The following is a 233018-nucleotide window of genomic DNA, read 5'->3' as shown; positions in this document are numbered from 1 at the left end:
GATGGGGGAAAGTCTAAAATAACTATTGAGAGATAGTTCCTTTCAAAGTCTTTGGTCATATTATCCAAATCTCTTTCTGATTAATGCCTTATTTCTTCATCATGCCCGTGAGAACTGATTTGCCTTAGTAGCCAGTGATTGTCTTGCACACACTCCAGTCCTCATGTAGGTTATCAATGTTTAGCCAACATTTGCTGTTTGCATAGTCATCTCCTGTAACTTGAATAATAATAACATAATTATTAAAATAATATGCTTAAATTTAATAAAATAATATGCTTAATTATAATAATATGCTTAAAAAAAATTACTGTATTTTTAAGATGATGCCATCATTCTGAGACTGAATGTGTTGAGCTCTAATGAAGTAGACAATAGAAACTGTATAAAAAGATACATAAGTATTTAAAGTACACATGCAAAATCAGTTGGTTTGAACTGCAGCTCTGGCAAGGTCTAGAGTTCAATGATGCCACTGAATCCCCATGTTGCAGCATCCATGAAAAGTACTTTCTGTCATTTTTGCTGTTTTCTGGTGGGTGATGACCTGGCCTAATTTCATTCTGTATTTCATCAGCACTTAGATGGACACAGTAATGCCCTACAAAACTCAGAACGGCGTGGTGTCTCCTGTAGTTACACAGATTGCATCCCAAACGTACCTTTCACTTGCTTCCTACAGAACCACAAATTGGGTATGGGATCTCACATTATTTCCAAAGCAGTTCAGACCTGTAACTGTGCTGAAAGACTAAATTTCTAGTGGATTGGATAAAAGTGCCAGAGCTGAAGCAGGAAAAGATTTCAGTAATGAATAGCTGTTGGTAGGGAAGGGGGAGATAAATTTGGTAGATATAAATAAGAGAACTATGAGGCTGTGGACATGGCTGTTGTGTATAATTAATAGAGAAAGGGGAACCTCTGGAGAGAGCTAGAAGTAAACAAGAAAAGGAAGATTAAAGTCACTAAAAAAAAAACCCCACCCAAAACAAAACCCACAGAAGTGCTCATGAAACCTTGAATACGGTATAACTGAGGATAAGCACTAATCTGAATAGGAGTGTGGGTGAAACTGTTTCTGTGTGATAGCTGACATTTGTGCATGAGATATAGATAAAGGTAAATAAAAGGTTAGCTTGGCCCTACATTCCAAGTGGGGAGAAGATCTGAATGGATGGAAGGCAGTTTATCAAATTGCCTTTTCTATATTTTCTCTTCCAACATCCTACAGTTTTCTTGCATTAATAGCTGATAGATAGTTATGAGTCTACTTTTATCTCTTCTTCCACAAAGTAAGCCTGCTAATTAATTCAGAAAATAAATCCAGGCATAAACACATCAGGTATTATGATAACAACTTTAGCTCTGACATCATCTGATCTGTTTTGAAATATGACTCCTCAACATTTACTCTTACAGCTATGATACAGTATAGGGTATCAGTAACTTAAAGATATGGACAGAACCAAGCAGAGAAGGCAATTTTGTGTGTGTCATTTTTGGAATGGTTAGCCTAGCCTCCCCTCAGTTTGGCTGTGTAATGCCAGGCCTCCTCCTGTCCTTTCTTTCACACTGGCAGATAGCAAGGAGCATTTCACAAACCTCTCAGTTACAGTGAAAGTGATGGTTTATATATTGTGTGAACTTGCTGTGAGGTAGCTGCTCTCAAGGGAGAGAAGTTGTTGCCTGCATAGTTTGCGTGAGCCTTGAAGCAGCTTTGAGCAAAAGATAAGGGCTGCTCCGAAGGTGTTGCCTAGGCTGATCATACTTACAGAATCTATAAGACCATTAGTGGCGTGTAATGCTACAATGTGAAGGACATGCACCTTAGAGCCAAAAGCAAACTGCTACAGTAAGTATTCACAGATAAGAGTTGTGCTTTCTGGTAATAAATCTAATAATCTACCAGTCAGTTCTTCAGAATCTGGACCTAGGACACACTGTGAGTCATTCACTTTTCTAATGCTCAGCTACATAACACCTTGAACAGCCACTGGAGGAAGAGCTATGGGGTTTTGCCATTTGAGTTCAGTGACAGCAGGTTCTTGCCAGTCTACTGCATGCATTCCCTTCTCCCTTCTACCTGGCTGTCTCATGTTATGATTAATACTGTACTGTGGTCAGTGTTTCTTACATGAGTGGGTTGATTTCTCTTCATGGTCTTTTACATATCTGAATGATATGTATTTATAACTTTTATCTGATTATAGCCATCAGAATCCAGTTCAGGGGCCCAATTTTTTCCCCTGAGACATAAGTTCTTCCCATTGCATGGCTGCCACTTTAGCACCCCTGCAATGTTTCACCCACTTGGCTCAAGCAAATGAGCAGCTCTTTCATTCTTCTTGTCTTTGTCACTTTGTTTTGTTGGTAGTCACTTTCATTAAGTATATGCTCAGCTCAATTTATGAGGTCATTTTGGGTCAGGTGTGCTGAGTAGGACCAATATTAATACTTTACAGAAAGCAAAATTTAGCTAACTTGGTTTTATATATCTGCTGTTTCATGCCACAGCAGTTATTTAAGGACCCAGTAGAGGAAAGAAATTCCAGACAGCTAAGAAATGTACAAATATATGGGAAAGAGATTTCCTCTGCCACAGAACTTTCATCATCTAAATATATAATGGGAAACAGATTATGAAAGCACGAAGTGGCATGCTCATTGCTGTTTGAACTCACGCAGTGATTCATTTAAGTCTTCTGCTCAACTGCTAGTAGAGGTAAGTTCCAATTTCCTGAACTTGTTTCTGTTGCAAGTTTTAAGCCTTTACCATCATTTGTGATATTCTTAAAATTCCAGTCCTGGAATCTCTGGATATGTGGCTATTTTCTCACAGGTTTTGATGACAACTTAAAACTTACGTTTAGAAAACCCAGAAGTATCAATGTTCAAAAAGTAACTTTTAAATTTATACGATTCTTTTCGGCAAATACTGTGGATTTAGGGGACTCTATTTATGAGTTTGTAACGATGGGGGTTAACAACAGTGATTGGTGAACTAAGACAAATCACTACTGTAATGGATCAAGCTGTCTAAAAATACAAGATTGTAAAAGAATATTTGGAGGGCACTACAAAAAGTGAGTTGTCTTCATCAATTTGGTTTTGTAAAAGCTTGTGTTCTCAACCTTTGCTGCACAGCTGTGAGGGCTAGAAACTTCTAGGAAAGTATTCTGTACTTCAAGTTGTAACATCAGAAACAGTACATGTGCTATCTAAGATTGTCATAAGATGCAACAGTCTGGTGAAAAGCAAGAGAGTATGCCATAACAAGAAAAAGATCCCTGTGACAGAGCAGGGTTTTGGAAAAAGAGAGGGACCTCAGTCTGTTTGCTGCTCTGCACAAGAAAAGCAGTGAGTGATAGTAGTGGAGGAAGCAGGATGTTCTCCTTATCCTGGTTTCTTTCTCAGTTCCCCTCTTGATGTATTGATTGGAAGCTGAAGCCAGGTGATAACAGGACATATTCTTTCTCTACCCTGCGTAAGAGCACAGTGCAGGGACTTTTAAGCTATAAATATGCCAGCATCGAAGCCAGAACTGGTATGACCATGCAGTTCTGTTGCTGTTCCTGAGCATGTTATCTTGGATGCTGTCATGCTTACATGGCCTGCCTTGCTCTTAAGGCTAAGGATCCCCATATGGTGCTGTAACATATTAGGTACGTGTACTTGTACAGGCTCAGGGTCTCTGCACTGCTGAGACCTGATCTGAAAGTTCACGTGACTTTTCACACCTGAGGGTAGGGAAATGGAATTGCAAAGTCTTCAAATGTTGCTGTTTACCTAGACATCCAAATAAGAATATGCGACTCCTGTTTAAGCCCTTGGGTGTATTTACAACAGCTCTTCCCAGCTTTAAGCATTGTGCTGCCAAAACTGGCTGCACCCAAAGACACTCCCTTAGCGTAGTGAGAACGCAGTGCTGCTTGTATTCAGATCAACAGCAAACTCTTGTTGACCTACCTGGGTGTAGGGCTGGCGGCTGAGGGAGGATCCCTGCCTTCTCTGCAGACTTGGAAAGTGTTCTGACAATGTGCTCATGTGATTGCAAATAGGAAGCTGAGCAGCATCTGCAAAAATGTTTGAGAGTTTCTTGAAGAAGGATTTAGCTTTGCAAGCTATTGGTCTTCAAGAAGGTAAGGAGGGTGTCGTGGTGGCTTTATGAATGCTTCTGGGTAGATCCAGCTGACTCTGCTGGAGTTCTGACAGTGGTCTAGACAGGTTAGTATGATGTTCACGTGACAAAAATGCTATTCTTATTCTAAGGATACAGAAGAAAAGCCTAAAAAAGTTACGATTGAAAATACAAATGTTAGGATGAATCCGAAACACTGAGAATCTCATTTTCCATATGGTTCTTATCATTAGATAGATGGATATGCCACACTATCACTCTGGGTAAGTGTGTGCCTTACACACACTTGAACAATTCATGGGGCCCTGGAGCCCACTGTGTCTTGCTCCATCCCATGAGAATACTTGGAGGAGATGGTTGTGCCATTAGAAGAAACTCATCTGTCATTGGATGATACTACAGGACCTGCCTGACTAGAAAAGTTGGACACACTGGTGTAGTACTTGCTGTTCTCAAAACATTTGCGCCTGTTGACTTCAGTTGCACATGCAAGTGTTTTTAGTACTTCTGCAATCAGACTTGGTGTCCAAGTCCTAGAAAACTCTGAACACTCGCTACCTGTAAAAATTTTGGGTTAAGTGATGTGACTAGCATCACACAGGAACTCTGGCACAGAAGAGGAGACATTACAGCTCACTAGATTAAGGATATAATACTGTCTTTTCAAGCAGTTACCTGCTTGTTATAATCCTCCCGGCTTTTGTCAGGAAATTCATGGAGGACCTATGGAGAGCAGTCTCTTTAACATGCAGTTCTTTAGAGAGCAGCCCCATCCTAACAAGTCAGCTTGATACAGATGCTGTGGGGTTGGAAATTTCATACAGAGCAAAGAAATTTTCCTAAAGTTATGAACTGAAAATAATCTCCTCTTATTAAGAGGTTCTCGTCAATAGATTAACAGGTGAGTAATACAGTCAGCCCCATTCATAATATAAAGACAAACATGTGGTTAGAGCAAAAGTCTCAGAATCTGTCTTCTCTGTTGACTTCCGGTGTAACTTTCAGAGAAGAGAAACTGTACCATTTATGTTAAAGGCTGAAGAAAGAGTGGGAAGAGCTAACATAAAGGTAATAGAATCATCATAGAATCATAGACTAGTTAGGGTTGGAAAAAGACCTCAAGATCATCTAGTTCCAACCCCCCTGCCATGGACAGGGACACCTCACACTAAACCATGTCACCCAAGACTCCATCCAGTCTGGCCTTGAACACTGCCAGGGATGGAGCATTCACAACTTCCTTGGGCAACCCATTCCAGTGCCTCACCACCCTCACAGAAAAGAACTTCTTCCTTATATCTAACCTAAACTTCCTCTGTTTAAATTTGAACTCATTACCCCTTGTCCTATCACTACAGTCCCTAAAGAAGAGTCCCTCCCCAGCATCCTTGTAGGCCCCCTTCAGATACTGGAAGGCTGCTATGAGGTCTCCACGCAGCCTTCTCTTCTCCAGGCTGAAGAGCCCCAACTTCCTCAGCCTGTCTTCATACAGGAGGTGCTCCAGCCCCTTTATCATCCTTGTGGCCCTCCTCTGGACTTGCTCCAACAGCCCCATGTCCTTTTTATGTTGAGTACACCAGAACTGTACACAATATTCCAAGTGAGGTCAATAGCCGGTGACTAATTCTTGTTTAGTATTGCATGTAGCCCTTAAATTATTTTCCACTTTGCAAACAAACAAGGAGCATGTCAAGCGAACAAATTTCCACATCCTGGGTTTGCTGACTTGTATAGCAAAACACTTTTATTTTGGTCCTTCACTGACATACAGTAGTGGGATTTTTCTGGTTACATTAAACACCTGTGGTGTGACGCGTTAAAACTGAGTAACTACTACAAGTCAGTCTCCTGATGTGCCAATAGTTTCACTAAGCTGTGCCTTTTAGAAGTGTGGCTTTAAAACCTTGAAAGAGTCTTATATAAACTTGAAACTGGAAGAGAGCAGGCCAGATTTAATCCAAGTATGTATGACTCATTTTCCACTCTTTATCAATATTTTGTGTGACAAAGTCACATAAGCAGCATCTCCAGCTGAAAAATACTGACTCGCTGAAAAATACTGACTCTCTGAAAATGGAGTGAGTGATTCCCTCTCTAGCAGATGTTCTGCTTATGAACAGCACAAGTTGAAACAGAAATGCTAAGGAGGAAAACCTAAAAATGGGACTACTGAGCTATAAAACTCTTGATGCCTTTTATCACAATGACCTACATAAAAAGTCCACCCCCAATAACTTTCATCCAGTATGACCTGAAACTGTCAGGCACCGTTGCATCTCAGGCATTTATTAAGTCTTTGATGTTACTGAAATTGAAGAATTCTTCTCATCCTCACCCTTTTTTAGAAAAAAAAAAAAATTCTGAAGTCATTGATGGTCTTTCCCCCAATGTGAAGTGTATGCATGACTCCTTACTTGTCATAAAATACTGTAGAGTCATGAAATAATCAAGTAGCACTGCAAATGAGGATGCTGTCATCTCAAACTGCCAGGAGCTTCCTGGTTAGCTGAGAATTCCAGCAGTGTTTCTCAGACTGTGATTCATGTCTTTAACAGAACAGGTCAGAGATCTCGGTAGAGAAGCCTGATCACATGCAGCACATGCCCAAACCTGTTACAGTTCTTTACCAAGGGGCCAAGACCAACCACAAATGTTTCTGTTTTGTCACCTTACTCCTTAACAGAAAAAAAATGGCTATTGAGATTTATTATGTTTGTTATGAAGTTCTCTTAATAGCTATGCAAAGTACCTCTTTTCCATGCATGTATCAAAGCCATATCATAATGAAAAAAGTAATTCTAACTCCTTTTAACTCCTGCATGTGCTGCTGTGCCAAGACTGCTATAAGGGCCTGAGCTAGACACTTTTTAGAAAATATGCAGTCAACTGAGTACTTTGCTGAATTCTCACTGTCCATTTCTAGAAAGGAAAGCTCCCATTGATTTTGAGTTCTAAATCTTTTCCACTTCAGCTTGCATGGAAACACTTGAAAGGTGTATTAAAGAACAGGCACAACAGAAATAAAATCCGCGTGGTGCATACAGTAAAGTCACATCTCGTTAATGGAGACCTCCCAAAACTTAGTCTTGCCCTTAAATGTATAGAAGAAAGACATATTCTGTTTTTAACATCTAGCTTAAAAAAATGTTTGACAATTTGTACAATCTCCAAAATTCCCAGCTTTGGTAATATTCACATGTAGGATGTTTGTTAGGCAGGTACTTCTGAGCTGTGAACAGCAGCTCTGGAACCTCCGTTGTTGCTGAAATAGATCTAAAAAAACCTGGGCAGCATGTCAGACTTCCTACATCAATCTAAACTTGTTTAACAAAGACTGGAGAGAAAAAATACAGAGGAAATTCTGAGTAAATGGAGTTGCTATTTATCAGTGTCTGTCTTGGCTACACAGGAAAGGAGACAATCTTGACACAGAACAAACAAGAAAAAAGCCCCAGTGGATTTCCATCTAATCCACTGCATTAAACACAAGCCCACACAGATGACTGGGTACAGTGCTCTGCTTGCCACTGTGTGAAGGTTTTCCACAGCAGAACTAAATGTGAAAGAATTGTAGTACAAACACAAGGTCATAGAGCTAAGGAAATTACTCTTTAAAATAACAGCTTTCTAAACATTGAAGAGACTACCAGAGAGAAGAGGCAGTGTGCTTGGGGATATCAATAAAGGCAGATTGGCAGTCGAGTCGCCTGATGGAGATCTCATCACCTGACAGGAGGCTACTTCAGTCATATGACAGAGAGCCTGAAGAGCCCCTGTTTAGGGGTTTTTTTTTTCCTTAAGACCTGTAAATGCCCCCCTCCCCCAAGAAGAAGTGTGGTGTGATGAGAAATCTTTTGCAAAGCCTTCCTGTTTCCGAAGAACTCTGTGATTCTGTGTGAAAGAATGCATTTAAGCTCCTGAGGGATTTAGGGCTAGGCTATGTGGAGAGAATGCTAAATTGTGAGCCTGTCTCCTAGAAGAGATCATCTCTACCCTGTGAGTGGTTTGGGTTTTTTTTTTTTAGTCTGTGTCTCAACAGGATTCACCAGAAGTGAAGAACTGACAAGAAACACAGCAAGCTTGTGCCTGGGGAAAAGCCTCAGCCTAGAAAATGAGTAAAGCAATTGAACTAAGTGAGCCTTACAGGATATTTGGTGATAGCAGGAGCGATGTGATGCAGACTGATGTGATAATCTGCATGTCGGGGCAAACATAACTGACTTTGAGAATCTGGAAAAGACTACATTATGAGTTGTCTGTAGGGTGCAAAGGCAGGGGGTCTTGTTTCCAGCTATATGGACAGGCTTTTGAGAAATGCTAGAGAGGAACTGACTCTTGTGGTATAACGGGTAACAGTGACACAGGGAGGTTCTGCAGTCAGATTTAGGCTGTGATGTAAAAAACCAGAAAGCAGAACCTCCATACATCATTTTCTGGAATGTGCTTAATACTGCATGCAGTGCCAGTCAGATTTGCAGAGCTAGTTTCAATAGCCAGCTGAGAAAGTGACATCAGAAGGAAAGTTTGAAATTCATCAAGAAGTAGCCACGTAAAGTGAGAGGTTATAGCAAGTGTGTGCCATGCCATGCCTAAGGATCCTGGTCCTCCAATTGCTTCAGCTGAGGACCTGCACAAAGTCTTCCTTGGCACAGAAACCAATATGCGAGAAGCTAACAGATTTTGATCTTTCATTTTCTGCAGGGTCAGGACACTATAGGATGTGATCCACTAGCCACAAATTGGGCTGTAGCCAGAGTTGTACTATTGCATTTTTTTGTAACTTTATATAAGGAGACTCCTAAGCTCTTACTTCAAGAAGATGGAGGCCACAGAGTTGTTCCTATGATTCTATGATCCTTTGTAGCTCTTCCAAGTAAGTTGCCCTAGTTTCAGCTATATGATCTGAAATGGATTTTTGTTATCATTTGGTCAACAGTGACTTGGAGGGGGAGGGATAAAAGATGGTATTGTGTAGATACAGGTACTCAATGGTGTATTTGGATAAGGTACAGGCTTTAGTACATGAAATAAGGATATACAGCCTAACTGAGTGCTGATATTCTTGTGGCTGAGTCTCTGATACCGCATCCGTAATGATCTTCATATATTTACTGACGAAAATTGCACCTTAACTGTATTGAACTCATTAAGTGACTTAGAAACGATTACATTGAAGTTTAGTTTGGTCTTACTAGCTCCAACCCTGTGACAACCAGGCTAAACTTGGGCAATTCAACAGAGAAATCAACCCTCCTATTTCTTGTGTCTTCACTGGTATATACTCCCCAGATTTTACCACTAATCTGGGTTTCTCATTGTCTTCGCCCTGAATCACAATCCATAAAACTAAGTTTTGTGGGTTTAAGTGATTTTTTTAATGCCTATTTTATTTCTTGCCACTTGTCCAATGTTAAAAAAAAATAAATAAGCAAGCAAAAAACCCTGAAGTAGAATGATATACTTTTAAAGGAAAACTGTCCTGCTTTTAGACATCAAAATAAGCCTATGTAACTATTAAAAATCCAACCATAAATTATGTTCTGAAAAAACAGAACACATGTCCTTCTCCTCCCACCAACATGCCCTGAAGAGCCTTAACTCCACTCTCTTAGACCCAGAACCTCATTTAATTCCTGGGGAGGGGGAATTTTTGGAAATGAGAATATTTTGCATCTTAGAATTTTGACAGCCGGGGGGGAATACTTCTTTCTTCTCTTGATTCTGACTGTCCTCCCACCATCTATTTCACAAGAAAGGATTTTTTTCTTTTTTCTTTTTTCTTTTTTTTTTTTTTTTTTGAAAAAAACAGCTAAAAGTGTTTCCAAGAGGGAACCGGGAAAAAGAGGTACGTGTAGAGCTACTGCCACCTACAGTCTTGCTGAAAAAATGCCAGCTTCGGGGAAAAACACAAGCGTAGTAATAATTGGGTCTTAAATGTCCACCCAGAGAACATTTCAGTATAATGCAAATGACTTAAATTACATTTAGGATTCAACGTAAGGATCCTGAAATGCCTTTATGAAGATCTTAATCAGGTCCTATTTGCCTAGCCTTTATTATGGGATACATGATTTTTCCTGTAAATACTACTGATGCTCTACAAATACCTGAAAGGAGATGGAGCAAGGAGGTGGCTGATCTCTTCTCCCAAGTGACAAGTGATAGAACAAGAGGTAACGGCCTTAAGCTGCATCAGGGGAGGTTTATATTGGATATTAGGAAAAATTTCTTGACAGAGAAGGTGATCAGGTGTAGGAAGAGGTTGCCCAGGGAAGTGGTGGAATCACCATCCCTGGAAGTGTTCAAACACTGTGTAGACAAGGCCCTTAGTGACATGGTTTAGTGGTGGACTTAGCAGTCCTGGGGTAATGGTTGGACTTGATGATCTTAAAGGTCTTTTCCAACCTAGATGATTCTGTGATTCTGTAATTCTGTGATTGACGCCCTAAAAAAACTCACCTTTTTCCCCCCACGTTATGCAGTGAACCACTTTAATAGAAACCAGATGTAAAGAGGAATGAGTTCCTACTGACACCACAGTGATGAACGCTGTTGCTCCAGCTGAGCAGAGGTGAGGTGTGTTCCAAGAAGCAGGAGGGTTCCAAAATTCTTGCAAAGGGATCATGGTCAGATCTACAGTAGCTGTCTTTGGTCTTCCTGACACTGCAGAAACAAGAAGTTGAAGAAAGAGATGAACCAGTAGAGTCCTGATAGAACATGCAAATAAAAACCGCAAAGAGTGGGTATTTAAAGCTGTACTGTGTCAAGTGCCTTGTTGCTGCTAGTAGAAAGCAACAAGCTCCCTCTGCCCCATTCTTTTCCAGTGAATGTCAGACAGGTTTCAAAGGATTTAGTCCTCATTAACCAGCCAATGTGGTGAAGATGTGTTCAGTGGTGGTGTTTGTATCATTCTGTTCTGGAAGTAACACAGGTGTTTGCACCTACGTTTCACTGATAATCTGACAACAAACATAACTTTTTTCGAAGCCTATTAAACATGTGTTTAATAGCCTGGGTTTTTGGGGGTTTGTGTTTGTTTTTTTTTTTTCTTTGAGGTTTTAGGCTACACTGATAGTATGTTTAACTCCACTTGATGGCGATATATAGAAAGCATGGATTGGTTTTCTATTAGTTATAGGAGTTCTAGCTTTAGATGTTTTAAAAGTTTACTGTCAGCCTATAGTCTTCAGTGACTTAAAAATAGTGGTCAAATCCAACTCACATGGTCCTAATTAGTCATTTAGGCTTGTACTTCTCACTAGGTTTGCACAATGATGAGTTGTATACCTGTGTTCTTTGCAAAATGAAGGCAGCCTTACACATAATCAGAACATAGAAATTGGAAATCCAAAGTAATCCAACAGGACAATGTGTACACGCTCCTGGCAGCAGCTGCTGTTGCCATCATCTAGGAACACATGTTGCAGGTTTGTGACTGACTGTAGATGGAAGAAATTTAAGCCATGAGCAATTCTGGCGTTGGTAGGTGAGGCGTCTATGGCACTGAAGTGTCTTATGACTCTGGATTTGATAAGAAGTTATAATATTAACAAATGTACTGTTAGTTGGGAATTTGTGGGGGCTTCAGGAATGGATTCAACTCATGTCCTCTATCCTCTTTTCATGGCAATGAAATAGTTGTTGAGGTTATATATGCAAACACAAGGATGATTCTGTGTGGTTAATGTGCTCCAGAAGGATTTGGGTAGCATGGGTTCAGCTCCTGCCTTTGCAACAGTCTGAGTGACCTGAAGTATGCAGGCCAAGGCCAACCAAAAGGCTTAGACGTAGCTCCTGTTAAATGAGTATTAGACACTTGAATTTCATTGCAGATTTGTCCTTTAATTTGTTTCAGTCCAATTATTTAATCTGAGATATGGATGATATTCCTCTCTCATGCTATGGTCGTGCCTCCTTTATTTAAGTTCTTCATTGAGGACTGTTTTTCACCAGTATGTGGAAAGACCAGTAGAATCCTAGTCTCAATGGACAGTAAGATAATTCACAACAATCTGTAGGAGTAGTGATAATAACCACACCCAGCCACAGAAGAGAGTTAAGAGCTTTCTGTTCTGTGCTTGAAACGTATTTATTTTACTGACAAGGAGTGGAGGGGAAACTAGGCTGACGTGCTTTTCTCTGGAAGCAAGAGGTTCCAGTTACAAACCTGTAGTAGCTTTTGAAGGTCTCAAGTGTCTAAGTTCTCTCGTGTCTCTACCAAATGAGAAATTATTTGTGGCAGACAATGAAGCTGGGAGTGCTTTTTGAATTCTTATGACTTCAAATGAAAGGAAAATTATTTCAGGAGTTTGGATTTTAGTATTTCATGCTGTAAATAAGTCACTCAGTATGTTTTGCATCATTTCTAAAAAATCATGATGGGATGTCTTGCCCTTATTGTAAAATTTTTTTTGCTGAGTGAAAAGTTGAAGAGAATAGGTCCCACAGCTTAAGTCTCTGTTCAATATAATTTTGTTGGAAAATCATCCATTTGAATGCTACTTATTTTTAATGGTATCTTCAGTGATGGAAAGCTTCTGAGATGGATGGCAAGACAGTGTGACTTGTTCCTGTAGCAATCTCATAGGCACTGTATCAGAGACCTGTATCTGACAATGCCACATTGCTTACATTCCTCTTTATATTGTTAGGGTGTCCTTTGAGTGACAGTAGTTCCTGCCAAAATTCACAAATAAAATACAATTTAATGACCTCATATTTTAACATTCCAGAAGTCTAATAGTCAAACTTTTAATACCTCTGCATTGTATAGTTTTCATTAGCCATACACTGTAAATGGATGCAAACTACAAAATACCTCTGTTATACTGGTTGAGCTCTACTTTCATGAAAGATGTGTTTGTGAATTTAAGACGTTTGTATGATATCATAGAAAGATGCAATAAAGGGGGGGAAAAACCCTCAGCAATCAAATGTGGTATCCAGGAAGAAAAAAAAACAAAGCTAGAAAAAACATATCCAAGATGTTGGCAATTTTTTCAAATATAATATCTAATTAACTAGACAGTGAGTAATGACAAGTATATTACTTATATCCACTTTCTGAAACTTCTAAAATATTTAAGTAAGCATGTTCCTGAGGACTTCAGGAAATGCATGATTAATTTAATGTGAAAATCCTTACATCAACCATAGCGTTCTTCAACATTTAGTTTTGGTAATAGGGTAACGAAGCCACAGTTTGAGAATTAAAATTAAGTATGTTGTGGTGGTGGTGGTGGTTTTGTTGTGTTGGGGTTTTATGTGATTGGAGAAATTCTTTGCAAGAGGTACCTTCATCTGGCCTCTCATGTAATTGCTCTGTAGCAGTTGTTTCTTCATGAGGAGTTTTATTTTTAAAAACAAAGGTTTTGGAGACTCAGCTGGAAATGGAACCTTTGTTCAATGACCACCAATTAGCATGTGTGAGGCAGTAGCAGCCTACTGTACTCATGGGGGTTATTTTTCCTCAGATGTGTAAGAAAAAAGTGTGCTCTGAGCCTTCCAGTTTTGCAGTAATAACAGAAACCATTGAGTCATTCCGTTGTTTGGTCTACACAGATTACATAGTTTAAAGGGACAAACATCCTAGTATATACTGGTTATCTTAATGGCACTGTGATCTTAGCTGGTTTGTCCAAAGGCTATTGAAAGCAAATTAAGAAAATTAACTATTTCAGAACGTAGCCTTACCTGTGAATGAGAGCCGGTGCATGGTGAGCTTTGCTGAGCCAAGTTCTGAACCTGGCCTACTGGAGCTGTTCCTTGGGAATGAGGTGTGCTGTTCCTCCTTCGAATCCTTAGGATGGAAGGGATATGTTTTTCAGCTAGTACTATAAGGCACCTACCACAGCTTCCCTGTTACTGATGCAGCAAATATCTCATGCTCAGGTTCCATTGTGTCTAACCTGAATGTATTGTAATAGGTCACAGGCTAGTAACCTTTTACGCAACAAAACAGTATACATTAATCCTCTCCTCAAATCTACATCATGAAGAGGATTCAATTTTACTCCTTCAGCTCAAATGAACTACTTAGGGAAAAAAGTATGAGATGCTTCCCCTCTTTGGGTGTGCTTCAAAAACTGAATTTATTCTACAGCACTGTAACTTTGTATAGCTTCACCATGATTAGTCATACTGACTTAGACCAACTGTGTATTCTTTCTATGGCAAAGTTTGATACTGACAATTGAGCTAATGCATGATCCTTGATGAATAATTCATGCAAAAATGGCTAGAATACTTAAACCAGCGCAGGGCTGCAGGCTTACACTGAGGAGTTCCTGGTTTTTCTTAATGTTCAGTTTTCAGAGGTAAATAGCAGAATACAATTACTATATGTCTGATACACAGCTTTGTACTTTTTAAGAAACTCCAGAAATGTTGGATTGAATTTTACTGGATAGAGGGATCTTCCAGAAGGGACCTTGCTTTCATTTAGGAGACGCATGGTAGTCCACAGGCTTTTCTTTCTGAGGAAGTTTCTCGTATGGTTAGAAAATATGTGACAGATAAACTAAGTCTTTCCATCTGGGGAGGGTGATTTAAACAGACAAACAAAAGTCAAATATATGGTAAAAGTAGAAAATCACACCAGGACATCAGCTTATTTCATTTGTTTTATATCCTAGGTAGGGGTGAAGCCAAACACTTGAGGCATTCACTCACTGTCTGCAAGTTTTCACAGTGGTATGTGTTATCTGTAAACACTTCAGTAATATTACAATTCCATGCTGAATACTGGAAAATGAAGGAGTGGTACTGTGTTGTTGCTGGCATTATCTCATGGCAAAAGACTGTTAGCATAATGCTTAGGAACAGGGGTTCTCTCTGAATTTAAGTAATCTGAATAGATCTTAACTGAATGGCTGCAGGTGCTCGTATTTCTTAGGATTGTATCTCTGACATACAAAAAAGACATACGGTAAGAGCTCCTGTGGTGTTGTAGACTGATACAGGACTTGTTGGAAGTTAAAATTTGACACACGATAAACCAAAACTAGTGTTGATTTACTTCCATGGGCTGTCTCTAAACTGCAGTAAGTCGCTCACATTGCTACTTTATGAGCAGCTCAGCACTCTGCATAGGAGTAGGCTGTTTGGGGGCAAGATAAAGAGCTGGGGCAGGGTACTGCTGCAGTTATCTCATCATGCCTTCATATCAGTCAGAGCCCTCTGTGCCTGCTCACAATTGCTGCTGGTTCTTCTAAATACTGAGAAGACCGGAATCTGGAGTCTGTATGGAATGACTTAGGCAAGTATGTGCTAGTATTAGGGTTTGTCCCTGTGTGTTTGTCCCATTTTTATATTGCAAGTGCAGCTACCATCTATGACTCAAATGTGATTTTTGGGGTAGCAAGTGGCCTTGCTCTGTCCAGCTTCTAGTACAATGGGATCCTAGTCTGGGGGTTACATATTACTATTGGAGGACAGTCTGGTACAGCAATATTCTGAAATAAGACAAATCAATTCGCAAAGTAAAAAATAGAATATGTATCAGTAGTGATGTTGAAAACAGGGCATATTTAGGGGTGAAGTGACAAGCTGAACTGTTATGATGCAGGCACATGCTGGTCAGTGCTCACTGCCTTGATTATGTACTGTAAATTTAATATCACTACAGTGAGATTGTGACTTTACTCTTGCATTTCAAGCCTGGTGCAGCCAGACCTGTGCTGGACATACAACTATGGAAAAACACAATGTGTAAAGAGCAACAGAACTGTAAGAAACAAGAAACACTACCTTGATATCTTTAGCTAACCTCATTATTTTAGTAAACTACTTCCATGCTGACATGAAAGTTTGATAGGAAGTTGGTGTCGGGGAAATGCATGCTATTGTTTTAATGCAAATCTAACTATTCTGTGGGATCTCACATGCTTAGCAAGTCCTTGGCCAAGGATTGCCTCAGCTCTTTAGCAGCTCTAACTTCTGGGAGCAATGCAGAGAAACTGTTATTGCTGCTTGAGTTAAGTGGCTTCCTGATGTAAAACTACCCTGGTTTGAATGAAGAATTGATGACAAAAGTAATAAAACAGTAGGCCCCCACAGAGAGTGCAGAGGTGGCCAGAGTCTCTGGCAAGTATCGAAGTCAGAAGAGGTGCCAGCAGAGACCAGTTAGAAGAGGCAACAGGAACCACTTCTGTCTGCTTCTAGCTCTGCAGAAAATATTTTCTGAGTGTTATGCATGTCCAAATACTGTTTCACATGCTGCAAATTATTTGTGCCAATGTGCTATATAATTATTTGGCTACACACAGCACTGCAAGATGTGTATTAATAACTATATTGGTTATTGCATATGGAAAGCTGATTAGAAAGAGCAAGCACAGCTGGCAGTACTAAAATGCATGTGTTATGTTTGTACCATCCTCTGCAGTACCTTTTAGAATTACTTAATTTCTTATAGTTGGTAAAAGGAAAAAAAAAAAGTGATGTGTGCTGCTGTGAGATGTAGGAAGAAAAAGCACTTCAGGTCAGTCAAACAGTGGTAAAACAAAGATAAGCCAAGAGTTCTCTCAGCAGAAAGGGTAATTAAAGTATTCCCCATCTCTTAAGTATTGTCCTTCCAGAAACTATCTGGAAGTTACTTTCTCCTGAAGTTTGCCAAGATCCCCAACTCAGTAAAAGCACTTGAGGATATGCGAGGTGCCCTCAAGAACAAAGTTGACATAACGTAATGGTAAGCATGCTTTTGAGTGGTCTGTGTAACACCCAACACATCTGAGACCACATCACGTTATCAAAATTAAAACATAAATCTTGATCATTGTTTTCAAAAGATTAGATCTAATTTTAAGGATGATGAGCACTTTTGATACTGAATTTTCAGCATGACTTAGTTACTTGGATAATACTTTGTCTGCTATATCTATTCAAGAATCTCAAACAAATAAATTCTATAGTGCACTAATGACAGTCAAAGGCTGGTGAGTTTTGTTGTTGGGTTTTTCTCAGCAACGTGACTGAATTGAAGAACCAAAATACGTACCAAGATGGAGGATGTGTTCTGCAGATATCTCTGCTTAATTGCTTTCTAAATATAAAAAGCTTGACGTTTTAAAATTTGCTAACATGGAGACTGGCTTAGCTGAAGTGAAGACCTTCCATGCTTTTAGGTATAATAGTTCCTTGAAAACTCTCTTGTGAACAGAAACTGAGCTACTTCACTTACAGAAAGAAGAAGAAGAAATAGCCATGGTTGGTTAGATTCAATTATACTGTGCTTCCTAAGAAGCAGAAAGTAATACTGGCAGTATTAAAAAAATGTAGTAAATATAGGTTGTTTCTGGGAATTCTTGAAAGAATTCCAGAGGGGTGAAAAAGGTTTGATCGATAAGCGATAACAGAAATAGCATTGTTGATAGCAAAGGTATTTTCAAAGTATATTGCATAGACTTTGAATTTGCTCCTAATTCTGTTAACATCAATGAAACTTCAGGAATTGCTAAGTAGGAGTGTGCTTGTGCCTGTTAGTAAGATCAAAGCTCTTACAGTTTTCAGTGGTTCTCATAAAAATGAATGTTTTGTTATGCTGCAATGACAAGCACATCAAAATAATCTTATAAATCAACTGATTGCGTCTTTTTAATTACTTATGTTGTACATCAACTTATGATGTTATTTTAAAGGTAATGGAGGTAGTCACACAACTCGATGATCAACAGAGACCTTTTCTTGCCAAGAAGTCTGTCTCCAGCTATTTTTCTGACACCCTCCTTGGCAAACCATTAGTCTCACAAGCATGCATATATTAGTGGTACTCGTACGTTTCTGGGCATTTGGGAAGAAAAAGGGAATGAAGAGACACTGGTCATTCGAATTTATGTCTAGGTAAAAATAGTATGATATAGTAACACGAAGTCTTTCCCCACATTTTCTTGTCTCAGCCAATTGATTGGGTTGTGAGGTTCACTGTTCTTGATGGTTTTGTCCTAAAAACATTTTGAAAGTTTGTATGTCAATTGAGGAACTCTATATACTTACGGATTCTCAATATGAACTTCCCTATCTGATTACTATTTGACTGTATTTCCCACCTGGGAACATACAAAGGGCTAGTCTGTTTCCTCAAGAAAAGACTTTGCTGATTACTGTTCAAACTGTTAGAGAAGCCAGCTGTGTCTATCACAAGATACTGGGTAGCTTCGTCACTGCTTTTTTGTGTTTCTTTCCAAAACTAGATCAGGTTAGATGTGTCTGAAATGTGAAAAAGTGAAAGGGAGAGTATTTGTGGCAGCAGAACAAGAGATAAACAGGTCAAGACCTCTCTCTTCTGCTGCTTTCTGAGTTTAAGCACGTGCATCTCTTTCCTTCCATGGGGTAAAGGCAATATAAAAATGGAAAGTTGTCTGATCATCTATAGCAAGGCTAGAAGAAAATCAGAAATTAGGATCCAGTATTCTAAATCTAGGGAAGTGGCTTTAGCAGGATGATTTAAGGCTCAATCCTTGAACTCAGGGAGATAGGTAATGAAGAGAAGCCAGGTCTTTAAGCTGTCTGGTAATGGAGACTCTTGTAAGTAAAGCATTGAAATTGTTTGGAAAGCCTCTTGCCAGTAATTGCAGCTGTTCTGTTCACTGCACAAATGAACTGGTTCATTCTGTCTGTCCTGTTAAGTCTTTACTGGTATCAAGCAGTTGATCTGATAATTTTTATTGTTTAGTAGCCACTCTGTAGTTAAGGACACATTGTTTGCAATATCTGTATAGGGAAGGGGAGAAACAATGAAGTTTTATTGTGTTTGCAAACAAGTCCATTGTGACTCTGTGGTATAAAATCAGGAGCACAGCTTGACCCTTCAGTGTAAGGAGGGCAGTGCTGAGGTATTGTCCTGGGTTCAGCAGTAGCATTCATTTTTCTCCTTCTTAGTAGCTGGTGCAGTGCTGTGTTTTTTGACTTTCAGCCTGGGAACAACGCTGATAACACCGATGTTTTTAGTTGTTGCTAAGTAATGTTTACTCTGGCCAAGAACTTTCTCAGCCTCATGCTTTGCCAGGGAGGAGGGGAAGTCAGGAGGAAGCAGAGACAGGACACCTGACCCAAACTGGCCAAAGGGGTATTCCATACCATGGCATGTCATGCCCAGTATATAAACTGGGGGGAGTTGCCTGGAAGGCCCGGATCGCTGCTCGGGTTGGGCTGGGTATCGGTCGGCAGGTGGTGAGCAATTGTATCCTCTCCCCTTGTTATTTCCCTTATCATTATTGTTATTAGTGGTAGTAGCAGTGGTTTTGTATTATACCTTAGTTACTGGACTGCTCTTATCTCAACCCGTGGGAGTTACATTCTTCTGATTCTCCTCCCTGTCCCTCTGGGAGTGGGGGGAGGAGGAAGGGGAGGAGTGAGCGAGCGGCTGTGTGGTTCTGAGTTACTGGCTGGGCTTAAAAGCACGACAGGTATGAAGTGTATGGATTTTTCCTTCTTGATGTCAATGCAGAGAAGAAGAAAGATCTGAAACTAAACTTGCTCATTTGGTCCCTGCTACCCACTTTCCAATGTGTTTTGTAGTTAGTGATCTGCTTTGCCAGTAATATAACATACACTAGCTCCAGGAAACAGTACATTTCTGTATGTAACCTGTAAATCTAGCATTGTCGTCATCACTTACAAAAACACCTGAACACACCACCACCTCAGAAAGTTACTGCTGTGAAGCTGAACTTTCACCAAAGTTTAGTTTGAGTGACAGAAGGGCTAATGAGAGCATAAGTATGAACTGCTGAATTCTTACTAGCTAGCAATGCTGTATACCACAGTAGGTATCTCTACTTGGAAATCCAGAAGCAAAATGTCAGGTTCATTTACCTTAGCCTAGGAGGAATGCTTTCTAAACTTAGGCATCCATAAAATGTGTCTGAAAGTTATGTTTATGCAAGTTGTAAAATATCTCCCAATGATTGAGATGTAACTGCCTCACAGATGAGGCAGTCATGGCTTAGAGCCCCCATGCAGAAGTCCTGGCATACCCTTACTGGCTTCTGGAACTGGGAGTATAGCTTAAGGACACCTGAGAAGCTGTAGACTGAGTCAGCTTGGGTTGTCAGTTTAGTCTCAGTGCCCACAGTTGGTGCTGGAGGATTGAAACAGCAGCAGGAGAGAGGAGATGGCAATGGTGTGAAGTGGAAGACCTGTCTGGGGTGAAAGAGGAGTCAGAAAGGGAAAGGAGGTGGGCTGAAGAAAAAGGTGCTGGGGAACTGGACCAGAGGAAACCATGCTAAGGCACATGAAAAATAACCAGGTGATTGGTGACAGCCAGCATGGCTTCACTAAGGGCAAGTTGTGCTTGACAAATTCTATGATGGGGTTATGGTGTTGGTCTAAAGAGAAGAGTGACTGACATCATCCACCTGGACTTGTGCAGAGTGTTTGACACTGTCCCGCACGACATCTTTGTCTCTAAACTGGAGAGACATGGATTTGATGGATGGACCACCTGCTGCATAAAGAATTGGCTGGATGGCTGCACGCAGAAAGTTGTGGTAAACTGCTCACTGTTCACGTGGAGTCAGGTAACAAGTGGTGTCCCTCAGAGGTTGGTGTTGGGACCGATCCTGTTCAACATCTTTGTCGGTGACATGGACAGTGGGATTGAGTGCACCCTCAGCAAGTTTGCCGACGACACTTAGCCGTATGGTTTGGTTGATACACTGGAGGGAAGGGATGCCATCCAGAGGGACCTTGACATGCTTGAGAGGTGGGCCAATGCCAACCTCATGAAGTTCAACCAAGCCAAGTGTAAGGTCCTACACCTGGGTTGGGACAATCTACAGGTTGGGTGGAGAAGAGATTCAGAGCAGCCCTGCAGAGAAGGACTTAGGGGTGCTGGTCAGCGACAAACTGAACATAAGCCAGCAGTGTGTGCTCGCAGCCCAGCAAGCCAACTGTATACTGGGCTGCATCAAAAGGAGCATGACTAGCAGGTTGAGGGAGGTGGTTCTGCCCCTCTACGCTGTTCTCGTGAGACCTCACTTGGAGTACTGTGTGCAGTTCTGCTGTCCCCAACAGACGAAAGACATAGAGCTGTTGGAGCAAGTCCAGATGAGGCCATAATGATGATAAGGGGCTGGAGCACCTCCCGTATGAAGACAGGCTGAGAGAGATGGAGCTGTTCAGCCTGGAGAAGAGAAGGCTGTGTGGAGACCTTATAGCAGCCTTCCAGTATCTGAAGGGGACCTACTGGAGAGGGACTCTTCATCAGGGACTGTAGCAATAGGACAAGGAGTAATGGGTTCAAACTTAAACAGGGGAGATTTAAGTTAAATATAAGGAAGAAATTCTACTGTGAAGGTGGTGAGCCACTGGAACAGGTTGCGCAAAGAAGCTGTGGCTGCCTCATCCCATCAAGGCCAGGTTGGACGTGGCTCTGAGCAGCCTTGTTTAGTGGAAGGCATCCCTGCCCATGGGAGGGGAGGAGTGAAACTAGGTGATCTTAAGGTCCTTTCAAACCCAATCCATTCTATGATTCTATAAGCACAGCATGCTACCTAATTTCTCAAGTAGATCTTCACAACAAAACTGAAATGCCTGCTTTACGGTGTCAAAATAGTTTTCTTCTCCCTCAGAGTCGCTGTGTTTGTGCAGAGAAGGCTGCAACAGGGACAGCCAAGTTCTCAGTTGTCCAAACAAATCAAAAAGTTTCAAATTGTCCTTTAAACAGCATGTTTCTTATAAAACATCCAGCGCAGTCAGATTATATCACTAAAAACAAATATACAGTCTGGCATAAAGCCAGAGCATTAGCTACAGTTCTGGTTTATCAAGAACAATACTTGTATCAGAGCAGAGGGAACTGAAATAGTCTAGCACTTGGGTACATTGTAATTAATGGCTCCTTAATAACTACTTGGTGAAAGGCAGACATACTGGGTGTTCCCAGTAAGTGACTGAAAGCCACATTGTTGGTGTGGCAGAAACTCCAACTTGGGTTCATAGCTGAGTTCTTTCATTAGGTCCTTAGTTTCTTAGCAAATGTAGTTGCTTCTGAATCTACTTCCATGCTAGTACTCATGTGGAGAGGCCTTGGCTATCCTACCTGTCTCTCCCCAAGGGGTTTTAGAAGTACAGGGTTTCTCACTAACACACTGGTGTGAGTTGCTAGTTGTGCACTGTACATATGCTTTTAGAGTCTGGATTGAGATTAACTTTTTAAAATCAACCCTATAGACTGCACTAAAAATAAACCAATGTTCCACTCATATTTGGAGGCTTTCAGATCCTGGATTCCAACCTAACTTACAGTATGGTTACTCTCTAATTAAGAATAGCTTCCTGTGGATTAGAAACTGTGCCATGTCTAACCCCAATGTAAATGAGATATATTAGCTCTTTGCCCAGCAAGTGTTGAATAACTGGTTTAGTGTTTTAAAAGAAAAAAACCCACACCCCAAAAACCTAGCATTTGGTGTCTATACTGTGACTAGAACAGCTTTCCCAGGATGTAATTTATCTTTTCACTGTAATGACAGACTTTCTTCATTTACTTCTATAAGAAATTTTAAATTTTATGAATGAATAAATTTTATGACTTGATACATCAAGTATTATCTCCATTGGTAAAAAGCCTACATGATTGTTACAAGATGCGACTTCGCATAGCTAAGGACAAGTATCACAAATCCTACCAATCTGTCTATATTTACCAATTATTTTACAGTTCTTTCCCATATGCAGTTCTGTGGTTCTAGAGTAACTTAAAACTACCATATGGAGTCTCAGGTTATCTGAGTCAACAAGTGCCATGTTTATACTGTCCTAAACCTCATGTATTTTTTACATTTGTGCAAAGTGTGTGTACAATTTTGGAAGAAAGTTTCCATGTTGATCTGTATGACTTGGACAAAATCTTTCTGCTTTGAGGAATCTTAGAATTTTCAAGTAGCTGCATATAATCTAGAGTTGTTCTGAGCTAAGAAGTATGCAGTACTTTTCCTGACAGCAAGAAGCAAAACCCTGCCCAAACAGACAAAACTGCAACTTTTGAGGTAGGATGTCAGCATCATGATTTTTTAGAATGGATTTCTAAACAGATTCTTATGGAGAATCAATCTGTCTATGGTTTGGTAGGCTACATGTATAGGTCTCCTGATAACGTAATTCTTTGTTTAGTGTGAGGTAAATAAGCAGGAATACCATCAGTCCAGGGGAAGGTGATGTGCTAAAAATAGATAATATTGGCTGAGAAGACGTGAAGTAACTTCTTGGGGGTGCTTACATGTGGAATTATTAGTATTTAAACACAATAAATTGTAAGAAAGCTCAGTCTTGCAAGTTGATTGTCTTTAGTGTTGCTAGCAGCCTCAAGGGAGCCCTTCCTGTTGGTGTAGCACTAACGCTTAGTCTCACAGTTGTTAAACAATGGAATCAAAACAGCCCTTGAAATCCCAGAAGAAAGTGAAGTGCTGGTATCTGATGTTGGAGGATGGAGACGTTAGACTTCGTTTAGAGAAAGACTATAGGGTCTATTGCTTCGAGCCAGATCTGGAGCTGCAAATAATCCAGACAGCATGATTTAGGAGGCTCAAATAACTTAATGTGTCATGAGCTGGAAGATGATGAAGACTTAAGGGACATCTTCTAAGTTTTCTGGTAAATACTTGGCAATACTTAATTTCAAATTATTTTGTTGGTGGTGGTGGCGGTCTAGCTTCTGTAAAAGTGTCTGCAGCTGCTGCCAGCCAGCATAGTTTAGAGCAGCCTTTCGGTGTTCCAGGACAGAAGGGGTTTAACACCTTTGCATCCTCCAGATCCTTCCATGAGCTTGGCTTTCTGACTTGCAGCCAAGTCTTCATATCTCTGCAACTGTCTGCTTGTTGGGAATGCTGCCAGATGCCAGCACCTGTCAGAGCAGAACAAATGGCATGGGCACAACCCTTGCTGTTGATCAGCAGGGTGCTGGGATTCCATGGCAGGGGCAGGCCAAGAGGACAGCTGTGAATCTCCTCCTCCTGGCAGGAGCTGTGTCACGTATTCTCTGATACCATGGGTTTGCTGTAACAGGATTAAAAGGTAGTGCCCTAAAAGGCAAACAAGTGCTTTTATAGATTATATTTTATTTTATTATAGATTATATTTTATTTTATTATAGATTATTTTATTTTATTATAGATTAAGTACTAAATATTTTATTTTATTATAAATTAAAATAAAAATGCACTATAGTCATGAGCCATTACTGAATGAAATATGTTTAATTTTGTACAACTTGCTAGGAAGCAAGTGAGAACACAATTTAAGGTAACACCACATTAACTTTCTCAGGATTATTCCAGTTCCCTGCTCAGCAGCACCCTTGTGATCTGATCTTTTGTTGATGTACAGCCCCGACTTCCCTCTCTGTTTGCCTGTCTTCTAATAGCCATTTATCACTGCTCTGTTGTCCATTGCTTCTCTGCTGTCTCTGTGCATCTACTAGAAATGATAAAACTGACTTAGGCCTTACACTACAGCTCTGTGGCTTTATCTAAACAATTTTATTTCTCCTTACACATTTAAGAGGAGAGAGAGAAAGCCCCTTATCCTTGTCCAGTCCTTTCCCTATAAAATGCAAAATCCTGGCTCTTAAGAAGGTGCTTTTCATTGGTTTTAGTGAGGGAAAGGCTTAGTTTGTTCAGTTGTAAACAGAGTAGTAGTTAGTGATACTAAAATAATGTAAAATCTGAAGTTTCAATTAAAGAATGTGAAATGGCTTTAAAACCAGAACAATTGCTCATTTTTAAGAGCTGCGATGGATAAGTGTTCATGGTAGCTCTCTGATAGGAGTTTATTTTGAGTAAATCACTTGGAAGTGTTTCAGTTGTTTAGCACAATCTTTCTTGAGTGTTGACAGTTGTTTTCACATACTGGAATATGGGAATAACTTCACAGGTAATATTAAGTTATTTATTCCTTGAATCTTGTAGGAGGAGATGAAGATTTTCTCCTTCTTCAATTTAGCATTATGATCAACCCCGGTCTGCTTCCAGTTTTTGTATGAGGACCATATCCTTGCCAGATTTTGTGATCAAGGAGTCAAATCCTGTTGCTGCATTAAAAAGACCAAAAGGGAAGTTGTATATATTTACAACCTTTGCCTGGCAACTTAAAGTCACCATTACATGTAGTATTAGGGCAGGTGTTAGGCATTGTGTTTTTCCATCATGAGGCTAACACCTCTCTCCTGTATTTGTAATAGCCATCAAAATGTCTCAGAGAAGTCTAATCTTATTTTTAAAAATACAATGAAGTAACTTTAAATTATTGGTGCATTCACCAGAAAACTCCATAACAAAGTATGGAGAAGGAGCTGGAAACAAGTGACCCAGGAATAGCTGCCCTCAAATGGCCTCGGTAGTGTCCTGTCCTTTGGCTTTTGTCAAAGGGGGTGGCGTAAGGCACCAAGAACAACCTATTGCTCTAGCTGCATCTTCCTCCGCCCCTTGTACTCTCAGGACAACGAGGTTTTGTTCGCATTTCAAACACTCTCATATTTCTTACTACCAAGTCAAGTGAAGGACAGAGGGGAAAGGTTTGCTTTCTAAACAAAAGTCTGAGAAGATGGAAGTATTGAGATGCAAGTGTTTAAGTACATAGTCACAATATGTATTTGCTGACACTGGCAGAATCTCTTCTCTGTAGACAAAGGTATGTATACTTATCACTAAATTATCTAAATTGTATTTATGTTATTTTCAATCACCTAGATAGGTACAAGCAAATCCATTTTGAATTTTTGTATGTTTAATAAGTGCACAATAATTCAAGCATTATTTTTAGTCACAACAAAAACTTTAAACATCTCTTAGGGGAAAAAAATCCTAGGATGCTAAAATGCCAAGAAAATACTCTGGAAGAGTGAAGCATGTGTGATGTTGCATCACACATTTAATGATTTATGCCTTGGAAATTCCTAGAATTTCACAGAATTGGTAAATTTACAATGCAAAACTTGTGTGTGGTTTTGGGTCTTTAACGATGTAATGTGGGATACTTTAGCAATACTGTTCAAATTCTCTAAACATTTAAAACATAAAAGTGCTAGAAGATACACCAATACAAAGAAATTAATATGTTCTTAATAATGTTTTCTATACATGTGGGAAGAATAAGGAAGTACATGATGCTGAGCTTACTAGCCCTGAGCTGGTAATTGTAATGGGCACTGCAGGAATAAGTTGGCTGTTTCTGCTCTCTTAAACAGTTCTGTTTCTGACAGCTTCTGATGTTACCAGTCAGTTTGAGATTGCTTCAGATTTCTCAAACACTGTCTGAGTGGTTATTATGTTTAGTATGTTGCAAATGACAAAAGCATGAAAAAAATAAAATGCAGTACCACATTTGAGAACCATTACTTAATTCTGGATTCCTCTGGCAATGTAGTTACAGATTCAACACCTCGTTCCTGCCCCCCAAATAGTTATTTGATGCTTTCTAAATCCTTCCTTTCCTATTCCTTCTATGCTGTGAAATCCAAAGATCACGTTTTAATGCTCTGCTTCAGCTGGTCTTTGGCAGAAAATTCATGTGGCCTCTTGACATTTGCCACTTGACCTGATGACAAATATTTCAGTGACGTGGCAGCTTTGCCACACATGAAATCCTTTGCCTGTTGTTTATCTCAGAGGTGTTAGTGGTGAATGCTTTTCCTAAAAAAAGAGATTAGCTAAAAGTTTGGAACAGTTAGGGCAGGTCACCTCTTACCACAGGTAGGTTATGTGTTGCTAGAAATAGGAGATAATTCCATGCTTCTCCCATGTTATTGTGAACCAACTTTGCTTCCTTGCTTCCAAGCAACAAAATTACAGCATGTCTTTAAATTACACGGTTTTCTGTGTCTTAAGGTGATTTTTTTTTTTTTCCTTTTTTTTTAATAGAAGTCTTGGTAAAATGCTTTGCCTCTCAAATTTTGAGCTCACCCCTTCTGCTTCTCTTGTTTAGGAATTTAATCCTAAAGACAGCCTTGCCTTTGTTGAATAGTGTTTGTAGAAGACCTGTTCTATAGAGAAATAGGGGGTGGTGTGCAGTAGGAGTTAAAAAAAGTGGATTCCATGCACTTGTTAGCATTTAAATCATTGAACTGCACTATTTGTAAGTTTCCCAGTCCTTAAAAACTAATGTAGTATTTTCTTCACCCGCAGTTTTTAGGAAGATGAGCTTGTTAAACTCAATATTCTTGAAATTCTCAGATGAAGGTTATGCTTGTGGTCCCTATTGCTATTAAGCTATTGCTTTGGTTACTGTTCAGTGAGGACTCAAACTGTGTTTACTTATCAGGGTCAGTGTGCTGAATCTGTCTTTCCTAAAGAATTGTAATTAACCACAAGCAACTATGTTAGGAATCTCAACAACAATGTGGTGTCAATCAGACCGATAATTGCTTACTTATGAAGCTTTCTCACTGTTTATGCTGTGCTTTTGTATGATATGGTGGTTTCTACCCAACCCTAAAATGAACCATTTCTAGGGCAGTTACTTAAAGCCATTTAGGTTTTTTTGTATTTTAAATTGGTCCTCTTACAGTTATTAGCTCAGAAAGCACACAAATGTGGGAAAAACTGAAAAACTAAAAATAATGATTACTTTAGGATAATTTTATAATCTGTTCATGTTGGTATACTTTGACAGCTATACAAGTGGATATAGAGGGGCCATTTTTTCATCAATAGCAATTTATTATCTGCTTCTGCAGTCTAGAGCTTGGAAAATACTGTGTCCATAAGCTCACAAAACGGGAAAAAGCTGACTTGAATTCCCATGTTTCTTTTCTTTCTGCTGCGCTTCTTTGAAAGGACACCTTTGTAGGCCAAGCAAACAGACATCACAGGACTCTTAATTTTTTGACTTACAAATTGTGATTGTAATTCATCCTCTGTTCTGCTTTGCCAGAGAGATTCTACTCTGGTTTATACCAGAAGAGTGTCAATTAACTCAAAGGACTTACCATAATGTATTTAGTCTTCAAAGACCTTTAAAAGCGTTCAGTGGTTATAAATCTGCTACAGCATTTTAGGGTTAGGATGATAAAACAACGTGTGAATTGAGCTGTAAAATTGTTGGACACTTGTGCAGCCAGCTTCCTTAAAGTTAATGGTATTGAACTAGTTCTCTGTTTCTCTTGTGAATTTTTTCATGTGGTCTGCAGTTGCAAATCTGTAACTTGTTCAGGAAGCATTCTCTGCCAAATGTTTGTACTGTGTTATTCTTTAGCCATTTTAACACTTTCGATTCCACAACTGATGATAGTAAATACACTTTGGAAGGTTGTGGTGGTTTTTGTTTGTTTGGAGCTTTTTTTTTTTTTTTCCTTTCTTTATGGTTTGAGTCACTCATTTCCAACCTGTGGTAAACAAAGATGATGGTCCTGTGGAGGTTTTTCAGTATTCTGACCTGATCATAAGTTAGCATACAGCTTCCAAAATGTTGGGGTTTTTTAAAGTGATATATATATCTTATTTTTTTAAAGTCACAGAAACTTTCTGGTTCTGTAAACTCATGACTCCTTTAGAATCAATGCTCAGGTATATTCATGACTTCAGCCTTCCCGCTCTGCACACATTATGTATAAAGACTAGTCAGCAGAGCTGGAGGTACTCCTGCCTAAGTAAGCTAGCCTTAATGGTGTTAGGCCTAAATGAGAGTACAAGGTTTTGAAGCAAAAATAGTTGAACATGAAAAGAATCTGTTGTCACTTACAGATGGTTTTCCTCACACGCACACCTGTCCCCCCCCCCAAAAAAACCCCAACACCTGAACACACACACGCTGTAACGTTCAACTCCAGCACTAAAACTCTGAAGTGTGCCATGCTGAAGTTACAAATGACCTTAGAAATTCTTACATAAACAGTGATATGAAGTCTGAAAACCACCACCACTATCCAGATAAATATACATTAAATACTTGCTTGTCAGAAATAACCGTTGCATTAACATTCTGGCACTTTGAGTAGCAGCGAGAGAAGGTTCAAACTTACACTGCATACTGCCAAAGGCTGTTGCAAACAAGTTAGTCAAATAATACTGAAATGCCATTGTGCACATACACATCTTTTCTCTAGTGATAAGTGAGAATGCCAAGGGAATATATGAATTTTGTATGTCCTCTTGTACTTTGCTCAACAGAGTGATGTATCTTGGAAGACAGGGCTCTGCGGAAAGGGTGGATGCTGAAATATTCTGCTTGACTAGAAAATTTGTTGGGCAGAGAAAGGAGAAACCAGCAAATGAACACTGATGAGCAACTACTTGCTGCTGAAGTATTGTTTCCTCCTGCATGTGAGGAACCCTCACAGAGGAGCTTTCTCCCTCCTTCTCCCCCTAAATTCTAGTGAACTCTAGAATATGCTGTTACATAAGTTGGATTTATTTATCAATTTACACATGTAACTGAAACGTGTGATGAATTTGATGAAGGAAGACCTAGTGACATTGTTACCCTTCTGCAGGGTTTATTCCAGTCCACTGATTTTTAGCACACAAGTACCGGCTCAGTTAAATCCCCGAAGTCAGATGCATCCATGCCCTTTATGAAAATGTACAGAACATGGAAAACAGCAAGAGCTCTCTGTTTCACTGAATTGTGTATATTTTCCTTTAAGGGACAGGCATTCTAAAAATACTTGAAGTACATAAGTTACTAATAGCTTTCAGATTCCTAAGATTGCTTTTAAAAATTTGCAAATTCTATTTATGCTAACACGGAGTATAATTTTTTCTTCTTTCTTTACTAGATGCTTCACACATTAGGTTTCAAGTGCCATGTATAGCCTATGGGTGTATAGCCTCTGGCTGCATATTTAAAGATTTTCCTATAAATTATTTAGTGGTAGAATATTCTAAGCACCTCTCCTGTTTGTGTTTATGCGCAGTCATATTTTGTGAAATAAGCATGGGAATGGATTCCACTGTTGTGTGAACTAAGTCCATAATAACTCACACATGTAATGCTTCAGATTTGATTAACCTCAAGATGAAATAGGAACTGCTTTTGGTTGATCTTAGTGTGCTTCTGCTGTGTATGGTATTAGAAGCTTCAATGTGGCATGTATGAAATCCAGACTTGGTAAGGTTGTCTTACAGGCAACCTCATACCTAACCATTATACCTAAATGTAAGGGCTTGTATGCTTTTCTCTTACCTTTTATAATGTTCTGTCTGGTGCACTTGAATGTCTTGATTATCGATGTGAGTATTCAATCCTATTTAGTTCTTATATAGACTCAAAGGCATCTTGTGGCTGTATTCTACAGCATAATTATGGGTTGTCAGAGTTTTAGAAAATCTATTTTCTAATATCTGATACTGTCTGAAAGCCTACTGCATCCCAACTTAGGAAAGTGTTAGCTGCAACTGTGGTTTTCCTCTGAAGATGTCTTCTACCTTGTAGCACCTTTTCACCCCTCTCATTTAGTAGTTGTTGAAAAAATAAGCTGGGTTCAGTGCGTGTTTGCCAATCCCAGCAGCCTGTACAGCACCTATTTTAGAGACATGCTAAGGATACTGACGTGATTTGCAAACTCAGAGCTGAGTTTCCATGTTTTCAGAAAGAATTTGCTTATTCAAACATGTTTAGCAGCTGTATTTCCAAGAAACAAACAAAGGGAATGATGTATTGAAGGGCACTGATCTATAAAAGTGTCCAGAACAATTGTTTTCTTCCCAGGTCCTGTAATGGGAGCTTGTAAGGCTGTTTTGGTGCCTCCCCAGAAACTGTACTTTTTCACCTCACTGGATTATGAGAAAAAACCCTAAATGTCTCCTGCAGCTGGTGTGTCACAGGGTTCATCTTGATCCCTGCAGAATCCAGCCTATAAAATACACCAGCATGTTGTGTCTCAGACATCCTGCTGACACTACTCTGCTTATCTAATCTTACTAATATTGACATATGACTGCTTCTCCTTTATTCTGTGGTAACCCTTGTTCTTTAGATACATACAATTTGGTGCAGATATGTCAATACGATCTGAGCTTGTAGCTTTCAGACTCCCCTGGGTTCCTCCAGTGGATTTAAAGGTCATCATCAGGTAAGAGGTCACTATTAAGCACATTCCTACAAAACAAGAACTGTTCCTTCAATGATTTTGAGACTTAAAGGTTGGGTTTTAGAACAATAGAAAATTTGAATTTCAAAGTGTGTTTGCAAGACTTGAGGAGAATAGCTGAAATGTTTCACTTTGAATTTGTAAATGTAAAAATCCGTTTACAATGCTACAGTTCAAAACACGGCTACCTTCAACAATAACTCCAAACTGCTGAACTTCCCTCTCTTTACAAAATGAAGTTTAACTGATAAGAATATGTAGTGTCTTCAAACCCACACCCCCACCCCCAAAATTGCAAAAGACCTGTATTTTGGCTTACAAGAATGCTGGAGAGGGACTCTTCATCAGGGACTGTAGTGACAGGACAAGAAGTAATGGGTTTAAACTTAAACAGGGAAGTTCAGGCTGGATGTAAGGAAGAAGTTATTTGCTAGGAGAGCCGTGAGGCACTGGAACAGTTTGCCAGGAGAAGTGGTAAATGCTCCATCCCTGGCAGTGTTCAAGGCCAGGCTGGACAGAGCCTTGGGTGACACGGTCCAGGGTGAGGTGTTCCTGCCCAGGACAGGGGGTTGGAACTGGATGATGTTAAGGTGCTTTCCAGCCTTAACCATTCTATGATTTTTTTGCTTCCCCAGAAGATGACTCTGCTGTATTTGAGCAATGTGAAGATGAATACTGCTCTCTTTTAAGAGAGTTTATTACTTCCTATCTCTGCGCACCTATCTTGGGTACTTTGAGTCATGACCCACAGCTCTTGCAGGCTGGCCCAGCTCTCCAGGCACTCTCTCACTTCATACCATTCAAGGCCATAGCCCAACAGATACTAGATTTGTAAGTTAGAAGCCTGTTTACCAAAAGAAAATTACAGATGGCCCTAGGCCAAAACTTCAGATTCAAAACAACTTTAAGCTTTGACAGTAGAAACATGACCTCATAATCTTGATTCTATGCTAACAAAGTGTCAGTGGAATTTTATTAAGCTTATTTTTCTAATGAGCAGCTATGAACTGAAGGTAATTATTTCATCTGCTTATCTCTATTAAAGACAACTCCTGTTGTGGTTTAAGATCCTTAAATATCTCTATATATTAGTACTTGGACATGTAAGCAGTGAAGATTTTTGTCTGATTATTTTATTATAGAGATTTTATTTTAAAGATACTTGCTTAAGCAATATTTAGTCCTAAGGAGCAAATGGATCATATTTCTTCTCAGAAGCAGTGTATTTTAGAGTTTCACAGAGAGAGCTAATGAACTGGCTAGTGGAGGGTTGTAGAACAAGTAATACCTCTTGCTGGGTGAAATCAATTGCATAATGTTAACCTTTTGCAGGAGCCAAGCTTCTCAGGGTAGTAAACAATACACAAATGGTACCAATGGCGCAGACTCAGAAAAGAAGCAAGTTATGATTGATTTACCGTAGTAATGCCATTATACCTCTCATACTTTGAGGTCCATGCCCCTAGCTCACTATTAAACTATTAAAATTAGAGTCAAACTCTTTTGTAAAACTTGAGATCCCACTTTTTCATTTGAATGATCCCACTATATCAGTACAAGGCTCTTTGGCCAATATGCGTTAAAGGAAACGTTCCTTTTAATTCTGTAGTTTCAGAAACTCTTCTACTATGACATATATTGTAATATTTTTAGTGTCATTCTATGAACCCAAGCTTTCAAAAATAAGTCAACATCTGTGGATCAATGAGATTCAGGCTTTTTTTATCTTCAGATTTTTAAGCTAAACAGCATGTGTTTTATTTGGCTTCTGTGCTTTTGAGTCTTCACAGTACCCTTTGACAGTGTTCCTATAGCTCCAATCCCTGAATTCCCTTTCAGTATTTGTGAGAACACAGAATTGAGAAGTGCAACATTCCTGAGCTGGCAATATTTAAAACTGAGTATCTTACCATGCTATTAATCTGCTGTTTATTTGCATGTGAGGCTTTGGAAGTTAAAATACAGTGGCTGTGAGCATTTGAGACTGCGTAGCCAAGATAAAAATGACCCAAGAGAACTGCTGGGAATTCACTTACCATAATGAAGAGAATTACTTGGGGAAAATACATGAAAAAAGGTGTCAGTCCAATATTTTTAGATATTTACCTAGGTACTTGCCCTAGAAATATCCACTGCTATATGTCATTTCATTCAGGGGTGTTTAGTTACAGGATATCATTTTTTAATCCTATTTAAGTAGTTAATCCAGCTAGGAGTTGAGAGAAAAAGGGTGCAATACAAGAATACAAGGGAGGGGTGTGTCTATTTTGGAATGTACTGCCAAATGATAGAATTATAATATGATTGCTATTTTCAAGTAGATTTATTTCAATTGGCTTGAATGACAATAAGCAGAGAGGGTTCTTCTGACTTTGAGATAAGTAAATAACACATATGACTACAAATCCTGTTAGCTTTGATGTAATTAGCTACAGCTTCACTGAATTTCCAAAGAGAAACCCACTTCAGAGAGGATTTGGCCCTTTAGAAGATTGGAGGAGCTGATTGTGTATTGTCTTGCCTGCTGTCCGTCACCATCTGGTGCGCTGGCACCTTGTGCTAGTTGAAATGTGACTGTAACACCATACAGGTGTAAGAAAAGCAGGAAACAAAACAATAGTGAATCAGGACCGTGAAGTGCTGTTGGGACATACTTGGTTTACAGTGTACAAACAGATTGTTCTTTCAGTTTGAGAAGGAGAATTTGGCTCTGTTAGTATTTGGCTAAGTTTTATCAGACTTTACAGGAACAAAATCAGACTTCCTGATTGGGTCTGTACATCACAAGAATATACACGAAGTCTTCAAGTGCTATATACATGATTTGAAAGGTACACAACCTCTGGTCTAACTGTTAGTACACCTTTCTAGTTCTTGAGGTCTTTTTTCGGTAACAGTATAGAAACTTTTTCTTTTAAACTAGAGCAGTGTGAATGAGTCACTCCTTGAGGAAAAATTTTGGCTGTCTCTCGGAAATAGAGCAGGATTTTCATACTGCAGAGGATTGGCAACAGAGAATAATTCTTAATGGAATTGTACAGGAATTCCTTGAACTTTTTGGCACTATGCAAGTATAGGCCTAAGAACTAACGCAAATATGAGTTTGTTTAATTACACTTATTTAAATAATCATTTATTTCTGCTACTGATAAAAAGGAAGTCTTAAAATAATCAATTTTGAGATTAACACTTTGGCCTTGAACAACAGAGCACTGACAAATCTTTCTGATGCAACCAGCAACCTGTTTTGATTTACCTGTTTTAACCAATTTGCAGTTGTTTCTAATTTATCTACTGGTCATGAGGCACTTTTCAAATTTAGACATTAAAATTTGAGGATGCTTTCAATAATTGGCTGTTACTAGAGCTGTGTTTAGAAACAGACGCACTGAAGAAAAGGTGCAGGTTCTGCTACTGATACTGCTGCCTGGGAAACGCTGTGATTCCCTCAGCAGCAAAGGAAATCTGGTGTTGATTTCCCTGGAAGTGACCCAAAATGCACATGGAAAAGGAGAGGTGGGTAGGGTGGAGCAGCTTCTGCCCCAGGGTACCGTCATTTGGAATGTACTGCAGCTAAATTGTGCCAGGGCTCTTTAGCTGCCACCAACCAAGTATGAGGAAAGAGTGAAAGTATATTAGCTATTTGAGCTCTAATTCAGAAAGAGTAACAGGTTTTCCAGTATGACTGTAGCTCTCTAGATATTTAATTCCCCCCTTTTCACACCCATCCCTCTATTAGTGGGTTATGCTGCTGGCATTTTTTTTTTTCCTGCTAGATTCATTTTGCATCTTGGAATGGAAGTTGTTTATGAAGAATTTATCCAAACGAGTTTTGCTGCTTGTGAAGTATCTTTAACCATGGCTCCTTCTTTCCTGCTGTTACCCAGACTGCTTGGCACACACAGTAAAAAATTACAGTTTCAGAAAATTCGGAATTGGGGACAGTGTCTCAGCTCATGTAATTCAGCACAGTTCCACAGAGGTGTAAATTAGAATCTGTTAAAAAGCCATACCTCTAAAAATATGCTGTCTCTGCCCACTACAGGGATACATAAGAAATTTTGTAACAGGTGATTACAGAATAACTTGTTAGTAGTACAAATCTCTCCTGAGGTGGAGCTGCTAATACATGGCTGCTGTCCTGAAGCATGAGGATTTTTATCTAAACAACTTGAGTGATAGCCCCCAGGAATATAGTCCTGTGACCAGTCACAATTTTCTCTGTTAAAAAGCATCCATGAAACAACATGGGGTTTTTGGTGCTTTAAACCTTCCTAAAAAGGTAGGCGAGGCACAAATCCATGTCTCAACCAGCAGGAGCGAGGGGGGCCTTAGAGAAGCGAGTTGCCTAACTGCTGCCAACTGAATGGCTCATTCCAAGGTCCAGGTGCCTCGACTGTGGAGATACTGTTGACGAGGTGTGTACCTGCCTGTGGGCCTGGCCTGGGTCTGGACCTTGGCCTCGACTGTCCCATCTGGTGTTTGTGGGTCAGGGCATGTGGGCGCGGGGTCTCACCTGGCGGAGGGGGCTCGGCAGGTACCTCTGGAAGCAGCCCTTGGGGCGGCACGGGAAGGGCTGTGTGCCGCCGTGGATGTGTCCGGTGGTTGTGTGACCCTTGGCCTCGGCGGCAGGGCTGGCAGCAACCGGGAGTTTTGCAGCCTCCCCCTTTGCGCCATGTGCGTGGGGTCATCTCCGGACAGCCCCGTGCGCCCTTCTGCCCTGACGCAGGTCCCTGGGGACGGTGAGCAGCCGCGGCGGGGACCGAAAAGCGGGACGGGCCCTTGGGGACTCCCGCAGGGGCGGGGGGGGATCGCGGCGGCGCCCGGCGCCCGCCCTATCTCGTCTCCCCACTACGCCCCCCGGGGAGGGGCCGGGCCGGGCGGGCGCCGCTCCCGCCCCGCGGAGCCCTGGGCTGGTGGGCGGTGCGGAGGGCTGCGCCGTGCTGCGCTCCCAGCGACACTCGTCGTGTCCCGCGGGGCCGGAGATGCTCCCAACGGACGCCTTCGCCGACGATGTGCTGCGCGTCTTCGGGGCCAACCGCAGCCTGTCGGCCGCGCAGCTCTCCGCGCTGCTGCACCGGCTGGGCGCTGCGCCGGTCCTGGGCGCCGTGCTGCCGCTCACCCACCTGCACCACAACCAGGTACCGCGGGGGAGCCGGGCTTGTTCGGGTGCTGCTTCGGCTCCGCGGCCGCGGTGAGGGCTGGGCTGGAAACGGACGTCCAGGAACCAGGGCGCTCAGCCGGGAGGGCACCGCCGTAGGTTCTTGAAGCTGGTCGCCGTCGTGTTTCCTCGCGTTGAAGCGGGGAAGGAGGGAGGGAGCAGGTATCTCCCGGGGCGCTGGGCCCGGGTTTCGGGCAACGGCAGCGGTCCGCTGTGGGACCAGCGTGCGGCAGGGGAGAACTGCCCCATCCATCAGTGCGGTGCTGCCGTGCGGGGCTGCCTCTGGGATTAGCACTACCTCTTCACTGTTCAGCGCTTAAACTGGCAGTTTTCCTGTGTAAATAGCATCTGGAGAACAGCAAAAAAGTATATGAGAGTTGTAGAAGCAAATCTTCAGGACTTGTTAAAATACAGTTGTAATGTGATAGCACAAACTTGATTATAGGCAGGTCTGCTTGTGTGAAGAAACTTTCAGAAGTGTTCACATCTTTCAGCTGAGTGCAAAGTGTACACCCGTTAATTAATCTACTAAAAGCTGTTGAAAATTGTTTAATTTACTGACTAAATATCACTGGAATATTACTTTTCATAAAAATATTTTACTCTGTTTAGTGTCTCCATACAAAACTCAGACCTCACTGCTGCTTTTAAAGTCCGTGTAATTTCATATCATATTTCATTTCATCTTAGACTGTTTTCTTGAAGGAGATTCTTGAGGCTGGTGGAGATTTCCATATGCTCAGGGGACATGAAGTCAGTCACAAAAACGAAAGGAAAGCAAAAATGACTGTTTGCTCTGGTTTGGTTCCACTGCTTAAGAAGCAGCAGAGACATGATTCTAGGGACCATGACAAAATTGTTTTACATTTGGAGTAGTATCTCTTTTGCTTGTTCTGTAAGGGAGACAAACCTTGCATAGCTCCCTTCATTTAAGAAAGAGGGTAATTCTGATGTCTTCTGGTGTCTAAAACTTATGTGAGGTTTACTTGGGAGTTAATGCCACTGAAATCAATGTAGTATTCAGTATAAGCATGGCAATATTTGCCAGAGTCACTGCTTTCAAATCTCACAAATTGAACACTGTTCCAACGCAGCGTATTATAAACATAAACATTCCCCACCACACATGCTAAATACAAGTTTGCAGTGTTGAATATGGCTATGAAAAGGAGCTTTCTTTCAAAGGGCATAGAAATGGGTTGATTATTCAGTTCTTCAAGTTTTCTCTGTGTAAATGCACGTAGGCCTCGTACACAGGCTTTGGCACAGGTTACAGAGGAAAAAAAAACCTAATACTTTCTTATGACTGTAAATGTGTGTTCCTCATCAGTCATTTGAAGTTTAACTGAGACATTTTTTTACAGTCCTGTGCTAGTTGTGTCCATTTTGAACAGTATCTAGGGCACCATGCTGAAATGTGTATACTTTTTTCTGCTGAGTTACTTGTATTCTTTTTTAAAATTGGCCTTACAGCTGCTCTATCAGCCAGTACCATTTAAGCAAGTGCATTTTACCTCCTGGCTTTTGATGCCTCATAGATGCTAGGTGTATCAATGACTTGGGGCAAGTGGTGCATGCAAAAGAATACTCATACAAAGTAAATCATACATGATCATTTTCAAACTCTTAATGCTCACAAGTTGATAATTTAGAGTATCTGCTGGTTATGACAGAAGACACAAAGTGGCCTAATCTTTGTGTGTTGGAAGACAGCAGATGTCTAAGCTTTACCGATTCTCTGTGAGGGAAAGTAAATGCCTCTGGAGAGTGATTCAGGTCTTTCTCAGGCAGGCTGAATCCATTCAGGCTGCATAAATATCTGACTGTAGGAGGAAACAAGGTTTATCTTAGACTTTCAGTTCTTAACTTCAGTGTCCAGAGCTAGTGGGATGACTCCCAGGCCTTTCTTCCAATCAAGATAACACACCCCTGCTCTATCAGAGAGTCCCTTATCCAAGCCTGAAGTAATTTTTAGTGGAGAGCTGTCTGTAAGGGACAGGTGATACAGCACTTCAAAAACTTGTAGGAAGGAACAATCTGTGTACATTTCATCCCAGAATTAGTGTTTAGTTTTAATGTTTTGTTCATAACAATTCTGGTAAGCCTGTTAATCTCACAAGAGAAGATCCACCAGAAGCTGATCCATTTTCTTACAGATAGGAGTCTGGATGTGTAAGTCAGAAGAAGATGAATGCTTGATTTCTCTTTTCCTTTGATACCAGGTTGACTTGAAAAGATAAAGGAGAAGAAAAAATTATTTAATTTGTTGATGATGGTGTTTGAGCATGTGCTTGTGTAGGCATTTACGGTAATGTATGTCCTATGATGTCTACGAAGACGTTAATTTTTTTTCTGTAAAAGACAAAGAAAACGGGTGTTTTTTGAGCACTGTCTTGGAATGCTTGAACTGTCTTCAATTGCTTATGATTTTGGTCTCTTTTTTTTTTTTTTTCTTCATGCACTTCCATAATTCTGTTTAGATTTTCTTTGCTCTTCATTTCTTTCTGTTATCACCTTCTCTTAATCTATAAACTGACATCCTGTCCGAGAAATAAGTAGTAACTGACCAGACTCAAATACTGTTCACTGCTGTTTTTTCACATTTGACTGTGAGATTCCAACACATTTTAATCCTACTAATAGGGATAAATTAGCAATTTCAGTATAATAGATGATGGCATGTTTACTCACTCTTTATTTTACTTTATTAGGAAGATTTAAAAACGTGAAACTATATTTGATCTTCTATGATTGAGTTCATTGTAGTATGATAGCAATACACATGTGTACTGAAGGATTAAATTACATGCTTAAAAGCTTTGGTCAAAAAATACATGGAAGATAAATGGACATTGGAAAGAAAGCTTCTTAACATCACCTTTATTTTGTGCTTTGTCGTAATCAGTAAGCGCTAAAATCATGCTCCAATTTCCTTCTTTGAGTTTTCTAAATCTATGTTTATGCCAGTCTAGATGTTATGCCTGAATACTATGTCTTAATGTAATGCATTTTAATTATTAAACAAAATATTTGGACAAAATGAAGTTAAAATCTTTATTTATATTCATGAACAGATATAATTAATTTTTACCTCAAAAGGAGTCTGATGTTTCCTGGCCAGTGAGAAGATAAATAGGCTTAGTTGTTCTATCCTGTAAATGGCTTATTTCTACAATATCTTCAGCAAATTTCAGCATTCATGGGCAGTTTTCAGCTCCCAGCATGAACAGGTGCCTTGAATACATTGAGGTGTGTGTAAAATCCCTACAGCACAGAAATGCAAACCAACTTCATCTGGTTTGACTCTTTCTCATGGGGTGCTGCTGCTTGAAGGCATGATTGTCTCCTACCGTCCAGTTCTTACCTGTGCTGAGTGACAAAAAGGCCCTCACCACATCAGCATTAGATACTTTAATTTGTTACAAGTAAGTTGAGGAAGATATAGTCATATGTCTCTATTTTGCCTGATCCAGGGCTCAGGCTAAGTAAAAAAAAAAAAAAAAAAAAGAGTAAAAATGCTGGTCAGGTAGGTATTCACTGCATTCTTTGCTGTTGCTATTGTGTGACCCACTGCTCAGCTCTGGTGTGGGGTAGGCTAGTGTTTAATCTGGCAAGATCAAGAAACTGCAGTCCAGGTTGCTGTTGGGTATCTTGTATCTTTAGTACTTCACATGTGGAATGCTACAGATAAAACAAAGGTAGAACAAAGATAAGAAAATGACCGAAGATCAGAAAAGGGACTGAAGCATTTACAAGATGGCTGGTACTGTAGCATTTTTTGTTAATTTTCCAGATAGAGGTCCTCTCTGCATTACCTTTGTCACAGCATATGTCCCATTCTTTCCTTCAGAGGGTGTGGTGAGCTGGCATTTGCTTTATTTAACTATACAGGTGTAACGAGATTCTAGATAATTGGGTGTCACTTTATTTCATTTACCATGTTAAAAAACCCCAACTCATATTGGTCAATCATTTTTGGGAGAGCCTTGCCAGGAGAAAAGTGAACGTCTGTTTGAATAACCCAGTTGACAGCTTATTTTTTTAGCCTGAATAGTTTGTTTAAATTGTACTAATTTAAGTCCTCTCCAGTTTTGATGAAAGCATTTTTTAAATTATTTTTTTAACAGTTCAGGGACACGATCAGTTATGGCGTATCTTTTTTGCAATTGTTTATTAAACTCTGGGTGACAGTCACATTATGGCCAGTTCCCTTACCTAACAGGCCTACTGGATAGCAGGGGGCAAACATGATGGTAGTCGTGGTGAGCCAGGATGTCATTCTCAGTCCCCTGTTCCACGAGGCTAAATTTCCTTATGTTTTTACAGCAGTGTGGCTGTCTTAATGTATTTATCCTCCAAAGATAAATGCAGTTTTGCAGTGTGCAAACATGAGTTGCTCCAATCCAAAGCTTCCAATAGATTTAATCTTTTAATTAATCCTTTAATTGTGCCAGTGAACTCATGCAAACTTGCTTTTTAGCTCTTGGATGTATGTAGGAGTTTACTGTGAGGATGAGGTGACTTATAACAATGAATCATTTATAGGAATCATTATCCTATGGGTTTGTCCCTGGTCAAAATAATGACAGTAGTTAAATAAAATGCTGTTTCTCATCTTCATATAAAAGAGCTCTTGTCTGGTGGTATTTCTTACTCGTTTGTTTGTATCTAGCCAAAGTTACAAGTCTCAAGTTTACTAATTCATGCTGTGTCTGATTTATTTTCTCTCCATAATCTGTTTTTCTACCTACAACATGATTTGGATTTTTGTGAACTAATAGTAATGCTAATATATTAGTATTTTAAAATACTAGTAATCCATTCTGTATTTCTAGGACTGAGATAGTTAAAGGTGCTTTCTTTTAGAGACAGTTATGTTTCAAATTCTCAGCTCCTACAGGCTTCTTCTTTTAAGGGCTTTTCATTGTAGACTTCCAGAAATGGCTCTATGAGCCAGTAATACAAGAAGCACCATATAGGAACTATTCCTCTAAACCACGAATATCCTCTCTTTGTTTCATTGGACATATTAGCCATTTATTTTGCATTAATCCATAATGCAGAGTTAACAGTAAAATGATTAGGCACATAACCAGTTTAGAAAGCTCCACAGGTATTGGGCTGTTAAAGACTGTCTCTCGAGTGATGATTTCTCTGTGTACTACTTCCATTCAGATTAAATGGACCAATGTGTTTGAAAGCAAAAAACCCACCATTTTCTGTTATCAAGGTATATTTATTTTATATGCGATACTTTGACATTAGCATTGATATTGGAAAGAGAAAAGTATATGTACATTGCTTGTATATCTTTGAGTCTTCAAGGTCTCATGGTCTTAACAAAACTTAAGTTTAAGTTCAAGCATGTACTTGAGTGTTCTGCTAGACTGGGTTGTTAAAGAGGAAGCGCAGAAACATCCTGGATATCATTTACCTGGAGTCACTTGAATTGGCCTGCATGTTCTCTTCCTCCAAGCTGAATCAGAAATAGTCACATTCAAATGATGTGTGCATGCCTTCACCTTTTGGACAGTATTAGAAGAATATGCATTAATGGAAGTGGAAGCAGCTCTGTTGAAGTATATTACTTGCAGTTGCTTTGGTTTATCTCTAGAAGGAATTTGCTTTACGAATAATAATCTTGAGTTATTGGAGAAGTGTTGTGGAATCTGAAGGCTAGCAAAACTGAAAAGAGCAAAGAGTGACCATTTGTTTTTTTATTTTGATAAGACTTCCAATGCTTTACTTTTGCAACCACACTGAGATTTGCTACAGGGAGACTTATGCTCTATATTAGATATCCAGATAGAAGTGAAAAAGTTGACTTTTTTTTTTTTTTTTGTCTTGAGACTCAACCTCTGTATGTGTTTGTGGTACAGCAGAAAGCCAAATCACTTTTGTTTACACTCAAAAAAGAACATTTTTCTGTATCGATCATTGTAGAAAATAATGAATGCGAATAAATGGAAAGTGTGAGATGACAGACTTCAGCAGTAGAGAACATTTCATACTAAAAATACTATTTTTTTCTGTAAAGGTATATTTTAAGATACTTCATGGTTTGTCATTTATCTTTTTGATTGAAAGTAACAAATAGAGCAACTAGCCTTGCTCCTGGCCTGGTTTAATACTAAGTACATTTATCCTTGGCCCCTTAGATACTGAAGGCAAAGTGGAGATCTCGTTCGAGTATGGGACGGTTTTACAAAACAATGTTTGCTGTTAACAATTATTGCTATAAAATGAATGAAAAATTATAAATGCTACTAATGTTTAGACCATTTTTAAACGCTAATTTGGGGAGATAAGAAGTGTATTTTGTAAAGTAGATATGGACTCTTACATGAATAAGCAGTCACTGAATTACCAATCATTTTCTGACATAATTCTGTCACTGATACTTTAACTGTATCTAGTCTGCTCTTATATGTAATCATTTTGTTGTTACACAAGGTTCTAATTTCTTCGAGCTATTCCTCCAAATATATTGCAAGGTTTAACTGTCCTGGTTCATAGGGCATAAGATTTGCAAATGTCTATTTAAAACACGTTTTGTTGATTTGTGATTTATCTTAAAACACTTCAAATTGCTTCTGCTTCACATTAAGCAATCAGAGTGGTTTTATGCACAATGTACAAACAGTGTGTACGTTTCCTTGAAAATGTGTCACAGTAGTTTCATGTTGTAATTCTTGGGTTTTTCACTCAATGAATTATTTTTTGGTTTCACATTAATATATTAAGTTGGCAAAATCCTTCTTTTTGTTCCAGTGCTTGACTGGTGAGGAAATTTTTTCTTTGCATGGGATACCGAACAACAGTCTCATATCAAATTCAAGCTTCTCTACGATATGTCCTGCTGTTTTGCAACAGCTCATTTTTCACCCGTGTGATGATCAGGAAAACTTTGTGGATACATCTAAACCACATTCTTTACAAGGTTAGTTAATATTAATTGCATTTGTATTGCTACTGAGGTGGGGTTTTCTTAGGGGAATAGCAAGCATTTGTCTATATGTAATAGGAGTATCCTGTTTAGGAGGATATAGTTGTAAAGTGGGAACATGAAATACTGTTTCAGGTCAATAAATTATCTAAACAAATATCCTCTCTTGACAGTGACCTACTCAAAATGTTCTAGAGAAGGGTGAAAGAAACAAGTAGCTTGTTGTGGAATAACTTACCTCTTAAAGGAAGAGTCCTTGTAACTTGTTTTATTTGGGTAATGGTTTGTGCCGTGAAGCATGAGGACTCTCAGTAGTAGCTGGTTAAAAGGAGAGAAGATGGGAGTACAGAAGGGAAGTTTGTGCAGGTGATATGCAGTGGGAAATTGGACTTATTGGGATGTGTATGCATCAAAGCAACTCAAGGTAAAATATTTAGGGGACTGCTTTCAAGTGGAATAATTTGCAGGTGGGAGTCATGACATCAAGGGAGCCAGTGACTGTTTTACTGAGAAAAAATACTCATATCCTTTCCAAACTCTTGATTCCTGCTTTCATTTCATCTTCTGTGCTGCCCCTTGCGCGTGGAACATCATCACATGGCTGAGTAACCTTTTTTCTTTTTTTCTTACTATTATTTCAGTACTTGCTGTGCACAGAACTGTACAGTGCAGTAAAAAGTGTAGGACAGGGAAGATTCAGCTGATTAATGAAGTCACTTGTTGCACTGATAAGGATCAAATAGGTAATGGCCCGTTTTGACTATTTATTTGACTCAGTATTCCAAATAAATTTATTATTCCAAGGGAGTCAGCTGAAATAAAGTTAAAAGTTAGGATCTTGGATGAGCAGGTGCCTAATGTCAGTATTTATGAGAGGAGTTACAGCAGTATTTTTCATAAATTTTTGTAACTTTTGAAATATTAGTATTAATAACATTCTGATTAATCTAAGTGATGATATTTATTAAGAATCACAGATCATTACTAAAACTTAGCTGTGTCAGTGAATAATTAGAATTACATTTGATTAATCACTGAAACCATGGCATCAATTTACCATGGTGGTTCTAGGTGGCTTGTACCATATGAGGGCACATATTGTCAAGAAGTCCATAATATCTGCACTGGAGGGTAGGATCTGTCTTTCTCCGTTTTTTTGTTTTGGTCTGTTTTAAGTAGGTTGTACATGGAAAGCTTGACCTATAGTTAACCTTAGCTGTTTAGACCATCCCTCTTGTTTTCCTTTTATCCTACCAGTTCAGAAGCTATGTCCAGAAGGCAGATAAGCAAGGCAGTCTTATCCCTGCCCCTCCCTTGGCTGCAGTGTAAGAAATCTGCAAGGCCTATGGTTAGGGTATTTCAAAACCACAAGTGACACAATGACACAATAGTGGTACCTATTTGGAAGGGGGATGCACAGAAAGGCTCAGTGCCAAATGCAGGTATCGATTTACGCACCCCCCCACCCTATCACAAAATGAGTTTTATTGTGACAGCGTTGAGACGAGCTGATTTCAGTTGCTGTCCATGAAGCAAAATCCTCTATGCATGTTTCCAGCTGTGCTTATGTGAATTTTCTGCCCAGGGACTCCCACACACTTAATGGTGCTCTGTCTTCCAAAATACAAATGGACAAGACATACAGAAGAAATTAGCACAATAAGCTTTATCGGGCAGCTACATACAATAAAAGAATAGTGCTACTGAAGCAGAGTAGAAGTTGAAATGCAGCATCGAGCATGTCTTTTTCCTTGCGGTCTGTATAGCTCATGTCTAACCTAGCTGACCTTGGGGGCACACTCATGTCCTTCCACTTCTTGCTTCTCTGAAGGATAATGGGGGAGGAATATAGAGCTACACGAAATAGCTGGAAATGCACAGTAGTGTTCCATCTGTTGAAGTTCTGTGCTCTCTGCTTGGCTTCTTCAGAAAGTTATTCATACCCTTATTTCCTCTACTTCCCAGGAAAGGGCTAAGGAAGAGCCTGAGCCTGCCTCAAGAAGGCCCAGAGTAGAAATCTCACTTCTTATAAGGCACAGTGCTGAGCACTGGTGTTCTAAGGACGGTACCTTACTTTCACTCCTGCCATTTTGCTTTTTGGGTTTCTGGTGGCTTTGGGTATATTGGTTGTCTCTTTGTTGGGGCTACAGTTCTAGAGACAGAAAGAATAATGGGAGTTGGCTAAGGCTGATTCTGCCACCACTGTCTGGGGAAGAGAGTCTGCGTCCTAAGCAAAATGCTCTGCTCTGATACAAAAAGTCAGACTAACCAGCTTTGAGATGCGTGGCCTTAGCTTAGTGTGGATGGAGCCCCAATGAATAAAACCACTTTTAAGACAGTGGTGCCTACGTGATATTGTGAAATACAGTCCGTAATGCAGGAACTTTTGCAACATTAGTTGTCTTGGAATTTTATCAACCTCTCCACCCCCATTCCCTATTTGTGGTATTTTTCTTGAAGTACCAGTTCCTGTACTTGTGTAATTATGACGTAATACTGTCGGGTTTTTTTTTTCCTTTCCAATTACACTTCAAGTCTTTTTCAACTCAAAGAAAAGCTTGACGCAAAGCCCAGGAGCACCTTCCTGAAGAACATATAAGAAAGATCTTAGATTTATTTTATTCCTTTAAAAATTTCATTAGTTTAAATTAGTCCCCATATTGCTGAGGCTTATTGCAGTGAAATGCCTAGGATGGATAATACTTAATTTATTCTTTCATTAAGGTTATTTAATTGCTTATTTTAATTCCTCCTTAGTCTTCCACTTCGGGTGAGTAAATCAGCACCAGAACATCAATATGTAAAATCCTAAGTTCTTTGGGCTGTTCAGATCTAAGGGATACTATATCCCAGTGTATTAGAATATGTGCCTACTTGTGAGCATGGGTCCATTAATACGTTATGAGACATCTCCCATTGCATTAAGCATACAAAATGGTGACAGTTGTATCACTTATAACATGTGCTCCAAGTGTCCCAGTATGTTTTGCTATTCTGAACAATGAGTACCAGCATGAAAGTTAGACCATTTGTTAGTGAAACTATAATATTGTGAAAACTTGTCTCCCAATTTTGCAGTAACCTGGTTTTTTGTGCTTGGTTTTAAGCTCCATTCTTGTATCGTTTTTATCATCCACCAATCTACACACACCATTTGTAAATTTATCCTCTTTTGTTGTAAAAGGTAATTAGTACTGGGTCTTTTAATTATAATTTTTGAAACTTGTTCTAATTTCCTGTGTCTGATAAAGTAATTCAGGCAAGTGCACCATGCACTTCATAGCTGATAAATGAGGTTTTTATTTTCTAACTCAGTTTAAAATTGTGCTTCCATAGTAATCCCAGACTGTAAACAGTGGTTTGTGACTCATGATGGCATTGGAAGACTGTGTGTTTATTATAGATTTGACTTCAAAAAGATATTTACAAGCTTAATTAGCATTTATTTTAATGGAAATTAATCTCCTGTATAGCTTAGTGAATCTACCCATATCTAGTTGTGTGGTTTTCCCTCTCTCTGTCTCTCTCAACAACGGCAACTGAATGTTTGAACTGGCATAATTTACCTCTTGCAAATACTTTAAATGTTCCTGATGCTTTCTGTTCTTGACATAATATAAAATTCATTGCATATAAAGATTGTGACACTTTGCAAACAAAGCGGTCATCCCAGTTGCAGGTGAGGAATCTAGCTTAGCGTGTTTGCCAATTGTGTTGCAGGAAAGTTAAGCTGCAGATGGTAATCAGATTTGTTAGTTTCTGCTATGCAGAAAGGAATTTATGGTAACTTCTCCACATACGTATTGTAAAACAGTGTCACAACTTTCTGGATTATATCAACCTGTTCTCATATAACCTACATTGTGTTGACTTTGACTGTTATTTGTAGTTAATTTTTATGGATGAACCTATTGTCCTTGTGGTTAAGTTTGTGGTTCTGTGGCATCACTTAAGGCAGCATTGTAGACCTCTTCACTGCAACCTTTAAAGCTTTTTGCTGTACTCACAGAGGTCATAGAATGGTTTGGGTTGGAAGGCACTTTAAAGGGTGTTAGGAACAGAAAGTCGCCACCTCAGGATGATTTGAAGGAGTCATCCTTTATCAGGAAAGATGTTTTGGATCTAGTACAGCCAAGATGGCAGGCTTTGTATCTTGGAGTTCCTTAAATGGCAATTGGATCTAACCCTGGGACTAGTAAGAATTTTTGTCTTATGTCTATGCTATAGCCATCTGGACTATTGGCCTATTGATCTAAGCCTTAATTTTTACTTTTCTGACTGTAGAGAGACCTGATTTATACTAGCAGCAGATAGGCTGTTCCAGATCTTACACTAGCACAGTTTCCATTTTTAATATGGTAGTCCTGGACAATGTTTCCAGTTATTTCCTTTCTGCAGGTATGTATCTTAAGTATCTATGCATTTGTGAAGTATAATTTCAATAAGGGAACCACTCTCCTTCCTAATTCCATGTCAATTTAACTGTTAGAAAAATTGCAAACAGCCTGAAGTGGGTGTTATACTAAAATATATTATATTTCTCCTTGTTTGTCCACAGTTTGGGGATTTGGGTTCCTGGCTGTGACTATCATTAACTTGGCATCACTTCTAGGACTGATTTTAACTCCCCTATTAAAGAAGTCATATTTTCCCAAGGTTTTAACCTACTTTGTGGGATTGGCCATTGGTACTCTCTTTTCTAATGCAATTTTCCAGCTCATTCCAGAGGTAAGCAAGGGGAATCATTTAGTTTTCATACTAGTTTCTAAAGGTATTAATTTTAGAAGCGTGATGCAGTGGGGTTCTGTGTTGGGGTTACAGTCTCCAAGGAGTTGTTGGTGGGGTTTGGTACCATCTCTTTCTGGCTGCGTGAGCAAAGCCATGAAGATCTATGTCTAGTTGTACCATGGGAAAGACCAAGGGCTATTCTGCCTCTAGGCAGACAGAGAAATGCACTGGATAAAATTCTAGTGAATCTTAATGGGCTACAGGGTAGACCCTCCTTGTCTTGTATTTTACGACTACGTTCTGCATGTAAGGTTCTACTGAACTAAAACACTGTTAACATTTAATCCAAGTTAAAAAAAAAATCTAAAAAGATCAGGAGCTTTCATAATTTCAGCCCCATGGAAACTCATGGTCAGTAGAGAGACAGTCTGTATTTTAGCAGAGTATCTGTGTGTGTATGGCGTTTGTTTTTCTGTAAATGTACTAAGATTGCACACTAATTTGCATTGGTTTTTTCTTCACTGTTAGGCATTTGGATTTGACCCAAAAGTAGATAACTACATTGAGAAAGCAATTGCTGTGTTTGGTGGATTCTATATTCTCTTCTTTGTGGAAAGGATTCTTAAAGTCATATTGAAGATCTATAACCAGGTAATGAAGCGTATCACTAACTGAACAAGCCTTGCTTTAAGTACCTGTCATATTTTGAGATACTTGATAGTTTAATAAAATGTGGGGGTTTTTCCATTTTACCTGAGGAATTCAGCCTTACTGTGTATTCTGACATAACTGTTTAAAATCCATATGGATAGGGGAAGCAATCTCACTTTTTTGAGGGAGTTACAAGCAGAGCTGGGAATAGAATCCAGATGTGACTGTGGTCTGCTGCCACTGACATATGCTCCAGTTGCTCTCAACTGCCAAGTCATTGCTGTGCTAGCTAAACACATCAGAAAAAAGTGGAAATATGTAAGAGCTGGAGTGAATGGAGTCTGCCCCTGGAGCTCCCTTTTGGCAGGAGAAATCAATCCCTAATCCCTCCCAAACTTGCTGGTGTTGAAGATTCTGAAGATTAACTGTCCCTCATTTGTAATAACTGCACCCCAAAAAAAAAATAAAGAATTTGTTGCCCTTTATTTTTGGGAACAGTTGGCAAAGACTGAAAAGGTCTATTTGACAAGCGGCCATGAATAACTAGCAAATGTTTGTCACTTATGATCTCGTGTTGGGCTTGGGAGGTTCTGTATAAAGGTATAAAAGTAAAAAATCCCCATGTATATTCTGATGAGCTGAAAGTAAGAGATACATTAGGAACTTAGATACCTTTGGAGTTCATTTAAATATTTAAATGTTTACTGCTGCCCATTTAAACATTTGCTTGGTGTTGAAAGCAAACCATCATGAATATGATGCCCCCACTTTTTCTTTTTTTGGTCTCTATTTTCTTATGTTTGTTACTTTGCTTTTGTTTCAATTAGCTACCTACTTACTTATTTGTCACCTAGGCTGGCCATAATGACTCTGAAAACAGCGGACAGAATCGTTCTCAGGAGAAGACTAACCCACCCAAACCACTGTCATCCAGCAATGGGGGGACATGTTATGCAAATTCAGCCGTCATAGAGAGCAATGGAAATCTTGGTTTTGACAGCATCAGTGTGGTCTCGGCACAGGTGTGAAAATTGTATCTATGTATTTGTTTTATCCCTGCCAATTTTATAAGCACATCTGAGGGGATAGTTAATATAAATTTTTATTACTTTTGTCAAACTTTTGTACACTAATAGCTTATGCCTTGCTTTAGCCCTGTGAAAGAAAGTGTGGGGTTTTGGGCAAGCTTGCAAAAGCTGAATAATGCATTCAATTTGTAGCCAACAAAAAGAGCTAATTAGTATCAGTGTCAGGGTGGGTAGGACAGAGATATATTTAATCAGATAATTCAGTGAATTTTGATTTTTTTTGTTGTTGTTACTGTTTTACTTATAAGAGTGGTATTGTTTTGCTATATAAAAGTGATAGTGTGTTTCAGTGTTTCATGATCCATATTGTGTTCCTGACTATGTAAAACCATAAGTGTGAGAACATGATTCCTCTGAATCAATGATTAATAAGGAAAACCAATACCGTACGTAACTTCTATGCGGTATATTGTGAACACTGCTTGTGCTACTCCAGTATACTGTGGGAATTATGGAGTTAATATGCTGAGACAGAAGCCATTCCTCCTGGTTTAAGTTTCATTCTTTCAGATTTGTTCTTTTTATTTCTCTTTGTTTGTTTTCATACTACAAATATGAGTTCCTTCTCTCTGAGAAGAAAATGGAAGCAGGAAAGGAAAGTTGGTGTGCTGCTTTGCTCTTTTCCAGTACACGGAGGAGCAGCACCATCTCTTATTTAAAAAAAATAAAACTACATAGAAACAGTTTTCTGATGGTAAGGCAGATCTTTTCATAGTAGTGATTTCTGGTTTACCACCCATGTTCTTTAGCCAGCAAGTTGTTTGTGGGGAGCAGTGAGGAGCAGGAGAAGAAGCCAGAGGCAGGCCCGAACAGCCAGGAGAGAATCTGAGAGTTCTGCATTGACCCTGTAGGCTCCCAGGGCATTTGATGCACACAGTTTAAAGTAGCAAAACTGTACTTGTCCTTCCTGTAGAAATGTCATGAAACATGGTGGATACTGGGCATTTTAAAAACTGGGAGAAACATACTTAATAATTAAAATTTCATGGGCACCAAGAGGGAATTAGTATTATGAGTGTCCCTAAACTGTATGTTGTAGATTTATAAAACAACCCACTCTCTATGGTATGGGTGGTGTTTTTCCGCTCTGTTTACCAGAAGTTTTATCTGGATCTATTCCATTATTACATTTTGGTTAGCCATCTGCTTATGTGTAACGTATACATAACAAAATCATACCATATATTTTAATAATAAAATGTAACCATATAGCATTTATTTCTAGCAACTAGTTTAGTTGAAGTGCTCGTGAAATAAGGTATTGTAGGCGCCCCAAGATACTTTGTGGATCATACATCTCCTTTTACGTGCAGTCTTGACTTTTAAGAACTTAAAATTCCACAAAGGTTCTTCTTCTCTGCTTATTGTTCTTACCAAAAAAATTGTACTTCCCATTTTTTCTTTCTCTCTGTTTCTCCAAAGTCAAGGAGAGAATATGTTGTATTAAAACCTCCTGAAACTTACAGGGTGAAATTCACTCTGGAGCCAGGGCTGGCTGCAAGGAAAGCCCAATGGGCAGATAGCCCCCTGCTGATACTGGAGGTAGCAACAAAAAGCCATTATTACTTTTCCTTCTCCAGGCAGGTTCAGAGAGGCGAGGTGGGCTTCAAAGTCATTAGGAGGCAGGGGAGCGCCAATGTGGCTGAAGGGTTTTGGGGCAGGTAGCGTAGTGCCATGAGGGTAGGTACACATTCAAGTTTACAAGCATTTGGTATTTATGAAGGAACCATTTGGCATAAGTGAACACATACCTAATAGAATTTAATGTGTCCTTGTAATCTAAAGCTTATTAAAGAGGGCAAACACAACTGGAAATCATCATGTAGGCTTTAAGGAGGGAGTTTGAAGTCCAATTGTGCTGAAGTGTATTAATTGTCTTCAGCCGTGGGGATCTAGCCATATTCTCTCTTAATGCCAGAACAGACTGACCGCCAGAGTAAATCTAAATGCTTAATTAGTCACATACTTTCAGATTTCACTTGCAGTAGTAATTGCAACCTTGGAAACCTCTTTTGTGCTTACCCCAAATTTTTAACTACTATGCATTAAAATGATATGGCTTGGCAACAGAATCTTTGAAGAAATTTTTTTTCAGAGGCAGATTGCTGAAATGAATGTATCCTTGAGTGCACAGTGTTAGAGTTGTATAATAAAACTTTAGGGTGACCTTTATTTATGCCCTGGAGGCCAGTGTCAGGATTCCTTCTTGGTCTTGTGGGCACTGCCAGAGGACAGAGAAGGACATGTCTGGTTCGTGCCTGAGAGAGTCAGAAGTGCATTAGAAATAACAATAGTAATCTGATGAGATATCATAGGATAAAATAAGAGATTCTCTCTCTGATTTCTTAACTTTGGGAACAAAGGATAAGACATTACTTTTAAAGAAAAAAATGTGTTCAGAAGAGCAAAAGTACCAAGGATGTCTTTGGTTCACCGTAAACTGTGGAGATACAAATAATACAGAACCGCACTAATAATTAATAAAAGTCAGACCTGGTAGTCCAGTTGGGCGTTACAGAGCTCCTTGGCTGGCATCTTGTCTGTGATGAAACTACCAAACTACCATGACAAAGTGGGAACAGTTCAGCAGAGACAGACATTGTTTGTTTTTGCCTTGGAATCCTATGTATTTGTAGGGTCAGTTTGTCAGTATTCTGCCTTATTTTAAACATTAGTCATTCATCTACTTCTATTTGACACACAAGCTGTTAAAGTTCAGAATGTAAACCCAGACAAACAGTGTAATTGTACTTTATATAATTTATAGAAGTCAAGACATTATCTGAAATAGATTACAGGCAAGAATTATGGTACTTCAAAGCTACACAGTGAACAGCAGACAGCTGTATATATATAACAGCTCAGTAACTGATTCCCGGTTTTTAAACTCCAGTTGTTTCTGCATTTTGAAAGATTGGATCAACAAAGTGATTTTTAGAACTCAGTCAACACTGTTCTCCTAAATTAATTGCAAGTACTTAAAAAGGTACATAAATAAAACAACCCAAACCTCAGCACATTTCTAGAGTCGGTTCCATTCTTGATGAGTTCAAGTTAATTCTTAATAACATCTTCTTACTCAATGTTCATTTTCTTCATACATGTATAGAAAGTTCAACACATATATTTGTAAATTATTTAGTTCAAGAAAAACTCCTTTCTGATCAGATTTTCATGTTTGTCATTCATATGCAATGCTTTGGACTGTCACAGGAATTCAGCTGTGCAACTGGTACCAGAATGTGGCTCCTTTACTTGGTTCTATGGCTAAGCCAGTTATGCCCCTGCAGCACACAGAAAACTGTAGGCACACAACACACATGGTTTCCACAAAAAAAACCCAAATGTACTTTGATGGGAACAAACATAAACAAGTATGTACAAGTGACATTTTTGCACATTTCTATTATTTGCTCACTGTTTTAATTTTTTCGTGCTAATAAGCACTTCTCATAAACCCACTTATTTTAGGGAGATGCTTGGCATTTCATGTGGGAATTTTTTTGGTAATAGAGGGTTTTTATAGACCAAAACCCACTACCACCTCTCCTTCTCATGTATGATAGCAGTTACTAATATAACTTTTCAAAATGCAGTCTGGTGGATTGTCCTGGTTTCAGCTGTAACAGTTACTTTTTCTCCTTCCTAGTACCTGGTGCAGTGCTGTGTTTTGGCTTTAGTCTGAGGACAATGCTGATAACACCAATGTTTTAGTTGTTGCTAAGTAGTGCTTCCTTTACATCAAAAAAATTTCAGTCTCTCATGCTCTGCCAGTGAAGGGGGACACACGAATCCAGGAAGGAGCAGAGGCAGGACACCTGACTCAAACTAGCCAAAGGGGTATTCTGTAGCACAGCACGTCATACCCTGTATATGAACTGGGGGGAGTCACCCGGAAGGCCCAGATCACTGCTCGGGTTGGGCTGGGTATCGCTCGGCGGGTGGTGATCAATTGTATTGTGCATCACCTGTGCTTATTGTTTTTTTTTCCCTTTCCCCTTTTAGTTTTATATTCTTTCCCCTTGTCATTTCCCTTATTATGAGTAGTAGTAGCAGTAGTAGTAGTTTAATATTATACTTTAGTAATTGGACTGTTCTTATTTCAACCCATGGGGTTTACATTCTTTTGATTCTCCTCCCCATCCTGTCAGGAGCAGGAGGAGACTAAGGGGGAGTGGTGAGTAAATGGCTGCGTGGTACTGATTTACCAGCTGGGCTTAAACCACGACAGGGATCATCAGGAATTTTTAGGGGAGATTAGTTTGTGCTCCCTGCTAAAATGGCAGTTCCTTTTATCTGGGTCATGTTTTTTGTTATTTCATGGCACTGCATGTATAAATTTCGCTTTTTGGAGGAATTATTGAGATCCCTGGGTATGTATGTACATTGCAGTTTTATATTAACCTGTTGTTTTCATGCTCTGAGCCTTCAGCTTGCACAGTCAGAATTACTCACTGATGTTTTTGTTAAACATGCACTTTGTAGAAAGTAGTTTGAATAGCTGGACTTGACTATCATTGCCGCAGATTAGAAAGAAAGTTTATGGAGTATCTGGATGTGTGTCTATATTCACATGTACCTGGCTGTTACTGAGGCTGAGAGCATGTGTGTGTCTGAGAGCATGATGTACTGGCAGTATATAACTGGTCCAGGTAGGAAATGGGTTTTAGATAGGAAACACAGGTGCTGTCAGTCACTGTGATCAGATCCTTCTGACTGCACATGCTTAATAGAGGTGGCTTAGGAGGCTGTGAGGAGCTTGGCACTCTCTTAATCTGACAGAAACTCCAGAGAGACATTCAGACCACTGTAGTCTGAACTGTTTTCTGTCTCAGCTGAAGAGCATTTAGATAAAGCTTTGTAGTCAGAAGGGTGATTTGGCCCTGTGTGTTAAGTTGTTGAAACAGAAAATATTCGCTGCTGTTACCTGTGCCTTTTGATTCTTGGACCAAGCATTTTGGTCTCCATATGCAGTAGTGCTTTATTTTATACTTGGCATTCATTTAAAGACAGAAGAGTTGCCTTCTTTATTTAGTGTTTTATGTAATTGCTTTTTTGTGGTATTTTTTTTCCAGGAAGAAGCCACCCAAGCCAATTTATGCAAGTGCCTTAATGGACGTCCACTGTCAAAGATTGGTACCATTGCTTGGATGGTAACACTGAGTGATGCCGTACATAATTTCATAGATGGTTTGGCTATTGGTGCTTCTTTTACTTTGTCTCTGTTTCAAGGGCTTAGTACCTCCATAGCCATCTTGTGTGAAGAGTTTCCTCATGAACTGGGTAAGGAACTTAGAATCATAGAATCATAGAATCATAGAATCGTAAGGGTTGGAAAGGACCTTAAGATCATCTAGTTCCAACCCCCCTGCCATGGGCAGGGACACCTTGCCCTAAACCACGTGGCTCAAGGCTCTGTCCAACCTGGCCTTGAACACCGCCAGGGATGGAGCATCCACAACCTCCCTGGGCAACCCATTCCAGTGCTTCACCACCCTCACTGTAAAGAACTTCTTCCTTATATCTAATCTAAACTTCCCCTGTTTAAGTTTGAACCCATTACCCCTTGTCCTACCACTACAGTCCCTAAGGAAGAGTCCCTCCCCAGCATCCTTGTAGACCCCCTTCAGATACTGGAAGGCTGCTATGAGGTCTCCACGCAGCCTTCTCTTCTCCAGGCTGAACAGTCCCAACTCTCTCAGCCTGTCTTCATATGGGAGGTGCTCCAGCCCTCTTATCATCCTTGTGGCCCTCCTCTGGACTCGCTCCAACAGCTCCATGTCCTTTTTATGTTGAGGACACCAGAACTGTACGCAGTACTCCAAGTGAGGTCTCACAAGAGCAGAGTAGAGGGGCAGGATCACCTCCTTCGACCTGCTGGTCACGCTTCTTTTGATGCAGCCCAGGATGCGGTTGGCTTTCTGGGCTGCAAGCGCACACTGCTGGCTCATGTTAAGCTTCTCGTCAACCAACACCCCCAAGTCCTTTTCTGCAGGGCTGCTCTCAATCTCTTCTCTGCCCAACCTGTAGGAGTGCCTGGGATTGCCCCGACCCAGGTGTAGGACCTTGCACTTGGCTTGGTTAAACTTCATAAGGTTGGCATCGGCCCACCTTACAAGCGTGTCCAGGTCCCTCTGGATGGCATCCCTTCCCTCCAGCGTATCAACCGAACCACACAGCTTGGTGTCATCAGCAAACTTGCTGAGGGCGCACTCAATCCCACTGTCCATGTCGCCGACAAAGATGTTGAACAGGACCGGTCCCAACACCGATCCCTGAGGGACACCACTCGTTACAGGTTTCCAACTGGACATCGAGCCATTTACCACAACTCTTTGCGTGTGGCCATCGAGCCAGTTTTTTATCCACCGAGTGGTCCATCTATCAAATTGATGTCTCTCCAATTTAGAGACAAGGATGTCATGTGGGACAGTGTTGAATGCTTTGCACAAGTCCAGGTAGATGACATCAACTGCTCTGCCGCTGTCCATCAGTTCCGTGGCTCCATCATAGAAGGCCACCAAATTGGTCAGGCAGGATTTCCCCTTAGTGAAGCCATGTTGGCTGTCACCAACCACCTCGTTGTTTTTCATGTGCCTTAGCATGTTTTCCAGGAGAAACTGTTCTAAGATTTTGCCAGGCACAGAGGTGAGACTGACTGGTCTGTAGTTCCCCGGGTCTTCCACCTTCCCCTTCTTGAAAATGGGGGTTATATTACCCTTCTTCCAGTCATTGGGAACTTCACCTGACTGCCAGGATTTTTCGAATATGATGGACAGTGGCTTAGCAACTTCATTCGCCAGCTCCTTCAGGACCCGTGGATGGATTTCATCAGGTCCCATGGACTTGTGCACGTTCAGGTTCTTAAGATGGTCTCGAACCTGTTCCTCTCCTACAGTGGGCCTAAGGTCTTCATTCTCACAGTCCCTGCATTTGCTTTCCAAGACTTGGGTTGTGTGGTCAGAGCATTTGCTGGTGAAGACTGAGGCAAAGAAGTCATTAAGAACCTCAGCCTTCTCCAAATCCATGGTAGCCAGTTCTCCTGATAGCTTCTGGAGAGGGCCTACATTGTCCCTAGTCTGTCTTTTATTTGCTACGTATCTATAGAATCCTTTCCTGTTATCTTTTACATCCCTTGCCAAACTTAATTCTAGCTGGGCCTTAGCTTTCCTAACCTGGTCCCTAGCTTCTCGGGCAATGCTCCTGTATTCTTCCCAGGCCGCCTGTCCTTGCTTCCACCTTCTATAAGCTTCTTTTTTCCCTCTAAGTTTCCTCAGCAGCTCCTTGTCCATCCATGGAGGTCTCCTGGCCCTCCTGCTGCACTTTCTTCTAGTCGGGATGCAACACTCTTGAGCACGTAGCAGGTGATCCTTGAATACCGACCAGCAGTCTTGGGCCCCCCTGCCCTCTAGGACTGTATCCCATGAAACCTTACTAAGGAGGTTCCTGAAGAGGCCAAAGTCTGCTTTCTTGAAGTCCAGGGCAGTGAGCTTGCTGCATGCTCTTCTCACCGTCCTGAGGATCTCAAACTCAACCATCTCGTGATCACTAGAGCCAAGGCTGCCCTGGAGCGTTACATTTCCAACCAGTCCCTCCCTGTTGGTGAGCACAAGGTCCAGCATGGCACCTCTCCTCGTCGGCTCCTCTACTGCTTGAAAGAGGAAGTTGTCTTCCACACAATCGAGGAACCTCCTGGATTGCTTGTGCCGGGCCGTACCGTCCCTCTAACAGATGTCAGGATAGTTGAAGTCCCCCATGAGGACCAGGGCCTGCGAGCGTGAGGCTGCTCCTATCTGATGCAGAGCGCTTCATCCACAGAGTCCTCTTGATCAGGCGGCCTGTAACAGATCCCCACCGTAATGTCCCCTGTTGCTGTTTTCCCTTTGATCCTGACCCACAAACACTCTGTTACCTCATCACCCGTCCCCAGACAGAGTTCCATACTCTCCAGCCTATCACTGACATAGATAGCAACACCCCCTCCCCGTCTGCCTGGCCTGTCTTTTCTAAACAGCCTGTAACCTTCCATTCCGACATTCCAGTCATAGGAGCCATCCCACCATGTTTCTCTGATACCAATGACAACATATTCCCGTAGCTTTGCACACATCTCTAATTCCTCTTGTTTGTTCCCCATATTACGGGCGTTTGTATAGAGGCACCTTAGCCGAGCTCCAAATGAAGCCAACTCAATGGCTGGGGCAGCTGGAACATCTCTACATCGCTCCAAGCACTTATTACAGGTGCTGGCAACTGACCAGGAATGTTGGGATGGATCAATGCTCCCCTCCCCCAACACATCTAGTTTAAAGCTTTCCTGACCAGCCTGGCAAGCCTCCTACCAAAACAGCTCTTCCCCTTTGCCAGACCAGCTCCACCAGCCTCCAGTAGATCTGGCCTCCCAAATGGAGCCCCATGTTCTAAATAGCCAAACCCCTGACTATGGCACCAGCATTCTAACCATTTATTAACCTGCCAAACAAGCCTAGCTTTTTTAAGGTCCTCCCCTTTGCCCTGAAGAATCGATGAAAAAACTATCTGAGCTCCAGAGCCCCTAACCACCTCTCCCAGGGCTCTGTAGTCCTTCTTAATGTTCTCCAGGCTACTGCTATCTATATCTCTAGCATCCACATGGACCACTAGGAGGGGGTAATAGTCAGCAGGACTTACTAGAGCAGGCAGCCTCTCAGCAACATCCCTGATCCGAACCCCCGGCAGGCAACACACCTCCCTCGAGACTGGATCAGGCCGGCAGATGAGCGCCTCTGTGCCTTTCAAAGTAAGAGTCCCCTACTGCTATGACCCTCCTCTTTTTCCTGGAGGCACCAGTAGAGATCCTCTTTACTGGTGCATCAGCAGGGTGCTCATTAGGTGTGGTGGGTGCTTTCTCATTAGCCCCCTGCAGAACCATGAAGCGGTTCTGGGTGGGGACATCAGATTTAGGAGGAAGCCCCTTGTCGTTAATTGTCCTCTTCCTCCTTTTTTTGTTAGTTTTTCTCGTGACTAATTCCCAGCTTCCTGGGTTGCTGCCCTCCTTCTTTCCTATATGAGCAATGCTGGACGTTTGCAGCCCCTGTGCAGTTTGGGCCTGGAGCAAGCAGCCCAGCTTCCTCTCAGCTTCCCTGGCATCTTTTAGCTCTCCAACAGCCTCCCGCAGCTCAGCCACCTGCTGCAGGAGGACCTCCACCAGGGCGCACCGAGTGCAGCCCTGTCCATCGTGCACCCCCGCCTCACGAGACCAGTCGAGGCACTTGCTACACTCCGAGCTCTGCGCCGCAGCCTCCCCTCTCATCGGCTCTGTCTGGGTGCCTACGCTGGCCGCCGCCGGGGCAGAGCTCCCAGAGCGGGCCCTGCTCCTGAGGCGAGTGCTCACCATCCCGCTCGCTGCCCGCTCGCCCTGCCCGCGCAAACTGCCGCGCCACGCCCTGTTTGCCCGCCCTGGTCGCCGCGCTCCTGGTCGCTCGCGCTCCCTGGGGTGGGTTTTTCCCCACTGAGGGCTGGTGCCGTCACTCCTGGCGCCGCCCCCTGTGAGTCAGCTGCTCGCGCCAGCTGAGCTGCCGGCTCCTGGGCAAGTCCTGTCGAGGACTTGAGGCTCCCTCGGTCGCTCTTGCCGCTCCGAACTGAGGCTCCTGGACGCGGTGCTTCCCCCCGCTTCGGTGTTAAAGGCGTCCTCTCTGGAGATACTCACCTCGGCAATTCAACACTTGATTCAACACTTTGTTTACTGTGGAAATCACTATTATAGGAGGTTGTGCTGGCCAAAATTTGGCATTGATCAAAAGAAAATTTGCATAAATTATTGGAGAAAATATTCATCAGAAGCTTCCCAAGCATCAATATACACATCTAGCACAGGAAGGTCCCAGGTGCAGATGGGTGGAAACTGGTATATTAGAGAGGTATTGATTGGCCTGTTCATATATGCTACATAGACTGTTGTACACATTGTTTTTCTGAAATCGTTATAGGTAGTTCTGTGTTTCTATGCTCTTACCTCAATTTTACATCAGCTACTTGCTCTAGAATATTTCAGTTACCTTAGTTTTGAAGGAAAATCCTCATTATATACTTGAATGAAGAAAAACATCGGGGATCATAATTTGTATACAAATCATGTCTTCAGTCTTCCTTTGAAATGAGAAAATAATCACAGTATCATTTTCTGAAGATGTTTTTCTTTCTTTTAGGGGATTTTGTCATCTTGCTTAATGCAGGAATGAGTACTCGTCAGGCTCTGTTTTTCAACTTTCTGTCTGCATGTTCCTGTTACATTGGGATGGCTTTTGGTATATTAGTAGGCAACAACTTTGCTCCTAACATCATCTTTGCCGTAGCTGGTGGAATGTTCCTGTACATCTCTCTGGCAGATATGGTGAGATTCATTTTCATTTATTTATTTTTCTGTAAGAAAACAAAGACTCCAGTAGAATTTAGTAATTTGTCCCTCTCGTACTACTGTCATCTACTTATCATCATTAAATCATCAATTATATACTTAATGGAGGCACACAAATAGTTATGCTTATTCATGAAACATGAAAGCCTTTCACTTCACAAATAGGGCTGTTCAGATTATTGCTGAAACAAAATTTTAAAGAGAGACAAGCTTTTTATGAATTTAGGCTGTTTCATCAAAGAGTAAAAAGTGTAGAAATACTTTGTTTTGGCTTTTGAGGTGGCAAAGTATTTCACCTTATTATTTTTAAAAGGTTTGTTTGTCTATTTAAACCATATTTTGACAGAAAAGAAGAAAACAAGTTAAACCAAGTTAAACAATATGAAACTAAGTAATTAGTTTTGAGTTGAATGAAAGGTGTTGTGTAACCACAGTGAGAGCTTTGGGGTTCTTTAAGTGAAAAACCTGGCTTAAATTCTGTTCTGGTTTAGATTAAACAGTGCCAGCCCCAGTTTCTTGGTTCAGACTAAAAAATTGATAAACTTTATTCACAACAGTCTATCATTTATTTTTTAAAGTGTGCAAGAAGATATAAGACGAAGAAATTATACTAGGATTCAGATCAGATTTAGATGATTCATAGGCAGTCAGCAGCATTCCAAAACTTGCTCTTATGATGATGTATTATGTCAAAATGAGAGAGAGCTTTCATGAATTTTAGGTTTTATTATGCTTAATTCAGTGTCGTAAGATCTGATGTATCTGCAAAGGTGTTTACACCTGCCACAAGAGAATCCATTTGAGTATAGAACTGGAAGAGTGAGGCCTGAATTTGAAAAGGTTTGAGACCCCAGTTTGGTTCTATATATGTTTGGGAACTGACTATTTCCTTAAATACTATTATAATTTAGGTAATAACATAGAATTTAATAAGTAGTAATGTTAGAGTTAAATGAACAATTTAAATTTTGTTTTACAAATTGGCTGTACCTTAATTGCTAAAGTTTTCATTTAGTTTCATTCCTATACAATGAATAGTAGCGTACTCAACGTAAAACTCATGACATAAATTGAGAGTGGCTCAACTTAAGTTTGTTGTCAAATCCATCTAAGTAGTTAACATTCTTTTCTTTGTATCTGTTCTGTTCTCTGTTTCTTTCTGTCTCTTTCCCTCTGCCCCAGTCTCTCTCTCTTTTTATAGGTTTTTGGATTGTATCAGTTACCTATCTGAATCTTTCTTCCCTCTGAAAAGTCTGAAATAGGGTATTCAAGTGCTCTATACAGAGATCTGGCTTTACACTTTCTGTTACGATTTTCACATACTTCTGGTTTGCTTGTCCAGAAGCAGGTAGGATTAACTAGAATGTCATTCCTTTCTTCATTTCTTTCTGCTGATCTTTTTTTCCTCCAGTATTGGCATAGTCCACCTTCTGCCAATAACATCACTGTGTGGTGAGGCTGTGGCATGTGAGAATGTGTACACTGAGGTGTGTGCACAAATGAGCCTTGCTGCGTGGCATGAAGCTGATCTAGTTTGTTGCCTCTTGTGCAAGAGGATTATGGAGCTCTGGAATGATTTCTGGGAAGGTTTGGCCACTTCCCACTAACCTTAGTCTGTTCTTCAAGAATTGCGTTACCTTCAGTGGCTGCTTTTGCCTTGTGAGATCAAAGAAAGATACAGCTTCTGAGTCACCCAGCCTGGAGGTTTATAAACTAACACTGAAATATACAGTGTTCATTGCATTCTGGTTATATTACTCTCAGTACAACAGAAGAGTTCAAAGCTTATTTGAATACGTTTGTCAAAATCTACTGCAGTTGACTTTATCTGCAGCAAACACATAATTACCTCATACAGGGGATTTTTATCACCAATGCTAATCTGCCATCACCTCCATTTGCCCTCAGAGGAAGTATCTTTGTTTCTGCAGTTAACAACAGATCAGTCATCCTTTGCTATTATGTTGCCATTAAGATGCATGTTATGGAATGAGGAATTCCTTCATTGCACTGTAATGTAATATTGCATGTGTTATCACCAGTTTCACAACATTGCTCTTTCTTCCTTGCTTTACCACTACTTCTGCCTGCCAGACCTTCTATTTGTAACAGGTTTCTTACTTCTGAGAAGTTGTCTCTGTTTTCATCTTCACTTCATATGCTTCTAGATAAAGCAGAAGAATCGTAATCTTCCATTTCCCCAACAAGGATTTCTCCTTTTATGTTAGCGAAGGAAGAAACACAGCATTTAGCAATACAAGGGCAGCTGCTTCTAGCAACATATGGACCAACAATTGGACCCTAGGAGACTGCTAGAATTAAAAAGAGGAAATTTGCATGAGAGAAAACCAGGTGAAATCACAGCAGAGAGGAACAAAACCACCATTTCATTTCACCATCCTTGGTGAAGTGTTTTTTCAGGGTAATTAGGGTGACTTGGTCCTGTGACTGCTTGCATCCTCTGTTAGTTGTAATCTTCAGCCCTAAGTAACAATATGGTTCAGTTCTTAATGCCTTAAGTTATGCACGCTACCACGAGATGGCAATACTTACCTAAAAATATCCCTTTTTTCAGTTCCCAGAGATGAATGATATGCTGCGAGAGAAAGTGACAGGAAGAAAGATGGATCTGACATTCTTCCTTATTCAGAATGCTGGTTTACTAACAGGGTTTACTGCTATACTGATGATTACCTTGTATGCAGGAAATATTGAGCTGTGATAATGCAAGTGAAAATGGAATCAGTACTGAAGACATCAAGTAAATTACAAATGGAAGACACTTGAAATCCATAAAGGGATATTCTTTTAATCTACTTGGTTTTGAAATGGTGACAAGTCCCATCCTGTCCCCCTTGCTCCAAATACAGCAAATTCTTCTTTAGGACTTGCAGTCAATCCAAATAGTAGAAGCTGTCAGCTTCTGTACTATGCCAAAGAACCAATTCTAATGTTTTTATTTCTACTTAAGATTAACAGACATACATGAACTGTCATAGAGAAAGAATGTTACTTGGCCAGTAGAATTATGCAATACTTGCAATTCAAGACCAAATGAAAGCTGAGGTCTTTCAGGGAAGATGCTTATTTAAAAGAAAATAATGGAGTCTCATATCCTTTTTTAACTGTGATGAAGGCAAACAGTTTCAAACTAGTTAATTTTCATTACTTTTTTTTTTTTTTGGTAGGATTTGTCTGTGTAGCATCCCCTTTCCCCACCAAAAAAAGAAGTATAAAAAAATCAAACTTTTTCAGAGTAGTTACTAATGAAGCTAAGATTTTTAATTACTAATTAACACTGGAAGGAAAGATACCAGTTACTGCTTTTGATCTTTTCTCTTTATAAGTGCACTAGGGAATTGTTGATTTATTTTGAGAACCACTTTTCTGAATTAGAGGAAACCTGTGTTAAATTTATGACAATTTATCAACTCCGTAATATTTTAGAAATATTGATTATTTTAAAAGTGTTCAAGCATTTTGTATTTTATAAAAAATGTTTTATACTTAAGTTCCACAAATATCCCTTTTAAAAATGAATATTTTGGGTTAAAAATTTTAAAGATTAAGTGTTAGTTTTACGAAGTGAAATTTAGAAAAAAACCTCGCTGAAATCAACATTCCAGTAAGCTTTTTTGTAATTTGAATAATTTCCTTGTGTGCAGTTGGGTGAAAGTAAGTCATACTGAAATATACAAACTCATCACAATCTGTTGCATGTGAGCTTTCTAAAATCATACTTATATGTATGAGTTCTTCTGAAATAAATGATTTAGCTACTCTGGTGTTGTAAGATGTGTGCAAGGAAATTAATAAAAAAAATATTGCGTTTCAGTTACCACTAAGCTTTAAAGGAAGTGCTGTTATTCCCTAGTAAGTTACTTTTTTTCGTTGATTTTTAGGCAAGATTTACAGCTTCAGAGAAGATACTGTTTCTTGACGTATTTCCTGGCAGTAGGAAGGGATAAATCTTTTATTTCTATTTCAGTATTAAAGTATATTTTCTATCAGGTAAAAGACTTATTTTAATATTTTATTTGAATATTATCTGTAATTACATTAGAAAAAATAACTTCTCTACATGTCTGGTTTATGAAAGCTTAAAGTTAAACTGCACAGGAGTTGTAAATGATACTTATTTTAAAATACACTATAAATGTTAATTATAGTAGTCTCTGATATTTGCTGTATGGAAAAAGCATTTATTAGTCACTTTAAGTTTCAGTGAAGAAGAACCCACCCACTCCACATTCTTTCCTTTAATTCTTTCTTTCATTAGATTCCTTGGTTATAAGCTGTTTGTAAATGCTATTCTTGTAGATAACAAGAATGTAACTATGAATGTTTATTGACTTTTGAAAATCATTTGCTAATAATATGCCTGCATGATATTTTTTACCTTTAAATCCAAACATTTGCAAGGAATACTTGATTTTTGTTATCTCCCTAAGGAGGAGAAACTGAGATGCAACGAGTCATTGAAATAACCTACTTTTAGATCACAGAGAAGACTAGAGATGGAACAAAATATGATTTTTCGGGGTAGTGTGCTAGTCACAAATCAAATTGCCTTTTCTGCTAGTGGAATATTTAGTAGGTAAGAAAGCTTTTTGATTTCTCTCAAGCTGGTTTGTCTGTATAATCTTTGTTATTATGTTTGTCCAGTGCATATACAATAAATCTATTCCAATTCTAGGACTGTCAGTGATTTTCTAGATTTTGCTGATACATCCAAGGAGGAAGAAGCAAGGGCAAACACTCAAAATAATTGTTGGTTTGTGACAAATAAGACTGCAGTAAGTTACTCTGTAAAAGTTTGGAGATAGTTGAGAGAAAGATTTTCATATTCTTTTTCATGTTAGCATCATCTGTAACACTATTCATCTTACATTCTGCCATCTCTTCAGCCTTCTTTTCAACATCTGTGCAAATTCTGTGTATAATATAGTTTCAGAGGCCTCTTATATGCTTTTGTATGTTATGTCCTTAGAGCAAATTATCTGACATCTAATTTAGGCATTATCTAAGATACACTTGGGAAGATATTCTGTGTTAGCAATACTGTCATAGATAGAATACTGTTGTTAGTAGATCACTGTTGTAAAGTTTCCTTTTGTTTTCGTGATGTGTTTCATGACCCAAGACAGATTTCAGTAAATTTCACTTCAGGTGGGGGGAAAAAAACACCACCACAAGCCACCACACCTATAACAGACACTAAAGAAGGAAGAACAATTTATTTTGGAGACAAAAATATAAAGAGCAACAACATGGACAAAGGATAAACCCTAGAGTTCTTCTGGTCCCTTGAAGAAGGTCTATGAGAGAAACCTGTCAAAAATGTGAAAGATAATTACAGAAAAATGAGTTGAAAAATTAAATTGGTACTTAAAGTTTAGGGTTATTGCTTTTGACATTTCAATGAGTTCTTCACTGAATAAGAATTTAAAATATTAAACTAAAAATTTGGTTTCAACCATAACTAGCTAAATTTAAATATCAGCCCCATTCTAACAGTAGTCTGGAACTCATTGTGGTCTTCTGTATGTTCAAGTGTTGGCCCTGCTGCTCCATCGAGTTTTGCAGCCTGCCTGAAGCTTTGTGTTGCCTTTGTTATAAGAGCTACAGAACCTGATCTACATAGTTCAAGGATGCCTTGAATATGCATAAATTATATTCAGTTATGCTAACAATAGCAGTGGAAACATCTTTTATTTGATATGCATAGAGAATCAGTTTTGCGTGCTAATTTCTGTATTGCAATCTGTGATTTTTTTAAGAAACCACTGGTTTTACCTGTAATAGGTCTTAGATGACTTTTTCTACTCTATGCAATTCTAATGAAGCCATTTATGAAACTTAAAAAAGAAAAATAATCCCACAAATAAGTGAAGTGAAAAATGCTTAGATAGAAATCTGATTGTAAGAATAACAATATGTAACAGAAGACACAGAGTCTCACTGTTCTCTATACAGTTATGGGAGCTAGTCAGCTGTAGTTGATTCCTTGAGTATGTTGCAACACCTTCAAGTGTTTGAGCTTCCAGCCTATATGCAGGAAAGCACAGATGCTGTGAGGCCATTTCCAAAAGGAATCAAAATTGTTCAGGATTTGTCAATGAAAGTTTGTCTGAAGAAAAATAAGATAGAGAAAAAGCATCTCTATAAATGCATGCTTTATTTCAGAAATCAAAAATACATATGGGCACTAATTTGGATTATCCTTCTGCAGGTGGGTATAGATTGGTGAGTGCCAGCAAACCCTTTCATGTATGCCTGTGCACCAAGTGCACATTGTAGCTCTTGACTTTTATTTTAGTATAATATCTCAAAGTTTCCAGGAATGCTGTAGCTGCCGTATCTGCACTTAAAATACTTGATGTACAAGTTCTCTTTCTAAGATTTGAGAAGAAATTCCTCTCCCTGTCTTGCAGTTCAGTTCAAAAGGTACAGGTGTGACAAGCTGACAAAGGTTGCTAAAATGAAAACTAGACAGAAAGCCACAAGTCTGCTAGCAGTAGGTATAATGCACTTGTCAAAGATAAGGTTACAAGGTATTTTTAAGGCTTAATCCCTACTACATTTCTTTTGTACCTGATAAATTGTGGTTTGGGTTTTTTTTTTCTTTTTTACTTGGATTTTGAAGAAGAATGTATTTACATGTTTTGTAGTCCTTATTACAATCATAATGCTTTCTTCTAATCAAGAAAATCCTCCACAATTTCTATATCTTGTTCCTTTTTAAAGTTAAGTGCTACAGCATGAAAGGTTTGAGGTAAAAATTGGAGATACTGAATGGCATAGGAAGTGAACTGCAGGGGAGATGTAGTTTGAATTTATTGACAACATGTAAATTTAGGAGGTAATGTAATTCTCCATAATGTAGCTATTAACTGCTGCTCTGGGTGAAAGCATTATGAAAGATTCATAGGATCCATGTTTGACTTCCTCACTCTAAGGAGAAAAAACTTCAAGTAAAGATTGTTACATTCTTCAAGATAGAAGACAAAATGAAAAAAAGCAGTTATTGGCAACTACAGTATCCAGATAGGGACCTGGATGTCTGTACCACACTCAAAAAGACGTTCTGTCTTGTGACTGTGTCATTTTCAGTCTTTGTATGTGCCAAAAGACTTCGGGAGAATCGTTGCTGCAGGTGAGTAATAGTATCTGTGATAGTGACATGGCGGGATGCATAGTGCTCAATATTCCACCTGCTCTTTCCCTTTCCTCTAGAAATTAAGGAGAGTGGTGGGTTAGCATATTTTGGGAGGGGACTTCTTTTGGTATCTCTGTTTTGTGCAAGAAAATAAAGAGAATGTGCCTAAAACCACATTAAGAGCACTGCTGAGTGCTGTGCTGATGAACGTGCTCCAAGAAGTGGTTCTTTATACAGGCCATAAGCAAGAATATAAAGTAAAACTGATTCATCAGAAAAATGCTTGTTTTCTTATCAAAGCTGCTTAGTAAAACTCTTGGAGAACTGCTTCTTTAGACCAAACTCCAGATCAAAGAATTTGGAAAACATTTTCTCTGAACTTCTAATTCCTGTTTTGTTTCTCTGAACCACAAACAAGGCTTTTGTGTCTGAAAGTCTTACACAGATGAGCAGAGCCTTTCAATTGTTTCATCCTGTTTAATTCCAGTCCAATACTCTTTTTCCTTACGTTGACTACCTCCATGGATAGTTGTTAATTTCCTACTGATTACTAACTATCTTGCTCCATCTTTTAACTTGAAATCTCAACTTGTGTTAGTGGAAAAGGTCATTATTTTTACTTAATGTTGAAAAAACAACCCACCCTCACCGACGTACTGCCCTTGTTCCTGTGCTTATTTGGATTCTTCCATGAATTTTGAATGTAGAATATTACTATTGTGATTGTTTCTATGAAATCCAATGCATGTTAAGTTATTGCATTGACTTCAGGTTGAACTGCGTAGTTCTCATGTACTTATTTCAAATCTGAATCCGAAATTGTCCTGTAAAAGGGGGTCTGTGTGAATAGCATAGCTTTTACAGATAAGGAAAGTAAAAAACATATCCAGAAGGTGACAAGAAACAAGAGTTATGAGTAGAATGTGAGCCTTCCGTCTTTGTTTGTTAGCTACCCTTTAGACCACTTGAGAAGATTGATGACATCCCAGAAGATAGTATCATAAGGAACTCTCCTTGGTTCTTTATTGCCCTCTTCTAAAAAAATATTGGTTACAATCTATCTTTTTTGGTAGCTTTCGTATATGTACAGTTGTTGTTAATGACACTGCAAGCAACATGTGCATGAATGTGATTCAGTTTAATGGAGAAAAAGATACTTTTCTCTGGCGGTAAAATCCAGTCCGGGAATACGTGCCAAAATACAACATTTCTGAAAGGCTCTTGCCTGAGATCAAAACCATACTGCTTCTCCAAAATCTAGCCACCTGAATTCTGCTACCTCAGTTTTATCATAGCTTCGCTTCTTCATTCACAGCAAATACCTCCTGATGGCAGCTACATATATCCTATCCCAAATTACTGTTTTACAATCTTAGGAAGTGATGATGAGGAGGCCATCATGATTTTATTTGGTAAGAAAATACAGTTGGACCTACAAAGTTGCTGAAATTAGCCACATGGTGTTTTGTGTAATTGGTCTTGGCAATGCCCAATTTATTAAAAAGAAAACAATAATAACTATCCTGCTCAATAAAAGCATTTAATTATTATACCAGATATTTTATTATGTAGAATAGTTGTGGTAGGAATAATCAAAGATTAGAGGAAAATTTATTTATATCCAGTTAGCGTTAGTCAGTTGGAGAGGCAGCAGCATTCATCTCTGGTTAGGCTGGTTCTTGAGAAGAAAACATGCACAGTGGCATTCCCCTGTACTAAAGAGTGAGAAAACCAATCTAATCAGAAGAAACATGAAACGAGATCAAGTGAGTTGAGCATATTTATTTAGTTAGAGAATACCAAATGGCTTTGATGTGATTGGCCTAAAGGATACAGAAAAGCACTAAGATCCACTTTTCCAATTACCATAGAATCATAGAACAGTTAGGGTTGGAAAGGACCTTAAGATCATCTAGCTCCAACCCCCCTGTCATGGGCAGGGGCACCTTGCACTAAACCATGTCACCCAAGGCTCTGTCCAACCCGGCCTTGAACACTGCCGGGGATGGAGCATTCACAACTTCTCTGGGCAACCCATTCCAGTGTCTCACCACCCTCACTGTAAAGAACTTCTTCCTTATATCTAATCTAAACTTCCCCTGTTTAAGTTTGAACCCGTTAACCCTTGTCCTACCACTACAGTCCCTAATAGGGATCCTTGTAGGCCCCAAAGTTTTCATGGGTGAAAACTAATGGAGATTTTGTTTCACAGTAAATACGGCAACAAAAGACTGCCTAGAGAAAGGTAAATAATTTCCAAATTGTTTCTGTAAGACAAAAAAATTATTGCTACATTTATGGGGTTTTTTTATCTTGCAATGACTTGCACTAAGCTGACTCAATTGTAATGTAAACTTCTTAAAGAATGTTTCTTTTATCTTTGAGAGAACCATACTTGTGTGTGATGAAAATTATTTCACAGGTTTTCATCTGCTGAAATAAATTAGGTCTTGTAAAGTTTATCCCAGAACATTTAGTGTCTCTCTTCCTCTCTAATTTTCTTATATACTTCTTACAGTCTACAGGAAACTCCTGACCATTTTAATAAACTATTAGCAAGGTAATACCAATCCCCCTTTGGTTGTAAAGATGTTGTAGTGATTCACAATAGGTAAGTGGTCATTAGAATTAAGTTATGCTGTGATTTGTTGGAAATTTCCTGTTATAAACAGCAGACCAAGTGGAAAAAAAATATTCTATTGTGATTAATGTTCTTGTATTAAAAAGCATGGTTCTCTGTGCCAACAGAGGAATTGTCCTCCATTCAGTAGAGATTTTGTAATTTTTCACCTCATTGGTATATTTGTGAAATCAAAGCTACAGCTTCTGCTGAATTGATAGGTAATTAGATGTGGTATATAATGTTCCCTGACTTGTTTGTTTTTTAAAAAATCACTCCATAAAAATTACTTCTCCATTTTTGCATTTTTATTGCTCTTCTGGTCATAGCTAAATCTGTGGTTGCTTGTTGTACCATAATGAAAAATCACTTAGCAGCTCAAGTGAATGACTTTCACTTTCAAAGGGCCTTGTTCACTGTCACTGAAGCACTTGTAACAAATTTCTTCTATACTTCAGGGGGAGCTTTGGGTATGCAAGAGGCATAGAGCTAATTTCTAACTATGACTCTACTCAGCATATTTCATATCTTTGAAGATATCTTCTGCCAAGATCGTTTTGTGAACTTAGAAACCAGTGTGGTACTGTTGGCCTTGCACTGTATATAACTGCTTGACATGTTGAATGGGTGTGTCTGTGCTGCATAATGAAGGATTGTGTTGAGAGACATCTGTACTAGCTCAGATAAACAAAGTGGTATATGTTTGTAAGTAGTGTATGCAGGAAGGACAGCCATATTGATAAGGCAGTCAGCCCTAATAAGAAAGCTGTACTAGGTCACGAAATGACAGTAACCTTTTGTCACATAGGGATAGTATATCTCCATGAAGTGATAGTATTATTTATTTGTATAGTAAGTATCAGGCACATGATTTTCTGTCTTAAGTTTATATAGTACGGGAGCTTAATGGACTACAAACTTGATCTATTGTAATTGTATTCTTACACATTGGTATAAAAGCTGCCTTTAGACCAGCATCCTCACTCTTCCATTTAGCATACTCATCATGTGTTTTTGTTTTTCTTTTCAGAGTAGAATGTGTAGAATGCAGCTACAAGAGAGGTTGAAACAGTTCTACAAAACAGTGAAAAAGGATGACATGGGGAACTTTTGCTTGTTCACTGAGAGTAAACCTCCTAACTTTTGAAAGGCTAACAATGATCGCAGCAAGAAAAAACCTGCATTTTGCATCTGAAAAAATATAAACTTTGGTATTTCCAGTACCATAGCGTAATACTGGTTCAATGTATTCTCTACATACTCTTCATCAGTTCTTCTAGACTTTTTAATTAGTTGCTGGGTTAGAGCTTCACTTAGCTAAAGTTCTATTTCCTAGTCTACTGAGCCATACTGAGGAGAAAGCTTATAGAGTAAAACACAAAAGAGACATGTCAGTCTATTTATAAGGCAGATCTCACCAGTGGAACTTGAATACTTCTTAGCTGATAATTGGATAGCTATCCAGATACATCTTGGCACTGTATTCAGATAAGACCCAGGTAAGTAACATTCTTCCTGCACCTTCTTATCTTGTGTCCACTCTAATTTTCACTGGAAGCAAAATGGCTTGGCAGCAAGGGTAGATTCGTAACTGTTTGCTTGAGGCAACTGGCATACCTTGGACTGTGGTTTACTTTCCAGAGCATTCTTGCCTTGTGATTTAGACACAAACATAAGGTACCAACATAGCTATAGAGCAACAACTGGAGTTGAAACCACATTTGACTAGTAATTACTTATTCTGTGTAGGTGTGAAATACCTGTAGAGTTCCCAGCTTAGAGGGTTCAGGGAATATACTGTGTTTCAGAAACATTATCTTTTCAGGTTTTCAAAGTCAAACTGCACCCCAGTTTCCAGTTTATGAGAAACTTGAAAATACTGGTACTGGTAGAAAATTTAATCCATAACTACATAACAGAAGGCACTCTGTTAGACAGAAATCTTGCTTTTTTCCCCAGTTATATCTGCTCTATTTGTCTCCTGAACAATTAAACCTAACAAGATTAGTAAATCTGAACTAGCAGGTCAGAACAGGATGGTTTGTTTAGATTGCTGGTAGGTGATAAAGTGCTCTGTGTGTGTGAGGGAAGAACAAACTTGTTTTTTTTCCCTCTGAGGGTGGTGGTGGTGAAGTATATAAAGACAGAGCTGATACCAGAAATGCAAGTCAGGGCACAATTAGTAATATAATTGCACCATAGTAGCAATAATTATTATAATTACTTTTATTTACATAAATTTAATTCTGCACTAAATCCTGTAATTAATGTTATGGAGACATTGTGATCTGTGGCGTGTGAAGTGAAAGATGATTCAAATAGAGCTTTCCCTTGCACGGTGAACAGTAACTTCCTTTTTGAGGCTAAGAAATGTCGTAGTAGGCTGCCAGATGGTGGAACTTGGAGCAACTAGTGAGAAACTAAATAACGAAGAAAAGCGAAGGCTTGGAGCTAGTGGTGGTGTTGCTGCCTAGAGGATTGGAAGTACTTCTTAAGGAATAGTGAGCTGGAGGATTTGGGGGCAAGTATGCTGGGAAAGCAGGGTTGGGTAATGTGGGGGATGGATGATGTCTTGGGAGAAGAAAACCATGCCTACCCTTTGATTTCTGGTAACCCCACATGGATTTGGAGCACGTGCTATAAAGAATTGGAAGAAAATAGCATCAAAGGTCCCCTATACTGTGGGCAAGACGTGGGCTGGGGCACATGGGAGATTTACTAAATTGGAATACGTCACTGAGGTGAGATAATATATATGCTGTGGTATGTGTTGCAAATGTGAGCAATGCATTGACAAAAGAGGTGGTGTCCACACCACCAATTGGTGTGGACAGCAAGCATGTGCTGAGGCAGTGCCCCAGCCCAGGTGGTGTGCATGACACCATTAGCTCTAATAATTAACTTTACAACTTCTCTCAGCTGGGTTCAGGTGGCTAACAGGGCTGAGGGAGGATTTGCAGGGCCAGGAAACAACTGTTTTAAAAACTTTAAATATATAAAACTGATGAAGATGTGCCATAAACAGTTTGAATAAGCACTCTAAGGGTGTTTATAACGGAACAGATGGTTCCTCCAGGGCCTTACTGGCTTCTTGCTGCTACTTGTACTTCTGCTGGGACTAAACATGAGTCAAAGGCTGCTACCTGAAGGCTTTTGAGGAAACTGCCTGGCTTTGAAAAGGGAGTGACTGGAGTCTGCATCACACTAGGATATCTTGGAGAGGAGGTTGACCTGCTTTGAACTTCTGTGTAGATTTGAGCTAAGAAAGAGGTAAGAGGGGTGGTGTGGCTAGGAAGGGTGAGCTAGGGAAGCTGAGGAGCCTCTACCACTGTGGGTGGTATGGAGCTGTGTTGTGTTTTTCTGCTTTTCTGAACCTGCACTGGGTGCTGCTGCTGTTTCTGAAGTGAAGTGCTGAGCATACTGGCCAGAGAGCTGTGCTCCAACCTAGCATGTGGAAAACCCCAGGCAAGCATGAGGCAAAGGGACTGCAGCGGCAAGCTTGTCTAGGAGCAAGTATGCTGTAGTGGCAGCTGCAGCATGGAGTACTTCTAAGGGAATCGTGGAACAAAGTCTTTCCGTAAAGAGCTGGAATTATGTAATTGCTGTGGGGTATAATTTGTAGGCACCATATAAAATGATGGAGAGGGATGTAGCTGGATGTCACTTGTATTTGTCTGGATCCATGTATTCAGCTGTATATAGATGTATATCAAGGTGATGTTTGGTTCTGTCCTTTTAGGTGTCCAGGGCTGTTGGGTATTTATTTTATTATTTTATTGCTGTTGTAATGAGGGTGATAACCTTTGAGATGCTGAGTGTTTCTATGGGGACTTAAGACACTGGAGGCTTTGGGCATTCAAGGGTGCCTGCTTGCTTAAACAATTGGATCCCTTTTAATGTTAGTGTATTTGCTTAATTTTAATGGATGTGAATTTACCTTCCTGGAGAGGGAGGTTTAGGAAACAACTTTTATCCCTCCCTTTCTGCTCACTGTTGGCGGGGGTAGGGTGGAGCAGCAAATCGCTGAAAACTGATTAACAAAGGAATTAATAGTAAGGAAGATACTGTGTCTAATATGGGAAAAGCAAGGACTACTGAGAATTCTCTGCTTGTGTTTTTGGTCTGTAAGCAGAAAATCTCCTACCTGCCAGGAGTGGTAAAGCAAAACTCATGTTACAGTGACTGCTATGCAGAAAATCGTTTGTAACATTGAAAGGTAATGGTTTCAAATGTTTTCTCTTTTCTCTTCTGGAAAAGAGGTCATGGAGGAGTAAGACGTGCTGACACTGTAGGTAAAGAAACATTCAGCTTGGCTTTGTAGTAATTCTTGAATGGAAGCATGGGGAATACAGTACAAAGATGGCCAAGTTCCCTAGGTCTGCAACAGCATGTGTCTATCTGTAACAAGGCTGATTGTACTCATGTCATAATTCAGCCACCGTCTGGTTAAATGGGGTATGAGTTCAGAGGAACTTGGCTGTGATACTCCCCAAATCACACTGGTGAGTCCATGTGATGGCATGTGATCCCACCTGCGTATTTGTTGATTTTTAGACAAAGGCAACATGAGCTTTTCAAGTTGGGCCTGAGTTTAGCTGCTGGTCTGATTTTATGTGGATCACTCAAATCTACCTTCTCCCTTCATTTCTGCCGCCTCCCTGAAAGAGCAGTAGTGGTCCATCTTGTCTATCAGTTTAAAGCATTGCTAATTGCAAGCTGTTAATATTTGTAAAACAGAAAATGATTAGAGATTAAATTGCCACTCCCTTATTACCACAGAAATAAAATAAGTGTCAACTTGCCTCAGATCCACTTTTGAGTCCAGGCCTGACACCAGTGAGGCCTATGCCTGGGGAGGCAATCTGTGACTCGAATAGTAGCAGCAGAGCTGCTTGCTGACTATTCTTCAAAAAATGCACAAATCCAGGAAAAGTGTTTCAAACCTTGGAGGTTAAACACTGCTTTGCTTCTGTGTTACTTCTTGGCAGGCAAGTTGCAGGGAAGTTTCTCAGGATTTAAAAAAAGAAATAAAAAAATTGGGCACTTTGTGAATAGACTTGGAAATGGCAAAACAATACGCAGTATGCTGGAAGCTAACAGGGAGAAGACTGTGGGTGGTAGTAAGAAAAGAAATTCCTACCAAGGATACTGAGTATTATCATAGTGTTGCCCTTCTGTATTTCTACAAGTGAGTATCAAAACCCATCTATTGAAATTCATAAATTCATAAATCTGATTTCTTACAGGTCTTCCTAGCTACCCTAGATGGGAAATTCCCCTTCACAGATGTGGTGCAGTCCTGCAAGCCAGAACCTACTGTTTGCTACTTCAGTGAGCAGTGCCAGCTAAATGCTGGGTCTTCCCATAGGAGTAGGATTTAGCATGGCTGACTGATGCTATTAACATTAATTGGTCTGGCAAACTAACTAGAAGTATATTTTTAGTTCCAAACACTAAGATCCAAGATGACAAGGTGGAAGCTATTTAGTCATATAAGTAAAATGCTTAGCTTAGGTTGATTTTTTTAAACTCTTGATTATTCCAAAGAAGGTAAAAAGTACATAGAAACTCTCTCAACATGAATAGACGAATACAGGAGTCCTAAGTGCTGTTGCAGAGTTGGAAGGTTATCCCGTCTATCTAGATCCATGTCCAGAGTCATGATTTGGTCCATAGAATGGTCAAGATAAATGAGATAATGTACTGTTTTAGTAAGGCCATGTATAGCTGAATCCAGTCAAGTTAAAAATCTCCTTTCATCAAAAATACACAGACTGAAGTTGAAGGTTGGGAGTAATGTAATTCCTGTTGGACTTGTAAGAATATATATGGTGTATCTTCTACAGCAATTTCTATGGGCTTCCTTGAACACCTCGTGTTCATAGAGTAGAGCAGACCTTGGTCGTACCCTTTGTAGAAAAAGAAAATTGGAGGTCCAGTCTTCGTGAGTTGATGTCTGCAGACTGGAATAATGAGGCTAGCCAGGCCCTTGGCAACAGAACCTGCATGAAATAAACCAAAAACCTCAGACCCCAGCAAAGACCTGTGCGCTGGGGTGTTTGTGATAAAAGACTTGAAAAGGCAGCCTGGACTGAAACAGAGCAGGCAACATTAGACCACAGTGAGAACTCAAACTTGCTTAAAGTCTGTAGCAAGTGATTTTTAGAGACAGCAAGTTGGAGAAACAGTTTGACAGACATGGAGACTTAAAGCAGAGATAGATAGGACTGCTAGTTTGTTCATGGCTGTTTATACCGTTTTCTGGGTAAGAAATTACAACAACTCCTGTCTTGCCTTAGCAACTGGGTGTAACTGTGCATTCCTACAGAAGGAGCTGAGGATATGTTCAAGCTCAGCCATATTACATCAATTTTGTACTTAAGTCTGGAAAAAAAAAAAAAGAATATTGCAACCTCTCTTTATTTTATTAAAAAAGATACCAAAGCTGTCCTGAACCGTTGCAACATAAATGGGAGCAGAGAAAATTGGAATGGGCAATCTTTCACTGAAGACATATGTACTGTACTGTAACTTTATATTCTGGTATCCTTGAGCTGCTAATGTCACTTGCCCCTCTGGTAAATTAAATCACCTTTTTCCTTGACTATTTATTGTTTTTTTCCTATTTCTGGGAACATTTTGGTTTCAATGGCGGTGCAAAAAGTTTTTGTGAAGTCAATAGTGCCATACTTGCCCTGTTTATTCTTAAAATTGAATCATGTAGTTTTTGCTTGAAATGAAGATATTAAAAAAACTTCATCCACCTTGGGAATATTTATGTCAGGCAATAATACCATCTGCTGTAACTTCTTGGTGCCAGCTGAAGCTCTTGAAGCTCTTGGTTGTGATACGGGCAATCAAAAAATGGAATCTACAGAAACCTAAAACCTGAGCTTGTTGAGAAAAACTATTGGATCACCTTAAGTATTTATTCTATTCAAGATGTCTTTCTCAAAGCTCTTTTTGGATAGGATCATCCACATATTCTTCTCAAAAATCAAGGTGTGCTTTTGAAAGACAGGTCCTATGTTAGTGTTCCCTTCAGCCCAGTAACAAGAAGGAAAGAAATGAAGCATAGATTTTGCTTATGATGGCAAACTAAGAAATACTCGGTATTCTCTTGATAAACTTGGACTAACTCTTTTAATGTAAAAATTCCTTACTTATGAGACATTCTTTACCTCAATAATATAGGAAATAAAGTACAATATGGGGGATTTATTTTTTCCTTTAACAGTTTGCCACTTATTTTTAGTTTCCAAGGAATATCAAGAGGAAAGGAGCTAATATCAACTCTGGTTGAAGCCTTTCTGATCTTGCTGGCTATATCAGCAGCTGGAGAAATTAGTTTCCTAGTCTTGAACTCCTTTTTTCTTTGCAGTTGTCTCATCTTTCCTACTAACAAAGAATAATGCTTGTCTGTGTTATAGATCAACTGCTTCATTTGCAATTTCTATAGTGTTTTGATTGCCTTTAGTGCTGCTGGCAACTCAGATGGTTATTTCATGGGAGAATTGCCACTGAAATGCCTGGTTCATATCTGTAATGTCTGCGTACTTTGGGTCTCCATATGAGATTTTACAGAAAAGTAACACTGATTATGCAACTGTGCATAGTATGTGGGCTGAGGGGAGAGATCTTCTCACTTGGCTTTGATCCACTTTGGTCTGAAAGCTAGTCCAGGGTTTTATACACCTATAACTGTTGCCTGTACTGGAGAAGAGTAACACCTTCCTCTCAACTGCATCACCCCAATTCTTAGTCAAAAGTCTGTATTTCATAAGCTGAGGCTGAGGGATTTTGTGAGATTAGACCAGTGATCTTTATCCACCCTGTTGGACTTCGGTCTTTGTAGGGCTGTAGCATCACTTTCATTCTTCCCTTGGCAGATTCCATATATTGTGACTATCTCCCTCCCTTCAAAAGGAAATCACATACAGAAAAATACATGAATTATCTTTGCATGTATGATGAGTTCCTGTTACTACCCTTTGGAAATAACTGGAAATGGATTTGTTGTCATAATTTGCACTACATCACAGAATTTTGAGCAGGGAATTTGCCAGCAATTAAACCAGTGGCTTAGATATGTCGGGGAAAATAGTTTTTCATTTGGTAGACTGCAGATGTTTATTGCATACACATTGGCTGTTCCTCATGTTTGGCAACAATTTACCCCTCTGTTGTGAGAGAATTAACAGCAGTAGATACTAACTACAGAACTTGGAAGGTGCAGTAGGTTATTCCAAGGCAAAAACAAGTTATTGAGTTGTCAGATACTACCCAGTTGTTAATCACATCACTTCCTGTCTCAGCATAGTTACATTGCTGTAATAAGGATCTTGCTGCACAAAACCTCTGCTTTTTTTATAGCTTGTAAAATTACACATTTGGCTTTAAATTGTGAGGTAGCAAGTCAATTGCTAGTGGCCAGCTACTTTCTTAAATGGAAAAAATTATCCTACAGTCCAGGGAAGATCTTTGAGACACTGAAATAAACTAACTGCACTGGAGCGTGGTGGAAAAATTCCAGGAAAGTTTCAGGGTGTGAAGAGTCCATGTTGCTATGGTCATCTCTGGCTTATGGAGGCACTTCATACCTCTAAGTCCTCCCCAAAATCAATCATGACATCTGTGGGGAGAGGTGTAGGCTGGCCTCCACTGACAGCATGAGTTATGGCGGTGTTGCAGAACAGCCTTCCCCCAGTACAGCTTGCGAGCCTGATTCCCACAGCCTTGCTGCAAAAGCCAGTGCTCTTATAACATGTGTGTACAACACCGAACTATCAGATTTCCCTTCTGGCACATATCTACTTCGTACACAGTTTGTCATGAAGAATTGGTTTTGGTGTAGCTCATGTGTATTCCCTAGATGTGACTTGGTGTCATTCCCTTGGAGCGTGGCTTTAGAGCTGGATTGGTTGATACAGGAGAAATGACAGTGTTACAAGGGCTTTGCTGAAGAGCTCCCTTCACATGAGTCGTATGGGTTCCTACCAGTCTAGCTTAGTCTTTTCCATGCTTTTCATATGACATAGGTATTTCAGAAAGATCTCTATACTAGGGAGAAAAAGCTTGAAATCTCTTGCAAATCTGAAGCAGTTTTCTTCCAATTATATGAGAGGAGATCACAGTTGGAGGCTGAAATGAAGTCAAATCCCTTTGAAGTGCTGAATAAATAGCACCAACCTTCAGAAGGATGAAAACTGACAATGCCTGGATCTTGCTGATGTGTAAACACCACATTGCTAGCTACTGAAGAAAAGAGGATTATTTTATTTTTTTAATAATATATTTCTGCTCTCATCCTTTTCTTCAAACTCCATCCTGCTATGACCTGCAAGTTTATCATATGGTAACAAACATTTTTACTTCTCTGTTTAATTTGATACCATGTAGTCAAATAATTCTGTGCAACTCTTATACTTAGCAGAAATACCTGGATGGACTTTGATCTCAAGTCTACCAGTAAGTGAAAAAAGACAGCTCAAATAAGTAGAGGTACTACTACCAGTGACTATTACTATTCTGAATATTTTTAAGCTTTTGTGCAGTTGCATTTGTTTCTCCTTTTCTGCATTAGCCAGAGTATAGAAATAGAGCCTTTTATATATCAGGACTGTATTATAGAGCATGGTGAAATCCAGCAACTAGAAAAATGCTTCTGTATATATGTGTGGGCAAACTTCAGTTTTGCCTGAAGAATGTAACTTTATGCTTTTTAACTTGTGGTGCAGATACAGCAAATGTGCAGTTAAGCCTTCTAGCAGGTCTGTAGGACTGGTAATTGTTTTGTAATCCTTCCTTGGAATGCAATAAATGCAAACAATAATCACAGGTTTAATGAGTATAATCTATAATAAAATACCTAACAAAACACTATGTGCAATATTATCTTCTCGTTCATGCTTCAAATATTCCAACTGTATTAAAGGAGTGCACCAATTGCTGAGTACCTACCTAGGCAGGAAGGAGAGAACAGACTTCTAAATAAGTAAACAGTATGATAAAAAAGAAGGCTTGTTCAAAATTCTTTTTGCTCTTGTGGAGGTGAGTGGAAGCATCTTACTGAGTGCAGGTGCTCACCCTGCTGCTACATGAAGGCCTAGTTTATCTAAAACCTTTTTTAGAGATCACACAATGTACAACAGGATATTTAGAAAATCTTGGTGTATCATGAACTGTAAGACTCAATATTTGTCTTAACTGCATCTCTGTAGAAATTTTTATCTGTCTTTGTTCTCTTACATCTTAATTGCTTTGGGTTTCTCACATGTGCATCTACCTTTCAAAAACTATGGAATACCCAGTGTCTGACTTCATGTAAAGCAAAGGGAGAGTCACTGTAGAGCTAATTATACAGGCTCTAGTTCTACACTGCCCTTAGTCCTTCATGAAACACATCTTGGACCAATCTGAAAAAACTCTAGCTGTGTGATTCTTTTGGGGGAGCTGTTGACATTGGATAGCACTGAAATAGTTTTAAACTGAAGTTTCTGGCCAGACTTACTGAAAGGCTCAAAGCTTGTAAACTTGAAATTGGGAGACCTTTTCAGCCCGAGATTAAACAGAACCTGGTATTACCTGTGACTTCAGGCAGACCTGGCTGACCTTTAGGTTAACTCTGTTGCTTGTCTTCTCACTGCCCTGAAATGTTAGAGGAATTTGTTGCTCTAAAAGCAGACAGTTGAAAAGATAGTGCAAGCATGATTCTCAAGGGATTAACACTTTCTGCTAGAACAAATGCATAAACTTAATGTGTTTTTCTAGTCTCTTCCTGAGCATACAGAATAGTATGCTATAGGGGAAATATCTTGCCTTGGTAGAAAGTTGACTTTTGTGTATAAATATGTTCTGCAGACTCAATTGCTGTCCCTTTTCTGTAGGTATCTTGTGCTGCCACCAAAGAAATGCCACATATCTGAGACTCAAGTGTGGAAACTGTTGCAGGTAATCTTTTTGTCTTTCCTTTGGTTTACATGGGTTAAATCCATTATGGAATCAACTAAAGGAACTGACTATTCAAAAATCTTACAGCATTTTTCTTCAGCTGACTCACAACACAGTGTTGTTTCCAAGCTATCTGCCAGTCTGACTTCAGTATTAAGTAGAATATGGCACCTCATGGACTAACCATCTGATTCATTGTGACATTTTTTTTCCTCTAATGTCTGAAGTTGTAATTAAGGGAGGAACATGTGGGAGAGAGAATAAAAATCAAGAGATAAAATAAGAAATTGAATTGCAAAGGGAAGGAAAGAACCTTGTAATTTATTATGCTAAGGAAAATACGGGAGCAATGCTAACTGTGCAAATAGTTGTATATCCTGGTTAAAACCCCCAAAACCATCTTGACTAATTTTACTTAAATCTGGAGTGTTTTAAAAACTTTTTCTCATATGCTTATAGAAATTTGGCCAATCCAGTAGTAAGTGCAAGCAGTAGAGCTCTTTACAATTTCAGTGGATAAAAACTCCAGAGCAGAGGCGTGTTTATGTGCTGAAACTCTAGAAAGGGCCATGCACACCAGCACGCTGAACCTGTGCACGCTGTGCATTGATCTGAATTTTCTAGTCTGAGTTGGCTGCAGTTAGAATAAATCTGAAACTGACATCTGCTGCAAGTTAGCTTGTGTTTTGTAGTCGCAGGGCATTACTCAGTGGTTGTTACAGACAGATTGAATTTTTGGAATAAATTGGCTCATGAAAGAGCAGTGCCAGTGGATTCCATTTCATTAGACTAAAGGTTAATTTGTCTCTGAAAACTAATGATTTCCCTGGAAATAGTGTCGTTTTCAGTCACAGGTGGTTCTTAAACAGCAAAATGTATCTATTCCTTGTAAAAATATAGTGAAGTTGTCAAAGACTTCAGTTTGGTATCAGTTATGGTTTTACTTCATTTCAAGCTATTAAGACTGAAAAGTTCTTTTATGCAGACCAGAGTAAGTAAGTTGTGGAAGAGGCAATGAGAGACTTCTGGCAGGCAATAGTTTTCCATCTTTTATAGCTTTGCATAAAGTGACAATGTGCTATTGAACAAAGTAATTTGGCTTTTTATGGCAGCTGTGGCCCATGCGTGGTTCATATCGGAGATATTTAGACCTTTTGACTACCATAGCAATAGACTCAATAGCCAGCTTCCTGTCGTGCCTGGCATGATTCAGACCATGCAATGATGAGGATCACTTGAAATTATAACTATGAAGTACGTGAAATCCACCTCTCCAATTTGTAAGTGTTCTAAACATAATCATTTATCAAGTATAGCACCTTTCTTGGTAAAAAAGTTTGGCATGGGGACTCTGTCTTCAGAAGAAGTCCTCATTAAAAGCCTATTGTAACTTGATGCATCCCATGCTCTTACTTGGCTGTGTGAGGAGGACTGGGGTGAGTGTCACCCTAGACAGGCCCATGCTCTTTCCTGTGATGGATGTGGACAGCAATGAGCAAACCTGCTGAACATACTCCAAGTGACATACTGCTGGGAGTAAGCTATTTTCTAGCAGTATTTGGGCCACCTTTTTTCATCCACATGAGTTTAGACAGTGTTTTCAAAGCACTGTCTTCTACTGTGTGATCATGCTTTTTAAAAGGATTCTAAATGCTGTGGCTCATGTTCCTTAGAGTAGGTTGTGGAATAAGGTTTGTTCCTTGATAATCTTACCAGAGTTGGACGCCTTTATCTTTGAGCAGTTGTGTGTGGATAATGGAGTCCTAGTCTGCAGTTTCATGGGATGGTTAGGTTTGGAAAGGACCTTAAGATCATCTGTTTCCAACCCCCCTGCCATGGGCAGGGACGCCTCACACTAGACCATGTGGCCCAAGGCTCTGTCCAACTTGGCCTTGAACACTGCCAGGGATGGAGCATTTACCACTTCTCTGGGCAACCTGTGCCAGTGCCTCACCACTCTCACAGTAAAGAACTTCTTCCTCATATCTAACCTGAAAGTTTATATTCAAGCCCATTACCCCTTGTCTTATCGCTACAGTCCCTGATGAAGAGTGTAGGGACACAGTTCTGTTTTTAGTAACGTTAGTTCAATGACCTTACATGGAAGTGAAGATCCTGGGAAAGAGGACTTATCTGGGAACTCTTCTCTTGTGGCATTCCCTTCCCCTTATGCCTACTATTATTTCTCCGAGCCCTTTACTACCCTCTTCAAGTGGCTTCTATTATTACTAGGGCAGACAGGCCTGGCAATCCGTAAGAAGAGAAGGGAAAATTTGTTTGCTCAAGAACTCAACATTGGTTCTTGGGTGTCTGGGATCTAGTAGGAGAAGTGGAATTTAATATGATTTAAGGCCATTCATTCCAACTTCCCTTTCACCCAGGGATGCCTAGCAAGCAGGGAGAAGGCCCATTCTTTGAGACCTGTGCTTGTACCACGATGTGGTCTCCTCAGACTCAGCCTACTCCAGAGCTCTGAAACATAGCCAGCAGATCTCCTACCTCCAAGAGGACGGCTGTAAAACAACAACTTTAGATTTACAGCATGTTGGCTGTTGCTCGGTAATTATTCTGTGTGGGTTTTACTGCTTGGCAAATGAAAGATCACTTGTTCCCCAGTTACTGCTGGGTAAGAGCTGGCACACAGCAAGTATCGTGGCTTTGGCTGAAGGGCTGCAAATCTAAATGAAAGGTGGCTTGCACTCTGGGCTGCATGCTGTAATCTCAAACAAGTCACGCATACTCATACAATACAGGCATTTTCCTGTTTTTCCAGACAGGGATTTTTATACTGAATAAACTTTGCTATTGGTTCTGTTTCCAATGTGGAGAGTTTTGATAGTTCTCCTAATGGGACCTTATGTGTGCCTAATTTTAAACCTGCAGTGATCTTATTGTGAGGGAACAGAAAATTGTGAAAGAAAATAAGACAGCTACTTGCAAAGTTAAATACATATGGAGAATGGATTTAGGCCTCTAATCAATGAAATATGGAGCATATTGTGAGAGCTTGCATCTGCATTTGCAGAAATAGGCTGCGTTTTGATGATTATTTGTATTATGTAAATGAATGCTGTGTTCTCGGTCTCATGTTGCTCACCTTTTTCGTGAAGGAACCTTTTTCCTGAATACAGGGATAGCTCTTCCTTTTTCCCTTATAAACTGCTTTAGGCACAGACAGTCGTGATCTGGAAGAGCAGCTCTGTTCAGTGGAGTCTGATCACAGTAGTAACACTTCTGTAGTATAAATGACTATTTTTCTATCAAATACGTCACTTACGGAATCATGCTGAGATTTCAGTCACTTGCTTAGGTAAAAAAGCAAAAAAGCAACCTCTAAAAGAGGTTTGAGAAGAAATCTTTGTCTCTGGCAGGTTATTCCAGAAGAATCCTTGGAGTCTTTTACTAACACAGTTAATACAAGTAGCAGAATGGTTTTTCAACTGAAAAGATAAACTTGAGGTCTGGAGTGTTCCAGCAGTGCTGGCTTTGCCCTTTTTGGATATTTCCTTTTTTAAAGAGAAGCTCCAGATTGTAATTTTGTCTCCATAGAGTAATGACAGGATATCTTGGGATAAGTTTGTTCAGCAATTTGTGCAGTAGAACATGCTGAAAAATATATATATATTTCTTTATTAAATCTGTGGAATGAATGCAGGCATGAGATGGCTTATGCAAATCTGTAGCAGGTACAGTCTTCCTTAAGGAACACATCCTAGCTGTTTGTAAAAAATAGACTGTAGCTTTTCTTGTGACTGGCATACCTGCCTTTCCATAATCTTTGGAAATTAAATTTCTTGACTAGAAAAGGCAATTCTGAGCTGACTTTTGGGAGAAGGGAGGGAAGAGAAAGTAGGGAAACAAAATGCTCTATCTTTTCATGAAAAGACTGCCTGCAAAGAGTAGGGAGGATAGGAATATCAATGGCAATGAATCAACCGCCCCCCAGTCCCACCAGTGTCATGTGTATAAGTAAACTTAATTTTTTTTCCTCTTCGTCATACAGCTAGGAGGAAAAAACTTCAGTGTAAGTCTTACTACATATGCATGTGAGAGATTCTTTAAAATCAGTGAATTCCTAACTTCAACTATATTTTTAGCAACTCTTACAGTGACTAATTTATATGTATTTTCTCTGCATTAAGCTTGATTGTTGGGTTCACTCTTATGTATTTTGAAGGTACAGTTAATAGACATGTCAAGTTCATTCTCACTGTACCTTCCTGTATCTTTACACTCTGTTATCCCTTCTTACTTGACTTTCTGATCTAAAAAGTAGCAAACCCTTCCCAGTCTTTTACAATTATCCATAGTGCAAATCATTTGTATATGAAAGACATGGAAACAAAGAACAGATTTGAAGACTGGCTACATGGAGGTGGTTTAAACCATGTTATCTGACGAGGAAGCAACTGTGTGTTTGGTGTTTTGTTTGTATGTTTTTATAAATAGCAATGTGTTTTCAGCTGTATCTTCCATCATTTTCTTAGTTCATTGTAAGATTTTTTTTTTTTGATGCTTTAGCAACAATTGCAGATTCAGGAGAATCTCTCATTGAATTACTCTAAGTGATTGTGAAATGTTTCTTCCAAGTTACTTATCCAGTCTCCTGGAGGATGTATGGTTTATTCAAGTTGGTAAGAAAAATGTGCCTGATTTCAGAATGTGAACCCAACCTGGTATCTTATTGCCTCATGACTTCAGTCCTGAAGCTTGTTAGGATCTCCCTTCTAGGCTTACTAAGAGACTTGGTTTATTAACACATCTCAGTGCTGGTCAGAAGTTACCTGAGCTGGTTGGGGCTCTGGAATCAGTACCCTTAGGCTGTCCCATGTAGCCTAATTAGCTCTACCAATGCCTAATGTCTATGGAATGATACATTTAACGTGTGTGTGTTAGTCACACTTAACTGCAGATGGGACATGGACAGGCAGGGGAGTCTCTGTACTTGCATTCTACGCAGGCATTGCAAGCACTTTGGAAAAGAGGTGTAACTGAAGGAGCTCTCCATCCCAACACAAACCTGATGAGAAGCTGAAGCTGTGCTGTGATGCCAATTAGGAAGTTGGCTATTAGGAAGAATGCTATTGATCAAAACCAATTTGCCAAAATTAAATGTTGAGTAGATATATTATCTGGATGAATAGTAAACTAACAAAGAATGTATCAGCTAAAATGTTAATCATAAATTATGCTTTCACATCCAGTGTCAGGACTGACAAGTGCAGTTATATCTGCTGAGTTGAGCCTTCTCAAAAAGCCTTCTTTATAATTCAAGTATTTTCTGGGCTTTAGTTTACAGACCTAAAGCCTGGGAGAACTTCTTGCATCATTCAGTCTGTTTTTTGCTCCTTCTGCTGGAGCACTGCACTCACTAATATATTCGTGCTTTACAAAGACCGCTTCAAACTTCCTCCTCCCTGCCTCCCCAGGCCCCTGCCTGAATCTTGCATGTGCCTGAATTCTCTTCATACAGTCATTAAAATGGCCTTCAACAGCACATCCCTCTCTAATGAGGCAAGCCTCTGCCAGTTTTACTACGGTGCAGTTGTGTGTGAATGTAGATGAGAGAAACCAAAGGGTGTCTCTGGGAAAATGATTCATTACAAATTAATTTGCTAGCACAGCTACTGATGCTTCTCTGTTAATTCACATTTTGCAGTGAGTAAAATGAGAAGCCATTTCATCTAATCCAAGGTACTAATTTAAAGCCTGCTCTCCTTAAGTTGTGGATATTTTGTGGGAAAAAAGTAAAATCCATTTACATTGGACCTCTAGAGACTACTGTGTCCCAAAGGATCTTATGAAATTCCAGTTTAAAAATTATGAACAGTGTGGGTTAATGTAATGTTTCTTTGCCTGCCCAAAGAGATTATCACAAGGCTGAGTTGTTAGAACATTTTAATCACTGGCAACAGTGGTTTCAAAATAAATAGCTTTTAAGCTTCATTTATTTAAATATCTTAAAGCATCCGAAAACTGCTCTCCCAATTATTTACTTCCCCTGCTGATGCTAAGAAATATATTTGCTATATGCCTTTCACAGTGAAAAATTAGACTCCAGGAGGCTTGCAGTGGTTATGAATAACATGAATTCACCCATTGTTGCCATGCAGCCAGCTGTGGACCTGAAAAAGTGCCACACACTTCAGCAACAAGTAAGGAATTTAAGGTAGGATAGCCCAAAAGGGAGCTTTTAACCCCCTTAGCACAATGTCTCTATTATTCTCTGTCCAGGGCAAGACATCTGGCATATGCTGTAATGCTCTTAAGTCTTATCCATGTATGTACGTGCTTTCTCTTTTAGCAGCTTTATGGTTTTTAGAAGTTAGGTGAAAACTGGTAATTGCTGAAGAAGGCCTGGTAAGGCTGCATTTCCAAATGATTGTAGCCTCATGGTAGTCAGCTTCTCAGCACTGAACTTGTAGATGTTGCATCTCTAATTCCTTACAAACAGGTATTTGGTCCTTCCTATAATACATCCAGAGTTTGATGCCTTAGCATGGGTCTGAATTGCTGCTACGTGGCCAAAGTGCTCAAGTTAGAGGACAGCCGTGTCCTCTGGGCTCCAAGTTTGTTGCTTAGATTTGGGATGAATCCCTGAGTTTAACCTTCTTGCCCTCTGTGAGAGCTCTAATCACAAGATCAAGAACCCTGTGGCAGGGTGGTGGCAGCTACACTGACTGTGCTTCCCCTGGAAAAATGCACTTGGCAGCTTACAACCACAATACAGAATTAAGCAACATGCAATAGCTGCTGTGCTAGGACAATGTGCCCTGCTGCCCAGGTCTCGGCTGGTGCTCTAACAGCAAAAGTATCCTTCTTTCCTCCTCATTTCTTTAAAGGAGAATAAATTTGCAATATACTCCTAGCAGGTTGTCACCACACTTGAAATTGGTGTACTTATTTAATGGTCTGTATAGTTTAGAAACTTGGTTTAATGAATTCAGGGATGAAAGCATTCACTTGATCATTATTTTTCTATGCTTTGCATATCATGTTGCTATACATTCTTATGTTCACTGGTGGTTATCTAGCTGAGTTGTAAACCAGCCCCTCTGTTACACTGAGACAATGACTCATAAGAAACCCATATCTACTGAGAAAACCAAATAGATTTAAAATGGCAGTTTCAATCTGTAGCAGCAGTGGGGGTTGTTACAGTCTGGTTGCTGGAGAATTTACTGTAGGCTGTGTCACTGCAATCAGCTGAGCACATCAGCTGATAAGAGATTGTGGGTTTCATGACGAAGGATGGTGAACTGTCAAATAATGAAGATAGAGTGAGGGAATTATGCCATTCCTGCTATTATGCACCATGTCTGTGCCCCATTGTGGCTTCCCTTTGCTATTGTATATATTATGTCGTGTTGGTAATGCCCGAGCTCATGAAGGGGCTTTCTGAGAGCCTGAAATGCTGCTTGCAGGGCTGTTTGTGTAGCTCACTGCTGGATCAGGCTAGATTCTTTGCTGTGTGAGGCAGAACTGTACAGTCTTGAAGCTTGCCTTGAACCCCGAGGGAAGAGGAAAAATTGCTGTTTTAAAAGCATGAGGAAAAAAAGAGTGGGCTTGGATGTGCCCAGGTGTCATAGTCCTGGGCACATAGTCTGTAGAAGATGACCGCTTTGTCTCCTAAAGTACTGTTGTTGTATTTAATTTCTTCAGTAATAAGCCTTTATTACAATACGAAGTGGAATGCACAGAGAGGGGAATGCCTGGGCCCAGGCCTCCCTCTTAAATAAGGGGTTTTCTTCCTGAACAGGCTAAGAGGCAGATATATCTATTCTGGATGAGAGAAGGGCTGGACAATGTGACACAAGAGGCAATGGTTAACTTGCCTTCATCTGTCATTCCTATCTGATTCCAGTGCAGAAGGTGTCAGCTCACTTGCCTGAGGACACAGTGGTGAGCAAAAGCATGTCCAGGTTTAGTCTGTCGCACTGGTCAGGAGTCCTTTTCACTCAGGTGATGGCACTGGAGCTATGGCAGAGAAAACACTCTCAAAAGGAAACTCCCTTTGTCTGTCCTTGCTTGTACATTGGGGCTGTAGTAGGCCTGTTGGATAACAAAATCCCTGGAGCTGGGGTGGAGGCACTGTCAGCACATGTCTGTCCTAGGAAGAGCCTGTTCAGTGTGGGTCTCTGGGCTCAGCAGTGGGAGGTTTGTGCTCGTGCAGTGCTGGTGAGGCCATGGGCACTGTAGGCCTGCAGCTGAGCACACACAGCTTGGCAGCTGCCTTTGCCTCTGAAGAGGATGCTGGGGTTTGTCCCGGTATTCCTGTAATGTGGGTCTGCTGGGTGAGCAGGGGTACCTCCAATGCAGTGACTGTAATGGGGAGGGGGGCTGCCTCTTCCATGGCTAATAAGGCTGAGCTCTTCAAGTTCGAGCTCTTCAAGTTCAAGCTCTTCAATTTTCAGCTGCCTTCAGCTTCTTTGAAAACCCCTCTTGCCATGTTTGATGGTTGCTGATGCTGCCTCCGGATCTCTAATTAGCAGCTACTTGCTCTTGCAAGTAGCCCCTGGGGGCTGTTTCAGTTGATTTGCATCAGTTAGCTTGAGCACGGCACATTACATATGTGCGTGATGTAAACCTGTGACGGTCCATCTTGTACAGGCTTTGTGAGCCTTCTCTCCCCACTGCTTCTCTTATTCTCTCAATACCAGAGTCACAAAAGCCGTTACTGTAATGCTGAATGCCTGTGCGCAGCTGGGCTGTCAGCAAGGAATATCTGTGGGCGAGTGGCTGAGGGAGCATGAATGAATGATTGAACAGAGGTAAAAGCAACAAAAGCTGTGGGTGGGAAGAGAAGGCTTGAAATTGGCTCACCCACCACTTTAATATGTTCTTTACAATGATATATACAAGTGAGAAGAGGATGGAGGGGTCTTTACTCCCCCAGCTGTTTGAATTCAATGTGTTTTTGTCTTGGGCATATTTTTGTTTCTCCACTCTTTAGGAAAGGGGAAAATGCCCTGGCTGCTGGTGTTCTTAAAAGTGTGCTTGAATTTCCCGAATAAATACACAGCAGCTCCTGTGGTGAGTACAGGGAATGTTGCTTAACTTAATGCTCCATGGAAAGCTGCTAGATAAGGAGAGCTTGGCTCTGTGAGACTGAGCAAGAGCCTGGCTATGGGATTTTCTGATATCCTAAACCTCAGAGTGATTAGCAAACAGATTAGCTCAGTGAAGCAAAACAGACGTGTGGATGTTTCATTAGTCTCTTCAATTTGATGGGATCTGTGACCTGTCCACGAAGAAAAAAGACTGTTTCCCATTGTTGAACTGGTTTCTCTCTGGACAGTGTTGTGATTTGGCTGCAGCTGCCTATAAGGGGCAATAAAAAACCCATTCCGTTTCTGTGTGGCTGCAGAAGGGTTAGCTGGTGTGCCGTGTCCTTTATGGCCACCTGGGTAGGCAACTAGGCAGAAGGGGGAAGTAAGAAGTATGTGGTGGGATATTGGCTCTTTTTCCTCAAGGCAGGTACCAGGTCAGGATGGGAGGGGGTCAAGGGAGGAGGGCCACTAGGCTGAGCTGTTCATACAGACACAGTAGGTGTTTGAGCAAGGTAGGAGAGAAGCAAACATGACTGTGTGACTTCCTTTGAGCTAGAGGACTTACATGCTTTCCTGTAGTGTGTAACTTGCTCTAGTGCTATATAATCTCATTAGCCATGACTTTTGTTTATGCTAATTTGGTATCCTGTGGAAAACAGTATTTGAACTGCCTTCTGTCAACTACTGGTAAAAAAAAAAAAAAAGGATCTTGTACTCTTGAGCGTGGTTTGCCTTGCAGCCTTAGAGTTATGAACCTGCTCAGTGAACTAAAATAGCCTCCTCCCAATGGCAGAGCAGTTTCTTTTCACCCTGTTGCTGGTGCCACAGAATATGCACGCATTCTTAGACATGTAATTCAATTCACATGCCTTGTCAGGAACACCACTGCATTTTGTTCCTATATTTTGCTGAAAGATAAGGAGGATGCTTAAACTAGCTTGGAGAAGTGGATCTTCCCATAACTGTACAAAATTTGGTCAAACTTTGCTTTGACTCCATTGGACAGTGACCAGAGCGGCTGCACAGGTCAGATTTCTGCTTTTTCTTCAGTAGTGCCATAGACACTTTAAATTATGAACTTTTACAATGTTAACTATTAATTTAGGTTATTTGGTGCAAGCCAGGCATCTTACATTCAAAGTTGAGTTAGAGAATAGTGAAATAAGAATTATAATGACCTTCAGGCCTGGATAACTGACTGACTGCATTGTGGTTGAGGACGTGGCATTTGGAACAGTCAGATCTTGCCTCTGAAGAATTTGCTGGTCTGTGCTGCAAATGGGAAGCTATGGTTTTCTTACTACTTAAACTTCAGAAAGTTGTCAGCCTTCATCGACTTAATCCTGCTGCACAGTGGGGACTAATGACAGTTCAGTAACTGCTCTAGATGAGCTGGAAAGGAGAGACTTGGTTTAAAGATCCCTGTGCTAGGATATTGCCTCCAACTCCCATGCTGAGCTTAAGTCATCTTGTCTCATCTGGGAGGAGGAAGGGAGCCTGCTTCGGATCCACACAATCATCTGCTTACCTTGTTTTATAGAATGGTACCATACCTGCTGTCCCTTCAAGGCAAAACAGTCAGTGTTTTATGGCACTGGACTGTAGGAAGTGTTACTTACTGTTTCAAGATATCTGATGCTTGGTGGCGTGTAGGGGTGGCAGAAGCATAGCTTTCTCTAAGACTATTTTGGGAAGCCAACCCATGCTCTAGAGAGCTCATTTTGTTAGAATCCCCATCTCAGCTTAATTTTGCAAACAGTATGTGTTTTTACTCTGACATGCCTCCAGTGTGCAGTTTTGTTTATCTTGCGTGTGTTTGCGAGGCATACGATTAGACATAAAGCTGACATTTAGTATGTAAAACTGGCAAAAGAAACAGAAACTGTATTCAGATCAACAGTCAGAAATAGAATACAAGATGTTGTTAATGACACTTGGTGCAAAGCAAACAAAAAAACCCGTAAGAATTGAGGTACTGCATACTGCGTGATGGCAACGAAATTCAGCGTTCAAGCTCACTCAGCAGGAAATACTAACAAAAGGTATCCGGGAAAGAAAGAACCCTGCCTGAGAAGTTTTATAACATATCTTTCCTCTGAGGCTCCTTTTACAGCTTGTTCACATCTCGTAAACTTCTATTTTAGGTAGGCAGGAGAAAATAAGAAATGATGTGACAGTGCTCAAATAGCAATGAAATCGTGAGAGCAGAGGAATGCTGCTGCCTCTTTCTTTCCCTTCCTTCTGCTGTTACCTCAGGTGTCTAATGCTGAGAAATGAAATACTTCAGTTGTTTTTCCCACAGGAGATGGATTTTGTTAGTGTCATTTTAGCCACCTCTTAATAAACTGAGGCAAGTCAGGTATGGTGTAAAAGTAACGTAAAACTCATTAGATGGATCAAGGAGAGAAGGATCCTCTGCAGAGCTGAGGCAGAAGTTGCTCGCCTGTTTTGGTCTGGTCACCTTTTGGTCAGTCTTGCTTACCAGAGCACTGGCACCACTGCTGGGCTTGGTGCATTAAGTGAGATTGAAACTGTCAAAGAGGAAGGTTGTGGAAGTCGTGCAAAAGAAAACATGCACTGCAGTTGGTGGAATTCCCTGCAGTACCTGTGTGCCATCTGTGTATTAATAGCACTCCACAAGTTCTCAGTGTGTTAGGGCTGGAAAAAAAATTGGTTTTAATGGTGTAGATATTAATGAAGAAGCTTGCTTGGCTCCAAAGGGGTTTAATTGATCAGTAGAAACAGCATCAGGAACTTCATTTATTGCATCCTGTGCTTATAGATTGACTGAATCCACCCTAAAATAGAGGACTAATATAAGTTGTTAGCTGTATGGGCTGTGATGGAGTTGTTGAGGACATACTTAAATGAAGGCTTTCCTCTTGAACTAATGGTGCAAGTTACCCTTTGCCTAATCCTTTCCCATTCTCCATCTCCTTCACAAGAGCAGCATGTGTCTCTCCATACTACCTCTATGTGCTGTGAGCCCAAACTATGACTTGGGAGAACAATAGCTGAAGTAGGCTTTGCTTGGAAGCTAGGCATCTGCTGGGCTGGTTAACAGCAGGTGGGGAGTTGTGCTGAGCTGCAGCTTCTGTTTGTGGCCTGTCCACTGGTACTCACATGGCTCTTGATTTTTATTTTTTATTAGTACTTTTTTTTAATGACACTTGAGTGCCCTGCCATCCATATTGCAGTTTCGTTCACAACAGCCCTGTGGCATAGGGGAATACAAAGGACGTTGTGAAGCATCCCTGTGTGTAAAGGAGCTTTGACGCAAAGATACTACATGCTGTCTATACCAAAATTCCAGGGATTCACTTCCAACCGCGGCATTCACAAGCCTGTTTGAGTGCCTGCATTCCTTGGGTGTCTGGGGTTGGAGTTGGATGGCTGCTGTGTTTGGGTGACAAAGGATATAAAAACCTGATGTGAGCACCTGAGAGAGGTGAGGAGGTTACTTGCAGTATGGCTGTTTGATTACTTACTGCTGCCTGATTCTTGCCTTTGGAGTGTGACTGAAATCTACGCTGTGAAGCGGGACCCTGTATGTATTCTGTACACAGATCCTCATCATCTCCAGACTGAGGCATGTGGGTTTTTCTGTAGCATAAGTAAACAGCAGGGATGTGTGCCAGCCCATGCCTTGCAGGTAGAAGTGTGTGTTGTAACTTCCAAAATGACAACAAAGTTTACCAAGGCTGCTTTGTGATCTCAGCTTAAGAAGGGGAAAGATGTTTTCAGAGGTATTTTTATTTTCTTTATCTAGAAGTATCTTTGTATGAAAAGACTTCTGATAACAGCACTTAATATAGCAGAGCAAGAGAAGGGGGTTGAACTAGACAAATCTCTGCCACGACCAAGTCCTTCAGGCAGTTGTAATACCTGCGTGTTTTGCCGTGAAACACACTGGATCCAAGGTAACTTCGTGAAGAGCTGCTGTAACCCAGCCAAGCTTCACTGGCGAGTGCTTTGGGGTGAAATGTTCTGAACTGTCTTTTGCCAGGAGTGAAACCACAGGTTCATAATGAGTCATCTTAGCATTGCAATTGATTTAACTTGAATACTGCATTTTGCTTTTGTTTGTTTTGTTGGTTTATTTTTCTTTCACCAGGCTGGGTGCATTCTCTGGATAGATGGCAACAGTAAATTTTTGCTGGTAAGTTTTTCACACATGGTTTTCTTTCTTTTAGACAACTGATGTGGCTTAGATATCCCATATGTGCAAGTATCTTGTGTCACTTGCATCTGCAAACAATTGCAGCTAATACACATATTTTTTATTTTCTATCTTTGCACTGTGTACCATACCGACCGGGGAGCATCCGTGTTGGGCAGCGTCAATGGATTCTTCACCTGTGCTGAACCCCTGCCCTCCTTGATCAGGGTCTTTGCAGAAGTGAGCTGAGACCTGGGCTCTCCTCTCTAAAAAGAAGCTCTTCCAAGCTTTTGGACTAACTGTTGAGATCAGGCAATGATGTTGGCGTAGGCCTTCTGATTTATTATTCTGGGTGTCCAACATAAGCTGACTGTCCCTTCCCTGGATCAGTTTTCTGTCTCCATCAAATTCTTCCCTGCTCTCTTGATGCAGTTCTTAATCTCAGTTACCACAGCCCAGCGTGTGTGTACTGTGCTGAGACCAGCTATGTCCCTTCACCTGCTTGTTAATGGCTTGTCTTGGGGCCTGTTTCTGGAATGATTTGCTTCAGAGTCACATTTCAGTAGTATGGAAGTTTGTCAGGACGAATGTTGGTTACAGGAAGTGAAGGGGATGAGCAGTCCTGCCTCCCCTTCATTATTAACACCCCCTCGAGGACTGTCAGGACAACTCTTGTCATTTTGCTCCTGCTCTTATCACAGTAGAGGTTTCCTACCAAGACTGAAACGCACTTTCGGCATCACTTGCAGTCCTCCAAGGGTTATAGCTTATTTAATAAAATGAAGGCAGGACAGTAGATTTATTCTCATTCTGCTTTATGTTACACTGCTGTTGAAATGCGAAAAGTATTTATTCACAGGGTGAATATCCAACAAGGCCATATGACATCCTCACTGGTGATGGGCTGCATCTGAATGGTGAGTTACCCCAGCAAAGAGTGGACAACCTTTGAGCGCTGATGATCCAGTGATGATGAAACCTCTCCCGTGATGAGGTTTCTCCTGGCAGATGAGCACAAGACCCTGACGTGAGTTTTGGCCACCGCTAACTGCGGTCACTATGAATCTCTTTGTATTGTTTTCTTTCTCTTGGTTGTCGCAATGTTTAAAGTGTTTATTTCTGGATGGATTATCAGTTGAAATTTAATAGGATACACACTGGCAGCCAGAAGGGGAGAGTGGTGTTATTTTGGTGATCAGTCAATTAGTTCATCTCCCAGCTTACAATGAAGACAATAGTTTAGAGCACCTACAACAGGGATCTTGTGTCAGCTGTGCTTTCAGGGTCTTGTGATTGACTTAATCATTTATGCACTGCTAAACAGCCACTTGCTGGTGTTTCCTGTTAGTAAGGCATATTTGATTAGCAAAACTTCAGGCCTTCTTTTGTGTCAGAATGTCTCCTTATAAACGTGCTTGAAGTTTAGTGGCACACCTTGGGGAAATACATGGAAATCCTGCAGCAGCAAACAGTGTGGATACTGAATGTGAGTGGAGTGGGAAACAGATGCTTTTATTTTTGTGGAAGTGTAATGATTTTACTTGTAGCTTGCACATAATGGACTACACTGAGAATCAGCAATTCCCTTTGGAGGAAGGGGGGAAAAAAAGGCATTCTTCCTTTCATTATTCCCCTGGAGCCTTAACTGGCTGCCTCAGAGTATGGGTGGGGGGTTGGAATTCTGTGTGTGTGTGTTGACAAAAACTAAATGAACAAAAGACCTGTCCTCAACTTGTTGCTTAGCCATTATGGGATTTCGTACCATAGAAATAACATTGTCATGGACTGCATACAATTTGTCAGGAAGATTTTGTATACTGACTGCAATTCATCTGAGATACGGCACACATAAAACACTGAGAAAGGGTTTTGATGGAGTGGGTTTTGTGGTTTGTTTTGGGTTTTTTGGTTTTGGGGTTTTTTTTGGTTTTTTTTTTTTGGTGGGTTTTTTTGTTGTTGTACATTAAAATACCAGGAGTCAGAGGAGATAGTAACCTATTTGTGGCAAATCCACCCTTAGCTGAAGATCAGAGTGATAAAAGCAAGCAAAGCTGCAGTGTAACAAAAGTATTTCTTCATTCAAGTGACACTGCCAGTCTTCCCTATTGTTTTACACCCTTTTGAGGCTACTCTGCGCTCCATGGGATAGTTGTACCTCTGCCCCAGTGATATAAAGTGGCTGTCCCAGCTGAACATATTATGGCTTCTTGTACCTCAGGGCTCAAGATTAAAGTTGTTTCAGTGCTGACAGCTTTAACTAGTTTAAATATTTACTGTTGTTATACTTCCATTGTGCAGCAATGAGGCACTGTCTGTCAAACACTAGGTGTGCTTGCTGCCTGGAAGAATGACACAGCCTTAGGAGAACTGTGGGGAGATTAAAAAGGAAGAAAGGAAGAGCACGTGTTGACTGGGAAGGCTTATGAAAATTCCCTGCTAAGCAAATGCTTTGCTGATGAAAAGAGGAGAGGTGCCTCTGCCTGTCCTCTCCTCCCCTTTCCACTCAAGGAGCACTGATGCTTTTTGCCTTTTAAATCTCACTAATGTTGCTGGGGCTTGAATTTGGCCTTTAAAATTCTAAAATCCTCTTTGGTGTTGTTACCTTGTAAATAAGGTAATAGCTTTTTCTGTGCTTCACTTTTTTAGCAAATGGAAATTCCCTGGTTGTGATCCCAGCTGGAACCAGTGCTATGCTTGGGTGCTGCTGAAGCCTGTACCACTGGCACCACTGTACCTGGTGCACTTAGAGCCAGGTTTGAATGAAGCAGCAAAAGCGGAGAACATGAGCTGCTTTGTAATGGGGAATCCTAAACCACCTTGGGCTGGAAGTTGTGTATCGTACCATGCACTGGAGATGCACAAACTTGTCCATACGTAGAGCACACCTTTCTTTTTTATTTCTGGAAGGAACCACACTGTGGCTTCTAGTTTGTTTGGCACTGTTGCTATATTGTTACTCCCTTTTTTTCCCCTAGGAAATCCATGGGGTTTCCTTGATGTAAGCTTCTGTGCTTTGTGTTTGTACATTTCCTGTTCTGTTTGTTTCTTATCATTGACCTTAAACCTCTCCATTTCCCAGGTGTCCCCTCACTGGAGCAAAGGAGCCACTGCCTCTCCTTCAGCAGTGAGAGAGTACTGGGATCCTGCCTGGAGGTCTGCAAGGACATCCCTCCAAAAGGTCCCCTCATCTCCTCTGCTACAGACAAAAGCAGCAAACTTCAGAAAAGACAGCAGGTACTGAAATGAAGAAACTTCTCAGGCTTTGTATACTCTTTTCAATGTATATGTCAGCTCCTCAGGAATGCTTGCTAGGGGATACATTGGGTAGCTAGGGTTATCAGAATATAATGGGTTTTTTTGGTGGGGAGGGAGAGGAACCGCATAAGGGAGAATAACAGTTTATACAAATTTAGATTTCCAAGTAATTCTCCCCACTCCATTTTCACGGGGCAAGGTAAGCCTTAAAACATCACAGCTCCTCTCCTCTACAAAACAGTCTCGCATCCCTCAGTTCATAGACACTGACTGTACTTCTAGATCTGGTAGATGTTACATGTTTCAAGGCTTTTGATGGGGTTCAGATACAAAGGCCTCCCTTGAGCTATGGAGCACAAAGCTGTGCTGCCACACTAATACAGCAGTCACTGAATATTTATGACTTAAGAGCAATACATCTGCAGAATTTGTAGGAGTGTTTCTAACAGAAATCGGGGGTTTCGCCATAGAACTGATAATTTTCTGAAAATGTTTAATCAACCCATTTTAAAATAGAATCTTAATTAGCCTAAAGCTGTATATAGGATACAAACTTGCAAGGTTCTGTCATTATTTTAAAATCCTAGCATTGTCTTTTTAGCTTATTTCTGTTTGTAACAATTCTTGGCACAATATGTTGAAATTGGAAAAACAGTACGACCATCAAGGCTCCCAAGTCTGAACATCAAACCCATTCCCCCCGTCCAAATTTGGGTGTCACATTAACATGTCATTAAGTTTTATATAAAAGAATTTCTGATTATAAGTAGTGTTTAGTTTTTCCTAATTAAAGTTTAAGCACAAGCAGCTCCTAGTGCATGCAAAGCAGATTCAACACTGCAGAGAGCTTGAGGGGAGGCTTACTATGGACTCGGTGCCTAAAGGTGTCTGTGAATAATGCACAACTAAGAGGTTAGTCAAGACTAAGATCTCTGCAGAGGCACTTTTGACTAACAGCATATGTACCTGCTTTGTAAGAAGGCTTCTGCAGAGCTCACGTAACTGGGGTGGGGAAAGTCTATTTAAGCTTCTACTTGCCTGAAAGTTAAAATATTCTCTTATACCCTCTGCAAATGAGATCTTTTTCCCCTTTTTGGTGTATAAAATAAAGGAAGTCATCTTGCATGCTCCTGTCTTGTTACATGCTCACTTAAATTTTGGAGTACACCACTTAAATTTTGGAGTACATCACTGTGGGAATGCAGACCATTATAACCATTAACCATATTTATTCCTTTACTTTTGCTGTGTAAATGCCGTAGACATGCTTCTGGGCATGCTCTGGATATCACTTACCTCAGACAACTTATTAAACAAAACACAACTTCCTTGTAAACCCCATTCTTCTAATCACTTTAATGCATTAGTAGATTATTAGTACTGATTTACATAGTTTGACTTTAGAAATTAGCTTTTCTTGGAGTGCAATTATTTAAACTAGTGAAGGAGTACAATTATTATTCCTAGGAAAACCAAATTTATATAAAAAGGTTATACAAAAATGTCTTAAAGGAAAACCTAAATTTTATGTATTATAACTTCATAATCATAACTTTTCATGATCTTCCTCTTTGGTGCATAAAGTCTACTTTTAAACAACTTAAGCATTATGGAAAAATTGAAATGAGTTTAGTAATAATTACCCAAAGCACACAATATATCTTTATGTAAACCCTCAGCTGGCATCTTAAAAAAATATTGGCAAAGAAAAGAATGTAAAATTCAGTGCTGACTTTACAAAATGTCTTATTAATTTGCTTTATAAAACTGGACTTCTTCCACAGTTGGCCCAGGTGAGAGATTCCAAGATACTGGAAGCACAGCGATGCTCACACAGCTGTGTCACAGCAGGATGTGCTGGAGCCTCAGTCTGTTGGGATTTGGCTTAGAGATGTTTGGGATTCCAGGGAGAGGAAACTGAGGCGCAGCCGACTGACAAATCGCACTGTAAGAAATAATGCCTGTTATTGAATAGCCTGGTCATGCTAGTTTAGAATCAGATCAAACACTGTATTTGTTGAATGTATGAGGGAATCAAAACCACAGTGTAGTCCTTCAGATCCACCCCACATGGTTCTCAGAAGGAGCAACTGCCTTGTCCTTTACATGGGAGAAGGGTGGCAGGAAAGACCTCACTGAAGACTGTCCATTTTCAGTACCACAAAAGTAATGTTATAACAGTGTAACATGGCCTTCCCCCCACTTGGAAAAGTTGGAGAGGCAAATTCGTTTAAAGTAACTTAGCTAACAAGGCCTTTAAGGATTACATTTGTGTTCAGGAATAAGTTGCATCATTTTGTTACTGTGAACAAATATTACTTAATCCCTTTAATAATGCAAAATTACAAATACTACTGATATCTAAAAGGGTAAACTTTAATTTTGAAATTTTCAGGTCCTAAACTCATCTGAAGGAAGGGAAACTGGAGAAGAAAATCTAACTGACTTTTGGAGCTGTTCAGCACAGACTGTTCTTGCAGAGATCAATGAACTGAAGAAATCTGGGGCCTAAGAAAACCACAGGTCAGGAAACTTGTTAAAGTTCTCAAGCAAAAGATTTGCAGGTACATTAACAGAATGCAGGCATCTTTGTTCTGGGCCTTCAGCTTTTAATGGCTACCACCCTTCTATGCAAAAGAAAGGTTGCATGACATCTTCATTTTCAGAGGAAGGAGTGGGAAAAAAAAAAAAAAGAGAAACTTTCCAGGTGACTACTTCACTGTACCCTGTTCTCAGAATGAATGCAAGATAATTCATGAAGTCTGCAACCTCGGGTGCTTCTCTAAGTTCAGTTACTGGTAAGTTTCTTCTCAGTACAGATGTTGAAACCTGAACTGATTAAAAAGCCCCACAAAACTCAACCACTAACACCCCACTCCCCACCCCCAACCTCAATGAATGCAGTAAACTAGATTTATTTACTTCTATCTCCTAGCAGCAAATCTAATGATCAAGTTTCACTGAAAGGTAGACCTACAGTTTTACAACTGCTATGAGCTATCCATGAAAGTGCACAGGTAGCAAATAGTAATTAAACCCCCCAGCTATTAAGGATCTCGTTAGATGCCCAAACCCAAGAAACTCATAATCATTAACACAACCATCAGAAAATCCTGCTCTTTGTGGAGACAGTATCATCACCTGTAAGTTTGCCAGCACTTAAATGGCCACTGGTCTCTTGGTTAATCGACGTTTCTGGACACATCTATGCCTTTAACTTTGTTTTGATATTCAAGATGTTTCATACCACCTATGTGATCAGTGTGTAGGGGTACACTCTAATACAGCTTTTAGTTGTATAAACTCTATTAGGTGTAATAATAGAAACTCTCTTCAGCTACATCCAGAAGTCAGGCAAGTGTCTAACGCTGGCAAGTCTGCCTTGCAGTAATGAGTAAGCTGACACCTGACAAAAAAATCAGTTCTAGTATAAACCAGGATGTAGGATGATTATGGTTTATCTTGTGAAATCAGACCTCTGAGCTGCACTTCCATTCTATTGTAACACAAATGCACTCTGATGGAAAGCAATTCCACGAGGATCAGTTTCCATGACAAATAACACCTGCATATGTGTGTTCATATACATGCGCTCTTACCTCTGTTAATTAGGCATCTCCTCCTTGTCTGTTGGGTTCCTAGTTGGAGACTAAAAAGAAATAGATGCAATTAATAGTCATGTATATCAATGGTAAATTAGGCCAGTACAGAATGTTTTTCAAACTTGAATAATTCACAAAATACAGACTTATGATGAGTCCCTTCTTATGTGTTTTACTTCAAATGTGACTACAACACACATCCCTGGGAGCAGGGGAACAAGAGACATCCACAAAAATAGGCAGGTGTTGTGTAGGAGAATGACAGAAGGTGGATTTTGTACAAATCTTCCTTCCAACAGCATAGCTGGTCTCTATTGGTGGCAGTTAGGAGAGGCTGAGGGATATGTGGATATTCAGTTGTCTTGGTGAACTTCTCAGTCAACAGTTTGGCTGTGGGCTTGTCTCGTGAAGACCTGATTTGGTAACAAATGAGGAGGAAACTGCTTTTTGTTATTTTCTTGATTTTAAATTTGAGCATCATGTGAAGCTACAAAATACTTAAGAAACTGGAAATAAGCCAGGCTAAAGATGTAGCTTTACAAGTCATGCGGCCGCTATGGTAAACTACCTACAAATGAGTATTTTCAAGACTAAGTCCTGACTGAAATGCAAACTTTTGAAGTCATGAAGAAAAAACATTTTTTCTATGACTTCTTCACTCTCCACACACAAAAAAGCTTGCTCATGCTTCAGGATTTCAAGTTATTTCAACTTTGCTAACTGGGTTGAGTTAAAGAAGTTTGAGTTCCCATGGACCCAAATATCAAAATTAGGGTCTGTTTTTGTTCGTCTTCCTAATGACCCATCAGGCACAATAGATATTGGTTAATGTCCTCAAAATTAAGTGCTGGTTTTCTAGTTTTCAGGGAACTCTATTTAGACACTACCTGCAAGCTGGAGTGGCATCAACTGATGAATAAGCAATCTGTTAGCAGCTTGGACTAAAAACAAGGTGCTGATGAGGTCTGAAGAATGAAGCCAGACATTTAGCATAGCGAATGTAATCAATAACCTGCCAGTTTGTGAAAGGTGCATAGTGCTTTTTTGAGTGGTTTTTGGATGAAGCTGAGGAAGAGATTTGGTCTTCTGCAGCTGCTTGAGCAAACAATTAAACCAGAGCTGCTTAATTGTCATAGGCATCTACAAATCTGGAAATCAATATCTGGAAGAAGAAAGTCTGTAGAGTATGCCTTTACTGCAGTGGATGACCTGGCTGTACAGTGCCTCACAGGAGGGGGTGTGTAGCAACAGATAGTGAAGTTGTCCTTCTTGGATGCGAAGTGTAAGTACCTACTGATGCTAACAGCTACAAAATAAATGGTTTCAGTTGAGTTCCCTGTGGACAAAGCTTTTGACCTTTCCACGTCAGGCCACCTACCTCACCAGTCTTGCCAAGGATCCCAAGGCTGGAACAGATGCAAAGACCGAATTGCTCATTTGCCCTATGCGTATATTTGTCACTGAGGGACTAGTAAGCATCTGACACGTTTCCCAACACCTACCTTCATTTAAAACTATTACGTAAGTTGGCACTGACATAATAATGATAAAAAATTCAAGCTTAACATTTGCTTAATGCAGTACTGGTTTTCTGAAGTCCATTTGAGTTCTAGTTTGTCTTCTGTGGCCTCTACCTTGCTCATTACCCAGCAATGAAAAAGCGACACCTACTACTCAGTTCTTGCTGCAATGCTGAGTGGACAACAGAGTATATCGGTCATGCCTGGTTTTGATGAGGAATCTTAGAATATACTAGTTGTATCCCTAAAGACCAAGTTCATGGTTCTACAGCGATTAGCTCTGAGGGGAAAACTAACTGCCAGCAATTCAAACAGTCTTATGTAGGTTCTGCAATCTTGTGCTTATTTTTAGATGCTGGATGACTAAATCTGTGGGATGTGGCACATAAGGTGCCATAATGTAACTGCAATAGAAGGCAGATTTTGAAATCTCATCTTCAGAAACAGCTAAATGAGTTTCACGTAGGTAATTCAAGTGTCCAAAGATGTAGATAGGCATCATCTAGGTTTTAAAAAATTCCTATGAGCTACAATGTATGCACATGGAATGTTGCATTGTCTTTTAAGACTTTAAAGGAAATATGTCTAGTCATCCTTACACAAATGTTGTCTTAAGCTGCTGCCATTTGTTCTGTTAGTGGACATGCACAAACCCAAAAGACTTTCAAGCTTTATCTTCTCTTTAAGGGTACAGGCAAGGAATCAGTTACCTGAGAGTAAGCTGAGGTCTAACCATGTTTGTATGCTCATTTTTGGTGGTGGTTGTTCTGTTGGCTAACATCTTACTTCCCTTCTTGGAAAAAAGATACTATCGGTGTCTATGTGCAAGACCATATCTGTATTATATAGTAATGAGAGAAATCACTGTCTGTGCCTGTGCATTCTGCAAATGAACATTCTATATGCTTAGTCCTTATTTAGTAGTTCTTAAAATAGGTGTTTACAGATATTTCACTCTAAGAGTGACAGAACTTTTTGCTTTGCAGTTGACTGGCTTTTTGAGGGTGTTATTCAGCCCTATATTAAACTGTTGCAAAATCAGACATAAACTTCAAGATAGCATCAAATGGTATAATGGAACACAGAACTGAGTGCTGCTCTCATTAATAACTTTCATTACAGTGGAAGCAAGATCAAACTTAATCAAGAAACTAAAAATTATGTTCCATCCTAATTTATTGGAGAAGTTTTCTTTTCTCATTAAAATAAAATCAAATTCCTTTTCTAACAGGCTTCTGATGTGATCTCCTGAAATCTTCAATCAAGTCTTCAGAAACCATCTATGAAAAAGACTATCCAAATCCTGATTGCAAATATGGCATGGGGAGAGGGAGGCCTATGTTTTTAAAAGTAGAGAGAGACAGTCTGTATTCAGATATGAAAACCAGAATTCATTAACCAAACCTGAGCACTCCACTCATACATACTGCTTTATTAAATGACATGTGGAACAAGTATCTAAAATGACTGCTTTCTGGTCTGCTTTCCTTAGGAACTATGAAAGAGAAAAGAACGTAACTGTCATTCTTGTCTCTGGCAATTTATTTCTGTCTGGACTTAGGTACTAGTCTTCTGAGATCCTTCTTTACTGCTGCCATCACTATGCTGTTGAGAGAGGTTCCATCTTTTGGAAGTTATTATTTTCAAGAATTTAAATCTTTGATAAGTAAGTGCTCTGTTGGACAAGACAGAGGCCTCCATAATGATTCTTGCCATTATATTTCTGCAGTGCACAGCTGCTGATTTATATTTATCAGAGATTATAAGACAGTGCAGCAGAGGGCAGAGAGGTGAGGAACATCATGATCGTTATCTGAGTTACTGCATAATTTCACAAAATTTACAATTCTGGTGTTGATACTACATTTGTGCTGGTATGATTCAATAGCAAACTCTGGAGGAGAGCTGCAGAGGCAGGACCGATGTGGCCTTAAAAGAAAACTCTACAGACAAGTACTTTCTGAGCATCACCCTCATGTCATCATTAGCTTTGCCTGACCTATAGAAAACAAATTGGAACAAATGCAGTGAACCTGGGCCCTCAGGCTCTGAGTGCCTTGTGAAGGCTTCTGGAGTGAGCCTGCTCAGGATACTGTACCCCTACTGAACACAGAAGACATTAAAGCTGAAATACAAAGTCTGGACTGGAACTCTGCCACTGGGCCAGCAACAGTTTCCCTTAATTATAGTATCTCACAAATCCACATAAACACAACACTGTGTAACAAAATAATGGAAGCAGTACTGTGGATTGTTTTGCTGTCTTGCAGTAAGGAAAGAACACATTTAGGTGATAATTTTAAATAGTGAGATACAAATGAGACTAAGTCCAATATGAAAAAGAAATACTAAATTTCCCTTCCAAGAACATATATGTACTGAAGTTCACAAAAATGCTAGGCCTAAAGTCAATACCATCCAATACAATCTTTTCATAACAACAAGCGAAAATAATTTGCAGGAAACGCTGATGATTTATACTGCTGCAGGTGACATTCAATCACAAAGGGAAAAAAGCATAATAAACGACCAGTGGTACAGCTTTTAGTAATGACTCACGATACTGAACTGCTGTTACAGTGGAAAGTTCATCAAGAATTTGCAAGTGCAAATTGATAGCTGATTTACAAATAAAATATTGAAGACATCAAGTAAATTGTTCTAAAGAAATTATCTACCCTAATTGTGCTAAGCAGTAGGAAATGGGCTACAGAAAAGCTGAGCCACCAAGACTTGGTAAATTTTCTGCCCCATTAACTCTCAGTGAGCTCATCTTTGGGATGAAATCTTGACCCTGCTGAAGGCCTGATTACACTAAAATATGATGCAGAAAATGCTCATTACAAATTCAGTGCCCGATCCAAATCCAAAAGCCTGCTCATGCTTTGGATCAGACCTTTGCAGTACACTTAATGGTTCAAGGCTTCAGCATTCCAAAAGGCAGAGAAAGTGCAACTCACCATTCAGATTTTCCTTTTCTAGTCTGTTTCCAACAGTGCTGTCTCTAAGGTGGTGTGCTTTTTCCTTTAAGTAGAAAACAAGCATAAAACCAGCAGCAGAAATCAGTAATGGAACTTTACTGTAGAAATAATGAATAGCTACACAAAGCTAGATGCTTTAGCATTCTGAACATCAAGCTTCTCTCTCCAGGAAAACAATTTTAAAAGACTGAAAATTTTCTATGATGCACTACGAGTAGATGCTAATTTTAGCATTTATACCTAAGAGTCTTGTGGAGCTTTTTCCTCATCAGTAAGTTACATTGATTCTGGCATTACATTACAGGGGCTTGGGGTTTATGTTTTACTTTGGCCAAGTGATTTTCCCTCAAAAATCCCAGTGAATGCCAGACAACTACAGTGATAGCATGAAGTAAATTCATAATATTCATACTGAGTTAAGCGAAAGAGTTTCCTCTGGTATAAACCCAAAGAAGTCACACATGCAGCATGGGGTATAAACCACCACTGAAAAGTAGCTTTTGCCCTGAAGCACTGAAAACAGGCCAAGTAAATCCTTCTTGAAATACAGGCATCTTCTAGCTAACCAAGATAAAAAGAGACTTATGACTTAGTGCTGCTATCTTTGCACAGATTAGATACCATCTTCCTTCACAAGTAATTCCCCTGACTGACAGAGCAGTACCAGCAATTCCCATCTGGTGTGCAGGCCACAGACATATTTGGAAGGAGCACGCACCGCACTGGCAGTGCTGCCCAATGGCTTGTGCTGTGCTGCTGGTGCCCTGCCTGTGAACCGGCTCCCAAACTGTTCCAAAGCCCTTGAGCTTTTGCTGTGAAGCGTTCCACAGTGATGACAAAGCTCGTACTATTTCTTCAGTAAAAGCAAACACAAAGAGCATTTAATCTCTCCTTGTTGGCAGCATTTGATAGCTCTCCCACTCTGTTGAGTACCTTTGGTTTTCCTCTTTCTCCTAAATGCACTTACAACAGGAAAATAGTTTTGTTAATGCACGACCTCGTATAAAATGAGGGCATAACCTCTTCCTCCAGCTGTCTTGTTACAAGTAATTAGCAAACCTCCTCGCTGTGCTTTTCTCTTTTGCTTGGAGCTTTGGTGCAGTTCTTTCAGTGACTCAGTGTGTGGGCTTTTGTAAATCCTGTTTTTGTGCACCTCAATTTCCTCCATACATTGAATATAAAGGAGCTGAAGAGGACTGCTAACAATTATGAATTTCACTAGGTAGATTTACACTTTCAGACAGGCATAAAGCCTGATGTAAGTCCATATTTATTAACAATGCATGCTTGATGTAGTTAGGTTTCTGTTAGCTGATGCTGTTCAATAGCTCATTTGCTTTGTTCAGCTACAGAAGGTTTGTGGTTTCATAAAAGATGTATAGACCCAGCAGTTTAAAACAGAAGTCTCAGAAGACCAACATATTTAACTCAGGATTTTAACTGAATGCAACAACACCTGAAGTCAGGCAAAATAAATTCAGGAAGCCTCTCAAGTAATCAAACAATGGAAATGGATATCTAGAAGATTCAGAACCATAAGCAGCAAGTTCCTTGGGAGCTGATAGATATATAAATCATGACTTAGTTTTGACCTCGTATGTGGCAGCCAAAAGACAAGAGTTTGTTTTTGGAAGTTCTGATCAAGATTCCTGTCAAGAAACATAAATTTCAAACTCATACCTGTTGAGAGGACTGTAGTCTCTGGTTTTCCTTCTGCCACTGTTTAAATCTGTCAAGGGCTTCATCCACAGAAATTGTCCCCTTTTTCACCTGTTCCTGCAAGTGGATGAGTTCTTCCTGTTTGGTAGGGATGTTGTGTTGCACAGTGCTATCAGTTACTGTGTCAGTGTGACCTCTGTGTGCTACACAATGCAGAAAGATAAAGGTAGAAAATATTATTAGCGCATTTCATTCCTTTCTCTTTATAATGAAAGCACTTTTTTCAAAGGCATGTAAAGAGTAATTCTATAATCTGACATCAATTAAAACCACACCATCTTTAGGGTGCCCCCTCCCCTTCTTTCTGTTTGGTGGTAGGGTTTTTTTGGGGGGTTTGGTTTTTTTTCCTCTTCCAATGAGAGAAATGCAACAAATCAATGAGGATTCTACCATTACTCTTTAGCAGCAGAGTAGCATCTTAAACATTTATTACTATTGCCCTGATCCTTGGATTCTCTATTAGTATCAGTTCATACAAGAATTTTTCTAACACGAAAAGTTGTAGTACTGACATTTTAAATGAAATTGTTGCTCTCTTCAGACAAAAAATATTCACGGTGCCTTTTTCCCTCCTTCTCCAACTTCACACATTACATGTCTCAAAAGCTGGGGCTGAAATTTGGCCAGAAAGCGTTTTGAAATTTCACATGATTTCCCTCCCCCAAATCATTAAATACATTACAGTGACAAGAAAACACAACAACCTCATCCTCCTAGAGGTTATGACAGAGGTGCACAGCCAAAGGGAAATGACAAGCTGTTACCACAGCTTGGCCCAGGGAGGTGCAGCACTGCATGTCTCCAGGATACTGACACTGAAATGACCGATCCAGAACAAGTGGGAAGCTGTGAACCAGGGCTCTGCCAGACCTGTATGAGGCTGGTGCAAAGATGCCATAAAGCACCTGTTTCAGTGCACAGGGAATGCAGCCAGCATAAAAGTTGAAACTGTAAGTATTATCTGGGTCAGTCTTCCTGCTGTGTCATGCACCAATATATACTTTAAGTGAGGAAGGACTGTGCAAAGGGAAATACACTAAAGAAATGAAAAACCACCTACTGTGGCTTCTCTCACTCTTTCCTTTTGATCATACTAGCACACATTAGGGATGAATCTCTACTCTTTTGCATCTCAGCTAATTGATTCCATTTTGGCACAGTAATGACCCTAATGCCTTGCATCTAATACAATTATTTGGAGATCAGACCAGTTTAGGTAAAACTGTGTGTTTTCATAACAGCAAAAGGGGTGTGGGTGTATTTCCTCAGACCCATAAAAGCTACTCTGTTTTACCATGGAATCACAGAATGGCTTGGGTTGAGAGGGACCTTTAAAAGTCATCTAGAGTTTAAAGCCATCCCCCCTTGTCCTATCACTACCTGCCCTTGTAAGAAGTCCCTTTCCAGATTTCTTGTAGTCCCCCTTTAGCTTCTGAAAGGCTGCTCTAAGGTCTCCCGTGAGCCTTCTCTTCTCCAGGCTGAACAAGCCCAACTCTTAGCCTGTCTTCACAGGAGAGGTGCTCCAGCCCCTGATCATCTTCATGGCCCTCCTCTGGGTGCACTCCAACACGTCCACATCCTTCTTATGTTGGGGGCCCCAGAGGTGGACACAGTACTCCAGGTGGGGTCTTACCAGAGCAAAGGGGCAGAATCATCTCCCTTGACCTGCTGGTTCACATATCTTTTGATGCAGCCTAGGATACGGTTGGCTTTCTGGGCTGTGAGCGCACACTGCTGGCTCATGTTCAGTTTCTCATCAACCAACACCTCCGAGTCCTTCTCTGCAGGGCTGCTCTCAGTACCTTCATCCCCCAGCCTGTACTGATAGTGGGGGTTGCCCTGACCGAGGTGCAGGACCTTGCACTTGGCCTTGTTGAACCTCATGAGGTTCACATGGGCCCACCTCTCCAGCTTGTCAATATCCCTCTGGATGGCTTCCTGTCCCTCAGGCGTGTCAACCGCACCACACAGCTTGGTGTCACCTGCAAACTTGCTGAGGGTGCACTAAATCCCACTATGTCATTGATGAAGATATTTAACAGTACTGCTCCCAGTACGGACCCCCGAGGGACACCACCTGCCACTGATCTCCATCTGGACATTGGTCCATTGACCACTACTCTCTGGCTGTGACCACCCAGCTAATTCCTCATCCACCAAACAGCCTGTCCATCAAATCCGTATCTCTTCAATTTAGAAAGAAGGGTGTTGTGCGGGAGTGTGTCAAAGGCCTTACAGAAATCCATATAGACAACATATACAGCTCCTCCCTTGTCCACTGATGTAGTCACTCCATCATAGAAGGTCACTATGCTGGTTTGCAGAGTTATGCTACCAATACTCCAACACAGTAAGATCTAGGTGGTCTTGTATTCTTTTCCTATGTGGTTTAGCATTCAGGAAAAGTAATGTCAGTAGCACTAGAGACTGCAGTTCCCAGCAGTAAAAATAAATAGGTGATTATGTGCTGCTCTGTATGCTTTAATCCTGACCTGCTACTTGTTAACACAAGAGAGAGGAAAAATCTTCACTCGGTGTTCATTCATTTTGTACATAACATTGTTAATTATTTTAGGGTATTAATGGAATTGAAGGTAGCAACATTTTGATGTGCTACAACTCAAATAACTGGACTGCCACATGTGATTCATTTTACATGGATCTTGGGGTACCCAGGAGAGAACTGTTGCTCCCCATACTGCTGCCTTTCCCTGGCTGGAATTAGTGCACAGCTGAGCCTTCCTGTCCATCCTTTTCTTGGTTTTAATCACAATGGAGAAAGGAAACAGAAAAGCATAAAGTAACTCTGACTACAAGTCTTCCCCACAAGACTGTAACTTATGTTTTTCTTTCTTTAATCTGATCTCTTAATGCTGTGATACCATTAAGGATATAAATCCTTTGTGGGAAAAGAGATGCTAAATCAGTCAAAATGAAGTCACAGCAAATCTCTACTAGTTCTACTGAAAAGCACCAAGGCAGTGAAAGAGCTAAATCAAATTCTGTACCGGGCTTCCTGGCATAGCAGTACGTTCTGTTGCTGTCACTGGGCACTCGAGTGGCCTTTTGCTGAAACACTGCAACAAAATTAACAATATTAGGAAACTGGTGAAAAACAGCAGTAAAAACCATCAGACATTTCTGAATGAAGGAAGGAGGCTCATGAAAGCAGGCTGGAACAAATTTTGTGTTCTAGCCGAGGAGTACTTCTCAACCCACTTAACAGGCTAATGTTAATTACTTGAAAAATGGTTCTGTTGCACAGAATGGCAGGATTACTGATATTACAGATAGCATAACAAGAAGCTTTGAAGAAAATAAAATAGACTTATCATATTAACATATTACTTGTTTAGCAAAACCAGCTAGATCTCAGAGTTTTTCACATGGAACAAACACCAACTGTAGCTTGTTCAGTGTTTTATGGGGAAAGCTAAGGCAGGAAAAAAACAATCGTACTATGAGAGAATAATGACACTGCTTAAGAAAGAGTATATGTATATTTTTGTCTACTTTATTCAGGCACTGGGAACAGCAAAGCATGATTGCCTATTCCATCAGCACAGCCCATTATCCACCCCCAGAGTCCTGGCTTCTTGCTCCTGCTGCCTGGGCAAACCCAGTGGACCCTGGTTTGCTCCTTGTCTGCCTGCTCGAGCTGCCTTGTTCAAAACATCTGCTTCTCTCTGGGAAACTTGTAAAAGGGATGATCAAGACCTCTGTGACATCTAAACTCAGTGCATGCTACATGCAGAGGTGAGGAAGGAGCAATTCCTAAGGGTGTACTTCCTACACTGCACAATAAAGTATTTACGCTAACTCCTGAGTAGGCTTGTATGGAAGGTGATGATGAATGAAAACAGCTGGGACTTGATGTTCCTAAAATGTTCTCATGCTAAATGGTGAGAGTAAAAGAACTATACAGGCAGCACAATCTGGTGATGTTACACCCTTATCTTCAGCCTAACACTGATAGATTTCAACTTTTGTAACACTCCTCTCGGTAATTCTTAAAGAATCCTGCTAAATATGGTTGCAGTGTTTTCTTCTATACTCGAAATAGCATCCTCTTTCTGAAGAAGAAATTCAAGTAACCAGAACACAGAGGTAATGCAGGCAGCCTGAATTTTACTGCATAAGGAGGAGAAGGGACATACTCGACAATGTCCCTGTGATTGGAAAGCACTTTAATTGATAGGCTTTGAAATTTCTGCTGAGTTTTGCAGTGCTGGAGTAATCAGAAATGGAATTACTCTCCCGGTTCAAAGTAAAATTGTTAAAACCACTTTACACGCCACATCTTGCTGAAATGATTTTAGCTGGCAGCAAATATTCAGTGTGGGTGAGGTCAGTGAAAACAAATTCCTGTTTTCAGAATGCCTGGAAAGACATCTGCAGATAGCACTGCACGACTGCCGCAGGTTTAGGGAAGACTCCAGCAATTTACTCTTTCATTCCCATATCCTAATTACTTTAGAGCTGCTTGAATACAGTAGTCAAAAGTCAAAAAGAAACAGGTAAACTTGCACAGAGATATATTCCATTATCTCTTATGGAAGATAAAGTGAATGTTCCTTTAGTAAAGCAATGTTAAGATAGCAATTTTTTCAAGTGTCAGAATGCCACAGTCCTTCAACTGACAAGCAAGATATTTCTATACTTTCAGAGCTTCTCTGCCATAGATAGTCTGATTAAATTGTTGCAGTACTTCTATTCTGCTTTTTTAGTTAATGTGTGCCCTTCAATAATATCTGTCTGATCAGAAAGAGTCCTTCTGAACTTCTAATCCCATTGTGACTGGCTAAAGTACCACAGATGCCTGCAAATTAAATGTCCCAACGCGACAATATGTGATATAATTTTTGTCTACGACATATCTCCTCAGTTTCTCAGAATTAAAGGAGGCTGAGAGAACTAATGCGTAATTCCACTTCATTCCCTCTCCTTTCTTCAGTTGCTACAGACACAGATGAAGTTCATTGCATGCCCTAAATACATTTTTATGTATTAGGTAGTAAGATTGCTTTTTAGGAATAAAATGCAACTTCAATATTTCTCCAGGAAAGCAAACTCTGAGAGTAAGAATTACTGCAGTATTTTCTAGTAGGACATGAAAACAGAAAACAACATTTGAAATGCATGACAAAACACAATTTTTGTGGCAAATATGCAGAACTCTGGGAAAATCCCTAACAGCAGGCTTGGAAAGCCAGTGGGATCCAAGGAACTCTGAATTGCCTTCTTTATCTCAATCAGACTAGCTACAGATGTTGTTTGAGGCTGTCTGCGCATGCAGGTAAATAATGTTATGAGCCTAGAAACGTGGTTAATATTTTCATGGTCATGTCCACAACTAGAAGGGCTAGAAACATCTGAAAGTCTCTTGTGTACCAAGAAGAGCATTCTATACACCCACTGCAAGGAACTGTGATGGGTATAAAGGGTCTAGAAAGAAAGACATTTTTTACAATAGCTGCAGGTTGACAAAAAAGAACAGGAATTTGATTTTCCAAATGAATTGAGGTTCTAACACAAAACTTTAATGGTAAGGAACCATAGATGCACTATGATATTTCAAAAATTTCTTAGTGATAGGCCAGAAAGAAGAGATATAATTGGAAACAAAGGCAATCAAAACACTGAAAGATTTTCATTATGGGAGAGGACAACTCATATCAGGAGGCAATGATCAACCACAATATGGTTTCTAATTTACATGTTACTTTACCCATCTAAACTATGAGGGATGTTGCCTAATTTGCTGTATTAGCAACATTACCACTAAAAATCAAACCATAGTTTGCCACTACACACTAGTGATTCACATAAAGCCAGACCGATGGACTTACCCTCTGGAAGAATATGTGAGCTGATCGTACCTAATACTTCCTTACTTACTCAACACTTCCAGCAGAACAAACACAAAGGAAAAAAGACATAGCAAAAAAGCCCCAAACACCCCAAACCAGTAAATATCACTAATTTGAACTCCATTTGAGTCGGGAAATTCACTATGTATTTATTCATCAGCTTCATTGAGCTGATGTTCCAAACAAAATTATCTATCACCATGACTTTTATTTAGGAAACATTCAAAATTAAAATCCAGGGGAACAAAGTCTTTATAGGAACACAAGGCTAAGTGATAATGCAAATTAATTAATACACTGGGGTTGCACTTACTAACACATCTCAACTCAATTGCAAATTACAGTGAGTTTGTAAGCTTCCTCCTTGTTCTTAGCAGGTTTCTGCTTCATTCATTTTAGAATTGTCACACAATTAACTCATGATTAATGGAAGAATGGAGAAGGAAGGGGGAACTGCTAGTTGGGAAAAGTTGCAGGGAGAGACTCCTATCTTTGCCTGCTCCCTTTTTTTCCCCATTATTTAAATATTTTTTAATATTTCAACTGTGTGTGCATAGTACCTAGGCAAATAAAACTTGCAAGTTCTTTTTTTGGCAGGGATTAGACTGTAAATTAGATGTAGCACAGCAAGGGATGACAAATACACAGAGAATACTAAGGAAGGAATATAGTAGAATGATGCTTATTATTCAGGAGATGAGAACTCTGCAGATGTTTGTTCACATCTTTTTAGATCTCATTTTCTTTTTGTCCGTTTTGTTTGCTAACACACTGAGCATCACTCAGCATGAAGACTAGGCAGAGGTCATCAATGCAATGCTAACCAGTAAGTTTTGTGAGAGATGATTAAGGACTGCTCCTAAAATCTATACAGAGTATTTCACACTTTGAAGATTTAAGCCCCAGAAGCTGTCGTGTCATGGCAGCAGAGGTGTCTGAATGCACTTACGCTGTCACAAGGCAAGAGGAAAAAGAACAGCCAGCTTTAACTGTACTAGTGTGAGAAAACCAGTGACCACATCTAAACTGGTACAGAAGTACTCATCTGTTCTAAACATGCTGCCTGACACTCAAGACATAGATGAGAATACACAACAGGATTTTCATCAGAATGAAGACCAGGTGATGTCAAAAATGCACTTGCAGTAACACCAACCTGTGATGCTGCTATTTGCAGTGGCTCGAAGCATGCTGCCTGAGTTTTTCAGCTGCGGCATCCTATCCACCCATCACAACTTATATAGGCTGTTGTCAGCCTCTACCTTCCACAGCCACATAATTAGTTGTGATTGAAAAACCCCATTTTCTCAGACCAAAAGTAAAATGGCTTTAAAAAGAATCACAGTGTAATGACAATGTGAAAACATTAATCCAAAAATAAATGAGCAATTCTCTTCCCAATTTGCAGCGTGATTCTGAGTCTGTCAAATATGAGCTCAAATCTGTTAGAATCCCAGTTGGGGAGGGATCACAGGAGACAATTCCACTTCACTGAGGCAAGATAATAAAATACCAGACCCTCTTCTGAGAGAAGGGGTAAATTAATAAGAAGAATAGGTGCTGGTGTAAGACGCCATTCAGAAGGCAGTGTCAAGGTACTTGCTGTACCATACACAATGGAGAGAACTTTCCCACTGTGACTCTTGACAGAGATTTAATGCAGGGGATCATGGAAGCTGGAAGGACTCTAGTGATATACTCAAGAATATTTGCTCCAGCGTGTAAAAACTGAATACTTCTGCAGTCCTATTTTTCTTCAGTAAAGAAAAAAAAAGGGCAAGACTATGTCTGGTTTTACCAGAAATACGCTGTTTAGAACAGCCTTTCAACAAGGCAGCAACCTATAAATATTTCCTCTCCATGCACCTTATTCAGTACATGTTTCAATCCACCGAAGTTAAGATAGCAAAAAATACGCTTGAATGAACATAGCAGATGAAGCCAGTAAATCACTTCCCAGACAGGTCTGTAAAAACAGTCTAAGTGCTCTGAGACATCTGAACAGTGGTGCCTAGTATTTTATTCATGGAAAAAACGCCCCTAAGTTGGGGATACGTAATGAAACTCATCTGCAGTGCAGTACTTTATACTCACTGTAGGAAAGGACTGAAACATCCCTCTGTGGGACATAAATGTTTTGCAGTCGGCATGGGCTCCAAGGCTTCACTTTGGAACCCCTGCTTTAGAGCATTTAAACAATCTACCTATTAAGAATTACTAACTCAGGATGTGATCACTGTAGTTCCCAGTAATGAACCTGTAAGTTTCCAAGACACCAACAGTTCTGGTCAGGATGTTTTTTCATTTCATTTGGTTTTACATTGTCTATTCTGTACAGGAGATATTCTGTCTCCCTATATTTTATCCCAGTGGATAAAAATATGCACTGGCTGCTGCTTTTCCTGCATAACCTGTGATTTTGATGAGCAGTGAGAATGCTATTCTCTTCTGGGATAGCAACTGTGAAATGTGTTTTTCCACTTCTAACTTTTAACCCTGGTGTGAAATCCCACAGACAGCTATCTTTAAACAGTAAAATGTTTCCAGTGCACAGAGGGGAAATACATTCTGTCATGCAAAGGAACAAAGGCTGTAAGCATATAAACTTTTATTTATGCTGTTGTAGGACGGATGTCCTTGCTGCAGAGAACCCCTCCCTCTCCTACTGGTGGTCTCTGATAAGAGGTAAATGATTGAACTAGGACAGTAATGTAATCTTCAAGCCCTGAGGCAGTCCTGGTAGGTCAGACTTCAAAAATGGTAGGGACGCATTACAGACATTCATGCACCTGCCTTAATAATACACAGAAGACTTTGTTTTCCAGCTCAATCAGCTCTGGTATCAATAGGGAACATTAAAATCGCACTGTAAACTGAAAACACACCACCTTCATACATTTATTTAACAGTTGTTTTGGCAGCACACTACTGAAAAAAACACCAGAATAACCTACAAAGGAATACTAAGCACTTGAGTAATGGAAAGGAAGCACACAAAGAGTGCACACCATCTGGACAACAAAGCTATTTGGCACCAATTTGCAGCTCCATCGGTTGATGGAGCCTTTCACACTGAAGGCAGAATTCTTGCAGTGGTCTAAATTCAAGAACAAATGTTCTCCCTGTTCGTTAAAGATGCAGTACGGTTAGCAGTGTTCAATACAGTAGTTAGCACATTCATTAAAACTGAAAACAGAATAAATTAAACTAAGTAAAAGCAATTTGAACATTTACGTATTAATTTTCTCAACTCACTCATCTTTCCCAGAATTTGTCAGCCAATTCAGCTCAGATGCTCAGACTGCAAATTCCGGTAGTTTAGTTACGACACCTTGTATCATTGAGGGTCTGCTGCCTAGGTTTTCAAGTACAGATCTTGCTCTGAAAGAGACCCTAGAAATGGGCTTGTGATGTTCCATCTCTCTCTTCTCTAGATCAACAGCTGCACTAACCTGTGCTTCAGAGCACCATGGGGTAATCTACAGGGAGCAGGCTTTCTGCCTAGTGTAACCTTGAGCTTGTATTTGAAGGCTACTTATCACAGAGGGCTATTTGCTCTCTTTGTTGCTACTCTCATGGAACCACCACCACCTTTGCTTAAAGGGGAAGATACTCTTTTGTAACCTCATGAACATCAATGTGTGGTGAAAGCCCTTCATGAGGATTCAGTCACTTGATTTGTCCTGATGAATGCAAAGTATAAATTAAAAAGGAGACAACAGCATGCAATCCAAGAACCAAAAGGCATTGCATAGCTTACACTTCTGTTTTGCCAATAAATAAGCCCAAAATTTTCTATCACCTCTGTGGGTACAGAAGGGGTAAAAAGAAATCCTCCTCTTGCACCTCTGCCTGCACTGTCACAACAGGCCCTGCAGTGCTTTCCTTCTGCGAACTCGCAGAGCACATAGGGATCCATCCAGCTGTGGGTGACTGTGCCTTACTGCAGCCCTCTGACGTGCATCACGCTTTGTTCTCTAATCCCATTTTCCCCATAGAACTTGTGTCTTACTGAACACCAGAAGGGAATGGTTCTGAAGATAACCAGAACTGTGCAGTGCAGACAACCCGTTTCTTACAGAAATATTATTTAGCATGTTTTGGAAGTTAAAAGGTATTTAGTCAGTGGAGAGAGAATACAGAGGAGGGAAGCATGCCTCCATTAAGTAACTAAAAGCTGCTCTGCAGAACAGGACGACTCTCTCCAACCAAGCCCCAGTGTAACCCCAGACAAGTCATTTCAACCAGCAATCAGGCTTGTGAATCCCTGACGTTGAGTGCTGGCTAGGCACACTAATGATTTAATATGAACTTCTGAACACCCATAGTGGCCACTGCAATCACTGGGATGTCTGCTTTGAATATTATATAAGGCTGTTAATCTCAAAAATCTCAGTTTTTTTCATACTGGGCATCCAAAACCTCAGTGGATCCAGGACAAATCAAAGGGTTTATTGCAGGAGGGTCTGAAAGAACACAGTGTTTCAGGCAGGCACGAATTATATTTTAAACAAAAATGGGAATGAAAAACACTGAAGAGTTTTGCATCTTATGCTCACCCACTTTAACAGCTAGATGAAACAAAATAGCTGTGATATATAGCAGCACACGGCTGTATATTTAAAGACTGTATTGTAATGTTTGTGGCAGGGAGAAAGAAATAAGCAGCAAAATTACCTCGATTCTAACTTCTCGATTATTTCACTTGGCAACTTTTGCAATGCTCTTTATAATATATGAAAATAAAACCTGAAACTATCATTTTATTTGAGGGATGAAAAATGTGTATATGCACTAGCCAGAGTAATTTTATTTTACACCAATTAGACTAAATTATAAAACGATGGCTACAAACATATGGAGATTTTAATGATGGACTGCAATGATGAAACAATCATTTTTTTATGATTATAAGCAATTTTCATATAATAAACTGGTAACTGAGATATTGCTGGACTGGATAAAGAGTTTTTTAACCAGTATGGGGAAGGACAAAACCTGCCAAACCAAGCTGCAAGAAAAAACAGCTGAAGATGTATCACTTCTATCTAAAATTTCACCATCTCAAGAATCCCTGCACAAAACATGAGAGTGAGAAACTCCAGACCTGGATCTAGCAGGATGGCCAGGCAATACAGAAGCCCAAGTGGCCAGCTGTAGATTTCTTGAGGTGCTTCCACCTATACTTGTTGTATAAGTAACTGAACTTGAGCCAGAGCCTGATTCCACAGAACAACAGGAAACTAATTTGTCTATTTTTCTACCACTACCTGCTTATAAAAGTAAAGCTAAAAACCATGGAGGGGTGTGTGCATGTATATATATATATATATATATGGTATAAAAGAACCACAGACCCGTCAAAGCAGTTCCTCAGTCTCTTCCTTAGTGAACAGTTAGGGTAGACAAAGCAGAAAAACCAGTGCAATAAAAGACAGTAAAAGTAATCTCCCAAATAAAGCATCTTCACAGTAAGGGTTTTCAAGTCACTGGCCTGTCTATGATGATGGAGGATGAAGATTTGAGACACAGCACTAGCAATCTCGGTAAAAGCAGCCATTTCAGGATTTCTGCAGGTGTAACAGGCCCCCTACACATTTGTTCTTGAATTACACTTTAACTACTGTAATGATTCATCCTTGTACCTCCTGAACATGCTGAAGAAAGAGCAACTAAATGATGAACGCATTAGCCCACACATTCTGGCCCTCACCTGGAGTTACACAGCCTGGAGGAGGAGAGCTAGCTAGGAAGAATAAAATAAATCACTGATTGAAATAGGCGTGAAAAAGGAGGTGCTCTTTTGTATTTGGTAGGATGATCTGGGCAGTATTAATCCTGTTTTAGTGCAGAACACTCACTGGCTGAAGTAGGCAACCTACTGTTATCCTTTCTCAGCCTGGTTTTCTACCATTTATTCTTATGCACTGGGAGCTTTTTGTAGAGGAGGCTGGCAATGCAGGCAGTATGGATTGTGGGACTCAGAGATCTATCTCTGCAGCAGGTTCACAGGAATTCCTTTTGTTATTTTGAAATTTGGCCTCAGTCTGAATTGGACTACAAGATACCTGAGATCTCTTCCAGCTTTAGATTTCCATGTATAAGCTCTAAAAGGTCCAGTTTTTCACAGGAATGGTAAGAGGACATAACCCTTCCTTCAGGGGCCATTTCTAGCACCTTGCATTAGAGAAAAGATATTTGAAAGAGGAGTTCTCACACAGGCATTTCTCCCTACTGTTCTCATCAGAAAAAAAAAATAATATATATATAGCCAAAATTTCTCTCTTAGAATTAAGAACATTTTCATAAAGAAACTAAAAAGCAAAGGCAATTCAAATAGCACATTTTGTGTCGCGCTATTAAAACAGACACGCTCCCAGCTAGCCCAGTGATTCTTATTTTTTCATCATATTGTCATGATTTTTAAAATTTAAACCAAAAAAAATTCTGCTGAGATGCAAACTGAAAATTAACATTAGTCTGAGATGTTCTTGGCTCATTTGGAAGGAGAAAGAAGGTTAACTGAATCAACTTACTTGTTGGTTTGAAAGTAACTGAACAAGTCTTTTAAATATTCATCAAATAGAAGAGACAAGTCTATATTGTAACAGCAAATATTTACAAAGCAGCAGCACTAACCTTGCATTATATAGGGAGTGTCCTCCTCTCTGACTGCTGAACATACTGGACGAGGGGCAGGGGCTGGCGGCCTGTTCACAATAAAAGACTTGCGTTCCTTCCTTTTCTCCTCCGCCTCAGCCAGTACGAAATCATACACGGATTCATCCAGTGTCACAAACGTGTACGGGTCGTCCCCCCCGCATGTATCTTCTCTGTAACATGCTGTTATAAGTCCATCACCATGTCCTCTTTCACTTCTGTCCTCCACAAAATTCCTCTCTGAAAAAAGCAAGGACTTGTGTTCCATACATGCAGTACAGAAAGGAGACCAGGGGTTAACTTATAGCTTTAGAGTTTCCTAAAGTAACTCAGAGACCTAATTTCACCTCTAAAGCGCTCTGATTTTCAGAGGCTTCTGATCATCTAAGTCAGTAGAAAGGATGTCCAAGAGGAATAGTTCCAACTTCAGAGCCTCCTCATGATTTCACATCAGATTATCAAAACCAGATGCTTAGCTATTAGCCCAAAATAAATGGGCTTATTTAAAAGAAATACTGAGTGCCCCAGGTGCTCCCACCAGAGTCACAGAAACATGTGCTCTAATGGGGAAGCCAAGTAAGTGGTACCTGTGGCCCTCAGTGTTTTGGAAAGTCAGGCTATTTGTTAGTTGTTGCAACAAGGACTTAAGAATTGGAAGTTATTCTAGAAAATGCTGGGGTTTGTCTTTCCTACATCTTTAGTGTCCCACTTGGTTTTGAGGATTTTACCAAGATGTAGTGTAGGACAAGGTGAAAAAAAAAAAAAGAAAAAGAGCCCCATACACCACAGATGAAATTTATGACCTCTTATAATCTATACTAAGATTATCCCCCCACCAGTAACTTCCCTGACTCTCTGTACTCCCTACATTTCATGTCTTTCACAGTATAACTACTCAGTACTTGCATTCCTTTAGCTTTTACATTTTACTGCATTAAAATAAATCCATGAGTTTCCCAATACTTGAGTTTGTTTTGATTTGTCTTTAAAACCCCAGAAACTGTGAAGAGTTAGAAACTATAACTGAGGCTGGTGTTCCCATAAATGTTTATAACTTCCTTGTGCTGATTACCCATCTCTCCTGCAAAAACAGGAGCCTGGAATTCTTGTGCTGAATCATGTTTTCCTCATGTTGTAATCTACTGCCTGTGCATGTGTATCTGCTAAACTAGGCAGTGGCCACTACTGGGGTTTTCAATCCTTCAGCTGCTATTTAAAGAATTGCTTTATCTATTTATGAATCATAGAATCCCAGGTTGGAAGGGACCTCAAGGATCATCTGGTCCCACCTTTCTTGACAAAGCATGCCCTTGACTAGATGTCTCAGCACCCTGTCCTTCCCAATCTTAAATATGCCCAATGTTGGGGAGTCCACCACTTATGTACTTCCCTAGGGAGATTATTATGGTTTCAGAGGTACCAAACATTCTTTGTAAGTGGGATATATTTATAAATGGGATGTGTTATTAATACGTACAATCAACATGCATTCTGGCTAAGTCATAAAAATGTTTTATAGCAGCAAGTGGGATTAATATACCTGCCATATTAAAAATATTTTGTTTCCATGTCGTTAGGGAAGTCCTGTTCCTTTCTCTGCAGGATATTCTTTTTTTCTAACTCCCACATGGGGCGCTGTCATGCCACTGCCAAAACACAGGCTTCAAAAAGAGGGGACTTGCCTTTTAGGTATTCCACAGCAACACCTAAACCAAGTGGCTGATAAAACTACGTAGCAATGACACAATAGAGCTCCACCTTGAAAGCAAGCCTCATCCTTATTTAGAGGAATTCTGATACCCCCCACCTCACTCCCCAATGATGAAACAAGGCTAATGCTTCAGAGAACTCCACAGCATGTTTTAAATGAACTATTCACGCAGCAGTGTTTTTAGACGAACTCTGCCTTACCAGCACAGCACTCAGCACAGGACACTATGCAGCCGAGAAACTTTCTAAGCTGGTACCCACATACAGACAGCCAGCATTTGGCAGAGGGGGTCACATTACTACTTGATGGTAGAGCTACGAGAGCTATTCCAAGACAGGCATTTTTATATCAAACCTACACTACCAAATCCTGTATGCCAAACCTGACTCCTCATTTATGCACACATATAGCTGCAGTTGAGTATTTCATGGGAAGCAAAACACATCTTTAACATTAATTTTATTCTTTCTCTTAAAATCCACCTATGATGTCCAGCTTTTTCTTTCACAAAAAAACCCCCAAAAAACAGGACAAAATCCTACCTATAACAGGCTGTAAGGCTAGAAAGCTATTTGTCTACTTATGTGAACTTGAATGACTCCAGTGTGCTCGGTGATGGTAATTTAAGACTCTCTTAGGCTGTGCCACATTTAAAACCAGAGTTAACAGTAATAAGCAGTGGAGAAATTGAGAAGCAATTTGTGTGCACACTTACCAGTAGTATCCAGGACAAATAAGAAGGGTTTATTTTCCCCTATGTGACTATTTAAGACTGGTATTTAAGCTTGAATTCTTTTGCATACCTATTTTTCCTAATGAGAAAAAATCATAATCATCCCCTCTGAAAGAGAAGCAAATAGTATTTTGGGCTTCTCATCACTTGAATCAAACTACAACACAATTTTAGGTTTTTACTCTGGGGCAGAAGTATGAAAAGGAAAAAAGGGGGGGGGGGAAGGAAAAAAGGGGAGGGAAAAAAAAAGGCAAAGCATTTCATTAATGGTCACAATTTCTCCCTCTCTTTTCAATCTACAGCACAATACAGCTTTTTATTTATAACCACGACATTGGCTAAAATGTAATAAAATACTGTTACTTCTCTCTGCACACTTTCTATTAATTCTACCTGTGAAATTCCAAGCTGTATTAAATCAAGGTAGTATTTAATATTCTAAAATGGTAAATACTTAACTTGACAAAAATACAAGCTCTTGTAAATCCAGTGCATCATGTGTTCTTTGGCAGCTCTCTGAGATGGGCAGGGTGAGGAAAACCTAAAACCTGAACCCAGCAGCCCATACCACAGTGTCAGCTGACATACCTGGTCATGAATATCTTGGTGCAGCAAAGTTCATGTGCACATGCTTGCTTTGCAGAACTAGGGCCATACTGCCTCGCCACTGCTATTAGAAGTGACCATACATTTATCTCTACAGCAGCACCTAGTCTGCACTTGCACATGTTTGTGCCTGGGGTTATTTTCATCCCAAGGTCGTACCTTGTGATACATCATCCTGTCTTGGGATGCCAGGCAAGTTTCGAGGGGGAGGAGGAGGCGGCCTCTTACATAAAAAGCAGTCTCTTCTGTTCTCTTTGAGATCATCAGGTATGGTGGCATACAAATTGTCAGGACTGTTGTGAAAGCTGTATGAATCTTCCTCTTCTTGATCTTCATGTTCTGTCTCCTCTCTGCTGTCTTCTACATTATCTTTCTTTTCCTCACCCACCTCAGCTTCTTGTTGGCATCTTGATCCAATTCCATATTGATCTCCTGGGTTCTGCTTGGCTTTTAATGCTAAAGAATGCATTATTTCATTTAAAATTTGCCATCTGGAAACATTTCCTCTTTCAAGGTTTCCACAGAAGCAACACAATTGCTAATAAAACTTTTATGAACTGATACAGTAGAAAGCTGTCAAATACATACTGGCAGTGAACAGCTTTTTAAATATTTACCAAATCAACAGTGGAAGTTTTTATTGTATCTTGCTATTCTGATACACACCATCTTCGTGTACACAATGTTAAACTTCTCTAGAGTTGCTGTCAGCCTGAAATCACACACACTTAACTTGCTTCCATAATATACTTGATTTTCAATGCAGCACAGTGCCACACTTAGTAAAACAAAGCTGTAGCTCACACAGCTGTGTAACTTGTTTTTATACAAGTGCTTATTTAAATCTCTCTAAAATTAAATAAACATTGCCCTGGGAGACGTGGCTGTACTCCTGTGGAAATGGAGCTCTTCTGTCTTTAGCGGCCCATGGACCACAGAATAAGAATATAGTGTAAGAATGGGAAAACATACATTTTAATCACTATATACAAAAGCATCCAGATTTGGATAGTCAACCTCAGTAACATAAACAGAGTAAAGTCTGCCAGCAAACTTACAGTCAGTGCAGAGCAAGTAACACCAAACCCTTGATGTAGGTTTCCATTCTGAGTTATCTTTTGGTGATGCCTTTCCTTCACCACTGATTCAAATGGGAGGTTAGGGCATTTAACTGGCTAACATGGTCAGCTGTTACAATCTGTGGTGTTCCTCCCTGTGCTCACCCTGAGGTGTTCCCGTACAAAGGGTGACAGAGGCAGTGAAAAATCTATCAGGGCTAAAGCAACAAGTTTAAACTTGGCAAATAAGAAATATCCTTTTTATATAGAACGTGAGACATTGTTAACAAGCAGATAAGATAGAAACAGGATAAAGTTAATAATCCATGATACTGTAAAATTTAGGCAAAATATATGCCATCAGTAAATGCAAACAAGCAATTTCATGTGCAATCTCCAAGGGAAATTCATATGACCACATGGATTATTAAGAAGCTTTTAATCAATCTATGCTTAGATGTATGAACATAACGCTGCAAAATGTGCCTCCACACAGGCGATGGCTGCACCTGTGGGCAGTGCCTCCCCTCTCTGAGAACTTGGAGAATTCAGCTCTTTTCTACATGCAGAGATCAGAGATTTCCAGAATCTACTGGGGGGGTGGTTGCACTGAGGTCTGACTGAGCAATAACTTTGTTATCACGACTGAACCTCTCACCTGCCTTCCCCCTTCTCCTAGGACATCTGCCCTCCCTGGAAGCTGCAGTAACACGTGGAAATAGAAAGTATTAAAATAATGTGCCCCCTCTGTTTGTCCATAATCCCACTCACTTAATACAGTGCACACTTTGTTACTGATAAAACAACATGACTTACTCATGGCTGCTTGAGTTTCTGAGCCCAGCATAACCACATAGGTGTCATCATCTTCTACTTCCACCTTGCAATTGGTGAAATTATCTGCTGTATTAATCTAGAAAGAAAAACAAAGGAGAACATTTGTTTTGATCTCACCATCTCCTATCTTTGCACCCTGCTATTGACACAATACTCAGCATTCTACTAAGGGGAAAGTGACAACAGAAACATCATGCATTTGCAACTATTTAGTGGGATATGTACTATAGGCAAAAGGAATTTCTTATATCTGGGTACATAGAAAGGACACAAGGTTCTGCCACGAAGTGACATCCAAGTTTGCACAGCAAGGATCGAAGCTAATTGATCTTTCCTTAGCACTGCACTGGACTGTCCAGACAGCTCCCAACTCTGTTGTCAACTGTAACCAATTGTGTAGTGAGAAAGATCAGTAACACAAAATCAGCAAGTCCATAGGACATTACTGAATAGCTCAAGGGTGCAGAGTGCAAGAAATCTCTGCAGGACTCACTGCAAACAGTTCCTGTACCCTCGTGGTTGGTACTAAAAGCTGCATGTGAACTGAAAAAACAGAAATGGGACTGCACAGAATGTTAGTGGTTCTACCTCAGTGCCCCAAAGTGGCAAAGCATTGGGTTTTGTTACTTTAGAAAGCTATTACATTCACACAGTGCTATTCTAAATTAGCCTGGTGAGGGTCAGAACACTTAGTTCTTACAATGTTATCAATTTATTTCTTCAAGCAGAAGAGGAACAAACTTCTGCTCACCCATAGCTGCAAAGAGCGAACTTGTAACATACATAGCTACAGACAGAACTGTTGTCTTGAAACAGACATCAAACACTTGCCAACTGCGGATTTTCAGAAAGAACTGGCATTTCAAAAGGTGACCTTTTTTTCAAGGAACTCAGCAGGCCCTTCATTCCCATGTAAGTGTAGTATTAAACACTCCTGCATAGGCATAACGGAGCCCTCAATAATTGTTCAGGAATTTTGAATCACAAAATGTCAGGTCTGGGAGTTTGAATATACCACCCCAAAGCAGGCAGGGAAACACTATATATCATCCAGTCTGCAAGATTAATTACAAACTGATTAGCAGACAGTGAAGTCAAGAGGAAGAACTGAGACCCTTCTGCATGGCACAGAAACCAATTCCCATGAGTTCATGCCATATTCAACGTTTGTTCCTAGTATCCTGCTGCCTCCTGGCACCCAGCACCGTCTGAGGGACAGTGTTCACAGTGTGTGAAAGGGGAAAATATTTGGAGAAATAGACGGGTTTTCTGGGGAACAGAGAATGCCTTCTTCCCTGCTGCTCCTGTACACAGCCACCTCATGAACACTAGTCTTCACGACAGCGCAGCCATCAGACGCCTCCCTGGCCTGCTTTGCGTTGCTGCTTTAAGAAGGCACCTGGATCTCTACATAGCTATACCTGCCTCCAACAATAAAGTATTAATCTCTGTCTTCTATGATCATGTAATGTGCACATCAGTTAGAGAATCCTGTTTTGCTTGTACTTCCTCATCATTTATCTGGTTCCTCTGTACCTCACAGACACAGGATACCTCTTAAAAGCCCTGAAGTTAGAGCTTTTCAGAATATTTATTTTCAAAAGATTTAGGCCTGCATGTGCTAAATGTAACTGTACAGTTGGGGAAAAAAAAGGGTCTCATGAAAAGTTCTGTATTTCTCCTCTGATGATATGTGCAGAAGAAATCAAGCAAGCAGAGCTCTAGATCTATTAAGCTGTCCCCCTATTACAGTGGAGTACCACACCAGAGAAATTCTTCCAAAGTGCTCACTTTCATCTTTGCAAGCACAAAGTATGCATGGATAGACAGTTGGTAGAATGAGGTCAAAAGGGTAAGTGGAGGAAACAACTGGCACTTTCTGATTTTCTTCATTGGCAAAGATATTTCTCAACTGAAGGAAACCTGGTAACTCACAGGAAAACAACAGAATAGATACGATTAATATGCATCTTTGAAACATCAGTGTTTCAGAAGATTGAAGATCAGCCTGCCTTGCTAGCTCATAGTGGCTCCACTGATAATGCTGAATCTCCTAAGATTCCCTAGAATTCAGGATGCAATTCACAAGTTCAGCCACTGACTACACTTCCTAAAAGTCTCCTGGACCTTGGAGACACAGAAAAGCTGAATAGATGGAAAGAGTCTTTAACTAAATATGTTTAGATTAGAAAAAGATTCTGTATAATGCATAGATTATTGATAAAAACCTCTTCTGACACTGGGAATGGTGACACCATGCAGCTGAAAATGGTGCAGTGCCTCCAAAGGCAGTGGAGAGTGTCCTTATTTAAGAATGCAAAGCAACGTAGCTAAATCAGAATAATGCTGTTGCTGAGATGGCAAACCTTGCCATGATGCCCTGAATTAATGCCCACTGCTTTTAAGTTTAGAGTGTCTTTTATATGGGCTGGGTTGCATAATTTTAATGTAATAGCATAGCTAGCATGATGTTTCTGCAGCAGAATTTAGGATGTGGTGTACAATATGCATGCAGACCTGACCTTTAAAGTCTTTTGAGTCTGCTTGGCTGAATATGGATCTTTGGTGTACTCGGAGATTTCTTATGGATGTCCAGCCACTTTCCAAAGGAAGAACTAGCTTTATTAGAAACCACTCTTACATAAAAAGGTATAAAAAAGCTGCTGTTGTCAGCACGGAACTGCTCACAACAGACTACTGAAAAGGGCTCTGAAGGTTTGAAAATCTAGTTTGCGAGTTAGCAATAAAATTTCCTTACCTCAAAATGCAACAGGAATATTGTAATGAATTGAAAATCCTCTGAGAGACTGATGATGTTTCAAGTCCTAAGATTAAATGCCACCTCTCAACATCAAAAGGTAGATAGTTAATTTTCTCTCAGAAATTTTAACTGTCTTTCAAAAAGGCCAAGTTTTCGAATAGCTTCAAAGCTGTCCCTCTTATACAAAGCCTGAACCAATTTACCTCAGTTATTTACTCAGGAATGCCATTAGCAAAATTATTATAAATATCTTGTTAGCATTTTTTGCAATGCTCTTCTGAAAAGCCATCTTTTTTAAGGCATGTTTTCTCAGGACTTCCTCCTTCTTACACAAAGGATTTTCTTACCCCTCAAAAACATTTCTCTCCAGTGAATATGTACCAAGAGGGAATCCTCCCCACTGGTAAGGGCCCATACCATCAAAATTTGGTGCTTTGTACCTTCCTGTACAGCAAGGAGTGCAACGTGGAAGAATACAAAGGAATCTAACCCAACAGTGATATTGTATCAAGTTATAGCAAGAGTAACTCACAGGTAAGTATATCAATCGCAGCTCACATAAGTCTTTATACATAAAATATAAATGGATATACAGAAACATCCATACCTTATGTTCCTAGAAACAAACTAACACCGAACTCCTTATGGGAGATTCCTCAACAGCTTTCGAACTGGGACAATGCTTAGGGTAATAATTCATTAAGTCATGCGATTCTTATGTGATTGATTCCACTGTTTTCCAATTGTCGCCTTATTAGTTGTCATTTTCTTCCAGAAAATTGGCCCCTAATAAGTTGAAATTCAATTGTGTGTATATATGTATATCTATCTCTCTTTTTTACACTGAATAATTACCTCCCTTGTGACTCTAGATTCAGACTCACATCTTTATTTCATCTTATTGTGCTGGTATTTCTTAAAATAAATAAATAAACAAACATATGTAACTGAGGCTTCCACGTTTGTGTTGTAATTTGGGAATTCAGTCTTCCTCCTATGACTTCAGTTTTTCTGGATTGCCACAATAGGAAAATTGCTGGAGAAAATTCTTACCATTGCTTGTAAAATTCTCACTGATCCTTTTGACAAGACGTTCTCTTTAGTTAGAGCTGAATTAAAAAAGAATTTGTATTCCTATGGAAGTTAGTCCCTGACGTGATATAGTGTAGCTCATAGAAGTGCACTGGAATATTTACATTATTGTACGGACTAACAAGGAGTTGCTTCTTTAGGCTTAAATATTAAGTACAGCATTAAAATGCTGACACGGATGTGACAGTTTTGTGTCTCCGTCTTGACAAATCTGTCATCCCTTCTGTTGATTATCCTCTTGTTTCTTGCAGACTTTGCCTTCACAAGTCACAGCTCTGTGCTGTCCAGTGTTCAGCATAATTGTACTGATAACTCCCATGCTGTCTTGGCAAACTCCTTAAATCTGAACAAGGCACATTACTGCAGAGCCACTTACAATGCTAAATGACATGTATACGTATATTCTGTGGAGCTCTTCAGTGAATCTTAAACACTGGAACTTAAGACTATTTTCTTCCCTACATGTAAGTCAGACTCTGTCAGGCGTACCACAATATACTTCGCAGCATTCTCCCCAGATATCCTCTGCTACAGGAGGAAATTATGTTTTTGCAACCTGTATATAAGATGCCTGAAGAACATCATGCGTTCCTTCCTCGAGACAGGATTTTCTTTCCCAAAAGTCAGTGTGTTAGTGGCTGAGCTAGGTGATCCCTCTCTTTTTGGTACAAATTATCTTTCTTGTAGCCAGTATACCAAGTAGGATAGCACGAACAAGGCAGCTCCCTGCAGCCAGTCTCACAAGGCCCATAATTTATAGGATTACTGCAGGCCACATCTAAATTTTAACTCTAATCTTAATTCTGATTCAATTTTCACACTTCAGTCAGTTCACCCGCCTACCAGTTTTCTTCATTAAGCTTTTTTCTGAGAGAAGCAAGACTTTGAACACCAGATTAAACTGAAGGTGCTGCCATTAATTTGTTTAGGACAAAGACTATCTGATTTTCTGGACTCTAGGGCTTTTTCAGCTGCTTGTTGGATACCATTCAGGCTTGCTATCAGACATCTCAAAATATTACCCCATCACACTAAGGCCCGTTCTTTCAGAGCTGAGACGGATCTGGTTGCTTGATTTGTTTATAACATGTCACCACAACATTTCTTCTTATTGCACTCCCACCATTCAAGTCTGCAGCTCTGCCAAGAGAAGCGTTATCATTCATCCATCTCCCGCTACTCTGTGGCTCACGATTTCAGATCAGGACAACCTTGGTATGGCTGTCCTACAGACACAGCTTTAGGCATCTTCTTCTGACTATTAAGCAACAAGATAACCCTGGGACTCTGAGAAATAAGTTGCCAAATGCTGGTTAAAGCTATCACAGTCTATATGGGCTTGCTAGAAAGGCTGCGAGGGCACGTAGAGCTCATGTGCAAGTACAGCAGTGCCTTTAAAATTATCTGATACCAACTATGCAGGTATATGGATGCCTTTGTCTTTGGGGCCAGTGCATCCTAAAGAAACAATCACTATCTTCTCTAAATATAATTATAAGAGAAAACCAGCAGACATGGACTCATTTGCACTTCTACTTTCAGTGTCTTTTCTTTCTTTTTTTCTCTTCAGTGCAGGCCTCAATACTGCATACAGTCCTAAAAGTAAAATCAACAGCTTTGAAAACCTGGAAGTGGATGTGAACTGTGAACATTTCAAAACTTAATGCAACCAAATGAGTGTTAAATCAGTACATAAATCACTACACTGGCTCGTGGAGTTGAAAAATCTTTCTATTATCTAAATTGCTAATAGGGTGCGGAAGAGTACAGGAACCAGGATGACTCTAATCAATAAACCTTTCCATTTTGACAATGAATTGCTGAAAAACAGCCTTATAAAAACATTTCTTATTACTTCTGATTTCTCTTGTTAGCTGCATTTCATTTTGTGTCTTGGTATTCCTCACAACATCCTGAAGTGCCTGTGCTACACTTCTGTCTTTGACCTTACTAACGTGATACAATTTCTACTTCCTCTGGACTTGATTTTCCTATTTGGGGTTACTCTCTTACTACACTTTCAATCTTTCCTCCACAGTGAGGTAAGTTTGCACTTTTGTTTACAAAAACAAGTCCTCTATCCATTTGCTTCACTTTAAACATCAAAACCTTATCAATGCGTTTAAAAACTTACTGGATATTGTCTCCTGCTGTATTCCTTTCCAGGCAGATGCTGATTATCTGGACCTCAGAGCAAGCCTATGCATGGCTGGTAGACAAACACAGCACTTTTTCCTGTTTCCCCTGGACTGTTTCATGAACAAGCTGTGCTCTTTCATATAAATCATGTAAATTGTTCCATCTGTTAATTGCAAGTTTGGTCACATAAAAGAACTGTATCCTTATCTTGATTTCTCTCTTTTTTTTAATTCTTATACAAGTACCTAAGTTTTTGAGCACCGGCCTACTTTTCCTTATTATTTCTTTAGGTTAAAAATCCCCTACAAATGAAATTGCACGGAAACTTTTGCCTTCCCAGTTTGCAGACATTACAAATCACTATCAATCAGCATTTAAGATTCTAGAAAAGGGAGACAGCATAAGCAACTTAAGGCTCAACTTGAGAACAAGCCCATATATAATTATGAGAAGTTCTCTACTCCAATAGAGGGATGTGTTTTTCAACTATTCAATTCAAAGCAATGGCATGAACACCAAAATGCTGGCTTCCTTCTAAAAAAGGTCTACTTATTAATAAACAATAACAACACAGCCCCCAGCCACCCTCTCCCCCAGTTTCTACACCCTCTCTACTGCAAAGTGTAAAGTCTCTTCCAGATAATTTAAAAAGAAAACTACAAGCCTGTTCTACCTAAGTGACAAAACTTGTCAGTATTTTCATGCCCTTTTCAATGTGACTTCCTTATCTAAATGAAACCTTACTAATCTCTTAACAAACTGCACAACTGAAAATCAGGATCACCTCTGATAGAAAAACCCAAACAACTCAGCTGGTCTTCCCACAAAATCTACTTTCATGTATGCTATAAAGATGAAGAAACAGGTTAAATATAATTCAAAATACTGCCACACTTCACAATCTACGCCCTGTGGTGGCATTTCTGATCTCAGCAGCAGAAAAATATTTTCTCAAATGGTTCCATCGGTTCATGTTTCATTGCTGAATCATCTTTTGGTTTTGACCCTCACATGCTCATTTGGAAACTCATCATTCTTCCTTACCTAGCACTAAAGCATCAACATAATATATTTCATACCCCTACATGGCTTCTAAGTGTCTTCTACACAGCCAACTTTGTCTGCATTTTAATGTTAGCTGTTTCTGGATGGGTGACACCTCCACATTTCATTTAGAAAGGACTTAAATTCTGCAAAAGCAGGACTAGATTCCAACTCTTGATTCCCACCAGAATAAAGATTTTAAGGTTAACTTCACGGAGTACTTCAGAAGAGCTTCTGATGGAAAAGCATTCCCACTTTGGTGATAATGAAGACAATCTTGCCTCCCAGTAAGAACTGATGTTGAGATGAGAGTGAAGAGCCCTTCCCAAAATAAAGGGTCGTCCTTCTGGCCTGCATGTAAGAGCTAGCGTACTGTATGCCATCCGCTCCCAGAAAGCAGTAACAACAATAAAATACTACTTTCCTCTCTTGTGAGATATCAAGTGGCACACTTGACAGTTTATTTATTTCTATGGGAGATGAACTGTGCTGGCAAAACCAAAAGCTGTGTCCTCTAGCCCAAGCAGGGTGCTGGGTACCTACCAGGGGAAGGAGTCCTTTCCTGCACTCTGACAACTTTATTAACTGGAGGGCTTCAGTGCATTTCTGGCTGACATGGATACAGAGCTCACAGGGCAGGGATTACAGAGGTGGGAAACTTGCATTGCACAACTGTAGCTATAGTGTCCTCTCACTGGGAGTGAACTTAAGAACAGAGGAAAACCAAAAGAAAATAGGGTAAGTAATTTCAGAACCTCAAGACAGAAGAAATTGTTTTCCTTAGGTGGATGTTTCCTCCATTTCCCTGTCACAGGCATACAAGACTTCCTTTCTAAAGCATCTGTTCTTGCTTTCAGAGAAACTGGAGTGAAACACAGTAGTTGAGTTTATCTTCCAGCCTCAGTGATCTACTCATAGCACTCCTCAGACCTGCCAGCACTGCCAGCTTAGACCCTATTTTCAGCAACTGAAACAGAAGGGACCTCAAATATATTGCCATTTGCATCCATCTTTGCAGTTATTGCTCCTTTTGTCTCACCCTTGCTATGGTCTAGCCTATACTACACCCTTTGCCACTGGGCCTGCCAGAGCTTTCCATAGTACAAAGGTGAGAACTAGATCTACTCTAGGAAATATTTTCCATTTGCACTCTCCATACATCATGAAATGCAAGAAGGCAATTTGGCAAACTGTTTCATTCAGCTCCACCCGTATCCCTAAGCTATCGCCTTGTGAGCAGCCATTCTAGTTATAAAAATTTTTCTAACTCTCAAGTCTGCATTAATGTTACTAATATTCACATATTCTAGAATGTAAAATATTCATCAAAGTATTGGAAGTGTTTAAGTATTTATTACTCATTTTTCCCAGGGCCCTGTATGAGCACCTGGAGAAATGACAGAAGCCAGCTTCATAAATTTGATTGCATGCATGAGGACAGATCCAACATTGCTGTTCATTAGCTTTATTAATGTTAAGCGCTTTTACTACCCTATTACCTGGCTTGATAACCAATGCTTGCAAAAAAAAAAAACAAAACAAAAAAACCCAGATGAGAGAACACAGATTTCTCTAAAGCATGAGCGCAGAGAAACATTCAATACGGTGTTATAATCAAGGATTATGGCAGGTGGGAACAAAGGGGGTGGAGGAAGCTTTGCTGCACATATTCTAGCATGAAATGCTGAAACAGAGAGCAGTTTAAAGTAGTGTGAGCTGAGTAGCCTAGGGGCTGGATCCAGCCCTTGAAACACTTGAACTCAGCCTCCTGACCCAAGCAAGACTTACCTTAGAGAAAGCCAAAGAACAGCATATAATATCCTGCCAGCCCAAACTGCTGCCTTCTCCTGCTTGTTTCCCACCTGTCAGGGCAAGCTGTGTGATGTGCAATGCACTCTGCCTTCTCAAAGACCATGGCTGAGCCCTTCCCATTGTCCTCCATGCTGCTGTACAAGGTGGGCCCTCAGCTTCCTTCTCCGCTTCACCACAGATGAGGGAGCACGTGTGCTGCAGTGCCTCGGCTCTACACATCTTGGACTTAAACACATCTGAGGCTGTGCCCAGGAGCTGCACATGCAGCACTGCTGAACCAAAAAGATCAGCACATTCAATGCCCAGAAATGAGTTAGAGAACCCTTCTCTGCTCTATTTTTTTTTTTTTTTTTTTCCAGGAAAAGTGCAAGGGCATAAAAAGTTCCTGGAATTTTTCTCACCGATACTGTTCAGAGCTATGTTTTCCATGCCTTATTCAGGTCTTGTGATATTGATACATGATGACAGCACCCACAGAGCCATAAACATCTCTTAGCCAGCTGAGGAAGAAACACACATTTCTCTTTTGGGGTCACAGGTGTGTATAATTGCTTTCTTTATCTGCATGGATTTTAGTTTAACCAGCCAGCTTCTGCTTTGTTCGTATTAGTTCAAATCAAGAGTATTTCATGATCTAATGGATGAGCATATTCATGTTTTGATTAAACTAATCCTAACAAATTAGAACAAAACAAACACACACTAAATTAGGTAGAAAACCAAGCAAGGACACAGAATGACAGTAAAAATAATATTGTGACATTCACAATAATTTCTAAAATTCCTTCTGCATACAGTTTGCCAGAAGTCCCAACAGCTACCATATTTTCTGTGATACTAAAAGATAACAAAGTGTTAGAATTCTCACGTCAGTGTGCTGAAAGTATATAAATGCACATAACTACCAAAGATAGATGATTACACAGAATAAAAGAAATGAGACATGAAACACTCCACCGCCAAAATCTAATGATTTTGGGATCAGTTTGGAGTAAATGTATGACTGGAAGAGATGATTTGCAGTATATTAACAACCAAACAAATTAAAACATTAATGAATAACCTAACTTTGGACTCAGATATTTTGATAAGAGCAAAAAGAATTGCTTCATTTGAAATAATCTATTGTAATCTGAAGTAATTTCCTTCTGGGCTCTCTTACTAAACCATTTCATTTGCATATCTGCCTTTAACTTCATTACAAGCAGATTTACTGTGCTGTGCATCAGCCAGCTTTCATTCCTGAACTGATCTCTATTTGCATCATTATTCTACCTAACTTTACACTTACTCTGTATGCCTATCAAATCATAGTAAATTTTCTGCAACTTTTTTTAAACTCCTACTTTTAACTGAATTTTGGACACCCCCACCCTATCCCCTCCCTTTGTACAAATTCACCCACACTAAGAAACAATCAATAACCAAAAACCAAACTAAGTAAAAGCTTGGTGTGTTGATAACCGTATATGTCTTTGTGTTTTAAATGTCCATTTATTATATAGCCTTCATCACTACAGATTTGAGAGAAAAAGATTATTGCAGAAGAAAGAAAAAGGGACTTGTAATCACAGAATTTAATTTACTGGTATATACAAAAATGTTTGGTTTGTTTGTTTGTTTTTTAAATCAAATCTGCAGTCTCCATTCGAAGAACTTGTGCTCGCTTTCTTGCTTTCTCTAAGTATTTGTGCTTTTCTCTAATTTAACTACTGAGTATCAAGCCATTATTTTTTTTTCTGAGCATTCAAAAATAAAATTCCTCCTCAGACTCATTTTAGCTCATTTCTCCTTTAATGACAATTCTTGTTACTTCACTTTTCACACACCCACACGACTTTTTGAAAGACTTTCAAATCTTGTAGAGTACTGATTCTGCTGAACAAAATATCCACTGCTGTTTGACAGGCTGTGTAATCACTGCAAACTCCACAAAAGCACTCCCATCTCGCCAACAGGTTAATTTTTCAATCTAGCAGGAGAAGAATTTTTCTTTTCTTAATTATTTCTGGGCAAAATGATAACTATTCTCCAGAGAGCTTCCCTTTCACTTGATGACAATTGCACTGTTTGAACTTTCAGTGTAGTTACTAAATTACTGCTCCCTTAGCAGACGAGCCAGTAGCAGAGAGAGGAGGTGGAAGATCACTAAGTAACATCTAATGTTTGCATATGCTGTGAGATGAAGAAATCTTTCCATGAGGATTCCTTGAGGGAATCTGAACAGGATTTATAAATATAGATGTATTGGGTCTGGCTGGAATGCAGTTAACTTTCTTCATAGTAGCCCCTATGGTGCTGTATTGTGGACTTGTCACTAAAATAGTATTGGTAACACATCATGTTTTGGTTACTGCTGAAGAGTGCTTAAGGCCCTCTCTTTGTCCCCCTCTGGCCCTCTCCCAGAAAATAGGCTGAGGCGGGTAAGATGCTGGGAGGGGACACAAACCTAATTCCATGCCATGTAATGTCATGCTCAGCAATAAAAAATGGGTGGAGGAAGAAAAGGGTGGGCTTTTTGGCTTCCAAGGTGTCTGCTTGGAGACTGGCTGGGCATCAGTCTGCCTGTGGGACAATATAATTTGCTTCGCTTGTTTACACCTTCCTCCCCCCACCCCTCCCCTTTTCCTTCACCTCCTAAACTGTATTTACCTCGACCCACAAGTTTTCTTGCTTTTGCTCTTTCCATTCTCTCTCATCCCACTGAGGGCAGGGCAGAGGGGCAAGCGAGCAGTTGTGTGGGTGCTGTCTATGGTCATCTCACTACATTAGACAAGTGTACCCCTGTAAAAAGGGGTATGTGTGGCACAGCATTAATTTGTATTTTTATTTTTTTCTAATTTTTCAGGCTAGGCCAACTTCAGCATCAGCCATTATACACTGAATACCTCCTCCCATCAGTTCATGATGGCTCTCAAGAAACTGCTGTCCAGCTCAAAACTGCTCTGGCATAGCTCCACCTAGACCCCCAGCACCTCCAAAACTCACCTTGTAATGGAACAAAAGTGCTATACCTACTATAGCAGTTCTTCAGCTTAAGAGAAAGAGAGCATTTGCAGTGCCTGACTGACAGATAAGGAATAAGATAGAATTTTAGATCTCATACCTACTTATTTCTGCTTTTGTTTCTCCTAGATGGCAAGTATTAAAACTTTTATTTTAATCCAAAGCAAGAAAAAGCTCATTAGCTCTGAAGAGCAATTTGATTCTTTTAGATGGCATTTATATGAATGGGTAAGAATTTTGGCTTTGTAAAGCATAATTATGTTTCAGATGACCATAATATTACTTAGGGTGTGAAATGTTTCGAACACTGCAGAGGCACAACAGCTAAGTAACAGGTAGATAGAAACATAGCTAAGAGGGTAACCAGCTGGTCAAGAGCAACACTTGTGGAAAAATTAAGATTGGCACAATTGAACACCTTAGGCTTAAAAAAGAAGAGTAAATAACTGGCATTTAGCAAGGGTTTGGGCCACTGAAATAATCAATGACTCTTACTGGAAGGAAAAGGAAGAGGATGGAGAAGGCATTAAGTAGATGCATCAAACTTGGAGGACCATGAGGACAACCATGGTCTGAGGCTGAGGAAAACAACATGCAGTCTTTCAGAAGGGGATATTTCAAAGCCCTGTGCTCCAGATTACTTAAAAGTATGTCATAGGCTGGAGTCAAAAATAGTTGCATATATGCTACTAGCAGAACATTTATGATTTACCAGTGGCCTCTAGCACTCCAGCATCAATAAATCATTCCTCATATTCTGCTCTGTATGTATACACTGCACAGTGCTACTCTAACATGTTAAGCATATGCTGTATTCAGTACCAGAAGAAATAAATTTTAGATGCTGGTAAGTCACAGTATTGTTTGTCATTTGCACTCCAGTAACAGCAATTTCTAAGCTCTCTAGTAACCTCTGAGATCCAGCTCTCTCCCCCTGATCTTGCTGCATGCCCAGGAATGTTTCTTCTTCCACAGAAACCAGTGTGAGTTTTGCTCTGTCTAGCCAACATTTTTATATTTTTTTTTTTAATACTGAATTCAAGGGGAGTGGGATAAAGTGCCTAAATCTGTGAAATGCCATGGTATTTCTAGAATATGTTCCACATGCATGTGCTATCAATAGTCAGTCTTCAGATAAAGGCCTTTATATTCAGGTTCTTAAAATAATCTTTACATTCATAAACAATAGCTAAGAATGAGAACAGCAGTTGAAATAGCAATTATTATCTGTACTGCACTCAACTGTGTCAATTAAAAAGCTACTGTTCTCAGGCTGTGCATATACACACCAGCAAAAATTATCTAGTGAAACATTTCTTCTGTGGGAAAGCATTGGTACAACATGTGGTAAAATTAGGCACTTTATGAGCAACAAATGCAGGAAAAAAAAGGCAAAACATGATTTTCCCTTTGAAACATGCATCATATAAATTCACACTAATATACTAGTTGTATAGAGGCTAAATAATTAGCCTCTATACAACTTTGTTTTCAAAGGCCAACCAAGGTCCTCCTCTTATTTTGCTTACCTCTGAACGGATTCCTGCATATACAGAAAACGGCTAAAAGGTGCAAAAAATCCAGTCTAATTTGGGTCCATTTTGCGTACAGCATGCAAACTACATGAAGCTCATCTTCATGGCTTCTACAAGCCCTCTGAAAATCCAGACCCTCAAACAGAGGAGAGAAGGTGGTAACAGAGAAAAAGAATACCAAGCTACTTTTAGAAATCAAGGTATTTGCAACTCAGCAAAACAAAATGCTTTTCAATTATCTGTTATGTAATGTAATGTTGTGTTGAATATTTCTGTGGGGAGAAACTCCTAATGTTGAAGCAAAAAAACTATACAGCATGGAATCTGAGTTCACAAGAGATGCTACTGAAAGAAATAAAGGTTTATTTGTCCTAATTGTGTAAGCTATTTCTCTCTGACATGTTCCCATAACTTAAGGACAATATCTAGTCTCTTAGCTTTGTTTGTTCTATGAGGAGCAACAAACCAACAGTGAGCAGTCACCTGTGCTTTGGCAGCTTTTCCGAGAGTATATCTATGTGATTTGTACCATATGTGCTTTGACTCTTGGTGACCTATTGTGAAACCTGCCGTGGTATGTGGTCTCTGCCTCTAGACAAGAACATCCTTCTTGATCTATGGTGTTCCATATTTACCACAGCCTGCCATCACCCGTAACTGCTTTTCATATAAACCCAGTAAGCATCTAAATATGTTATCTGTGGCACTGTATCCCCTCAGAATTCTGTATGAACAAAAAAGGGTTGAACAGAATAATGCACTGAATTATATGCTATATACCATAAAATCTGTCATAGTTGAGGAAAGGTTAAACAAATAGGAGTGTTTTGCAAAAATCTAAGAGAAATGCATTCCCTGACTGATGGCTGAAATGCAATTAAGTTGCTGCTTGCAGGAAGCAACCAGGTACCTGCTAAAAGTCATAAAAATCACTTATGATGACAAGATGTGTTGTGAGGCCTACTTCTGCTTCAGGAGGGAAAGAGACACAAAGACAAATTATAACTTTATAAGACACCGATCTATGCATTTTCCTTAAAAAAAAAAAAAAAAGTTTGTAATATTTTTTCTTCTTAATTTAAGGGGGGAACCAATCAAATTTGGGTAATCAGCCTTCTTTTATGCTAATGATATCAGTATCAGAAAATGCTTAGCAAGCACAGCTCACTAAAAATGTGTTTGAGAGCCATTTTAAAGGCAGCTGCTTCTAGATTAGAACTTGATATGAATATGGATCTCAAATGTTACCTTTTCAGTGAGAACTTCCAGTTCTCAAGGCCAGGAAGAAGGAGAAAAGAACAAAAGTCAAGGCAGAAAGAGACTACAAAGCCAGCGAGAAAAAAAAAAAAAGAAAAGGAGAAAGCAACTTACATCTGGACGCTCAGCGTGTGGCTTCCTACAGCATCACATTCTTATTTAATACCAGTAGCATTAGTCTGCTGCAATTACCTTTGCTGTCATTTACATTTTTCTAATTCACAGTCAGGATCCAGAAGCTTAGCTACTCGACACTGTATTTTAGAGCAGTGGGCCAAGTTTGGCATTTGGCAGACATACCTGCTGCATTAGAGTAAAAGAAGATGCTAATGAACCTGGGATGAACATTAGCGGATTGTTTTTTTCCTACTCCCATCTCTCTCTCAGACACCTTGCAGCCACTACTATAAATAATACACCACCATATAACAGAAAAGCAATATAAGCAAGCAGAGATATTGGAGTTACTAAGCACATAGATTCTACCTTTTCACTTTAGGTTTTTTTAAGAGAGTTTTTGTTCTTCTCTTAACAGGACATCCACCAATTTTTAACTAACTTGTCCCCCTCCTCCTCTTCTCCCCCTAGCACCACACAGAAAGTAGCTATTGAGTGTAAAGGCTGGGTAACCTTACTAGAGCTCAGGAGCTGAAGGGCCCCAGCTGCAGATGGGAAGAACAGTAGCAGCCATTTACAGAAGGAATCCCATTTTATTCTTTCCCCTGGGGCCTCTGCCAGCCATGCTACACACTGGATAGCACTCTTGGGGCAGATCTTCATGTGTAGCAAAATGTATGCCAGCCTCAAAGGGACTGTAATACTTTATATGAAACTCTAAAGTCTATTTTTGTCTAAATATGTGCAGCAGTGTAGGAAGAATGTCTGAATCTAAAGGGTCTATAAACTGCACCTATAAAAATAGGTCTGTGGCGGAATAAAGAGTTCCAGACAAATGGACTACTGCTACGAACTATCACTTCAAGGTCACTTGTCACAGCTGACCTCCTATTAAAAGTGGTTACCCTTGCAGGGAGGAATAAAAAAGCAAGATAGAGATGGCATCATATAACCTGTTGCCCATATTACTCTGGCATTGTTTTTCAATGGACTGCTGAGTGTCCTGCTGAGTCTTCTTGTTTCTCTGTTACAGTGTAAATTTCCTTTTGTGGAACTCTAATAATGCGTATAAACTCTGACATGCAATTCCTGTGAAGGGGCAATCTTTGATATTCATGTTTCACTGAACAAACTCATAGCACATATAACTTCAAAGAGCAGCATACAATGCTGAGGAAGCTTAGAAACTGGATATATTTGGAGGGTAGAAACTATTTTTAAATAATACCTAATACTGAAGAGAGGTTATCTATTGTCACAACAAGCAATTGTGGAGCATTGAGAGATGTAACTTTGCTGGCTAAGGAGGAATGGGTGAATAGGAAACCTTAAAGTTCAAGGTATTTTTAAATTCAAAAGCTTTAGCAGACACCATAAAGAAGAGACAATGCTATTGCAGGGGAATTACAGATTAAAGAATACGAAAACCAGCATAACCCAACTGTCTTTCATGTTGATATTTCCATTCCTATCTAAAATGCCTGGAAGACACATTTCCCCATGAGTGCTGGATGAACTGTTGTGTTGTTGGGTGCTGAGGAACCCAAGAATCCAAAAAACAAAACCCCAAAAACCCAAAACCAACCAACCAACCAACAAAACCCAAAAAAGAAAATTAACAACATACCTAATGGTCAGGTGTAGCATACAAGACCAAATACCTAATTTTAATAAATTGGTTAAAAATTCACAAGCATTCCTAAAAAACAGGCAGTCACATAATAGATTAATATGAAAGATGCAATTCTGCTCTATTTCCAGCCTGTCTCTACTTCAGCAGCTAGGCAGACAGGATAGACTGACAGAAGAGAGAACTAGAGACTGACAGACAAACAAGAACCTTGGGGCTTGAGTCATGAATTCATAGAAGGGTTTGGGTTGGAAGTGACCTTATAGATCATCCAGTTCCAACCCTCTGCCATGGACAGCGACACCTTCCACTAGACCAGGTTGCTGAAAGCCTTATCCAACCTGGCCTTGAATACTCTCAGGGATGGACATTCACAGCTTCTCTGGGTAGCCTGTTCCAGTGTCCCACCACCCTCACAGTGAAGAATTTTTTCCTAATATCTAATCTACATCTACCCTCTTTCTGTTTAAAGCCCTTATGCACTGTGGAGCACCAGGCTACAGCCAGCTCATGCTGAAACAGCAAGCATCAAAACCCACACAGGAACAGTTATTACAAATACAGAAGATAGGTCACTTTGACACTTGGTCCTGCCTACAGTTCAGTATTCCACAGGTAACTTGTTAATGCTTCATACCTTAGGGTGGGGTTGCAAACTACAGGATTCATGTTTATTATACTTTAGAAGAGGTCAGGTTTAACGTATGAAAACCAGCTCATGAGTGCTGAACAGATCTCAGCTGATTTAATTCTTTACCATTAATTCCGGTGGGATGCCTCCCTTTCAGCACAGCAGATGCTGCAGCCATACAAGTGCTTTGTGTGACTGATGTAATAGAAATACAAAAAGAATACAAATGCTACCTACAGTTTCTAGCAAAAAGATAGTTTAATTTTGACACTTCACTAAAAACCATTTCACTAACAATAATGGCGGTTTGGTGCATCTGGAAGGAAGGGAAAAGAACTGAAATACAAGCAGATTCTCTCACTTGGTATCTTCTTCCCAAGATTTGTACAAGACTCAGAACTCCCCAGTGTGCTGCCAGAAAGCAAATCATGGAACGACTCCACAGCGCAAGAGACACACACTTCACATCATTCTCACTTCCCATAAAGAAAAGTAGGAAAAATACTAATAAAATCATACCTCTCTCCTGTGCAGTTTAAGCTGCGCAGTTTTGGAAACCATGGGGTCCTCTGTGCCCTAGATTTGTCTTTGAAGTGAGCGAGCAGAGAAGAGGCAATAAAATGTTTAAGAGAAGGATGAGAGAACAGATGAACACACACTACCAAACTCACTGTCTAATAACAAATGATTAAACACAAGAGACTGAATTGAGGTTTTATACTTCAGCAGCCCTCCAGTGTAGAAACTCAGGATGGTTATTTATTGACACAATTAAAGATTTTAATAGATGAATGACAACCATTTTTTTATGACAAGGCACTGATGTTTCTAGGGAGAGGAAGTTTTAGTACTTAAAGTAATACTACTTTTGCATTATAGGAGACCAAAGAAATTATCAAAGTTAACACAAAAGGCTCATATTTTAGAGAGAAAAGAAATGTTAGCTGAAGAGCTTATTTTAAGGAAATAGTATGGTGCTCTTCATCACAACCCATCTCCACATACTGAAATAGTGACTATGACTTCATCCTAATTTAGTGAAATGGGCAATTTACAAGCTTTAGGGACAGGTTTCACTTACATTCTTATATTTCACTTTGTTTTGCTCTACATGTTTGGGTGTTTAACCAGTTAAGACATTTAGATTTCCCTTTTTTAACCAGTTTAATTTTTTGACTGCATTATATAATAAACCACTGTCAATATTTAAGATGTAAACACCCAGTTTAGAAAAAAATGTGCAACATACAAATTGTTTTTGTTAATGTGAGAAAAACAAATAGCAGATTGTTTACCAGCCCAGTAGATTTTCAGGCAAGGTTTCTATATAGCCAGAAAAGTAAAACTGGTCAGAGAAATTCTTTGTGTCAACCTTGTTTCACAAAGTATCTATCGAAAGTGCCAATCTCTACCATATATTATGCTTTTAACTGTAGTTTTCTTTTAAATTAATCCATGTGACTATCATAGCCTAAAATACTGCGCATCTTCAGACATACCCCCAAAACCCACACAAAATGTATTAATGCAGTAAAATTACAGAAGTTCATGTACACCAGCACATTTTGTGGAAGACCTGGGTCACAACCAAGACTTTGTAGGGTGCATATGCAAACAGAATTTCACTGAACACCAATGAAGAAATTAATTGAGCAGCCTTACCTCTTGTATTTACAGTAGTAAAGGTAACACTGGTAAGTGTTGCAATGTTTAACTGCAGAACAAACCTCTACAGAATGTACCACAAAATTGTATATAGCCACCATAGAGAGATAAAATGAAAGAGAAACAGAGAAGGGCAACAAGAACGAAAGGGAAAGTAATAAACAGAAAATAGCATTAAATCAAGCTATGGTGCTTTTCAACAGATTAGTCAGAATATTATGCCTTCTCTTCAGGCAGAAGAAGAGATAACTCTCATAACTCAAACTTAGCAAGTAAGTTAGTTAATGTTAATATCCTTCATATGAAGAGTAGCTTTTGTATGTACACATGCACATAATGTTTACAAAACCACTTATGACATCTGTGGCTGTAGGTCAACAATTGTTATATTACAAGCGGTACTTTGCAAATGTAGCAATTCCTTACACACCAGTGGAGCAGCACAGACATCTTTTACACTTAGCAGACCCATCTGAAGACAAGGTTTTTATTTCTTTTGTGGGGTTCAAAAAGAAAAAAGAGATTATCTGGAGATAACTGCAGTGACTCTTGGGAACGAACTGGAAACAACAGAAATGAGAAGATCCTCTGGGAGCTCCAGGAAGTGAGCAGTAGAAGAACCATCCTGATATACTGACTAGATTTGATGCAGAAGAGCAATACTCTGCATGCAAAGCAAGGGTAGTAGCTGACCTTCCTTGACCAACAAAATGAACAGCAGTATATACGCAGGGAGGCAACTTCCTACCAAGACAGAGAAGAATGATACAAGCCATGACCCAGCACCCACTGAAGCAAACAAGTTTTACACTAGCTTCAGTGGATCTCATAGCACTGATGCCATTTTTACCTCCTGACAACCACAAACACTACCACTTAAACTTCCTCTTCAAAACCCAACAAATAGCACTGGGCAATTTCTATAGTGGGAAAGAAAAGCATGGTATCTTCTGCTCAGACTCACAGTATAGAGAACATCTTGTTGCACTTTTATCATAGCAGACCCATAGAAAAAGGTTCTGGCAAATACAGAAATACATAAAACAGCTTTTTATGCTCCTCTCATAATCTGAAATGATTAAAAAAAGAAAAAAAGCTGAAGCTGAGATGTGTGGTATTGAAAAAAATAAAACAAATTCTGCTCCTTTTCTGAAAGCTAGAGCTCTTAGAGCTTATCTACACAAGCCACTCTATGGCCTTGATTATATCCTGCCTGGACAGCCACATCTCTGTTTTGGTGTCCTATAATGCTTAGGCTGTTTGTTTTCATTTTGGATCTCTGCAAAACCTTCTTTCTCTAGTGCTCTTACTGTGTAGAGACCAGTTACTATGACCTTCCCAGCAGTGCAATATGAGGGCTATAGGAGCAGTGTTGGCTCCTGAGACCCCATAATTCCTTAGGCATTAATTTGTCAAGACCTCCAACCTTGTGCATGAAGGAACAAGTAAAGGCTCATACTGTCTATAATTTTTTCAAGGAGTCCAGACTCTTTACATAAAGCAATAGCGTAAAAAATACAGGTATCTGAGAAACAGCAGATGCTCACATGCCCTGTTGCACCTCGAATTCTTTTTCATAATTCAGCACTTCTTGGGGCTAGATCAGAGGTTCAGCACAAAGTTTTTCTTGAGAAAAGGAAACCTATTTCCCCTTCTTAAAGCAATCTGTTTCCTTTTCTTCTCCTCTACAAACCTCCCTACTGCAAGCACTTTTGTTGTATAATCCCCATCCTCTTCACCTGCAGACCCTTTCATCAGACTCCTTAGGTGATCCATGTCCCACCAGCTGATCTGTTGCTTAGTTACTATGCCTCTGTGCTTCAGAGTCAAAAATTATCTGTATGGGGCAATAGCCAACTTTTTGTAAAATATTGCTCTATTTAAATACATGCTCACTGTAGTTAAAATGACCAGTTATTTTTGCTTTCTTTCATCGCAGATGCTCTCCCTCTTCTCCCTGGTAGATTTTATAACAATACAAGAAGAGAGCCTGCCAAGAAAGAAACTAAGCTCCATGTTCAAAGTGGGGTTTGCAGCTTTGTGCAGACTCTGTTCCCAGCACTGAAGAGAAGCCCCATGCTGTGCAAAACCTGAACACCCTCCACCCCCATTTTAATAGGGACAAACCTGGAGAACATGGTCAAAATATGTGGGTTTGTTCTACATGGAGTTAAATGTGCCAGCTGTATTTTGCTGTAGTGAGGTGCAGAAATCCACCTATAACATGCTAACACTCTGTGCTGCCAGGCGACGTATGAACTTGTTCTGCTGCTTTCCATCAGAACTCAAATCCACTACAATTTGGCCTTCTTACGCACCACCTTGCAAATTTCCTCAGATCATACCTTTTTTTTTCCTAAAATCTGCAGCTGCAGGCCTGATTCTTCTTTCCCAGATCTTAGTTGTAAGCCACACTAATTCCCCTTGCCTCAGCTGAATTATTCTAGATTTCCTAAGCATCCATGAGTGGAGAATCAAGAAATTAAGAAAAAACAAGACAAATTTTTCCTTGCCTCAATTCCTGCAGGCAAGTAACTGTCTACAACCTGAGATCTGATGAGCGTTAGACTAATGTCTCACATGTTCTCAAACTCCTCCCTAGGTTCAGCCATGAATTTCACAGCTGTAATACAAAATGCTGGTTTGCTTTGGTTTTGGATTCCTCAACTTTTTTTTCTTTTTTTTACCTAGCTCAGAGTGGCAAGAACAGTGTTGGCTATTAACCTCCTATGAGTTTACCTTGTAGATACACCACCCAACGCACATTCCTCACAAAGCCATTACCTTCTCACTAAGTACATGCAAGTAACTTATGAAACAAAGACAGGAGGCTGCTCGTGGTAGACATACTGATAAAGATTTATGGCAAAATCATGCTTCTGCCCTCATCTACCAAATAAGTTATTAGGAATACATCCACTGTCTTCAGCAGCAATTCGGTGTCATGCCTACAGCATCAGGACTTGAATTTTGTAGACAATTTTTGAGAAAATAACATCACAAACAATTTAAACAATGGGGGGGGGGGGAAGACTTCAGCAATCAGCTGGGACATAATATTAGCACAAGGTTCAAAAATTAGTATGTTTACTATAGGAACTATCTCCAACAGCCTTATTTTCATTAGGTAGCATTATATTCCTGTATTTTATAGTGCAAGATAAAGGGCTACTGGCAGTAAATAAAGGCATGAAAACTCTGGCCTCAACAGTGTTAAAATAATGTAGCTGGTAATAATATACAAAAGTTACTTAAAACAGCTAAAAAGCTGGAAGCACACAGAACAAGCTTACACAGGAAATTATTTCAAGATTGCTATTCTAGAGGCCAATTTTGTTCTGGAAAGCAGTTTTTAGCATCTGTCTAGACCACTGTCAATGACCACAGAGGGGACCTACAAGAAAGCACAATTACTCCCTTCTCACATCCATGTCCACATTTCCCACCATGGTGCCTTCGAGAGACCCTGTCAGGGAATCCAGACTGAGGGACGCCCTGCGGGGAATCTGCCCTATAAGGTAGATACAGCCTTTATGTATTTTTCAGGTGCTGTCTCATAACAGGCTCTTAATTTGGCAGCCATGTATTTGCCATGTATAAGTAATGTCTTTACTTATAGAAGAGAATCGGCCTTCAGGCTGACTGGAAAACCATTTCTTACCCTGAAGCGAAGGGCTACAAGGCACCATGTTCTGTGCACCCAGGCACACCACTTCCATTAGGAGGAACTGTGTGCCAGCTGGGAATTCAGAACAAGGCTGCGATGAGTTTCCTTATAAATGTTAAGATTCGTAGAGATTATCAACAAGAAGATGACATTAAAAAATGTAGTAGGACACAACAAAGTATGAAGCTCAGCTTATGCTAAGCACAAAATTTGCTCTCCTTCCAAAACCAGTCAAATTCCTTTTTGTATTTCTATTGTGGCATTCAACATTCTTGCCTTATGTCTCTGTCGTGCCTGTGCTTCCACCCCTCAAAATGCAACCTCACTTAGCATTGTGAAACAATAATGAAATTTCAAGAAAATGTTAAAACGAAAAGAAATACCAAGATTTCCATTGAAAAAAGATAAAGGTTCCACAAGAGACCTTACTGTTGCTATCAGAAAGCTGGAAGATAATACAGTATGGAGTGATAAAATAGAAACCTCAAATAGAAAGCTCTCTAAGCAACAATTATAGCTTAAATATGTTGAATACTTGTGACTGAGCACACAACCCTTGACTGCATTATAGTCTATGGGGCAGATCCTCTGGTAGCAATCTGGAGTCCTGAAATCAATTTATGTCAGCTAAGGAGCTGCCTTATGAAAGTCTGAAGTTCATATTAAACTGAGAATACCAATGCCCACACTTACTTCTGTGCCTCTTGACTAGAGGTCATGTTGCTATTCAAGGGATTTAATGCACTATATTCATCACTACTGATACTGCTTCGTGTGCTATTTTAACTATTTTTATACTGTGATGCATAATGGAGCTTCTACAAGCAGCTGCATAACCCATTGTCCCAATGCATTATTATTTTTATGACTGGTTACATTAATTCCCCTAATATACACACACAGATCTAATTCTGACACAGCGGAGTAATGTTCACATCGCCATTTTTTGTTCTCTGTGAAAAATGCACTTTTATCCTTTTTAGATTAGGGAAAACAAGGAAATACAAATGCAACGTCTCCATGAAAGACTGGTACATGTATCTTCTTGGGGCAGCTAGTCTCAGAGCTGCAGTAAAGCACATGCCTTGTGTTTAGTTTTTATAGGTTTTGACTAACAAAGGTCACTTCAAAGCTCTACATACACTCTTTTCTGATCTCAGATTTTCTTTCAATGTGAAGTTACCTGCAGATATGCACAGGAGTATCACTCCTGCACAGAAACATGTACATCAGCTCACTGGAGGCTTGTAGGCAGCACAGTCCAAAACAGACAACCTGTTTTCCCTGTCCAGCTGCTGACCAGAAGTGGAAGACTAACACTGTGTTCCCAAAGGCATGCAAATGTAGGATGAGGTTTGCCTCATTTCCCTAAATTGGAATTGCCTCATTTCCCTAAAAACATTACAGTCTAAAGAACAGTAAAATCCAGATAAAGGTACGCAGACATCAAACACTGAATCCTACAGGGAAGAATTTGGGGACTGTTAAAAGAAGAAGTGGGAGTTAAAAGCCGTTCTCCCATTTTGAGGTTGAGAGGTGAAATTGTAGCTCCTGGGGCGCCTTTCTGCAGAATACTGTGGCTGCCCCTATGTCCACTTTGATGTGCAATGGAAGTGGCGTTTTCCACTTTTCTCGTGGATTGAAGCGATTTCTATTCAACACACCATAGTTCAACTCAGCTTCGCTGAAGCAAACAGTTGAAGAAAACAGTAAAGCTTAACAGGTGCACATGTGTCAAGCACACACACCCCCACATACTCTATTTTGCAGTGTCGGAAAGTGTAGACCTGCCCTGCACTACTTTACCACCAATACCTTAAAACAAAACCGTCTGAATAATGTCCCTTTGTTAAATAACAATCCCAACAGCTACAGGGCATGTGTTTCCTGCTTCCCCCATTAAAATGCAAATATCTGCCCTGACACAATGAGACTCAAAATGGAATTCTGTACAAGTAACACAACAGCACAGAGCTTGTGTCATCTACTGATAATGATTATTTCTAAAATTATTTTAATTGCTTTCATGTTTATAATTTTATGCCCACGTTTCCTTAATGAGGCAATGATTTTTGACATAAACCTAACAACTAAGAAATATACTAAAAGATGCAAGCTTAAATTAGGTTTCCTGATCTCAAACAAGAAATCTCATGATAAACTAACAGAAACAATACAAGTACCAAAAGATTAATAGGAGAGGATTCTAGCCAAAATAGGCTTTTCTAATCTGGGGGTCTGACAGTTCCATAAAAAACAGCAGACAAGAAGAAATAATAGCAAAGTTATAATCACAATAATGGTAACATATATAATAAATCATGTATTTCAAAAGATAATGCTGTGAGTGGAACTTCGCACCAAAGTTTCTTGAGCAAAAAACTGACTGCCTATAAAAAGTTATCTTTCACTTCTTGTTCAGGTATGTATGCAAACGAGAAAACCCACAGATCTTAAAATATACAGCAAACTGGCCTGGTTACAGAATTTACACAGCCACCTGAATAAAACAGGAAGAAACTTTAACCATGAGAGACTATAAACATAGTAGTTTATGAAAATTCACACAGTTAGCACTCATCTTTGGATGACTGTCAAAGAATACTGCTGTAAATAACAGAAATGATATCTTACAAAAGGAGGCATAATTCTGCTCTTCTCTGAGATTTAAATGCTCTTGAGTGTCTGTCTTCTTTTTCATTTGGGGATCGAGTGATCACTTTTATGAAGGTAAAGCTATATAGGCAAATTCTGCTGTTAGAGCACATGAAACAAAGAATATTAGTGAGTCTGACTTGTTGGATGGAATTCTTCCATCCAACAAGTCAGTCACGGGCCAATGTTAGAAAGGGTTTGATATCAGCTCCAGATGCATGTCCTTTTTGTAACAGCCTGGTGTGGCCCTCATGCACTGATCTATTAGAAAGTATTACCACATTAGCCACTATTACTACTAACCACTCATCTGGAATCTCAGGGCAAACTGCCTTGCAAGATTTAACTCCATTAAAAAAGAAAAATGAATATAGTGGGCCAAACCAGTCCTAGCAGTAGATGCTCTCCATATCTACTGTTTTCAGGTCAAGAGATTTCCTGAGCCAAACAGTTTCCCTCTATTTACTAACCCACCATGATTTTCTCTTCCAAGTACTAACCCAACCTCCCTTTCACCTAAGGGACACACTTTTAAACTCTGAGCATTCACAGCATCCTGTGACAATGATTTACAAGAAGATATTTCCTGCTCAGTGAAAAATAACCTGTCTTGAACTCAGCTCTTACCAGATTCAACCAGTGCTCTCTAGCTCTTGCACCAGAAGAGATGCTGGAGGGATGCCTACTTCCCTGCCCCTTGCACCTTGAGATGCCACCTCTTTCCCTCCCATCTTATATTCCCCACCTGCTGATGCATTGCTGAAGAACACTGCTAATGTAAAGCAAGCTTTTCCATAAGCATATATTCTGATAGAATTGCAAGACTGATAAAGGAATCCTAATTTTACCTATACTTGCTCTTTTTACTGTGATTAAAAATTAATAAAAAGATGGAAAAAAATCAATTAAAACATGAGCCCAGTGCTCATGTAATAGTATCTGCTTTACCAAAATAAACTATCAGCTCTTTAGCTGACACAAATATCCTGTCCCGAGAGCTGCTACCTTCCTAAGTAAGTTGCACCAAGCAATTCAAAGATCTGTAAAAATACTACTCCTGCTAAAACCTGTTCTTGACAGAATTGACATTCTTGACAGAACTGCATTTTATTCTTCTGAACTTCAAAAAAGCACCATAAAAATCCTTCTGGCTGTTTCTGAATTATAAAATGTAAAAATGCAAACAACAATCTTCAGTTCTATCCACATTAAAAATTCCTGTTCAAAAGATTTAATAAAATATTTTCCTAGGACTGAGATTATAAAGTAACTTTTTCTAACAGTCATAAAATCATGGCATAACTTTTGTCAACATGACAGTCTTTGGTCACTAAAATTCTCCTACCTGAAAATTTTCTCATTATAAACAATGTTAAATCTATCATGTTATGCCACACACTTCTTTACAAAACTCTGCTTTTTATTTTATTATGGTGATGTGGGGTAATACAAACCAAACACAGAATTATTTTGGCTGTGTTGCCCTCTTGGCCCCTACTTGGAATCTGTATCAACGTATTTCGTATCAGCCTCATCAAATACTGTGTTAGATTGCACTTATATTACCAAACAAAACTTGTGGCTTTACCTTGTCTATGTTCTTTCAGTCTAATTCTCAGCTGATTTATACAATGTAAATCAGGAGCAAATCCAGTGCAGACCAAGGAGTCATAATGAAATCAACACCAGTCCCTGATGATTACCATCATCGAGCTGTCATGCTGTATCAGTTTCTGCTTCTTCACCTTTGAAAGCCCAGAAAATGTAGCAAACTCTCTAGACCTGATTTTCTCCCTAAACTAGAATTAAATAAATGGGGAATATCACCATCACAATCACTATCATCGTGGTGAAAATTCAGGACATACTTGTAAGGCAAAACACCCAATTCTGATTTCCTTTTTATCAGCAGTCTACCAGTTAAAAAGAATATGAAGGTTACAAATTAGCTACAGTGATGAAATCAGGGAAAGCTTTTAAAAAACACTATCATCCAAAGACCTTAGATATCCAAGTCCCACCTAAATAGCTTATAATTTTTAGAGCCATAGATGCTTTTGCAAATCCACTGCATTCAGCTAGACACGAGTTTATTAATTCTGCATACTCTGTGTTCAATTTCAGCAGTCAGTGCTGCAATGAACTCGGGACAGAGACTCTTTGCTGAATCAGGGATCATCATTTTGCAGGAACAAACACATTTAGAGTTGCCAGTAGGCAAGGTACCATAGCTTCATTTAAACAGACACAATTTATCTTGTTCTAAGTATCACAGAAAACTATGAAACATTAAGGTGCCCAACTGCTTCCTGCATCAAATCATGGTTTTGAGAATGAGACATTTAAACATGCCTAACAGTCAAAAGGTTGCAAATGAGCTCAGTGAAAGCTGGCAGTCATGTTTTCATTTTCTCATAGCCTCATTTCTCATATCCACACTTTCTGATATCAGCCTCATCAAATACCTGCCACAGTGCAGCCTGCTGTGACCCTCAGAAAATGCGAGTGAGCTCTGTTATTAAAAACCACTGCGGGCAATGCAGCTGTGTTTTGGTGCTAGCATGTTCCCAATTCATTTTATTTCCCAAGTACGCAAAACACTATTAAGTATCATTCCACTAGAATAGAGCACTGCATTAATTCTGCATTTTGTTGCTAAATCGTACCCAGTGAGAATACATTTACTACATTTTGGCCCAGGAGGGCAGAATAATCAGCAAATGGATTTCATGGCTAGGAGCATCCTGAATCCAGAAAATCAGAAGCCTGAGTCTTTGCCATCCTTCAGTGAAGTCAAGCGCTGTGATATACAATGAGCTTAGATATCAACAAAAAAAGGGGGGGGCAAAGACAAATATTGTGAGGATGGGCTTTCAGAGCCAGTCTCAACTTAAAATAGATATGCTGTTAGTTCTAATCTTTGACAACTACCTTTGTTGCTGCAACTAAAAGAATGAGTGTATAGCTTTCCACTAATTACTGTATTTTCTTAACTATACAGCATGAACATGGTGATGATTCTCAATGTTAATTCCAACTCATTACATATTATGGTCTATTAACATTTCCCATTGCACTATTTCCCAGGATATCAAATCCATACAGTAATGGTTTAAGAATTGGGAGTGGACTATTCAAAGCTTTCCAATTGTTTCACAATTTTCTGAGACTTTAACAGTCTAAGGGTAGAAATACCATCTCAGGGTGGCAACATATGCAGTCACCATGATCACAACACCTGACAGACTTGGCCATCTGAACTAATCTTTGGCCTGGAAATGTTAATATTTGACTCAGAAGCATCAAAATTGTGAACTTTTTCCTGACATCAACTTAGCTTTTAATCATGTCAATCCCACTATTTAGATTTTGAAGCTGCACCTAATTTGAGCCACTTTGCTGAAAGCATAAGGTCCAGTGAAAGAAACTTTTGTGAAGTAACTGGGCTAAAATCAGTATCAATATAAATGAGGATAGGAAATGAAAAAACAGTGGAAAACAGGCATGAGATGAGTAGTCTTGAGCTGATTTAACATTCAGCGGGTGAGGAGGCACAAGAGAAGAACAGCTGCACCTGTGCATTACTAGGACCTCTGTAACCAAATTCCATGTTTGCATCACCTGTTCACAGGGGACACTGCTCACTTCAGCCCTCGAGATTGGTTCCCCACCTAAGATACTTTTTTAACTAAATGCAAAATCAGTTCATCACGCCACCCTTCCATTGCATTTGGCCTTGATCCACTCACTTAGCTGAGTTTGCCAGCTCAAAGTACTACCTGAATTACCACTGAACAGGCCCAATATTTGTTTTCTCTTACTCTTGAACCTAAATTTTGCCCCACTGAAAACTTTCCAGATACATACTGCTGGAGTTATTCTATGGAGACACTCTATAGACTTAGCTCACATTTTACGAAATGCCTGAAGTTCAGAGGACTCTGAAATAAACTTAGATAATGAACTACAGACAAATAAACAAAAGTGTCTTACCGTTTCTAAGGAGATGACCGCAGCAATGAGTGTAAACTAGAATTTTTTGTGTGCGTGCGTGCCTTGCTCTCAACTAAAGCATGTGATCTGCTTATTGTATATGACTTCCTGTATCATACTGATGGAAATGGACTTTGTTGCGGTCTCTGCTTCTTAAGGTATTGTTTAGCACATCAGTACTCAGTCTGCAACATGAGATCTCCCAGAACTCGGCACACATCTCAGGAAACAGAGAAAGCTGGAATGAGGAGTGAACTTAGTTATCTGGTATGCTCAAACTCCAAGCAACGCTTTCTCCTGAGTAGCATGTAACAGCTCGTGAGAGTGCTGAGTAACAGGGCATGAGCTCACATAGGCTGCTTTGTTCCCCAGAACACAATCCCAAGGGTCTTTCCTCTACACTCATAATCTCTTTTTACAAAATCTACAGAAAGCAAACATCTTTAACAGGTAACAGTAGTTATATTCCTTCCGCCTATTTACTAAACCTTTCATCATAATGAATTGGAAATGGACCAATAAACCTAAGCCTAGGCTTGGTTTTATAGTTATGGTAAAACTCATATGGAAAAGACTGTGCTATGCATTTACCAAAACTTCTATGTAAAGTATTGCAAATGATCACAAAAAAAGCCTTTGTACTGAACATCCTGAAGACCTTAAGAAATATACATAATACAACAAAAGTGGCTTCAATCCATTACATATTTCCAGCTGAATGCAGTAAGAATAATGAAGTACATATTTCCTGCTACTACATTACTCTCATGACTAAATCCAACCTCTTACACTATGTTCTTGCCATGCTACATTTGCAAATACCTGAACTATTGTACAACTCAGTTGTTTGAATTTCTTTCTCTAAGCAATAACAATGTGAGATGCAAGTCTTCCCTGCATATAAAAGTGGTTTTAGTGTCAGGCCATTTTCCATGTTTCTTCGGCTTTGCATTTTATAAAAGGAGAAAACACTTATCACACTATCAAAGCAAATAACACATGCCACATTAGGTTTCCTCTGTCACAACTGGTTACGTGCACGGCAGCACTCTCCCAAGCAGCTAGGCAGAGAGACATGTCAAAACAGTGACTCCTTCAGTCCTCACTTTTAGAATTTACTTTGACATGGAAAGCTATCATGGAAGATATCAATTCACAACACTTCAGGTATCCTAAAAAGGAAGATGTAATTCTAACTTTTCTGATATTCAGCATTGTTTCTCTAATTTATAGCTTCATTACACAAATCCTGAAGATCGTCTATAATTTTTAACTTGTTCTTACAGTGTCAATTCACAACAGACTTGCTCTTGTCCTAAGCATCATACAATGGAACTGCTTGCCAAATAAGTGTAAAACATGTAAGAAGTAATTTTGTTTAAAAGTGTTATTTCTTTTTTTGGATTATGTAACACCAGAGAAGCATTTGTCTTTCTACATAATAAACAGAAGAAACAGTTCCATCTACAGATACTATTTTCCTTGTGATCTGCAAGCTTGCTATTTCTGTACAATACATACTCTTTAGAACATGTCATTAAAAAGACTTGTTGAAACTTCGCAAGACTTTATTCTTCTGTCTTTCAGATTCCAAGTAAGCCACACAGCTACAATCTTTAAGCACCTGACACAGGAAAATAGCTCCACTGAAAACTAAGCAAGTATTTGGTGCTTATGGGGAAGAAAGATGTTGAATGCCTCAATCTTGTCTACATCTTTCAAAGAAGTCTCACCTAAAACATTTTGGTAGCTCCTGGGCTTATAGCAATGCAATTAAACTAACACTAGTAAAGACACCACTAGTTGACACCAAGCAGAGCAAAAGGAGGACTGTGTCAGTGATATACACATGGGTTTCACATCAAGTTTTTTTCCATGCAGCCTTCAAATAAATTCTACAGACTTCAAACTTAGAAGATCTATCACTTCTCAATAACATGCAAAGGTAAACCCTAAAGAATGCAGTTTATCAGTGGACAAATATCTCAAAGTTATCACTTCTTGTCCTACTAGAAAGGTGTAGGAGAGTTAGACTGCCTGTCCAACATACTCACCTGCCACATCAACACTCAACAAATACAGCTTTCAAAGAACAACAAACAAAAATAAAAATCACAACATGGTATTCAAAATACAAATCTAAGAGGAAGTGTTCTCCTTCCATTTACAGATCCCTTACTACTACCTGCTATATACAGGCCAAAGGAATTATCTAGTAACATTAGGAAATCTAGCCAAATAGATGTGTGGTCACCAGGATGTTCCTTGATGAGCCCTTGAAAAGATTATGAGAAAAGATTGTATGTGTTTTGTGAACAGTTAAATTCTAAAGTTATGGCTAATATGTTTAATTATGACTGGAAGCACTTCATTCTATATTTCAGAACATAGCTCACAGAAGAAATCTAAAAAAAAAAAAAAACCCAAAAAACCAAACAAGTGAGCAAATGACAAATGGTGAACTCATATTATGCATATTCATACGTATTTCTCTTTCTTTTTACAATACATACCTTGTTCTGACCTAGCATATGGGCAATTATCATCCTAGACCAAAAAAACAGCATGCAGGGGAACAAAGGTCCAAGCTCGAAAGCCAAATCTATACTCTTCTGCACATAAAACTCTGTTATGAATGTATCAGTTTCATCAACCAATGATCATAACCTTCTATTCTTTTTACTTTTTCTTCTTTTCCTGTGTTACCTTTGAGATAACAGTAAAATGCCAGTAATGGGCTTTCCAGAGAGTTGTTTACACAGTCAACTTTATATTTTTACTGTTAGCAGTTTGCCAGTTCAGCTGCTGTCAACAATGCAAACTGAAGGCAGAACAGGAAACTGAAAAAATTAAATCAGTGTAATCAAACCCTAACCTGTTCACAGAACTATGACATACTGGGGGTTTGCTGGTCACTGAACAAGAACAATAGGAATTGTCAGTTCCTAGCAGCCAGCTTATTGTTCAGTGCTTGTGCATAAAAATCAATGCCCCAAAGCTTTCCAAATATATGGAAGAGAAAATTAAAGACAAGCCTGACATTTAAATCCCAATGGCATCTAAGTGAAATGTATCATCCTGAAATCTGACTCATGCCCTTCTGATTTGAAGAACATTACTTTCAGTATGTTAAAGCACACTAGTATAACTAATATAACATTTGCCAGACACAATAAAATGCTGGAATCATCATATCGTTTGTCATTTTGTCAAGCATCAGTAGTTTTAGAGGATTCTGGAAGAGAAAAGACAACTCTGGCAAGCTGCACTCACCTCCATGGCCAAAAGCAACAGTTTTTAAACAACTGTTGTCTCAAATTTTGTTCCCTTAACCCCATTTGTCAGTTGATGCTTTAAATTCTTCTAAGTCTGCTAGTCTTTGACAGAATGCAGTTCAATGTTCTTTTTTCTTAATCTAGTAGATGAAGGCAATGCAAGCCTCTTCATTTGATCGCTTTACAACACCAAATAAACTCTGAACAACAACTACATCAATGTCAACTGGAACTAGTTGATCCCCTCCATCTAGAGATGAATGGGAACATCCAAGCACACAAGTGCCTTTCAGGTGAAGTTGCTGCACTTGACACCCATGGTGTTCTTCAGGGAAGGACCCTTCTAATGGAGTTCTGTGCTAAGTCCTTACTGAAAAAATTCATGGGGACCATCTGCCCAAACAGTATTATACTCTGTACTGGAGTCATCTAATTATGGTCTTCAAGGAGCAATACGCTCCTCTGAGCATGGTAGTCAGTCCACATTTTGACACCATTGATTTCTCCTTTTACATCATTGGCTAATTAGCACTAATGCTGTGTTTGGATGCATCACCATCAACATAGGTTTCAAAACGCCTTCCCTTTTGCTTCCCCCTGCCCACAAACTGCATTAAACTTTTGCCTTCTGTTTTTGTTTAGTAAACATAAATCAATGTGAGGCTAAGTTCTATACATTTGGACCTATTACTACTTTGTTATTATAGCCACAAAACATCCATAAGCAGAAGTGAGCATGCAACTGTGGACCATCTGTATGTAAATAAAGGCCCCAAACCAGTACAGAAATTTCCAGTCAAGAAAATCAAAACAGGAGGAAAGCCCTTTTCCACCATATATCAGAGATTGAACAGTAAAACTCTCAATAAAATAAGTAAAAAATTAAATCAAACTGTTAACATGTATCACTGCAAAGCCCTCATCACGGACAAAAACTCTGGAGCCCTACATGCTGTCACAGACTAAAACCATTTCTCTGCTCTTGAATCCATACAGGATTATTTCTTCAGCTCAGTACTGCCTCTTCTCTATCCCTACAAATCTGCAATATGACTTCATTTTTTTTTTTTTTCAGTCAAGTTATTAGACAATTAATATTCTGAAAATCTGCTTTACATATTCTTATATTAAGAATTACAGCATCCCAATGTAGCTTTGCTTGTAATCTATGTAAATATTCTGATGGTTTCCAGATTAAAGAGTTGTAGACTTTATTCTTTTTACATTTAAAAAACATCCAGTGCATTTCTCATAAAGACAGTAAATCCTCAGTTGAAGGTTGATTGATATGTTTGTTTGTTTAGCTAGGAAAGAGAAACTGTACTGATTTCCCACCCTGCTCTGCCCACAAACTCTGACTCAGAAGTCCATAATCCAAGAGAACATGCTTTGGCTTTTCCACCAAGACATTCAACAAAGACATCAAGTAGCACTGGTGATAGTTTTCTGCAAAAGTAAGGCAAAGAACAGCCAAACTCAATTTTAGCTGCCACCTTTCAGCCTCTGCTGACATGGGCTAGATCTGAATGGCTAATCTGGACAGATGGCACTGCAGATAGGAACCATCTAATTTCTATACAACAAAGAAGAATTTCTACATAAATCTATTTAACATTAAGTAAATCACTGAGGAATTCACTGTTTGTATAACAGCAGTTATTTTCCTTCTATTTTAATTAGGCAAGGAAATTAAATACCTTGCAACACAGATATTCTTCTCCTCCAACCGCATAAAAGGATGGCTTGAACTTAACCTCTCGAGTAACACACAGCCAATCTCTATTAAGATTAAGGAGCTGGTTAGCATCTCAAAATGCAGAAATAGCTCCTACATTTGGTGGACTGGATCCTCCTGGTGACATACATGCTATTCTAGTAATCATATGTCCACCCCCATCTCTGCTGCTGTCAACACTGATGATGAGTGCCCAGCACTGTGCTGTATAGCTTAGCTAGTACGGAGATAGGAGCTGCTGCCTATCATCTGTTCCTTCTCCACCTACAAACTCAAAAGTGAAAGAGAGAGAAACTTCCTGCCAGCATCCATTTCAGATTTCACAGGAATGAAATCTGAAAATATCCAATGCAGCTACCATGCTTCTTTCTGCCCCACCCTGACTCTTCTGTATCTTCTGATTTTAGAGGATTTCCTTTCTGCCACAGCTGGGACCTACTCAGTCCTCTATGGGACTTGGGAGATGAGAATGGCAACAAGTACATGATTTCATAAAACCTTGTGTGATGGATGCACTTGACCCCTTAACCAAACTGTTGGTAGTTTGGTACAGACTCCAAAGGAGGCAAAGGCCTGAGCCATAACTGGGCCAAGAACTCCTCTGGTTTCAATCTGTTCTCTGAAGAACCCACAAAGGAGCAGAGTGACATGGTGAGCATTGGTGCATGTGAGCTTGGAACGCCAATCATGCGATTAACACATGAATAGCGGGTAGCTTTTCCAAGACTCATTTATCAAGTAGCAAAGAAAGTTGCGGGTATAAGGAGTCTCCCATCACATTTAATTTGACTATGAGCCAACCACTCCATTCCATAAACATGACAGCTAAAGTAAGCATTCCTTGAGCTCTCCCTGCTGGGCATTGTGGCTGCATGGCAGTGATCTCCCCTTGAGCTGGAACATCTCTCAAGGCTGCTCTTTGAGGCATGGAGGCCTTTTACCAATGGCAGATCTTTGGCAAGTGACTGGAATCATATATAACCCTGTAGTATAGTAACTTTTTACTGCACCTTGGTACCTTTCATTTGTGCCCTTGTAGTTTTAAGTCAATATTCAAATGATTGTGTTGTAATAGAATGATAGAGTGAACCTTGCCATCGAACTTTGTTAAGTTGGACATTAACAACATCATATTAAAATCACTTTTGCTAATACCTTTGACAGGGGTTCTTTCAGTGATCCGAATCACCCATTCATGACAAACTAGCGCAGCTGACAGGATGGTAAATAGTACCACTACTTCTTTATGGAAGCACAGAATAAGTACGAGTCCCAGATTCTTAGAAGAATGAGGCATTATTGAAGAAAGTTAAAATGAGCAAAAGAAAATATTAAAGATAGGAAAGAAAAAGGAATTATTTGTAAGATATTAGGTACCTACCTAGAAGCTGCCTGTCATGATAGGAAAAAACAAAACAGAGAGGGACAACATTTGAGAGAGGAAATAGGAGACACGAAGTCAGCTCTTACTGCAAATTGAACAGCTACGAAAGCAGTCACAGGAAGAAAAGAATTAAAAACAAAAGTTGGAAGAAAAGATCAAGATGATGCTCATGTAGGCCGGACACCCACCTAACCCCACGAAAACCAAGAAACTAATGGTGTTGCCAGAGGACTGGGATAGTGATATTTGGGGTGATCCTGATGACTATGATAGGGGACATGATGACCCCTTGTTCTCTTCAGATTCTTCTGAATACGAGGTTAGACCCACGATTAAAGCAGAATACATTCTGATTCCAGTTGATCCTTGATGACAACTGGTGAAATTTCTCATATGGGAGCACAAAGTTCCATACTAACACAACAGGATGCTGAGAAGCTGGTTGTGAGACCTGGATGGCAGAGAGTTAAAGTAACTGGAGTAAACGGAGAACATGTAATTTGCCAACCACCACAGTTAGTTTAAGGCTCCTAGGCAAGGAGCCATGTTGTCTACTTGCTTTGCGATTAAAAAACCAAAGATTAAAAATGAAAATATTTTGGGTTTTGATGTTTTGTCTGGATGAAACTGGTGCTTGCCAGATGGAAGAATGTGGTTCTTTGACACAAGTACCGACCCCAACCCTGGCAGAAATTGAGAGGCTACAGTGAGCGTACTCCATGCAGCCCCTGCACTCCCCAGTTCAAAAACTACCAGTGTACCACAGCATCTGATCCCTGTTGTGGAACAAAATGGAGTTTCTGATGTAACAGCAGACTTGTAAAAATGTCACATTATTTCCAGAACCCACTCCCCATACAATTCATCCACCTGACCAGTCGAAAATCAGATAGGACATGGCACCTGACGACGATTGATGCCTAAATGCAGATTATTGATGCCTAAATGCCAACACAGCTCCACTAAGAGCTGCAGTACCTAATACTGCAACTTTAATAGCCACACTAGAAGCTGCTGCTTCTAGTGCGCATCCATGCAATGCTAGATGTCAGAGACATATTCCTTATGGTCCTCTTGCAGGAGAAGGATAAAAAGAAATTTGTTTTTGCTTGGAAAAGTATACAATACACCTTTAACAGAGGTATAAACATTCACCCACAATTGTTCATGCTGCACTTGCTGAACTTTTACAGTCAGTCTCACTTCCTCAGGATGTGAAACTGTTCCAACATATAGATATTCTAATTGGAGGGACGTCCCCCCACAAAGTGGGAGAAGAGGGAGCAGCAATGTGGCAGGCACTACAGAAAGCAGAAGTTGAAGCTGCACCTGAAAAATGTCAGGGACCCAGCAGAGAAGTACAATTTTTAGGTACTTGGTGGATTGCAAGTAGTGTGGCAGTTCCACTAGATGCCTTAAGTGAAATAGAATAATTACAGATGCCCCAACCTGGGAAAGAATTAAAACAACTTATGGGTCCTTTAGGATACTGAAGGAAATGTGTACCAGGATTTTCTAGCATTGCTCGCCCACTGCATGCACTTTTACAAAAGGCAAAACCATAGAAATGGAAACCAGAACACAAAGAGGCAGTTGAAACTCTAATACAGGAACTAAAAACATATCATTTACTGGGGCCAGTACACTGTACACAGGTCACGACCCTGTTATGGCAGAATGGGGTTTTACAGAACAAATACAGAACGGTATTTATTGCAATCTATTCCAGACTGGGCCAAGCAGGCCAAAAGGCCTTCCACGTTCAGCTTGACTGGATTTAAAGAGACAGAGGAGATATTCTGGGTGGGAAAAGGGACTTGTGTCTTTAGTTTGAGCAGGCAAGCAAGTTGAGAAAATACACCAGGGGCAACCTGCTTAGGCTAAAGGGCCATTTAATTTGATGGAAACAATCCTAAAAGGAACTGCTTCCCCAGAAGGAATTGCGCAGAAACCCACCACCAGGAACTGATATGCCTACCTGCAGAGGGTAGCAGATGAAATGCAAAGGACAAACAAAACCTCCCAAATCGCAAATGCCTATAAACACTTCCCTACTAGCACTAAACCACCCATTTAAACCTTTACCAATTCTAAATGCACCACCTCTCTCTGAGAAAACACCTACTAAAGACATTTGGTTTACCCATGCCTCAGCAGAGAGGGTAAATGCCAGATGACAGTGTAAAGCTGCCACGTTAGAAATCACCGCTGGCAAGCAAGTAGTAGAAGGTGAAGGTAGTGCACAAGTAGGGAATTAAGGGCCATTGTTCTAGCAGCACAAAATGGAGCAGAATCATGTGGCAGGTGCCACACAATAGCTCTGTCGATGGGAATCCCTGAACTGGGAAGTTAGCAGAGATCTTCAGTTTGGAGAAGATTGGCAACTATACTAAATATAGCCAGAAAGACATCATTCAAGATGGCGTGGGTGAAAGCTCACCCTGAGGAAAAGAAACCACACACAAACTGGAACCAAAAGGTGGATGAATTGACTAAAATTAGGAGAATAAAGCCACGGAGCTCCTTAAATCCCAAGTAGTTTCGGTTGGGAGAATGGCTACATCAAAAATTAGGTCTAAAGAGGCACTTCACTGTATAGAACAAAGGTTGGCCTATAAACAGAAAAACTTGGGAAAGTATTCTTAGAATGTCTCCAATGTAGACTGAAATTACAATCAGATCACCCTGCTAAGGCACCACCTCTGTGTACCAATGAAGGGAAAACTTTATGAACTATGTGGCAAATTGATTATATTGGGCCATTCAAACCCTCTGTGAGGTATTGGTATAACTTTACAGGAGTGGGAGCTGTTTCCAGCTTGCTTATGGTGACTAAGTGCCAAAACCAACGGATGAAACACAGTATGAGGGCTACCACTTTGGTTCTCCAGTCTGTCTACTCCTGATGTCATCCAAAGTGATAATGGTTCCAACCTCTCATGTAAGGAAGTGCAAGAACGGGCAAAACAATAAAAAATCCAATGTGTATTCCACACCCCATATTATCCTTAATCAAATGGGACGGTAGAAAGAGCTAATGATTTATTGAAAAAGAGCCTTAAGCCATATGAGGCCCAGTGGGATATTCAAGTTTCTGAAGTACTTCATCAACTGAATAATTGGTATGGGCCCACTGGGAGCTCAGGGAGCTGAGCATTCTTTGCAAAAGCTGAGCTAGATGCTCCACCTTCTGATGAAAGGAAAAAATCTGACAGTGTTACAGCCAGGACAACTCATCATGGTAAATTTACCACAAATTGGAACTATACCTATGACTAACTAAACCTTGTCTCATGCACACCTTCTCCATCACATGTAATTTGACTACGAGCCAACCACTTCATTCCATAAACATCACAGCCTAAGTGAGCCTTCTTTGAGCTCTCTCTGCTGGGCAGTGTGGCTGCATGGCAGTGCATCTCCCCTCGAGCTGGGACATCTCACAAGGCTGCTCTTGGAGGCAGGGACATCTTTTACCAACAACAGATCTTTGGTAAGTGGCTGTTACCATACATAACCTTGTAGTAACTTTGACTTTGCCTTGGTAGATTTGAGTCACTATTCAAATGATCATGCCGTACAGTAATAGAGTGAACCTTGCCATCAAACTTTAAGTCGTACATTAACATCGTATTAAAACTGCTTTTGCTAATACCTTTGACAGGGGTCCTTTCAGTGATCTAAGTCACCCTTTTTCAACACCTTGATCTTGCCCTTCCACCCACAGGCTTTATGGGAAGCACTATCTCAGCACAAATATTCTTGTAAAACACAATTGAATTTGGAGAAAGTATACACACTTTTTCAAACCCTGGGAGCCATTCAGTTCCTGAGCTGAAAGGTCAGCACAGCAGCACTAATGCAAGATGTATAAACAATGCAGGATACTTATAAAATGAACTCTCTCTCTTCTGACCTTCAAATGTGAACTCAGGCCATACAGTCATACCAATAAAACCCTCTACAATGTAAACCATGAAGTTACAGCCTTAACTGTCATACCCAGTCTTGGAGTCATACCCACTGTGGGGGGAAGTCTCCCTCTTTCCTAATAGTACACTGCATATAGTTCTCTACTGGTTGCATCAATGTTTCCCAGAAAGTATAAGCATCTGCACAATAGAACACCTTCACATTCCTGAAAAAAAGAACCTAAATGCATGAACTAGACTCAGTAGCCGATAAATCCATAGGCAGAGGAGACACGTAAACATCTGCATTAGTGTTTCCATGGAGGCTCAAGAGAACTGCGCTGTAGCCCAAGGGATGCATGACTCTGAACCTAAATAGTATCCGGTTTCAAGCATTGCAGGATATGTAATCTCTCTTCCCTGCAGTCTCTAAAGAGTTCATGCTCCTGGGTCTAATGCCACCAAAACAAACTTTTTTTTTCCCCCTGTGAAATGGACTCTTGTCTTATCTTGTGGTATTCTTGTATCACAAAGTGGATGTAAAGTGGTGTACAACTTGGCTCTCTCCAACTGTATGCATTACTATATAAAGACGTACTTTAACAAATACAGAGCAAGCATGACACAAACTGCCTCCTCAGCCATCTATACAGAATATGATAAATACATAGATATATGTATACGAACAGGACCCAGTTTAATGAGATGAGACATGAATAAAGAGGATAATATTCTATCTGCACTTTAATGCTGTGTTATACATGTATTGGAATGATGAAAGTGTTTTCTTTCTTTCTTCCCCTCCTGCTCCCTCCCCCCCAAAAAAACCCCAAACTTTTGACACAGGTCAGGAACTTCCTCATCTCCAAATTAAAAATATCTTCAGCTAATGTTGAAAGTTTCTTTCCAATCCTTTTACTTCTAAAAACGGGAGAAATCTAATAACTGAACTGCTTTACTACAACAATAAAAAATAACACTAAAAATAATTTAAAAAAAAAGTGCAGAAAATAGTAATCTTTTGGCCTGTCTGACAGAATGGAAAGAACTGCATTACCTGCATTAGTTCCACAAATTTGGATCAAATTAATTAATGCTGAGCTGCACAAAGGAGACTTTTCTTTTCAATAAACTGTAAGAACAAAATAAAAAGGAAAAAAAAAAAGAAAAAGAAAAGGGCTTAAAACTAAAGTTCTGTGAAATCAGCACTAAGGCTAATAGGTAAAATGACAATTTTTTCCTGACAGAAAAATTTTAATATATGTTTTCCCCTATTTTTCTATTATTTTAAATATATAAAAGTGGAGGAAGTGATAAAACCAGCAGATGACAGATGTCTTCTGCCACGTGTCAAGTCAGATTAAATCTATGCTCTAAAATATACTTCAGCCATGAATACTGATGGCTAAATAGTGACCTGCTGTCATAAGCATCTCTAGAACAATCATGCTTGAGACATTCTGACAAAACTACTTCCCACATACATATGCCATCTGAACATACTTGTACCAGTTCAGATTGTGTTGCTAGAACTGCCATCAATAGTATTATAAAAACTGGAAACATCTGCTTAGAAAACATCATCAAGCTTTGTGAAATCAGACTCTGGTCCTCAGAAGCATTTTGACAGTCAGCATCAAATATTTTTAGTTGAAGCCATCTCCAAAATCACAGCTAATCCAGCATTTTAGGCATGCATAAGCACTCCCAGAACTGTTAATAAGTTTACTAATCATTAAGAGTATTTAAAAACATGCCAAATAGCTTTAAAATGTGAACACCCTCTAGTTCTCTGACAGCTTGTCTATTCCTTACAAGTTCTCCTTCATCTTTGCATTTGTTTCACTGAAGCCCTGAACTGTTTTGCTCAAAGCTTAAGACAAATAACTAAATATGCAAAAGTTAAAACAAACAAACACACACCAAGGCCTGGGAATGTTGTTTCTCAACTAGTAATTATTAAAGTGTCCAGAGAAGGACTATTGCTAAATGTTCTTATAGAGGGAGAAAAGGGCTTTACGGAGAAGATGCTCCTGGCTACCAGATTTGCCTTGGTTGTAATCACTTATGTGGGTATAAATGAGAGTTACTACTAAAATCTCTCATGAAGGCGCTATTGAAAATGATGCTGATGATTCCATAATGGGATATTTCACTCTGAAAATCTTACTCTGCTTGCATCAAATTCTAGCTATTTCTGGTGCTTAAGCATTTCTAGAACACTCATAGAAAAGTGAAAAAAGAAGAAAACACAAAAAACTTCATAAAGAACCAGTCACATGTTTTGTGAATACTGATTTTTGGTTTTTATGTTTTCAAAAATATATGTGTAGCAGGTTTTTATGCCTAACATTTCAGATCCCTTAAAAAGTATCTTCTAAAGAGGAAGTTCTCTACTAATACATAGGCCTTACTGGAAAAGCAAAAAATCATCCTTTGTTACCGAGAAACCTGCAAAAATTACTAAAAGGTGTGCACATCTCCTGCATACAATGGGCTAAAAACAGGCTAACTAAAGGAGTAAGGCAAATGAAATTAAAAAGAAATATCCAAGGGATTAATTTGATGAATAATAAATAAGAAGGATAATACATAATCACCATCACTAATGCTATAGCATATTACCAATGACTGGGCATAATACGGTGCTATATTAGTTAAAATTATTGTGGGTTAAGAACTAAAACCCAGTAATTCTTACCATTAGGCTAAAAAATAATAATATGCATTTAAAAAAACGCCCACATTTTCAAGGTTTCATTTTCTTTCAGACTCTTCAATTCCAAACCATTAAGTGCTGCAGCTTTTCCTCAAGCAATTGAATCAGAGACAACCAGCATGCGCTCTTCTTATCACATGACTCTGCTGAACCTCCTATGTGATTTAGTTCCACTTACAGTTCCAAGAGAGTCTTAACAGACTCACAAGAAGAGTATGACTCATCCCTGTTTTTGGAATGGGTAACCCAGAACACAGTGGGGAATCCCAAACCCCAGATGCAGATTAGCAGACATCAGATTAGTAAATTCAGACAGACACTGGTGTCTAAATTGGATTAAAAATACACATACTAGCATTCAAAACTGGAGCCTGGAAGAGCCTTCTGCATTAGCCCCAGCCATTCTGATACTAACAAATTCCATGTTATTCTGAAATTCTCAGTAAATATCTATCGATCTGTGAGTTTTTTCCAAACCGTGGCAGGGTAAAAATCACAATTTGAGTTGTGCAATTTATCAGTGTCAAAAAAGGGTGGTAAAAATCCCACTGGCCTGCCTGCAGGCACTCTTACATTTCTTTCAGTGTTTACATACTGGCCTTTTCTGTGATCCCAAAACAAGGAGGTGGTTTCAAGTCTGCACTACAACATAAGGGAACCTGGGTAGGAGAACAGCAAACCATTCCTCCCCTCACATTCAAGCAGGACAGGGAGACTCCTCCCTCCATTGCTCTATTCACAAGACACATGGCAGATCCACAGTGTCAGAAATTAAACCCAAAAACATTTCTGAAAGTCAAAAAGCCTCCCTTATCTGATGGTTTCAAAGAGACAGGGCTCCTGCATTAGTTACAGATCTTGAGCTCCCACGGCATGAGTCCCTGCCAAACTTAATTTGTCTGTTTTGTATGAAATGTATAAACGATACAGTAACAGTTACTGAAACAGCTGTGAATGAATCATCAGCTACAGTAAACACCATTTAGAGAGCCCCGATCAAAACATCTTGGTAATACTGCAAGTTTTGGGAACTGCAAACACAGAAATAGATATCCCTAGACTTGCACAATCTGCTGCACTCCAGATCCTCCAAAATTATCCAGAAAAGGAAGAAAGGAGGGGCAAGTCAGATAAAGTGGCAGGGAAAGCAGCTCCTTTCCTTTGCCTTCATTTTCGTCTCTTATACAACTCTCTTGTAGCATGGAAATTGGAGAGTGATAGCAGATATGTAACCTCTCCTCAAACTCCTCATAAGCAGTCTGACTTCTCAGAAAACCTTGCCACTTTGCTGCACACATAGATAACACACTGGCTGCTTCCCCCAGATTTTTGAAGAACAGCCTACAGTTCCTTATGAAAACGAGAGGTGAGATAACATGAACAAAGCAATTTTGGGAATGATTCAGAAGACAAAAAAAGTGCAAAACTTTCACTACCTTCTTTATTGACTTCATTTCATTGGTCACAGCAGCACAAATCCCAAGCAGTAGCCTTGTCATGCTGTTTTCACTGGATGTCAAAAATAGCTGCCAGGACTAATTTTGTTCTTTGTTACAAGTTCTTGACTTGCTGCTCTCACAAAGGAGCAGCTGGGCACAACCTGCAGTAAAATGACATTTCAGAAGATCTAAGAAGACTTAGGCTTGCTATAGGAAAAGAAAAATCCATTTCGAGATTATTTTTTTTATTGGTTAACATCCGAAGAGTTAACATATGGTTATCTAGGGCCACATCTAGAAGAAAAAGTGTACACAGTACATGCAATGAGAAGAGGAAATCAAAACAGAACGAAGCAAATAATAAAACTGTATCCAGTCATGTTTATTTGCTTTTCTCATTTCCAGGTGTTAATCTGGTGTTACTGAGAACATTCCCAGAATATCTCCCAGATGGAGACACACATGTACCAGTATTTCCTGCCTCTAAGTACTATATTTCTATTTGTTCTTTCCTTCTGATTCAAGAGTTTCTTTCTGACATTTTGTCCTGCTCTCCCCATCCCCTCCCCCCCCCTTTTTTTTTTTTAAGAGATTGCTGTTGTTTTTCATCACCTAAATCTAGCTGTGCTTTGCTAGTAAAGACTTGGCAAATTATAGAATATATGATGAATCATCTAAATATAAAAAAATGCATAACGTGTCTTGCTTGTCACTGGAGTTACTCTGTTCCCTTAATATGGTTGTGAATTTTGTCATGATACACTTAATAACATAATTCACCTATAAAATGTTTTCTAACTATCACTGTAATACACAGTAGCACCTCACTCTGTAGGTTCTTAACCCACTTCTGTGTCCACAGACTTCATGGCAGGGAAAAGCACAAAGAGAAATTGCACCAGGCAAAACACACCAAGCAAACACAAAAGCCTGTGCATACTTTCCCAAGTTTAAAAAACAAAATTTACTTCCATAAAAATAGTTTTTACTTCTTCCCAATTAGAAGTTTGAAACTTTCCATCTCTGTGCCCACCTGCACATATACTCTCTCAAAATACATTTGATCTGCAAACAAAGGTTTGCATAAGCATTTTTAGCTATATTCATCTCTAGCTGTTCATCTCCAGTCTACTACTAGACTTACAGTAGGTCTAAGATGTGGAGGCACTTAAAAAATACTGATTGTCAAAGGATGCCTTCCTGTCTGCCAGCTTTTAAAATTGCAGATTTACAGTACTGAGAATTAATTTTCTATTTTGTCATGTAAGTGCTCAAGTTTCTTTAAAGGACACATACAGGGTACAGACACAGGAGTATCTTGCCCTGCCAGCTACAATGTGGTTGAGATCATTGGATGAGGATACTATGTTTATTCAGCTAAGTCAGGATTTAAAGACTCAGAAGTTTAATGCCAAAGCCTGTATGTGGAACAGCTACTGATTACATAGAGAATAACCCATTTCAGTCAGATGCTGAGTGTGATCAAAGAAATGCAAGTCTGTATACAACAAGGAACAAAAAGCTCTGGGAAAAAGGATACTTTTTGCATGAATTCACAGGAAAACAGGCTATACTTGAATTTAAATTCTGAATTTAGCAGCTATGTCTCCTTTTTTATGAAGTTAGTTATTCTTTTTAATAATTTTCTTGTAGAACATATCCATTTGTTTGGAGAAGGCATACAGCTATAAAATTTTTAACAAAGCCCCCACTGGCATATAAAACTGCTATAAAATGCTCTTTTCCTTCTGTGTCCACTGCTTTCAAACTCAGGATGCCACCCCACATTTCCTTCTTTCTTAGGCTAGCTGCATTATTGTCCCAGAGCATTATCTCTTTTTTCTTTTCACAAAAAGACAGACATGGCATGTGTCATACAGACAAATTCTGTCTCTTCTTTAGAAATAATGCTCTAGCCTGCATTACCCTCCAAACAGATAATTGCCTGGGTCAAGTTTCCCATGTTCAAAAAACTATCAAGTCCATGTTCATGATCTGAACATCAAAAGCCTGGCTGCCTTAATGTTCCTCAAAGTGGGCAAAACAGACAAAAATAAAGTTGTTCTTGTTGTAGCGGATCACTGCAGCTTGCTATCACTGAAAATGCCAGGCAAAGCTATGCTTGAACCTCTGTTCTAGCTATTTCTTCTTTCTGTATGCTGGTAAGCAACACAAGCAGTACTGGATGGAGCAGGCTTGCTGCCTTTTTTCCAGACCTAGAAGCAAATAGCTTGGACTGGGATACTGTCCACGGGTATCATCATTTACATGTACACTGAACCCCACTGAGGGCAGTAATTGGAGTTATAATGGGGAAGAGAGGAGTCAGAGACCCATACTTCAAAATAAAAGAGACTCTTCTGAGGTAAAGGTATGAAACATTTCTCTATGGGGAATAAGAACACACAAGGCTGAACAACAGCTCTATTGTGTTCCAAGCCCACTATCAGTGCTCTACCAGGTTAGAGAAAATTAACTAGACTAGCTTTACACCTTCTTAACAAATTCACATCATACATAACTAATACAAAAGCATCTCCCATACAAGCACCATAATTCTATTAGCATACATAATTTAGGTAGCACAAAAAGCTCACATACATAAAATCCCTACACATACAACAAAATTTCCTGACTTAAACTCTTTATCTTTCTCTAACCCCAGAAAACACCCTCCTATTTATGCCTGTGTAGAAAGTAAAACCTGACAACCCCAACGGCATTCATACTTTTCTTAAACAGTGCTACGCTAGTCTGATCAATAGAAAAAAGAACATAATTTTGACTGAGGTAAGAAGTGACAAGGAAGAAATGACAGTGAAAGCACCTGAACTACAACATGCTTATAGAGGGCTTGGAAGTATGGAACAAAGTCATAACAAAAGGCAGTAGCTGTGAAAAAATTGATAAACTAAATAGATGTTCAAAAAATTAAACTAATAAACAGCTTGCAATGAAAATAGCAGTGAGGTCTAACAAAAAAAAAACCCCAACAAAACGATAACAAGAGTTAACTTTCATAACTTTGTATTCAACTGGGGGTTCAATTCTTTATCTGCTGAGTTTTCCTGGGACAGAATCACCTACTCACTCAGCCCAAAGGACAAGCTCATGTCATGGGCAAGTTGTAGCACTTGCCAAAACTGTAAAGAATTGGGTCGATGCTCTCAAATCCATTTCTATTATATTAGCTAGCATCTTTGGGATAAAGTATTAAATTTTGGTGTGGGGAAAACAAAATAAACAAAATTGACAGATTACCAACCTAAATTCTACATATGTAACTTCTGTGAAGCAGAACTGGTTGATATCTTAGAAATCATTAATAAAATTAAAGATTTTGCAGTGATTTCTTCTCCTCCTCCTGTTGATCCCTAGCTCACAGACTAGAGACAACTCCATGTTCTGTTTTCTGCTCAACACTGTCCTATGTTTTGCAAATAATGCTAAGACTCTCATGCAAATATTGCTTTTCTTCCATTCCATTCTTTTGCTTACTCCAGCCCTTTTTGTATAAAAAGTTTAGAAAAAGAATCTTTTCCTGAAAAGTACTTTTCTGAGTGACATTTTCTCCTTTCCAAAGGCCTAGTGACATCAACTGAACCTGTGATGCTTCAGGGGCCTAATACTCTCTTTGATGAGTATTCTTAGAGCCAGTTCTACAAGAGCTGGCATGCAAAGCTGGCAATGCAAGACTAAGCCCAGAAGGAGGCTGGTTTAAAGACGCCTGACATATTTAAATCTATTTTTTTTCCCCCCAGCTTCTGGTGCATAAGAGAAAGTAATAGCAAAAAGACAGCAGAAAAAAACTGACAAAGCTAAAATTAGTATCTTCTAGAGCCTGTCTGAGGAAAAATCTTAGCTTTTCACATGGATATAACTGGGATCTCAACAAAATATTATGTTACCCAGAACTATATTTGTTAAAGGCCTCTTCTAGAAATTAAAGCTTCTCTAGGAATAAAATTAGGCCTCTTTCACCTCAGACTAACAACCTTACTTAGCAATAATGGCTAACATGTACAGCCTGAACAAGAGAAAGAGGATTCACCATAACAAGAGACACACAATTTTGTGTTCCTGCAAACACTAAAGATGCACATCACTATCACAATTATAATTAGAAATAGATCAAAATCACAAATGGAATCTCACTTTTTGTTGGGTCCAGCATGTTACACCCACATGGCTCTGGTCTATTTCAGAAATAAGCTGTGATGGGAGCAACATCTAGTAGTCTACTAAAATCTAGATCCAGAAGCTTGCAAATAGCAGGAAGGCTGAGATTCAGCAGGTCCATTTCTCATAAATAAATGGCTTGGTAGGCAGTGCTCTGACATTCACCCCTCTCAGTAGCTAAAAAGTGGAATAACACATGTAAAGTCTAGGACTCAAACAATTTATCTCAATCCTTCCTCTGTGACCAGCTGTAGAATATGAACTTAATGGATCAGGGGCAATGATTTTGTTGGGATTTCTAAGCTTAGACCTCTAGTCATTTTTGCAGATCATTCAAGGTGATGGGAACAGAGGGTGTCTAATCTGCATAATTTATTTATCAAATAAATTCCAAGCTTTAAATCTTGAAAAAAACTTTAGCACACTCTGAGCATGTAATGCTTAGAACATGTGGGAACTGGGACGAAAAATGTAGTATAAAATTTAGTAATAACTATTGATATATAGAATGAGAAATACTGGCAGATTTTTGTAATGTGAGACAATTCCAATTGCTATTCACAATATCACATTTAAAGGCATGATGTTTTGTGTGCCTGAGCTCTAGGAAAGATCACCATGTGCTTTTTACATACAAACTACACTGATATGTAAATATTACATCTAAGGCAACACTTAAAGGTTATAATACAAAACATCTTTAAAACTACAAAGTGTTTCACTAAAAACATAGAATTGCAAATGTTATGAGCCAAAGACTAGAATAATTTAGTTAAATTGCACTATTGACACTGATTTAGAGATAGGGATGTTCACGCACATTTCCTCTCAATGCCGAGACCAAAAATTGCAGAATTCAGTAACCATGGAAGCATTTACTCCCCAAATCACACAGGAACAATTCTTAACAATATTCCTATCCTATATACCAGCATGTTATGAGCTTGGTGTTGTACCAATAGAATCAATAACAGTTATAAGACCATTATAATAATTTGTGTACCAATCTAACACAAAACTTCCTCCAATCAGAGAAATCTGCAAATTAATCTAGCACTATTCTCTAAACAAACTAGCAGTATTCAATTAACATTTCACTGCTAACTGAATTATGATGAACACAATAAAATTTCCCAACTATTAAGTATTAGAAATGGAAATATCTGTAGCTAGAGAAATACAAAAGAAAGGTCAAATTACAATTCTGAATATCAAAAATGACTCACAAACTTACTGAGGGTATGACGAATTCAGGTCTCACAAAACATGAGGGAAAACAAGCATCATGAAGCTAGGGTTCTTCGCAATTAAAATTCTCACAATCAATTTAGTAACTAAACAAACTAGTAACATTCAAATACTCCACATGATTCCCTGTAAATGTGGGTAGATTTCCAGATTCTCTAAAATATGTCAACCTTGCTGCTGTCAGGTAGCAACAACCCATTTCTTTCTTCTGGATAGGGTAGATCCTATGGTTCTGATGCTGCAGGTTTTTATGGCAATCTCCCGTTAGTCTGCAAAATAGTCCACTTTTTTGTGGAAACACTGAAATTTGCAATCATCAAGACCACTTTAAATGCAGTTTTTTATAGAGAGCTGCTAGATCATAAATTCAGGTTGAGTTGTGACTGTTCTCTGTTGCTGTAGCCCTTCCCATTTACAGCAACCATTCTCTGCTACCAAAAGTACGACATTTTTGGTTACAGAAGATGACAATCATTCATTTGCATTATTCTGCCAATTGACAGGATTTAATACAGCTCCAATTATAATCCTACAGCTTGCTAGCACATTGCTACTTCTTAACACTGTTTTCACTAGCTTTTTAAGAATGAAAATAATGTATAGAAGCACTCAAGGTTTTTAAACCTATATCTCATTGCAAAGCCTTTTACCTTTGTCATTCAACTTTGCCGTGCTTTTGCAAACTTATATTGAAATTTGTTGTTGCCAATACATTTGATAGTGATCCTTTAAGCAACCTAAACCACTGCCCTTCATGACTCCACATAAATATGGTCAATTTTCATATATTATTAAGTATAGGGTTATCCAGCAAAATCAAGATTTGATATATCCAGTCACTAGTTTATCTACATGTGCTGTGAGAGCTATTGCAAGCTCTTCCGAGGCTCTCTTAAGGAAATAAGAATAAAAATATAGAATACATGATTCCCCCTGCCCCCAGCAATATAAACAAACCTGTGTCTACTTTTCTCTAGGGAGCCAATTCCTCATCAGCTATCAACAATGAATTCTTTCACTTGATCTGGCCTATACTTTTGACATATGTGAAAAGTCTCAGCTGTGTCTCCAATCATATGATTCCCTCAATGCAAGTATAAAATATCTCTGCCTCCCTCTTCAATGCATTTGTATTCTTTTGTATCCTTTATAATGGATGTATGGTCTCAAAATACCATAAAAATTTCCAATCTCATCCTATTAAAAAGAAACCCTACCTATATAGCAGAAAGACTTCTAATTATAGTAATAATTGGGAATATGCAATCTTTGTTGCTTTGTACTATTGCCATCATTACTATCCATAAACCCTCCACAACCCTTTTTGCAGTAGATAACAAAGTTCACCCCAAACATAATACATAATTTTTCCTTTATAACCAGACTGCCACATATAGTGTTTAGACCATGAATCTATAGCCAGCCTTCCCTTCAGTCCTCACAGACTTAGGCAAGAGCAATAAAGCCATTTATGACCCATTTCATTTAACAGAAGCTTTAAAAAGCATATTAAACTTTTAAAATCCTTGAAATCCTGCTAAACCCTTCTCATTTGGTTGATAATGACATTTATTTTTGCTAGTGGCCTTGTCATGTATGCCACAAGCACCAAATTTTGATAATATGACAAGGTGCTACACAGTATAACTTAGTTTGATACTCATAGTCACAGCACCTCTGAACTCCAGAAACTTTAGTGATCATTTTTAGTTTCTCTGTCTCTACTTAGATCAGCATACCTTGTCCAGTGTATGTTTTCACCTTTGTTGGTCTTCAGCTGCTTGTAGAAAAAGCCAGATTCAAATAATTCCTTAAGAATAAATTCCCAACTAACTGCAAATCCCTCTACCTTCTTCTGTTCCAAATCTACTTTTTTCTGCTGTAGTAAGTAGTTAAAACTTCAGCTTTTATGAAGAATGGTTTTATTCACTTATGCCCTGGGTACATTATTTCTGTTCTGTGAAATGTTCAACAGTAGCCCACCAGCTCTGCATTTTCCCAAGGTTGCTTAAAGCCTCTGCTCATGCACGTCTACCATCTACTCTTTTTACTGGCACCTACTGCTTGCAAATAGAGAGTGAATCACTGGGAAACGCTCAGTTGTTTACTACCTTTCTGGAAGTTTTCAACTCCAGTAAGTCTTTTAACTACTCCTTCTAGTTAAGTGCTGCCTGAACAATGTGCTGGCACTGTACATTATTGTTCTTCAGTAATGATTCACAGCCAAGGGTCTGAGAGAAGCCTGTTTCACTGAGTGCACAAACTCTAACTAAACACATTGTATTTCATGAGCCACGACACAACACAATGCAGTCCCAACGCACTGCATATGCACACTCATTTCTTTGGCATTTTATTTACTAAAAAACTAGTAAGAAGTATCATCTTTCCCTTTGCATTACATGGGTGCGTTTAATACGAACAAAATAAATTTAAAAACCTATTCTTTAATAATCTAGAAAAAAGGAGGTGAACGGTTCTCACTGATGAGCTCAATCTATTTTGCATTTTCCAGAAGGGGTTTTTTTTTTTTCTCTTTTCTGTTCGTGCATGATTAGCTCAGGCCTGCACCTAGGTCTGTCTTGCTTACCTTTATGAAGAGAAGAACAAAGAAATCTATAAAAATCACTAGACTTTACAGTTATAACTTCACCAATTGCGTTGTTAACGATGATAGGTGCTCCTAGGATAAGCTGGCCATAATTTTCTGCAGATCTATATACCAGTACTAGATTTTTTCACCTTTAACCTCTTTTCCTTCCAACACAAGACTTAAATTTGGAAAGCACCTTGAGTCATATGAAGTCTCCATGGAAACTTTTATTCAGTCCTTTGACCCATTTACATAAGACAGCATACGCTATCAACTGACAGCATTTTAAAAAATGTATCTCATTTAAAAATATCTTTGAAGGTTTAAGTGATCCAATTAGGAATCACACTTATTACTTCCATACCTGGTACAGATACTGATTTCTGTGTTTCCCTAGGTAGTCTTGATAGTGTCTTCCATATGGTAGGAGACTTTCCTGCCTATTTTGATTCTTGTGGTTCTCAGAAAGTGGTATTTATTAACAGCAGATGAACTCAGCTGGAATTCAGAAGGCCACAAGTGGCCAACTGCAGATCTTAAGGAGTTCTCCAATATTTCAAGGATGGCTTCCAGGTCACCCCAAGACTATACAGATGCAGCAAAATAACCTGCTACCTCAGCAGCATGTAAAAGCAAGTCAATGTGGCTCACATGATTGGCATCATCAGAGAGTGCTAAGATCGAGTTATGCGCCTCACACTCACAGCAAGAGCTGCAGAGAACCATTAACAAGTTCTGCCTAAGAACAACTCCCAACCTCTGACAAACGTACACTTCTGTTGCCAGCCACATGAAGATTCTGGCACATAGCTCATGGGGTTGAGGAAGGCTGCCCATGTCTGTTACACACACAGCATACAATTTCAATTACAGTGATTGTGATGGTTATTAAACATGCATTATAAAGCAATCTATTAACATACTGGCTTTCTTCATGAAAGTGAACATACGTATGTCAATTGCTGCATGTTCTTCTGAGTTTGGTAGTGTGTGGGAATTCAGAAACCATTTGTAAGTTTGCATCAAACACAAGAAAAGGGAATAATTATTGCTAGACACCCTATAGTTCTGGCAATGAAATACTGAATCATTTATTGTAAAACAGTATGTGGAGGTGGGAAGAATAGAAGGCAAAATAGAGTGTGCCTTCTGTGCAGGGTCCTCAGAATTATAAATTGAGATTGTGCATGGCTATGTTAAATAGTACTAACACTATGCATGGCAGAAATGGATTTTCTTAAGCAGTTTCCATATAATGGGCTTGGCAGCTTTGAGAAATGCCTTTCCCTAACAGTCACTCTATTGATGTAGAGCCTAAAGACAATTTTTCTAATTAAGCAATAAATTACAGCTGTAGCAAAGTCTGGTAAGTCATTATTAGACCTGTGCAGAGTTCTGAACCTTCAGGTTTTTAAGGACATGGCAAGCCTCTTACCTAACTTTACTCACAAATTCTTCCTACTCCACCTAGTTTTTCTTGGGGCTTTGAGATCAAAAAGCTCCCTTCAGACCTCACAATGTCACTCAAAAGGTAGGTGGTTTTGGCTCACTGATTATATTTACCACAATAACAGCTCCTTTCCCCTCTTAATCTTCCTTCGTTTTCCCCCATGAAGCTGAAAACCCCTTATTACAGTTTTGTTCTGTGTTTTTTTCTGTTTCTGTTTTTTCCCTTCTGAGAGGCTGGAGAAAGGTGTTGTTGATATGCTATCTTTCTTTGTGCTCAACAACTTGCAAGATATGACAGACGTTTGATTCCTACCAGATACCTGGAGGCAGCCAAAGGGCATACTCCAGAACAGTGTCAATGAGAGCATATACTGTATCAAAGTAAACCTGCTTTTTGACAGTTATACATATACCTTCAAATTGCTTCCACTAACAGAGGCAAGACTCAAAATTTGCTTCTAGGCTTTCCACTGGAATGCCCCAGCAATCCTTCCTGCTGCAGTAAACCTGGAGCTAGCAGGCGATTTTAGATCATTTAACTTTTTCCTTTGCACTGTAAGGGCTTCTGAGATGTCTGTATTTGCAGAAGAAGAAATAAAAAGGCAACCTTCTCACCTAATAATACAGTTAATGGAACAGAAAGTGCAGAAAAGCTGATGGAAAGGTGCAAAGAATTTTTTTAATTGACAACTATAGGGTAGCTTCTCCATTAACCTCACACAACCACTTTGTAACTTGTGTAGAGGATTAATGCCGTCATGATGAAAACAGCACACTACACAGCAACACAGTACTTTTAGTACTCATCATCCACAAAAATCTCTAAGCCTGTTAAATCCTTCCTATGCTTCTAGCTTCAGTGGTATCTTAACTAGCTGAATAGAGGAATTACATCTTACACAGAAAAGTATTTCATGTCAAATTTGTTTGTTAACTTACCATGAAAGAGGTTAAGCCGAAGCAGCTTATTTACTTTGAAAACAGTAATTACTCTAGTTATCTTTCACCATATACCTTCTAACACCTCCTCAGGCTAATGAAGAGTCCTTATCTACCTGAACATATTTATTTCCACCCTTTTTTAAAGATGCAGAGGCCAGATTTGACATAGGCGTGCCATTGATGTCTACAACAACATAACATGGTCGCTTTTACTTTCTCTCACTTCTGTGAAGTATTTTATTTGCATTCCATTAACATAAACATTAAATAAAAAATAATATAAAAAATATTTTTCACATGTTCAAACAAATTCAGAGCCCATCAATGTAGATGAATGACACAGATTTTCAGCCTAAAAATTACTTCTGAAAAAATAGCACTCCCCATCCCACCTTCCCAAAAAGTCCCTTAGCTAAGCATCTTTGCTGATGCTGCCCTGTCAACAAAATAGTCAAAAGGACCTCTGGAAACTCCTTTGTTTTACAATCCTAAATATGTTTAAGAACAGAGGTATTATCACAGAAGCCTTCATAATTTTTCCTGCTTCTAATTCACAAGCATTTGCCTGAAATTCCATTAGTATTCAAGATTCCCTTAAAAATTGTAAAAGCGTTTTGAAATGGTGAATTGCAAATAACTGACTACAGTTATAGAATATCAAAAGATGAGACAAAATACCAGATAATTCTTTGGAAAAACCATCCTATTTCATTTTAAATTACACATAAATTTCAATAGGCATCTCATACAGAAGGTGTCCAAATCTGCAGTTCCATTTATCATTCTTTTTGCAAGGTTCTATTCAATTGCATAGTTATGACAAGATTCAATCACAGTTAAGGTGCAAGGTTCTAGCCTGAATAAAAGTCTACATAGAAACTTTAGAAATGTGCTTAGTGTAATGACTGTGCTTTTTTAAAAATAAGAAATCTAGCCTTTTCTCCTTAAAGACAAGCTCAGTCTATATCTTATCTCTTCACTAAAACATGAATTGTCTGACTTCAAAAGGCAGTATATGCCAGCAAGTTATTATTATTATGGGGAGCATGTCCCTCTGAGAACATGTGAAAAGGAGAAGAGGGAAACTGTTACCCAGTAGAAATAACAAACTCCCCAAAACATAAGACACCAAGCACTGATAATGGGATGCCTCTCCACAAGCAATTTTGTAAAAGAAAGAGAACTAAATATCTGATGGAAATCACATGATAACATTTGCGTATCAGCTGCCAGAAGCTCACAGGACTTAAACTTCTTGAGGAACTAGAGCTAAGAACTTGATCTGTGAATATCCAATCACTAAAAAAGTATCAAAGATACTCTGGAAATGACAAAGAGTCATTTCTGGTGTAACAAAGGATGCATGTAACCAATACTTCCGAACATTAAAGTACTATGGCAAGAATAAATCGCAGCAGGCTTCACCAAGAAGTCACTAGTGGATTAGCACAAGTTTCAGAAACCAGACTAATCCTCTTCTTTTTCACACACTCCTCCAGCTATTTGAAAGCAATAAGCTATGGGCCAGTGCAATACTACAGTATAATTTAAAGTAATTAAACAAATATTGATAGCAATCAGGCTAATTTCACTTAAGATTCTTTAATATATATCCACTTTATCTTTCTACACATGGTCCTTCCCCAGCAGAAAATTAATAGCTCAAGAAGATATTGCAACCAGATTTAAAAATGTAATAGTTTCACGTTGAGGAGCTCTGTCATATCATATAGACTTTTACAGAAATACAAAGCTAAACAGAAACGTAAGAATAATACTTATGTGTTCAAAAAAGATAATTCCTGATGAGCTTCGGGAAGTCCCTAGCAAATAATGAGAATTCTCGGGATTCCTGTTGTCTAAAGATTTATTAACACTTGGTGATAGGAGCTACGAAGCCAAATTGTAGGTAAGATTCTTTGTGAATAAAACAACTGAGGGGAAGAAGTACCCTCAATTTCCACAATACATTGGTTTTGTAGATTGTTTTCTACTTCATCAAGTTGAAGATACCTGAAGAAATTCTGTATTCTGGTTCAACCGTTCACTTCAAAATATGACAGAGATGAAACGGGAAGAGCTGTACAATGATGAATTACTTGCCAACCTACATCCCTGCCCATACTTTAAGTTTGCTAAGACTTCTAAAAATACAGCTTGGCATTTCAGAAACAAAAAACTTCTTCCCCACCCCAACTTATCTAAAAAGATGTGTCTTCAATAATATAAGTTCTGAGTGACAATTATGATTATGTTTCTTTCTGCTACTGAGGGAACTGCTAACAGCAGCGAACTGAGCAACTATGCATCTAGACATTGCGGGATGTATCTCAATAGAGTTAGAAAAGAACTGATGTAACTCTCCCTCGTTGAAAAAAACCCAGGCTTCTTGTAAAAAGCCTACCCAGGGCACTGCCTCTGAATTCTAAAGCAACTTCATCGACATGTACAGAATTAAATACATATTATATTTTCAATAGCTGCCTAAGGGATGCCTGAAGCAGGCAGACAGAAAATTATGTTAAATGAGAAATCCATACAGAGATTTGCTGGTGGCAGAGGAAGAATATTCTTCCATCAGTCCACTGTTCTGCTATGGATTGTCACAGACCTGGCCACAGCTCTTGGGCAGGTTAGAAAAGCTCAATTAACTTCCATTTTCTGCCTTAGATTTCAGCCAACCAACTCTGGAATGTTAGAAGGTATTTTAAATATAAAAATGAGCATGTGCTGTCTCGACTGTGTGTTGGCAATGTGAAATGACTGTTTCAGCTTTTATATTTAAATACATTTATACCACCTCTAGGAATCTGCTTTAAAGGCCAAAGCCAACAATCGGAAGTTATTTGCATAAAACAACTAATAAAACACTTTCTGAATTACATTTTTGTTAGGAACTGTGATGTATACAAGTGGTAATCTTCCTGACTACGACACATTCAGCAGCACAGTTCTTAGTAAAAGAAGGTAGAAATTAGCAAGCCAAAGTACTGGAACAAAAAAATCATGCCCATATCAAAGCATAAATGCTGAAAATGGCTCCAGTGTGACCTCCAGTTTTAAATGATCAGGTCACAAATTGAACAAACACCTTTCCTTAGTCACCTGATGCTTAGAAATTTTCTCTCTTCTATTTTTCAAAGTCTTGCTTTGTGGGCTGGATAAGAACTTAATTTAAGTGCCTGCCTTATTTTCTGGAGGTAGAATTTTTATGTAGGCTTGGAAGACCGCAGCTGGCAACAAGAACAAGCTAGTGTCAAAACAGCTTTCAGGGACAGAGAATATGCAAAACACAAACATCTGAAACAGGGCCCAGATATCCAGGCAAACTACCACAGCCTAACGATGTACTGCCTGTCATGGGTACTGTAACAGCTGACTGCAGATGTTTTGAGCCTGTGGCAAATGGAAACCAAGAGTATTCCAGTCTTTCTCACTGGCACTTTAGCCATCAGCTGGATGAACTAAACTCGAAAGGCTCATCATGTCCCCTGGTCAGATACTGAGACAAGGATTCCTGCCAGTATTCCTACTGAATGTCTCTTACTCATTTTAAATTCACACACCTGATTCAAGCAATTCAACCTAAAAGCAATCATGGAAAATATTCAAGTACTCAGTCATATAGAGGAATAAAATCACAAGACTAACAATTCAGGATGTTATCACAGAATGTTAAATGATATCCCTCTTTTGTGCTATAGAAGGGGGAATTACTTCATTTAAACTATAATGGAACATGCAGAAATTGGAAATGAGTGTCCATTTAGGTGGTTTTGTGCTAAAATGAAAGAAATAATTGCTTAATAAACTGCTGGCACATTTGAGACTGTGCTTTATCATAATCCCCATTAAAGACTCTAAGGGACAGCTCCACCAATTTAGTACCTTTAACATAAATGGTTCAAGTCTTAGAGTGTTCCCTCAGAACAAAAGAGACATTTTCAGAAGTGTTTGAAATGCACAATTTCTGACAGAGATAGCAAATGCTACCACTTGTGGAAGCACGCTATACCGGTTCTTAAAAGCTATGGTGTTTAGTGTTTAATGAGCCTGCATATAACACTGGTACTAAAAGGGGAAAATCTCTTCCTCCCCACTCATACAGCTGTATCAACAGAAGCCTGCCACGTGTTAAGTGATCCTTCTTCCCTTGTGCTTTGTCTTGACACAAACTGGGAGATCAGCTCCCAGCATGCCCGCCAGGCACTCCAGATTCGCCTTCTGTGGCTCTTAACACTCCACACATCAATGCTGTGTCCAGTTACAGAAAAGAGGTTTTCCCTTTAAACAAGGATGGGGAACTTGTGCCATACAGATGACCCAGCGTGCAAGCTAACCAGCTCCTACAGTTTGCTGTTGTCAACAGAGTGTTGAACACCCTTCCAGTAAGCCTGCAGGACATGGGAGCTGCACAGCTGCATCACCAAAGAGCCCTGAGCACAGATGTGCTCACCAGCCACAAAGAGGGCTGCACAGCAAAGCCCTGGGCTCGAAGGTAGCTTTGTGGTGTTGTCACTTCTTTTGCTGTTCTCTCTCCTTCTCTCTCTCACACCATCTCAGGTAATTCTTACTCCCCTAAGGATTCTCCAGCACAAAGGCAAATGAAAGACACTTTCAAAGATCTTGGACAAACTGAATGTCTGCTTTAATACAGTTATTTTTCTGGAACTCTATTGTTCTTTAAGATAGAAATGATGAACTACTGTGTATATTTTGGAGTTATTCCTTAAAGGAATGGCAAAACACAGGTAACATTTTTAAAACAGTGAGAGGTATGCCAAGTACAAAAGTACTTGTATTGTAACGATGAGCAACTTCAAAACTCCAGCTGTAACGGGAAGTTCCTGGAACGCGTTTAAACTAAATTCTGCTTGGCTCAGAGCTGTGCAAATATTTCTTTTCCACATTCCCATCAATTACAGAAGTACAGTAAGTGTTTTTGTTCTTAAGTGCACTATTAGAGAGACACAAATAAGCCATTTTTCTTCCAGTGGTTGGAGCTAACATTTCTAAAATACCGTATTACATGTTTGACAAACTTGAAGCATGCTCCAATTTTTACTTGCATTGCATTAGAGAGCCATGTCATTGGAATCAAGTGAAAATGGATAGTACAACTGCACGTCCAAATCAGACAACACATTCTTACAATAGTAGTAGAGTTGTTTATACTCCAGTGCTAGTATAAGTATTCATGCTTGGGAGAGCAGTCACCAAGCAGAGAACAGCTATTGATAACTGTTTACATGCAAACAATAGCAGGTATGTGCCATGAAGGAACCCTTTTAGTGAAAAATTACATTGTATAAAGTCAGTTACCATTATAAATCCATGTTTCAGATTGATAATTTTATACTAAATAATCCTACTAAAATAGAAGAGCTAATCAGAGGTATGCACATACTTTACATGCTTTTTAGAGTGAAATATATCACCCTCACAAACATTGCCTTCCATCAGTCACAAAATCTACCAAAATCTAGAAAGACTATAGGAGTGCAAAGTACTCTCTCAATGCACACCAGCTGTAGTCTGCCTGTACCATGTGTGCTTACGTCTCCTCTTACAGATGCCCCAAACTATAGCACAAGGTTGAATATGAGAGCATTTCTAGGGATAAAAAGAAAATTGCCCATTTTCTGAAGCCTCCAGCCCCATGTGGGGTGCACAACAAAGATATGTCTGAAGTGCAGGGGGTTGAGTTTCTACAATACTAGCATGAAAAAAATAAATGTTATACTGAATTAACCATTATCATTCAACATGATAAATTAAGCTTGGAAACTCTGTTTCTATGCTCAACTCTGACTCACATGACCATCTCAGAAGAGAAATCTAGGTATCGCACTAAAAGTTAAGTACCACCTTATTCGCATTCTGCCTAGTCTTACCAATCCTTTGTGCATAGCGTGTACCAGGGGTAGCTGACCATACAAAGATAGCATCTAGCCAGATCCACAGGTAGGGATGTTGGGAAACACAGTTCCATTTTCTTCAAGGCAAACTGGTAAACTCAAAGATCTGATGGGCTTGACTTTATACACCAGACTGCTACTGGCAGGAACTCTTTGACCAGTGCAAGGATGACTGCGAAACAACTATGGCTTTGTGGACAGCTTTACGCTGGCTGGTAAAGAGGATCACATTTTCTTCATCTCAACTACAGTATCAAAAACTGAGCTAAAAATATCACCTCTGTACAACACCCGTTTGCACTCCACCAATAGAAAAAGCTTTGCAGTGCTTTTGAGATCTGCTCAGATTCGTTGTCCAGAAAACGCAAGGCAATATTCTGTCACTTCAGAAAACGTAACGGATCACATCCTCAATTACATATGAGCTTTCTTTAACAGTATTAGAAAAGGAGAAACGCCTGCTTTGCAGATATTCTCCACCCTCAGTGTTTTCAGAGCCTGTATCAATAGCTGTTCAACAACGAAAAGATAAATAGCATATTCTCATTCAACATCATGACCATTGCCAAAATGCCTTAGTACTTTCAGGCTCTAGGGTCTGCAGTTATCTTCCCCTCGAACTTACTGAAAAAACCCCCAAACCTGCTCATAAAACACTGCTAAAGCCATCTTCATGGTTCAACACTGATCACAGTAAACCTATCTTCAGTTTTCTCAATGCCTATCCTTCACCTTTCTATTAGATGCCAACTGTATCAAAGAAAAAACTTGATTAATCCCCATGTCCTTGCTCTAGAATTTTAATAACTAACCTCAGTCAGCCAGTGTTTCCATTCCTTATGATATCCTTTACTACATTAAATTACCCTTAGGTTTCTGCATTTTCCTCCTTAGTCACACAAAGCATTCTCCCCTACATAATCTACAGACCTATTATCTTTTATTTCTTCAAATGCCATCTTTGGTGTTATGTCTACCCATGGTTACATCAAGGTGATTGGCTAACAGAAAACTGAAACTTCTGGTTTTCTCACTCTTTGTATTTTCTCCTCTTACATGTCTGTTGTTACTGTTTGTCTGTGAACATGGAGTCTGCTACCAAAAATAATTAATAAAATAAAATAAAATAAAATAAAATCACACCATCAGCAAAGCTGCTTACAACATCAGCTTACTTATGCTAATGTTCATACCCTGTCTTTTTTTCAATATACAATTTACCTGATTTGTTCTCTAAGCTTTAAAACCTCTGGGGCAAGAATCATCATCTCTGCTCATAGTATAGTTAGCACAATAAAGACTTAAAACAGGTTAAAGCTCTGAAATGTTACTACAGTATATTGCTTTTTATACTGCCAATTCAGTTAGGTTTTATTAGCAATAGTTTGCATGCTAAAACTGTGCACAGACCTTTATTCTATTATTGCATTTCATGTGAAATAGTTTTAGGCAACTATTGCCTAAAATGACTCCTGCATACCTAGCTGAAGAAAAATTTATTCCATCTAACAAAGGGTTGTACAATTTAGCCTTCCTTCACAATGGAGCAGATGAGACAACCACTCTTTGCTGGTTGCTGAAGAGTGGCAATACTAAGAGAGTTCAAAGTCACTTTTAAAGTCACTTTTAGAGAAATCTTTATCTTCTACTCTAGGTGGTTGGGCTAGACTACTTATAACGATTGCGTGGGTGCTGAAAGAACCAATCTAGCTAGGCAATGGCGGTACTTCTGATTTGCTGTTCTCCTTCCATTACATGCCCAATATTTAAGCAATGCAAAACTTCTGATCTCCATTATGACACTGCACGAAGAAAGTGGCTGTACTCCATTTTGAACAATCTTTGAGACAGGAGGAGTACAATAGTATTTTAAGACAGAAGGACTGCAATGTCTTAGGCTTACAAGAGGTCGTACTATGGAATCTCAGTAGTACATCACAGTCCCCTGGTTACAGATGACATGAAAAAGCACATGGACTTACTGAGAATTCTCTGATTAATTTTCTTAGTTCCCTGTGCCCATGCTTCTCAGCGACAGTTGCTGGATCCTCTCCACATTTGTTGATTATTTTGCAAGCCTTTGTGGCCTCAGGAGAATTGAGTAGAAATGTTGCAAGGTTCTTTAATCCAAATCGGGCTGCACAGTGAAGGAGAGTAGGAAATTCTTCCAAATGGCTATCTGTATATGGAAACAAAAGTTTTCATAAACAGCAGCTTCACTTTTATAGAACACCTTCTTTTACAAAAGTCCTTTAAATATTAGTGCTATGGAACCACAGTTATCAAACTGCTAATACAGAACTGATATCCAAAGAACAATTCCTACAACTAACAGTTTTACAATTCACATATATATTTTAATAAAGGACCCTTTAGTCTTAACTGAGAAATCTCTTTGTTTTGATAGAGGGATTTTAAAGCACTTAAGTTCTATTAGGAAACAAGTTTTCTTGCAAGGGGAAGAAAATTCCACAGCCAAGAAATACATTTGCTTAGGTGTATATTATTTAATGCTTTAGGAATATTTACAGTTTGCAGCATTTCAACGGGACATTTTTATAGGTTTATGGCCCTATGTTTTCATTTTAAAAGACATTTCTGAAAATTCCTGTGACTACCAGAGACTTGCAAAAATTTGCTTATCTGTAATGAAAAAATCAGGGAATTTAAAGATGAGTGTATTGGATAATGTTTTTTTAGGATTTATCTGAAAAAGCATGATATTCGTTTCTATCAGAGACTTTATTTTTCACCGTGGAGGACTGGGACAAAGCTAAACTGAAGTCAGTTTATCATTTCAGCACAGTCCTGTATTCTAACTCTACAAGTGGCCACAAGTTACATAGTACAAGGGAAAAAAATACAAAACAAAAAAGTGATCGAGCATAAACAAATTCCCTCTGCCTTCATACTCCGAATTCTAATCACCAGTGCTTTGTTGTGCAGCTATTTGTCTATGTATCAGCAGGAAATGTACTTCTTTTCCAAGTAGGTATCCATTGTGCTTCAGGCACCATCAACTTCATGCACCCTCAGGGTCTTTTGGCAGTCTTTACTACTCAGTGCATGAAGAACTGTTTCCTCTAGTTTATTTTCAACCTGGCTCCTGCTAGGTTCAATTGATAATTCCTAATTCATGTTATTCTCCACCTCTGTCTGCCCTCTCTGCACTTTTAGTGATTTATTCATTCCCAGATTCTTTCTTGAAGAGCTCCAGTCTACTTAATTGTGCCTTACAGAGAATCAACTCCATAACCCCCACTGCTCTTTTCCGAACATTTTCCAGCTTTAATATATCTATTTTGAGATGATAGGAGAAGAGTTGCACATGATACTTAAGTTATGGGTGAGCCATGTAATTTATGCATTGTCATAATTATGTCCTAGTTTGTTCTCGGTTTCTTTTCTAATAATTCTTAGTATTTCATTTGCTTTTTGATCTGCTGCCTAGCAACAAGGTGATGTTATCATGGAACTGTGTGGTCTTATTCCTCAGTGTTAATAGCCTGCTCAAAGCCTCTCATTCTGTATGACAACATAGGACTGCTTTTTCCACATGTATCACTTTGTTTTTACCTACAATGGATATCATCTGAAATTTTACTGCATAATTACTAAATCCTATACGGCCTTTCTCCCATTTTTCACCCCAATGAGCCATCCTCCTTACTACCCTGAATACTTTGTATCACTAGCCTAAGTTTTTTCCAAATGCATGTCTCCTCGTTTTGGCCAGCTGTCCATCCATGGCAAGTCAATTATTGACTTGATCAGAGTTGATGACTCTTACAAAAAACTATAAGAAATCTAGAAGCAAGATTTTGCCTTACAGAAAAATTATTTCATTACAATTATTAATTTGTCTGGTAGAGACAATATATTAACCTGCTTCTAGTTCTCAAGGTCCCCAGAGAAACTGGGCTTTGGCATCACAGTTATAACTTCTAGTACTACGGAACTGAAAAATGGCACAGTACTGTTAGAAATCCAGCTATTTCACTTTAAAATTTCCTCAGAGCTTTGAAGAATACCAGTTAGTCTTGCTAATTTCTTTGTGCTCAACCTGCCCATTTTTGTTGTAACTTCATGATTTCTTCAACTCCAAACAAACTCTTTCCACATATCTCCCAACAGGACTACTGCTTTGGAATCTAGAGTTTCTGGTCGCTTTCTTGAGTTCTCTTTCATATTCCAGTCATCAGCTGTCCTACAGGCTAGCCAGCATATTTTCAGCCCTTCGTATGCTGGAAAAAAGACTTTGTAGTAGTAGTATTGCTCAACATTTTAACTGAAGTTCCACAAACCGGACTTCATTTTGTAGTCAGAAGATACATAAATGTCACACCAAAGTATAGCTGTTTGACGTCTTATTTTTGTCTATACTTTGCTAACTGCAGGGAAAACCTAACCTCATCCCCCACAGACGGAGGCAAATATATACCAATTTAAGGGGCTGCCACATGAGGAGTAAAAATGTATGCAAGTAATTTTAAGGCTGGGATCACAGCAGTAAAGCCAAGTGTACTTTTACACATTACACAGGATCCTCTGTAAAGAAAAAAAAAAAAAAAAAAAAATTTGTTTTCAATGTCCAGCAATGAATTAGGTGTTGAGCAGTAATTTTAAAGAGCAGATTACATGAACTCTAATCAATAGTCTGCATCCTGTTAGCAGACTCTAGAAGGTCAAATGCAGCCATCAAAAAGAGTATTAACAAAGTATTAATAATATACTCTAAAAGAACTTCCGCTCATGCTAATGAAACCTGAAACAATTAGTTACAAATCCAAAAGGAGAATCAAGTTTATATTACCAATGGACTGGATGCCAAGATTTCATCACCAATATAAAAAGAGTCAGTGGTATTTAGAAGCATCTTCTAGGCTTGTAGCTGAGTTTTCCAAGTAAAAAAAAGAGGTATCCCAGAACTAACTTCAAAATCCCTTCAGCTCCTTTGCAGTTGAGCTGGTTTTTCTGGCTACCACTCAACTCCTCCTTAGCTAGATTTGATATTAAAGTAGTACTGCTGCACTTACACACTTCGAACTTTACAGGAGACATCATTAACAAATGAAATACCTCAGCCAGACATGGAGGATGGTAAAAATCAGTAAATCGATTTCTTAAAACAAACTTTTTTCCAGTATTACTCCTTGCAGTAAGAAGGGAAAAAAAGAGGTTGTCTTCAGGTATGAAAACTTTAAAATCGGCACTGGTAGTGAGATCTTTTACATAATACTCAAAAAAGACTTACGCAAAACAAATGTTTTTAACACCACATAAACAACATTAAAGCACTTTCACCAAGAACAAGAGGTAGAAATAGTTTCATTTGTTTCTTACTTTGAGAATGGGTATTCAGGTAAATCTGATCTGCACACCTTCACAACTCTTTGGGCTATGTGAGCTTTGTTATAAATCGCACAGCCTCAAAATGTTGTTTCTAGTTACAGTGCTTTTACTCTGCCCAAAATGAGCAGAACCCAAGACCTATTCTCTTGTGCAAAGAAATGTGAACTACACAGGCCTCAAACAGTAGGGTGGTTACGTGGGCAGCTTCTACAAAACACACACATCAGACAAGCACACACATGGCTTCTGGAGCTTCCTACTGTACAGATGCATTAGGACCAAAGAGCTGTCTGAAAACAGCTGACTCCTGTCACACCCGTCCTACCACAGCTAACAAAACTGTCCCCACTCCCAAATGAGCAACTAAAAACTCTTCTCTGTTGACAAGAAATACAGGCTTCCAACTTAAGAGACCACCTAGGGAGACTCTTCCTTTAAGGAATCCAAACACTGATGAACCATATCATCATACTATTCCCAGCACTTTGGACTTCAGCTGCTTTTTTTTGGGCATGATAATATTCCATCTCCAGCCTAGGTTAGGTACTAACAAGATTGGGATTAGAAGCTGAGAAAGCTCTGTTCAGGCTTCTTTCCCCTTGCCCTCGAGGAATTAATGCTAGGCATGAGATTAATCCAGTTGCTGCTGCAGAGTGAAGAGATTCAGCAATGAACAGTGTAGGAAGATAAAGCTTGCAGCCATGATGACTGCTCTTTCTTCATTCCAGCTAGTAACAGTTTCAGACATCAAATTGTACCAGCTACTTCCACAAATGGTTTATACACATCCTGTGGCGTGGAGGGAAGGAGCCACACAAACACCAGAAACTCATGGAGAAAGCAGGTATGTGCCTTTATCTATTGGTTCCGCACTTCAAAATTCCATTTCATTTAATTACCACAACACTTTTGGATCACAGAATCTCTTCAGGCTCAAGAGACATACATGTGCACTGTCTTTCCTTTAGTTATATAGACCACCAGCTTGGATTAGGAGGCCCTTGACTTGTCACCTTGCCCCTCCACACACCAAATGCCTCGTAACTACAACTTCTCCAGGTATCAACGTATGGTGGTATACTGATAATACAGAAAATAAGCAAGCCCTCTACCTGCAGGCACTAACCTCATGTCATCTTCAGTCAATACAGCACCACCAGGCTTACTCTCAGAAAAGGAGAATCTCCACATCTTAGGAAATCATAGAATGGTTTGGGTTGGAAAGGACTTTAAGTTTAGTTCCAACCCCGCTATCATTGGCAGGGACACCTCACACTAAACTACATCACACAAGGCCCCCTCCAACACGGCCTTGAACACTGCCAAGGATGGAGCATTGACCACTTCTTTGGACAGCCTGTGCCAGTGCCTCACCACCCTCACAGTAAAGAACTTCTTCCTTATATCCAACCTGAACTTCCCGTTTTAGTTTGAATCCATTATCCCTTGTCCTATCACTATAGTCTCTGATGAAGAGTCCCTCTCCTGTATCTCTGTACGCCCCCTTCAGATACTGGAAGGCTGCTATGAGGTCTCCACGCAGCCTTCTCTTCTCCAGGCTGAACAGCCCCAACTTCCTCAGCCTGTCTTCATATGCGAGGTGCTTCAGCCCCTTGATTATCCTCATGGCCCTCCTCTGGACTTGCTCCAACAGCTCCATGTCCTTCTTATGTTGGGGAAACCAGAACTGCACACAGTACTCCAAGTGGGGTCTCATGAGAGCAGAGTAGAGGGGCAGGATCACCTCCTTTGACCTGCTGGTTGTGCTCCTTTTGATGCAGCCCAGGACATGGTTGGCTTCCTGGGCTGCAAGCGCACACTGAAGCCAGCTCGTGTTCAGTCTCTCATCGACTGACACCCCCAAGTCCTTCTCTGCAGGGCTGCTCTGAATCACTTCTCCGCCCAACCTGTAGCTGTGCCTGGGATTGCCCCGACCCAGGTGTAGGACCTTGCACTTTGCATTGCTGAACTTCATGAGGTTGGCATTGGCCTCACAGAAATTCCTCCCCTAAATACATATTTAATTAATTAATATGGTAAAGTTAATGACCTCAAAAAAGACAATGGAAGCCTACTGATCTTTCTTTTTGCCCTCATCCTGAAAAGAAGCACCACTTCTTGTTTAAATCCCTCCCAAATCACTTGACAAAGGTGAAGAGGTTACTTCTTTCCTCTAGGTTCTACAGCAAAAATCAGTGACAACTAAGGGTAACACTTAAAATAACCAAGCAGGAACAACCCACTGTAAGATCTATTTGTGTGAGATTTTTTAAAAAAAAATTATAATTGTTCCCTTAATCGCCAATTTACAAAATTCAGTGAACTCTTCAGACAAATTAGATGTTCTACTGTAAAGAAATTTCCACCATACTGTGTTTAACTGCTTTAACTGAAGTTTTGTATTATACACATTAGGAAGAGGCTGTAATTATTGGAAAACACACATGCTTCAGGCAGAAAATACCATTCTTGAGCTTGGAAGTTTGTCACACTGAATTGGGGAAAATGGCTGGAACTTTTATCAGCTGGGAAACTGGAAAAACTGATACATTTCAGCTAAATACATAGAGCTGTACAAAAGTAGTAGTTATTAGAGTAACTAAAAGTCAACAGCTTTTGCTCAGTAGCAGTCCTTTAATGAAGAGCATTAAACAGAGAAAAGCTGCTACTGTTTGGCACCTACACTAAGAACTAGTTAGCTGGTGATCACAAGCAGGAAGAAAAGGTTAAAGAGAAAGTACCCAAGTGGCATATTTGCATATTTTTAAGAGCATTAAGGCAGCTTCTTCAACTTTCAACTAACTTTGAGGCCAGTGCTTGCTTTTAATTAAAGTTTTAGTTGACATACAAAAGGTTAAGAGGGAATTGCTGTTTTGTCCTGTCTTAATCCCTTCTCTACTCTTCTCTGCAGAGCATTCTGGAACACCTCAGCTATAAAACAGAGCATAAAATCTAATATTACTGTATTGTAGCACTGTCTTAGCCTGTGGGAATTTTCATAAAATTGCAGTAAGCAAACAGAACAACCTACAGTGATATTTCTGCAGATCTTAAAGATATTCTTCTTTTATTTCCCAAATTATTGATACAGGACATTACTTTTTTTTTTTTAAGCAATTTAAATAGACAGTTAAAATTACTTCTACAGTGTCAATATCAAGCAAGCAAACCCCCCCCCCCAAAAAAAAACCCCAAAAAACCAAACAAACCCAAACCTTAAATCCCCATCTGTTTCTTCTCCCCCAGTCTGTCTTTTCTCCCATTGTTTCACTAGCACCTGAAAACCCAGGCTGCTTCTCTTTTGGGATAGATGTTTCAGCTTGAAACAAAGAATTACAGGAATCAGAATAGGACTTGTTATGTTGCTAGAAGTGTTAGGTGACAAAAAGCAGTATTTTCTACAAAAAATAAAATCAGGACTTACCATAACCCTTGATATTTGAGTTTAATCAAAGAAACAGTAACAGATAACTTGTAAAAAAGGTAAAATTCAGTAATAGTGGAAAATTAAACAGGTTTTCCTCAAGTAAATTATCCATCTCTTGAACAGGAATCAATGCACAAATAATTCCCAGACTTGAGGACTCAAGAATAGAAACAGAGCTTCCCAAGATCAAGAAAAATTTTGAAATCTAAGTTTGGATTTTTTAGAGCTTTTTGACTGAATTCTATTGCCAGAATATAAAGGCATAGTATACATCAAAGTACCCTGAAATCAGTTTGGTGCAGAATATAAAATATTCAGGACAGTACCTCCAGCTTTGGTTACACACTTCCAGAAGAGATGGAGAATCTCACGCCTAAAATTCCCAGACATGCCTTCGCTTTGTCTCTCAGTTAACACTGTTGTTGGACATAATGTTTTTCCAGTGACTTCTATTCAGTCTGACTTTAGCTTTCTCATCTGATTGGGCTTCCAGTATTCCCCTTCAGAGACTGCAGAATAATCTCTTTAAATATCACTCATTACTAAAACATTCTTTCCCTTGATAAGCTGAATAAAAGTCTTTATCTTAATTCTCCTATACTGTTAGTCAGTAATACCCATGCATAATCCTAAATATATTTTGTCAATGTTCAGATAGTTTTATGTTCTTTAGAACTACAGACAACATATCGTACAACAACAACAACAAAACCCAATTAAAACAAAAAAAGGCACAGTTCAGGCCTGAAGTGTGCACTTTATCTCTGACAAGCTTTTATATATACAGCAGTTCCAATGATATTTTTCTGGTAGAGATTACTGATTTACTTTTTCATTACTACTCTATTACAGTAGGATACATCACCAAAAGCAAGCAATTGAAACTTTTTACATATGCCGAAATACATTCCAATGGCTATCACTGGAAACCATGGTTTATAAAAAAATGCCTACTTTCACCATTTCCAACTGCTGCATTCTATAAATCAGTATTTTTTAAGTAATACTGACAAACTTAAGAGGAGGTCAAACAACAAGTGAAGATATAGCATCATCATTGCCTTTAGTTAGGCAGAGATGCAATTTCCTTCCTGTATGTAGTCCAACAAGTGAGATCCCATAGAGAAAGAATATTACACACATTAAAGTGCTTGCAGGGCTACAGTCCTAGGTTTTCATATTGCAAAGAACTTCACAAAGTCTGATGTTCTGCTCAAACAATTCTCCTTCCTTAGATGGCAAGAGATTCAAATTTCCAGAATACATATTTGTGATCCATGGTATCTTCTGAAAGATACCCCACTAAGGAAAAATCAGCACATACAGGAATTATGAAATTAGGGCTGATTCATCTGCCTGTTCAGAGATAGAGGAATAATTCCTCTCAGTGCCAAAGAGCTTTTTGTCTGTTAGATAAATTTCCTTCCCAGAAGTATTTAATTAGTTTTTATTATTTGGCATTGTCTCTTTGGAAGACAAGATGGTGCTTGGAATAAAATGATATAAAAATGGCTGAACAAGGAGATGCTAGTCATTTACTAGACCTGATATGTCTAATGCCTGCTTGGGATGCTCTTATAGGGAGTCAAAGACATGGATTTACATACCTTTCAGGGAGAAGGGGAATCAGAGCCTAGTTTTCCCACATTGAGCACTTTCTGCTCTGCAACCACATCTTTCATGAAGAATCTAGGCATTTAACTTTGTACTTTCTTGTGCTGCACATCACACCAGTTCATTTTATGAAGGTCACTATTTGGCTCAAGCTCACAGCCAACTTACTCTTGAATGGCACAGGCCTTTTGGGGAGGGATTGCAGGTTGGTAAGCATTATTCTCAATATCCAAAAATGTGCCCAGGTCTAACTGGTTACGACAAGTAGAAAATCTTTTGTTCATCAGAACTAACATTTCACATAGAGAATGACTCTTCAATGTGTCCTATACACTCCCATCCTGCAGTCTTGCATGCAAAAATGTCAATGACATGTGCCTCACTTAACACCCTACTTATTTGCTTCCACTGACCTAGACTCACATTTAAGCTCATTTTCAGAATACAAGTGGAACCATGTTTATTTAGTACAGGGGGGTGAACTCCATCCTCAAAGAAACCTTACTGAAAAGGAAAGGAAGCATGATAGTGACCACTTATTATATTTGATTATGAGATGTGTTACATTTTACATGATTGTAAAAAAAAAACCAAAAAAACCAGGCACACAAAACAGAAGTCAGGCAACTCAAACACATCTTTCTTCAGTATTTCAGAAGGGAAGCACATTTTCTTGGCTTTAGTTTTTTCCCAAAAAAGTTTCTTAGAAAGGCTGAGGTCTAACACACATCTGAAATAACATTATAACGATGCTTTCAAAACACAAGCTAAATAATCATACTCTTGGTTTATTGCAAACCAATTTGAATCTTTAGTAAGCGGTTAATGAATTCAACCAGGACCCTCCATGTGGTACTAACAGTAGGTTCTGTTGATACACTACTGAACTGTGTTTATAGTGCCTCTACTTTAGAGAGAAATCCTATTTTAACACACTGGGATGCCTTTTTTTTTTTTTTCCTCTCTAAATAACATAATTATCTTTTGCCCAGAAGTAGTGGAAACTATTAAGTTCATAGATACTAAAGTGAATGGAGAATTTTAGTGCTGTTCTAAGTTCAAAAGCCATCTATTCAAATAGAGAAATCTTTCAGATTTTCCTTTTTGTCACCAAACTTTGAGAAAGTCAAGTTCAAATTTTATTGTGGGAGAGCAATTACTAAAGAAAAAAAAATAAAATATAAAACCATATATGATGTACAGGCATCTCCTCATGTCTCTTATTGCCTCTTTTCTCCATAAGTATAAATTTGTTTGGATGTAAAGCTGTCAATTTGCAGTTAATCCAAAGCTCATCAAACATCCAGACTAGTATAAATACATAGTGCTGAGTCACGAAGTAATGATTCACAGAATTTTTTCCCATTTTTCCTCGTTATGTTGTCTTTATTGTGGATTCCTCCATTTCACTAGAGGCTTTAAATAAATTGTCTTATTAACATTTATAAGTAATAATCATAGCATCAGTAATCAAATTCAGGGCATACAAGTGACTCACTAGCTTGTTGATGGTGCTCTTCACTTTGGAATGGGCTGAATTCATAAGTAGATATTTTGCTTTTCAATAACAAAGTCAGAAGATTGTCCAGCTTCTCCACAGAAGAAAATTTTAAAGCCTGTTTAAAAAAAAAAAAAAAAAAAAAAGTTGTTGCATATGTATTTTTAACTTTACGTGCAGAGTGCTAGTGAATTAAATTATTCAAACCAGTTATTATTACAAACTCACTTTTAGTAAGAGCAACATAGGTTTTGAAAGCTACAGAAGACATACTCTAACGTAGAAGGATCATGCTAACACAATCCAACTGAAGGTATAACAACTTCTGAAGTTCAGCCATAACTACAAACTTCTGGATGAAGGGTAAGGACAGGAAGATTTGTGTTTATCAACTCTCCACTTAGCTACAACAATGAAGAGCAATAATCAGGAACTGTTCTGACAGTAGCGAGGTGCCAATAAATCCAAAGTCTTACTACAGCAGTAATTCAGATGAGTATAAAGACTACAGTAGCTCTCTGATACATTAAGATTGCATACATTGCCCGATAAGAAACAGCTTCAGTTCCATCAGCCAAGGCATAACATTGCTGGCAGATTAAGCAACTGAGAACAGCCAGTTAGATGAGCTTTCTACTAAATAAATAGTCTTTAGACAAGGGAAATCCTCACTGACTGCCATGAGATCTTTTTTCGATTGCCTATTTCTGGACAGAAGGCCAAGATCTGTTCCTAATGACTCAAGGTAGCCAAGCTTTGCTTGGTGTGACAAGAGAAGCAAGACTACAGAGATTTGAACAGTATTTTACCTTGAGTACTATGGCACTAGTCCAGTCTGTGCTGCTCTGGGCACCAAAAGGAGCTCAGTCACAGCAGAGAAGTGCTCAGGAGGAACTGGTTTACTCTGCTCAGATGTCAGCAGCCCTGTGTTAAAGTTTGCCTTCCCATAGCTGAACTGTTTCTGCCCAAGACAATTCTGGGATCACTAATAGGGAGTATCTACAGACACACTTAGAATATAGACTTAAAAAGAACTCCATGACTGACATGCTGAAGCGGACAGATGGGTTCTACTGATGCAACATCAAGTTTAATTCCCAAGGCTGTTAGAAGTGAGTAAGAAAGTAAGTGTGATGTGATCAGAAAACGTTGAGTACACAGGTAGGATGTAATTTTCATCTGAGTCCTGCCCAGAATTAGAAGACAGGTTCATGCAGGTAGGGTGCTACTACTAATAAAATATGATTGTTTATTTTTCCATAATTAATACTTGCCCTTCCAATATTGATTATGATACATTATATTTAGGAACTTGTAACACATTTCTTTCTATAATTCATTCTTTCTGTAGTGTCACATTACATTCCTTGTATTTGTTTTTCAGGAATTATGAATACATGACTTAATTCTCAATAACCAAAGCAATCAGCATTTAAAAAAAAAACAAAACCCAAACCAAACCAGAAAAGACTCCACCTTTATCTTCTAGAATAAAGATCTAACCTGAATACCAGACTTACAGTGTGAATTGAGAAAGGATATGCAAAACCTCCAAAATATCTGTAACACCCCCCCCCCCCCCAGCCCACATTATATTTAAAAGTTAAGAGCAATAACATGAATTTTATTTAGCAAATGACATTATTCTCTCTTATTGGTACTACCTTAACAGAGTTCAATCTAGAATAGGACAAAAATAAGTAGTAACATAGGAACTAGCTCAGATGAGTGCATACGCAAATACTCTGCCATGAAGAGACAGGCTCAAAACCACTGGTATTCACTGAAGCAACTCTATAGCAGAAATTCTATCATATAGAGAATAAACACATAGGCGGGCTTCTAGACAAACTAAACTTGAAGAAATATTTTCAACTTCCATTTGAAATGGCAGGAACACTCCTTACACATTTTTCGACCTATTAGCCCCCTCTGTTCCAAAAATATGAACAAAGAGCAACATCTGCCTCTTATCATTTGTCCTGAAATGCCCAAGGAGCAATTTCAAACAGAATCCATTTCAGACTGTCTTCCATATCAAAGCCAAATAAACACCTCACAGTCTCTTTTCAGCAAGCACTCAGGGTAATCTTGCCTGCAAAGTTCCTCTGCTTTTTAATACAAGCAGAGGCAGAAAACCTTCCCTCTCTCTTTTTATTCAGTCAGAAATCCAAGGAGGAGTACCTTAAGAGCTTATAGCTCTTTGCACTCAGACAAACAAATTTACTTGGGATAAAACAGCGTTTCACAATCAGAAATGGAGCAAGTCCTTGAAATTAGAGCAGCACACAACATTAGGAACTTGCAGCAAAATTTTTAAGGCCATAAACAGTTGCATGGCTTAACTACATCAGGCTAGCTCAGTTTTTACAAGATGTTGAGACAGAAGCTAGACTTGCCTGATCTCCCAGAGGAAGCAGATTAAACTTCTCACGCTTTAACAGACCTGCCTTCCAGTGATCAGCCTATCCACTTCTATGATTTCAAAGTCAGGCACAATACACTTCCTATACAGAGTTATCAGTGCAATTTGCTTCAAGTTTTCCACCTCAAATTTTTTCCTCTTACTCTAGGGATCTAAAAGCTGAAGGCTCTAGCAATGATTTAACAAGCTATCTTGTTAACTAAAGCATAATTAGTAGCTTTGTTTTGCTATTCTACAACAAAGTTATTTAAAAAAAAAAAAAAAAATCTATGTTAATGTCTTATCAAACACACAGGAAGGCCTGTTCCAGTACTTACCTGACCATAACAGCTAAAATACCAGTGAAAACAGAACTAACAATAGGACTACACTGCACTGTCCAGCTCCATACTAACATATAAGTCACCTCCACCAAGAAGGAGCTCAATTTAGAGACTTTTCCTTTACTGCTCATTCCAGCTCCAGAGCAGTCACAGACTCTAAGTAGGCTGCATTTACGTAGTTCAATGTACCTTACACCGGTCTTTATAGGCCCACGAAATCTTCCCAATAAATCCCACCAACAGTACGTACCTAAAATTCATGCTGAAGCTTCATCAAAGCCAACAGAAGTATAACTGTATTTAAAGTCAAGTACGCTGCAAAAGAACACTGAGCCATTCAGGAGTTTAAGAAAGCCCACATTTTATCTGAGTAAAGACTTAAAACATGGCAAAAAAGAAATAAAAGCACTACTTTCTCCCTGTATGCTTACAGGCAACTTCTTCTTTTCAGGAGCCACACACAAGTAGCAGGTTTGCATGCAATTCTCATATGATCTGAAGCACAGTCAGCTTCTCTCGACTCCACACTTCCATCCTGATCCTTCCACAAGAGCTACCACCTGCCCCAAAACTTATCACCAGCAGCTTGTCCTTGTTCAGCACCACCTCCCCAGGTGTAGACATTATCTCCATTCCCTCCCCCTTTTCAAAGCAACAAGACACAGCTGTGAACAACAGAGAAGCCCCGCCATACTTGGGCTTTCAAAACCATCCTTGAAAAGGACAACACTAAGCACATATTTTGCTACTTTTGTGAACAAGATGATCTACACTCTTTAGTAACTGCCCTGAAAATGTCTGCCACTGAAACACAGCCAGTAAATTAACATACTTCTCCCTGGCTGTAGCAGTACTAACAAGGTTACATTTAAATAAAGATGAACTTCTTCAGTAGTTCTTATATATCAGATGCTACTTTGTATGCACTTCAGTATCTAGATTTCTACCAAAAAGAATGGGGTAGGCTTAAAAATCACTTAGGCATTTCTGACAATTTTAGCCAGTGATAGAATATGGAGAGATTTCATACTTTGAGGAAAGAAAAGAAACATTTTAAAATAACAGCTGCTGACGTGGCTGAGAGGATTGAAATATTAAAAACAGTTTCAAAGGAAATATCTCTGGGGATCAGGTAAAGGTGCATACATAATACCACCACATAAGTCATATAGTCATTTCTTAGAAGTTTTCATAGAAAAGTCTGCAGTTTATTTTTATTCTTCTTTTTCAATATACACTATAATTGGAATCCTGTTTGATGAATATAATAAAAAAATCCTTTAAGGTATTAAGTCTTGCAGAATCATAGGAGTATTATTCAACCAAAGTTTGTCATAAAGACTCCTTGAATCTCTCCAGATATTCTAAATCACTCAAACTAACATAAATCTATCAGTTTCAGTAATAAGGATATGACCTTAGTTTCAATTTGGTTTTTCAAACCTAAGCAACCTGTACCTGAAAACCCAAACACTAAATAATGGAATCAATAGTTGCATTTGATAAAGTCTGAGAGAAAAATCAATACAGCATGTAAATCCAGCAGAATGTTGAAATGAGAAGTTGATGAAGAGTAAAATATGAAATATGAAAAAGTTTACTTATGAATTATAGGAACCTTAAAATCAGTCTGGACACTGGCTTACTGTAAGAACACAAACTCCCTAGGAGAGGTTTTTTTTTAATGCAAAATTGTATGAAGAGAGAGAACAAAAAAAATTCACAGCCTTTAGCCAATGGCTACCCTCATATATTCTGAGAGCAATGAAGTTCAGCATCATGATTCAGTTGTTATGATTCCAACTCTTCCTACTTTTCTATAAAATTTCAAGGTTTTTTTTCTTTCAAAACTTATGCAAAGAAACTTCTTTCATTTTTACAATATTTATTTCCTTACAATTTAAATATTTATTTCATTGTTTCAAATGTCTTGCTAATTTTGGTAAAAGCTTTTTAAATTTAGAGAAATTTGGAACATAGAAAACGACAATCTACCAGATGTGGCAAAGAATTTAATTCAAAAACATGATTTGTAAAAAAACTTAGAATATGTTTAATCTAAAATATGACTAGTGTTAATCTTTAATTGCTCTCTAAAGAGACATTCATAAGTGCAGCAGTACCTTTCTTTGTTGGTCTCCCACTAAGATACCCAAACTGACCTGACCATCAGTAAAAAGAATGGGTAGGTGTAAGCCTGTTTGTTGGGGTTTATTTATGTGTTCAGCTTTACTGGGGGACAAAGTGGAGAAGGGGACAAGAATCTCAATGACGATAGCATCTCAAAGTAGCTGGAAGAGTTGGCAACACAGGATTACAATACAGTGAAAGTATTTTACCAAAACATTGTGTCTATGCTATGCATTACTGTAGCAATTTGCTTTCATCACAGAATTTTAATGAGGAGATACTTCTCAGATTGCAAGCATTTTTGAAAATCTTGAACTTCTCTTTGAACCAAAGAGTGATATTGCTTTGATCAATAATTGCTGTAAGCTTTTCTATTTTATTTCGGTTTTGTTTTCCACTGTGTTTGACTGTTACTTTACATAGATAAATGACTGTTGCCCCAGGATACTTTTGCAAATAAGCTGATAGTCTCAAAGGTTTTAATTATCCTGGTTAAATAACAGTTACTACTACTCCTGCTACTTGATGGGAATTCTAATTATTATCAAGTCTGTTTTGTTTTTCCTTGTGTGAACATATTTTTAAAGATTAAGTTCAATCATGTTCTCTAAATTGCATCTTTACAATGTATCTTACTGCCATTAAATCAGGTTTATATGAGAGCTTAAAGTATTTTAAAAGTTTGTGGCAACGGTTTAGCTACCTAGCTAGTTAGTGCACCTCACTCCGTGGCCCAGTAGGTACCATTAAGTATGATGACAAATCTTCCAGCACATATGTACACTTACAAAAAGATTACCATTAGTAATCCTGTACCCAAAAAGCAGCCAAGATACTGTGTGGATTGTAGAACTTAACCGATTGTAAAGATTTTCTCAGCATTAATTTTTCAGTTGCCAAAACAATAGAATTAAGAACAGGCAAACACTATCACCTCATTTAAACCCTTGCTTATTAGCCAGATGAGAAATTGTGAAACATGCCTGATAGTCATAATACCACAGCTGTATTTCCTGGTGTGCACTACTGCTCTGCACAGAATTATTTTTGCATTTGAATATAATTTGAATTGCATTTGTCTTACTGAATATTAGTCACGCTGGTTAAGTGAAGGGTCAATCTCCTGAATAACACAAATAAATCTCCAGTGGAAATACCAGGTGTGTTGTAGGTATCTAGGTTACCATTGTAGTTACAATTTTTTAATCATTATGACACACTTTTTATGCATAAAATTGTAAATGAAACCTGTTAGAAGCTAACTTCCATGTCTTTCGAAATACAGGCTAAAGAATGATGGATACCATGAAGATTTTAAGAACACACTTGTATTTAAGAGTTGCACTATTTTTCTTGTGTTTTCTTAGAACAGAAGTGACTCGTACTTGGAAGGAATCTACCCCCATCCTTAATAGAACACTAATAATGCAATACATCATTTTTTATTAATCCTTTTGTTATGAGTGTAATGCCTTAGGTGGTAGATAAGGTAGATTTGTCACAGGAAAATGAGACTGTCTGCACTGGAAACACAGAGTATTATTTTTGTTCTGGCTTTGCAATTACAATATAGACATCATGACAAGTCTGCTTGGGCTACCCACCATTCAACAAATGATACTTGAGATTCCGTCTTTCCTTAATAGATGCTTTCTTTTCTTATTATTTTGTATATGCCATTGGCAAAGGACGTACTGCAGAGCACTCAGCTCAAAACCTGAATTTTTCTAAATATATGCAAAGAATATGCATGGCAACCAGCAAACCACATGAATGATAATTCAGCAGCTATAAATGGACTCTGTATGAATAGCAACCTACCGTCTTCCATACAAGCTATGCCAGAAAAATCCTGTTTGCTCGTGAATGAATAATAACCCTCCAAATACAATGTGATTTAAGATTATTTGCTTCTATCGGTTTTAGAACGTACTAAAAAGAACACTTTCAGTGGAGAGGGACATCATTACTGTTTGTTATTTTCATCCTCTGTAATGCAGGATGTTGTTCATTGGGCATATACAGCACAAAGGATGTTTATATCACTCTCTAAACAAAACCAAAAAAGACATAAAATTTGTTTTCACTTGCCTGACTTGCTTTACAACTAGACATCTCAAAGACAGGCTTCTGTAACCATAAGCCTGTTATGGAGCCATTATCCATTACTGTGCAATCAAAAGATTGTGTATTATGTCTTAGCTCATACAGGCACTTTTGTTCTTCCTTTTTTAAATTTTTTTTTATTGAAAATGCAGAAATCAACTTACCTGACAAGTGAAAGCTATTGGGTCAGCCACTTTGTTTAAAATGTGCTCAATCTCCTCTAGTGCAGTATAGTACTCGATCTGTGCTGTGGTCTTAATGACTCCTCCACAGTAGACATTTACATATACAAGGCCAGCAGGAAAATCTTATAAAACACAATCAGAACAGTAGCTGAAAATATTTTAACAGGCCCAGACCAGAGGTCTCAGGGAATGAGTAAAGAAGAGGAAAATCTCACAGAAAATGCATAGAGCCAATGAACTGGATTTACATTTCACAGATGAATCAATGTAGTCAGTTTTTTATCCAGGTCTTTCAGTCTAACATTAAAAAGCTAACAAAAGAAAATATGTACCTGTAAATCTGTATAAAACAAAGCTACTGCATTACTTCATGTTAGAGGGGAGATGAAAACAGTATGCTTCAAATTTTCAACTTCCCTTTGATAGACTGATGACCTATAATCAGCTGCCTTATGCCTACAAATTAAGGAAAAGTTCATTTATTACAAATAGTGGAATTGCTATTCATCTTTTGAAACATTTTGCTTAATTGCAGGCAAGGTTCTCAAAATTGGATTTGAACTAGGCTGCAGAAATTGCAGTATAATTACTTCCATTCCAGTTGTTTACCTAGTGAAAGCAAAGGAAAGAGGCATTTCTCCGGTCTGTTTGTTACTTAAGTATGACTTGCTCTGTGCATGCAGCATGAGCGCTTTTTATGAGCACATTTAGAATTCATTAGTATTCATTGTGCCAGGCATCCTGCTGTACCATATCAGCACTAGCATGGTTTTCTTAAAATTCTAACTCTGCCCACAAAAAAGAATAAAAATGGGCAACCCTGAAAATGAAGAGAAATAGGGCCAAAAAAACTAAACGAATAAAACATCACCTTAAATCACTTAAATGGAAACTGCCCCCCCCCCTTTTTTCTTCTAACATCAGATCAGCTGTACTCCAAACTTCCAACCTTCCCAGATTTCGAAACAGAAAAAAGCCTTCAGAGAGAACCATTAAATACAAATGATATAAGAAACAAATTTAAACTTGGTCTGCAGCTCTCTGCCAAATTTTTCAGAATATTTCATTTACTGTTCATATTTTATATTTTCATTCACTATAGAAACCTTCCTGTGATCAACATTGTTCCCACAGAATAATTCTGGAAGAATCTTTTCAGATCTGTGAATGAGAATTTCAGCTTTCCTTCTCTGAAATCCAGCTACAGATGGAAGTTTCCAGCTGGTCATGTACTTCCCAATCAGGTCTCTAAAAACAAACTCTCTGCACCATCACAGTGATAAAGAATTCTCAGGCCATATGCGGCCATCATCTCAGGACAGCGTTCAGGATGAAAATCAGGCCACAGAATTACCCAAATGTAGTTCCAAAAAGCAACTGTTGAATATTTTAGCCTATATGTATATATTTCTTCCTATCTAGTGTTTTATTGCAATGGCTTTAGAACAAAATGTTATATAAGTTCCTTTGCGAATTCACAGCATGCAGTGCAGTGGCAAGCTACACTCTGAATAATTCTTTAATTCTTTAATTTAAAATTCTTTAATTCTTAACTCACATTAAGTGAGTGGGGATAGGTGTGTCCCTTAAATCCGCACAGATCTCCTAAGAAAAACTGTTGCTAAATAGTTGAAACTGTTGGCAACTAGTTACGGATGGGGCAGTTGAAAAAAATCATTAGAAACCAGCAGAGCTGAGTGATACAGAGAAATAGCATGGACATGAACAAAGAAAAGAAATTATTTCCTGTATCAGTAAGAATTAGAGAGGAATATAGCCAAATTTACTGCATTCAATATGAAATGAAACATTTTAGAGTAATAAGAAAAGAATATTAGCTTTGCATTTTATGGCAGTGATTTTGAAGATTGTTAATCTGTGACTAATCAATGACATTTTAAGACTGCCACCTGCCATTTAACCACACAAAAACAATCTAAGAGAACCTTGTTTCCCATAAATCACAAGGCCTTGCTCCTCTGCATTATTAATAAATGTTCTGTGTGCAAAACCCATGTACAGGAAACATCTACAAAATAGAGGGAAGTGAAATTACTTATCAGAAAAAGTGAAGGGAGTCCAGAGTTTTCTGTTTACTTAAAGGTAAAAAATGTTCTTCTTACCTAAGGCTTTCATGTGCTTGATCTTCTTAGTCCAAGAGGCTGGCTGTGTCCTAATTCGTTGATTATCTGCTATGAATTCAATTTCTAAAGCTTCATCATTTATTTCATCTTTCAACAAAATGAATATTTCACCAGGGTTCTATAAAATTAAAATATGTTCCCATTAGTCCTTCAGAAAATTATACTGAAAGTGTAAAATGCAAATGAAAACAGAAGTTGGAAGGAAAGTCCTTTACCAACAGCTTCACCCAGAAAAATCGTAATACCAAACCATGATGCCGTCTCAGTGCTCTCCTTTATCATTTTACTGACATAAATGGCACAATTAACATAGTATTTTAAACTCAGCTTACCTAACAGTAGTTTAAAACAGTATTTTAAATTCATATACAGGCGAATTGTTACATTTTCTAAGGCCATTCTACTTTATAAGAGTAACATTCAGTCTGACAAGAAGAACCTAAAATACTCACCCGCACTCTTACACTGAACTGACAGTAAAGTAAGACAGAAGCAGCAGGTAATGTGAGATGATACCCCCTCTACTGCCTCCTGAACCAGAGGGAATATTACTCCCTTAGAGCTATACTGATCTCAACAATGAAGTAATGTGCTGTCTTGGTTTCAGCTGTAACAGTTATTTTTCTTCCTAGTAGCTGGTGCAGTGCTGTGTTTTGGCTTCAGTCTGAGAACAATGCTGATAACACACTGATGTTTCAGTTGTTCCTAAGTAATGCTTACCCTGATCAAGGATTTTTCAGTCTCTCATGCTCTGCCAGTGAGGAGGAGCACAAGAGGCCAGGAGGGAGCAGAATCAAGACATCTGATCCAACTAGCCAAAGGGGTATTCCATACCACAGCACGTCATGCCCAGTGTATAAACTGGGGGGAGTTACCCAGAAGGGCAGACCGCTGCTCAAGTCAGGCTGGGTATTGGTCAGCAGGTGGTGAGCAACTGTATTGTGCATCACTTGTGTTTTCTGAGCTTTCATTTCTTCTCTTGTTGTTTCCTATTATTATTATTATTGTCATTGTTGGTATTCTTTCTATTATCACTATATTTTACTTTGTTTCAGTTACTAAACTGTTCTTATTTCATCCTGTGGGTTTACATGCTTTTGATTCTCCTCCCCATCCTGCCCTGGGGGTGGGGGAAAACGGTGGGGGTGTGAGCAAATGGCTGCGTGGTGCCGAGTTACCGCCTGGGTCTAAACCACAACATGTGTGTAAGTTATCTTTGAAAGACAGATAACAAGCAAAATACATGACATTCCATGTACACTGCAACCTCCTTATCTGACCGTGGCCACTCGCTTTTATAAAGGAATGGAGTTCTGGATATTGTACTTCTTCTGTTTACGTTTTTACCTCTTTTCTCACAGCAACTCTGACTAAAAACAAACACATATGAACATTTGTGTCTATTGGATATGCATACAGATATGCATATATAAATATTTCTGATTTCATTTCAAATCAGACAAGGTATATGGTCACACAAGCAAGCACTTGTGCAACCCATGGTATGGGCACATATGCATGTACCTATATACCCAATCCTGGATTCTTGCCAAGAGACACTCCACATCTCTCGAGAAATGCCTAACTACATGTTTCCTCTAAACTACAAGGCCCACATGACAATAATATCTCTGCCCAAGCTGGCAAATGATTCTAACAGAGATAAAATCCCACAGAGGCTGTCTCAAAACTATTTTATTTGTAAATCCTTTGGCTGCGGTGCGGATGTGACCCAAAGGCAAAATAAATCCCACTGCAGTCTCAATGTGCTCTCATTTTGGCCCCTTATCTGCTATTTGTTTTCAAAACTGTTATAGTAAGAATGAGATTGCAGCAGGAAGACGAGAAGAACACTGACTGTTATCCCAAAGATTTTAGCATCCAAAAACCTTACCTCACATGATATTCTTCCTGGAAGCACCAATATCGACTGCTCATTAGTTTCTAATGTTTCAGAAAGTATCGCTGTTTTAAAACTGAGGTCTGTTTTTTCTGATGCTCTCCTGACATCTGATAAATTAACATCAGAGCTAGTCTTGTGATCTGAAATAAAAAATGTGGAATAAGGACATTGTTAACAATCCCAGATCAACAAAACATGGCAATGATGTGGTTTCCAACACACTGTTCATATGGCATTTGGAATCACATTAAGGATACCTCATAGAAGCCTGGCAAAATTCCTTTTCATGTTAATGTAAGGTTTCCCCCTTTGATAAACAGCTTCAGCTTGCCTCTGAAGTTCTGATCCTGCAGCCTTTAATTTTATGAACAGGCACTGCTCATATGCTTTGCCCTGCTGAAGTCAAAAGGGTCAAGGCCTTTAGACCAAAGTTGTCATGACCAACGAGGTCATGGAGATTAGACAGGTTTGTAGTCTCAGAAGAACAATCCCTCATACACTGGGATTAACTGGGATTTTTACCGCTCTTGTTTTCCCTATATATAAACAAGGACATGCTACACATTTACAACATCAGCCCACCTGTCTACAGGAAGGAATTATGTGCAGGTAATAACACCTGTGACAGGTAACTATGACAGTAGACACAGGTTTCCTTGACACAGACTCAATAGTCTTTGCCTTCGTTCATGGACAAAACGATGGACTGAAGGCACACGTTTTTTGTGTAGGATATTCTCAGTTTGGAAATGCTATGCCAGGCATACAGATTGCTGGCAACAAGTATCTTTTCTGTTTTGCTGTTCCAGTAAAGGCCCAAGGACCGTAGTGAATCCTTCACCATATCACAGGATTTTAATGAGGAAATATAAAGGAATTGACAACTGCATCTGCAGAGCTCTGACTAAGCCTGTGTTTTAGAAAAGCCATTCTTCACACCTGCTACTTCTTAGCTGTATCATTACTACTCCTTTCCAGACACTCTATTACCCTGTACAAAATGCACTTGCTACCCATCTCAAAGGACTGCAGCAGCTCTTCATCATGCAGCATTACCCAAAATATTGCAGTCACCTAGTTAGATTAATGGTATCATTCCAACCAGCACAGAGTTAAAAAACCTTGACTGGCTGACGAGAAAATATCCTGAAAGACTTCAACAGTATCTTGTATTACTGTAAATTATGGAACACTCACAGTCAATTACATTCAAGGACATGAGTAACTTTTCAGGCACATCTTTTTGTCTTAAATCAATGTAGAATATTAATATAAATTAGTGATGGGCAGAATGCAGAACACTAGCAATTTGGCTTTGCTCAACAAGTACCACAGCCATTTTCATTTTTTTTGCAAAAGTGCCCAAGTGACTGAGGTACACAAACCACACAGTGCTCTTAAGTGGCACTGAACTCTTCCCATTCAGCATCAGTATTGGTAATTTACAATTAGTTTTCTCACTTCTTGCTTGCCTTTATTTCTCTCATATGTACCAGTTTCTCCGATACAGAATGCTCCTTTTCCTTACCAACCTTGCCTTTCTTACAAAGGCATAGATTTAACAAACTTCTATAATAAATGTGCCTGCTAAGTGAAGTTATGCCAGGGAATGTAGTACAGAAACTTGGGTATGCTACGTCTGATTTATCTGAGTCAGATTTTTTTTTTTTTTGCACAGAGATGCACCTTGATTGTTAGAGAGATCTCAGAACAAGGAAAGAAAGGGAAAGGTAGCTTTTGTCCATGTTTCACTGAAGAAGCTAAAGGTTCTTTGAACATCTAAGGAGGGCAGGTTCAGTGTTCATCACCAACTAGTAGAATTGTCCCAAACTACTCATGCTTATATTCTCATGCCTTCAAGGCAAACTAATTCTGAAATTCAGCTGTGAATTCAATGTAGTTGGTAAAATTATACTGAACCTATGTGTAGACATACATCACTGAATTGAAGCAGTTTTAATTCCATTTGCTTTAATTTATTTTGAAAGCTAAATAGGCTACACTGAACAAAGGCTATTTTGATTCTGAATGAGAATCCACCCACAGTTCAATGCAGTTTAGCTAATCCAACTCAAAAAATAAATGCATTAATTTCTCTGATAATCACTGTGAAGACTAGACTTTATTTAGCACCACCCTTCAGAAAAAGGAAGGCCTGAACACTTGTTGAGGAAAACGGTCAGAATACTATATGCCCACAGCACGTACTTGGGGAATATTATCTGTTATATCTGTTCATATTTGAAGTCACTTATAAATCATGACCATCAATAAGTCACTTATAAATTGTAAGCACATAAAATTTACTTCAGAAACAACTCCTGTGAGGTATATGCTTTTTCTGAAATTTTTTTATACCCCACTTTAGGCAAAGGAATATTGCAAAGATAGGAAACATTTCATTATCAGATTGACGAAATGAAAGGACTGAATAACAAATCCGGTAGGCACTGGATTCTCTAATGTCGGCTTTCTGTCAGTGATCATTCTTCAATGATCCTGTGGATGCATTCTAATCTATGTGAAGTTCATGACAGCTTTATTTCTACAGTCTGCACTCTGCTTATCAAAGACGACAGTGGTTACTTCCACCTTTTAATGTCCCCAATAATTAACCTACTAAGAAGGTCAATGCTAGTGCTAACAAGTTGTTTTGAACGATGATGTTTTCCTTCCACATTAATTCCATTTTAATGTTTTTATTATGCCTCATGACGTATAACTACAATATTAGGACTTCAACCCAGTCAGTATCGGAATTCCACAGCCCTAGAGTATAATCAAGTTATTAAGAAATGTGGTTCTTACATCAAACAGTTGGATATTTAAGAGAATGAGGGATTCCCCTGCTGACTGTGAAAGTGGTTAACAATTTATTAGTTAAAAACCATCAAGCAAGACCTCTTTCACTAAATGTCAGGTCTACCAACCATCAATAAAAGCCATGTAGAGCAGTTCAAGAATAACAGGGATCTATATTATCATTACTATATATTTAATAACCAAACTCCAGAGCCCTCATCTCCAGCACTCAGATTCCTACCAGCAGTTGCACACTGTCCTAAAATGTAGAATGTGAAACAACCACTTGAAGTGTTATTTGTCAATGCTGAATGAGCAATACACCAGAGATTAAGCAAGCCTGGGCTTGGTGGCATTACCTAAAACAATGTAGCTCATTAAGGATTTAATACTATAGTAATGAAATTCTAGTCACGCAAATATAGCAATGTACAGAAAATATTTGTTTAATGTGGGCAGAAGGGGTTACCTGAGGTACAGCTCTTTTGAACACCGAGATTTTGGACATCTTCACTATGAATCCTCTTTACAGTCCTGCTTTTAACCTGAGAGCACAGCTAGAATCTCCATTAATTGCTAAGGCTTTCAGAAAAATTATCATTTAACAAGAATTTACAAATGTAGGTGAAGATTAGCTTAAAAGAAACATAAAAGGAATATCATTATAATGCTAGAACATCTAAGAGAGAGAATTTATTAAAAGGTATTTGTTGCTTCGTGAATCTGTTCTTTCAACATTTTATATAATGGTGAGCTATCTGTGAGGTTCCCAAAATGTAGCAGTAATGATTAAAATAATGGATGGATAAAACTGGACTGTTTCTTGAAGGATCAAGGTATAACAAATTATTAACTATATCTAATGATGCTTAGACAGCACTATGAGCTAGAAGCTAAAAAGAAAGGAAAATCTATGAGATAATCCTCCCTTGAGTATTCAGGGCAGACCTACTGGGAATTATCATCTATTATAGAGGGTAATGCTCCATTTCCATCAGGTTACTTTTGCTGGCTTACTTTTGACAAGTATCTACTGCAGATGGTCACATTGAAAGGACCGATCTTAAATTTAAATTCATATTTACATAATAAAACATTACACACATTTACTGTAACAGATATTCACTTAATTGGGCACAGTGCTGATGCTTTCAATTTTCCTCGAATGTTCTGTTTTAATTCATGTAACTTCAATACATCAATTTGATATATTTTACACAAAACCTTTTGGAATGCATTACTGCTTTCAATTTAACATTTTAAACTGAATTAACGAAACAAATTACTTTGAAATTGCATTCTTTCACATAAACTGAGAAATTTTAATGAAGCTTCTCTATTCTCTTGTGGATTCAACAATTAATTCCTCATCATGGCTTCTGAACAACTTTGACGCCACATCCAACCTCTCCTCCACCTCCAAATTCTAACTTTCCAAATACATTCTTTAGCTATCCCTTTTGCAGTCTACATTAGGATCATAAATTGTCTCTGTCTCTGATTACTTGGTACTTGCTACATGTTTTGAGTCAATGTACATGACAGATTTGGGGTATTAAAAATAGCATAAACAAACTTATGAAAAATGTATGTGTTTTCTAAGGCTACCCATGGAATGAATCTCACAGCTGAAATGTAGCTGTTTTTACGAAAGCAAAATGCCCTCTAGCTTTAAAAATTTCAGTTCTTACTCAAGTCTTCCTAAAGCAATGATAGCTGAAGAACTGAAACTGCATTACAAAAAAGGTCCTTGTTTATCCCTGGATCAACACAACATATAAAAGCATGAGAAATATGAGCAAATCAGGTTAGGCAGATGACAGGGAATGGAAAGATAATAAAGCACATGTGGCCAACTTACCACATGAAAAAAAAGGCACTGTGTTCCAATGTCAAAGATTAAAATAAAAAAAATTACAGGGAAGAACACGTAGGCTAAATCTGGCAGATCATTCAAGTGCAAGAGTCATCCCATGTAACACCCCCCAGTACAATGTGAGGTAAAGGCAGAGGTGGTCCCACTGCACTCTGTGAGGTATAATTGAACAGGTGCTTGTCTACAAGTGACTTCCTTGCAATTCAAACGCTTAAAGCCAAACACATGTGTGAGTGCTCTGCAGAACTGTGGATGAAAGTAGAGCCATACAGGAAAAAAAACCAAAGTAACCTTCTTTAATGTGGAAAAATCAGGCAAAAAGACTTATGCACGTCACAGTCTTCCTGGAATCGTCATAAGTTTATCACATACATTTATAAAATGTAAACCTTTTGAAGAATCTGTATTTGTAAATGCTGTATGAACTCAGCAGAGTGCAGTGGGATTGAAAGGCAGCCTTTAACTGCAAAAACTGAAGTTTATAACAAATGACCTGAGAAAGACGGTGAGAAACATGGAGGCAGAGAACATCCACCACACTGGGCCTCATTCAATGAACCTGTTTTCCTCAGCTTTCACATGGGATTTATTCATCCTTACCATAATCCCCTTTGTAAGATAGGATTTCAAAGCAAATTCCCTTTTCTGCTCTGCTGAAAGCTTTTCTTTTACTGATGGTGAAAGAGGGCTTAGGAATGGAAAGGTTTCTAAAAATCACAGAAAACTATTAAATACATACTTGTTTAAACATCTGACTTAAATCTTAATTTCTTTTGTTTTCTACCATGTATAAATTCCAGACCAAAGTAAACATATTCATTATTGAACAAGCTTTAAATAATGTTTCTCTCTGTGCTGAATCATCTATCTTTTTCAAATACATTGACAGTTATCTTTTTCTCAAAAGCATTCTTAGTCCCAGTTTCTCCTGCATGGTTGAGTTCTCCTGTCAAAAACAGTAGCTTTCTGTGAGTTGGCCTATTTTGCCCATATCTCCAAAATCTTTCTGTTATTTTATTTATGGTGAGCAATTTTTCTTGCAAATAAGTATCAATTTGACGGCTCCTTTAAAAGCTATGAAGAACAGTTTTTCCTTTTCTGAGTATTTGGAGTTGGTGTTTCTGTCATCTTAGCAACTGATGGTGCTGCAATTGTCATTCGCATCTATTTCTCTTCCATAACAGAGCAATCCCTGGAACCTCCCCCTCATCTATTGTTTTATGCACTACTATATATGAGTAGGCAGAGTCATTTGATTGTGAAGGTGTGTATGCACCTGTTCCTGTGTTATTGAGTATATTTTTACACACAACAATTTACCACTCTGACATAATTGTAGCTTAATGGAGTCATCATAAAAGCATCTAAACACAATATAAAAGTCTTACTATGTGCAGCTATATTGGATCTGACAGTAAAACCAAAAAATCTTGCCTTCAAATAACCCCAAACCAGCAAAAAGCAATTTACCATGAACTTCTCAACAATCTTTAAGAAATAATTTGCATGAAACTGTAGGCTTTTGTTGTTTATATGTGTACTTTGATTTTAACTGCATATTCAGAGGCAACCTAAGGCTATGACAACTACTTCCTAACTGGTCTGTGGCTTGAAGAAAGATTTGACTTCAGCTCTGCAACCAGTGCTTTGGTTAGGATGCATACAGATTTAGGATGTTTTTGGGACCACGTTTATGTTTTACTACATAACAATTCATGTTATTATTTTTATTGTAATCAAATTATTATTTTCAGCTGCACCAGCACTAATAATACGACCATTCTGCTGAGCTTTAGACACATAGTAAGACTGTCACAGAGTTTCTAAACTATTAGGCACACTGATTAATTTGGAAATAATAACAATCTGCTTGAGATCATTTCGGTACTAAGCAGCCTGTTATTTCCAGTTTCTACATTGTGCATAGTTTCATCCTGCCTCTTCTCCAGGGAAAAGCAAACTGAAGTCTGGCCCTCTGTGTGTACCAGCAGTTCTCGGTTATTAAAGCCTAATGTTTTATTAAAGAGTCCATCTATCCACTTCAGAGTTACTGGAGTTCTACCACAGTAAGAACACTTCGGCATTTTTATTTCATTTCTCTGTGGTATCAGCACACACATCTCTCACCTCTGTTTCAGTGGAGGATTATACAGCACTAAACATTGCCCTAAATCTGAGATGTGCTGTAACAACAGAGACCGGTTATCCTCCTGCTGCTAACTCGAATTACTAGAGAAGACAAAAGGCCTGATAGCAGTGGCATCCAGGGTTGTGAACAGACCTCCAAAATTTGTTTGTCTCATAAAATGGTCTCACAACTTCCTTATTATTCCAAAAGGGCTAGCTGCAGCTGCCTAGTAGTTCTATTATCTCTAAACTACAATTCAAGCCTCTTATAACTGGCCTGGCACAAATTGCAGACTGCTTGGACACGGAAGTGGCACGTGGCTACATTTTGAATTACACAGATACAAAAGAATACAGCTAGAAAGGACCATTTTAGAGTCAAGTCGTTCTGCAGGGAAGCACACCTAGCAAGCAGGCCAAAAGCTCACATTTCAGCTGAATAGGAGTTTAAGTTTTTATAGATACCACCCTCAAGAACTACTAGTGAGTAGCCAAACCTTGCCCTCTTGGCCACGTTTGAAGCTATTCTCTTGATGAAGAATATTCTTTGCAGTCATCAAAGTTCAAAAAAAATGATGTAACTGGAAGGTCATGAAGTTTAACACAACTGAAAAGTGCTTTAGCAACTGCTTTAGGAGAGGTTAGGGGGAGAGGTACTGTTAGCTGGCATTCTCAGCCTTTGCCCTATTCAGAATACAGGCTACATGTCATTAACAGTATTGACATGTAACACAAAACAATATACTCCATGTTATGGCATCCCTTTAATTAATCTGGTAACAGAAGCTAGCTTGGACTGCTGCAGCTCATTTACCAAACAGCATATCTTAGTCTGACAGTAGAGCTCCAATACCTGCACAGGGCTGTTATCAGTGCCTGGATGAAATTTGTGATGCTGCTCTTGATCTGTACAGCTCTAAATTACCTCGGACTTGTCTATCTAAGAGACCACGTGTCGCCCTGTGCCATGCTGCTGCAGCTGCTGTCAGCAGAAAGACTCATGCCAGACACATTTGGTATTAAAGAAGGGAAAAAAAAAAAGTGAGTTGTCAGCAAGATTGACTCACTGGGGGACAGGCTGCTTTGCAATTTACTCCCACCTTTGGTTTGAAATAGCTACAATCTATTGACCCTTAAACCGGGCTAAAAGGTATGCTGCTTTCTCAGGAACACAATCAAAAGGGATATTTCTAGACACATCTGAAAAACATGCTTGCTTGCTCGCTTTCTATCTCATGATTATTTTCCCTTTGTTAGGATTACGAAAAGAAACCTGAGGTCTTTCTCTTTTAAGAAATCATCCTTTTATCGAAGAACAAGCACGTTTTCAGATAGGATTATAGGAAAGAATAGCATAGTAAAGGTACTCTGATAGCTCTTATTTATCTGCAAAAGGGATGCCATCTATTTTGTTACCAAGCGCTGGCCTTTCTCCAGTTCAGTTTGGTAAGGGATACAGGTAACATAGTATGCACATATATGTTAGTTTGATGAGACCTCTGAGCAAGACCAAAAGATGTCTGCAGGTGGCCTCAACAGGTAGACAGCTATTACACTTTGACATCATCTTTTTGTGCTCCACTTTACCCACCTCTAATTGGTTCAGTTGGATTAGTGCTAGGATACCAGCCTTAATGGCAAATATTAAAAAGAGACAAAGCTGGTTCACAGAAGGGGACAGCTTTTTTCTGAAGCTGCATATCACCTAACATGTTTCTGAATCTGAGGTTAGCTCTATTTTGCAGGTAAAACAATGAATGCCAATTCCACAATAAGGCATTCACATTCTATCTGTGTGGTTCACAGCTGCATACCCAGATCTAAGTAAGACTGCTTCAGGTTTCTAAACTTTGTACAAATTATAAATAATGCTTTTTTGGGAAGCAGAAAATTTCCCAAGGAAATTTCTCAAAATGCAGTTTTCTAGTAATAAAAATAAATCTATTTTTCTTATATAGAAACCAGAAATAAAGTAAACACATAACTATATTTGTGAGTGGCTTGTTCAGTTATCACCTAGAGGAATGAGTCCTCATGCATTCATATCATGATGATTAGCATTCCAAAACTGGATCTTTTCCATCACTTACCAGCAAATCAATTGTCTTCACATCTGCTCGCAGCTCATATTTCCCCACAGGATCATATTGTTCGTCCATTTTCCATTGTACTGCCTGACCTTTTCCCTCAAGGCCTTGCACAATTCACTTTAATCAATCACTTTTTATTGATTGTTAGCACTTGCTCATTCCCCAGCTATGTTTGCTTTATTGATATAGTTTGTATTTAATATGTCTTGTCATCCACTTGCTGCTTTTCATCTTTGTTGCTTTAGATTTCTCATTTAGCTTTATACTTCCAATCTCTTCAACTTTCATTCAAGTTCAAGTCTAAATTCCACCTTCTCTCAGCTTATCCTTTCTTTTGTATAACATATGCATACTCGAAACAAACTTCAGCTTTCAGCATGCCAGTCTCCACAGAACAGAAAGTGCTGTTCTGTGAATTTATGTGGCTCTAGCAAAAATCCTTTCTTGGTTTATGATTTCTTCTGACAGTTCTGTTTTGTGTCATACATACAATTTATCTCTGCATACACTTCCTTCTTATTAGGAAGAAGCAAAAAGAAGAAAGAGTTCCTGGAAACATTTTTTTCACAATTCATCCAAATCCTATCTGGTTACCTGAAGATTCACCTACTTTCTGCAGGGCAAAACCCCTGGCTTATTTGTGGCTGCCACCTTACCCTTCTTGGCTTCATAAAGACTGACATGCTGAACCTTGGAAACTGCAATAATTTCATTTCTTGGGCCTCTAAGTGATAACTAGACAGCATCAACCCACAGAGGCTACATACAAGCAGTGCAACCAAGATGACTGCCAGAAGCTGACTGAGAACTGTGGTCCAGTCAACTTCAGCAAAGATTTCAAGTGAGATTTTTGCTTTTAATGCAAGACATTCTTAGCTGGAAAATCTTCAATTTGCTTTATTACAACATCAAACATTTAGCTGATGGGAAACTTGGACTGCTCTTCAAGTCCCCATATAGAAGCAGAAAAGGATTCATATAAAAAGAGTCAGGGTTTAAAGCAGGAACACCTTGCAGGAGCATCTCCCCAGTCCTTTCTTCTCTTAAGATTCTCTGTTTTCTGTGAGCATTTCCTCTTTTACTGTCTCAGTATTTGAGACATCATTATCATGAATGAGACGAACAGTGACGCGACCTTATTGAGCACCTGGATGATGAGTCAGTAATGACAAAAAGCCTTCTTTTTTCAATCATAGAGTGATTGTGTTGGAAAGGACCTTACAGATCATCCAGTTCCAAGCCCCTGCCACAGTTGCTCAAAGCCCCACCCAGCCTGGCCTTGAACACTTCGGTGGATGGGACTGTCACAGCTTCTCTGGGCAACCTGTACCAGTGTCCCACCACCCTCACAGTAAAGAATTTCTTTCTAACGTCTAATCTGAATCTCTCCTCTTTCAGTTTAAAGCCATTCTCCCTTATCCTGTCACTACATGCCCTTGTAAGAAGTCCCTCTCCAGATTTCTCGTAGGCCCCGTTTAGGTTCTGGAAGGCTGCTCTAAGGTCTCCCCTGAGCCTTCTCTTCTCCAGGCTGAACAAGCCCAACTCTCTCAGCCTGTCTTCACAGGAGAGGTGCTCCAGCCCTCTGACCATCTTCGTGGCCCTCCTCTGAACTCATTGGAGCAGTTATACCAACAAACATCTTCAATGCACTAACCCATGGCACATTCAACACACGAACAAAAGAGACATCCTTAGTAACCTTGACAATAGGTCTGTAGTGTTAGAACAGTGCAGCTTTACAGCAGCTTTCTGCTTGAGTATACCCAAGATGCCCAGAGAGTCACCAACAGTCCCTGTCAGAAAGGAGGAAGGATTAACAGAAGAAGATTTAATAGAGAAATGGTTGGTGCTAAATACTCCCTTCCACACTATATACCTTTCAAAAAGGTATATTTCCAACTGTTTCTGGCCTGGACCTGTAGAATGCACACCTTTTAGTGCCTGAAGTGTACCCAGTGAGCTCCCTGAACGCACTTTCCTTTTTAGTTTTGTCTGAAAGGAATCCAATCCACATGCTCCAAGATCAATCCAAAAACCAAAGCGTGCTAAGAGGAAATGACAAGTACTTAAAGGCACACAGGTTGATGTTTGTGTCTTGAAATTAACTGAATAAGCTAAAATTGCAAACTCTATACATCGACACATTTGTTGAATTTGTGCCAGTAAGGAAGAGCTAGTGAGCTTGCAGCATCCTTCTGCCCTTACACCTTGCCAGCAGAACAGACACACAGAGCCAGCAACCTCGGAGTCCAGCAGCACAGAAGTGCTATGTCAGAAATTCCAGAATGACTTACACATTCTTCTCCATCCATCAGCAAGCATGTGCTGTTAGTCAATCAGTTCACAACAGTGTCAACCCAGAAATAAAATTGTTTAAGTAAGAACTGGGGATAGGAAACATGTCATGTGGGTATTTACTAAAAGGAAGTGGATATTTTGCCAGTCTGTTTGCCCTAATAATTGGACTTTAACAAACATAAATAAACCAGAATGGCAAATGCCAACAAGCACTGAAGTCCTGATGCAGGGCTTCTCCCAGCCACTGGCTGCCCATGAATGATGCTGTAAGTGTAACACGAGTGAGACTGATCTATCCGAAATTTCAAATCAGCTCTCTCTTTACTATGAGCAAAACTCTTCATGCTGGGAACAGAAAAGGAAAGCTCTTTATATCTTCCTTTTTCTCTACTCTGAAATTAAGGGAAAAAGGAAACGTTCCTGTTGAATCTCCTCCCCTTTTCACACTTCTCACAAGAATGTGTGGGTATAGGTGTGTGGGTGATGTTTCAGAATAAGGCATATTCCTCTACGCAACTGTATACTATGGTAAGGTTAGTTTATTGCCTTTCATGTCTGACAAGATGTAAGAAAATAAATTTAATTTTCTGAAAAGTAGTGGCTTTATTTGAGTAAATGCAAGGGGAATTCAACTCACCGTATGCATTAACTGCTTCATAGATACAAGACAAAGAGTCTCCTGGATTTTCATTCTGTGGCTTACCTAGGAAAAAGGAATAACTCTTTAATGGTGTATACTTGGAAATATCTTTAACTGGTCATCAACTCTGATGACAGTGATCAGTGCTATCATACTTGATTGTTTCACAGAATTTTAATTTGCTCTAAGAAAGATCTTAGCATCAGAAATCAAGCTGGGGGGAGAGACAAAAATGACAAAATAAAACAGTTAAGAAAATGAATGGACAAACAACCTAAAACCTCAGAAATAAGGAAATACCATGACAATGCTTTCCACTTTCTTTTTTTAAATGAAATTGTTTTAGTTGTTTTAGATGTAAGACACAGCTACTTTAAAGCTACAGTTTTGCAGCTAGAAAAAAATAAAATCAAATCCAAGGGCTAGTGAAGAGGAACAATCCAAGAGATCTTTAGATGGAATTGTATTTATCCCTTTTTAGCAAACATCCTCATGACTAATCTTTTCGATTCACTATAGTAGGTAAGAAATCTGGACTTGAGGAAGAAGAGAAATTTCCCTGAAAGTCAATATAGCAAACAATGTAAGAGGAGCTGGGAAAAAGGAAAGGGAATGGAATCATGTCCAGGAAAATGGATGCAGACATTGGCGTCTGAAATACAAGACAAGTGTGCAGAGCAGTATTTTTGATACTATAATAAATTTGGCTGCAGAATTTCCGGTACTGGGTCAAAAAAAGCAATAGCCATATTATGTAAAGTACTGGCCAAACATTAGAAAACTCTGTCAGTTACAATTTGTTGAAATTATTTTGATGGCTTAGTAACTGTCATGAGACTTTTCACCATATTATGCAATATTTGCCTATGTCACTCTTTCATTACACTGGATCAAGTTATCACCTGTTTTTTTCACATCTGAGGTAACATTGACGTAAGAGATAAAAGGCCTGCTTGAGCTCCATATTGCAAGATTCAGCTAACTCAACAAACACGCTGTTGTACAGCATTTGTGGGATCCTGATCATGTATATTGCTGGGTGCTCCAGAAGTGAATAACCAATCTTACTATAAGGGACCAAGACTGAAAAGCAAGAGTCACTAGGTGAAGACGCCAAGGCGAGGATGAGAAGGATCACCTGGCAAAGTGATTGCTTTACAATGGCTTTATTAAGGTTGTATAAAATCTAACACTCAAACACAGTCTTTCTTTGTAGCGTATTATTGATTATTTCTTTCAAATTTCTTTTAAACTGCTCTGTACTGTGTGTGGACAGCGCACAAGGTAGACCTACTCTGGCACCAACTTGTCGTGGTGTTTACTGTATTTTGATTCAGCTACTCTTGTAACAAAAGTCCAGTGAATGAGGAGAGGATTCCAGTGAGATAAAGCACAGTGATACTAGCTGATTCCTGCTCTAAGGAATTTAGGTAAGTTCAGGTTGCCATCCTGAAGTTTTAAGACAAAAAGCTAGAAGGCTTTTAAAACGTGCTTTACAGAAGTGCTCATTAGTTTTGTATTGCATTTTCTGTGAAAGACCTTACAGCCAACCTGCAGACATCTGAGCAGCCACAAATGCATGTGAAATTAAAGCAAGTGGACATAAAAAATACTGTATACTAGTAAGCATTATGAAAAATAATGTCTTAAAGTGGTAACAGAAGTAGAAGAAATGCTTCACCCTAACCTTGCTAAATACTAGTACATAAAATGATGATAAAATAAGATACTGTTTGAACAGCACTCAATACAGAAAGAAGTTCTACAGGAAAGCACATTAGGAAATTAGTAATTCTGTTTTCTCAACAGGATTTGAACGGCATTCAATACAAGAATAATGCAACCACAAACTCAAACACAAAACAAAGTATCAAATAACTGCTGATTAACTGAGCACTATTGCACTATTTATCCTCTGTACTAATGAGGACAGGTTCTTGGGCTGGGTGTAAGAATATACTTATGTAATTGAAGTCAATCAATGTATGAACAAGGGTCCTAACTAAAGTTTAACAGGCTACTTTGTATGTGTAACTGTTTGACTTTTGAACACGTAACTTTGTAACTGAAGTAACATTTTCTGGACCAAGTTCTGTCCTCATAGCCTTTTAAGTAACAACAGATACACCCCACCGAGAGCAAAATTTGATGCTTTACAAAAAAAGTTGTTCTTTTGCTATCCCAATTTTATAGGGAGTTTTTTCAGTATGAACTTAAATAGCTGTTACACTTCATTTTGTTAGGGATAGGTGTTAAAATTGTTTTGGTCTGGAAAACAACGCAACCCTTATCTTATTCTATTTCCGAGAAGCTAGCACTAACTCAACAGAAATACATCATGGTGAAATTGCAAATACCAATTTTATTATAACAACTCTTGTGTGCCAAAAAATATACAAAGAATGCATTTCCAGAGGACTTCTCTAGACGCCTTCCAATAACAACTTAAGAGTAACTGTGACTAGTAACCACAGTGCAAAGCCCACTAAGAGTCAATAATATATTATATGAAGGACATGTAAGACTACAGATTCACACAGCCATTTTACAGTTCTAGCTTCAAAATACCTGCTGGAAATCTTAAATTATTTGTAAGCTTTAGAAATAGCCTCACAACTGCAGCTAAATACTGACTAATGACTGTTGTGTCATGAACAAGACATAAATTTGGATGGTGTCCATTTGCAACCTTGAAAGAGCAGACTAATGATGATAAATCCATTCATTTTAAAAATAAAATCATTGTAACCTAAATAAACAGTAAAATCACAGTACATTATTTTAAATTAGCACATGCTGTTGCAGTAATGCTTATGTTCTAGCCATTTGACTTCTATTATTTATAAAACTTTTTATGAGCTTGTCCTAAATGCTGTTAGAAAACACTTGCTTTAAGATGTCAGTGCATTCATTTCTTCAGATGTAAGCAGTTTTCATACAATTAATGTCAAAAATAAGAGAAGAAAACCTCGCATACATGATGCATCCAAGGGTACAGGTCACCACTGGTTAGACACATCAAAACATGAGTTGTTAAGAAACCTGATTACATAATGAATAAAGTCATCTCTGCATTTTGCAGAAATAAGAGAAGAAAGAACAAAAACTTCAAACAGTTTAAGCAGCAGGGAATGACAGTCTCAACATCCTATCTATGGTTGCCACCTCCAGGCTGCCACTTCAGTTTCTCTTCTGGTTTGAAGCCAGACCATGTGTCAGATGAAACAAGTTAGTGACACTAACCACAGGTTTTTGTTGACAGTCATCCCTGTTACAAACCCCCATCATGGCACTGGTAAGCCAGCAATCATTCTGTGTGGAGGTGGAGAAACACAACATCTCAGATTTATTAATCCAGTAATCTTAGAGAAGTCCCTGCAGAGCAGTTCAAGGACTCATTGACATGGCAAAACAGAAATGAGGACTACACTGTGGTACACTTCAGCTAACAAAATGCCCCTTTTGCTTTTCTGCTTACAATAAATTCATACAGATTATTTTTGTTTTCATAAAAAAACTGAACTGGCCAAATGCACTCAGATAGGTGCTCCTCAATAATCTGATGGCCTCACTGCCTGAAAAACACACCCACAGAGCCAGCAACATCAGACAGTCCAGTGACCTGCACAATGGAAATTAGCCCACATTTGAAGTGGGCTGAAGACTTGCCTATGTTAAGACCTATTTTAAACTCCCAGCCTGTTTGTCCTACATTTGCTTACTAGAGACAAACACTGCAGGCTAGTATCTCACTGCTCCAGATCCGTACCTTACTAGTAGTTGCAGAAGTAGTTTTCTTTCCTTGGTGATTTCTCTCCTTGGTGATTAAAACTGTGCAGGTACACTGAATGCTTTTTGGGTAACAATCAGAAATTAATGGCACACTGCTGTGTCAGCTAAGAGTTACAAACTCATTCCGAGAATCTCTCCTGGGCAGACAAAGACTGTGGATACAGTTTTCTAGTTGGGTTATGTTACTTTAAGTACCTCTTCTCACTTTTTGGTAGAATAGCAGATAATGAATGGAAACATGTAGGTTTATTGAGCAGTTCTCAACTATGAAATTTTATAGAAGTAGATTCCCTTCATATTTTGGCAAAAAAAAAACCCAAAACCCAAAACCAACAAAACCCAAAAAGGATACCACTGCTTAGAGAAAAGGCTGGAAGTGGAAATGACAAGAGTTGTTCTGTTGAGTTTTAAACTATGAAACCTAATAAACCAGCAAGCAGTCTAATGGATACTTATGACTCCTGAGCTGTACTGAGACATCCCATCAGAAAGCCTCATAAAAGTGTCAGCACACTGTAGAAACAGGGTCACGGAAAACTATTTGTGTTAGATAAGACCTGTTCTTTTTTTGCATCATCAGTACTGAGACACAAATAACTACAAGAGGAATTCAGCACATTCGAAGATCTAAGTAACTACCTCCAGCTCCAAACATCTCCAAAAGCAGAAATCCAAGGGATAAGCACTGAAAACAATTAAAAGGAACAGAAGATGATGATCCATATGAAGAGAGATGGGAAATGTTGTGAGTGCATAGGCCTGAAGAAAGGCATAGAAAAACTGCTCCACAGGAAAAATAACCCAAGTATACTTAATAGCCCCTTAGCAAGCCATTTTAAATAAAAGGGAAAAATCTTTTTCCCAGATGCGTAATCTGTCAAAGTCCCTGCCACAGATATCACAAAGGCCAAGAACTTAACAGGATTCTACAAAAGAGTATCAAATACAGACATTACAAGCAGTCACTATGTAAGCAAAGGTAAATACTGATAAGACATGCACACCTTCATTCCTCAGAGCTTAAATCAACACTCAGGTGACAGCAAATCTCATACCTGGAATACTTCCACTGTGCAACACAGGACAGTGCAGAGGTCTCCTAGCAAGCACTGACCTGAACTGGCTTGCCTGAAGGCCAGTGCACATCAGCACAGAAAAAACAGGGCCAGAGCAGTTCTCCGCTATATGTACAGAGGAGGGCTTACACCCTGAAGCACCAGGCAGCAACACTACTCCCAGTCCCTGATCTAGTTCAGACTATTGAACTTGTCTGATCCCAGCCAGTCTATGCATCCCTAGTAAAGATGTACACACTGAAACTGAGGCCCCCAACAACTATTCATTAATTTAGCTTTGTACGTTTCCCTGAAGCTGCTGATATTGACCACTGCCAAAACCAAGATCATTTGAGCACCTATTTGTCATCTGATGTTACAAGGTAAGTAAAATCCCAAGGGCATGCGAAATAAACATTTTTGTGAACGCACAGACCTAAGCAAAGAACCATCATCTGTCTTCAAGGAAACTGTCTTTGCAGAAAAGTTTGCAATTTCCTGTGCATGAGTCTCTTGGCCCAGCTTCTTCCTATACAAACACACACACACACACAGAGTATAGACCTACTGTTTTCATTCCACTAAAAAGCTGCCAAGAAACTTCAGTCTGAAGCTACATATGGACACAGTCAGAAACTGCAAACATTACCTCCTGAAACCAAATTAGGCAACTGTAATTAGCCCCAAAACTTAAAGTCTGAGACATGCTCAGAAAAAGATACGAGGAAAAGGTTAGTAAACACTGAACAGCAAGAAATGTTAGAAAAGGAGATGGTTGAGAAGAAGCAGTCTAAAACTTAGTTTTGAATGCACTGATCTGATATAGCCAGACTGTATGTAGACATACTCTGGGCAGGTTTGAAAGCCTTATAGCATCATTAAAGTTATCTGGTGAAGCACAAGGCCGCAGGGGCATCTAGCTAGGTCACTCTGACTCATCTGGGGTCTCTCTACGCCTGTATTCAAAAGAATATTCTTGGCTGCTCATCTGCATCCAAAACCAGGTTAATTTCAGATTAAAACTCCTGAACTGCAGGATATCTTTCTCAAGCACAAGCTCTTGTGCCAGTAAAACAAGCACCTTGCAAGTAACAAAGAAGCACAATGTTCTGCTTAGTAGACAAAATAATGACAAAATAGCAAGAGCTGAGAGGAGGTAAGAGACCTAGAGACTACAAAGACACAGTAATAAATCTGCTTTGAAAGGAAAACACACAACCATCTACCTTAAACCAGTGCACAACTTGCATCGCCTTTCCAAAGTGGCCCACATATCTCTCTCTCTAAAGCTATTTCTTGGCTTCATGTGTGCAGCCTGGCAAAGTTAAACTTTGGATTAAACTAAAGATGTGCACAGACTTTGCTATTTCAGTATCTCTTACTCTCAGGAGAGGGGTTTTTCTTACATTCCAGGAAGTGCTAAGTTTTACAATAATGCTTCTTTGTAGTTTCCATGGATGTGCAAACACATACAAACTGGATAGTTTTAGTCCTTCCAGCACAGACTTATTACTTGGGTTGGTAAACAGGGAACTTCTGCTCTTACAGCCTTTTTGTGTCACACAGCAAATGATGCCAGCCATGGAACTGGGTCTTACTTGGTAATTCTTTTTCATGATCAGATTTATCTGAAGAGATATATACACTGTCCCATTAAGATATTTCAAAAGAAATGAAACATAAAACAATAGTTTTGTACAGTTTCTGAGATTTGTAAACTCAGGAAACAGAGAAACAAGTGTATGTCAGCTTTTCAATCTTACCATGAAGCACAGATGGAAGGTTCACAGATGCTGGTGGCAGCTTTTAGACTTTCCAAAGCTGCTTCCCTGTGAAAATGAAGCCTGATTAAGAGTATAACAGTTTTATCACGCTTCAATGACAAATGCATCACCAAACTCCAACTGCTGGACCAAGGTGAAGAGAGATAATTTCTCCAGAAAATCACATTTTTCTCTAGCAAATGATTAATACAGCTACAAAAACTCTTCTAATAATCATACAAAGTTTTTATTTTTAGATTACCTGGTTGAATAATTCCGGTAACAACAGAGAAATATTCCTCAGGTTCCTGATCAGTGGAAATCTCTTTGCTGCCTCTATCTAAGGTCAGTGTCTCATAAAGTATCTCCGAGTTCTCCACCCCACAAAGTAGAATCACCACAGTATCTGGAGGTTTTAGAACTCGCTCCAGAAAATAACTTCTGTTTCGATTCAGGCAGTTAAGAAGTCCACATGATAGGATAAGGAGTTTACATTTATAAGAGTGTAAAGAGAATAGCTCCTGCTGCTTGAAAGATGAAGTCTCTATATTGTAGAGTAAGATTCCTTCTTCGTTCACAACGTGTCCAAAAAGAGATTTGAAATACAAAGCCCACTCTTTTGCTTCTTGTTCATATATCACGAGAATATCCTTCATATTTTCTGGAAACAAGAAAATACAAAAAAAAAAAAAAAATTTAAATGTATTTTGAATCCATTATAAATATCAGAAGATATATCATTAGTTTCCCCCCCTCTCAAAAACTGACGGACAGGTCACCACGTTGAAATGACAACCATCTGCTTATTTCTAAACAAAGGCATACAGATCATCCACAGAAGTGCTAGTAAAAGAGCTCAGAATATATTATGTTTAGAATAGCTTCAACTAGTATTTCAGAACAAATAGCAAAATTGCAGTGCAGAAAGCAGAGCACATTCACACATTCTGCTCTCTCCTAGAATCTTCACAAATAGGTGATACTATTAAAAATGCAACAGTTCACTTATAATGGCAGAAGTAAAGAATATATATTTGAACACTGGACATGATCTTGACTTCATTAGAAACAGGGTTGGTATGTTTAGGATATTTTGGCAGCATGGTATTAGGATAGTTGTTAGTGATTATTCTTGGCTGTCCTTCTTCTAACAAAATACTTACAGACCTGACAAAAATAAATCTAGAATGACAATGTTTTAGTTCCGCATCTTCAAGATGCTAGTAAGAAGACTAATACTCTTCCACAGTGTTACTAGGGTGACAGTATGAAACAGAGACAACAGGCACAAGCTAGAACACAGGAAGGTCCCTTTGAGCATCAGGAAACACTTTTTTCACTGTGAGCATTGGCACCGGCTGCCCAGGGAGATTGTAGAATTTCCCTTGCTGAAGATATTCAAAAGATGCCTGGACATGGTCCTGGCTCTAGGTGGCCCTGCTTGAGCAGGGCAGTTGTATAAGATGTCCTCCAGACGTCCTTTCCAACCTCAACCATTCTGTGATTCTGTGAAACCACAAAAACCTGTGATTTGCTGATCAACACCATATGCATTAAAATGCCATGGTAGCTTAACACCCTGCAGCAGTTCACAATCACAGCCCTGTGGAGCAACAGTAAGAGACTCAGGAATAGATACGGCTGCTGCACTTTACCTCCCCTGAACTTCACTATGTCTCCCAGGTTCCTGATGGGTCAGGCAACCTGACTGACACTTGTCTGCAGTGCACCACAGCTTCTTCACAGGTGAGTATTTAAGCTGCTTCTTTGTGAATAACAAGAGAGGTGGAAAACGTAGATATACATAGAGTTCAAATGTTTCCTGGGCACACAATGGATCTGCATAGTGGGATGCGCTGCTGGAAGCATAGTACAGATGTAGCTAGGGAGAATTAAAAAAAACCCCTCAACTTGTCAAGGATCCACATAAGTCCTTGTACAAAAGGAAAAACTGAACCTAGATCTTGAGTCCAGGATTACTGCTCTAGTTATTGGACTCCCCTTCTTTTTAGAAGAAATTATTTCTAAATTCTGTTCATTCATTTTTTACTCAGGAGATATTTCTAATAAAATACCCAGCTGAAGGCTGACTGAAATTTGTAGAATAGGGACACTACAGTTTGGTCTCTTGAGTTCATTATATGCCTATAAAGTGCTTGGAGGACAGCTGCCATCTTTTAAACATTTGTGAATACTTTTGATTTCTTTAAAAAAGTTTTCTGTCATAGGAAATCATACGGGGACATGCTCAATATGGTAGTGGGTGATGATATTTCAAGATGACCGATATACGACCCTGACCAATATATTAGAGCAGGGTAATATTTGTGAAAATGTATTTGGAAAGGTAACTGCTACTTTCTCCATGGTAAAAACATTCTGAAAAATACCCATTTCTGCTGAAATGCTAGAGCTTAATCATAAAGATAAATAGTAGTGTATTTCTCATTTCACTCTGAGCAAATTTATGTTTTATTACACTACGATGAGAAACCTACTTACTGAAATGCCGTTTTAGGAATCTCATTTAATTTTCCATAACTCACACAAAAAAATAGAAACAAAAAGCTATGGAGCTTGCTGCACAGTTTCAAAAGAAGAAATCATTTAACAGAGTTGTAAGCTCAGAAGCTTTTTCAGTCTGACCACAACAAGCAAATGGCATCACCAAGCACCTTCTACTTTCAGCCTCTATTTACTAAAAGCATTGTGGATTTAAAGAGGATGCTTAATCCATGAAGATTTAAAAATTCATTTCGAATTTGCTTAGTTTCAACTTCCAATCGCAGAATGTAATTTTATCTATTTCTGCAAGCTTAAAGAAGTAGCTGCTCTCAGAAATCTGTCCCCTAAGGTCTTCTGACTCTCATGAAGTGACTCTTAGCCTTGTCTTCATTACAGTTTGCAAACTGGATTACTCATCCCACTACAAGAGAGGCTTTGTAGAACTCCTACAATTCTTTCTACACTTTTACAAACTTTCCTACCTTTTCAAAATACTTTTGAGGAACCCCAAACTGTATACACGGTACGAGATCCTTGACACAGTGTATAAGAATAAAGTAATCTCACTTGAGATTACCTCAGATATGCACAGAAAATTCTCATTCAGTCTTTAAGTTAAAGATCTCACTTTAAGTTCACGTTCAGCCACATTTCCTTCTACTATGATGGATTTGGGTAATGACTCGGCTAAGTGGAATTGCAGGGAGGGGTAAAAAAGCATGTTTAAATTTAATGGTAAAAACATTTTTTATAGATTCACAGAATCTGGATGTCCTGATTGTGCAGAAGATCTGGTGGTGTCTTCCGCAGCACCCACTTGGCCAAGTCTAAATTTCTTCTCCCTGTAGAAGGAGAGCACTGGTAAAGAATGGTGCACAACTGCATCTCATCCCTGTGCAGACTGGAAGCAGCCAAAAGGCATTTCCATATCCCAGAGCAGGAAAGAACTGCTGGACCACGTCATTCAGGCACAGCTGAAGAGTTTTATGTGGGCATGGAGGAGTAAGTTTTTGGTAGAAATATTCTTAAAGAGCTGACCCTATATAATACTCATAATAAAAATATATGTAAGGTATAAAGTTCACACCTGTGCAAATGGACAGTACAAGGCTTGAGTACTCAAGAAATTCTAAAGATGAAATTGAGGAAGTTGCATTGAAATGTTAAAGGATGATGAACTAGTTCTATTTCCATACAGTATATCTGCACCTAAGTCTAGAGCTTTGATCTTAGCCAAGTGTGAATGAGAAAGGGGTTTTAAGATGTTTATTGAAGGCTTGACTGCATTTCTTTTTAACTATATTGATTTTTATATATGAGAAAAAGCTTCATTTGTATAAGAAAAGGGAGTGAAATATATCTAACACCACACTTGATGGAAGAAAGGCTCTGCAACATACATCTCATAAAACTTTAATTTAATATGGCTGCTATATTCAATTTGTCTTTTCTATCTATATACAGAGGGAAGAGTCATACTGTTGAGGAGAGACTTACACGAGCAAGGTATTTCGTGCTGCAGTTTGGTGCAATGATTATCAGTTTGAAGAAAGCAGCTAGTGCTATCAAGTTACCTGTGGGAAACCTAATGTGGGTTTGTTTTGAATTATATGCTTATATTTTTTTCTGTCATTGATCTGCCTTCTTGATTGAGATTTAACTTTGATATTAAGCAGGAATGCAAGACCTACATCTTACTTCACCAAAACCGTATTGAATTGTGAAATATCACTATTTTGAAATGCTTGCCTGACTTTAAATTTAAAGTTTACCCTAGGAATAGTTATGAAGTCCTCTATTTAAAATCTACTGCCTGTGCCTTTAGCTTTTTCCTGCTACACAATGTTTTGTCTTCAGAAATTTTACTAAGACATAGATGCTTGAATGCAGCTTACTTGAAAATTAAAGCCCAGCCAAAACTCTGCCTTCAAAACAGTACCATTTTTACCTGAACAACAAAGGCTGAAGTCTAGCTTTAATGTAACACTACCCAATATTGAATATACAGTAACAATGCTTAACTTTTCAACTAGAGTTTTTCTTCCTTCATTATTTTCATCTCTCACTGAATATTTTTTTGAAGTTACTGCACTTGGAATATAATGTAGGTTGAGATGAATTTTGTTCCCTTGAAAGTTAATGTAATAGAAACTATCATATCCTAACAAAATTAAGCCATGCTTCAACTACTCCTACTTAGAAACTGACTCAAAGGTAGAAATAAAAAGGATTATTAGTTCAGCAATGAGAAACAGTAAGAGAATTTATGTGGTCATCCATAACCTGAAAGGGTTCTTCTGACAAGCAAAACTATTCTCTAGTTACTGATGCATGGCTGACCCAAAAAAGCACATCTCATGAAACATGCCATCTGAAGCCTTTGAAAAGACCTGATGAATCTTATGAGAAACAAATGAGACACAAACATCTTTGCATACTAGTATGACCAAGCAGGAATCAAGAACTTGCATACACAAGACAAAAGAACATCTTTTTTATGACAACAATTAAAAGACATAGTATGGGGGGAAAAAGAAAGATGCAAGTATATTAGAAAGTGAAAGGAAAAACTCAAGAACTCTGTAATGCACTTAAACACATCAGGAAGGTAAAGGAAACAAGTCAAAGATTGGGAACTGGTGGCTACATTTAAATAGCCGTCTCAGATTATGAATCTTGCAATCTCGTAAAAGATAATTTCTGTGTGCTTAGAATTGAGCTAGGAGTATTTGGTAACACTCATCTTTGATAACAAAACTGCTTGATTCAGAAAAGCAAGCCCTCTGCACAACGGCCAACTTATTCCTTGCCTTTTAAAGGCTTAATGTTTGTAGATGATGTGCTTTACCTCTACACACTTACATCTTACTACAATTGTTTCCAGCAAATGAATATTAACATACTTTAACTTAAATAAGGCTGATTTCAGTTAGGCTAGGGTTTAAAAATTGGCTCTACAGTCCTACTGCTTTAGGATGCTTTGGCAAAAAAAATAGTGACACCTGAACACCAACATTTACCCAAATTCTAACTGAAAGATGGATACCATGTATTTCTCAGGGTCATCCACAGCCTTCATCAGTTAGTGTGCTGAACCCAACAATGTCATTCCTTGTTGTTCAATCAGCTACCCAGGAATTCCTGTAACTACATAAGCTTGTCACAGTCAACTCTAACAAAAAAGTAATTCAAGTCTGTTTACGATCCTTGCCTCAATCACATTAGCTTTTGATACCTGTGTAAAGAAAACTCCCTTTCAAATTGTTCTGAGACACCATGCTGGGAAAAGAGAGGATCAACTGATAGAGAGAAAATTCATCCCTTTTATTTCTTCCTGTCACACGTCCTCATTTGGGGAAGAGGATACTCTGTGGGGTTTTTGTTGTTTGGGCTTTTTATTTTGTTGTTTGTTTTGGTTTTTTTGGGTTTTTTTAGCTGGCAGTCTTTAAAGGAAAGACATTTGAGAAAGACGTGTATGAACTCTTGTCAGCATGTAATGAGCTACTGTCCATTGTTAAAATTTGTTAAAATAAGTACAGTTGCTGAATATCTCAAAGAAGAAATGAAAAGGCACAGAATGGAAGTTCTTGCTCACTTTCTTGTAATATATTGATGAAAAATTAGGGCAACGTAAGCAATACGGAATAACATCCATTGCATCTCTAATTCTATTGTGAATAGCAGACTATACTCTCCAGTATTACCATGAGCACCTTCCCATGATAAAACTTACTCATAAAGAAGCAGTATTTTTCTCCAGGCACAGAAAGCCAGGGTAGGGAAATGCAAGACTTTAGAAGTCAACCACACTTATCTGATCAGACTTTTTTTTTGAAGATTCTAGTTTCACTGTCCAAACCAAATGTCACCCAAGGTGAATGCATAACATTCCCCCATGAATTTTCGTTCCACAGAAACATGCCTCTTCATCTAGAGAGTCTTAAGTCCATGTTTTTTAAAACTGCTAGGGTTTGAAAAATGTCCATTTTCCCTCTGACACATCAGTTCCGCTTTTCTGTTTTCCCCACATTCCTTTCACCCTGTAGTAGGATAAAATTATGGGTATGGTCAAGGGTCATGATACAATGACAAAAAAATGAGGCATGAGGAACATAAGGAAACATAAGAGTCCCAGACTCCCATCTTTGCTCAGAGATTTGCAAAACCTTCCTTCTAATCTCAAGAAGATTCCTTTCCATTTGGGCAGTATGTAGGATGAGAATGGCAAGCATACATACTAGTTCAAAAGAGACTCCAGAAACAGAAGACCTTTAGCCTCTTGGCCCCTTTGCAATCTTTTCTCAAAGATTCAGCCATTCATCTTTTCGTATTGCTTGCCCTGATCACTTAAAATGATATAATAAGGAACTATGGAAAAAGTTTCACTAGCACTTCAAACAACCCCTGCAATTTAACATTTGGAAACAGAATGAGAACATTTAATTCAGCACTAATCAGCGGCCTTAGCGTAATGAACTGCCCCTCACTCATACAAAAGGCATTGATTTTCCCATTCAGCACACCTGACACACATCCAGTAAATG

General features: G+C 39.1%; 2 protein-coding genes across 4 annotated transcripts; one reads left to right on the top strand and one right to left on the bottom strand.

Moving 5' to 3' along the window:
• The first annotated feature begins 36099 nt into the window (after positions 1–36099).
• Positions 36100–64831, top strand: SLC39A8 (solute carrier family 39 member 8). 3 transcript variants are annotated; one of them, XR_003992264.1, is made up of 9 exons: positions 36100–36304; positions 43096–43264; positions 47829–47998; positions 48527–48649; positions 49504–49671; positions 54813–55020; positions 59925–60109; positions 61316–61481; positions 62709–62772. XR_003992264.1 is itself a non-coding variant. In XM_030492162.1 (8 exons), exons 1-8 carry the CDS (start codon positions 36149–36151, stop codon positions 64099–64101), a joined length of 1245 nt encoding a protein of 414 aa, XP_030348022.1. In that variant the 5' UTR covers positions 36100–36148; the 3' UTR covers positions 64102–64831. The 3 variants fall into 3 exon arrangements, 2 of the variants coding, with proteins under 2 accessions (XP_030348022.1, XP_030348020.1); XM_030492162.1 differs by lacking the exons at positions 61316–61481; positions 62709–62772 and adding an exon at positions 64036–64831; XM_030492160.1 differs by lacking the exon at positions 61316–61481 and having other exon boundaries at positions 62709–64831.
• Positions 64832–98669: 33838 nt separating this feature from the next.
• BANK1 (B cell scaffold protein with ankyrin repeats 1) lies at positions 98670–226625 on the bottom strand. The gene is made up of 16 exons (XM_030492851.1): positions 226232–226625; positions 219357–219422; positions 207518–207666; positions 205603–205741; positions 203459–203601; positions 196311–196428; positions 186402–186598; positions 124603–124699; positions 122888–123184; positions 119658–119918; positions 110157–110225; positions 107110–107291; positions 105409–105472; positions 103876–103943; positions 100926–100975; positions 98670–99271 (listed from the first exon to the last, which is right to left on the bottom strand). Exons 1-15 carry the CDS (start codon positions 226623–226625, stop codon positions 100931–100933), a joined length of 2289 nt encoding a protein of 762 aa, XP_030348711.1. The 3' UTR covers positions 98670–99271; positions 100926–100930.
• Between the last annotated feature and the right edge of the window lie 6393 nt (positions 226626–233018).

This window comes from Strigops habroptila, chromosome 7 (assembly GCF_004027225.2).
Source record: "Strigops habroptila isolate Jane chromosome 7, bStrHab1.2.pri, whole genome shotgun sequence".
NCBI lineage: Eukaryota > Metazoa > Chordata > Aves > Psittaciformes > Psittacidae > Strigops > Strigops habroptila.
This window is presented reverse-complemented; position numbering and strand designations above follow the sequence as displayed.

Bases quoted from the DNA above. Each gene is read 5' to 3' on its own strand.
- SLC39A8 (XM_030492160.1), top strand. From the start codon at position 36,149: ATGCTCCCAACGGACGCCTTCGCCGACGATGTGCTGCGCGTCTTCGGG. The intron at 47,999-48,526 runs GTAAGCAAGGGG...CTTCACTGTTAG, and splicing joins TTTTCCAGCTCATTCCAGAG to GCATTTGGATTTGACCCAAA. The intron at 49,672-54,812 runs GTGTGAAAATTG...TTTTTTTTCCAG, and splicing joins TCAGTGTGGTCTCGGCACAG to GAAGAAGCCACCCAAGCCAA.
- BANK1 (XM_030492851.1), bottom strand. From the start codon at position 226,625: ATGAAGGATATTCTCGTGATATATGAACAAGAAGCAAAAGAGTGGGCT. The intron at 107,292-110,156 runs GTACAGAATTTG...TGCATTGTGTAG, and splicing joins CTGCTATGCCAGGAAGCCCG to CACACAGAGGTCACACTGAC. The intron at 103,944-105,408 runs GTGAGTTGCACT...TCTCTTTCATAG, and splicing joins AGAAAAGGAAAATCTGAATG to TTCCTAAGGAAAGCAGACCA.